General features: G+C 41.5%; 4 protein-coding genes across 15 annotated transcripts; 2 read left to right on the forward strand and 2 right to left on the reverse strand.

Annotated features, from left to right (window-relative positions):
• Positions 1-13,821: 13,821 nt before the first annotated feature.
• TSEN2 (tRNA splicing endonuclease subunit 2) lies at positions 13,822-56,224 on the forward strand. Of its 5 annotated transcripts, none has more exons than XR_001178936.2 (13): positions 13,822-13,932; positions 19,297-19,514; positions 20,775-20,856; positions 27,007-27,043; positions 32,600-33,131; positions 34,351-34,428; positions 40,841-40,891; positions 43,166-43,304; positions 50,915-50,951; positions 51,490-51,601; positions 52,708-52,797; positions 53,776-53,909; positions 55,778-56,224. XR_001178936.2 is itself a non-coding variant. In XM_004738550.3 (12 exons), the coding sequence occupies exons 2-12, from the start codon at positions 19,326-19,328 to the stop codon at positions 53,833-53,835; spliced, it is 1,407 nt and encodes a 468-aa protein (XP_004738607.1). In that variant the 5' UTR covers positions 13,822-13,932; positions 19,297-19,325; the 3' UTR covers positions 53,836-54,653. The 5 variants fall into 5 exon arrangements, 2 of the variants coding, with proteins under 2 accessions (XP_004738607.1, XP_004738608.1); XR_001178938.2 differs by having other exon boundaries at positions 55,783-56,224; XR_006601561.1 differs by lacking the exon at positions 55,778-56,224 and adding an exon at positions 54,944-55,761.
• Positions 56,225-61,606: 5,382 nt separating this feature from the next.
• On the reverse strand, positions 61,607-66,757 carry MKRN2OS (MKRN2 opposite strand). The gene is made up of 4 exons (XM_004738552.3): positions 66,468-66,757; positions 63,600-63,649; positions 62,861-63,023; positions 61,607-62,094 (listed from the first exon to the last, which is right to left on the reverse strand). Exons 1-4 carry the CDS (start codon positions 66,683-66,685, stop codon positions 61,854-61,856), a joined length of 672 nt encoding a protein of 223 aa, XP_004738609.1. The 5' UTR covers positions 66,686-66,757; the 3' UTR covers positions 61,607-61,853.
• A 32,640-nt stretch (positions 66,758-99,397) lies between these two features.
• On the forward strand, positions 99,398-124,081 carry MKRN2 (makorin ring finger protein 2). The gene is made up of 8 exons (XM_004738558.3): positions 99,398-99,549; positions 110,210-110,338; positions 111,592-111,773; positions 112,917-113,221; positions 114,583-114,797; positions 116,631-116,741; positions 122,229-122,373; positions 122,553-124,081. The coding sequence occupies exons 1-8, from the start codon at positions 99,524-99,526 to the stop codon at positions 122,688-122,690; spliced, it is 1,251 nt and encodes a 416-aa protein (XP_004738615.1). The 5' UTR covers positions 99,398-99,523; the 3' UTR covers positions 122,691-124,081.
• RAF1 (Raf-1 proto-oncogene, serine/threonine kinase) lies at positions 123,976-210,233 on the reverse strand. Of its 8 annotated transcripts, none has more exons than XM_004738555.3 (19): positions 209,854-210,233; positions 190,040-190,194; positions 152,663-152,889; positions 148,531-148,643; positions 145,999-146,101; positions 145,520-145,677; positions 143,884-143,982; positions 141,726-141,879; positions 141,066-141,125; positions 138,614-138,641; positions 138,381-138,508; positions 137,914-138,031; positions 129,909-129,993; positions 128,969-129,145; positions 127,363-127,409; positions 126,000-126,118; positions 125,509-125,640; positions 125,233-125,367; positions 123,976-125,038 (listed from the first exon to the last, which is right to left on the reverse strand). In XM_004738555.3, the coding sequence occupies exons 3-19, from the start codon at positions 152,867-152,869 to the stop codon at positions 124,895-124,897; spliced, it is 2,007 nt and encodes a 668-aa protein (XP_004738612.1). In that variant the 5' UTR covers positions 152,870-152,889; positions 190,040-190,194; positions 209,854-210,233; the 3' UTR covers positions 123,976-124,894. The 8 variants fall into 8 exon arrangements, with proteins under 8 accessions (XP_004738612.1, XP_004738611.1, XP_044919264.1 ...); XM_004738554.3 differs by lacking the exon at positions 190,040-190,194 and adding an exon at positions 207,861-207,965; XM_045063329.1 differs by lacking the exons at positions 190,040-190,194; positions 209,854-210,233 and adding exons at positions 185,376-185,468; positions 186,134-186,288.
• Positions 210,234-250,844: the final 40,611 nt, after the last annotated feature.

Here is a 250,844-nt window from a genome sequence, read left to right on the forward strand (position 1 = left end):
AAGCCACTGTACCTCACTCCTTCACTAGTGTTACATCACGGGATGCCAGAATGCTGGCAAATAGGGCTGCTGCATTCATGAAGTGGAAGACCCTGGGACAGGTCCCCACTGTCAGCCTGAGATGGGTCTGGTGTGCCATTGCTCCCTCTTTTGCACAATAAAATAGTAGAAAGCATTCATGAGTGCTTAAATTGTGTATGGGCACAAGTATAAATCTTTACTATGTAACATCTTTCATTGTGACCCTAAAAGGGATGTCTGGCCCCCTGTGGAGCCACTGATGATTGTATACCTGACTCAAGGCCACGCAGTGGTAAGTGGTGGAGTAGGGAAGGGAACCCCAGTGGGTCAGGTCCCAGGACTGAGGCCCCAGGCCCACGGGCCCCAGGCCTCCTTGAGGTTATAATGGCAGAGCCGGAAGGGGCCCGAGGTGTTACTTGCTCCCACTGCATCTGCATTAGGAGAAGGCAGAGGGTGGGGATGACCCAGGGCTTGCCCAAGGATCAGACGCAGCCAGAGCCAGGCTATTCAGCCTTGAGACACTGGGGCCAGTCGCACTGGCTGCAGATCAGGGGCACCAAGGGGCAGTGTATTTACCCTGTGACAGGCAGGAAGAAGGGCAGAGAAACACCACAGGCATTTCTGTCCTGAAGAGTTAGATGAGGGAAATTAGCAGGTAGATGGTGGCTTCACATTGATGGAGAGGATGCAAGGAAGGGAGGGTGAACGGAGGGAGGGAGTCTTCTCAGCTTAGTGAATACTAAGAAGATAAATGGTTTTATTTCTTGGTTGGTTGGTTGGTTGGTTGGTTTTCAGGGTCATCAGTAATGGACAAAGCATAGGTTCAGTTGCCTGGTCAAAGTAATCCCTGAACTTTCTTACTGAAGAAAACCCGGGCAGACAGGCATTTAGCTCTGGGAGATCCTTCCCCGCCCAGTTCTTCTTGGACTTCCCACTGGGTCTTCCGCTCTACACCCATTTAACAGAGACTCAAGATCAAAATCTTGATTTTGAAAGGTTTATCCAGTTAAGAGGTATTGGGCTCACTCTTAGTGATAGATAGAGTTTGTTTTCTTTTCTTCTCTTTTTTTTTAGATTTTATTTTTTTTATTTGACAAAGAGAGTGAGCAAAAAGAGAGAATACAAGCAGGGGTAGAGGGAACAGGAGAAGCAGACTCCCCACTGAGCAGAGAGCCAAAGGTGGGGCTCGATCCCAGGACCCCGGGATCATGGCCTGAGCCACCCAGGTGCCCCAACATGGTTCATTTTCTTATGTACACCTCATTTTAACTGTCAGGTAGGAAGCCCAGAAAAAAAGTTCATGTCATTGCCAGCTAGTGGAGTAAGGGTGGCTGGCATTGTTGAGTGCCCCCCACCTGCCGGGTGCTGAGCGAGGCTCTGGGCACATTATCCTCAAACCTCTCCATGTCCTTGTGAGGTAAGCTCTGCTTCCCCTATCTTACAGGAGAGCAACCTGCCGCTTAGGGGCCCATGAGTGCCAGCTCTGGAATTCTCCAGGCTCTGAGAGTAGATGCTTTTTCTCTTTATCTCTTCTGGCCTTTGTTGATGCCCGGCGATAGGGCTTCCTACAACTGGGCCAACTTTCCCTGTCTGACTGGTTAACAAACATTCCATGTGGACTTACCAACCACTTAAGCCAGTGGGTTTTATGGGAAGTTTTCGTTCATTTCATCTGTAGCAGGGCCTAAACACAAAACAAACAGGAAACTGTGTTCATTAAAAAAAAATATGAATTCAATTGTATCAATCAAAAGAAGTTTGTAGAATTGTTTAAAAAATGCGTTTACAAATTCCTTTCTCCTCTGTACTTCATTAGTGCAAATGACATACTCTGTTCTGGTATCAGGGCTGGGACAGTTGTCTCCCAGCTGCTGTCTCTGCTTGCTGGCCATCTCACTGCTCCGTGGTGTCTCTCTGGACAGGGTGGAGGCTGTGTGCGGGCACGGTGGGCAGGGACGAGAGAGACCTAGACTGGGCTTTGTCAGGCATGCTCGGGAAGTAGTAGTAAATGCAAGGTCTGCTCTGAGAAGTGTCGTGAGAAGGGCTTCAATAGAAAGTTGCGAGCATGTAGAGAAGGCACAGGGCCTTTCTGTCTCAGGGAAACTGCAAGGCCGGAAGATGGGTATGAACTAGACAGGAAGACACTGTGAGGGAAGACTCCGCCGGCCGAGGGCCCAACTTCTTTCTCCCCGTCACTGCGGCTACCATGGATGGCCACATGCCAGGCTCTGGACCAGACATTATCCACATTTGGTGGCTGGATCCTCAGAGCAACCCACTGAGGCAGCTATGGCTCCCGCCCCCTCCTTTCCAATGAACAAACTGAAGCTTCCAGGGGTTAAGCCACTTGCTTACAGGTAAGTTCCAGAAGCAGGCTCTGCATCCAGGTCTATTTGAAGCCAGAGCCCCTACTCTTAGATTGATTTACCATTTTCAAAGAACTTTCAAATTCGTTATCCCATCTGATCTTCCTGTACCCGGAGTTTCTCTATGTCTCACCAGCCTGTTGGCACAAATGAGTCACCCTACCGGTAACAGTGTGAATTTTACTTGCTCGGCCTCTCCCCCTCCCCTTGCTCACCCGGGTTCTCCGGCCACCTGCAGATCCTCATCGACCTCTGGCGAGAGTCCCCAGGGGGTTTCTTCAGTCACCTTTTCCTCCATGGCTCCCCTTGTTCAAGTTTACTGCCCAATAAGGTCGTGGTCGTGGAAGGTCCCAAGCCCTCTGCCCAAATGTGTCCCTTTTGAGAATCCTTCCCCAATGACCTGAGCCTCAGGACCTTGCACCTGGTATGTGACCTCAGCTCCCCCCTGCCTCCCCCCATCCCCACCTGCATCAGCCTCAGTTTTCTTATCTGGGAAAGCAGAGAGGTTAGTCCAGTTCCACACATGTTCTCTGAGCAGGGGCTCAACATAATGGTGAACCATGGAACCAAAGGAAGGGGGTGAATCAGGCCAGGCCCTTGATAAGACACACACATAAGCAATTATACCCCCAAGCCCCATGTGCAAGGGTGGGGGCTGGGGGCAAAGGCCACAAGGGAATCAGACTGCTGTGGAAAGAGCTGTTGCTGGCTGGGGAAAGGCCCATATGGCAGCCATTCATCAAGGCCTTAACATACACCAGATCCCGGGCTCAGAGCTTTACCCTCGTTAACGCATTTCATTCTCCCTCATAGCCGTTTGGGGTAAAGACCAGAACTACCCCCAGGTTAGAGAGGAAACTGAGGCACAGAGAGGTGAAGTCTTTCACCCAAGGTAACAAAGCTAGTAAGTGGTGACAGAATGAGGTCTACCAGCCTTGGGCTTTTCATTGCTATCTTCATGGGAGTGGGGCCAGCGAACTTGGCTTCATAAACTGAGCTCGGTCCAGATACTGCTGGGCTCCATCCTTCCTACGGTATGATTCTTGGGCTAGAATGGCACATTGTTTCCCCATCTGCCCTGGCATCTGGAAGGAGAATTCCTGGAGCTTAAGTAAAACCATGGGGATCGTCTCCTAAATCACTGGATAAAACTCAAGTGGACGGTCAGGGCTGTTCAAGTTGAAAGTTTTCCTCCTGTGCAATTTTCAGATACCTTGGGAGCCCTGTATCCTTGTTCCTGTGAGATCTGAGCCTATGCTAGTATTTGGCTGATCACTAAGAATCATGACCATGAATCTCAGGGAGCACAGGCAAGCACTTCGCATGCGCTGCCTCATTTCACCCTCATGGCAACATGGGGCAGACAACTGCTCTCGGTTTTACAGAGAAGAAAACCCAGGCTCAGACAGGAAGTGTCTTTCTGGACATGACCCAGGTCATCAGTGTCCAGCCCTTGGAGCCAGCCCTAAAACCTGCCTCTTAACCAGGACGCGTGAGCGTTTTCCTACTTCACTTCTTTCAGTGGTTCTCAACCGGGGCTGCACATTCGAAATACCTGGGATACTTTTTAGAAGACTGTGGCTAGGCCCATCCCAGACCAATCAAATCAGTCTCTGGGAATGGACATGGGTTAAAAACTTGGCTCTAGGACACGCCTGGTGTTCTCCCAAGAGCCTCAGCCTGACCTGGAACTTCCAAGAGAATTGGATGGTGGGAAGGGGAGGAGTGAAAGTTAGCGGATTCTTTTTCCTCTCAGCTTCCTGTAGATCTCTTCCTTTTCCAGCCCACCCAGGGACTGGCCTCCAGCCTCTCTCTTGATTTGAGATCATTTGGCATTTGGGATAAAATTTCTATGTGGCCCCTATTACACACAGTGCCTCATAAGCCTGGCATGTAATAGGTGCTCAGTAAACACGGGGTGAACAGATCATGAAGAGAGCCCTCTGACTGTTCCTTGCAGGCAGATGAAGTTGCATGGGTCTGTTCTGTGGGAGTTTAAAGAACAGACACCATGGGAAGAAGACGTGCCTGCCCCAGCAGGGAGCACATGAGGTGCCCCTTGTACCACCTCTTTCCCAGCAATATGTATTCACTTAAAAAAAGAAATCCTTTCTAATTTAATGGGTAGAAAACAATCTCGGTTTTGGTTTGAATTTACATTTCTTTGAATACTGGTGAGGATGAACATTTTTTTCATGTGCTTATTAGTCATTTGTATTACTTCTTCTGTGAATTGTCTGTTCCCAATTTACTAATTTACACGAGAAATGTAACTGCCAAGGGGACTGGATACACGTGTCCTCTAGCCAACACACCAGCTCCCTGTAGGCACACTCCTCGGGATGCCAAATCCTAATCAGAAGATTCTTGGTGAGCACAGAATGAGAAAAGGGAGGGGTTGGTTATGGGATTCCAGGATTTCAGGTGTTGAGGCAAGCTAGACCTACCGCTGGGGTCCCCAGAATCCTTGACCATGGCATCCTCCCTCTTTCTCATCCTGCTACTTCCCTGGCTGCCCAGCTCTTCTGCAGATGGACATTTCTTTCTTTAATGACAATTACTACATTCATTTAGGGCTTCCTCTGGCCCAGGATCCCTCCTTGGACGTATGCTTAAACTTTCAAGGCAATCTTCATCCCTAATCCCTTTCCTCTTTGGCCTTCCCATTTCCTGGGGACTTACAAACTGTAGCAGATGGCTTCTGGGGTGTCTGCCCCCACCTTTGTTGCCTTGGAATTGTCCCCCTTCTATAAGTGAAAGCAGCTTCAGGGGGTCTGCACCTTCCACATGTGGAGCATTTCCGTACTTGCTTTTTTCAGTCCTTCCTTAGACTCTCCTGGGGGTCTCTGACTTCCCCAAGGTTAAGACCCACTGCTGTTGAGGACTCAGGAGTGGAAGGGAAGGTGCCAATAGCATTGCCCGAAGAATAAGAACTTGGGGAACTAGAAAGAGGGGCACCACCTGGGTGTGCGGTCTGGAGAGTGCCTGGAGAAGGAAGAACAGGTGAGATGTCGTTTAAGAGTAGAAGGAGACAGAGGATTTTTAGGTGGGCAAGTCCTGGGTTTCTCTGACCTCAAAGGCGCAACAGTCCCCTTCCTGGTGTTCCTCGGCCCTTTTTACTCTCCTCTACCCCAGGCCTCCCGAGTGATCCTCCTAAAACAAATCCCCTCCTTTACCTCTTTCTGTGTGTCCACCACACGTGGGATAAACTCCAAATTCCTGCAGACGGCGTTCAAAGTCCATCACAGCCTGAACCCAACTTTCCCTTCCAGGCTTGCTGCTTTCCCCCAGCAGACTATGGATTGTTCCTGAATAGGCCACATGTGTTCACACCTCCAGACCTTTGCTTGAGCAAGGCCTTCTGCCTGGGGTGCCCTCCCCGACTTGGCTAGCTCCTCTTTATTTTTTAAGACCCAGCACAAATGTCCCCTCTTCCCTAGAGTCTTTCCCAAGCCCCCGACCGTCTTGAAAACCTTAATATTTACCACCTCTGTGAGAGTGTAACTTTTCCAAGCATCCTCTCTTGCTAGACTATGAGGATCCTGCCTCAAATATCATGTTTGGTTGATCTGTGTGTCCAACCTCGTGCACGGTGCCCCATGTGTAGTGCTGAATGAACGAGAAGGTCTCTGTTGTAGACTCATTTGTGCTCTGTTGTAGACCATGCAGAGAGAAGCAGGAGGTCTCAGGTCAGGTTCCTACCTTGTAGGGTCTTGGGCAAATTCCTTCTTCTCTCCAGTCCTCACTTTCCTTCTCTGCATAAGGAGAGCACTGGAACTTGACTATCTACAAGGTTTTTTTTAATTAAGACTACCTCTGTACAGGTCCTATTCTAGAAATAAAGATAATTATATAATGTGTATATTTTATATATATAGTATTATATACATTGTATATATCATATGCAATAGAATATACATTATATATATAAATATTTGTGGTTGAATGAAAATATAAAAACAAAGTCTTTAAAGTCATGTGCAGTCTAGTTCTGGAACCAAGGAAGGCAGGAGTAAGACCTCTCGGGGGAGGGATTTTTAACTTTGGGGGCACATTTTATTTCATTATAAGAAACATACTGCCTTGGCCCCAAAGACGTGATGTGGTTAAGTGAAATAAACATGGATGTGAGAGTCTGGCCAAGCACAGCTAAATCTCAGCTCTGTACCCCTCCAGCTGTGTGACCTTTCACAAATCACTTCACCTCTCTGAGCTTTGTAAGTTGGAGATTATCCAGTCATCCCAGAGGGTTGCTGTGAGGACTCAGTTGGACATAGGACCCCATGAATACTAGAGGCCCTTTCCTTTTACTCCCAAGGAATGAAAGCTACAAGGAAAGGGAGCTTAGACAAGAGACTCAATCCTTCTTACCCTCAGTTTCCTCATCTGCCAACTAAGTGCTGCCAGGAGGGCTGATGTGGGGTGAAGTGAGACTGTGGGTGCAGACAACTGGGCTGAATATGTTCAATGAATGTTAGCTTCCCTCCAAGCCTGGCAGTGGGGTGGAAACCCCAGCCCCATCTTCTTGGGCAAAAAGCTTGAAAAAAGGGACTCAGAGCTCTGGAGACAGCTGAGAAGGAAGCACAGTCAAGAAAAAGATTCACAGGAAGGCTGTGGAACATGTGACGATTTGCCTTCTCCCATCAGAAAGTGCTCTTAAACAAACAGTAAGTTTCCTCCATTAATAAGGCTTGTGGAATGCAGATGAGATTTTTTTCCTCCTCCGTTTTTGCTGATTAAGTTCCCCCAAAACCCCCTTAAGAATTTTAATAAGAAATGCAAAAATCAACAAAAGTCCTGCAAACCCTTTCCTGTTATTAAATAAAGGGAAAGTAAATATTGCAAATTGGACATATTTCATAAGAGGATGTTTTGTTTGGGCAAAAAAAAAAAAAGAGAGAGAAAGAAAAGAAAAAGCGATCTGCTTTCTGGCAGCAAATACATGTCTTTGCTGAGTTTTGGTTTCAAATTTGATGACTGGGGCATTATTCCTGGTTTGCCTGGAATTTAGGCCTTTTGACATCTGAGGCTGACATACCCAGGAGAGCATGAAAGCCAGGTTTGGGCTGTGGTGGACCTCTTCTCCCCTGTCTCCTGTGAGCAGAGTAGAGAGCTTTTCAGCCACCAGCCACCAAGGAAATTATGAGCCTGAGCTCAGAGGTGGGCACGTATAAGGGGTCACACACAAGACAACAGCAACTTGGAACAAAGAAGAATTTTATGAGAAAGAAGAAAATCACTAAATGTTCTCTGTACTTCCTTTTTAGAATAAGAAACCTTTTATGAGACCATAAAACATATTGTCTCCATACAGCACAGTAGCCCTGCAGTCAGGTAGACCTGGACTTAAATCCTACCTTTGTCACTTCTTAGCTGGGTTACCTTGGATAAATTACTTAACCTCTCTGACTCACTTTCCTCATCTTCAAAAGGAGAGAATAGAGGATGCCTGGGTGGCTCAATCAGTTAAGCGTCTACCTTCGGCTCAGGTCATGATCCCAGAGTCTTGGGATCAAGCCCCACATTGGGCTCCCTTCTCAGCAGGGAGCCTGCTTCTCTCTCTGCTTGCCCCTCCCCCTGCTTGTGTGCTCTTTCTCTCTCTCTCCTTCTCTCTCTCTCTGACAAACAAGTAAAATCTTTTAAAACAAAACAAAAGGGCAGAATAGAAGTTTTCACTAAGAGGCATGTTAAGAGGAATAAATGAGTGGGGAAATGAGCAATGCAAGGAAAGTGCTAGGCTCTCTGTATTTTGTGTCATATGCAAATGTAAAGGAAGGGGAAAAAGAATTCTGTTTGTTTGCTAGCGATAGCTAGCAAAGAAGGTTAGCACTCATAAGTCTACATGCCTGTCACGCCAGCCCCAGCAGATGGGCAAAGTGAACATGACCCTTCATTTGTGGTTGGAGCACCTGATGCAGCAAAGTGGGTGTGATCCTGTCAAGGACACACATTAAGAAATGGTCTGTAACCTTGAGGTCACAGAAAGTAACCAAAGGAAAGGGAAGGAGGGAGAGAAGCCAGAGGGTGTGGACATTTCCAGCCAAGGCCCCTGCACCCCCTCCTGCTCTCCTCTGTCCTCCTTGTGTGGTTCCTACTGCCCCATGTAGCCTAGCTTCTCCCTGACAGGGACAGCAGTCACAGCGCGGCAGGGCCATGTGTAAGAGGCAGGGATGGGCTCTTATGCTGAAAATGCTGGTGCCCTGGACCCCACCAGCCACAAGCTCATCACAGAGCTCAGGCCTGTTATCCTAGCTTCAGAACCTATCTGCCACTTCCTCTGATCCCCTTCTCCCAGGTTCCTCTCAGAACCAGAGTACTGGCAACTGCCATCATCAAACTGTTGATGATAAATGGGAAAATTATTTTGGTTTATGGTTTTTCTATCTTCATGTGTATTTGTTTACCCGAAGCGTCTTCCTGTGCAAAAATTAAAATCGATAAAGAAACATAACAAATAATTTAAAAATCACCTATATCCCCACCCCATATTTGCTTCTAGTTTTGTTTGTTTTTTTAAAGAAACAGAAAATAAAGCTAATGTCCCCTTATCTACTACCCAAGTCCCACTGGTAACTAATGAATTTGGTGCATATCCTTCCTGCTACTTTAAAGGTTTGATTTATTTACTTGAGAGAGAGAGAAAACCCAAGTGGGGGGAGGGGCAGGGGCAGAGGGAGAGCAAGAGGGACAAGCAGACTTCCCTCTGAGCGTGGAACCCAACTCGTGGGACTCAATCCCCGGACCCCAAGATCATGACCTGAGCCAAAGTCCAACTGAGCCACCCAGGCACCCCTCCCTGTTATTTTTAAATAGTTCAGTATACCCACACATACATTCAGTATTTGATATTGCTTGGGGTGTGTTTTAATTTAAGTAAATGGTATCAGAGGATTCATATCATTCTGCATCTTGCCTTTTATCACCAAGCATATTCTTGAAATCTGTCCATGTTGATATGTATATAAGAGCTCATTCATTCCTTTGAACTGCTGCATAGTATTCTACCATATGAACTTTTTTTACCACATTTTATATGTCCTTTGGTCTAGGGATGGTCATTTAAGTTATCCCCCCTGCCTTTTTTTTTTTTTTTTAATTGCAAACTATCATGCCTGGATTAAAAAAAAAAAATCTCTGTATGTGTCTCTTTGAAAATCTGTGCCCCAGATTCTCTAAGGAATTTCCCCAGAAGTCGAATGTACTTCACTGCTAAGAACCGAACAGGAGTGGCCATACCTGGGATCCACTTCCCCCTATGGCACTTCCGCCCTGTGTGACCTTGGACAAGTCACTTCTTTGAATCTGTTTCTTACCTATAAAATGGGTGTATGATAATCCCTAACTCAGTGGGTTCTTGGGAGAGAATTAAGTGAGACTATCTCTAAAAAGCAGCTGAAATAGTGCAAACAGTAGGAGCCCCGTAGCTCTCGTAGTTCTTGCTACAGATTTTTCTAGCAACCAAAGAAGAATCAGAAGGCAGTGCCCAACCCTCCTGCAAAACAATGCCTCAGAGGCCCGCCCAGCCCACCTTACCAAATGTCAACTCCATTCCCGGGCCTGGCCTGGTGTCAGCTCCCTCAGTAACTGAGCAAATGTACCTCTCAGCATCTCACTTTCCCTCCTTGTAAAATGGCATAACACTCTCCTCAAAGGTGTGAAGCTTAAAGACTAGAAAATAAATGGAGGGACTGGTTATACTGTGCTGGCCTCTGTTCATCCAGGACCTTTTCTCCTTCAACACTGTGAGATGACCCAAGGTCTCATCTCATGGACTGGACTGGCTGGACGTCAGAGCTGGACTGTCCCTGGTTTGACTTCTGTTTCGCAGCCGTTGCATTCTACCTGGCAGATGCTGCGGGGTCCACACGCGGAGGTTTTGCGGGGTCCCCGTTTTTTGTTTTTCTCCCTGCACATTGAGTCCAGGAAAGGCTGGGCGGTTGAAATTTGCTAAAATATCTCCATCTAGTGGGCTCGCTGAAATACTGCAGAAATCGGTGTGGTCTGAGAAAAACAATGGGGCGACAGCTGGGGCCGCCCTGCCCTGCTCAGAAACGCCGGTGGCTCCCCATTGTCTGCGGAGTAAAGTCCAAATGCCAAGCCTGGAATTCGAGCGCCGGCACAATCAGGCCCCGCCCTGCCTATCGGACCTTATCGTTGGCGGCGACCTCCTGCCCGGCCAGGCCCAACTCCCCGCCAGAACCTCAAAACCCTCACCTGCCTGGTACACGTGCCTGGCCTGTGCCCCAGCCCACTCTCGCCCTCCTCCTCACCACTCTCGAAGGTCAACCTCCTTCCAGGCTCAGTTCAAAGGCCCCCTCTTCCCGGAAGACCCACGGACCCTTCAACCCACCTTGACCTGACACCAACACTTGCTGTTAGTTATTTTTGTGTTTCCATTTTTAAAGCTGTGTTTTGTCAGTGCATGGCCTCCCCTGTCTAATACGATTGATATCAATGATTGCACGCCCTTCAGTCCCGTGGATCTGGATCCATATCTGGCCTCCACTTCTTCCCTACTCTGAGAAGTTGAAAGAGAGGGAACCTCAAACGGTGAAATAGAGTTGAGAGCATCTACCTCACAGGGCTGTGGTGAGAATGAGACTGGATGCAAAATGGCCAGCACATATAAACACCCAATAACTCATCTTTAGATTGCTCGGATTTACATATAGGACACCTAATTGAACTTGAATTTCAGATAAGCGATTTTATATCCCAAATACCCCAAATATTACATGGGGATTCTGCATAACATTTCACAGATAATGATGTTAAGGAGTATTGTTCATTTTTTTAGATGTGCTAAAGACATTGGGGATATATAGATAGATAGATACACAAATTGGCAGATTCTGCATTTGCAATCGCTCCTACTGGCTAACATTTATTGGTCTTGCCAAAATCAATATTCATAGCACCTAGTCATTCGTAGACATGCATAGAGTGGAGAAAAATACTCCCAGTATGCAAGTTCCCAGCTGAAGTCATCAGTTGACACTTCCTATTCCAGCTCTCATACAAGGTTCCTTTTGGCAATTTCCTTAGTACCACATTTTCCTCATTTCTGTGCTTTCTGTTGATTTTACTGCTTAAAATGGACACCAAGCAGAGTGCTGAAGTGTTGCCTAGTTTTCCTAAGCCAGGAAGGCTGTGATATGACTTACAGAGAAAATACCTGTGTTAGATAAGCTTCGTTCAGGCATGAGTTACAGTGCTGTTGGCCGTGAGTCCAATGTTAATGAATCAACAGTAGATATTAAATACAATGTCTTTTAACAGAAAGTAAGGTTATGTACTGATCAGTTGATAGAAATATTGTGGCCAGACTCTGGCAGGAAACTAACCCTGTATTTCCCCATGAGTAATGGTTCAGTATTCACTGATTCAGTGTTCATGGTGATGCTATAGAACTACTGTGAATCAGGAGAATGCACTACGTATCATATTATATACCATGTATACATAAACATCAACTATGAATATGAAAATATATAATATGCAATAAAATTTAAATATTTATCTATTAGAGAGTCATTGAAATATTATAAGTGAAATTAAACAATGTCTAGGATTGCTTTAAAATATTACAGAAGTGGGATAAAGGTGTGTTTTGTATCTATCTATCTATCTATATATATGGAGAGTATATAAGATAGACAAATTAGCAAAGGTTGAAGATTGTGGAAGTGATGATTTATTAGAATATTCTCTCTACTTCTGTGTTTGAAAATGGCCATAACAAAAAGTTTTAAAAAACAGTAGAGGAGAAAATCTTGGGGGAAGAATATCTAATCCAGTAGCTTTCACTCTGGACCCCTCTGTTGGGACAGAGCTCCTGATGATGCCACCTGAGATGTCTGTGTGTCGGATGAATCCCAAGTCCTTGAATGCAGAGTACCAGGCTGAGAGGTTCAGGAGACCTGGCTGTAGTCTCAGTCCTCCCCCCCCCCCCCCCCCCCGCCCAGACTTACTCTGCTACATCTGGCAACTCACAGTGCCTCTGAGCCTATTTTTCTTATCTGTTAAATAAGGAAATTGAATTGGACAAAGTCTGGGTTCCCCTTCATTGTTAAAATGCTCCCATTCTAAAACCAGTATTTCCTAAATTGGCATGTTCTGGTATAACATTACAGCCTCCGGCCGGCTCTCCCTTCCCTGCCTCCATTCATCCTGATACACTATTCTGTGAACCTTGCTGAAGTTCTGTTTTTTGCAACATTCTAACCAGGAAGCTATTCTAATTTTGATTTATCTAAATCAAAGTCTGGACTCAAAGCCGACCAGTTAAGGCCAGTGCAGGTGGACCATCAACGGAAGCCCTCTGGTTAAGAAGGACCATGAAACAGGGACAACATGGGATGCACCAGACGACTGAAGAAACACAGAGGAAAGTCACCCAAGCTGGCCTAGGGAGGGAAGAGGAAATAAGCTGGAGGAAGAGATACATGACCTGAGGCTCAAGGAGGGGCCAGGAATTACAGCTGCATACAGGGGGAGAAGGATGTTCCAGGCCAAGGCTAATGTGTGTGAAGTCCTGGAGTCAGGAGAAATTTGAAAAAGGCTTGGATTTCAAAAACCATCACACCAGCCCTATGAATGTCTCTGGCATTATTTGCCACCATTCCCTGTCACCCACCTTCCCCACCTGCCCAGCATGAGTGGTATGTGTGCTGGGGAGCCTGGGATTCATATTTTGAAACGTATATTTGGGACTCCCCACTAGACCTCCTTTAAAATGACCAGGATTAACTTTTACACTTCCCCCCACGCCTTTTTGTTTTGCTCATCCTGCGTAATTCTAACGGCCCACTTTTCAGTAGAGGAAACTGAGGCTCAGTCAAGTTAAGTCACTCAAGACCACCCAGCCAGTGAGGCGGGCGACAGGGATTCAGATGCAGCTCTGACTCCTAGCGATTTTGTCCTTCACACTGCACAGGGTTGCCAGTGCACACTGTGGCTTTTAGTCAGGTGTCTGCGAGAGGGCGCTTCCTTACAGGTTCCCGGCATGCTGCAGCTTATACATCTACACTGAGAAAGCTGAGGACAGCGTCAGGGCTATACTTACAGACACTTTTTTTTTGTTTGTTTGTTTGTTTGTTTTGTTTTGTTTTGTTTATTGTAGGTCCTACAATAAAACCTGGTGGCCTCAACTATCCCACCGCCCACCCCAGGACAAACTAAATCTTCAAGCCTGGGTTAGAGCCTCTTTTCCACTACCTCCTAGCTATGTGACATAGGACAAGTAACTTGGGATCTCATGTAAAACGAATCTTGCGAGACTGCTGTGAGGATTCAATAAAAGTGGCATCTATGCTGGAGGTTGGCCATACAACCCCAAGAAGGGCAGGTAGGACAACTCGATTACACCCGGCCAAGGTATGCGCGGCTTCTGCGCACGCGCTCTCCGCAAAGACCCGGCAGGCATGCCCGAGGACTCTGCGGCTGCGCATTCACCCGGCTTTGCGGCCGCACTGCTTGACGGCGGCGGTGACCGCGCACCCGCCGGCGTTACCGGGGTAACGACGAGCGCGTGGGGCTAAGGAAGGTAAGACGCCGGGGCGAGCCGCTGGCGGTGTCCGGTGGCGCTGAGCGCGGTGGCCACGTCTCGCGGTGTGAGAGGCGACGGCGCCTTTTCTGAAAGCTCTCAGGAGCGGGAGCGGAAAGGGCGTAGAGACTCCTCGCGTTGCACAGCCGCCCCAGAGTAGGCCGGGCAGGGGAGCCAGGCTTCCTGGTTCCACCGGAATTAGCCCCTCTCCGGTTCTTCCAGCACCTGTAGCCCTTTACACTTCTCTTCGTTCTTTCCCAAGAACAGGATGCCACGTTCAGTGCTGGGGGCTGGGGACGTAGAGGTGTATTGGACACCCGTCTCTGCCCGAGGGGATCCTCAGCCGCTAGTGCGGTTGTTGGGGAGGGGGGCGCGCTCAAGGAAATCCGCAGAGGGATGAAGTAAGGCAGGGAGTTATGAATTTCGTGGGCCCTTAATACCTTCTGGCTTGTGTGCAGTCACGTATTGCAGTTGCAGCCCCCGTCTGGCTAGCATCTTGCACATGACAGGCCCAGTACGAGGCTCCTTCGCCTTCACAGAGTTAACCCACTTAATCCTCACAACAACCTTCAAAGGGTTATCGTTTGTTTATGTGGCTTAGTCTCAGGTTCTGACTTGAAAGCTCCCCAGGGCCTGGATTGTTTGCCTTGTCCCTTTCATCCTTGCCTCCCTTAGCCCAGGAGGTACACCGTTGGAGCTTCAAACATTTTTTAATTGGGAGAAGGTGAGCTTTACTGGGTGGGAGGTTTTTTAACCAGGTTTATTTGACAGGGTGTTTCCAGGGGATTGGAAAATTAAATGGAGCTTCCTCCCCCGTTTTTGTTTTGCTTGTTTTGTTTGGAATAAACATTTACTGAATACCTAAACAGTGTTAGCTTGTCTGCTCAAGGGAAGAATAAGGAGCAAGCCCCACTTTTGATAGGAAAGTAAATGCACTTAAGGCTTCTTGTGTCTGGAGTCAAGTATGTCCTGGGTTGGGAAAGGAGAAACAACAATCCCTTACAGGTGCATAGCACTCAGCCCCTCTGAGTCCCTTTCCTGCTCTGAACAATGGGAGTAGTAACAGTACTTAGGGAGCTGTTGGGATTAAGTGAGTTTGAATAGGCTATCCTGTCACCAGTAGCTGGCAACTTTGGCTACTGCCGAAATCATCTGGGTCCCACCCCAGAATTTCTGATGTAATTGCAGTTAAGCTCTGAGCATTAGGAGTTTTAAGATTTCTCCAGGTGATTCTACGGGCACCCAAGCTTGAGAGCCACTATTGTATATTACCCAGAGTTAATTAATCTCTTTTCAGTTCTCAATCCCTGCGTAAGCCTCTGCGCCGATTCCAAGTCTAAACCAGCCTTCACCTTCCAAACCCCTTGACAACTGGCCCAGTCGTTCCTATACATACGTGTGTGGTTCAGACATGGGTCTCTTTAAGGCCAGTCTTCTTACAATGTGCACTTCTTATATCTCTGTGCACTGGGGCTTTGGGCAAATGATTGGCCCTCTCTAAGCCTCAGTTTCCTTGTTTGTGAAAGAGGATAGTAGTACCCATGTGTGTAGCATATGGCACAGTCCGTGCCTGGCATGTCATACCTACTGATAATTACCTCTTCTAATTTTATTCACATGCCACATCTTACATTATGCTGTTCTCCTTTCATGGCACTAAAGAAACATATCTTAAATGCCTAATGCAGATAATGGAAACTAGTGAATTCAGTCCTTTCTCCCCCGTTTTGCCTTTCAAATTCAACACAAGACAGTTCCTTCACAAAACCCTGAAACTAGAGATCATTTGGTTTGTCCTATTAGATTTTTAAAGTAGCAGTTTCATTGAGACCATTCACATACCATAAAACTCACCCTTGTATAATATACAATTTGGTGATTTTTAGTATATTCACAGTTGGGCAGCCATCACCACCACCGCAATCCAGTTTTAAACCATTTTCATCACCCTTAAAAATAAATCTGTACCTATTAGCAGTTGCTCTTCATTTCTCCCTTCCCTCAGCACCTGGTGATCACTAATCCACTTGTGTCTGTATGGATTTGCTATCGTAGACATTTCATAATAATGGTCTTATATGTGGTCTTTTGTGACTACTTTCACTTAGGGTAATGCTTTCAAGCTTCATACACACTAGCATCTATCAGCACTTTGTTCCTTCATTGCTGGTAATCCATTACATATGGATACACCACCTTTCATTGATCCATTCATCTGTTGAGGGACATTTGGGTTGTTAACCACTTTTTTTGTTGTTGGGTTTTTTTTTGGCTATTATGAATCACTAAACATTCCGGTATGGATTTTTGCATGAACTTGTTTTTAGTTTTCTTATATCTGTACCAAGGAATGGAATTGCTGGATCATATGGTTATTCTGTGTTTAACCTTTGAGTGACTTCCAAACTGTTTTCCAGTCCTATTCAAGTTGAAGATGAAGAAACAGGGCTCAGAGAGCTTAAGTGGGTTGTGCAAGGTCGCATGATAATAATGGCAGGTTTGCATATCTAGGAGTCCTATGAGCCAGATTCTTGAAGCCTTTCCTGCCACATGGGCAGAGGAAACACCACCAGACTTTGAGATTTTGTGGAAAACAGGGAACATTTTGTGGCAGGAACCTTTCTGTCACACACACTTGGGTTGGAATACAGAGTTCTTGCCATCAAGTGTCCTAGCTCATTCTTGCTTTTTTCTTAAAGAGTATATATTGGGGTGCCTGGGTGGCTCAGTGGGTTGGGCCTCTGCCTTCGGCTCAGGTCATAATCTCAGGGTCCTGGGATCAAGGCCCGCATCGGGCTCTCTGCTCAGCCTCTTTCTCTCTGCCTGCCTCTCTGCCTACCTGTGATCTCTGACTGTCGAATATATATATATATATATATATATATATATATATATATATATATAAAATCTTGAAAAAAATAAGGAGAATATAGCAGCAATCTGAGGGAAAGTTCCAAACCAGGCAAATTATAACTTCATTGTCACTTGTTCAAGAGAATTTAATTAGAAGTTCTTGAAGTTAGCCATTTAACATTTCCTCTTTTTTTTTCAAAAAATTCCAAATGTAGCATATACAAGTTAAATACTAACCAGAAGTTAAGTTTCAAAAGTGAAAAATCTCATAAAAGTTCAACTTGTTCCTGGAAATGCCTAGAAAGTTTCTCACTAGATTTAAACATCCTGCCTCAAAAAAGCTGTTTAAGTTTCAGGATAAATTGCTGTTTCTTCTTCTTTTTTTTTATTGCTGTTTCTTCTGAATACGAAATGTGATCATCAGCTTGGATTGAGGGATAAGTCAGCAAGTGAAAATTTAGTTAAAATGCTCTTGGAAGAAAATCTCTTAATTGCCCATTAACATCCAACATACATGGCTTGTTATAAAGGCTTTATTTTATAGCATGTGTATAATGTATATATGAGTCATGCTCAGTATGTAATTCCATTGAGGGATCTTATTTAAAAAATTACTCTAGTGTTTGCTGCTTAGCATACTTGGTTATTTCTATGAAGGTTTCAACTTAGTGATTCTTATTTTTCACAGTTATCTTTGTAATTGGTTTTTCAATTTCTGTAACTCAAGCTTGTTCTATATTTTCCTTTGTCCTCATCTAATTCCTCAATTTCTTTGAGAAGGCAGATAAAGGTATCATCACACACTGGACAAGGCATTCAATTTCTTTTTAATGGTCACGAACCCATAAAACCACTTACCTTCCATAGATTTGGCCACCATCACCGGCTGTTTCAGGCTTGGTTGCATCCGTTGCCCAATGGATCCTGGTATTAAGCGCAGGAGGCATTTTAATAAGCAGTCTTACTTTTTTCTCTTGGATCCATGTAGATGAAACGTGTGATAGAGCTCCACTATATTTTCAAGCACTGGATCTGCTCTCCACTTAAATCAAACTGGGCCGGGACAAAGGGAGCAGCAGATTCGAGTCTCCCCTCTCATTCCAGGGCATCTGTTGGGAGAGTGGAGTGCCTGGCCCAGACGCTTGCACTGTTTACATTTTCCCCCTTTGCATGTGGTTGAATTTTCTTAAGTTAGATATATCTGCTGTGGCTCTTTTTCTTTATCACACGGTGCACTCAACTTCATTTCCTTCCTTTAGCCATTATGAAATTGTAGCCTGTTGTGTTACCTTCAGTTTGCTTTCGTGTGTGTTATGTGCTTGTTTTGTCTCTTCAGATTGAGTATAAGGCCTGGAAGGGAGAGGTACTGACTTTGGCTTCCTTTACTTCCTCAGAGTGCTGAGTGCACACTGGCTCAGGACTGAGACAAGGACAGACAAGGGCAGTCTTGTCTAAGTAATTCCATAATTCTCTGGAACCCTTTGGCTCCTAATCTTGAGAAATAGTGGGCCTTCAGACAAGGAGGCTGGGTGGGAGATGCTGCCTGTGCTCACAGCAGAGCCCCGTGAAAAGAGTGTAGGCTTTGAAGTTCAACAGACCTGGGATCATCTGAACGGACCTTTTGTAAAATCTCTCTGACCTGAACCTGTTTTCTTCATCTGTAAACCAGAATTGGTAGTGCTCACCCCATAATGATAATTAAATACATGAGTGAAGCTCATTATGTACCAGGTACCCTTCTTGGCCCTTTATGGGGTCTTAACTCTAAGATAGAGTCTGTTTTTCATCCTTATTTTGCAAATGAGGAAACCAAAGCACAGAGAGATTAACCATCTTTTGCCCCAAATTACACAGGTAGGACTAGTAAAGCCAATTCAGTCCTGGCATTCTAGCTTTAGAGTTTGTGCTCTTTGCCACTCACATTTGGTGGTACATAACAAACCCTGAAATAACTTTCTGTCATTGTTGTTATCACTTATTAATTTACCTTATAAATTAGAAGATGATTGACCTGATGTTTAGAATGTATTTTAAGGTCCTTTTATTTTGGAAAATAAAAATACTGACTAGATTTAATTCTTTGAGGACAGTGTCTTTTTTGGCTTTATCTTTATATCGCCAACACCTCTGATTATAATGAGGCCCTGGTAGGTACTCAGTAAATGTCTGTTGTCTGAGCGAAAGAACAGGAATCCTATTGTGCTTGCTATCAGTAGACTTTTGCATGGCGTTATGACTTTGGACATGCCACAAGGCCTCAGTCTTGTTCATGATAATTAGAAATACCATTACTGACTTCTTGAGCACAGTTTTGGGAATTGAGATATTTAGGTGATTGGGATTTTTAGTGCTTGTACAAAATGTTCTCATTACTCCTTCTTTTAGTACACTGCTTCTAAATATTTTATTTTTCACATGGACCACAAAGCTTTCTGAGCCTAGAGATAAATGCATCACCATTTTTGGTCAACATAGTTATGGATTGGCTATCTGTTTCTTTCTCCTTATTAGACTCTTTTAAAAACAGCTACCCTTGAGAAATGGCAGAAGCAGTTTTCCGTGCCCCAAAGCGGAAAAGAAGAGTGTATGAGAGTTGCGAGTCTCCACTGCCCATTCCTTTTGGTCAGGACTGTGGGCCTAAGCAAGACTTCAAAGTGTTCACAGCAGAGCTGATAAACAACAATGTAATTGTGAGGGACGCAGAAGATATGGAGCAGCTCTATGGGAGAGTAAGTGTTGGAGGCTTTGACATGGCTGCTTTTGACAGCCCTGAGCCAGCTATCCTTTTTGCTTCCCCCCCATTCACTCCCAAAAGCAAACTGTAATTGACCTATATTCTTTCCTTGCCATTCAGTCCAGTGTTAGAACTGTGCAATTTGAATCAGGTGCCCTGAAGCCATATGTTAATGAGGAAGACTACTCCCCCACCCTTGAACCCACATTGCAACAATATAGTAAGGTAGTGCATTGGCCTTTCTTGTCTTTCAGTTATAAAAGCCATGCATGTTCATAAAAATGTCAAGCAATTTACAGGAATCTAATGGGTAAAAAGTAAAAATTCCCCTGTCCCACTCCATCTCCAGAGGTAAACACAGGGTGGCATGTTGTTCTGTCTCACGGGGATCTTGTCTCTTTGGGGAACTCTTCTTAGATGAGAACAAGTTCTAGTTTTTGTGTTTTCCACCCATGATAAGTTCAGGTTGAGATTGGTAGCCTGCTTCCTCCCCACCTCACCCCCATCCATAGCCAGTGCATTACTGGAGGCTTCTTTTTTTTTTTTTAAGTAACCTCTACCCACAGCAGGAGGCTTGAACTCACAACCCTGAGCTCAAGAGTCACATGCTGTACCAACTGAGGCAGCCAGATCCCCCAACTTGGGAGCATTTTTTAAATAGCTTTATTGAGGTATAATTTAGTGCCATAAAAATTCACTCATTGTAAATGCGTAATTCAATGATTGTAAATTCATAGAGTTGTGCAATCACCATTACGGTCTAGTTGTGGAGCATTCCCATCACCACAAAAAGTTCCCTTGTACCATTGCAGTTAATCGCTGCTCCCACTTCCAGCCCATGTCACCCATTGATCTACTTCATCTCTAAAATGGCTTTTCTAAACATTTTTATACAAAATACATATGCTGTAGCCACCTTCTCACAGTGGGATACAGCAGGTGGCATTGATCCTTATGAAATGGGGCTCTAGGCCAAGGCCCTGCCTCTGCCTATCTCATTGCCTTAAGCTTACCAAACCCAGACTGAAATCATTAGGTTAAGACACATAAGGTGTACTGAAAACTTACTAGAACTCTTCAAACAATCAGAGATAAATGCTAAGATCTTCATTTGTAATCATTAAAATAATCAGAAGGAAAATATAAAGCTTAGAAAAATAGAATGAATCTCTTGTTAACTCAAATAGTTATTTTCCATCAGCTATAAAAATGGTAACTATACATGAACTAACTTTGTTTTCTCTTTTCCTGGAAGGGTTATTTTGGAAAAGGTATCCTGTCTAGAAGCCGTCCAAACTTCACAATTTCAGATCCTAAGCTCATTGCTAAGTGGAAAGGTAAACGTACCTCATTCAGTTCATTTGGCAAATTATTTTTTTCCTCTTTGATCTTACACTTTGATTACATAGGAAAATTCTCTGGAGAAGACATAACATGCACAGTGGCAATTTTACTGCTAAAACTAGCAACTATAATAATTCTGATCAAGGTGAAAGGATTCTGATGATTGGTGAAAATGAGTTTTAACTAATTTCTGGAGTTATCAAAAGTGTTATTCAGGTTTTTCTGTTGGTAAATATTGACTAGCAGGGTACTGTGCACTCAGAAGGTACTAGTAGTTTAAGTACCTCTTCACCTATATGCAAAATGAGCTTTATATTTTTTATTTCTAGCATTAGAATTTAAACAATAACCATAACATTAATGAATTTGTTAAAACATTAACTAATGTGTGTAGTTCTTACTTGCTTGACTCGCCTTCTTTTAACTTAAAAATCTTTTACCTTAGTGTGTTTGTCCAAGGAAGTCTCAAGGTGATTACATAACCAATGCCAGCATATAAAAACATAATTGGGGTTTTTTTGTAAGAAAAAATACAAATTAAACCTGCACTAAGATACCATTTTAGCAATCAGATTGGCAAAAATCCAAAAGTTTGACCATATTCTTCTTGGGGAGGCCCAGAGAAACATTCTTCACGCATCGCTGGTGGGAATGCAGGTGGTACAACTGTCACAGAGGGGAATTTAGCAATGGCTGCCAAAATGATTTATGCATATGCCTCCCCCCCAATCTTCGTCTCCCCCTAACCCCTAGCCACTCTAATATGTTCACTGTGCCTCGGAGGTTGCCCATTCTAGATACTTCATTGTACCTGGAATCATACATTGTGAAGCCATGTTGTAGCATTATCAGAACTTATCCTGAATAATATCCCATTGTATGGGTATTCCATGTTTTGTTTATCCACTCATCCAAAGATGAGCATTTTGGGGTGTTCCCACGTTGGGTCTGTTATGAATAGGGCTGCTGTGAATGTTCATATACAGGGGTGTGTGTGTGTGTGTGTGTGTGTGTGTGTGTGAACATATATTTTCATTTCTCCTGGGCATATACCTAGGAGTGAACTTGCTGGCTCTTATGATAGTTCTGTTTTCATTTTTTAGCAAATGCCAAACAGTTTTCCACAATATCTTCCCCCTGTTATATTCCCACCAGCAATACACAAAGTTCCTAATTCTATCGCTTGTTATCTTCTGGGTTTTGATTTTTTTTTTTTTTTTGGTCTGTTTTTTGTGATAGCCATCTTGGTGAGTGTGAAGTGATAAAATTTTTTAATGTTAATAAAGTCCAGTGTATATGTTTTTTTCTTTCATTACTTATGGTTTTGGTGTCATATTTAGGAAGCCATTGCCAAATCCAAGCTGATACAGATTCTCCCCTGTGTTTTCTTCTAAGAGTTTTATATTTTCAGCTCTTAAATTTAGGTCTCTGATCCACTTTGAGTTAATTTTTATGTGTGATATAAAGTAGGGGTCCAGTGTTTTGCCTGTGGATATCTAGCATTTACTTTTTTTTTTTTTTTAAGATTTTATTTATTTATTTGACAGAGAGAGAGAGATCACAAGTAGGCAGAGAGGCACACAGAGAGAAAGGGGGAAACAGGCTCCCCACTGAGCAGAGAGCCTGATGTGGTGCTCCATCCCAGGACCCTGAGACCATGACCTAAGCCAAAGGCAGAGGCTTAACCCACTGAGCCACCCAGGCGCCCCTCCAGCATTTACTTTTAACCCAGCAATTCCATTTCTAGGAATTTTTCTGAAAGATAGACTGGCAAAAATATGAAAAGAAATTGCACGAGGCTATTCATTGCAAACTGTTTCTTATATTAAAGACTGGATACGACCCAAATGTCCGGTATGAGGGGACTGGTCAATTAACACTGTACTGCATTCATACAATGAAGTACCATGGAACTGAGCTAAGAATGAAGGATAACTGGGATGTGTTCCTAAGCAAAGAAGGCACAGTAAGGGGGAATCTGCGTAGTGTGCCATGGTTTATCTGAAGTTGGGGGGATATAAATATATTTTTGAAATTTAAGGAAGGATAAATCATGGATTCTTTTTAATGCCTATGGTGGAGGGACAGAACAGGATGGAGAAAGAGGTCCAACTTTATAGATTTGACTTTGGAACCTTGTAAATGTGTTACATGATTACAAAACAAAGTTAAATTTTTAAAAGTAATTTTTAGGGGCGCCTGGGTGGCTCAGTGGGTTAAGCCACTGCCTTCGGCTCGGTCATGATCTCAGGGTCCTGGGATCAAGCCCCACATCGGGCTCTCTGCTCTGTGGGGAGCCTGCCTCCTCCTCTCTGCCTGCCTCTCTGCCTACTTGTGATCTCTGTCTGTCAAATATATAAATAAAATCTTTAAAAAAAAAAAAAGTAATTTTTTAAAAAAGCGGAATCTATATATCAAGTTGGTGGTATAGCCATGGAAGAAAACTATATTGAGTGACTGTAGAACATGGTGACTTGAGGTTCAATCCTAATAGCATAGACTTTGTGTCAGTTATCTCTTGGCACAGTGTTATTTAATCATTGGCTTTCAGCAGCATCCAAATTGCTGACAAGTTTGCTAGGTAGGTGTGCTGATCTTGGCTGCATATACTTCTCCATCTGGTTAGTTATAGAGATCAGCTGGCTACTCTGATGGATTTAGTCCAATAATGGATCGAGCTGGACTTACTAGTGTCTGGCTGTCTGTTGGTCGGCTGTCAGCTGGTCTAGGATGGTCTCAACTGGGATGAGGGGCGGGGGGCACCATAATGTCATCCTTTTAGCAGACTAGCCCAGGCGTGTTCTCATGGTCATGGTGGAGGGTCACAAGCAAGCCCCAGCATGCCGGTGCTTTTTGGACCTCTCCTCATGGCATGTTTGCTGTTACTCCAACTTGTCTAGAGTCAACGTGTTTGGCAGGTGGAAGATCTGAAGAACTGGGACCATCAGTGCAATCAACCTGCCCTATACTCTAAAGAAAGGAAGAGTTGCAAAATAATCTTCACATTATTTTCAGCAATTATTTTACAGGTGATAGCAATCATACAACCGACTGTTGTATGGGTATTGTTTAGAAAAGCACATGATTAATTATGTTGGTATGGTTGAGAGCCAGGATTTTCACAATAAACATCTGTACCAGGAAGCAAAGAAGATTATCAAAAAGTGCTAGGCTTGTTTCAAAGGAGGCTCCCCAGACCAAAGAGGGAAACATTTGAACATCAATGAGAATAATGCTATAGGGGCACCTGGGTGGCTTAGTCGGTTTAGTGTCCAACACTTGATTGCGGTTCAGGCTGTGATTTCAGGGTCGTGAGACTGAGCCCCACATCAGGCTCTGTGCTAAGTATGGAGCCTGCTTCAGATTCTCTCTCTCTCTTTCTCTTGCTAAAAACAAACAAAAAGAATTAATACTATAATTTGTTTTAAAATCCAGTCATTGGTAATAATACCTCAAAAAAAACGCTTGAATCTTTTAATTTTTGCTAGTACATACTGATACATTCCAGGAGAAATTCACAGTTCACTTGTGGAGGATTCACCATTTTGGAAATTCGTAAACATGGACTGGTTCTTGAGGTCACTAAGTAGTGAGGGATTTCTCTCTATAGAAGATTCCTGCTTATAAACAAGAAATAATGGGATTAGAATAGCACCATTTTGCATCCTCTTATAAAACATTGATCACCAGTGGTGTTGATGACATACAAAGAGACAACACATTTTTTTGTCTTGTGAGGGAAACACACAGCACCACCCATGAAGTAGGCTGCCCAAAATACTGAGCCTGAATCTGGTCAAGCCACCAGTTGCATCGATTTGCGGGAAACAGGGTCAAAGAATGCGTTAATTAAGCCAGTGCTGCTCAAAGTACTCAAGTGTCAAGTCCTTTGCAACAGAATGGAAATAGATCCCCTACTATTTAGCTGTTTACCTATGGCTTCCCTCTCTGTGAAAATCAGGCTGTGAAGACAAGGGGAGCTGAACTAAGCGATGTGTTGAGTGAGGCAGTTGCTTAAAGGTTGGTGCAGGCTCTTCTTGGACAGTCCATGAGTAATTCAAGAACAGTACTGGGCCTGCGACCTTTGATGAGCCACCATGTTTACAGCACAGTAGGGACGTGATCCTCTGAGGCCAGACCAGGGGGAAGCTGTATAGGACAGAAGACCCAATTGCTTCAGTAAGTGAATCACAGGGAAGAAAAACATGTGGGGTCACGTATATTAGAATCAACTTCAGATTTACCAGTCAGTTGCAACGTATAGACCTTAGATGGATTTTGAGTCCAATTTTCAAAAATTGTGACAGTTCATAGATTTTGGATGAGGCTAAGGAATTAATAGTAATTTTTAAAAGTAACAATGGTATTGCAATTATTTTTCCAATTTTTATAATTTTTTTAAGTAAGCTCTATGCACATGTGGGACTTGAACTTACAGCCTCAAGTTCGAGTCACATGCTCCACCAACTGAGCCAGCCAACGCCCCCAATTTTTTTATACAAGGTTTTTTGGATTTTTTTAAGTCTTTAGAGAAATATATAAGCACTACTTAGAGATGCTGTGATAGGATGTAAGGGATCTTTTTCAGAATAATCTGGAGACAGGAGAATGAACAGAAGAACAAATAAAGCAAGACTGGCCATGAGTTAATTGTTAAAGCTGAGGGATGGCAACATGGGAATTTATTATACTATTCTCCTTACTTTTGTATGTCTGAAAACTTTTTCACTTTTTCAAAAAGTGGGGGAAAAAATAGCATAATGACCCCCACCATCAAGCTTCAGCATTACGAATATTTGGCCAGAAACCTAGAAGGCTTTCAAATAGTATGATGATCTTAACAGTTGAGAATCTTCTCCTGATCTGTGTAGTAACTGAATTTTAGACAGTAATAGAAATTTGAAGGAAAGGAATTTATGCCAAGGAATCATAAATGAAGCTTGTGGACTGCCTTGAAGAAGTAAATCTCAAATGTCCATTTTAGGAGGGTCTTCACATTCTGGCTTCAGCCTCATCTTCCACCCTCTCTCTGCACTCTTTTCTACTTGTTGGCACTACAGCCACCTTGGGCTGCTTGCCATTCCATGGACCTGCCATGCATTTACTCTTTCAGCCTCTGCATGGCTTCCCCTGCCTCCTTCCCTCTGGTCTGCCTGGTGAACCCTCATTCACTCTTCAGAGCCCAGCTCAGCTACTCCTCCTCCTTGGTGTTTTTTTACTAAGCCTTTCAGGTAAAGTGAGCTACTCCCTTTATACTCCTTTTACTCCTCAGCTTGGGTTAGAATCAGTCATTTCTGGTCTGTCTCCCCAACTGGGCTGTATCTCAAGAAACGAGGATTTATTTTCTTACTTCTGTGTCTCCAGTGCTGGACACATGGATGACTATCAGTAATGCATGCTAAATTGTCATTTTTATTAAATTTACCAGAGGAGGGAGGTCATGACACAGCAAAAACTGACAAATTCCTAAGGAGGTAGGAGTATGTGAACTCCTAGTGTTTTTAAAGCTGATGATCATCTATTCCAAGCCTTTAATGCCCTGGGCAGAAGGCTGAGTTTGGGTAAGGAGAAACGATTTGCCCAAGGCAGAGTGGAGGAGGATGAGGACTAAAACCCACACCATCAGGTGATCAGTAAATAATACCGAAGGTGGAAAGGCTCAACCAGCCAGATGCCCAGAGCTAGAACCCAGAACTCCCAGGTCCACACCCAGCACCAACACTGCCATGAAATTCACTTCATCAACCCTTTTTGTCGGTACATGTGGGGAGCTTTGACTGAAGATGCCTTATGGAGCACGGGAAAATGGCAAAGTGCGTAACTTTAGTGCCTCGATATTTTCATCCAAAAGTTCAGAGGTGGCAGAGGGGTTTCCTCTTGCATGCCATTGCTGCTGCGCTGCAGTGTTGAGAAGGATTTCAGGGTCACATCTGGGCACAGCAAGAGCACTGTGATCAATCAGCACTGCCTTCCAGTGGGTTCAGGGAATGATGGCATATAAAGCATGCCATTGCTGGTTGAGCAAGATTAGCCTTCTAAATGTGTGATTTTGTGATTCTTGAAATTCTCTTTGTTTTTCTGGATTTTCAATGTATTTTTTACCTTTAGGAAAATTGTCTGAAGAGACTTTTTTGTTGTTACAGATATGAAGACAGACATGCCTATAATCACGTCAAAGAAGTAAGTCATGATGGCCTTGGCTTAAGTCAGATCTGTTTGTAGATAGCCTTTCCAGTGTGGTAGGTCACGCCTTGTTTTTTTGTTTTTTGTTTTTTGTTTTTCTTTTTTTTGGTAGTAGGTGTGTCCTTGAAAATTATGTCTGAACTTAATGTGGATCAAATCATATTTGAAATGCACTAAGTTAATTTTTTTAAATAATGCTAATCCAAATCCTTTGCCACTTCCAAAATATGAACAAGTGTCCTCTACTGTGTATGTCTTTAAGTGCTAGGATGTTTACACTTAGGTCTAGAACTAACCTCTCCCTATCCTCTTTCCTCACTCTACACTTGCAGGGTGAGAGAAAGGCTTCCATGGAGGCTCTTCCTCATCTACTCATACAATCCCAATTCCTTCCTCTGGCTTTTCTTTACGCTCTCCCATTTTCCGGAACTTCTCTTCTTGACCCCCCCCCCCCAAGCAAGCACGCTGCCTGTCACTCTCTTGGAGGTTTTCTTGTCACCACCACCCTCCCTTCGTGGGGCTGGTTCTTCCAGCTCCCACACAGTCCGCCTTGGCGCCCCTCGCTGTGCCGGCTGTCATACACCTGGATTTAGACTGTCAGTTCCTGGAGAGCAGGAACCAGGCCTGCTTCCTCTCTGCAGCCCCAACACAGAGTGGTCCCTTGGTGGGATTTTGTGGACTAAACGTTCATGCATTTAAATCCTCATTGTCCCTGAGAGGCAGCTCCAGTGGTGACTCTTCTGTAAGCCTTCTAAAAATATTGAAGCCCCAGTGGTTTTTCTTTTTGCTTCTAGCACATACTGGCAGAATCTGACAGCTCCTATTCAGTTGTGTGCTCGGTAACCCGTAGCCAGGGACAGTGACCCCAGGGAGATCTCAGTGGCTGCTGTGGCTATACCTGCAGGCTGGGTGTGGGGGTAGGGTTCCAGTCTGGGAGGGGCCTGCTAAGAACCTGGCAAAGCCCCCATCCCAGGAGCAGCTGCAGGAAAGCTGCTGTGGTCAACCCTAGGACTCAGAGCAGAAGGCTGCCCCTCAGAACTGCATCCTGGGGGCGCCTGGGTGGCTCAGTGAGTTGAGCCTCTGCCTTCGGCTCAGGTCATGATTGAGGGTCCTGGGATCGAGCCCCGAATCGGGCTCTCTGCTCAGCGGGAGCCTGCTTCCCCCTCTCTCTCTGCCTGCCTCTCTGCCTGCTTGTGCTTATGATTTATTCAAATAAATAAATAAAATCTTTAAAAAAAAAAAAAAACTGCATCCTGATTGGGCTGGCAGTCCAGCCAGTTTGAGTATGTGAAGTTCTGGGTGGGGGAGATTGTCACCCGGCTGAAGTTATCCCTTTGTCAGCTCTGCAGTAATAACATTCCAAGCATTTTATTGATCCTTGTATAGTTCCCTAGGGCTACCATAGCTCAAAAGAACAGAAATTTAGTCACATACCTCTGGAGACCAGGAGTCTAAAATCAGCATATCAGCTGGGCTGTGCTCCTTCAGAAGGCTATAAAGGAGGATCCTCCCATCTTCCATGCCTGGTGTGAACCTCAGGTGGTAGCCAGCAATCTTTGACATTCCTTGGCTTATGGATGCATCTCTTTAGGCTCTTCCACCATTCTCACATGGAGCTCTCCCTTGTGTATGTCTACGTGTCTCTGTCCAAATTTCCCTCTTCTTTCCTACAAGGAAACTAGCCAGTATGACTTCATCTTAACTTGGTTACATCTGCAAAGACAGTGTTTCCAGAGAAGGTCAGATTCACAGGTGCCAGGGGTTAGGACTTAACCATATCTGACATTTCTGCAGAAAATTATGGCCCCCCATCACTTGATTAATTATTTGGCCATAATAATTGCAGTCAAAATCTAAATTATTAAATATTAAAATAACTGGGTTCATTTTTATATTTTTATGTTAATTTTTCAGCTTAAGTGCTTGTTGTAATTGTTTCTTTACTCTTCCCTCTAAACTCTGATTCCCTTTCTCAAGTGAATTCACTCTGATTGGCTCTTTCCCAACATAGTTGTCCATGGGTGATGAGAACCTTCCATGTAATCCTCTCTGGAGGTGAGTATCCAGACCCTTGGATGATGCCCTAGGGGACTGAAATATATAGGTTGTGTCCTCGAAGGGCCAGTCGTGAGGGAGGTGTTGCCCCCCCCCCATTTGTAGTCCTCTGTTCAGCTAGTGTTTACTGCAGGTGCCTGAGTGTTGGGTGTCGGGTAGGTGCTACAGATACAAGAGGAGGAAAAAATTTCATCCCTATTCTCAAGGGATTTACCATCAAGTGGGAGCAGAAGAGAAGTAAATGACTGGACTGTTCTGTAATAAACATTGCAGGGAGGTTATTACTGTGATCACTGTCATAGCTAACAGGTACCGGCTCTCTAACAGTGCTAGCTATCAGTCTGGACGCTTTACTTGACCATCTCAGTTCATCTTCTCGAGAAGTCTTTGAGGTAGGCATAGTCATTTCCATCTCATTGTATCAGCTCAGACAAGGCAGTTCAGCTTCAGAGCCTCCAAGACATTGACACAGGAGAACAATAACGTCGTACATGCTGGCATTTCTTGGTCATATTCCATAAATGAGGTCCTGTGCTGATAACACATTTTAGACTGTCCCCTAAAGTCCTCTCATCTCCCCTAGAGGTAGGTCCTGTTATCTGACAGGTGAGGAAACGCAATCAGAGGTTACATAACTTGTGTAAGGGCAGTACTTGGACCCAAGCAGACTGCCTCAAAACTGTTTTGCTGTGAATTTCCAATGGCAGATAGGCATTCATCTGTAAGTGGGGGAGGGGGGCATTCACCGTGCCAGTGGAAGAGTATGTTCAAGGCCATAGAGACAGAAGAAGCAGAGGCGTATTCAGATGCTACACCCTTGTGCGGTCGGGTAGCCCTGAAATGGCTTTTCACCAGTCTCTTCACTGCTGCTAATCATAGCTGCCACCTTTTCCCCCTGCCACTCTCTCCCTTATGTCGCCTGACTTTTACTTTTCTCTTCCTGCTGCTTCTCCAGCAGTGTCCAGGGTTAATCGCAGCAGGACTTGGCTTTTTCAGGCATTGTCAGCCAATGAGAGGACACCTGCTCTGTGACTCATATGCCATATGTCTTAGTCATTTGTGTATCTGGCTGTTTGCATCACCAGTCTTTCTCAGAGGCTTTCTCCCACATGCTTTTGCAGCCACGCTCTCATTTGAGCTTCCACAAAATGAGCATCTGAGGTCATAATGAGGCAGGAATGCAGGTGTGATTCTGCTTTTTTGCAGAAGAGCAAAAAGTTATAGGGGTGTTAAGTGCTTTAGCTCGGAATCACATGAAAGAGCCAACTCCCGAACCCAGATCTGGTGCAGCACTTGTCCCCACAGAGCTGTCCTGCTCTCAAAAAGCAAGGTGTACACTTCCATTCATTAAAAATGTTATTTGTGTTTTGTAATGTATATGTATAAGTCAAAATGATTTTATTTTTCAAGTCTCCCCCTAAAAAGCCCACAAGCATATTTATAGAGTACTTACTGTGTGCTGAGCATTGCCCATGTCTTGTCTCCTTTAGTCCTTGCAACAAATCCATCATGTCAGTACGGTTTACTCCTGGTTTACAGAGTAGGAGCTGAGCCTTTCAAGGGTCGGGTAGCTAGTACAGGAACATGATGGAATGAGAGTTTGAACTTGTATCTGCCTTGACCACCGTATTGCAGAGATCAGAGCCTCTCTCCTTCTCTCTATGCTTTTTCTCTCTCTCTCAAGTTCAGATCTTTTGCTCAAAGGGGCAATAGTTGAACCTTTCATCAGTGGTTCTTTCACATATTTTAAGTCAAGGAATTTGATGAAAGTTGGGGATCCCTTCCCCAGAAAGATATGTTGACACAAAAATCTGTGTTCAAATAAAAAGATTCATAAATCCACAAAGCCTATCAAGCCAGTACTATAGGTGGCATGAAGAGCAAAGATTCTTTTTGAGATCTCTCAATTGAAAGTTCTTTTAACTGTATGCAACAGCGGCCATACTTTTCATACAGGTGAGAAGACACCCTGCCATTGTATGAGCAACTACATTTTTTATTCTGATTATTAAAAGTAATACATAACCCCTTTTTGCAGTAGTTGTCTCATTACCCCTACTTACAGGTGGGGGAACAACCACAGAGAAGTTAAGTAATAGGCTTTGTCACATATATATAAGTCAAAGAGTCTGACTGATATTCATGCATACAATTGTGGTGTCTACCCTGCTTCTTCTTAGATGTAGGTGTAGCCTTTCTAGGTTTTACTCTTTAAATCTAAGATACAGTTCCCAGTATATAGGAAGGCATACTCATCCCTATGTAGGATAGACAGGGTGTGGACAGCATTCCTCTGAGGAATCAGGGTTAAGCAGCCACAAATCTTAAAATATAGCAGAGGCCAACTTCCTTGTTCAGTTGCGTATGAGATGCCACAGTTTAGAAACTGTGACATATTCAGTCATCTATACGCAAAGCAAAATACTTAAGGTGAAGAGTAAAATTACCTCTGGTCTTCCCACAAACCGTGTGGTCGTAAGTGGCTTCCAGGCCAACGGTTGTAGGTAGAGGCAAAAAGTGCTTGAGTTAGGGCACCTGGGTGGCTCAGATGGTTAAGCATCTACCTTCAGCTTCAGTCCCAGGGTCCTGGGATCAAGGCCCGCATAGGGCTCCCAGCTTACCTGGGAATATGCTTCTCCCTCTTCTTCTGTTCCCCGGCTTGTGCTTTTTCACTGTCAAATAAATAAAATCTAGGAAAAAAAAGAAAAGAAAAAAGTGCTTGAGTTTCGCATTGCCTTTAGCTCCTGCTGATGAGATTTCCAGTATGGCAGCCTGACTCTGCATGGAGGCATTGCAGTGGGATCATCAGGCCAGGGGTCTCACTGGGGCAGAACGCTATTGTCTTACCTGTGATTTTTTATAACATGGAAAGTGTTCGGGGTTGCCTTTACATTTGAGGAACGAAGCAGATATTCCTCATCAAACAGTACTTCAAAAGTTATTATGAGAGAAAGTGCCCTTTCTGCTAGGATGCTTGGCCATATGTATCCTTTCATGCCATATGCAGTGAGGACCTTAGTAGGTACTGTGAAAAATATTTATTGAAGTTCTCATTTTGCATTCCAGTGCCGAGCAAAGACTCTGTATACTGTGAGTGGGATATTTTTCTGAAAATGTTGTGATATCCAAAATTGAGAATAATGTAAAGGAAATCCTGAGAGAACATAGCCATATTCTCTTTGTAGTCACCTTAATCATTTGGCCAACCAGTTTTAAATTACATAAATATTCATACTTGGTCAAACTGGAGTCAAGTTTTTTTTCAAAGTAAGAAAATTAAATGAAGCTCTAATAAAACAAAAGTAACACATGCTTATTGCAGAACAGTTAGAAAACACACACCAAAAAAAAGTATAAAGAAAACATTTACCTATAGCCCTCTACTGAGAAAAACTGCTATAAACGCTTTGACATGCTATGAACCCATCTCTTCTGCATGCCACGTTGTGCTTTGAATATTGAAATTCAGGTGCTACTAACAGTATTTGCATCTTCCAGGTATCAGCATCATGTGGAGTGGGCCGCAGAGCTCATGCGAGGACAAGGGCAGGAGGAGAGTACTGTACAGACAACCCTCCAGGATTACACAAAACCACTCGAGCATCCTGGTATAAAAAGGAAAGAAGTTCAAAGGCACGATGAGAACTCTGAAACGACTTCCAAAATGGAAGTTACCACAGATAGAGAGGAACCCTCTGTGATGAATGGGGACTCGGAAAAGTCGGTTGGCATGGACGATCCCTGCAAGCCATCAGGCAGCCTGCAGCAGGGCCCTGGGCCTGACCCATTCGCTCCCAACGGCATGGGTGAACCTGTGGCGGAGGTGGCCAAGCCACAGCACCACCCCCTGCCCCGAGTTCCTTGTGGCAAAGAAGGTGTCCTCCTCCCCCTGCCTGACACTCAGCCTGGAGATGGGAGCCAGCCCACAGGTCCCCTCTGTGCCAGCGAGAGGGTGCCTGGTGATGAGTACGTGCTGGTGGAGGAAGATGTGTATGATGAGAGCGAGAAGGAATGTGCCCCAAGTGAAGAAGTAAGTATGGCCGGCCTTTGAACAACAGGGGTTCAGACTGCATGAACCCACTTATACACACAAGGATTGGTGTGCAGGCTTTTGTTTTTTTGGGTTTTGGTTTTGCTTTTTTTGATAAATACAGTACAATACTGTAAATGTATTTTCTCTGCCATATGACTTTTTAAAGTATTTTTTTCCTCTAGCTTTATTATAAGAATGCAGCATATAACACATATATAAAATACACAATAATCAGCCATTTATAATTATTGGTAAGGCTTCCAGTCAACAGTAGGCTATTAGTAGTTAATTTTGGGGGGAGTCAGAGATTATATGTAGATTTTCTGTGGCTGAAGTCAGCTCCCCTAGCCCCTGTGTTGTCCAAAGATCAACTGAAGAAGAAAATTACTTCCTAAGTTTCTGGCCCATCGCAGATGAGGGCTAACCAGGATGCCCCTTACTCAGAAATGGTAGAAGGCCCATATTAAGTGCCCAGGACATGTGGGAGGTGGTGAGACCCTCTGGGAGAACTAGCAGGCACTGGATCCCAGCCCTGGTGGCCCAGTAGCTATGAATGTTATTTCTCCTAAAACCTCAAAGTTTGTGAATAACTTAACTTAAAAAAAAAAGAAAGTGCAAATTAAAGCATATATAATAATATTCTTTCCCTTGGGTGGGAAAAAAAGAAGTGCTGTAGTAATTACACATAGTCTTGAGTGCAGCTGTGGTGCAGGGAGTCTCGGGTATGGAGGAGGTCAGCCAGCACAGGAAAAACACTGGAAAGCTCAAGAGCACACACCCCCGCCCCCTACCGAGGGATGCATAGTCAGAGTCGGTTGCCCTAGAATTATCTGTAATAGCTAAAATGAGCAAATCTAATGGCTAAGTTGTATGTGAAACACCTGTTTGAAGAAATACTATCTAGCCTTTAGAATAGCGTTAATGGAACCTGATAAGCTAGGCCCACCCTTCTGAGTTGCAAGTGGGTGAAAAGAAGTACTTAAATTTGACCAAGGAAAGGATCACAACCATGGGAAAATTTCGTGGAGAACATAGAGAGGAAGCAAATCAAAATGTTAATAATAGAAACCTAAAACTTCTTTTTCCACATCATAATTAAAAATATTTTTAACAGTATCAATCAAATAAATGTAAATCTGTGAAAATTGTAAGAAAAATGTTTTAAAATGCAATCCGCTCTATGTAATATGTAGTGCTTCTGTTTATTTCTTTTCAGTTGGCACCAAAAAGGAGATTAGTATGCAGAAGAAATCCATATAGGATCTTGGAGTATTTGCAGCTTAGCTTAGAAGAGGTATGTTTCCTGCATGTTACCTTTTCAGCTCTTGGTCTCAGGGCCTGGACAACCTCTAATGGGGTCCACTTGTAAATTCAATTCTGTATATAACTCAGGAACTATATAATTCAGTAACTGAGTATGCAGTAACTGAACATTACAAATAGGTATTGACATAACCATAGGCACCTTCCAAAGTAGGTCTGCCTAAACTTCACTCCTTAACCTTCATTTCATCAGGTCTAAGAAGGGGTCCTTCCTATATGATGAGATACAGCTTATATACCATACTATTCACCCATTTAAAGTGTACAGTTCATGGTTTTTAGTGTTTCATAGTTTCACCAGCTTTTAATAAGCCAAGGTGCGTGCTTCAAGTCATGTCGTGGCTGCTAATTATATAAATGGATACTAGATATTTCCTTCTGCAGAATTACTAATACATGTCTCTTAATGGAATAGCTACATTCCCAAAAGTTAGTTAAAAGTGACTTTCTAAAAACTGCATCATAAATTTTCCCTCTTATTTGGAGTTCCTCTATCCTGTGTTCATTTGTTCAGTCCCTCCTCCTTGGCTTATGTTTACATTGTGCACAGAAATGTCCTTTTTGCCCTGGAGAACTGTACCCCTTCCTCAATCTCATGTGCTTCCTCTCCCAGAATGCTCCTGCTTGTCTTGGATGGCTCCCGCAGTCACTAGCACTGTTCTTGGTGGAGATGCAGGTCTCAGGAAGTGCTTGTTGAATGTGGCCACATTGGTAACTTTGTGGGTGCATTCTCAGAGAAGTAGTTGTATCTCCATGTTTTCTGGATTTCCTTGTCTGTACTTCCTTCCTTGCAATGAGACCAAACAGACTGTGGGACCCAGAAATGATATTTGGAATTATTTACTACATCTCCTTTTTCTACAAATGCACCAGCTGAATCTGTTGCAGAAGACAGTAACCACTAGCCACGTGTGACTATTTAATTTAAAAGTGAACAAAATGCAGAATTCTGTTTCTCAGTTGTGCCAGCTACATTTCACTCAGCAGCGACAGGTGGATAGTGGTGACTGTATTGGACAGCACAGGTGTAGAACATCATCATCATAGGAAGTTCTGCTGGACAACACTGTAGATTCCCCTTCTCTAGGTGCTTGAGCTCTCTGGGCCTTGATTTCTTCTCAGTATAATGAGCGTTATGTAATGCCTTGTTCATAAGATCTTCTGGGAATTAACTACCCCATGTAATGGGCTCAGCACAGTGCCTGATACATAGTAAGTGCTCAGTAAGCATTAGTGTCTGCTTTTCTTGTTGTTATCATCATTATTAAATTACTTGTAAAAGCTATTAAGTAGCTAGTTAGAACCTTTTCTTTTGCAATCAGTATTTTGCAAAAATGTTCAATGGGTACTTACTCTGTGCCGAGCACTGGGCTAAGTACTAACAATACAGAAATAAACAGAATATGGCTCTGGTCCTAAAGATGGCCCAGAAATAATTACATTCCATGTGGCCTGTGGATTGTGCCAGTGTTGCTCCTCTGGTATCCTTGTACCCAATGTCTGATGTCTATCAAGTGCTTAATCATTTTATTTGTTAAATGGGGGCATTCAGGGTGTGGAATTTGCACAGAAACTGGTGGAGTCCAAAAGGACGTGAACTAGCTGGAAAGCCTTCATGGAGTTGGTGATATCTACAGATGTGAAAAGATAAATAGTGTATTGCCATTTGGACACTAGACAGCGTAGACTCCTTCATGCAGCTCAGCCCTGGATGGCAACACAGAAGGGCTAGATCATGAGGGCATATCTATAAGTATCAACCAGGGTTCTGACCCGGTCTTGGCGGTGCTGGGGCACTGCAGTGGCCATGTCAGGGAAGGGCAGGTACTGGAGCTGGCATTAGTGGGAGACTGCTGGAGGGCTGAGGAGGAGCCGGCCAGGATCTCAGCTCTGGGAGGCGGCAGCAATAGGCAGAGAGGGCATTTGGTGTCAGCCTCACTGTTCCAGGAGGTGACTGGTTGTGTTCCATGTGATGCTTTTTACTGACAATAAAAGGCGTCACTCTCTGCTGCTGTCTCCCAAACACTCCTGAACAAAGACAAGAGTAGTGGGAGGTAGATTAGGTTGCTGTGCATTCTTGGAAGCTGCTTGGTTCCTGAGGACATTCCACAGAGGTCTTGCAGTTTTCGGGGAGTGTGCGATTAAACCTCGCTCTGCCTCAGTTCTGTTTTGGCAGATTGCCTCTGAATGAATCACCTGTGTTTGGTGCACCACTTATACAGTTTAATGTGTTTCCATAAATGTCCATCAGGAGCACAGGCAGCCCTTCTCTGGTGATTCAGAGCAGTTTTTTTCTGGAGCTTGGGTATGATAATTCCACAGCTGACTTAAAGATCTGTTACTGAGAACTGTTTTTCCATTATAACACTTTGGGACCTAGCTAGATTTCGTGATGATATTAAAACTATCATTAAACTCTTCCCTCCACTTTGCTTTGATAGTAAAAGCTTACTAATGAGATCTCAAGGGACATAATCACCTACCTCCCCGGATTTCCCCAGTCTTCTGATGATTTAATTCCAAATAAAGCCAACTCAATTGAATTAAGATCCATTCCATCTGTAATAAGTGCCTATGAGCAGTTTGTGTATATTCATAAAAACCATTTATTTTAGGCCAATAAATATTAATGAGGCATTGGTTTTATCAGTTCTTAGGAACATTTGTTTACTGATAATGGAAAGTTTCTGAAGAACTTAAATTCTAACAAATACTAAAATGAATTGAGCAGTTAGGTACTTTGCATAGACTTTAAAATTTTTATGAGACTTAATCTCATTAAATCTTTTTTTTTTTTTTTAAAGATTTTATTTATTTATTTGTCATAGAGAGAGAAGCGAGAGGAAGCACGGGCAGAGTGGCAGGCAGAGGGAGAAGCAGGCTCCCTGCCAAGCAAGGAGCCCGATGTGGGACTTGATCCCAGGACACTGGGATCATGACCTGAGCTGAAGGCAGCCGCTTAACCAACTGAGCCACCCAGGCGTCCCATCTCATTAAATATTTAATAAGGCATTTTCAGCCCCATTTTGTCAGTGAGGTAGGAGAGCTTAAGTGATACTTGCAGGGGGCTTGCTGTTAATGAAGATTTCAGCCCAGCTCTGCCACATCCCAGAGTTCATCTTCCCTGTTGTCCCGTTCTGAACTAAGAAGTGATGGCTGGGAGACATCGAAAAGAGAAGCCCTTGACTGTTGGAGAACCCAGGTTCATCTCCTCCGTATCAACTTCTGACCACCATTTGTGTGCATCCGAGAAACAGTGGTACTCTGCATTAGTGAGTGGTGTGCCACAGGAAGACCAAAGGTCAAAGTAAGATTATCAGACTCCCGGGAAGGCTGTCAGGTAGCTGCAAGGGGCTGTGGGGCATGCAGCATCCACGTGAGGAGAAAGGAGCTGGAGAGCCAGGCCTGCAGTGACTCCGGCAGTGTCATAAACCCGGGGTCGATTCTCTCTGCACAGGCACAGAGCAAACGCCATGTGTTAGGTGCTCTCCTGAGCCAGGGGAACGGCAAGCAGAGTTTCTGCTCTCACAGAGTTGACTTTCGAGCTGGAGAGGCGCATATAAGAAAGATCTTTTCAGACAAATGTGTTCTGGGACACCTGGGTGGCTCAGTGGGTTAAGCCTCTGCCTTCTGCTCAGGTCATGATCTCAGGGTTCTAGGATCGAGCCCCACACCAGGTTCTCTGCTCAGTGAGGAGCCTGTTTCCCCCCTCTCTCTGCCTGCCTCTCTGCCTACTTGTGATCTCTCTCTGTCAAATAAATAAATAAAATCTTCTTTTAAAAAAAAGGTGTGTTCTGAAGAAGATGATCAGGATGGGGGTTGCTTAACAAGGGCGGAGGGGAAGACCTCTCCAAGAAGTGACCTTTGCGTCTGGGGCAGAACGTGCCAGATACTGGAGTAGCACTTAAAAAGGTGAAGGCAGGAATGACCTTACTGTGTTCAGGGGCAGACATGGAGCCAACATGACCAGAAGGAGTAGTGGTCAGATGTCCAAGGGACTGGAGGCTGTGGGAAGCAACGTGCCTTGCCATAAAGCCATTTGGAGGGTTTTAGTCATGGGAGCCACGTGACCTTCATGTGGGGAAAAGATGGCTCCAGCTACTATGGAGAATGCATGGAGCAGAAAGGCCTCTGAGAAGTCCAGGCAGGGAGTGGCAGCTGGGACCCAGAGAAGCAGGGTCACCTGCATCTTTAGAGAAGCTCTAGGTTTAGACCAGAGTGGACCTAAAGCGGTAGTTCTCAAGCCACTTTACTCTTAAAAATTATTGACAATCCCAGGAACATCTTTATGTGGGTTATATCTGTCACTGTTTGCCAAACTAAATTTTTAAAACACAATTTTGAAATTTGTTCTTTGATTCATTTTAAGATAATAATGATAAATCCTTTATATATTACATAAAATTTTATGGAAAAATAACTACATTCTTATAAAACAGAACAAATTCAGTGAGAAGAATGGCAGTTTTCCCCTTCTGCCAGTTGCTTGAAGGTCTGGCTTTATAGAAGTCAGCTGGATGCCCACATCTGCTTCTTTATTCAGTCTGTGTGACACCACGTGTCTTAGCGCCTCTGGAGAGAATGAGCAGGAACAAGGCAAATAAAGTGTTCTTTTCATGAAGCAGTTTTGGCCTGGAGATCTCCTGAAAGGGTCTCGGGGACTCCAGGATCCCCAGACCACACTTTGAGAACCACTGTTGTAAAGAGAATTGGCATGAGATAGGAGAAAATGACAGGGGGTGGACTCAGGCAATTCCTGGGGATCAGAGGTGTTTCCTTAGCAAACCTTATCACTGCTTGAAACCCCCTACACCTCCATGGCCTGTGCTCTCCTAAATCCTCTTGTGGTTTGTTGCTGTGCGTGCTGGGGCAGTGAAGAAGTATGCTTGGTGAGCACCCATCATCAGTACCATGCTGTTGAACAGAAATGCGTAGGCTTGGGGCGGGGGACTGCATCTCTGTCACCACACTGTGTAAGAAGGCCCTCATCTGTGCCAGGCAGAGGCAGCAGAATGGTTTTCGTTTGGTTCTAGTCTTCTGTCCCCATTTTTATAAAGAAAGTACCCTGGTTTTACTGATAACCACCATTTAGCCACTAGGACACACCATTCTCGTATAAGTCTGTTCGGGTGTAAACATGGATCCTATCCCCATCTACAAGTATAGTGAACAGTGCTTGGTGGCATCAGTGTTTGGCATTGTCTTACTTTCATCAGAAAGCAATTGGGGCACCTGGCTGGCTCGGTTAGTGTAAAGTATATGACTCTTGATCTCAGGATTGGGAGATGGAAACCCACGTTGAGTGTAGAGATTATTAAAAAAAAAATAAACATTTTTTTAAAAAAAGCTATTTTGGGCCTCCTGAGTGGCTCATTCAGTTAAGTGTCTGCCTTCAGCTCAGGTCCTGTCCCCAGGGTTCCGAGATCAAGTCCTGAATCCGGCTCCCTGCTCAGTGGAGAACCTGCTTGTTCATTTGCCTCTCCCCCTGCTTGTTCATCTGCCTCTCCCCCTGCTTGTGCTCATTTTATTTCCATCAAATAAATAAGATCTTTAAAAAAAAAAAAGGCTATTTTAATCTCCATCTAAGTGTGATTTTACTCAACTCCAGCTGACCTTGTTTGCTTTTCCTCCTGCCTCCCCGTGCAAGTAAAACATTACTGTATAATGAAGTTCATGTAAAGTTAGGGATTACTTAATGGGAAATCACTTTACAAGCAAGGGTGACTGAAAAACTATGTTTTGTTATGCAAGCCAAATTTATACTGCCCACTTTTCACAAATTTCTATGTATTTCTTCCTGTAAATTTTTTTTCTTGGTTTAATATGGTTATTTAATTTTGCAGAGGAAAATCTAATGAGGAATGCTTTCTATTATTACAGCTATTTACATCATTTTTCAGTTTAGCTATATGGTTTTTAAGGGGAAAATACATGGAAAATACACAAATGCTTTTTTACTGATTTTTAATCAATTTGTGACTTTCATATCTTCTTAGACTTAAATTTGCATGAACACATTTCTGTTAAAAATATGTGATCATTGGGACGCCTGGGTGGCTCAGTTGGTTAAGCAGCTGCCTTTGGCTCAGGTCATGATCCCAGTGTCCTGGGATCGAGTCCCACATGGGGCTCCTTACTCAGCGGGGAGCCTGCTTCTCCCTCTGCCTCTGCCTGCCATTCTGTCTGCCTGTGCTTGCTCTCTCCCCCTCTCTCCCTCTGATAAATAAATAAAATCTTAAAAAAAAAAAATATGTGATCATTTTTTGAAGGTGATTTAAGGACATTAATTTATACTTGACGTAAAGAAAAATCAACCTGTAAAATAATTTCTCAAGAATGTGGGATAGTTTCTAATGGACATTTTCTGCTTGCTCTGTTTTTAGGCCTTTTTCCTGGTCTATGCTCTGGGATGTCTGAGTATTTACTATGAGAAGGTAAGATGTTATATTTAAATAAAATCTGCTTAAAATTTTCCTGGTGTTAAAAGCGGGCTGTAGTAATTTTCATATTGCTATAATACAAACTTACCTACCTTCACTGAATGAAATTGGAGTTAAATTTTTTCTCTAGGTTTAGGTTTTGGGCCCTGAATTGTGATTTTTTAGGGTGGGGATAAGATTTTATTTATTTATTTTAGAGACTACAAGTTTGAGCAGGGGGAGGGGAGAGAGAATCCCAAGCAGACTTCATGCTGCTTGTGGAGCCTAATGTGGGGCTTGATCTCACCACCCTGAGATCATGACCTGAGCCAAAGTCAAGAGTGAGACGCTTAACCAACTCAGCCACCCAGGCACCCCCTGAATTGTGATTATTAAGACAGAAGCCAGGTTTGACTCTTTCAGATTGAATTTCATTCCCAGATGCTAGGAAAAGAACAATATCTTAGATAATGATCAGGAAATTGGCATCAGAACAGTACTAAAAATTACAACTGCCAGTGTTCAGTGCCTCCTTTGGTAAAAGCTATGTGTTGGGTACCTTACAGGCAGTACTTCTGGTCCTTGCCTCTGCCTGGTAAGAATTCTACAGATAAGGTAACTGAGGCTTGGAGGAAGTAAGTAACTCAGCCAGGGTCACACAACTAGTCTGGTTAGAATTAATACTTGAAGCTATGTGAAGGTATCTCCAAACCTGTTATTGTGTACTGTAGCCTGCTGCCCTCAGAAGAAAGTTCCACGAGAAGCTGATACCATGGCTTACCTTCTCGTAGAGACCTTGGGGGGCTGGGCACACAGGTAGAAAGGGAGACTTCACTGTACATTTTTATGCTTTTTGAATTTGGACCATGTGAATATAATATCTATTCCAAATAATTCAAATGAATTAAAAAGAGAAAGGTAAGCAGAGCAATAAATAGAATGGGAAAAGCATATTTTGTTTTGTTCTTGGGAGTGCATAGTTTTATCATTCATCAAATTCCAATTATATAAATTCTTTTCAAGAGTATTCCAGTAGTTTGAAATGGGTGATGTTTGATGTTTGATGGGAGACTCATTTTCCCAGATTGTGGCCATTCTTAACCCACCTTGCCTCCTCTCCTGGGCCTTAGTTGAAATTCTTGAGAATATTCCACTGCTACCTAGAATCCTCACCCTCTGTAACATGGTGGGCTCTCCATACTGGAAGTTCAGCCTTCCTTATGAGACCGTTGCTTATTACGGGAGTGCTGAGTGTTTCTTTGCTTTGGAATTTAAAAGCCACATATGTATGGAGTTTCTACCTTAGGAACAATTAAAAGAAGAAGAAGGAGCAGAAGAAAGGAAGAAAATAACTGTATTTCATATTTATGGATTTAAAATCTCAAGCTGAGACAAACTGAACAGGTTTCATTGACTGAGCCTTAAACCAATTAAATGAATTAAATGTTCCCAGAACCAAGCCATTCTCCGTCTCTTCATACCCTCCGTTAGGAACAGAATTCTCTTTAAAGCAGTTGCATTATTCATTTGTGCCATGAGATAAATTCTTTAGTTCCAAAGACTAAATGGGGCATCTTTTTTTAAGCTTTTATAAAATTATATTTTGATTTCCTGAATGTGGCCTGACATACAGTAGCTACTCAACTTGGGTCAATGAAATGTTTGGGACATCCTGCCCTCCAGCTTTGGCGGACTTGTTGCCCTCAAGCACCTGACACTCGCTCACTCCTCTCCCTGGAGTGTTCTCATGCAACACCCACCGCCACCCCCAGTCCTCCTGCTGCTCCAGGCTCCCCCCATCCCCACCACCCCCAGTCCCCTCTGTTGCCCCCGGTACCCCCAATCACCCCCTTCTACTTGGCTGCTTCCTCCTCATCTCAGATGTTGCTGTTGCATGGAGGCCCTTCCCAGAGCAGTGCTCTCTGATGGAAGTGAATATAAACCTCAGACAGGAGCTGCATGATTCATTTTAAATTTCCTGGTAGCCGCATTGAAGGGGTTAAAAGAAAAAAAGTCTTATTATTTACAGAATTTCTTGAACTCAATATATCATTCTTGTGTTCCTACCGAGTCTTTGAAATTCGCTGTGTATTTTCCACCTGAGGCCCATCTCCCTTCTGGCCTGTGTCTGGTGCTGCCACACTGGGTAGCACAGGCCTAGATTCTCTGTTAAGCCCGTTGGTCATGGGTGCTGTGTGTGTTTACTGCTGGTACAGATGTCAGTTCACTGGCTTGATGACGAGCAAAAACATACATAATAATGCCCTTTTTTTCTTTCATTAACATTAGGAGCCTTTAACAATCCTGAAGCTCTGGAAAGCTTTCACTGCAGTTCAGCCCACATTCAGGACTACATACATGGCATACCATTACTTCAGAAGCAAGGGCTGGGTGCCCAAAGTGGGACTTAAGTATGGGACAGATTTATGTAAGTACTTCCTGAATCGGTAGAATGCTGGTTCTCAGGGTGAAAACTGAATTGGTAATAAGTACTGTTGCTGGTTTTTTCCTAAAATGATACCTTCATTTTGGCTTAGATAAAAATATTTGGGTTGGGGTGGAGGGTTTGTCCAGAAGGAACGAAAAGGAAGTCTAAGGGGAAAGCCTGGAGATAGAAGCCTGTAGCCCCAAGTATTCAGGTTTTCTTCTCACCTGCTCTGTAATCTGAGAAAAGAGTTTTATATCCCTCATTCCCCTCCTCTCATTAGCCATGTGATTGTGTGATACAGGGCAATCTCTTATCCTCTAGGCCTCAATTGTCTCATCTGACAAGTGAGAATGATCATACAATCCTAATAATCCCACCGATCCTTTGGTTGACCACTTACTATGTGTCAAGCATTTTAAAATTAATTATCTCATTTAATCTCTAAAGCAATCTTATGCGACTGATACTCTTATTATTTAATTTTTTTTCTGATTATGATTGTGAGAGAATGGGTCATTTGCCTCTAATAGTTTCCAGGGTCAGCAACTTAACAGAGCTTGGCTTTGAATTCTGAAGTCCAGACTCTTAGAAACTGCCTCCTCTTATCTTGAAGTAAGGATTCTGGACCAGATGAGCACTTCAGTCAACAGATAATTACTGAGAGTCTTCTATGGGCCAGGTGTTCTTAGGGGCCAGGAATGCAGAGGTGAATGAGACTAACACAAAGCTGCCTTGATGGAGCTGCTTGCATTCTGGCTGGGGAGATGAATAAGCCAATAAGTAAATGTATAATGTAATTTCAGGGGCTATTACATACTAAGAAAAATAAAACAGAGTAAAGGATAGAAAGTGAAGAAAATTAGTTAGGAAAGGACTCTGAAAAGATGTGACCACAAACAAAAATATGACCACAGTGAGGGAACAGGTCACTTGAGAATCTGGGGAAGAACAGGGTAGGCACAAAGTGAACAGCAAGTGCAAAGTCCCTCGGGCAGGAATGAGCTCGGTCAATCTCAGGAACAATGTAAAGACAGGGTGTCTAGAACTTAGAGATCCCAGGAAAGAGTGAAGAACATAGTAGGCACAAGGTAAAGAACAAGCACAAAAGCCCTGAGGCAGGGAAGTCTCAGGAACAGCATAAAGACAGTGTTTAGAATTTGGAGATCCCAAGGGTAGAGTGACTTGAGGTGATGTCTTTAAGTTGGGCTTACACAGAGCATGTAGGGCCTGGTTGTTTTTCTGGTGATTGGAAGTCTTGGGAGATTTTGAGCAAAGAAGTGTCTTGAAATGAACAGGACCCTCTGTCGTCTCTGTTACTAATGGACAATGGGGTGGGTCGGGGACGAAAATGAAGCAGAGAGACTTAATTAGGAAAACTGAGCCCAACTAGCCCTGCAGACAGATTGGATGTCAGAATTTCATTTAAGAGGAATCAGGGATAATGCCTGCATACCTGGAAAATGATTCTAGAGCACAGGAATGCCTTCAGATATAAATTTGGAGTTGTCATTAATGTAAGCAGCCCTCAAAGCCACAGGCCCAGGTGAGTGGACATAGGTCCTGGGGTCCCTTCCAGCACTTGTTTCACTGCTAAGTCCCTCAAACTCATTTTCTACATCTGCTAAGTGAGGGTGCTTCCTAGATGTTTTCAGAATTATGAGGCTCAAATAAAAATGTCAAGCTCTTTGAGAAATCTTCTGAGAAGTCATGGCCCTGAGGTCTTGTGAGCTGTGTCATATGCTTGTTTCATGTGTTCTGAGCCTTTTTCTTTTTTTAACACACAAAACCAATTCAATTTTTTTTAATTTTAAGTGTTATAAAATTGTGCTTAACCTGAAATCATAGGATAGTCTTCAGGAGACCCTAGCATAAAATACTGTGTTTGTAGATTGGTGTGTTTTTCTGATCAAGAGTCCACCTCTTTCATTAAATTCTTTAGTAGGGAAGGAGGGTGTCAGCAGTCCAAAATGAAGGTTAAAGATTTCCTAATCCTCTAAGATAAATGGCTTCTTTTGTTTCTTCCATGCCTGGATTTCAGGTACAGATACACTGACTTAGGGTTAGCACACAAATGACCAGGATAAGCTTGAGATTAGCTTGTTGGGTTTCCACATAATTGTGTTCGCTACAGTTCACGATGCTTAAATAAGTTATGTGCCTGTTTCATTTTCCTTCATTGGCTTCCCACCCTGTTCTCCTTTTCATTCTCTTGTAAGAATAGCTGTTTGGTGCAAACGCTTGGCAGGTCTTCCTCAGCTTTCTCATTGTATGAGTGAAATTTGAGTTAGAATTTTCCAGTTAACAAGGCTGCCCGCTTACTTTCAGAGATGGCATGGGACTAGTCAAAAGAGCTCTTTGGCCTCACAGCCAGCTCTTTCTCTTTACTGTGTGGCTTCAGGCAAGTTACTTCATCTCTCTGAGTGTCCATTTGCTCATCATATAACATGGATACCACCATCTTTACAAAAAATAAATTAAAAATTGCAGGGGAAGGGGGCCTTTGTTGAGTGCCTTCTAAGCATACCTGAGGTATGATCATGTATGATGACTGATGTACTTTCAATTATAAGCCATATTTGTGAAGTCATTTTTTTTATTAATTTTTTTTTAAGATTTTATTTATTTATTTGACAGAGACAGAGAGAGACAGCAAGAGGCTGGGGGTGGGGGGAATGGGAGAGGGAGAAGCTGGCTTCCCGCTGAGCAGGGAACCTGATGGAGGGCTCAATCCCAGGATCCTGGGATCATGACCTGAGCCAAAAGCAGAGGCTTAAAGACTGAGCCACTGAGGCGCCCCTGAAGAGTCATTTTTAAAACAAATCGCCTAATAGGGATGGTTGAAAGGACAGATTTTTTTTTTTTTTAAAGAAATGAAACAACTGTTATTTCCCAACTCCCTGGAGGCCTTTGCCACAGCTGGGTCATATCATGTACTTTGAGCTGCTTGTATAATTAATGTGAGACCAGGTTTCTGGACCAGCAGCAACATGAGGGGTGTCTTCACATTTCCTGCTTTAGCAGGGGTTCACAAGCAGTGCTAGCCTGGGATAAGAGGAACAGCTTCCTGGGGTGCCTGGCTGGCTCAGCTGGTGGAGCATGCAACTCTTGATCTCAGGGTTTTAAGTTGAAACCCCATGTTGGGTGTAGATATTACTTAAAATCTTTTTTTTTAAAAGAAAAGAAAAGAGAAACAGCTTCCTAAGCTTTTCCTCTGCTCTAGGCACAGGCGCTTGGTGCCCGATGGTTTTTAACAATAATATTATTTTAATTTTAAGGGCCAGTGACCAAATCAGGCATATCCTAGAGCTGTCAACACAGGTTAAGCCCAGGACATCCCCTCATAACTATTGTTTCTGCTTAAAGAGGTAATGACCCATGACAAAGGGCCATTATGAAATTCACATCTTATCAGGAAACTCTTCCCTTGAATAAATCTTGTCAATCCCTTTTCATTCCAGGAGCAGTACTCAGAACAAATGATATGGATCTCAAATTGAGTTCAACTGCTGAGCTACTTGACCTTGATCACCCACTGGTGAAAACCAGATTAGAAACCAAGTGGGAGCCTTTCCTTATATTCCCCACCCAAAGGTTCCCACATCTGCTGGCTCTCATGGTGACCCAGCACTTTGCCTTGGTGCTTTTCTTCCTTCATCTTATTTAATCTTAATACTCCTGTGAGGCATATGGCATTCACTTCCTTTTATAAGACACTGGGGAAATTATAGTTTAGAAGGTTCAAGGAAGTTGCCAGGGGTCCCCCAGCAAGTAAGTGTGGAGGTTGGCTCTGTCTGGGTCCAAGCTCCGTGTGCTTCCACCACACCAGACTGCTTCTGCTGGCCAGAAAGCTGAAAACCAGCTCCAGGTGTATATTTTTTTTCTGACACATGCAGCTACTGGTTGACGTGACTGACTTAAGATCTAGTTACTCCTAAGCCTCCCTCCCACCCTGACTGAGTTGGGTCATGTAATTTCATAGCTGCCTATGAATTAGAAGTCTCAAGACAAGTGGAATGATGGGAGACGTTAGAAGCCAGCAGAGTACCTGGTTCCCAGAGACCAGAGGAGCCCTCCCTAGTCATGAGACCCAGCTCAGAGACTGATAGCTGGTTCTGCATCCAGGAAGAGGCATCAGAGCAGCTCCTCTGTACTCACCACAAACAAAGAGCTGTGCCTTCTTCCCATGTCTTGGTTCTTTCCTAAACCACTCTCTTGGCTTATTTTTCAAGTTAAACATTTTAAATATATTTTTATTTATTTATTTATTTGGCAGAGAGATCACAAGTAGGCAGAGAGGCAGGCAGAGAGAGAGGAGGAAGCAGGCTCCCTTCTGAGCAGAGCACCTGATGTGGGGCTCCATCCCAGGACACTGAGATCATGACCTGAGGTGAAGGCAGAGAGGCTTAACCCACTGAGCCACCCAGGTGCCCCACATTTTAAATATTTTTATTAACATTTTCCACATCTGCTCACACAACCCATAGTATTTCTACATGCAACTCATAAGAATAGGGACATTCTCCTACATAACTATAACACCGTGCAACACCTGAGAGAAATCAGAACTTAGAGTATCATCAAAATACCAGAAAACTTGAATTTCTCTCTGTTGTCCCCCAAATGTCTTTTGCAGCTATGGGGATTTTGTTGTTGTTTTAATGCAGGCTCTACTCATAGTTCATGTATCACATCTGGTGTTAGGTTTCTCTTATTTTGCTAGGATTGCCATAAGAGATTACCAAAGTCTGGGGGGCTTAAAACAACAGAAATTCATTTCCTCACAGCTCTGGAGGCTGGCAGTCTGCTGGGAAGTAGGGGACATTGATCCCTTGCATCGTCAGCAGCTAGTGGCACCGGGCATCCCTTGGATTATGGTGGCATCACTCCATCTCTGCAAAGAGCCCTTTCCAAAGAAGGCCACCTCCCAGATTCCAGGGATTAGGACATGAATGTATCTTTTGGGGGCCACCATTCACCCCACCACAACCTCTTTAGCTTTTTTTAAAATCTATAACAGTTTTTCTACCTTGTTTGGTTTTCATGACTTTTTTTTTTTTTTTTTTTTGAAGAGTCCTATAGGATATCCCACATTCTAGATATGTTTGTTTCCTCACGATTAGACTCTGGCTCACATTCTTTGGCTTGCGTCTGTGCTGTGGGTATTGTACCCCGTCAGGAGGTACTTAATGTCAGGCTGTCCCACTGTTGATGATACTAAGTTTGATTAGCTGGCTAAAGTGACCATTATCATATATCCATTGTAAAATTGTGTATTTCCTTTTGTAATTGACAACAAATGGGTGGATGAGACTGTGCATATCTGCATCCCCAATAATTATAATGGTTTCCCAGATTGGTTTTTTCCCTGATCATTTTCTAATTCTGTCATTCCTTCCACATGCCATGTCTGGCTTACATTTATAAGAAGGAGCTTTCTCTTTTTCCCATTCTCTCAGACTTTGTTTTTTAATGCCCAGGATTTCTTAGACTTCGAAAGTTTTCATCTTTCTGCTTGAGAGGCATTTTTGTAAAACGATTTTATTGTTCACTCTGAAGACGCTGTCATCATTATGAATACTATCCCAGGTAGCATTTTGAACCCTCACTTTATGCCAGCCACTGTGCCGACAACTCTATCTTCAATTACTACCCCCAGATTTTATAAGAAGGAGATTGAAACACAAGGTGTTGTCCTTTGGTCTTGACACTGAAAAGACTTGAACCTGGGTCTGATGCCGCTGTTCATGCTTGTAACTTGTAAGCTATACCACCAACCTTATCAGTCATCTGAAATGATCCAACTTAGGGGTGGAGGCTGCTTTCCAGCTATGTAATGTTCTAGTGTCCCAGAAGCATGTTAGAGATGTGTGCCTGATCGTAAGTAATAGTATTTGAGTGCTGGAAAAGATCTCAGTTGCCCCTTGTTCTTCATGTTGCAATTTTGGAAACTGAGGCTCAGAGATGTTAGTAACTTTTTTGAAGTCATACAACCATGAGTGGCAGAAACCAGGCAGGTAGCAAAACTCCTGAATTCAAGTTCATTCCAGTACATGGTTTCCTTCCCTACACCACATCTCAGAAAGCTGAGGATTGTATGTTAGGGTATTTACTTAAATTTGTCCCCTTAACACACAGTGAATTTGAGCTGACTTGCCAAATCCTTTGGCTACAATTTAAATAGGAAATATCATAGTAAGAAGGAAACATGACCCTCGTAAATGTAGTCTAGGTGAAGGATTGCTGTGATGTCCATGGGCCTACGGGTTACTACTCATGCTGTCAAGTTGGCTCTGAGCTTGCTGAGCCTAAGGGAAATGTGATTAGCTATAGTACTGGCATGGCCAAAAAGGAAAATTTTCTCAATTCCTCAAAGGATAAAAAGCTTGCCTGCATTGATTTTGCACTGGGGATAGTCACAAGCTTATAGATATAATTGTGTATTAGTAAAGATAATTTTATACCTGTAGTTACATATAAACCCCAGATCTCCGAGGCTTAACAACAGAAGTTAATTTTTCATGTGCAATCTGAAAACTGGTATCTCTGAGTGGTGATGCAGATCAACTCCCAAAGGTGCTTCAGGAGTCTAGCCTTCTTCCTTATGCCTCCGTGGTCTTCGAAGGTCATCTTCTAAAAGGACTAAGTACAGGCTTGGTACATGGCAGGGTCTTATGGGCCAGCCTGGCTGCTTGGGAGACTGAGAGACATGATCTAGCCACGTGCCTAGAAAGAGAGGGAATGAGTTTGATAAACAGACTTACCACAGACTTTGTGCCTCTGAAGGGTTCCCTATGCAGTTCAAGATTCTCCAGGTCAGAGTCCTTGCCCCAGGCTCTTGTGGGCACTGGCTTTCGACCTCCACAGATTGACAGAAGGGCAGACTCATCTCCAAATGGCCTGTATGATTACATGACTGTTTTCCCCACCTGACTGAATTTCTTAAAAAGTAGTGATGATTCTTACTCATTTCTAGCACCAAAACTCCAGCCAGCTTGTACCTGGCTGGAGTAGCTCAGACCCTTTGAATTACTTTGATTTGAAATTAATAACAAAATATTGGTCAACATTATATGTACTTCGCATTTTTCTTTTAAGATTTTATTTATTTATTTGACAGAGATCACAAGCAGGCAGAGAGGCAGGCAGAAAGAGAGGAGGAAGCAGGCTCCCCGCTGAGCAGAGACCCCCCCGATGCGGGGGTCGATCCCAGGACCCTGGGATCATGACCTGAGCCGAAGACAGAGGCTTTAACCCACTGAGCCACCCAAGCGCCCCTGTACTTCGCATGTTTAACATCATTTCACATTCTCACTCTGGAAGAGTATAAGACAAGAGGCAAGACCAAAATCACTTGTATTTGAATTTGGATTTCATTTGTGAGGTGAGGATGAGATAAAATTGTTAGGATCCTGGCCACAGATTTGCTTTACTAATTGCTTTTTGTTCCAGGGGAAGAAAACAGTTTGGGTTTTAAAAATAGACCACAGGGCATATTGCAGATTACCCATATACAGATAATCGGGTATTTATGTCTCTTTAGAGAAGAGAAAATGCCACTAATAAGATTTTGATTTCAAGTGGTTATACATTTTCTTTCTTTTTCTTTGCAGTGTTGTATCGAAAAGGCCCTCCATTTTACCACGCAAGGTTTGGAGTGATTTTTAAATAAGTTTATCGTTTAAAGGAACAGGAGGAAATTTCTGTCTTCCAGTGTAATTTTCAGTGCCACAGAAACTATTACAGTCGTGTTTCTCTTGACCTATTAGGAATAGATGCTCTAAATCTGTGCCTTATACATTAACATTGTTGTACTATATGTAAAATAATGAATAGGTTATGACAAATGTGTTGTATGTAGTGTTACACTTTTAGTTAATCTATTGCAGTAATTGTTCATCTTAATATCAGTGAGTGTTAATATCTAAACAGTTAAGTGAATTCATGGCTTTCTTATTGGAAGCAACATTTCTGTTCTCTCCTTGTCAGTGTTGAGATGAGCCTGAAAGTTTTTAATGTAAAGCAAACGTTTTCATTAATACTTTTCCCAATAACTTGCAAGGACATTTAGGATTAGATGATGTATGTTTTATTTTCTGTATCTTTGTACTTGGTAGAATAAGCATTATTCATTTAAAGAGGTTGATTTCATGCTGTTTATTTTTATAATGCCTTCTGTGTCTTCCAGTTACTCTGTCATTATTGAGTTGGTCGATGACAATTTTGAGGGCTCTCTTCGCAGACCTTTCAGTTGGAGGTCACTGGCTGCCTTGAGCAGAGTTTCAGTTAATGTCTCCAAGGTAACAACATCAGCTTTCACATTCATGTGTCCCTTAAAATGGTTGGATTTTTTTTTTTATTAAATGTAATAGAATCATAGAAGTCATCTGTAGGAACTTCACACCTGCCAGCGAGAAGGGGCTAGAAGCTGACCTCCTCTCACTTTCCCTGTCATCACCCACTCGTGCTGAGCTCCAAGAATTGAGCTTCAGAATTTCCTGTAGTGATTGATGTAGGTGGGCCTTGCCTTCCTCCCCAGAAGTGCTATCAGCATATGCTCAACAGTCACTCACACACATTCACAAGGGAGTCAAAACATTGGTAAATTTCTTTTCAGAGCTAGCAGATCTCTTGAAGAGAAAGGAAGGATATTAATATTTATGGCTGAACACTGTACGTGTTTTCTCACCACTGTGTTGTTATCCTCATCGCTAAGGGTGAGGAATCAATCAGAATCAGATCCTGAGTGACAAAGCCAAGATCACACAGCTTATATGCAGAATTGGGATTTAAACCCACAGTCATCCAACTGCCTGGTTGTGTTCTGCTGGATTCTGCAGCCATCAAGATAGGCGGGAAATTTCATCTTACACCAGAACTACTAAGGATGAAAGCTTTGTGTGTTCTCTGTCATCCAAAAGTTTGCTAACTGAACACAGATTGTGAACCCCCTCTGGCTGTGTCCCAGTGCTCTTAGAGGTGCGGTGGCAGGGGAGACCAGAAGGTCCAGCAGAGGCCAGGTGGAAACAATCTTGAGTCCAGGTTAAGTTGCTTATGCATGGCCTATAAAAAGCAACATTGTCTGTTAGAAATAGGGAGTCTATACTGCTTTTAGTACTTTTAGACCCACTTTATGGGACTTGTTGCATATATTTAATATTTTAAATACTGGGTTTATAACCCATATATTTGCTTTATTTGCATTCTCTTGCCATGTCCACAATGACTAAATGGCAGGTCCTTAGTCTAGCTCTCAGGCCCAGTCATGTTCCTAGGAGGTAATTAATGTGCTTTGTAAGTTTCCAAGAGCGCACGATGGGAGGGAATGGAGCCTGCCTGCATTTCCTGCACCGAAATTTATGTTGTTATTGTGTGGAATGTGGACATTTTCTTCATCTCTCAATAGGAACTGATGCTGTGCTATTTGATTAAACCCTCTACCATGACTAACAAAGAGATGGAGTCCCCAGAATGTATGAAACAAATTAAAGTTCAGGTAGGTAAACTCAGAGACAGACTCATGGCATCCCAAAGATTCCATCCATCATATTGTGTCCTCTGGAACATGTGGTCCCAAGAAAAAAAATGAAAACCATCTTTCCTTGGTAACAGGAAGCCCCCGCAGAGGCCCTCTCCCTGCTGAGCCCACTCTCACTCCTCCGTAATTCCTGCTGCCACTTTCTCTGCTGTGTCATTTGGCTTCCGTTATTCCCCACCATCCAGCTGATGCTGCTTTTACAGACGGCCTGGGACCTCCTGGCCAGACCTCCCCCAGGTCTCAGTCCCAGAAACTAAAGTGGTGCTGCTAACTCACTCCCCCACTTGAACTTCTTGTCTGGCTTCTGAGTCTTCTGGCAGGTGTTCTCCGCCACGGCGGCCATCCTGTTACCCAGTATTAGTGACTATTTCTGCCCCTCGCCCTGCCTGTGACTGCTCCCCCACATCTAGCATATTGTCAGTTTTCTTTGTCTCTCACCTTGCACCCTTTCTTGTTCGCACTGCTCTGTCCTGCTGCAGCCTTGCCAGCCAGCCCCAGTGCCCGTGCCTCATCTGAGCAGTTTTCCCTGCTCGCACCCCCTAGGTTAGCTGTTCTTCGTGTGCCAGCCCAGCCCACTGCTCCCTTCTTAGTGCTGGCCTGGATATACCAGCACAGTCTCAGAGCTGGTTCTAATGGTAAAGGCTCGCTTTCATACCGGCACTCCTGTTCCTGCAATGTGCTAATGGAATACCACTGCCAACACAAGTTTAGCTTTAAAAATCTTGGTGTGATTACGGCAGATGGTATTTGCATGGAAGGTGTGTATTGCTACCTTCCCCTTAGCCCCAGGTGTTTCAGTGACAAGGAATGGGAGTGGATATCATCATTCTATAGACGGTTCTTTGTGAAATGTTGCTGTGATCCCACAGGCCTAGCATGTTCTTTCATTTCTGTTCTTGAAATTTTTAGTCACCTTTTTATTTTCATTGGTTACAGGAGGTGATTCTAAGTCGTTGGGTTTCTTCACGAGAGAGGAGTGACCAAGATGAACTTTAATGATTCAACCTCAGAATTCTGCTTTATCAACAAATGCTATTGAGTCTCCTACAGTAAGCCAAGTTCAGTGTGAGGTAGAGTCCTCTTATTATAATCGCCTGATAATTGAAAAGTTTTAAAGGGCATAGCAGTCCCAGCACCAAGAAGCAGTTAGTATTTTACAAGATAAGATTACACAGGGGAGAAAAAAGAGCCCCTTGCTGGCCTCAGATTCTGTCCTTGGGTCAGTAACTGACTCCCGCCTGATTTTGAGCAGCTTGTCTGTGGGCCGGGGTCCTCATCCATTCAGTAAGCAGGTGTGACTAGATGAGTCCCAAGAGGACTCTTCCGGCGGCAGGGAAATTCTGTTACTCTCTGATTTTACTTGAAAATGACAGTAGTTTACATTTATGTGGCATAGAACAGTTTCCCAAACACTCGTACACGTGTGTCTCTTAATACTCACCTCCATGCCATTCCTGAGAGAGTGCCAGAAAGGAGATTTGGGGATTGTAAGGCTCTGTATTCTGTTATGTTAAAGGGAACAAATAATGTGTATCTCACCTTATCTAAGAACCTGAACCAATTACTCAAATGCTTAAAAATCTGTTTAATAACTGTCAAGGATTTTCATGTCATAAAGCCTTTAAAACCTAATCTTTAGCTCTCCACAAACTCACTGATGGACATGCTTGTGTATAGTACAGTATTAGAGAAAAATTGCATCATGCTTCAGTGAACTTGTTATAAAATTTTTAAAATGTAGTGAAATAATGTATGGAGTTATATAATGAATGCAGTTAGCATTTGGTAAAACACAATAAACCAAGCCTTTTTCAGATTGCTTGCGTACCATTGAAGGTTTGCAGGGTGGCGGCGGGGGTGGAGGGGCAGACGAGCAGGGGAGAGGACAGTATTGGTGTGAGGGAAACAAATGTCAGATTCGTCCATTGTCCAAATTCAAGACACTGGCAGACAGTCTTCTTCTTGGCACTTAATATCCCAGAAGTGGATGGTACGAGCTGGAAGCTGAGAGATGACTGAGATGGGAATCTGTGTGCATTCCTCGGCCGGCAGCCTGAGATGCTGCTTGTAGCTGTGTGTGTTAACATGGTGCTTCTGTTCACAGCAGGATCCTGCTCCCTCACCCGAGAATCATTGTATCTGTATGGCCTCCGTTTTAAAGATTTGGCATTCAAATGAAGGAGGTTGTCCACTTTTTCCCCTACCTCAGACCAATAATGATCATCACTTTGAAAGAGTCTCTTAGTAGTAAGTCCTTGCTCTTCATTAGTGATGCTAATACTTCAATATTTTTACTACCCGCTTTGCTTTCTCTAAGCTCCTTAGCAAAGTCAAAGACTTGGCTTTGAAGCAGCACCCTCTCAAAACCCTGATGGTCAGCAAAATTTCTGGAGCCATTTTTTTCCCTATTTCATCTGTCATTGGTGGTGATGTTTCTCTCCAAGCCTGATCAGTGTATCATGTGCCTTTTTGGTAAAAACTCTACCATGAATCCTTCATCAAAATCTTGTCCTGTGAGCACTCCACGTCATGTATCTTATCATCAGCTAATGTGTCTTCAAGGTTGTGGGGACCTCCTTCATGTAACGGCCACATTAAAGATGCAGAAAAGCCACAAGACTACACAGGTATTATTTCTAACTGAAGGCTCTAGAAGAATGTTCAAAAGCATCATCTTTAGACCAGCCTCTTAGAAAAGATTTTCCTTCTTCAGGTCCACAGTGTGAATGTCATGTAGCAGCCCATGCGCTCTTCAGCATTACCCAGGAGCCCTGGGGTTCTGGAATGATGTACCACAAAGGTTTTGGTTTACATGAGCCTCACAGTTACCAGCCAAAAGAGTAGGATTAGCTTATCTGTAGATGCATTATGTCCTGGAACTTTTTTCTCACCTTCTGAAATAAATGTAACAGATGGCGTGTATTTTCTTTTTAAAAAGCTCAGGTTGAGCAAGATTGGAAATTTGTTCTGTGATAAAACCACCTTCAGGCATGGCTGTGGTTCACTGGGGGAGATGCTGCTGCCTCACTGAAAACGGAAGTTGCTTCACCTGCTCTCTTCAAAGTGTGTTTATGTGGCTCTTAAATCATGAACCTTCCAGGCTTGCTTCAAAACGAATTCTTCACCAAATCCTCCCTCTGCTCCAGCACTTTCCAGCCCTCCCAAGGCATCTAAGCTGCCCATTGTAGCAACATGTGCTTAGGGGCATCGCGCTGACCAGTTGTGCACCCTCCATACAAGGATTTCACTGGCTTTATAAAAGTAGCATGCCACACTCAAGAGCACCATCATACTTTGTGGAACCAACACTTTTTCCAAGTTCTGTTTTGTCACCCAGTGCAAAAAACCATACGCAAATAAAGGGGGAACACGTGTTTGGCCAGGATTCTTTTATATGATCACCTTTCTCAATATATTATCACTTTTTTTTTCTTCTAAGGGGATTTCCTAGGCCTTTAAAACTCACCTACTTTTTTTTTTTTTTTTTTTTTTTTTTTTTTTTTTAAGATTTCTATTTATTTATTTGACAGCACAACCGAGGGGAGTGGGAGAGGGAGAAGCAGGCTCTCCACTGAACAGAGAGCCCAATATGGGACTCGATCCCAAGACCCTGGGATCATGACCCGAGCCAAAGGCAGACACTTAACACTTAACCAGCTGAGTCACCCAGGTACCCAAAACACTTACTTTCTTCATGAGCTTTTCCATTTCCATAAGAGACATTTTTACTCAATAAAGCGGGGGAAATGATGTGACCATACGCCACCATCCAAATAGCACAGGCATTGGATGGTTAGCTAAGACTAGCACAGGCTATGTGCTTCAGGCACTAGTTGAGTGATTTTTCTGCAGACTCAGACTCATTTTGGGGTCGGTGGGTGGGGGTAGCCAATATGGAATACCTTTTTTTTTTGAAAAATTATTATAGCAAAAAATATATATTATTATAGCAAATAAATAGTGGAGGTTAAGATGGGGCAGACACCTGTGTTCATGCTTCTCCCACAACAGACTTTTGAGTTTCTGCCCTAGGACGAAGGTTTTGCATCTCAGAGATGTGACCACCACACGCCACTGCCACCAAGTGCAAGTGGAGGACTTGACCCGAGAGCTCTCGGTCCTGGGTTTAGTGCCTTTACAAGATCTCCACAGCAGAAGTGACACCGGCTTAGAAAAACATGTGAAATCAGAAATACAGCACAGATGACTTTCAGTTGCTTCCAGGCATGCGGTGGGGGGTTGAGGGTGGACAGGAAGCACTCTTGTAAGAACCACCATACCTACCATCTGTTAAAGTGGTTATTTGAGTAGTTGATTATTTTACGATGATTCTCTTAGCTTCCATTTTAGAGGCTGACATTTTCTGACCTCATTCCCAAACCGAAGTGAAATAGTAAAGTCTGTGGCTCTGCTGGCCCAAGTTCTCCTGTAAGGAGATTGAGTTCTAGAAGGTGGTTAGTTGATAACATTACGCTTGGCAGGGATTAAACCAGCATGAATGGGGCATAGTTTTAGACAGGTTTACCAGGGTAGGGTTAGTTAAGTTTCTCTTCCTTTTTGAACATAGTCTGCAAGTCTGAAAAGTCACTGTTATTTACAGAATAAAATTTTGTCCTTTTCCCCCCTTATTGTTAAGGCATTTTTGTTGTTTTTTAAGTTACTATTTACTTAAATGTGATTTTTAACTTAGTTTTTCTCTTTGTCGGGGAGTACATGGGTTAAAAAGAAATGAGGTGTCTTCTCACATTCACCTTCCATTTATGATTGTACTAACAGAGTTGAGTTTTTAAAAATCTGATTACAGACTCCAATAATTAAACCATGAATGTTAACTTCCTTAAAACTACCTGAGGTCATTTCTAAAATTGAGAGATACCCCTCAATTTGGGTGCCTCAGTCCGTTAAGCTGCCAGCTTTTCAGTTCAGGTTGTGATCTCATGGGTCGTGGGGTCCAGCCCCGTGTCAGACTCTGCACTCAGCAGGGAGTCTGCTTGAGTTTCCCTCTACCCCTCTCCCCACTCTTGCTATCACTGTGTGTCTCTCTCTAAAATAAATAAATCTTCAAGAAATAAAAGTAAACCCCTCGATTTATCTCAAATCTTTGTTTTCTTGTATCTAAGCTGAAAAAACTTAGTCTGCTATTTTGTGAAATCCAGGGATGCCTTAAGAATACATAAGATGAAAACACATCTGAAACTCTTAAACTTAGAGGCATTTTTTTCACTATTTTTTTAAGTGAAAGGTTGCAAGAATTTGATTTTTTTTAGAATCTTTACGTCTTCAGAAATAATATTATGCAGGTAGAAATTCTTCCTCCTAACTTTTATTATTTTTTTAAGAGTTATTTATTTATTTAAGAGAGGGTGGTGGGGGTGGTTGAGAGAGAATCTCAAACTCCATGCTGAGTACAGAGCCCGACATGGGGCTCGATCCCACAATTCTGAGGTCATGACCTGAGCCAAAATCAAGAGTCCGATTGCTTAACTGACTGAGCCAGGTGCCCCTCTTCTTCCCAACTTTTAAATGGCCCATTCTGATAAACTGGAATCAGAAAAACCTGGGTCTAAATTCCATGTCTACATTAGGGAAACAGTGGTGACCTTGAAAGCCTTGCCTCTGAACCTTAGTCTGCTCACCTGTGAAACAGGGATAATTATCTGCTGAGTGTGTTTTGCAAACTAGATGAAATGACCAGTGAAAGGGTCTGGCACGTCTCGGGTATACTTTTTTCTCTTTCAGAGGAACCGAAAATGTAAGCTCGGCCATAATTGTTTTCTCTAGGAGATGTGTAGCCAATTTTTATGCCATGGTAGGTGACGTAAAGTAGTTTGAGGGAAAGTAGTGAAGATAGCTCTGGAGATGGCAAGAGTGGTAGTAAGCATCTCCTGCACCAAGGAAGCCAGACACAGCTATTGTGTGAATGTGGTTTTTGTTTAAATACTGTTTATTGGGTTTTCCTGGTGGTAGGAGTAATTCATCAATGCTCCAAAGGCTTTGGGAAGATGCCTTTGGATCAGTTTAGACTTTCAGATGAGGAACACTGAGGCCAACTTTACGACATTGCTGTGAAAAGGAGCCCAGCAATTGGCCACTGCGGCCATTGCGTGGCGTTGGTGGGGACTAGGTGTGTGCCACAGGGCAGCACATGCTGAGATGCAGAGGCACGTTGTTGGGAGTGCCAGCTAGAACTCCTCTGGGAAGCTGAGTTGGTGCCGATGCTGAATTGCCTTGTACTTCTGTTAGCATTTAACTGTTATGATAAAAGAAACTTAATGGAAGGAGCCTCAGGTAATAATTCTGCAAAACTAAGCAACATTGCCATCTATTGGTGTTATTTCAATGCTGAATTTCCTTTGTTAGGGGTAAAGCTTATAGGGTCGTGCTCTGATTTGTATGAGAGGGAATTTGTGACCTCCTGAAGTGAAAAAAGAAATAGGGTGACTACTGCTATGGTCAGTAGGGGACCCTGAAAGCTTTGTTTGAAAACAGGCGTTGGGGACCCTGAAAGCTTTGTTTGAAAATCAAGTGAAGCATAAGGGAAAGCATGAACTTGGTATTTCTAGCATTAACCATTCTTATTTTATCTGAATTGTTTTGCGACATTTATTTCCTTTCCATATTTGAATGTCAAAGCAAAACCTTTATTTTCTCCTTTATCTTCTCTAATGATGGCAAATCTGTGACCCAGTTGCCACAAATCCCAGATACCATTGGCTGTTTTCAGATTGCCGGGTGACCCAGGGAGTTAAGTGCACAGCCTTTGCAGTCATACCTAGGTCTGATCTCTGGTTTTCCCACCATGTGACTTTGGGCAAGTCATTTCTTCAGTTTCCCACCTCACAAGATGGTCTTAAGGATCAAAAGGGAAGAAAGAGGAAAAAATTTACTCAGGTGTGGAATCCTTAATGATACCCATTAAGTGCAGCTGCTCTGATTATCAATAATTGGGAAACAGCTAGACCGGGGAAGTAGAGCCCTAAAACAGTATGCTAAGAGAATAGGGACAAATTGGAATATTTCCCAAACTCAACACTTTTTTCATCTTTACCCAGTTGAAGTCTTTATGACTTCTTGAATGCCACAGAATAGTAAGCATGATTCTGTTTAAAGTGGCATCATATTCTGAGTGGGAGGTTTTGTTTTTCTTAAAAGTACCTGAACCTATAGATGGAAGTGATGTACTATGCCTTTTTTCCCCCACTGAAGTTACCAAGTGCTGAAACTTTACCCAAATGCCTCTTTGGAAACAGGCCTTAAAGATCTGTAGCAAGTCTTCTAAATATCTTTATTATGAGTAAATTATTGGTTCTGTGAAGATGGATTTGGTTTTTAGAAAGTAGACCTCTTTATTTGGTGCCGTAGCTGGGGAAATTAGCCGTGGTGGTAAATCACATTTGGTCAAAAACAAACAATTCTGGAAGCAGTTTCCAGAGAGGAACAATGAAATGTTTTCTCCTTGGCTATTTAAAGTTCAATAATCATTTGGGTGTAGGAATTCTTTTTTTTTTTTTTTAAGATTATTTATTTATCCATTTGACAGAGATCACAAGGAGGCAGAGAAGCAGGCAGAGAGAAGGGGAAGCAGGCTCCCTGCCGAGCAGAGAGCCTGATGCGGAGCTAGATCCCAGGACCCTGAGATCATGACCCAAGCTGAAGGCAGAGGCCTCAACCCACTGAACCACCCAGGCGCCCTGGGTATATGAATTCTGATGTGGTTGTTAAAAAATCACCTCACTTCTTTATAATTCCTCATCCCAGTTATCCCCTTCTTCCCCCTAAAGGTATTAAAGAAAGAAGTTGACCTTTCATTGTGTTCTTCCTAAATTCTGTACTTATTTATTTATTTTTAAGATTTCATTTATTTATTTGACAGTAAGAGATGGAACACAAGCTGGGGAAGCGGAAGAGGGAGAAGCAGGCTTCCTGCTGAGCCGGGAGCCCGATGCAGGGCTCAATCCCAGAATTCCAGGATCACGACTGAGCCAAAGGCAGATGCTTAACAACTGAGCCACACAGGTGCCCCCTGAATTCCATACGTAAAGTAGACAGAGGAGGGGCACCTGGCTGGCTCAGTCAGAAGCACACGCAACTCTTGATCTCAGGGTTGTGAGTTCAAGCCCCATGTTGGTGTAGAGATGACTTCAAATAAATAAAGTCTAAAATATAAATAAACACAGTAGACAGGGGATGTACTTGCCTTGGTCAGCTTAACACCCCAATCTCCTCATGTCAGGTCAAGTAATATGAGAGAGAAACAGACTGACTGAGTGAGTTGCCATCCACTTTGCATATAGTCTCATAAAGACTCATTGAGAAGTGGAGCCCATTTCCTAACTTAGATTCAGAAACCCTTACTTGATTGTTTTCCTGCTCTCTCTCTTTCACTATTACTGTCAAAGGGTTACCATGCACTTTTTGAATAAAAACTGGAGAATTTATTTAATAAATTATGTCTCACTCACCTTTCTACAAATCCCCACTTTCTGGGTTCACATGGAAAAATGAATTTGTTCAGCTTTAATTAAAAAAATAGCTTTTGTTGTCCTGTGAATAAAAGATGCTGCCACTTTATGCTGTAACATGGAACCTCAGTTTAAATATAGAACAATTATGAGAATAATTTACTTGTAATGAGGGGTGCCTGGGGGGCTCAGTCAGTTAGGTGTCTGCCTTTGGCTCAGGTTGTGACCCCAGAGTCCTGGGATCGAGTCCCATCGAGCTCCCTGCTCAGTAGGAAGTCTGCTTCTCCCTCTCCCACTCCCCCTGCTTGTGTTCCCTCTCTCCCTGTGTCTCTCTCTGTCAAATAAATTTTTTTTTAAAAAATTTACTTGTATTGCATACAATTTTTAAAACTCTAGCAAAACATAGCAATTTTTATTAATTTCATAAACACAATGCAGTAAGTAGAAATGTGCTACAAAGAAAGCCATAAAACCTTGTTATTAACCACAGTTGAACACATGTAGAAATCCCTCAAACCGTCTAACGGTGCTGTCCCTCTGCCCTTAGCACACTCAGCACGAGCCGCTCCCCTCCGGAGGACTTGTCTCCTCATCAGGGTGGTCGGTCACATAGAAGCCATACTCCTCTATCGCCCGGTAGAGTGTGATGTACTTGGAGGCCTTCTTTGTCCTTGGGACCACATACTTCTCTGTGAACTCTTCTTTGTCCAGTTGCTCCTTGCCTTCTGTGGTCAGAATACAGTTAATGAATGTGAGGGTGTAACTGTAGCAGTTGTGACGGTCTTCTTCATACCTTAGAAAACAAGGACGGTGAGAAGAGAAGGCTGAGGTTTCAAAGTGGCTCAGACACAGGCCGTGAAGCCGCCAAGGGACTTGCAGCATTGAAATTGGGCCCTCCGCACACTGGGTCTGCTGGTCCCCTGGGCGACTGAGCTCCCAGAGTGTAGATCTGAAGGATGCTTGGCCGCTTGGGCTATTTCTGCTTGCAACTTCAGCAAGATAGGCATGGACGCGCCTAGATGGTCAAAGTGCTGACTTGAGTTGCACAGGAACTTGGGGAACTGACATTTTAGAAATAGAGTTCCATTTCTAAGTTTTAGGGTATCCCAGCATCTACACTTATTTTAAGGGAAGCCTCAAACCAATTAGGTCCACAAGTATGCTACATGCCTAAAGTATTGAGGGAGCAAGAAATTGAGAAATTTCAAATTGCTAAATCAAAAAAAGGGCTGCTAGGTACGTTTTAAACATTTAAAAAAAAATTTTTAAGGGACTATAATGTGGCTTTTGCTGTACATATTAAATGTTAAGTATGTAAAAATTCTAATCAAATAATGGGAGTACTGTGTTGTAGTCCTTTCGGTTCTTAAGATACAGTGATTCTGTTATGTAAAGGTGGGCTGGCTCACCCCTGCAGAAAATCCAAGGTCATTCGACCCCTGCTTATGCTATGTTACAGGCACTACTATCTCCGTACAGGCTCAACACGAACCAAACACAGCTTAGGAGTCCTCTACGCTGGGGTCACAACTGCATGGGGAATCTCCAGGGAACCATACCTCTGGGGCAGCCAGGCCCCCGTGCTGGAGAAGTCTTCCAGGTACTTGTCCCACTGGTCCATCAGTCCATACATGCCAGGCTGCAGTAGCGGGATGCTGACACTCTCCTCCCACCCTGCTCCATCTCGCCGGACGCCGTGTGTGGTATAGTTATACACTACTCCTGCAACCGGAAATAGGGTCACGTGGGGGCTTAAGGGAACACACGCCTCTGTGAGGGGTGGTTGGAAGACTGTCACAGCCACCGTGGTCACTTTACAAAGAGGTTAACCAGATTGTACTTTCTGATGGCTGTCAGAGAGCAGGAGACCATGAGAGGCTCTAGAATCTGCCTCCCCACCCCCATGGTCAAGCTGGGGAGGCAGCCACCCCCCGAACAGAGCTGGAGCCTTCCCTAGAGCCAGGGAGCATTGGGGCTGTTGGAGCCTCTGCCTCTCCTGCCCTCAGCACCTCATTTCTTTCAGGGAAACCCAGTTCTTTCTCCACCCCCTCTCCTCCTTCCGCAAAGTTGCCACAGCAAATGGAGACAATCATAGGGCCAGGATAATCATCTCCATATTCTTGTTGAAGTTTTCTATGTATCAGAGTTTCTCTCTGGTTTCCTTAAATCAGCGCTGACTTTCCGCTGAGACAATGGGTCATACCTTTGATGGCTCATGTGGGTAAATCTGAGTCCAAACACCCAGTCCTGGGTTTCTGTTCACCTGTCAGTTTCTCCTGCCTTGAGCAGGGCACTCACCATTTGTGTTAGTTATTCCGACGTGAAGATCAGACCTTCCATCGTACTCCCTGAAAGAAACAGAAAGAGTCGGTATTTACAGTAAGAGACTGATCTTGGCTGGTGCCAGAACTGGGCATGAGTGATCAGGGGAGAGGAAGCGCTGTTTCAAAACTGGTTGAGCCAAGAGTACATTTGAGGTAGAAAATATGCCCTGGCCCCCATGGGTTTTTTTTAACCACCCCCCACCCCATTATTATTACTAAAGCTCTGCCACCACCACACACGCACTAAAGTGTGTGGAAAGCGAGCCCTGCTGGGGCGTGAAGTCAGCTTAGCTCTTGGCTCCCCAACAGAGGGGCACACCTGCAGGTCAGTTGTTGAAGGAGCTCCTCATTCTTTCCACATTGGAGGAGAAGTTACAGCCTGTTCCTCAGGCTGAGCAGGGAAAGGGTCCTGAGTGCATCTCCGTGGACCTCTACCTTCAAAACTGAAATAGCTTGTCTTTTGGTCTTTGTAGCCCACAGCCATGCTCGCTTTTCCTGGACAGCCCTTGCTTCCTGAAATTGCTCTTGACCTGAGACTGTCCATTAAATCTCTGACTCCATGATTTAACCTTCATATACAATCCCAGGCCATCACTTACTAGCCTTAGGACATTAGAAAGCTACTTTCTCTGATCTCAGATTCCTCATTTGTAAAATGGGAATACCATAAACCTCCAGCAATCTCGTAAGAATAAAATGCCTGCCAAGTACTGGCCACATACAGATGTTGAATAAATCAGAGGTCATAGTTAAATGATAAAGCTCCTTCATGAGATAGCAGGTTCCCAATGGAAGCAAGCAGTCCCAGGCTTTAAGATGATCAAGAACACAAATAGTGGCCCCACTTTCAGAGTGATCCCCCAGGTCATCTTGTTGCAGCCACTCTGTTTTGAGACCCCATGGGTTCAGAGGCCGAGAATGAACCCAGCGTTTCACCGCACTCTGTTTCCTGCTGAAATCCCAGCTATTCCTTCCTTCCTCCTGTCCCTTAGTGGCCAGGGAGCTTTGTGTAGTCCACAACCTGCACAACCATATGTGACAGCCCTGAGAGTTTGATGAGAACCTCAGTGATTCCTTTGGGTTATTGCAGGTTCTCTTTCACAAAGTAGGTGAAATCGTCTCAAGGTGAACTGTGGGAGTCAGTCCTGAGGTTTTGGAAGTTGGCTGAAAGGGAAAGGAACAATTTGGAAGTGGGCCTTAGAGGGTCTGGTGGTAAAGGTACTAAGGTTTCTGCTAAACCTAAGTATTAGTATTGCTACCACATCATAGGATAAATTAATGCTTCCTAAGGGCCAACCTAAAAGTCTGTCATGTTCTAGAGAGCGGCTATGGCTCCTTCACTGTGACATCCCTAGCTGCTCAGTAAGGATTTGTTGAATGAACCAATGTTATGGTATTTAAATTCTGAATTTTAATCACTTCATTCAAAAGCTTTTGGAATCCAGCCAGTTAATACTCCAGGTTAGCACAAATGAGGGGATCTTATGAAACATTTTGGGCTTCATGATTCAGATAGGGAAAACGAAAGTTCTGCCAGTTGTATTCTGAACTGAGTATAAGAATAGGATGGAAAGGAGTACGTTGGTTCAACAGAGCCTGGGTCAGGTTTATCTGCCTTATCACTGAACCTCACCACCCTGCAGGGTCGGCAGGCCCGTCCATTTGTAGATGAGGAACAGAGACTGGAGCGTCTGGAGCTGGTCTGAACGGGAATAGGAACTGGGGGCTTCGTGGCAACACAGTCTGTGCTATTCTCTCTGCACCCGGCAGCCTTCCAGAGGCATGAGTGCAGCATTCTGCACACTTTGGTTCATTTCATCCACATAAAGACAGGAAGGAAACCAATTAAGGAAGTTAGTAAGCAGGGCAATGACTAGACCACTCCAACTGTCTTGTCCCAAAACCAGCGCTGCCAAAGGCACATGGGGGTTGGGAGGGTGGATTTCAAGGAGGCATTAGGTCATAGTGATGTTCGTGACCATGGTCATTCCATAGTGTCCCTGCTCTCACACCTGGTTTATCTTGGGCCACTTCTAATTCCATTTGTAAACTCCACAGGGACACTAAGGAGGCACAGTCCTTTTGATTTCTGAAATCTTTCTTAGTCAGGTGGTATCCACAACTGAGGCAGACCACCTCTGGTCTTCAGTTTAATTCATCTCTATGCAGAATAGTCTGTACATGGCTTTTCTTCAGGCTTTGTACATTGTTCTTTTGGTCACAGAAATTACAGACTAACTTGCAGTAAAGAAATTATTTTGATTAGAGTAGCCAGTTACCCTCTTAGCACAAAATCTATGACCCAAAAAAGTGCCAAGCTATCAATTTTCCTCTCTTAAGAGTGTATCAGCAGTTTTGATCTTCTCTTATTCTTCATATAGTCTTTGCACTTACCAATCTAGGAAAGTACACACACCATCTATCTTTATGAAGTGAATAGACCTAAATTTTAGGATTTAATGCTGAAACACTGGCAAGATTATCCACCAAACCTCACACCATATAGTACCTGTTAGAAAAAGAAAGTTCTGGGGGCACCTGGGTAGCTTGATTGGTTAAGTGTCCAACTCTTGCTTTAGGCTCAGGTCATGATCTCAGTCTCATGGCATCCCAAAGCCCCCCACCCCCACCCCTGCAGCAGGCTCTGTGCTCACCGCTCAGCAGGGCGTCTGCTGGAAATTCTCTCTTCCTTTTCTTCTCCCTCTGCCCTTCCACCTTTCCCCTCCACCCCCACGGGAACTCTCTCTCTCAAATAAATCTTTAAAGAAAAAGTTTTAGTGACTACAACACAGAAGGAGAAGTTTACAGAATCACTTAATATAACACTCAAAAAGCACTGTACCTAAGAAACGTCCCTTGAGTTGGTCTGAGGAGGAATGAACATTTTTCCTGATGCCCGTTGGTAAACGGATTGGAGATGCTAATAGGTGCTTCCTCCAGCTTCCTCGAGCCTATCACCTGCTGGCAGAGGGGGCAGCGTTGGGGAACACTGAAGCTATAGATGTATTTCTTACAGTGGTTGAATTTAATTAAAGCCTTTCCGGCCTCAGTACGCTGCATGGCTTTCCTGTCCTGGGCAACCGGGTGCCATTTCCCAAGACTTCCTTTTCCTCATTACCTGGCTAGCAAATGTAAGCCTCCTGAGTAACCTGAACAACAGTGATGTCATCCTGATTGACAGCGCAAGTAGGATTAACCAGTAACCAGACCTCCCTGGAAACTGGTGTCTTAAAGAGCTAGTTTTCATTTGTGCTCACTTACAGTTTCTTTCCAGCCTTGTCAACATGCAGCTCCTACTTATCCTTTAAAGCCCTACTTTTCTGTGAAACCTTCCTTCACTTCCTTGAGCATTCCCTTGCACTGGTACAATCGGATTCATGTTTCTCCTGCAGTTCTGATATTTGATTAGCCATTAGTCTGTGAGCTTCTTGCAGTTAAGGGCCCCCATTTATTTCTGTGTTCCTAGAATAGGTTATGTTGTTTTGTTGTTGGATAAATATAGCCTTGGAGGCTATTTTCTTTTGATGTTTTATATCATAGAAGTAATCTTGCTCATAAAAAATTAACAGCAGTTAGAAATAAGGATAGTGGTTGCCCTAGGTGGGGGTGAGAGGGATACTGTCTAGGAGACGGCAGGAGGGAGTTTCTGTGGCCTGCGGCTGCTCTGATTCATTATCAAGGGACTGGTTGTACTGAGTATTCAGTTTGTGAAAATTCATCAAGCTAAACATTTTACTACATGCACTGGATGATTCTTTAATTTTAAAATAATTTTGAGAAACTGCAAAATAAGGTAAGAAAAAAAGGTAATGTCCCCTGTTCCTCCATAACATTCTTCCACTCATCAAATCCTGTTCCCTGAGAAACCTATAGTAAGGTAAATGAGTATTTCCACATAATTTTTTAAATGCCAGTGTTGTGATAACAGCACCCTGTTTTGAAATGTGTGTATTTCTCTCATCTCAGAAATTTATCTACAAAATTAGGACTATAGGTCCAGCTCGTCCTTTTAGATGACTGCATAGGAATCCATAGTTTGGTTGCACCACACTTTCGTTTTTTAAACTAATGTCTGCACCATTACTTTTTTTTAAAGTAATGTCTGTACCCAACATGGGGCTTAAACTCACAACCCTGAGATCAAGAGTTACATGTTCCACTGACTGAGCCAGTCAGGCAGCCCTTCACCATACTTTATTTAGCCCTTCACCATCCTTATCGATGCCTATAGTTCCAGAGAAAAGCAGTGGTAAAGGAAGACCTGTGGGTATCATGGTGGGCATAGTTGCTTGGGAAAAGTGTTTCACAGCATGCATTTAAATAAATTACAGTATGCTGAAATGCAGAAAAGTGCATATTAAGTATTAATCATATGAAAATGATCATCAGACTCACAGAACTAGAAAAAACCTTAGAAATCCTTTCAACCATCTTCTCTTGTTACAGCGAGGGCAGACAGGCTATAGCTAGATGGCCAGCTCAGATGACTGAGGTCTGAGCTTGTTCATTATTAATACAAACCAGGTAACTGTTGTTTGATGGTTTGAGTGGCCCAAGTTATTTTCTTTCTTTCTTTCTTTTTTTTTTTTTTTAGTTTTTAAATTTTTTTAAAAAAGATTTTATTTATTCACCCAAGAGCAAGAAAGAGAAAGAGACAGTGAGAGAGAGCACCAGCAGGGAGTAGAGGGAGAAGCAGGCTCCCCACTGAGAAGGACCCTGGGATTATGACCTGAGCCAAAGGCAAATGCTTAAATGACTGAGCCACCTAGGTGCCCCCCAAGTTATTTTCAACTGAGAATATATTCATCTTCATGACACCAATACCAAGAGGAATTTTTAATCTTATAAAAAGGAATGGAGGCATCATGCCTTGATAAAGGTTTTTAGTGCACTAGCATTCTCCTTTTCAAAAAATACAGGCATCTTGGGGAACCTGGTTGGCTCTGTTGGGAAAGCATGTGACCCTTGATCTCGGGGTTGTGAGTTTGAGCCCCACATAGGGTCATGAGATCACTTAAAAATAAATTTAAAAACTCTTTAAAACACAGACATGTTAAATCCTTTTTATCTTATTTTCTCTATTTCTAAAAATCTTCTTATGGTAAAAATAAAACATAGAGACTCTGAAAAACAATCTGAGGGTTTTGAAGGGGCGGGGGGTGGGAGGTCGGGGTATCAGGTGGTGGGTATTATAGAGGGCACGGATTGCATGGAGCACTGGGTGTGGTGCAAAAATAATGAATACTGTTATGCTGAAAATAAAAAATAAATTAAAAAAAAGAAAAGAAAGAAAGAAATTTTAAAAAATTAAAATAAAACATAGATACAGATGATAACACAAAACAAATGAATAGATTAATGAATTATTTTACTGTGAACCCCTTGCAAGTATCACTCAAAGTCAAGAGCTAGCACTTTTCGATCCATCTCAGGGGCCCCTGCCCTGTCCATCCCCTTGCCCCCATCTTCCTCCAGAAGTGACCCCCACACCCACTTTTCTAGTAATCATTCCTGTGCTTCGTTTTGGTTTCATTATCCAAGTGTACATCCATAGCTACTGTGGTTAAGTCTTATTTAAACATTTTTGTTTTGTATCTTAAGTTTTGGTTCCTTTTCCTTCCTTTGATTTTTTTTTTATCATGTATTTGTGAAGCATCCAATTCACCGAACCTGTAGGGTCTCCCATGGTCTGTTGCTAATGGCTTCCTCGGGGTTCAGTTCAAAACACTGGTGTGCTTTCTGTACACCCTTCAAGTTACCACCTGGTTCCAGAGACCAGATCGGACTGAGTTATGATCCTCTTGTCAAGACTGTGGGTGGTAATGTGTTCTCTCAGCAGAGGCACATCAAATCTAGTCTTCACTCTTTTTTGTGGTAGTCCCCATTGTTTTCAGTGCTTACAGATCCATTCATTCACCGACAGTGGCACAGTGATGATAGTCTAAGTCCATCATGTTGTTTTCATACATTAGTTGGAATAATAGTATGAGGAGACACTTCCCCTCAGCTATTACTCACTTACACAGTGGTACTGGCATACTGGAAGGATTGGACATGTGCCCAATTCTTGATTCACTTTTCAAGATAATGAGGACATCTCTGATGTACTCAGAAAGTACCCAGTTGGTCCCATATCTGTTCTACTCTAATGTCACTTAATGAATCCTGGGTGTGAACATACTAGCTGGATCGCAACCCAATGTGGTTTTTATTGTCAAAGCATAGATTGCCCATTGTTGCCTCTTCCACTGGCCCCTGAGTCCTTTTCACATGAACCTACTAGTCACTGATGATTTCCTTGCTACCTAGCCCATTGAGATGTTCCAGGTTCATCTCAGACCTTTCCCAAACTCAGACCTGGAATCAGCCATTTCTCCAAGAAACCCTGATTTCTTGATATTTCTTGAAAATGATATTTCAAGGGTACACTCTGCCCTCTAAAGATGGTTATTTCTAAATAACCATATTTCTAATCTAAATTAAATTAAATCTAAAGATTAAATCTAAAGATTTCTAATCTAAATATTTCTAATCTAAAGATTGGTTATTCCTCCACGTTTTTAGTGAACAGAGTGGGGTTTTAAAAAGTGCACACTCGCATGCACACCCATGAAGATAAAATACTTCTTGAATTCATACTGCTATTTCTAATTCAAATTCAGGACTGTAGGGTTTTTACTGGTCATCTTCTACACTACATTGGCATCTCTTTTCTTCCACACTGAAAATTTTCATTCTCAAGTATACAGGGGACTATGGAATTAGAATTTTCCATAATTAGTCATTTGCTTAATCCACTTTACACATACAACAGTCTTAGGGTAAGAATAGTAATGCCACACCTCCCATTATGATTACTAAATAGAGTTAAACATTGTTTTTGCATATACTCGCCTCACCTTCTTTATTTAAAGGGTTGTTCTACATCTTCATTGTCAGAGCATCTGGCATTGTAGATAATAATTTTCAGTCCTCACTGAGGCTAAGCTCTACACACAAACTTATATTGAATGTCCCTACTTGTCTTTTCCTCTCTCTCTAGTAATTATGGTTTTCTGAAGTTCATCCTCTAGAAGATTCCTTAGGGATTATAGGAAGAATATTTCCTGAGTTTTTGCATGTTGATTACAATTTCTCTCTGTTCTTTATATTTGGAAGTTCAATTTTGCTGGATGTAAAATCCTTGGCTGCCATTTTCTTCATTGTGTCATTCCATTTTCTTCTGGCATAAACCACTGCTGTTCAGAAACCTGATGACAAACTAATCTTCTTTCTCTCATAAATCATGTGTTCCTTTAAAAAAATTTTATTTTTTTTTACTTTAGAGAGAGAAAAGGGGAGAGAGGAGGAAGACTGCACAAGTAGAGGGGAGGCAACAGAGAGGGAGAAGCAGACTCTCTGCTGAACAGGAAGCTGGATGTGCAGCTCCATCCCAGGACCATGACCTGAGCCAAAGGGAGACACCCAACCAACTGAGCCACCCAAACACCCCCCCCCATGTTCTTTTTTGCCAACATGGCCAGATGACTTTTTTCTTTTAAGATTTTTTTTTTAAGATTTTATTTATTTATTTGAGAGAGAGATAGTGAGAGAGAGCATGAGCGGGGAGAAGGTCAGAGGGAGAAGCAGACTCCCCATGGAGCTGGGAGCCCGATGTGGGACTCGATCCAGGGACTCCGGGATCATGACCTGAGCCGAAGGCAGTCACCCAACCAACTGAGCCACCCAGGCGTCCCTTTTTTTAAAGATTTTACTTATTTATTTGAGAGAGAGAGAGTGCACACAAATGAGGGGGAGGGACAGAGGGAGAGGCAGAAGCAGACTCCCCGCTGAGCAGGGAGCCCAATGCTGGGCTCAATCCCAGGATTCTGAGATCATGATTCTGCCGAAGGCAGATGCTTAACTGACTGAGCCACCCAGGCAACACACCCCCTTTTTTAAAGATTTTATTTATTTATGATAGATAGCAGGAGAGGGAACACAAGCACAAGGAAGGTGGAGAGGAAGAACCATGCTCCTCGTTAAGCAGGGAACCTGATACGGGGCTCGATCCCAGGACACTGGTATCATGACCTGAGCCCAAGGCAGAAGCTTAACAACTGAGCCACTCAGGTGCCTCGAATATGTATTTCACATCTTTTTTATTTCAGAAAATTTTCCATAAATTGTAATTTTGAATATTTTTTCTGCTTTCTTTGTTCCAGCTTTCTTCAAGAAATTCTACTTTTTTAGTTCAATTTTGTTTTTTCAGTGTCCCAAGATTCTGTTATCTATGTGTTGGATCCCTTTCCCTAGCTTTATATTTCTCAATTCTTCTAAAAATGGAGATGAAATATATACATCATAAAACTCACCTATTTAAAGTGTACAGTTCAGTGATTTGTATCTAATCTAAGTTTAGAACATTTGCATCACCCCAAAAAAGAAAGCTCCTGCCTATGTGCAGTCATTCTCTATCCTCCACTCCCCACAGCTCCTGGCAACCATTAGTCTGCTTTCTGTCTATGGCTCTGTCTCTCTGCACATTTCATATAAATGGAATCATACAATATGTGGTCTTTTGTGTCTGACTTCTTTTGCTTAGCATCAACTTTTCAAAGTTCGTCTATGTTGTAGCATGTATCGGTTTTTTTTATAATAGTACATTGTATGTACAAACCACATTTTTTAAAAGACTTTATTTATTTATTTTTAAAGAGAGAACGAGAGCATGAGTGGGAGGTGCGGCAGAGGGAGAGGTAGAGGAGAGAATCTCAAGCAGACTCCTAGCTGAGTGCAGAGCCCAAGTTGGGGCTCAGTCCCACAATCCCAAGATCACGACCTGAGCCAAAATCAAGAGTCAGGCTCTTAACTGACTAAGGCATCTGGGGGCCCCTGTGTAAGACCACATTTTATATATCCATTCATCAGTTGATGGGTTGTTTATGTTGTTTTGATTTGGGGCTATTATGAATAATGCTGCTATAAACAAATTTCATATTCATGAACAAGTTTTTATGTGGATATGGGTTTTCAGTTACCTTGATTATATACCTAGGAGGGAACTTGTTCACATAGTATTTCTATGTTTAACATTTTGAGAAACTACCAAGCTTTTTTTCAAAGTGCCTGCATCATTTTGCATTCGTACCAGCAGTTGATGAGGGTTCCAATTTTTCCACATCACCAATACTTGCTATTGTCTGTATTTCTTATTTTTATCATCCTAGTGGTTTTCAAGTGGTACGTTTTCAACCAATGGCTAATGATGACTAATGATGTTGAACATCATTTCACATGCCTATTGGCCATTTGTATGTCTTCTTTGGAGTAAGGTTTATGCAAACCCTGTGCCCATTTTAAAAATTACATTATTTGTCTTTCTTTTTTGAGTTGTAAGAGTTCTTTATATATTCTGGATATACATTCTATATATTTTAAATACTGTCTTTTGGGGGCACCTGGGTGGCTCAGTGGGTTAAGCATTTGCCTTCAGCTGAGGTCATGATCCCAGGGTCCCATGATCCCAGGGTCCAGGAATTGAGCCCCATTTCAGGCTCCTTTCTTAGTGAGAAGTCAGCTTCTGCCTCTGCCTCTGCCCCTCCCCTCTGCTTGTGCTCTCTCTCTCTCTCTGTAATAAACAAATAAAACCTTTTTAAAAAATAAAATACTGTCTTTTCATTTTCCTGATAGTGTTACTTGATACAAAATTTTGTTTTTGTTAAAGTAAAATTTGTTTTTCTTCTTTTATTGCTTTTGATGTCCCATCTGGACTTTCACTGCCTAATCCAAGGTCATGAAGATTTATACTTTTGTTTTTTTCTAAGTTTTATAGTGTTAGCTCTTACATTTAAGTCCCTGGTGATCCATTTTGAGTTTTTTTTTTTTTTTTTTTTTTTTTTTTTTTTTTTTTTATCAGAGAGAGAGAGAAAGCAAGCATGCGTAGGTGAAGGGGCAGAGGGAGATGCAGAATCCCCCCTGAGCTGAAAGCCCCATACAGGACTCTATCCCAACACCCCGCGATCATGACTGAAGCTGAGGACAGATGCTCAAACAACTGAGCCACTTCGATGCCCCAAATTTGAGTTAATTTTTATATATGGTGTGAAGTAGGAGTCTATCTTAATCTTTTGCATATGGATAGCCAATTGCTCCTGCACTATCTGGTGAAAACACTATTCTTTCACTGTTGAACAGTCTTGGCACCTTTCCAAAAATTAATTACAAAGCAACATGCAGGATGAGAGAAAGTATTTGCAAATCACATATCCAATAAGAGGTTAATATCCAGAGTATATAAAGAACTCCTACAACTCAATAGCAAACAAACAACAACAAAAAAAAAAACGACCAAACAATCCAATTTAAAAACGGGCAGAAGAATTGGATAGACATTTTTCCAAAGAAGACATGCCAACAGGTACATGATAAGGTGCTTACCATCACTAATCAGGGAAATGCAAATCAAAACCACAGTGAGATATCACTTCACACCTGTTAGACACACATCTGTCATTAAAAAGACTAGAGATGAGGACGCTTGGGTGGTTCAGTTGGTTAAGCCGCTGCCTTCAGCTCAGGTGACGATCCCAGGGTCCTGGGATCGAGTCCCACATTGGGCTCGCTGCTCAGAGGGGAGCCTGCTTCTCTCTCTGCTTCTGCCTGCCATTCTGCCTGCTTGTGTGCGCGCGCTCTCTCTCTCTCTCTCTGACAAATAAATAAATAAATAATCTTAAAAAAAAAAAAAAAGACTAGAGATGAGTGTTGACAAAGATGTAGAGAAAAGAGAATCCTTTTGTAAGTTGGTGCCGCCACTATGAAAAACAGTATGGAGGTTCCTCCAGAAAACCAATACTGTAGGATCAAGAAATTTCACTTTCTGGGTATATAGCCAAAGGAGATGAAAATAGGATACCAAAGTGTTGTCTTCACTGCCATGGTAACTGTAGCATTATTTACTATATCCAAGTTATAGTGTAACAACATGGATGGGACTTGAAGGCATTATACTAAGTGACATAAACCAGACAGAAAAAGACAAATACTGTTATGTTATCACTTATATGTGATATCTAAGAAAAATCAAACTCATAGAAACAAAGATTAGAGAAAATGGTTGTGGTTGCAGTGAAGAAAGACAGGAGAGATAGGGAGAGGTTGGTAAAAGGGTACAAACTTTCAACTATGAGATGAACAAGGTCTGGGGATGCAATATAAAACATGGTGGTTATAGTTGATGACAATGCATTATATAGCTAGTATTTCCTAACAGGATAGAACTAAAATGTTCTCACATACAAAAGGTAAACATGTGAGCTGATAGATGTGTTAATTAAGTAGATGATGGAAATCCTCTCACAATGTATACATATATCAAATTACTATCATGTACACTTTAAATACACTTTTGTTAAAAGTGTCAATTAACACTTTTGTCAATTATATATCAATAAAACAGGGGGGAAACAGAAAAATTAATTGACAATAATGTGAGGGTTTATTTCTGGACTATCAAATCTATTTAATTAATCTCTGTGTCTATCTGTATGCCAGTACCACAGTTTTGAATAATGTAGCTTTCTAGTAAGTTATAAAATTGGGATGTGTGAGTCCTCCACATTTTTTCTTCTTTTTCAAGAGCTTGTTTGGGTTCCTTGCATTTCCATATAAATGTTATGGTCAACTTCTCAATTCATGCGAAAACGCTAGTGGGAAATTTGATGGGATTGCATTGAATTTGTACCATCAACTACTACCATCGAGTACTACCATCTTAACAATTGTAGATCTTCCAATTAGTTTGTTTATTCAGGTCTTCTTTAATTTCTTTTTCTTTTTTGTTTTTTTATTTTTTATTTTTCAGTGTCCAAATCTCACACTCCTTTGTTAACTTGATTCCTAAGTATTTTATTATATTTGATGTTACTGTAAATTGGAACTGTTTTCTTAATTTCTTCAGGTTTTTCATTGCTAGTGTATAGAAATACAATTGATTTTTGCATATTGATCTTATTTCATGCAACCTTGCTGAATTCATTTCTTTAATTTTTTTGTGGATTCCTTATGATTTCCTATATACAAGATCATGTCATCTGCAAATAAGTATATTTAGACTTCTTCTTTTCCAATCTGAAAACTTTTATTTCTTTTTCTTGCCTACTCGCTGTAGCTGGAAACTCTAGGATACTGTTGAATAGAAGTGGTAAGAGCGAACATCCTTACTGAATTCCTGATCTTAGAAGGAAAACTTCCAGTCTTTAGCCATTAAGTCCAATGTTAACTGTAAGTTTCTGGTAAATGGTCTTATCACATTGAAGAAGTTCCCTTCTTTTCCTAGTTTTTTAGTGTTTTTGTCATAAAAAGGTATTGGATTTTTCTCACATGCTCTCCCCACATCTATTAAAGTGACCATCTGATTTTTTTTCTTATTCTATTTACTTGATGAATTACACTGATATATTTATGTTTTTTAAAGATTTTATTTATTTATTTGACAGAGCACAAGCAGGGGTAGTGGCAGGTAGAGGGAGAAGAAGGTGGCTCAAATGCAGGGCTTGATCCCAGGACCCTGGGATTTTTTTTGACCTGGGCCAAAGGCAGATGCTTAACTGACTGAACCATCCAGGTGCCCCTACATTGATAGATTTTTGTATGTTGAACCAATCTTGCAGTTAAGTCCCACATGGTCATGGTGTATAATCCTTTTTATATGCTGCTAGATTTTGTTTGCTAGTATTTTGTTGTGGATTTTTATGTTTTTATTATTAAAGTATATTGATCGGTAGTTTTCTTTGTCTGATTTGGTACAAAGGTAGTACTGCCCCCAAAGAATGAGTTGGGAAGTGTTTCTTCTTCCATTTTTGTTGTTGTTGTTGTTGTTGTTTGTTTGCTTTGTTTGGTTTTGTTTGCAAAATTTGTAAAACATTAGCATTAATTCTTATTTAAATGCTCAATAAAGGGGTGCTGGGTGGCTCAGTCAATTAAGCATCTGCCTTCTCTCTCACTCTCACTCTCTCTCAAATAAATAAATAAAATGTTGAGTAATATTTTCCAGTGAAGCTATTGGTTCTGGGCTTTTCTTTATGGGAAGTTTTTAAAATTATTAATTCAATCTCTTTACTTGTTAAAGGCCTATTCATATTTTCTATTTCTCTCTTTTTTTAATGTTAGTCATTCACATTTATCTTATTTATTCAAGAGAGGAAAGTGCTCATGAGCCCCGGGAGAAGAGGGAGGGAGGAGAATCCCAAGCAGGCTCCATGCCCAGCATAGAGGCGGACACAGGGCTCAATCTCATGACCCTCAGATCATAGCCTGAGACAAAATTAAGAGCCATATGCTTAACCAGCTGAGCCACCCAGGAGCCCCTTTCTGTTCTTCTTGAATAATTTCACTAGTTGGTGTCTTTCTAGAAATTTGTCCATTTCATCTAAGTTATCTAATTTGTTAGCATACAAATTCTTGTAATATTAGGTTATAACTTATTTTTGTATGGTTGGTAGTAATATACCCCTTTTCATGTCTCATGCTAATAATTCAGTCTTCTCTATTTTTCTCTTTGTCATTCTAACTAGTTTGTCAATTTTGTTGATCTTTTTCAAAGAACCAACTTTTTGTTTTATTGATTTTCACTATTGTGTCTTTATACTCTATTTCATTTCTTTATGCACAGAGGTTTATTATTTTTTTTTTTTACTCCTGCTTGTTTTATGTTTAGTTTCCTCTTTTAGTGTTTTACAGTAGAAGATTACATTATTGGCTTAAGATATTTATTTTTTTAAATTTTGTTTTTTTTAAATTCCAGGTAGTTAACATAATGTGCAGTGCTTATCACAAGTGCACTCCTTAACCCCCATCACTTATTTAAATCATCTCCTTTCTAATAACCATCAGTTTGTTTTCTGTAGTTAAGAGTCTCTTTCAATAAATAAAATTTTTTTTAAAGTCTCTTCTTTGGTTTTTCTCTCTCTCCCCTATGCTCATCTCATTTGTCTTGTTTCTTAAATTCAAAATAGGAGGGAAATCATATGGTATTTGTCTTTCTCTGACTGACTTATTTCATTTAGCCAAATACTGTCTAGCTCCATCTGCCTCTTTGCAAATGGCAAGATTTCCTTCTTTTTATGGCTGAGTAACATTCCATTTTGTGTGTGTGTGTGTGTGTGTGTGTGTGTATAAATACCTGTAGTGCAATTGCTGGAATGTAGGGTAGATCTATTTTTTTTTTAAAGATTTTATTTATTTATTTGACAGAGAGAGATCACAAGTAGGCAGAGAGGCAGGCAGAGAGAGAGGAAGGGAAACAGGCTCCCTGCTGAGCAGAGCCCGATGCGGGACTCGATCCCAGCACCCTGAGATCATGACCTGAGCCGAAGGCAGCAGCTTAACCCACTGAGCCACCCAGGCGCCCAGGGTAGATCTATTTTTAACCCTTTGAGGAATATCCATACTTTTTTCCAGAGTGGCTGCACCAGTTTGGATTCCCACCAAAAATGCAGGAGGGTTCCCCTTTCTTTGCATCCTCACCATCACCTGTTGTTCCTTGTGCTGTTGATTTTAGCCATTCTGACAATTATAAAGTGATATTTCATTGTAGTTTTGATTTACATTTCCCTGATGATAAATGATGTTGAGCACTTTTTCATGTTTTCTTTTTTTTAAAGACAGCCATTTGCAGCTATAAATTTCCCTCTAAGCACTGCTTTCAATGCATGCTCTATATTTTGGTATATTGTATTGTTATTTTTATTGATTTCAAAATATTTAATAATTTCCCATGTAATTTCTTATTTGAATGATAGGTTACTCTGGTGTGTGTTCTTCAGTTTCCATGTATCTGTGAATTTTCCAAATTTTCTTTTATAATTGATTTGTAATTTTATTTCATGTCCACCTGAGAAAATACTTTGTATGATTTCATATCTATTGAGATTTGTTTTATAACCTAATAAATGGCCTATCCTGGAAATTGATCCTTGTGCACTCCAAAAGAATGTATATTCTGTTTTTGTTGGGTTGGAATTTCTATAGATATTCATTAGGTCTAGTTAGTTTATAGCATTATTCCTATATTCTATTTATCTTTTGTATAGTTTTTCTATCCATTTTGAAGATGGAACACTGACATCTTCAAGTGTTGTTGATCTATTTTTCCCACCATTCTGTGAGTTTTGCTGCTTCTGTTTTGAGTGAATATGTATTTATCATTGTTTTATTAATGGATTGACATTTTTATCATTCTACAAGCTTTATTTCTAGTAAAAATTTTGTCATACATCTATTTTATCTGGTATTAGTCTAGCTACTCCATTTCTCCTTTGGTAGCTGTATTGTATATCTTCACCATCCTTTTACCTTCAGTGTATTTGTATTCCTATAAAGTAGGTTTCTTGTAAACAGCATGTAATCAGATCATAGTTGTTTTCTTTCATTCTGCCAATTCCTTTTAATTGCCTTTTAATTAAAAGGCCAATTGCCTTTTAATTGAAGATTTTAATCCATTTACATTTAATGTAGTTACTGATGAGATAAGATTTATGTTTGTTGTTTATGTTGAAAATGTCTTATGTCCTTTTTTTTGTTGTTGTTCCTCTTTTCTTCCATTACTGCTATCTTCTGTGTGGAATATATATATATATTTTCAGACTACCATTTTATTTCCCTTGTTGTTTCTTTTACTGTGTATTTTGAAATCTATTTTCTCAGTTGTTTCCCTAGAAATTATAATTAACAAATTATAACAATATATGTCAGGTTAATACAATTTAATTTCAGTAGCATACAAAAAGTTTCTTCTATATTATACCAATCACTCCCCCATCCTTTGTTGTCATACAGGTTATATCTTTATATATGTGTGCCCATCAATGAAGATTTATAATTTTTTATCATGTTTATTTTTAATTATTATTAACATATAATGTATTATTTGTTTCAGGGGTACAGGTGTGTGATTCGTCAGTCTTATACAATACACAGTGATCACCACAACACATACCTTCCCCATTGTCTATCACCCAGACACTCCATCCTTTCCAGCCCCTCTCCACTCCAGCAACCCTCAGTTTGTTTCCTGAGATTAAGAGTCTCTTACAATTTGTCTTTCTCTCTGGTTTCATCTTTTTTTATGTTTTACTCCCTTCTTTTATGATCCTCTGCCTTGTTTCTCAAATTCCACATATCAGTAAGACCAAAAGATAATTGCTTTTCTCTGATTTCTTTATTTTACTTAGCACAATACCCTCTAGTTTCATCCACGTCATTGCAAATGGCAAGATTTCATTTTTGATGGCTACATAATATTCGTGTGTGTGTGTGTATGTGTGTGTGTGTGTGTGTGTGTGTGTGACATGTTTGTTATCCATTCATCTGTTGATGGACATCTGGGCTCTTTCCATAGTTTGGCTATTGTGGACATTGCTGCTATAAACATTGCAGTACACATCCCCCTTCTGATCACTACATTTGTATCTCTGGAGTAAATACCAAGTAGTGCAATGGCTGGGTCATAGGACAGCTCTATTTTCAACTTCCTAACAACGTCCATACTGTTTTCCAGAGTGGCTGCATCAGCTTGCATTTCTACCAACAGTGTAGGAGGGTTCCTCTTTCTCCACATCCTCACCAGCATCTGTCATTTCCTGACTTGTTAATTTTAGCCATTCTGACTGGTGTGAGGTGGTATCTCATTGTGGTTTTGATTTGTATTTCCCTGATGCCAAGCGATGGTGAGCACTTTTTCATGTGTCTGTTGGCCATCTGGATGTCTTCTTTGCAGAAGTGTCTGTTTATGTCCTCTGCCTATTTCTTAATTGGATTATTTTCTTTGGGTGTTGAGTTTGTTAAGTTCTTATAGATTTTGGATACTAGCCCTTTATCTGATATATCATTTGCAAATATCTTCTCCCATTCTGTCAGTTGTCTCTGGTTTTTTTGACTGTTTCCTTTCCTGTGCAAAAAGCTTTTGATTTTGATGAAGTCCCAGTAGTTCATTTTTGCCCTTGCTTCCCTTGCCTTTGGCGATGTTTCTAGGAAGAAGTTGCTGCAGCTGAGGTCAAAGAGGTTGCTACCTGTGTTCTCCTCAAGGATTTTGATGGATCCCTGTCTCACATTGAGGTCTTTCATCCATTTGGAGTCTGTTTTTATGTGTGGTGTTTCATTTTTCTGCATGTGTCTGTCCAATTTTCCCAACAACATTTGTTGAAGAGACTGTCTTTTTTCCATTGGACATTCTTTCCTGCTTTGTCGAAAATTAGTTGACCATAGCATTGAGGGTCTATTTCTGGGCTCTCTATTCTGTTCCATTGATCTGTGTGTCTGTTCTTGTGCCAGTACCATACTGTCGTGATGATGACAGCTTTGTAATAGAGCTTGAAGTCTAGAATTGTGATGCCACCAACTTTGGCTTTTTTTTTCCTTTTTTTCTTTTTTTTTAAACATTCCTCTGGCTACTCGAGGTCTTTTCTGGTTCCATATAAATTTTAGGATTATTTGTTCATTTCTGTGAAAAAAAAATTGATGGTATTTTGATAGGGATTGCATTAAATGTGTAGATTGCTTTAGGTAGCATAGGCATTTTCATAATATTAGTTTTTCCATTTCTTTGTGTTTTCCTCAGTTAGTTTCTTGAGTACTTTATAGTTCTCTGAGTACAGATTCTTTGCCTCTTTCATTAGGTTTATTCCTAGGTATCTTATGGTTTTGGGTGCAGTTGTAAATGGGATCAACTCCTTAATTTCACTTTCTTCTCTCTTGTTGGTGTAGAAATGCAACTGATTTGTTGCATTGATTTTATATCTTGACACTTTATTGAATTCCTGTACAAGTTGTAGCAGTTTTGGAGTAGAGGCTTTTGGGTTTTCCACATAAAGTATATCATCTGCAAAGAGTGATAGTTGACTTCTTCTTTGCCAATTTGGATGTCTTTCATTTCTTTTTGTTGTCTGATTTCTGAGGCTAGGACTTCTAGTACTATGTTGAATAGCAGTGGTGATAATGCACATCCCTGCCATGTTCCTGACCTTAGGGGAAAAGCTCTCAGTTTTTTTCCATTGAGAATGATATTCGCTGTGGGTTTTTTATAGATGGCTTTGAGATATTGAGGTATGTACCTTCTGTCCCTACACTTTGAAGAGTTTTGATCAAAAAAGGATGCTGTATTTTGTCAAATGCTTTTTCAGCATCTATTGAGGGTGTCATATGGTTCTTGTTCTTTCTTTTATTAATGTATTTGTCTCACATTGATTTGCAGATGTTGAACCAACCTTGCAGCCCAGGAATAAATCCCACTTGGTCATGGTGAATAATCCTTTTAATGAACTGTTGGATCCCATTGGCTAGTATTTTGGTGAGAATTTTCACATCTGTATTCATCAAGGATATTGGTCTGTAATTCTCTTTTTTGATACGGTCTTTGTCTGGTTTTGGGATCAAGATAATGATGGCCTCATAAAATGAATTTGGAAGTTTTCCTTTCATTTCTATTTTTTGGAACAGTTTTAGGAGAATAGGTATTAATTCTTCTTTAAATATTTGGCAGAGGGGTGCCTGGGTGGCTCAGTGGGTTAAAGCCTCTGCCTTCGGCTCAGGTCATGGTCGCAGAGTCCTGGGATGGAGCCCCACATCGGGCTCTCTGCTCAGCGGGGAGCCTGCTTCCTCCTCTCTCTCTCTCCTGCTTGCCTCTCTGCCTGCTTGTGATCTTTGTCTGTCAAATAAATAAATAAAATCTTTTTAAAAAATAAAAAATAACTATTTGGTAGAATTCCCCTGGGAAGCCATCTGGTCCAAGGCTATCATTTGTTGGGAGATTTTTTATTACTACTTCAATTTTGTTGTTGGTTATGGGTCTGTTCGGTTTTCTATTTCTTCCAGGTTCCGTTTTCTTAGTTTATATGTCTCTAGGAATGCATCCATTTCTTCCAGATTGTCAAATTTGCTAGAGTATAGTTGCTCATAATATGTTCTTAAAATTGTTGGTATTTCTTGGGTGTTGGTTGTGATCTCTCTTCTTTCATTCATGATTTTATTAATTTGGGTCCTTTCTCCTTTCTTTTTGATAAGTCTGGTCAGGGGTTTATCAATCTTATTAATTCTTTCAAAGAACCAGCTGCTAGTTTCGTTGATTTGTTCTACTGTGTTGTTGTTGTTTGTTTCTATTTCATTGATTTCTGCTCTGATCTTTATTATTTCTCTTTTCCTGCTGGGTTTAGGCTTTCTTTGCTGTTCTTTCTCCATCTCCTTTAGGTGTAGAGTTAGGTTGTGTATTTGAGACCTTTCTTGTTTCTTGAGGAAGGCTTGTATCACTATATATTTTCCTCTCAGGACTGCCTTTTCTCTGTCCCACAGATTTTGAACAGTTGTGTTTTTATTATCATTTGTTTCCATGAATTTTTTTCAATTCTTCTTTAATTCCCTGGTTGACCCATTCATTCTCTAGTAGGATGCTCTTTAGCCTGCAGGTGTTTGGGTTTTTTCCAACTTTCCTCTTGTGATTGAGTTCTTGCTTCAGAGCATTATGGTCTGAAAATACGCAGGGGATGATCCCAATCTTTTGGTACTGGTTGAGATCTGATTTGTGACCCAGGATGGAGAATGTTCCATGTGTACTAGAGAAGAAAGTGTACTCTGTTGCTTTGGGATGGAATGTTCTGAATATATCTGTGATGTCCATCTGGTCCAGTGTGTCATTTAAGGCCTTTATTTCCTTATTGATCCTTTGCTTGGATGATCTGTTCATTTCAGTGAGGAGGGTGTTAAAGTCCCCTACTATTATTATATTATTGTCGATGTGTTTCTTTTATTTTGTTATTAATTTGTTTATATGATTGGCTGCTCCCATGTTAGGAACATAGAATTTTTAGATCTTCCTATTAGACCGACACTTTGAGTATGATACAGTGTCCTTCCTCATCTCTTTGGCTTAAAATCTCATCTCTTTGGCTTAAAATCTAATTGATTTGATATAAGGATTTCCACCCCAGCTTTCTTTTGATGTCCATTAGCATGATAAATTGTTTTCCACCCCCTCACTTTAAATCTGGAGGTGTCTTTGGGTCTAAAATGAGTTTCTTATAGACAGTATATTGATGGGTTTGGTTTTTTAATCCATTCTGATACTGTGTCTTTTGATTGGGGTATGTAGCCCATTACATTGAGGGTAACTATTGAAAGATATGAATTTAGTGCCATTGTATTGCCTGTAAGGTGACTGTTACTGTATATTGTTTCTGTTCCTTTCTGGTCTACTACTTTTAGGCTCTCTCTTTGCTTAAAGGACCCCTTTCAATATTTTCTGTAGGGCTGGTTTGGTGTTTGCAAATTCTTTTAGTTTTTGTTTGTTCTGGAAGCTTTTTATCTCTCCTTCTATTTTCAGTGATAGCCTAGCTGGATATAGTATTCTTGGCTGCGTGTTTTTCCCATTTAGTGCTCTGAATATATTGTGCCAGTTCTTTCTGGCCTGCCAAGTCTCTGTGGATAAGTCTGCTGCCAATCTAATATTTTCACCCTTATATGTTACAGACATCTTGTCCTGGGTTGCTTTCAGGATTTTCTCTTTGTCACTAAGACTTGTAAGTTTTACTATTAGATGACAGGGTGTGGACCTATTTTTACTGATTTTGAGGGAGGGTTCTCTGTGCCTCCTGGGTTTTGATGCTTGTTTGCTCCAATGTACCTTCTTCCCCCGTCTCTCTTTCTTCTTCTGGAATCCCAATTTTTCTAATATTGCTTCATCTTATGGTATCACTTATCTCTCAAATTCTCCCCCTTGTGGTCCAGTAGTTGTTTGTCTCTCTTTTGCTCAGTTTCTTTATTCTCTGTCAGTTGGTCTTCTATATCACTAATTCTCTCTTCTGCCTTATTTATCCTAGCAGTAAGAGCCTCCATTTTCTATTGCACCTCATTAATATCTTTTAAAATTTCAGCTTGGTTAGATTTTTGTTCTTCTATTTCTCCAGAAAGGGCTTTTATTTCTCCAGACAGGATTTCTCTAATATCTTCCATGCCTTTTTTTGGGGTCCAGCTAACACCTTGAGAATTGTCATTCTGAACTCTAAATCTGACATATTACCAATGTCTGTATTGATTAGTTCCCTAGCCTTCAGTACTGCCTCTTGTTCTTTTTTGTGTGTGTGGGGGGAGTTTTTCTGCCTTGTCATTTTATCCAGATAAGAATATATGAACAAGAGAATAAAATACTAAAAGCGAGGCAAAGACCCCAGAAGAATGTATGCTAACCAAATCAGAAGAGACCCCAAAACAGGGGGAGAAGAAAGAGGGTAAAAAGAAGTTGAAAAAAAATTTTTTTTAGTTGTTTTAAATGTATGTATATTAGACTGGTGAATAGAACAGAGCCACCCATTTGATTCCAGGTGTGTTTTGGTCTCTTAGAAGAAACTACTTCCCAAAATTTTAAAGAAAGAAAAACTTATATGTATATAAAAATAAGGGCAAACATGATGACTAGATGGAATATGACTGTAAAGATAAAAATTTTTTTTAAATTTTTAAAAATCTGAGAACGGAATTGAGAAGTTGGTTGGAAAAAGAAAGGGGAGAGAATTTGCTCAGGCTGGAGACTAGAATAAAGCCCTGTGCTAGATTTAGGCTATATTTTGATCTATTAGAAGAAATTGTATCCCAAAAAATTTTTAGAAGAAAAAACCCAAATGTATGCAAAAAATAAAATTAGATACAATGGATAAAATATGACTATAGTTTTAAAAGATTTTTTAAGAAAGATATTGTTAAGATAAACTAGTTTAAAAAAGAGGAAAGAGGAAAATTTTTTAAAAAGTTAGAATAAGAAAAATAACATTAAAAAAATTAATTAACTTTGCAAGACTAAAGAATCATGGGGAGAAGGCCATGAATTCTATGCTTTGCTTTCCCCTCCTCTAGAGTTCTGCTGTTCTCCTTGATCAGTGAGCTTGGTCTTTGCTGGATGATTTTGCTGATCTTTTGGGGAGGGGCCTGTTGTAGTGATTCTCAAATGCCTTTGCCCGAGGCAGAATTACACAGCCATTGCCAGGGGCCAGGCTAAGTAATCTGTTTGGGTTCACTCTTGGGAGCTTTTGTTTCCTGAGCACTTTCCATAGAGCTCTAGAGGACGGGAGTGAAAATGGCAGCCTCCCAATCTCCAGCCCAGAGGAACCAAGAGCTTGGTGCCCCACTCCTCAGTGTACCTTTGGGAAAAAGATCTCAAGCACCTCTGTCTCTGGCACACACCCCCATTTGGAGTCTCCGAATCCAGCAGATTCCCGCATCCAGAGAAGGAAGGTGGGTCTCCCCCAAGCTGCCACTTGTGGGGACCCTTCTCAAAGAACAGTGGTCTGATTGTGCCATGCGTCACAGTTTAAGGTACTCCTGAGCTGAGAGCACAGTCCTTGGCTCCATCTCTGTAGCTGGCTTCCCTGCTCTGATACCTGTGATCTCTGCTACACTCAGATGACCCCAATCCTTCTGTGACCCCATGGGACCTGAGACCACACTGTCCCTGCAAGGGCTGCACTCCCGCTTGGTCTCTGGAGTTATGTCCCTCAGTGGAGCAGACTTTTAAATTTTCAAATTTTGTGCTCCATTGCTCCACTGCTTGCTGGGAGCTGCTGCCACAGTCTATCTTCCCATCACTTCAGATTCACTTCTCTACAGGTCCTACCTTTCACAAAATGGTCGATTTTCTGTTTCTAGAATTGCTGCTCTTCTTCTCTTCGATCTCCTGTTGGGTTTGTAGGTGTTTGGAATGATTTGATGACTATCTAACTGAACTCCTGCAGCCTGACGTCATCTTAGTCTGCTACTCCTCCACCATCTTGACTGGTGACTCTGATAAGTTCTTTATAGATTTTAGATACTAGCCCTTTATCTGATATGTCATTTTCAAATATCTTTTCCCATTCTTTCTGTTTTCTTTTGGTTTTGTTGACTGTTTTCTTTGCTGTGCTTTCTTGATGAAGTCCCAAGAGTTCATTTTTGCCTTTGCTTCCCTTGCCTTTGGCGATGTGTCTAGGAAGAAGTTGCTGTGGCTGAGGTCGAAGAGGTTGCTGCCTGTGTTCTCCTCAAGGATTTTTATGGATTCCTGTCACACATTTAAGTTTTCCATCCATTTTGAGTCTGTTTTTGTGTATGATTTAAGGAAATGGTCCATTTTCATTCTTCTGCATGTGGTTGTCCAATTTTCCCAACACCATTTGTTTAGGAGACTGTTGTTGTTGTTGTTGTTGTTGTTGTTGTTTTTCCATTGGATATTCCTTTCTGCTTTGACAGAGACTAGTTGACCATAGAGTTGAGGGTCCATTTCTGAGTTTTCAATTCTGATCCATTGATCTGTGTGTCTGTTTTTGTGCCAGTACCATACTGTCTTGATGATGACAGCTTTGTAATAGAACGTGAAGCCTGGAGTTATGATACCACCAGTTTTGTTTTTCTTTTTCAACATGCTGTGGCAATTCAGGGTCTTTTCTGGTTCCATACAAATTTTAAGATTATTTCTTCATTTCTGTGAAAAATGTTGATGATATTTGGATAGGGATTACACTAAATGTATAGCTTGCTCTAGGTAGCATAGATTTTTTTTTAAGATTTTATTTATTTGACAGAGAACACAAGTAGGCAGAGAGGCAGGCAGAGAGAGAGAGAGAGAGGCCCTGCACTGAGCAGAGAGCCTAATGCGGGGCTCGATCCCAGGACCCTGGGATCATGACCTGGGCCGAAGGCAGAGGCTTTAACCCACTGAGCCACCCAGGCGCCCCAGTAGCATAGATATTTTAACAGTGTTTATTCTTCCAGTCCATGAGCATGGGACATTTTTCCACTTTGTGTCTTCTTCAGTTTCTTTCATGAGTATTCTACAGTTTTCTGAGGACAGGTTTTTTTGCTTCTTTGATTAGGTTTATTCCTAGGTATCTTATGGTTTTGGGTGCTATTATAAATGGATTCCTTGAATTCTCTTCCTTCTGTCTTGTTGTTGTATAGAAATGCAGCTGATTTCTTGCATTGACTTTATATCCTGACACTTTACTGAATGCCTATATGAGTCCTAGCAGTTGTGGGATGGAGTCTTTTGGGTTTTCCACATAAAGTATCATATCATCTGCAAAGAGTGATAGTTGACTTCTTCTTTGCTGATTTGGATGCCTTTAATTTCTTTTTGTTGTCTGATGGCTAAAGCTAGGACTCATAGTACTATGTTGAACAGCACAGGTGATATTGGACAGCTCTGCTGTGTTCCTGCCCTTCAGGGAAAAGCTCTCAGTTTTTTTCCCATTGAGAATTATATTCTCTATAGGTTTTTCATAGATGTTTTTTTATAATATTGAGGTATATCCCTACACTGTGAAGAGTTTTAATCAAGAAAGGATGCTGTACTTTGTCAAATGCTTTTCTGCTTCTATTGAGAGTGTCATATGGTTCTTGTCCTTTACTTTTATTAAATGTAGTGCATCACATTGATTGATTTGCAGATGTTGAACCAACCTTGCAGCCCAAGAATAAATCCCACCTGGTCACGGTGAATAATCCTTTTAATGTACTGTTGGATCCTATTGGCTAGTATTTTGGTGAGAATTTTTGCATCAGTGTTCATCAGGAATATTGATCTGTAATTCTCTTTTTTGATGGGGTCTTTGTCTCATTTGTGAATCAAGGTAATTCTGGCTTCATAAAATGAGTTTGGAAGTTTTCCTTCCATTTCTATTTTTTGGAACAGTTTTGGAGAAATAAGCATTAATTCTTCTTTAAATGTTTAGTAGAATGGAAGTCATCTGGCCCTGGGCTCTTGTTTGTTGAGAGATTTTGGATTACTGCTTCAAATTTGTTGTTGGTTATGGGTCTGTTCAGGTTTTCTATTTCTTCCTGGTTCAGTTTTGGTCATTTATATGTCTCTAGGAATGCATCCATTTCTCCCAAATTGTCTAATTTGCTGGCATATAGTTGCTCATAGTATGTTTTTAAAATTGTATTTCTTTGTGTTGGTGATTGCTCCTCTTTCATTCATGATTTTATTTATGTGGGTCCTTTCTCTTTTCTTTTTACAAAGTCTGGCCAGGGGTTTATCAATTTTATTAATTCTTTCAAAGAACCAGCTCTTAGTTTCATTGATCTGTTCTACTGTTCTTTTGGTTTCTGTTTCATTGATTTCTGCTCTGATCTTCATTAATTGTCTTCTCCTGCTGGGTTTAGGCTTTTTTTGCTGTTCTTCTCTAGCTCCTTTAGGTGTGGGTTTAGGTTGTGTATTTGAGACCTTCCTTGTTTCTTGAGAAATGCTTGAATTGCTATATACTTCCCTCTTAGGACCACCTTTGCTGTGTCCCAAATATTTTGAACAGTTGTGTTTTCATTTTCATTTGTTTCCATGAATTTTTCCGATTCTTTTTTTTTTTTAGATTTTACTTATTTGACAGAGAGATCACAAGTAGGTGGAGAGGCAGGCAGAGAGAAGGGGGGAAGCAGACTCTCCACTGAGCAGAGAGCTGGATGCGGGGTTTGATCCCAGGATCCTGAGATCATGACCTGAGCCAAAGGCAGAGGCTTAACCCACTGAGCCACCCAGGCGCCCCTCAATTCTTCTTTAATTTCCTGGTTGACTCATTCATTCTTTAGTAGGATACTCTTTACCTTCCATATATTTGAGTTCTTTCCAATTTTCCTTTTGTGATTGAGCTCAAGATTCAAAGAATTGTGGCCTGAAAGTATTCGGGGAATGATCCAAGTCTTTTGGTACTAGTTGAAACCTAATTTGTGACCCAGGATATGATCTATTCTGGAGAATGTTTTATGTGCACTAGAGAAGAATGTGTATTGTGTTGCTTTGGGATGGAATTTTCTAAATATATCCGTGAAGTCCATCTGGTCCAGTGTGTCATTTAAAGCTCTTATTGATCTTTTGCTTAGATCATCTGTCCATTTCCTTGATGGGGGTGTTAAAGTCCCCTGTTATTATTCTATTATTGTTGATGTGTTTGTTTGATTTTGTTATTAATTGGCTGCTCACATGTTAGGGGCACAAATATTTACAATTGTTAGATATTTTTGTTGCATAGAAACTTTAAGTATAATATTGTGTCCTTCTTCATCTTTTATTACAGTCTTTGGTTTAAAATCTAATTTTTCTGATGTAAAGATTAACACCACAGCTTTTTTTTTTCTTTAGGTACATTAGCATGATAAATGGCTTTCCACTCCCTCACTTTAAATCTGGACGTGTCTTTGGGGTCTAAAATGAGACTCTTGGAGACAGCGTATTGGTGGTTCTTCTTATTATTTTTTTAAATCCAATCTGATACCCTGTATCTTTTGATTGGAGCATTTAGCCCATTTACATTTAGGGTAACTATTGAAAGATATGAATTTAGTGCCTCGTATTGCCTGTAAGGTGCCTTTTACTGGATATTGTCTCTGTTCCATTCTGGTCTGTGTTACTTTTGGGCTCTCTCTTTGCTTAGAAGACCCCTTTCAGTATGTCTTGTAGGGCTGGTCTGGTGATCACAAATTCCTTTAGTTTTTATCTGCCATGGAAGGTTTTTATCTCTCCTTCTATCAGCCTTATTGGATAAAGTATTCTTGGATGCATATTTTTTTCTTGTTTAGTACCAGATCATGCCAGTCCTGTCTGGCCTCCCAGATCTCTGTGGATAGGTGTGCTGCAAATCTAATGTTTCTACCATTGTAGGTTACAGATCTCTTGTCCTGAGCTGCTTTCAAAATTTTCTCTTCATCTCTGAGATTTGTTAAGTTTTACTATTAAATGTTGGGGGTTGACCTTTTTTTTATTTTGAGGGGTTTCTCTGTACCTCCTAGATGTTTATGCCTGTTTTCATTCCCAAATTAGGGAAATTCTGTTATAATTTGCTCTAGAATACCTTCTGCCCCTCTCAATCTTTCTTCTTTTTCTGGGATCCCAATTATTCTAATATTGTTTCATTTTATGGTATCACTTATCTCTCAAATTTTTCCCTCATGATCCAGTAGTGGTTTATCTCTCTTTTTCTCAGCTTCTTTATTCTCCATCATTTGGTCATCTATATCACTAATTCTCTTCCCTGCCTCATTTATCCTAGCAGTCTCCATTAAGAGCTTCCATTTTTTATTGCACCTCATTAATAGCCTTTTAAAACTTTGACTTGGTTAGATTTCATTTCTCCACAAAGGGATTCTCTAGTGTCTTCTATGCTTTTTCAAGGCAAGCTAGTATCTTTACAACCATTATTCTGAATTCTAGTTCCAACATCTTATTAATGTCCATATTGATAAGGTCCCTGGCAGATGGTACTGCCCTTTGTTCTTTTTTTTTTTTTAAGGTCATTTTTTCCATTTTGTCATTTTGTCCAGAGAAGAATAGATGCATGAAAGAACAAAATTCTAAAAGGGTTACAACAAGCCCAGAGAACTATACATTAAACAAATGAGAAGAGAACTGAAACTGAGGGTAAAAGAAAAAAAAGAAAAAGAAAAGAATATGTTCAGGCTGATGAATGGAACACCATACATTAGATTTTGGGTGTATTTTGGTCTGTTAGAAGAAACTGCATCCCAAAATTTTAAAGAAAGAAAAACTTATATATACACAGAAATAAAGTTAAAGACAATGAAGGGATAGAATATGACTGTAAAAATGAAAATTAAAAAAAAAGATTTTTAAAAAAGCAATTGATAAGAGAAGTTTATTGAAAAAAGAAAAATTAGAGAGAGAGAGAATGTGATCAGGAGGTGAATAGAACAGAACCATACACTAGTTTTTGGGTATATGTTGTCTTTTAGAAGAAACAGCATCCCAAAACTTTAAAGAAAGAATAACTTGTGTGTATATGTGTGTGTGTGTATGTGTGTGTATATATATATACATATATATATGTATATATATATACATATACATATAAATATGCAAAAGATAATGTTAAATACAATGGAGGAATAGAATATGACTATAAAAATGAAAATTAAAAAAGATTTTAAAAAAGGAATTGATAAGAGAAGAAGTTGGTTTAAAAAGGAAAGAGAAATTTTCACAAAAAGAAAAAGAAAATTTAAAAATTTAAAGTTGAAGAACTAAAGGATTATGGGGGAAAAGCCATGAATTCTATGAGCTGTATTCCCTTAGCACTGGAGTTTTGCATTTCCCATTGATCAGTAAAATTGGCCTTGGCTGGATGTTTTTGCTGATCTTCTATTGGAGAGGCCTATTGCATTGATTTTCAAATGTCTTTCCCAAGTGGAATTTTAGTGCCCTTGCCAGTGAGCCAGGCTAAGTAACCTGCTCCAGTTTACTCTCTGTAGCTTTTGTTCCCTGAAGGCTTTCTACACAGCTTTAGAGGATGAGATGAAAATGGCGACCTCCGAATCTCTCACCACAGATTAACCAAGAACTCTGGGCCCCACTCCTTAGTTAGAGAAAAGCAGTTAATCACTCCTCTCTCCCTGGTCTCTGGCAGCACTCTGTGATAACTCAGCCTGTGACTGAGCATTTCTGTTTCAGCAGATGGCCCTGTTTGGAGTCTTTAAACGCAGCAGATTCCTGTGGGGAAGGTAGGGGAATCTCTCTAGCTCTCCTGCTTTTTGGGCCCACTCAAAGAGCAGGGCCCCACAGTGCCGTGAATAATGGTATTTGGCAACCCTAGGCTGAAAGCCCACTCCTCTGTTCACTTTGAAGCTGGGTTCCCTGCTCGGATACCTGGGAGCTCTGCTACACTCAGGCACCCCCAGTCTTTCTTTTACCCCCAGGGTCCTGAGACCACACTGTCCCAGCAAATGTTCCACAGCACCCCCCCCACCCCTGCACACACACACACATAGCCACCAGAGCAAAGTCCCTCAACAGAGAAGACTTCTAAAAGTTCTGATTTTGTGCTCCTCTGCTCTGTCACTTACTGGTAGCCAGCTAATGGAGACTGCCTCCCTCTGTGGTCTATCTTCCCAAATATTGCCTCAGATTCAATTCTCTGTACCTCCTACCTTGCTCAAAGTCATCATTTTTCTGTTCATAGAGTTCTTGCTAGTCTTTTCGTTGATCTCCAGATAAGTTTGTAAGTTTCAAAATGGTTTGATAACTATCTAGCTGAGTTTCTGGGACCAGATGAAATTTAGGTCTTTTACTCCTCTTTCATCTTGGAATATACCCCCAGATTTATAATTCTTAATGCATATGTCTTTCAAGCCAGACGGAATTTTTTTTTAAGTTACAAAAAATGCATTTATGTTGCCTTTTATATTTATTGATGTAGTTACTTTACTTGTTCTCTTTATTTCTTCATGTGAATTCAAGTTACTATGTAGTCCCTTTTTGCTTCAGCCTGAAGGACTGCCTTTAGTATTTCTTGTAGGACATGTTTTCAAGTGAGGAAATCTTGCAATTTTGTTTATCTGGGAAGTTCTTGTTTCTCTTTCATTTTTGAATGATAGTTTTGCTGGATATAGAGTTCTTTGTTGATAATCCTTCTCCTTCAGATCTTTGAATATATCTTTCTATAACATATGGCCTCTATGCTTTCTGATGAGAAATCACCTGTTAATTTTTTGAGAATCCCTGTACATGATAAGTTACTTCTCTTTTGTTACTTTCAAAGTTCTTTGTCTTTCATCAGTTTTATTATGATGTATCTACATATGAATCTCTTTAACTTTGTTTTATTTGGAGTTTGTTGAGCTTCTTGGATGTCTAGATTAATATTTTTCATCAAATGGGGAAAATATTCTTGCTGTTATTTCTTTAAATATTCTCCATGCTTTTTTCTCTCTCCTCTCTTTGCAACTCCCATATGTTGGTATGCTTGAATGTCCAGAGCTCTCTGAGGCTCTGTTTTGGTTTTTTGTTTTGTTTTTTTGTCTTCTGTTGTTTTTCTTTTTCTTTTTTTTTAAGATTTTATTTATTTATTTGACAGAGATCACAAATAGGCAGAGAGGCAGGCAGAGAGAGAGGCGGAAGCAGGCTCCCTGCTTAGCAGAGAGCCTGATATGGGGCTCAAGCCCACGACCCTGGGATCATGACCTGAGCCGAAGGCAGAGGCTTAACCCATTGAGCCACCCAGGCACCCCAATTGTCTTATATTGTTTTTCTTAACAGTTTTATTGGGGTATGTTTGAAATACAAAATAATGCACACATTTAATATATGCAGTTTGATGAGTTTGGACATACGTATACACACATGAAACAATCACCACAATCAAAGTAATAGTTATAGCCATCACTGCCAAAAGTGTCCTTGTGCCATTTTGCTTTTTTATTGTTGTGTTGTTTTGTGGTGAGACACTTACCATGAGATTTACTATCATAAAAAAATTTTAAGTGTATAATACAGTATTGTTAACTATCAGCATTATGTTGTACTGCAGATATCTCAGACTTAACTCTTTTATAACTGAAACTTTATATCCATTGAATCTGTTCATTTTTATTTACTGTTTTTTTTTATTTTGTTCCTCAGACTTGAAAATCTCAATTGACTCGTATTTAAGGTTCAGAGATGATTCTTTTTCTGTCTGCTCAAATTCACTGTTAATCTTCTCTAGTAAAATTTCCATTTCATTTATTGTACTTTTCAACTTCAGAATTTATACTTGGTTTCTTTTTATCTTTTTATTGATGTTTTCTATTTGATGAGAAATAATTCTCATACTTTTCCTATACTCCTTTAGACATGGTTCCTTTTTAGTTCCTTGAATATATTTAAAATAGCTGGCTTTTAAATCTTTGTTAAATAAATCTAAGATCTGGGTTTCTTCAGGGATAGTTTCTGTTGATTTCCATATTTTCTTGTTTCTTTGAATTTTTTGTAATTTTTGTTGACAACTGAACATTTTAGATAATATGTGACAATTCTGGAAGTCAGATTCTCTCCATTCCTTGTTTGTTGCTATGTGCTGTTTTAAAACTTCTTAAAACCTGGGGCGCCTGGGTGGCTCAGTGGGTTAAGCTGCTGCCTTCGGCTCAGGTCATGATCTCAGAGTCCTGGGATCGAGTCCCACATCGGGCTCTCTGCTCAGCAGGGAGCCTGCTTCCTCCTCTCTCTCTGCCTGCCTCTCTGCCTAACTTGTGATCTCTCTGTCAAATAAATAAATAAATAAATCTTTAAAAAAAATTAAATAAATAAATAAATAAAACTTCTTAAAACCTCTGAAAAGCATCCAGAGAAAAGGAACACTTTACCTTCAGGGATATAAATATAAGATTGATGAATGCCTTATAACAAAAAATTGAAGAGAGAAGACAAGAAAATGACATGTTACTTTATTATATTTTAAAGATTTTATTTATTTATTTATTTATTTATTTATTCATTCATTCATTCATGAGAGATAGACAGAGGCAGAGGGAGAAGCAGGCTCCCCACGGAGCAGGGGCCCGATATGGGACTCAATCCCAGGACCCTGGATCATGACCTGCGCTGAAAGCAGATACGTAACCAACTGAGCCACCCAGTGTCCCAGGAAATGACATTTTAAAGTGTGTGGAGGGGGGGTAGTATCATCATAGAGCTATATATCTAGGAAAAATATCTCTCAAAAACAAAATGGATACATGAATTAGTATACACACACACACATATATTTGCTTGCTTTGTCAGCTGAGTTGGCTGAGAAACAGTGACACCCCAGTAACAATGAATATACTCAGCACCTGGATCTTGGTTTTGAATAACATTCTCCATAAAAAGTAACTTGGGTTGAAAGCAATGTCTGATTCTAGGATTGAAGTAGGTGATATACAGGATGAGCCTAGAATATCTTATAGTCCCAGATAGTGCTGAAGTCCTCAAAAAAGAATAAAACTCAATTAAGGGAGTATTTTCAGGAACCAACTGAAAAAACTCCCAGTGGCCAGAGATAGAACAATTTGGACAATAAAGCAAATAAATTAGTATTAGGTTATAAGCCAATTTATAAGAGTCTATATTGAGATCCATGGGTCCATATTGAGATCCATAAATTACTAAATAAATAGACATGCAATAGACGAATCTTCCTTGCAGAAAATCTCCACATAACATATGGAGATGTTCCACTATCAAGGAGGAGGAGCCTAACTTCCCATCCTTAAATGTGGGCTGTGATAGTGACTTCCTTTGAGAAGACAGTATGGAAATGGGGAAACTTTACACTGCAAAAACTTGACAAGCACTACCTCACCTAAGTGACCAAGATTAACATAAATAGTGATAAATATCCTGATCATATGTGCCTTTTATTTTTTTAAGACTTTATTTATTTGAGAGTGAGAGAGAGAACATGAGCACAAATACAAGTCAGGGAAGGGGCAGAGGGAGAGGGAGAAGCAGACTCCCTGCTGAGCAGGGAGCCCAATGTGGGGCTTGATCCCAGGACCCCAGGATCATGACCTGAGCCTAAGGCAGATGTTTAACAGGACTGAGCCACCCAGGCACCCTGGTTCATTTATTTATTTAAGTAATCTCCATACCCATGATGGGGCTAAAACTCACTACCCCAACATGCTCTACCAACTGAGCCAGCCAGGCACCCCTAAAGGAATAATTTTTAAAATGCATACTTAAAAGTGTAGAACTTCTAGACATTTTTAAAAACTCTTTTATATATGTGTTTTTACACAATGTTTTACATGCATTACAGTGTGATCAACACATTCTTTCACTAAGAACACCACCCTGATGCAACAAACTACTAGCATTCTTAGAAACACCTTTTATACACATGTCTTCCATGTACAATAGTGTAGTGAATACTGATTTGTAGCACTGTCTTGATTCACATGTGCAACTAGCACAAAGAGGGACATTCCTTAGTCATATGTTTTGGCAAAACAGAAAATGTAGCAGTCTTACATTTGTTTGAGCCTAAAAACATGGCTTCAAAATATATAAAAGAAATAGATCAAACTAAAAGAATAGACAAATCCACTGTGGGATTATACTAGAAATGAAAATGAATCAATAAGAAAAAGATAACTAGAAAATCCTCAGTAGTTTAGAAATTAAGCAACATATGTCTGAATAACTTATGGGTCAAAGAATAAATAACAGTAAGACTTAGAACTAATATTTTGAACCAAATGATAAGGAAAACATGACATAAAAACTTGTGGAATACAACTAGAAGTTGCTTAGAGAGAATATTATAGCTTTAAATACATAAAAAAGGACTTTTGAAAATCTGTAATCTAAAATTCCATCTCGAGAAGATAGAAAATGAGCAATTTGAATGCAAAGAACACAGAAAAAGGAAATAGTAAATATAAAGCAGAAATCAGTGAAATAGAAGATGCCTGTACAATAGTGAAAATAAACAAGGCCAAAAGGTTGTTTATTGAAAAGATTAATAAAATTGATAAATGCCTAGTGCTATTTTTAAAAAAGATTTAAAATATTAATATCAGCAGGGAAAGGAGACATTATTACAGATCTAATGGACATTTTTTAAAAAGAAGATATGAATGAGGTGCCTGGGTGGCTCAGTGGTTAAAGCCTCTGCCTTCAGCTCAGGTCATGATCCCAGGGTCTTGGGATCGAGCCCCACATTGGGCTCTCTGCTCAGTGAGAAGCCTGCTTCCCTTCCTCTCTTTCTTCCTGCCTCTCTGCCTACTTGTGATCTCTGTTTTTCAAATAAATAAATAAAATCTTTTAAAAAAAAGATATGAACAACTCTAGGACAATGAATTCAACAATTTAGATTAAATGGACGAATTTGTCTGGGGGCAGGGGGAGAAGTTTTCCAAACCTGCCACACTAAGAGAAAATCTGGAGTCCTATATGTAATACAACAGTTAAATCTTTAAATATCTTCCTATAAACTGCAGGCTGAGATGGCTTCAGTGGTAAATTCTTCCAAATATTTAAGGAAAAAATTAATATATATATTACACAGTTTTCCAGATATGAGAAAAGAGGGAGGCTACTGAATTCATTTTATGCATATCTCAAATACCAAAACTTGACATGGACATTACTAGAAAGGAACATTACAGACCAATTTTATCTCTTAAAAAAGGATGCAGACCTCCTAAACATAGTATTAGCAAACAAAATCTGACGATTTATAGAAAGAATAATATGCCAAGTGGGGTATGTCTAAGGAATTCAAGGTTGGTTTAACATTTAAAAATTAATATAATTTACATAGAAAACAGGATAAAACAATATGGTTTTCTCAACAGATGGGGAAAAAAGAATTTGATTTAAAACAGACACATTCATGATTTTAAAAAGAAAAAAAACCTCTAAGAAAACCTGAAAGAGAAGGAACTTCCTTAATTTGAAAATGGCTTCAAAAACCCTTGGGCTAACATTTTAAATAATGGTGAAATATTAAAAATGTTCCCAGAATTCAGGAACAATGCAAGGATGTCCACTATTATCACTTTTATTTAAAGTTACACTGAAGGTTCTCAACAGTGCCTTAAGGCAAGAAAAAGAAAAAAAAGATCTAAAGATTGAAAACTGTCATTTTTTGCCAATGGCATGATTGTGTGTACAAAAAATCCAAAACAGTGAACACACTAGAATTAATATAAGAATTTAGCATTTTAAAAATGTCCTAATCATTTGTTACAACAAATGATTAGGACATTTTTTGGAAAATCATAGCATCAAAAAACTCATCTAGATACCTAGGAAAAAAATCTAATAAAAGTTATTGAAGACCTATATACTGAAAATACTAATTTTCCAATATATTTCCTAAATTTCTGAGAGAATTTCAAGTTTGAAGTAACTGGAAGTTTTTACGATGCTCGTTCATTGGAAGATTTAATATTTTTACAGCAAAGTGAAAGAAAGAATAACATACAGCTATATATACATCAACATGGATAGATCTGATAGATATAATGTTGGCCAAAAGAAGACAGACAAAAGTACTTATTGAATGATCTCATTTATATCAAGGTCAAGAACAATCGAAGCTCATTTGTGGTGACAGGTGAGAACAAGCAGTTAACCTTTGGGAGGTACTGACCCAGAAAGGGGCATAAGTGAGCCCTCTGGGGTATGGAAAATGCTCTTCATCTTGACCTGGTGATGATTTTATGAGTGTATACACATGTAAAAAAGTCACAGAGGCATGTATGTGTCTTGTATATTTTAGACTGTTATATCAAAACTCTTAAAGAAATGTAAAAAGAGTTTTTAAAAAGTAATAGGAAACTACTGAAAGGGTTAAAGGAGGTGAGTGACATGATCCTATTTAAGTTTTAAAAATATGTTTCGGGTGACAACCTACTGGAAGACGGCGGAAGCTGGAAAACCAGGTAAGAGGCTGTATTGCACGGGTCTAGAAAGAAGTCATGGTTGCTTAGACTAGGACGGAGAGCACGCACTGGAGAGAGGTGTGGGAGCAGATCTGTAAGATAAAGAAGAGCAGAGGGAAGTGTCCCCAATATCTTTTTGGGTATCCACCCTAGGAAATGGAAGACGAACAGCAGAGGAATGCTGGGGGGGGCGGTGGAGAATGGAACTAAAACTTGGGGTGGGAGTAGAGCTCTCGAAAAAGATCAGTTGGGAGGGAGCTAAGTGGGAGGCGAGGTCTGCTGGGAACAGTTGAGGCGGGGCTTGAGGAAGGGGCCTAGAGTTTGCACGTTCGGATAAGAAAATTCTTTTGGGATTAAGGCGCGCATGGAGAGGCGGGAACGTGGCCTTGTGAGGAATGAGGCGACTGTAAGGACGGACGGTGGAAGACTGCGAGGGCTAGGATGCCAGCCGGGCATCGCCCAGGAGGCTCGGAAATGCCTGACCTGGAGCGCGGGGATGGGAAAGGGTCGGCCCGGCCTCAGCCTCTAGGCGGAACCAATTGTGACGGCGACGAGGTTTCCCACCGGCGCTACAAAGGTGCCACACGGGAGGGGCGGCGTGCGCCGGCGTGACGCGGCCGCGCGGAATGGGCAGGGCCGAGGCCGAGGCGGCGACCGTGGCGGCCAGTGCTAGAGGCGGCGGCACGACGAGGCCCCTCAAGCCCGACCACCATGAGCACCAAGCAGGTCACTTGCAGGTCGGTGCGCGGCGCCGCGGCGACCGGGAGCGCAAGGCCACTTCACTTCCCTTCTCATCCCCCCAATCCCCCGCGCCGGGCCCCGAGCGGCGGGTGCACCGCAGCCCCACCACCAGGGAAACTGAGGCAGGAGCGGGTTCTTGAGAAGTTGCTCAGCTGTTCGCGGTCCGGCTTCTCTACGCGGAGCTCGCGCTGCGGCCGGAGACCGGCACCCGGCGTGTGGGTGGCGGTGTGTTGGGGCGGAGACCCCCGGCGACGCCGGCGCGGGGGCCTTTGGGCTGGAAGAGCGTGCTGGCCTGGGCGGTGCAGGGCTCTGGGGCCTGGCGGTGGGGGTGGGGCTCTTGGAACTTCGAGTTTAGCTGGAAAAGGAGATTCGGGTAAAGGGAAGCTAAGTGGTCGTTTACAGATGGGGATACCACGCAGGAATAGGCTGCTGATCGATGATATGGGCCTCGAAGAAGCTTCGGTCCCGAAAGCGGGCTTCGTTTTCTAAGAGTTTTTAGAACTCCCATGCAATCTAAACTTGCAGAGAGTCGGCAAGTAACAATTGTGCGGAAAATAATAATGGCGGGTAACGTTTACTGGAAGTTGGTGAAGTGCTCCGCATCTTTCCAAGTGCTCTATATTCACGGTCATTACCCTTCACAGTAACGCTACTAGGCAGATAATGATGTCCATTTTACAGTGCAGGGCATTCGGACTGAAAGAGATTAAGTGATACTCTTACTGAGACACCCATTTACGTGGAGAAATACAACAGTGATGGATGGATGGTGTAGAAAATTCAAAACCGGATGCTGCACTGTGGCTGCTCCTGCGAAGCAGAAAGAGCTTGGTTGTATAACACCCTCGTTCCTTGGTGAACCTGTGGCTTACCGATACTGGGTTCCTAGTCTTACAGAACTGATGCTTGGAGAGTGCAGATTTTTATTTTAATGATTGGTTTCAGTAAAACCTGTGTGGGAAACATTGCCCCCCAAAATCAGTCGTATGGTTTGGTTATGTAATAAGCACTTTAAGTATCATATGTGTTGTTACGGTTCTTCATTAGCATGAATAATTATGAAGGGACTATGTAAAAAGTTTTCTGTTAGTATTAGTACATATTAACTGTTCAAGTAGTTGGCTCAAAGCCCAGGTGGCTTATATGAAGCAGTTGTCAGAAATTTGCACATAGTATCTATAGAAAATAATTTTGCTTGGTTATTTGTGCTAGAAGATCTTTTGTGAAGACCTGTGTGTGTTCATTTTTATTTGTATAAAGCAAGTATGCTGAGTAATTGTATAGCATATTCTGATTACTCCTCTTAAGATGTGTCCACAAAAGAGTACACATTTATATTTTATAATTGAATCTCAACTCTGTGTAGTATCTAGTTTTACAGACATCTTATGTTCAGAAGGACTTGAGATTTGCCCCTAACTTCACATCTAAATGCAGGAGCAAAATTTAAATCAGGATCATCTTGGCTTTTTCCTTCTGTGCTGGGAGATGGCCTAACCTGAAAACTTTTAATTCTGTTTCCCAAACAGAGGCATCCTGCAGGATAATATTGCATGTAAAGTCAAGAGTGGGTTGGAATGTTGGAGAGGGGTCACTTCCTAAGTACTAACTGGTGGGGGGGCGGTGGCTGTACTATGTGCTGGGTGCTCTTTGAGGTGCTCTACCAGCCATATCATATGTAACCTAGTAACCCTCACTGTTCTATAGTTTGTGAAACGGAATCTCATTGCCCTGGGTTATTCAGCTTCCAAATGGCCAAGGTGTGGCATTAGAGTCTATACTTTAATTGACTGCATGGCTCCAAATAAATGTGGGAGATGCTAAAGTTTCTTCACTGCAGGAATTTTTAAAGCTTTTCATATGCACATTTGAAAGGAAAATGCATGCAGAAACATAGAAACTAAAAGAAGTTTACTTGCAAAAGGGTCTGAAGGAGTCAGATCTCACAAGGATTGCCTTACCAAATAAAAAACAGAACACTTTCTGGACGCCTGGGTGGCTCAGTGGGTTAAGCAGCTGCCTTCGGCTCAGGTCATGATCCCAGCATCCTGGGATCAAGTCCCACATTGGACTCCTTGCTCAGCAGGGAGCCTGCTTCTCCCTCTGCCTCTGCCTGCCATTCTGTGTGCCTGTGCTCGCTCTTTCCCCCCACTCTCTCTGATAAATAAATAAAAATCTTAAAAAAAAAAAAAGAACACTTTCTTAAAAATTTATTTATTAGAGAACACAAGCGTGTGAGAGCAGGGACAGGGGCTGAAGGAGAGAGAGAATCTGAAGCAAACTCTCTGCGGATCTAAGAGCCTGCCATGGGCCTTGAACCCAGCACCCTAAGGTCATGACTGGAGCTGAAACCAAGACTCCCAAGAGGCAGACACTTAGCTGACTGAGCCACCTGGGTACCCCCAAAACAGAACACATTTAAATGAAAAAAACTGCAGTATTACCTAGAGAACGAAATTTACTTTAATGTTTCATAATGGAAAAGCTTTTCTCACTTTCTTATTCACTAAAGTCTTAACCTCCAGACATTGGTGATTCACAGGAAATGTTCAAGATACGATTTATTTGGGGGACCAGACCTTAACAGGGTGATCAGCTGATTTTGATTTATCTGAGGGTGCAAATTGGTTTTTTGGTTTGTTTTCCTGGCTGTGGGATGTGATGTACATGCTTATTCTGAATAGCAGCAACACAAAGTGTTAGTTTTGCTTCTATTCTGATACACAGATGTTTCTCCAAGAGATGGGTATGAGATGCTAGGATTCCCAGTTTAAGGACAAAGACATTCCATATGTTTATTGCTTGAAATGGCAAGAATGGCTGCTCACACAGTTGTGCTGTCAGTCAGCCCTCCTGATTTTTGAGCATGCCACTCTAATCAGAATCTCAAGTTTGGAGTTATTTTTTGCTGATTCTTCTTGCTAACCATTTCCCTGTGTCTTCCATTCTTTTTTCAAAGCACTGGTGCAGGCCTTTATGCCTGCTTTCTTTTCTACTGCCTCTTGTGATAGAGGTCCCTTTGTCTTATCATCACTAGGTGAAGACCTGGAATTTGTTTCCTTAGAGCACCAAGCTTAGAACTTTTAATTCTTTGGAAGTCACAAAACATAAAAGACCTTGTCAGCAATAAGTAGTAGAAGAGCTTGAGTTCTGGAGTTGGGCAGTTCTGGATTCTGATACTGGTACCACCTGTGCCACAACTTCCTCACCTGTAAAATGGACTTGGTAATGCCCAACTAGCCAGGTTGGCTAACAGATTAGATAATAACAACAAATGATCGTGTTTGTGTGGTAGGCTAAGCACTTACATGCATTGTCTCAGCCAAACCTTAGAGTAGTCTATCATTGCAGTCTAGGAAGTACAATTATTATATTATGAATGGGGAAATTTATATAACTTGCTCAAGTTCATATAGTAAGCTCTCTGATTTCAGAGTGTTGACCACTATACTATACTTCATCTCTACTTCTATTCAGGTCTGCCACTGGGCCCAGCATTAACCCCTTTCCCCCTCAACAGATCTGTTATTACATGCCGTACAGCCATAAAATTTAAGTCTGAAAATATGTAGAGAAATAGAAAAAAAAAAGACACTGAGAATGCAGATTACCCATATACTCAGATATGGTATACAGAAGCATTTTGCTAGAGATATGCTCTGTTGAAAGGCGGGTAAGAAACTGGATTGATTTTGTTTGACTCAGCCCTCAGCTGCAGTTAGATCTGCTAGTGGTTCTGTGGCTAGAAGTGAACCGAGTGTCCTTTGCAACATATAAAAGCTACACTGTCTGAAACAGTCCTTTGAAGTCAACCAACATAAAAGACCTTTTGGAGTGTCCCCCAGAAATCTCCCTCCTCTGGGTCTCCAACTATGTACTTCCCTCTCCCAAATACCTGCCCCCACTCCCTACCCCCACCTCAATTCATGTCTCAGTCTTCTCTCTAGGAAGATACAAGGGATGGTTTCACCATTAGGAAGATTGAGCTGTTGGAAGTTCATTACAGCGTGTTAAGTGAAAGAGGCCTGGGGGCACCTGAGTGGTTCAGTGAGTTAAGCATCTGCCTTCAGCTCAGGTCATAGAACCCCGCATGCGGCTCCCTGTTCAGCAGGGTGTCTGCTTATCCCTCTGCCTCTGTCACTCCCCTCATTTGTGTGCTCTTTCTCTCTGTCAAATAAATAAATAAATTCTTGAGGAAAGAAAAAGAAAGAGGCCTGGGTTACGCTTAGTATAACATAGATAGGGATAGATAGCTCTAAGCCATTGACAAAATGCCCCAAAGGACAAGCAAGATATGTTTAAGCTAGTTTTGTGTTCGTCACTGGGGAGTGACAATGATGACATATACTACAAAAATAGTACTGAGCTGGTTTCATCTCTTATATAACTCTAGTTTCATGATCCTCTTTCTTGAAGACACTGATGGTGGTCTAGAAGTTATTTTTGAAGCTGTTTAAATCTCCACTTAATCACTTACAGAAGTGAAATGCCTTACATGAAGTCACCAGCTTATAGGTGGCAAAACTAACTAGAAGCTTTAGTTGGTGGTTAAATATTTGTTTTCTTAATGAGAAAGATAGTGAGTGGGGTTTGAAAGGCAGGTTGTCTGAACAGGACTTAGGGGAGGCAGTAGAATTATAAAAAGCCACCCTTTTAAGAACATCACTAAGAATCTGTCCTTTTGCATGCTTGGTTAACAAATAGTGTTTGGTAAAAAGACCTCTGGTAGTCTCCTACCCCCACATTCCCTTCCCCGCCCCTCCTTTTTAAGGAACTCTTCTTGTTTAGTTTCCCCAAAATAAACTATTGAAGTATTTACTAGATCTTACTTTTGTGGAACTGTTCATTTAGCCACTTTGAGCCTGTTCTCTTCCAGTATTTGAGTTTACTAATTCTCTTTGTCATTCAGAGTTGGCTCTTGGTGCTGATTTTTTTCTCCTTTTATACCTTCAAAGATTGCCATATTTAAGGACGATTAAAATAATGTAGTCTTACAGCATTTCTCAGAATTATTCAACTCTTTAGGAATATAATATTATATAATATACTTTTGTGCCCAGGACTCTTAACGTCCAGAGATTGGCTAGAACAACCCACAGGACTCCATGTGTATAATTCTACTGCAGACTAAGATTTACTACTGTGATAAAGTAAGAAGTCATGGCTAGGTCATATGGGAAAAAGGCACAGGTAGCCTCTGGAGGAACCTGTGTGCAGGCTTCCTGCCTTCACTCCTTCCCATAAAAGGTTACAGAGCATACTTTCCCCCCAGCAACAAAAATGCAGCAACATGTGCCTAAAGAAGTCCATTAAAGATTCACTGCCCAGGCTGGTCACCTTCTGCTTAGCATCTACCGAAATTCCAGACTCCCAGAAGGAAAGCAGATGTCAGCATAAACCACATTGTAGAGTATGAAGACAGTGAGCCAGTCATATCACTTCGGGAAATTTTCTAACCATGTAGTGAAACTATTTATCAGTCATGCTCCAGAGGCTAGGCAGGGACCAGCTTGTAAATAGGCTTTTCTAAGGATAGCAGGCTCAGACTTACTGTGTTAACTCTTTTCTGCACACTTTTAAAGTCAGTACTGTGGATGAAAAGATCCTTTTTGTACAGGCCTTTTTTTTTAAGTTCCTTTTAAGTTTTCTTTTCTTTTTTTTTTTTTTTAAAGATTTTATTTATTTATTTGACAGAGAGAGATCACAGTAGGAGAGAGGAAGGGAAGAGATCACAGAGAGAGAGGAAGGGAAGCAGGCCCCCCGCTGAGCAGAGAGCCCGATGTGGGACTCGATCCCAGGACCCCGAGATCATGACCTGAGCCGAAGGCAGCGGCTTAACCCACTGAGCCACCCAGGCGCCCCCTTTTAAGTTTTCTAACAACAACAACAACAATAATAAAACCTTTTTGTATAGTTTGTCAGGTTCTGTGCCCTTTTTTTTTTTTTTTTTTAAGTTAACCTACAGCCGCCTTAAAGCAAGTTACTTATAGCCTGTGATCTAGTGGAAGACTCCCAAGGGGGCTTTGCCTGGGAAAAGCCTAGCTGATGACCTAGGAAAACCCATAGGATGACACCTCTGTCTAGTCACGTAAGTCATAGGATCCTGTTCTCATCGTTGTAGGCTCAGAAGTTTTATTCTGTTGGTGTACTTAGAGATGGCTCTGCTAGCTAAATTCAAGAGAGACCTAAAAATTAGATACCCTTTTCTCATTTTCCTGAGAGAAAAGGAAGTTTTAGGGGGCCTGGCCAATAGTTCCTCTGCTTTTTGGAAGATGAACAGGTGAGGAAAGTTGAAAGTACGTTAGTGAGTCAGGAAGGGTTGATGGTCTTCAAATCTTGTGGCCTCCAGCTAAGGCAGGCTCCCAGGCCAATCACATAGGCTGATGTGCAGCATGAATTGTCACTTGTGTTATCTGGCATTCTTTGTCTAGAAAGGGCAGTCTGGGTCTTTCAGGCCTTCCTGACTTACCTGAGAGACCTTCCTTCTGTTGCTAAGCCTATCTCCAGTTCCAGGCACACCCATATAATTGGTTAGGTTTAGACTTTCTGTGTTCAGTCACATTTAGTGATGTTCTAGCTGTGCCTTTCTGACACTGTTCCCAGGCTTTCTTCATTAGAGACTAGATATTCCTGACGTGTGTGTCTAAGAACTAGCTCTCTCCAGTCAGAGGCCTCAGACTAGGAAGCACCTTAGTTTGTGGCTGCCGCTAGTGAGTCTTCTGGGTCGAGGGAGGCAAAGTGCACAGTAGGCTGGAGGGTGAGGTCTTCCTGGGCTGGTCCACAAAGGAAGGCAGTTCAGTGCACTGAAATATGGGATGCAGTGTTTTTGACAGAGGCCACAGCATGGGCAAAGGCAGAGTGACAGGGAGAAGGTCAGGGCTATCTGGGAAGACTAGAGTTGGGGACCCATCCTAGCAGTTTGACCCTCTGTATGTAAGTTATCGCCTCTCTTTGAGTCTCTTTGAGTCTCAGCATTTGAGAGTTCATTCTGCCCTTTGGTTAACATTTGTATATGTTTGAAATTTTCCATAAAATTTTTTTTTAACTAAGTTAAAACATGGGTTCACAGATGAAGCTCCTTTACAAAGCAACCTCCTGACAGGCTCTTCCCCTGCACTTTCAGCCCTCTCCAAGTCTGTCTTCCACCCTGCAGCTCAAGTGGCTTTTTCTGAAAGAAGCCTGGGAAAGGGTGTGTTTAATAACCATACAAGCATGCTTCCAAAATAGTGCATGTTTGGTTCCAGGCCACTGTGATATAGCAAATTTTGCAATAAAGTGAGTCAAGTTGAACCTATTTGGTCTCCCAGCATTTATAAAAGTTATGTTTATAATGTAGTCTATTAATTGTGCAGTAGCATTATGTCTAAAACCATGCACATACCTTAATTTAAAAATTGTTTCTTGATAAATTCTAACCATCCTCTGAACCTTCAGCAAGTTGTAATCTTTTTGCTGGTGGAGGGTGTGGTCTCAGTGTTGTTGGCAGCTGACCCATCACGGTGGGGATTGCTGAAGGCTAGGGTGGCTGTGGCCGTTTGCTCAGAATAAGACAATAAAAGTTGCCACATTGATTGACTCTTCCTTTCACAAACAGTTTCTCTGTGGCATATGATGCCGTTTGATAGCTTCCTACCCACAGTAGAACTTCTTTCAAAATTGGAGTCCCTCCTCTCAAACCCTTCCACTGCTTTATCAGCTGAGTTTATGTCATATTCTAAATCTTTGTTGTCATCTCAGCAGTCTTCACAGCATCTGCAATAAGAGCAGATCTCACAAAAACACTTTCTTTGCTCATCCATAAGAAGCAACTCTTCATCCGTTCAAGTTTGATCACAAGTTCACAGCAATTCAGTCATGTCTTTGGGCTCCACTTCTGATTATAGTTCTTTTGCTGTTTTCACCATATCTGCAGTTGCTCCCTCCAGGGCAGTCCTGAACCCCTTAAAGTCCTCCATGAGAATCAGCTTCTTCCAGACTCCTATTAATGTTGATAATCTAACTTTTTCCCACACATCACAAATGTTTTTTTAAGATTTTATTTATTTACTTGACAGATAGAGATCACAAGTAGGCAGAGAAGCAGGCAGAGAGAGAGGAGGAAGCAGGCCCCCCCGCCGAGCAGAGAGCCCGATGCTCGATCCCAGGACCCCGGTATCATGACCCGAGCCGAAGGCAGAGGCTTTAACCCACTGAGCCACCCAGGTGCCCCACAAATGTTCTTAATAGAATCTAGAATGGGGAATCCTTACTGGAAGGTTCTCAATGGACTTTGCCAAGCTCCACCAGAGGAATCATTATCTATGGCAGCAGTACCTTTATGTAGTTTATTTCCTAAATAAGAAAACTTGAAAACTGAAATCACTCCCTGGTCGCTAGGCTACAGAATGAATGTTGTGGTAGCAGGCATGAAAACAACATGATTCTTGTACATCTCCACCAAAACTCTTGGGTGACCAGATGCATTGTCAGTGGGCAACAGTATTTTGTCAGGAATCTTTTTTTCTGAGCAGCAGGTCTCAACAGTGGACTTTAAAAATTCAGGAAAACACATTGTAAACAGATGTGTTGTCATTCAGGCTTTGTTCTATTTATAGAGAACAGGCAAAGTAGATTTGGCATAATTCTTAAGGGCCCTAGGATTTTCTGCATGATAAATGAGCACTGGCTTCAATTTCATGTCACCAGCTGCATTAGATCCTAACAAGAGAGTCAGTCTACCCTTAGAAGCTCTGAAGCCAGGCACTGACTTCTCTCTAGCTCTGAGGGTCCTCGATGGCTTCTTCTTGCACTACAAGGCTGTTTCATCTGCACTGGAAATCTGTCGTTTAGGGCGGCCACCTTCATTTGTGATCTCAGCGAGATCTGGGCGACGCGTTGCAGCTTCTGCACCAACACTGGCTGCTTCACTTGCTCTTTTCTGTCACGGAGACGGCTTCTCTCCTTCACCCTCGTGAACCACCTCTGCCAGCTTCACACTTCTCTTCTGCAGCTTCCACACCTCGCTCAGCCTTCACAGAATGACAGGGAGAGGGTCTTGCACTCCGTGAGGCTCTGACTTAAGGGGATGCTGTGGCTGGTGTTACCTTCTCTCCAGACCACTACAATCTTCTCTGTATCAGCATTCAGGTTGTTACACTTTCTTAACCATTTGTGTGTTCACTGGAATAGCACTTTCAGTTTCCTTCAAGAACTTTTCCTTTGCCTTCACAACTTGGCTAACTCTTGGGTCCAAGAGGCCTAGCTTTTGGTCTGTCTCAGTTGTCAGCATGCCTTCCTCACTAAGTTGAATGATATCTGGCTTTTAAATAAAGTAAGAGGCTTGTGACTCTTCATTTCACTTGAACAGTTAGAAGTCACTATAGGGTTATTAATTGGCCAAGTTTGAGTATTGTGTGTCAGGGAATAGGGAGCCACCCAAGGAGAGGGGGGAGAGATGGGGAACGGCCTGTTGTTGGAGGAGTCAGAACACATTTATTTATTGGTTAAATTCCCCCCATTGCATATGGGCAGTGTTCATGGTACTCTAAAACAATTACAATAGCAGCATCAAAGATCACTGAGTATAGATCACCATAATAAGTATAATAATAATGAAAAAGTGTAAAGTATTATAAGAATTACCAAAATGTGACACACAGACATGATGTGAGTAAATGCTGTTGGAAAACGGCACCATGCTCGAAACAGTCTTGCCACAAATCTCCAATTTATAAAATGTAGTTATCTGCAGAGACAATAATAGGAAGAAGTATGCTTGTAAACAGTTTTCTTTGTGACAGGACTCTCAGAACCTTTCCTATGCTACTGTGTGTTGTAAATCTCTGAGAAAGAACAGACTGTGCCATTTCCTAAGTTGACTCGGCTGTGGGTCCTTTGTTATCCTTCATTTTAAGATTCAGTCATCAGTATTTCAGCTGACACCAGGGTAACTTGGAGCACAATTAAATGATACTCCGGCCTCGTCTTCTGGCAGGCTTGTTTGTGCTCCCTCACAGTGCCTCCCTTCTGTGCATTTTTCTTGCTCTCTTCTCTCTCCCCTGTCCTATGGGCACCTCCACCACTTTGCAGACTGTGCTTGGGCCTGACCTCTGGCCTGACCTCTCTCAGTTCAGTTCCTGGTATGTGTCTCCTCAACACTCTGCATGCTTTATGATAAGGCACAGGTCACTGTTGTAACTGTCAGCTTAATTATTGTGCTTTACGACCCAGTAGATAGTGTAATTTTCATTTTATAGATCAAGACAGTGAGGCATGGGGAAATTTATTTTGTGACTTGCTCTTATACGGCAGGGCTGGGTATTGGGTCCAGGTCTCTGATTCCTTTATAACCATACCCTTTAAGTTCCATGAGAACAGAGAGAACAGTTTTTCAGAGTATTTGAGTCTCACATTTACATATGTAACATCTCAAATCAAGAGGGTATATCTTAAATGTATGGGGTTTTTCTTCCAGAAAACGGTCATTAAATAAGTTGTGATGATTCAAAAATCATTGTGTCTTAGAATCAAGTAAATATATCTCTCTCCAGTGCCTAATAGAGCCTTGATACATACTACATGTATAATAAGCATTTGTATGCTAGATTCAAGAAATATGGTGGTTTTATAAAGCAAAGTGTGCCTCTGAAAGTTCTATGCCCTTGCTTATCTCTTCAGATATTTTATGCATGGTGTGTGTCGGGAAGGAAACCAGTGCTTGTTCTCACATGACTTGGCGAACAGCAAGCCATCCACCATCTGCAAATACTATCAGAAGGGCTACTGCGCCTATGGGACACGTTGCAGGTAAGAGCCGCACAGCTGCTCCCAGCTGTTCTATCAGCTTAAATACTGTCAGGAACTTGGATCCTTCATTTAGAGCATGGGTGTTGATGAGGGAAAATTTTTTCTTTTTAAGATTTATTTATTTTAGAGAGCTTAGGGGGTAAGGGGCAGAGAGGGAGGGAGAAAGAGATTTCCAAACTGGCTCCATGCCCCCTGCAGGCCCTGTGGCAGGGCTCAGTCTCCTGACCCTCAGATCATGACATCAGCTAAAATCAAGAGTCAGATGCCTAATTGAGCCACCCAGGAGCCCTGATGAGAGGAAAATTCTAATTTGAAAGTAATTTAACAATAAAAAGTACAGAAGGTCATTTTGAAATCTGTTTCATTTTAATGAAAGTAATTTTAATTTTTCAAAATACTTTTCAGGCCTTATTCTTATGAGTCTCTTACAAAATTTTACTCACTGTGTGTGTGTGTATCTTTTCTCCTCACTTAACATGTCGCAAGCTTTTCTCTAAGCTGCTACTTTATTTCCTAACTGTAATTTTATGTTTCATAATGTTAGCATACCATTATTTTATTAGCTGTTCTTCTCTTAGATAGTTAATTGGTTTCCAGTTTTTGTTTTGTTTTGTTTTTTTGCTATGAATAACCTTGCAGTGAACATTTCTATGCATATAGAGTCTGCCTTTTCCCTCACTCACATCTATAGGCAAGTTTTATAGATTCTAAACAGGAAAACATTCCAAAAACCTGTTCAAGTGCTTTTATAGTGAAGGACTGGTATGTTCTTTCTTGTACCAAGTGGAGGCTATAGAAGTCGCCCACCCACCCCAAAGCTCCCACCCACCTACCCCCAGCCAGTACATGTCCCAGAGAGACCTCAGTCCAGGAAAGGCCGTCTCAAGCTCTTAACACTGGCCGTCATTAACTTTTGGGGCACTCCTGCCAGAAGAACATGACTTGGGTGTCAGGAGACTTCACTTCAACATCTGACTGGAATTTTCAGGATTTCTGTGTGTGACCTGGGGTATTTTGTCCTCCCAAGGACACTTAAGTGTGGTGATAGACAGCAGTGTACCTACTACTCACTCTAAATTACCAGGCATTTCTTACTAATTGATAAGCCTTTTATCATTTAAAATATGGGAAAAGATCATCTCATTCTCCACCTCCACAAGTGGAGCAGAGGAAAAGATGGTTCACGTCTCGGGAGTGTGGGAGACTCGTGCAGGTAGTGTGTCCCTAATGCATTTGCTATGTGTTTTGTTTAGATACGATCACACGAGGCCTTCTGCTGCAGCTGGTGGTGCCGTGGGCACCACGCCCCATGGCGTGCCCTCCCCGGGTTTCCACGGTGCTCACCCTGCTTCTGACTTTGCTGCATCTATTGTGAAAACGAACTTACATGAGCCTGGGAAACGGGAAAAGAGAACACTGGTACTTAGAGACCGAAGTGAGTGAGCAGAGTCATTTTGTTGTTTCTTTAGGAAAAGCAGTCCTGTTTGTTCGTGATGTACCTTTCTGGCCCTCTCTTGTCAGGGCTCCTGACCTAGTCCCCTTGCCCGCTGTTCAAGTATAGACACCAGACCTGTCCTGAGAAGAGCTTCCTTTGGCTACAGAGCATTCAGGTGATGTGTTCTGCCTGCATTCTGGGCACACTGCCAAGTCTGGCCTGACAAGACATAAAAAGGGTCCTTTTGTCAGTGTGTAATTGCTGTCTCCATGGGGTGGTTCCCCAGTTCTGAGAAGCACCAGGCCACTCATCTCAAAGCTACATAATTTGATAAGGAGCGTGTTTCACTGTTTTACTTCTAGGTCAGCTCCTAGTCTTAGTTACTGTGCTCAGCCAGTGTGGTGTCTTCATTTGCAGTTTTGGTAATAGAGCAGCATTTTGGGGTTTGGGGAGGAAGTAGACTACAGATCATAAAGCTTATTTTTATTGGCTGGTCCTCAGCAAGTAAAGGGATTTCTGGTTCTTGGAATTGTGTGGCATAAGCTAGGTAGATTCCATCCTAAGCAAACAATCGTGCTAGTCAAATGTCCTCTCTTAAGAGGCCAGAAGTGAATACGGTGGGAAGGAGGCCTAGAGGGGTTTGACACTGGTCTCAGGATCCAAAGACTCACTAGATTTTCATTCTAGTTTACTCTATGATAGGTGTCTTTACTAATATAAAGGAAAGCACTGTATTTTATTGACTTCATTCTAAATTCCCATAGACTTAATTTTGGTGTTTAAAAAAATTAACATTATTATCATTTTTTAAGTGTTAACTGGTCAGTGGGTTGACATTTCCATATTTGTCATTTTTAACAGCAGCTTTCCTGTTCTTTTGAATATCATGTCTGTTTTGTGAATTTCCTGTGTTGCCAATTATGTTCTTTCCATTTAAAAAAAAATCATGATTATAGTAATGTCACTGTGAACATTTTATACTATTCTTTCTGGTTTTCCTTCTTGCCCTGTTTTTTTCTGTGTGATCCAAACAGTGAAATTCCCAAGGTCAGAATTACTTAATCTGTTAGGTTTTTACTAACTGCTTACCACAAGGTTTGGGCCAGATTTCATTTATGTGCATGCTGTGTGTTTTGTATTAAGATCTCTCTGGCATGGCTGAAGAAAAGACTTGCTCAAGTATGGTGAGTACTCCAGGAGGCTGCAGTGATCCCCAGAATAGCCCAGAGATGAAGCCGCATTCCTACCTTGATGCGATCAGGAGTGGCCTTGATGACCTAGAAGCCAGCAGCTCCTACAGCAGTGAGCAGCAGCTGTGTCCCTACGCAGCGGCGGGGGAGTGCCGATTTGGGGATGCTTGTGTCTACTTGCATGGAGAATTGTGTGAAATCTGTAGGTTACGAGTCCTGCATCCCTTTGACCCAGAGCAAAGGAAAGCTCATGAGAAGGTAAAACTGCAAGCATTTGCTTGAACTTATTTTAAGAAACTTAAAATGTGCTAAATGACAAAATTATTGGTATTCCTGTAATCATCTGTCAATAATGCCCTCAATATGTACGTGGCATGTTTATAATCCTGTTTCCAAGTCCTTTTTCCTGTTGTCATTTTGACAGTTTTTGATTATTTAGAATAAAGAAAAAGGGAAGAGGTATTGCAAAGTTCAGGGGACAAATCTAACTCAGGAGTGTGGTGTGTGTGTGTTCGTGTTTGTGTATGAGAGAAAAACACACACATCCTCCGTATCCTTACATATCTATAGGTTTACATATCCTTGTGGCTGGGGTCCAGACACGCCAAGTTCTAGAGAATTTGAGGAGCCAAGTGTTAGAAGGGACCTTTCAGGTCATTAGGTCCCCAGTGTTCATGGAGGTGTCGCCTCACTCTAGGCTCTGTGTGCTTGGCACACAGGTGGGTAAGAGAGACAGGAGTCCACAGCCTCAGTGTTAGAGCTCATGATGACGAACTGGCCATGGTGCATAGAGGCCCCATTGTCTTCCATGGGCATATTCAGGGGAGTGCAGAAGAAGAACTTTCCTCTGCACCCAGGTGTGTTGAGGGCTTTGTGCTGTACATGTGCTTGGTCTCCCATCTGTGTCCACCAAGAGCTCCCAAGGCAGAGTCTGGGTCTTCGTGCTCTTGGCATTGACTCTCATGCCTGATACATGGTGCTTCACCTGGGAGTATTCAGCACCTGCTTCCTGAATGAATACCTTTATTAAATAACCTGTTCTCTTGAGAAGTGGTGCTGCTTACCTCTGAGTCTGGACGACCAGCCTGATGTTTCAAGTTAAGGATTGTTCAGCATTTCTTTTTTTTCTTTCTTTCTTTCTTTCTTTCTTTTTTTTTTTTTTTTTAAGATTTATTTATTTATTTATTTATTGGACAGACAGAGATCACAAGTAGAGAGAGAGGAGGAAAGCAGGCTCCCCACAGAGCAGAGAGCCAGATGTGGGGCTCGATCCCAGGACCCCGGGATCATGACCTGAGCTGAAGGCAGAGGCTTTAACGCACTGAGCCACCCAGGCGCCCCTGTTCAGCATTTCGGATATTGGTATAGTTCAGAGTGGGTTAACGGTGCCCAGAAGAGCCAGGAGACCGGATTCCCAGACTCTGGGAACTCTGTGATTCCACGCAGGGCCTCGACTCTTTTGGGACCTCCAAAGTCTCGGTTCTAAACTGGAGGTGACCATACCATGCTAGGAAAGCTGGGCAGGTGATGGTGTGAAGTCTTTTTTGTGGTCTGAGAGAACTTTGTGTCCAACAGCCCAGAACCTAACAGTGTGGCCCTCCTTTCTCTCCATACTTGAGATCTGCATGTCGACTTTCGAACATGAGATGGAAAAGGCCTTTGCCTTCCAAGCAAGTCAGGACAAAGTGTGCAGTATCTGCATGGAAGTGGTCCTCGAGAAGGCATCTGCTTCTGAGAGGAGATTTGGGATTCTCTCCAACTGCAATCACACATACTGCTTGTCCTGCATCCGGCAGTGGAGATGTGCCAAGCAGTTTGAGAACCCAATTATTAAGTAAGTGCAGCTAAGGGTCTCTGCTGTGGAAGCTGGGGAGGGTGTTTGACTGGGGGCCTTCTTCTGTCTATTCTTAATCCCCCACACTGTCCTTTAGTGTGAAGATTCAACTGGCAAGTCCAAGCCTGTGATTGCAGGAGCCTGGGCACATCTAGTAGCCTTCTTGAGCCCAGGTGCTTTTCCTTTTAAAAATAGGTAACAACTCCTGCTGACCATCAGCGTGTTTGGGGACACTCAGCGGGGGTCATCTGTAGGAGAAGGTGTTCATAGCACTGGCCTTTTGGACTCCAGCACTAACAGTTACTGGTGGTTTGCCTTTAGGCTGATTTCCACCTTTGATTTTACTTTTTTTTTTATCTGTAAGATAGGGTTGTTTGAGGATTAAATGGAATAGTACATGTAACACATCTCACGTAAGGTATGATACACAGTATGTGCTCCATGGAGCCAACACAGGATTCTGAAATTCTGCAGAGGGCCAGGGGAAGAGCTTACTCATACTGAAAAGTGAATGTGTGCCGTGTACTGTTAGAAACTCTTCACACATAGTAGCTCATAGTTCTCAGACCCAGTGATCATTCTCATTTATAGAGAACAAAACTGGGGTAGAGTGAAGTCAAGTAATGTGCCTGAAATCCCATGTGTTTGGACAAATAGCTGCTTTACTGAGATAAAAGTGGTTACTAGTCATTCCGCAGTTGTGGCCACCATCACTTCAGTCTAATTATAGAACATTTTCATCATGCCAAAAAGGAACCTCTGTGTGCATTCACTGCCCATTTCCTCCCTGCTCCTCCCTGCTCCTCCCAACCACCAGCAGCCACTCCTCTGCTTTCTGGCCTCCGGCTTTGCCTGTCCTGGGCATTGGTTGTAGATGGAGTCCCACGACATGCAGCCTTTCTGGGTCTGCCTGCTTTCCCCCCGCAGACCGCCCTCAGCGCTCACCCGTCCACACGTGCCTGGACTCCATGCCTGCGCGCCGGGCTGAGAGCCTGCCCTATGCAGATGTCCACAGTTCGTGCAGCACCTCAGCTGACAGGCATTTGGATTGTTTCCTTCTTTAGGTTATTGGGAATAATGCTGCTGTGAATACTCAAGGACAAGCTGTCATGTGGCCAGTGTTTCTTTCTTTTGGGTAGAGGGCTAGGACTGGGTTGCTGAGCCTTACGGTAACTGTTCAGCATTTTGAGGAACTGCCAGGCTGTTTTCCACAGTGGCCACTCCAGCAGCATAGGAGGGGTCCAGTTGCTCCCCAACCTCATCAACTCTGGTTATTGTCTGTATTTCTCATTGTAGCCATCCTGATAGGTGTGAGGTGGTATCTTATGGTTTTGATTTGTATTTCTCTGATAACGAATGATCTTGAGCATCTTTTTCTATGCTTTTTGGCCATTTTGCAGAAATGCCCACTCGAATCTTTTGCCCATTTTAAAATTGGATTTTTTGTTTGCTTCAAAGATTTTATTTTTGAGTAATCTCTATACCCAGTGGGGGCTTGAACTCACAACCCTGAGATCGGGAGTTCTGTGTTCCCCTGACTGAGCCTACCAAGCACCCCAAATTGAGTTGTCTTATTGTTGAGAAGAACATGTTTTTAACAGTAAGTAAGGTTCTACACCTGAAACTAATATTACACTATATTTTAACTGGAATTTAAATCAAAACTTAAGAAAGCAGTAAAGAAGGTTCTGAGAGGATTGTGATTTCACCTTGTGGAATTTTTGGTTGGAAAACATTTGGAGTGCTCATGCATTTGAGCAAGGGGTTTGGTGGTGCGTGTGCACTAGATTTATAGCTTCCTCTCTCCCATACTAACCCTGATTCTCATTTCAGGTCTTGTCCAGAATGCCGTGTGATATCAGAGTTTGTAATTCCAAGTGTGTACTGGGTAGAAGATCAGAATAAAAAGAATGAGTTGATTGAAGCTTTCAAACAGGGAATGGGGTAAGTACTTTGAGCTCAGATAGGATTCTGGTGCCTGCCTGACAAATGCTTGTATTTACATACCTTCCAACCCCACAAGATAATGTAATTTTTAAAATTTCAGCTTTGAGGTATAATTAACAAATAAAATTGTAAGATATTTGAAGGGTCATTATGGTGATTGGATCTACATTGTGAAAGGATACTCCCATCTTGTTGATTTTTTTGTGTGTGTGTGTGAGAACCTCCAGGTTCTACTCTTAGCAAATTTCAGTTTTATAAACAGTGTTATCAACTGTAATCATCATGTTTCATCATGTGTTCATCTATGTATTCGTCATAGAGCTGAATTGAAGGTTGGGACCCTTTTATCAACTTTTCCTTATTTATCCTACCCCTTAGCCTCTGGCAACCCCTTTTTTACTATGTAAGTTTGCCTGTTTGTGTTTGGTTCAGACACCAGCAAGTGATCTCCGGCAGCATTTGTTTTTCCTCTGTCTGGCTTATGTCACTTAGCATAATGTCCTCGAGGTCTGCCCATGTTGTCACAAATGGCAGAATTTCCTTTTCTGTCCTAGCTGAATAATATTCCATTTCATGTATGTGCCACATCTTCATCCATTCATCTCTTGACAGACACATGGGTCATTTTGTGTCTTGGTCTTGGCTATTATGACTAATGTTATAGCAAACATGGAAGTGTAGATAATTCTTTTAACACATGTGAGTTACTATCTCATTGTGGTGGTGATTTGCATTTCCCTGATGATTAGTGATGCCGAGTGCCTTTTCCTGTGTCTGTTGGACATTTAGATGTCTTCTTTGGGAAAATGTCTGTTCAGTTCCTCTGCCCATTTTTAAATGGAATGTGGTGGTTGTTTTTGCTCTTGTGTAAATTCTTTATGTATTTTGGATATTACCCCCTTATCCGGATAGATGATTTGCAAATATTTACTCCCATTTAGTAGGTTGCCTTTTCATTTTGTTTGACTTCCTTTGCTCTACAAAAACTTTTTAGTTTGGTGTGGTCCCACTTTTTAATTTTTGCTTTTGTTGCCTTTGTTTTTGGTGGCAAATCCATAAAGAACATTGCCAAGACCAATGTCCAGGAGCTTATTACCCTCTGTGTTTTTATGTTTTCAGGGCTTACGTTCAGGCCTTCCAATTTTGAGCTGATTTTTGTGTATGGTGTAAGATAGTGGTCCAGGTTCCCCAAAATCCTTTATTGGAGAGATTGTCTTTTTCCCGTTGAATATCCCTGGCTCCTTTGTTGTAAATTGACCACATCTGCATGGGCCCATTTCTGGGCCCTCTGTTCTGTCCCATTGATCTATTTGTCTGTTTTTCTGCTAGTACTGTGCTGTTTTTCTGTTTGGGTTACTGTAGCTTTGTAGTACAGCTTGAAATCAGGAAATGTGCTGTCTCCAGCTTTGTTACTCTTTCTGAGGATTACTTCGGCAATACACTGAGATCTTTTATATAAAAGTTTTTATACAATTTTGGAGTTGTTTGTCCTTTGTCTTTGAAACATGCCATTGGGATTTTGATAGGATTGCTTTCAGTCTGCAGATTGTTACGCCTTTCATTTTTTTCAGCATACAAGTCTGTTTCATCTTCTCTGCTAAATTTATTCCTAGGTATTTTATTCTTTTTTGATGCAATTGTGAGTGGGGTTGGTTTTTTTCTTAATTTCTCTTTCTGGTAGTTCATTGTTAGTCAATTTTGTATCCTGCAACTTCACTGTTACAAGATATGGATATAGTATGTACATACACTAGAACCTAGCAAGGTAAATACTATGATTTTTTTTTTTTTAAGAGAAAAAAAAAAGGTGGTTTCTATTTACTCAGATACCATTTCCAGTGTTCTTTGACTTGGTGTATAATTCCTTCCAGTTGGTATAATTTACCTTCAGCCTCAAGAACTGCCTTTATTTAACATTTATTGAATCTGCTGATGATGAATTCTTTTCTTTTTAGCAGAAACAGCTTCTCATTCTTAAAGGATATTTTCACTGGATATCCTGGTCTGACCAGTCCTCTTTACATCTTTGTCTCCTTTTTCAGTGAATACAATTTGGGGTTAATAGTTCGTTTCTTCATTTTCTTTTAGTATTTTGCAAATGTTGTTCCACTGTTTTCTGGCCTCTAGTTTCTGAGAAGTCAGTGATAATTTAGATTGTAGTATGTAGTTTTTCTGGGGTTTCTTTCAAGATTGTCTGTCTTCATTTCCAGCAGCTTGCTATTTTGCCTGGGAGTGGTTTTCTCAGAATCTGTAAGGTTTTGTCATTCACCAAATTTAGGGAAATTTTGGCCATCAGATTTTTTTCCTGCCCTTTTTCTTCTTCTGGGACTCTTAATAACATGTAATAGACTGATACTGCTGCACAGAATTTGGGGTCTGTTCATGTCTTTCCAGTTTCTTTCCCCTCGCTGTTAATCTTTTCCAGTGGTTGCTGCTTTGAACGCCTTGTCATCTTGAAATTGGTTTCTAGGTCTCATTTTCCTGATTCTTTGTATATTGAATCATTTTGGATTATAGCCTGCCAGTGTTATCTTGTCAAGATTCTTGATTCTCTTAAGTGAGGCAATATAGTGTTGATGTTCTTACATGCAGGTAAAGTGTTTAAATTCCAGCTTTGGGGCAGCAGTTCTCATCTGTTTGGTTTTCTTGTCCTCAGCTAAGTGGCTGTGAGCTTCTGCTGCACTGATGTCTGGGCCAAATCTTTGGACAGAATTAATACATTGTATTTGGAATCCTCCTTCTGGTGCCCTTCTGTGTGCGGGACTGCTTCCCCACCTTCCAGTGGGTGCTCTGTTCAGGCCAAGGAGACTGTGGATTTGCCCCTGGAGTTTTAGACACCTAACTTTGGCTTGCTCTAGGCCGAAAGCTGTTTTTTCTGAGAAAGATAACTTTCTTCTTGTCATTCTGTTCTTTTCAGTGTCTGATTTCTTGGAATCCTCCTGCTGTTCATGTTCCAGTGCCTTTGGGTCTTTTAAAAATTGGTATTGCTAGTTAACTGCCCGAGGGTTGGCTCTGGGAGAAGTGTGCTTCCCTGTACTAAAGGGCACTGCATGTTCCCCCCCCTTTTTTTTTAAATTTTTTTTTATTTTTTCAGCATAACAGTATTATTTTTGCACCACACCCAGTGCTCCATGCAATCCGTGCCCTCTCCAATATCCACCACCTGGATCCCCCAACCTCCTACCCCCAACCCCTTCAAAAACCTCAGATTGTTTTTCAGAGTCCATAGTCTCTCATGATTCACCTCCCCTTCCAATTTCCCTCAACTCCCTTTTTTAAAGTTTCCTTCAGACTGCCTATCCGTTATTTAAGTTCCCCCTCACACGTGGTGGCACATGTCCATCCACCAGAGGGCAGGAGTGGCAAGGCAGAGGGGCCAGCCTGCAGGAAGCAGCTATGCTGGAGTGACCTGGAAATTCTCGTGTTCTTTCTGTTTGGGTCTTTTCTGGCCTTAGTTTTCATTGATGATGGTGTTTTTATGCATTTCACACATATTTACTGTGCACCTACTATGGGCTAGGCTTCTTCAAGCTAAGCACCAGTGGGGGACATAGAGTACAGATTAGTAAGATAATTTCAAGGGAAATCACAAAAGGGCAATTATGATACGTGTTTTCTGGTGACAAATTCTTCACAAGAGGCCCAAGCCGCATGTCCCAACAGAGAAAGCACTTGGAGCCACCTGAGAGCATCAGGAAAAGCGGCATGGGGACTCAGAGCCATGAAACGTAAACAGCTATCACGTGTGTTGAGGGCGAGGGGGAACCGAATGGCATGGGTGCAGAATGGTAACACATGTTGTGTGGGGGGAGCAGGAGGAGTGGAAGGATGTGGTAGGACCTGTGGGATAGATTGCATTGAAATCTAAGGGGGCAGAACAAGTGACTGTTCGGCATGCTCCTCAGTTGTAGTGTGAAGAGGCTGGAAGCTGGTGGAAAGGAGGCCAGTTAAGAAATGACTATGGCAGGCGGGTAGCAGAGGACAGTACCCACATGGCTTCAGCAGTGTAGGGACAGAAGGGATGGGGTGACTGGGGAGGTGCTCTGTAAGCAGGACTAACAGTCGGATGGGGGAGCTGAGAACAAGGCGGCAGTCTGCGTGCACTGGAAGCTTTTGTCCTTGGTGACCAGGTAAGGCTGGGGAAGGAAAAGCATGGTTATTTGGGGGCAGGAATAGAGAATGATTTCTGGAACCTGTTGAGTTTATTAAAACCAGGGTCCAGCAGCAGTCTGGTGAGAACTCACTGCTTGAGCAGTTATCGGAAGGTTTACTCAGAGCCTTGGGGGTGGATGCACACAGCTCTGCTCGGATCCACTCCCCAGCTGGCACCAGGGTCAGACCTGGGAGGAGCAGGCGCCATCCGGACGAGCGCAGTACTCCTTGGACAGTTGTCAAGGGAACTTTCTTGGTGCTGCTCTGAGGTCTCAGCCACCCTCATCACCGATCTCTGCCATCCTCCTTTTTTTTTTTTTTTTTAAAGATTTTATCTGTTTAACAGAGATCACAAGTAGGCAGAGAGAGCAAGGGAAGCAGGCTCCCTGCTGAGCAGAGAGCCCGATTCGGGGCTCAATCCCAGGACCTTGGAATCATGACCTGAGCCGAAGGCAGAGGCTTTAACCCACTGAGCCACCCAAGTGCCACTCTGCCATCCTCTTGTCTGAGAAGACAGAAAAACACTGGCATCAAGGAGTCCCCCTTCCTTCTCATGTCACTGTCACATACCCCAGCTGCTATGGCTTTCTCTGTGCAACTTCCCTTCCTCAGCAGTCCCAGATGCCCCCTTGCCTTCTTGGGCATCTCTACCTCTTCTTCACCTTGGGACCATTTACAATTGTCTAAGTCAAATTTCATTTAAGTAAAAAGGAATAGGAAATTTCTGGTTGGTGGTTTTTTCCTCTGGAGCCTGAAGATATGCCTAAAGAACACAGCAAAAAGTTAAATTTTTACTGTGTGTATTATATTTTATCCATTTAAAAACAATGCTCTGAGAAGGGGTCCATGGTTAAGAAGCCTGCTCTAGATCTAGAGGGTGGAGACCAAGGAAAATTGGAATGAGACGTGGGACTTTGGACAGGGGCTAATGTTCACTGCTTTTTCGTGCCTCCTCCGTCAAGGCTTCCTCTTCCTTGACATCATTGCTGGCCAGGAGGAAGGGAAATTTCCCTGGGTGGGGTTCCTAGTGGGACTTTTAGCTGAGGCAAATAGCCCAGCTTCAGAACTTTGGAGCCCAGACAGCTGGCCCAGAGTTGCTGTCAGGCCTGTGCTCCCCTGGAGTCCCCTGTGCAGGTTCAGTTTTGTGTGAGGCTGCCATGTCACCATGACAGTATGATCCTCTTGGAAGTCAGCATCCTAACCTCACTGAGCCTCATCTTCCCTACATAGAAAGTAAGGCTCATCTAGTTCTGGCAGGGATGGAGGAAGGCCTTGGTTCTTCCGGGCCCCAGGTTCTCCAACATCCTCTGACTTTTTCTTTCTACTTTTCAGGAAAAAAGCTTGTAAATACTTTGAGCAAGGCAAGGGGACCTGCCCATTTGGAAGCAAATGCCTTTACCGCCACGCTTATCCTGACGGGCGGCTGGCAGAGCCTGAGAAACCTCGGAAACAGCTCAGTTCTGAGGGCACCGTGAGGGTAAGGACTTTGCCATCTCTGTCAAGGACACTTACTGGTGGCATTTCCAGGTACTGCTCCTGGCCCTTTCTCTGATAGCTTTGGCAGCAGGGAATGGGGTAGGTAAGCAAAAGAAAAATAAAATGGCCTTCATGTTGCCATTAATAATAACCGGGTATATTTGCTGGCTGTTTTTGCAGTTCTTTAATTCAGTGCGGCTCTGGGATTTCATTGAGAATCGAGAAAGCCGGCATGTCCCCAGCAATGAAGATGTCGACATGACAGAGCTTGGGGACCTCTTCATGCACCTGTCTGGAGTGGAATCATCAGAACCCTAAGTAGTAGACGGTTCCCCCTGCATCTTGGGTTCTGCCGGCCAAGCCTTCCCCAAGCTAGGGTGTGCGGAGCTCGTTTACTGCAACCCAAGGTGGCACGTGGCTTGGATTTGACTGGGGTTGTACTTAACCTTGGTCTCATCCCCTCTCCATTATTACAGCCATGGGAGGAGTGAAAGATATAAAATGACCCAACAAGTATACGGAATCGCTCCTTTTCTAGTTGATCTCTTGAGTTGCACCTCAGGCTCCTCAGGGGAACCAGCTAAGCAGCCAGAGTTTTGACTGATTGCTTTTAAAAGCAGCCTGGCTCCTGTCCTTGAGCTTTAGCTCCCTAGAAACAGTCACCTTGCAACTGCCCTTAAAGCAGATTTGTTTTCCTTGACAAAGGATTCTTCACCCCTGTGAGATGATTCCTCTGTAGTGGATTTCCCTAGTGTACTTAGTGTGTAGCCAAAAACCGTTTTTCAAAAAGCTCTGTATAAATCAACTTACAGTGGGCACCGCACACCTTAGCATAAAACTTGTAGTGCTCTTTGGTGTCCCCCATCAGAGCAGGAGTTGCCCATGTGTTCAGTCAACAGAGTGTAAACCTTCTTCCCTCTAAGGGCAGGGGCTCTCGGAGCAGTGGGAAGTGTAGCGCAGCAAAGCAGAGGTATAGCCCCTCATTTCTGATTGGTGTTGGGGCCACCTGCTCCAGGGAAACACCTGCCTGTCACCTGTGGGCTTCCTTGGGGCTCTTGGGCTCATGCCCCAAGAGTCACTTTACTAGGGGTTCAGCACACACATGCTCTTGTGTGTGGCCCCTGCTCACCCATTTGATCTGTAAAGCATGGCTTTGATTGCCAATTTTGTAAAAAGTTAACAGCACCCAACAAAGTTTCTACTTCTGACCCAGAATTGGTCCTAAAAGAACAAGTCCTCTATGCTAATTTGTGACTTTAATTGAAGGAATATAACATTGTGAATCAGAACAAACTCCCCCCAAGCCTGAATTAATCTATTTTTATAAACAGCTTATAGAGATACCAAATATTTTATAAAATGCACTAAAGAGTGGGTAGAAAAAGGTCTACTCTTACCTGAGGTTAGAGTGGACTGTTTGGAGAATTTTTATAGTAAACTCTTTAGTGAAATGTGACAGCACAAAGGCTGATGTAAATTCCTTCCCAGTAGAGGCTCTGGGCCCATTTCCTGCTGCTTGTGTTCTTGCTCCAGGAGGGATGAAAGGATGGGGGGAAGAGTTCAAGCTTCGAGCTCAGTAGAAGGAAAGAACAGCCATTAAACCTACATTTAATTTATTTTATTAAAATAACATAATTGAGGAACCATCAGATAACTGTATTTTGTCAGGCGCAATAAAAACAAAATTAAAACCCCAATCATCAAGAAAACCTGTACTCCTGGCTTCCTTGCATCCACATGATGTGACTGAAGAGAAAGGCTGGCCCGGTGGCCCCGCCCCACAGGGGCAACTTCTGGAAGACAGATTCAGCATGATGGAAGACTGCTCCCTGAAAGGGCGAAGACTGGGAGGGGTGGGCCAAGCACCTCTTCTGGAAAACCGTCCCAAGAGATCTCCAAGGAAAGAAGTGTCCGCAAAGTCAAGGTCCATAGTACCAGTGCTCCTTCAGGCAGCCATGGTCTCTCAACAGTCCTGGGCTGTTTGGTGTGTTACGTGCAAAACTACTGTTTGACGCCACACCACCCTCTGAAGAATAGTCCTTCCCATGATAAGCATTCCTCCTAGGAGCTGATATCCACAATCCACATGTCCACATCAGGGCTGGTTTGTCTGCTACCTTCATTTCCCCTCTGAGTGCTTTTTTTTTTTTTTTTTTTTTTTTTGGCCCTAAAAAAAAAAAAAATATTCAGCCAACAGCTGGGGCCCCAGATCACATACTGCCAAATCTGGCAGCTGTGGGTGCATCTGGAGAGGGCTCTGGAGAAGGCTCTCGGCTCAAGAGCATAGGGGATGCAGGGAGGGAGCAGGACAAACCAGCATTTCGAATGGCTTCCTTCTCCCAGGGCCAGAAAGGGTAGAAAAGAAGGCAACATGAAGTTAAGGCCCTGTGAGTAGTCTAGAAGGTCCTTAGCAGCAGCTTCTCTGAAAATGAGCCCTCTGCCTCCATCAAAAGGGAGCAGAAAGGTGGTGCCTGCTGACTTCCCTTACTCCCCCGATGGCCTGAGTGCAGGTGCAAAGTCAGCTAGAAGACAGGCAGTCTAGGGGACGTAGTCAGTGTGCAGGCGTTGATATCCTCAGTGTGGGCCGCCCGGTGCAGGGATGGCTCAGAAGCGCTCCGGTTGATTTTCGGCAGAGAATGTTGGAGCAGCTCAATGGAAGACAGGATCTGAAACGGGGCGGTGTCATTAGGTGGCCTTGGTGTCGCTGCGGGAGCAGCAGCTTTTCCGGGAAAAGCCCAAATGCAGGCCCTTCCGACCCCAGTTGTGGCACCGGGTGGAGAACATGAGCCCACCTCCCTCCTCATTTCTATTTAGGAACTCCTACTTGAATCCATTCCTATACCCTTGAGCCAAGTCTTACCTGGGGAAAAAGAGGCCTCTCTTCCTTAACCTTCTTCACACAGTCGGCTACAAGCCTCTTCATTGCTTTGGGGCAGTTCTTATATAGCTTACTGAGGTCTGGGGAGGCATACCCTCGGCCCACCATGAAGATGATCTAAGAGGAAGCAAACAGTTGAGGGACTAGGTGGAGGAACAACAGTGACAGCAGCAACTTCTATCCTTCCTGCTGCTCAAACTGCAGGAGGCCCAGGGGCTTCCACAGCCCTGTCCAGCCTGTCTGCACCAGGGCACATACCTGATCACGGTTATTGATGTGGGAGTAAGGAAGCTCCCCTGTCATGAGCTCATAGAGCACAATGCCGTAGGAGTAGACATCAGACTGGAAGCTGAACGGGTTGTTATCCTGCATTCGGATCACCTCAGGGGCCTACAAGGACAGAATGCATTCATTCACCACCATCTGGGCCCCACAGGCATCCAGGCACCAGGCCTGTCCCCTCCTGCTGGGCATGAGAGCCCTTTCCTCAGTTTATACTTCTGGCCCGCTCAGGCTCAGCTAACACAGATTCAGGAAGCCTAGCCTCAGCCCCAGCACCTATGCCTTAGCATGGCTTTGGTCACCAGCTTTCAGAAAGCTCACATTTGCCTCCGGCTGCCTGATGTCACTGAAGGCCTCAATGAGGCATCTGGGTACTGGGGAAATGTCAAATGCTCTGAGTCTGCACACAGATCTTCAGGGCACCCCTTCTCCCCTGCACCCTGCCAGTGGGACCCTCGCCTGCTCACCATCCACAGGACAGAGCCAGTGGGTTGTTCAACTTGCTGAGAACCACTCCAGCGCGACTTTACTGTTGCCAAACCAAAATCTCCAATTTTCACCGTCAGGCCTTCGTGGAGAAATATATCTCAATGCTTGTTAAGGACTGTGGTTTCAGAAGAATAGTGAACTTAATTTTGAAACACTTCCCAAAGGTCTTCAGAGCATAGCGTGTCTCTGCCTCCTGTCTGTCCCCAGCCTTCTCTGGTTTGCTTAGATTTCTAAAGTTTTAAAAAGTCCTTCTGAAAGGCCCCTTCCTCCAGGAGGCAAGCAGCAGTTGCTCAGAGTGTCCGATTATATGGCTCGGCCAAAAGTAAGGCAGTTTCCCCGTGCTGCCCTTCCCTGTTTCCACATCTAGGTGCCAGGTCCCTGGCCTTGTGACCTTCCCATGAAACAAGAGTCTTAAACCCCAAGACTTCTAAGGCTGCCATCTGCTGCTGCTTGGAGGCAGGCCTGGCCTGTGATGGCTTACATTTGTTCTGCCTGCTTTGTGCCCTCAAATGACTAAAATGTGAAGAACAAAATGGCATATCCCTCACTGAGCACTGAACACTGTCCTAAGGGATTTCTCAGTAGAATAGGTACTGCTTGGTGACTTCAGATCAAGACCAAACTCACCTCATTTCTGGATAAAGAAGTCAAACACTTTAAGGCTGACTTGGGATCCGCCAAGGCAGTAACGCATACCTCCTTCAAATCTACAGGGTCTACTCATGCTGGGATGTGTCACTCCCAAAAACCCATCACTAAAACATATCCCATACTTCAGACATGTGGCTCAAATAGGCCACATCCCACAATCTGACTCAACCCAACTGTGGCTCCTCTCACTGGCCAAGAAGCAGAAAAGGGCTGTAATGCCATCCACGCTCTTCTTGGCTGCAGGCAGGAGGCACATGCACAAGGGTTACATTTCCTGCCCTAGAGTACAAGCACTCGTCGTCTTCAGTGCCCTTCTATAGGAACACAGTCTCAGAAAGAGGAAGGGTTGGTTCCAACAGTGACCTCTAAAGAAACGACTTCTGTTCACTGAAGAAACAATTTTCAGTAATCACTTCAACGATCTTGAAACATCTGGCCTGCAGCCACTTTCTGACCAGATACACACTGTCCACACGCTAGAAATAAACATGCAAGACAAAAGCTCCATCCCTCCAACTTACATTTAGTAATGAAGAGCATAATAAAACTTTCAACCATAAGCCAAACATGTATCTCAACTCTTGTGGAAATCTTTCCAAAGTCACATTTGCTGGGATAAACTTTAAAAAGTCTCCCTTCTGTTTTTCTAAATTTAGAACTGAGCAAACGAAAGCAACCATCAAAGGATACTGTTGGATTTCATGTCTCTGTGGATGATGTTCTTTGCATGCAAATAGCTGTGAAGGGAAAATAAATCTATTAAAAACAGTCTGAGGGACATGGGTAGAAATAGCTTCAAATTTCGGCTAGGAAGGAAGCCACCGAGCACCTGTTGCCTGGTAAGGGGCTACAGGTGGGGACTGGCTGGGCACTGATACAGGCTAGGCCACATCGTGCCTTGCCTGGAGGTTAGGCGACAGTGACTGAAGCATCTCTCCTACTCAAACAGTAATGCTGACAACCCAAATGTCCACCCACTAATGAACGCGTAAGTAGAATGTGGCCTGCCCATACTGCGGAGTGTTATTCAGCTACAGCAAAGAATGAGGTACTGACACATGCCAAGCCCGTTATGCAAAGTTGAGCTAGACACAAGAGACCTCATTATCTTTCTGTTTGAGAAAGCTCAAGTGAACAAGCATGGGGAGGAGCAGAGGGAAGACAAGCAGACTCCGTGCTGAGTGTAGAACCGGACATGGGGCTCAATGCCAGGACCCCAAGATCATGACCTGAGCTGAAATGAAGAGTCAGACCCTCGACCGACTGAGCCACTCAGGCACCCCTATCTCGTCTTCCATCATGACAAATGTTCTAAAATTAGATCGTGGAGATAGATGTGTGCCCAACTCTGTGAATATATTAAAAATCACTAAGGTGCATGCATTTAAGGGGTTAATTGTATAGTATGTGGAGTATATCCATAATTTTTTTCTATAAAGTAATTCTATTCCTTTTTTTAAGACTATTTATTTATTTGAAATGGAGCAGGAGCAGGGGGCGGGGACAGAGAGAGAACCAGACTCCCCGTTGAGCAGAGAGCCTGAGGTGGGACTCGATCCCAGGACCCCTGGGATCATGAACCAAAGGCACTTAACCAACCGAGCTACCCAGGCACCCCTGGCTAGTTATTTCTTGAAGTGTATAGAAAGTAAATTCCATAAGAATTTTAAAAGGAGAAAGTGAGAGTTTACATAGCATTTGCAAGCACAGATTTAGCTTATACCTTCAGACATGCGGGGCTATGAGGAACTCCCAATCTTCCATGTAAGAGGTACCTCAGAGGAAAAGTGTGACTCATACACCACACCACACACACCCCTTTTGGGTGGTTTCACGTGCAGGTGCTCGGGAGGACTTTTAAGCATGCTCCAAAAGAAAAACAGATTATGGAAAACCATCTGCTCAGTCCCTCCTGCAAAGCAAGTGCGCTTGCCGGTGGGCCATGCCTCAGAGCATGCATTCCCACAGTGGGCAGGGCCATGGCTGTCCAGGCAGGAGGTCTAAATCCCACAATACACTCTTCAGCGTCTGGGTAAATTCTGAGAGCACTGGCTCGAACCCCAATCTAAAGCCCCAAGGCGGGCGGCCTGAGCCTGGACAAGCTACCTTGAGTTCTCACTCCTTCAGCTCACTCCGGAGGCTTCCTTTCCAGCTATGCAACAGTATCACAGAAACCACATAGCAGACTTGGATTTTTCCTAAACTAGGTCCTGACGTCAGATTATGTGTCTTGGCCAAAAGTAAGGCAGTTGATGTCTGCACCCCAGACTTTCTAGCCAGCAAGCCATCTACTCACTCCATTCCCTGAGCAGTCTGGCGGGCGATGTCAATCAACTGGAACATCTGGAATTTAGTCTCCTGGACATGCAGGTGTTTGTAGAGGCTGCTGCCTTCACACCACTGGGTCACAATCGCCAGGTTGTCCTTTGTCATGTACCCCATGAAGAGCAGGATGTTCACGTGCCGTGTTTTGCTAGGGGGACAGGAGGAAAAAGGCTCTGAATCTTCAGCTGCTGCAAAATAGAGATCTACTCTGCTTTCCCACTGATGCTGGGTCCTGTGTGTCCTTGACGCCACCATGCTTACAATCTGGGTGGCTGGCCAAGCAAACATGCAAAATTGCTGATCATTAAGTTGGGTGTTGTGACAAAAGAACCCCGCTGTTATTCACCACAGTGCTGCCCTTGAGAGAGAGGACATTCTCTCCAATTAGCATACACACATGATTCCTCCCACAGGGGTCACGGACCCCTAATCTGTGCAGTCTGTCATCATTCTAACAAGTCTAAATAATGACATTCCTACAAGTCTAAATAATGACTGAAGGACTTCGAAGCTGAAGGTCTTCCAGAATAAGGCAAACTGGCCATACAAAGAGCTCTTGGAAAGAAAGGTGAAAATAGAACCTATTTCTCTATATCTCAAACCACAACCCAGAGCAGAACCTGGGCCCAGAGGCCTGGAGGAGCAGAAGGGGATCTGTGCTCACCACAAGCGGCCCTTCTAGAGGTTTGACAACCAGGTGAGCTGGAGGAAACTTTCCACACCCTTTCACTTACAAGGAAGGACTTCTAGCCACAGGACTCCGCACTGAACACTAAGCACCCATGCCAGCCGTAGGCCCTCAGAGACAGGTGCACATGCGCTGCAGCCCACCTCCTCAGCAGCTTCTGCCCCACCAGCCATGCCCACCCCCTGCCGCTCCGGGGAGGCTGGACAGCCTGCACCCTACTCACCGGAGCACAGCCACCTCGTTCCTGAAGGCCTGGAACTGCTCTGGTGTGGGGTCGACAACCTTTAGGATTTTTACTGCAACATCTCCTGCAAATTAGTTTGTAGTCAGTGCAATCAGTTGAATGACCTTATTTTGTTGCTTTTCACATACCCTAGTTTTGAGAAAGATAGTGAATCACTTATTCAGGTATCACATTACCTACACAAATGGGACAAAAACACAAATTTCTAAATTGTCCGAGTGGCTGAAAAAAGTGATATATTATACTATTATCCTTCAAATACCACCACACGGGCCCTGAACAGGTTTGCTTTCAACTCTTCCTATGAAGCCTGGCCTCCCCAGCAGTGAGGTCACTTGTGATGTGAATGGTCGAAGCTGGGCCTGTGAGGGTGGCAGTGGCAGACACAGGGAGGCCAGCAGACACCCGGTCTTTGGGGCCAGGAGACAGGCCATTTAGCAAGCAACTGATACCAAACTCAGCCGTCACATTTTTTTGTTAGTTTGTTTCGAATTTTTTTTTTAAGATTTTATTCATTTGGCAGAGAGAGCACAAGCGGGGGGGGGAAAGATGGAGTAGCAGGGAGAGGGAGAAGCAGGCTCTCTGCTGAGCAAGGAGCCTGCAGCGGGCCCTGATCCCAGGATTATGATCTGACCCGGAGGCAGACGCTTAACCATCTGAGCCACCCAGGCGCCCCTCAGCAGCCACATTTTAGGGAGACCTAAGATGGTGCCTTTTACAAATTCAAAGAGAATACTAAAATTAAGCTTCTCTGTCTTTAATACCTCAAAGAAGTAATCCTAGTGATTCATTGGTTACTAAGCCCTGGCACAGCGTTATCACCTTCAGTCCTCCTAGCTGTCCTGTGACTTAAGTACTGTTACCCTCATTTCAAAGGCAGCACAAAAGCTCAGTCACTGCCCAAGATCATACAGCCTAAAGCCAGAAGTGCGGGAGCCGGGATCAGAATCCCAGTCTGACTCCAATGGCCGCCCTTCTAACTTCCATACCGACAAAACTGTCACACTGTGAGCTCATTACGTAACCTTAGAAACATCCAGAGACTGATTCTACTTTATGTGTGCTACTGATTTAGAAGCCACTTGCAAGTGTCTCTACACTGTATTTTGAATAGTAATTATAATAAATTACACAAAGCCCTAGAAGGACCTCAGATTTTCTTGGCAAGTGAATTTTACTGGAACACAGACTTTGAGAATCAATCAAAGTTGGCTGACGGCACCTTGGAGGTAATGGAATTCTTCCCCTTATCAAACACACCCCCTTGCAGCCTCTGGGGGAGCATTCCTCACCTCACTTGAGAACCAACTGGCAAAGAGATGGTTCTTATGACAGATACCAAACTGTTGCCCCATGGTCTCTGGTTATATCATCTAAAGGTAAAGTCCCCACTTAATGGCAGGAGCTCATCCAATTCACCAGCACGTGCATTTACAGAGGGCCCAGAGCTGCCTTCTATCTCGGAAGATGGAGCTGGTAAACCCATGCAGCCCCACCTAAGTAAGGTTCCTTCTGACTGAGCAGGAGGGTAAGAGTCTCCTGCAGAGTTGCTCATTCTGGAGCAGTCTGAGCCAAGATAAGAATGCTGGGGGTGGGGGACAGAGAGGAGAGCCAATCTGTTTGCAGAGAGGATATAGAAAGGCTTTCTGAAACAAATGGGATATAAGCCAAGGGAAGAATTTAACCAAATGGGACATCTGCACCAGGAACAAAGGTAAGGTAAGGGGGAATGAAGGAAACATGAGCTATCTTTAGGGAACTCTAGTGTGTGATCTGGGCCCCTACAGACTAGGACAGAAGCCAGGAGGGTCCTGCCCCAAGAGCCTTGCATCCCTTCTGTAGATATAGCCAATAGTGGCGACACTGGTGACAGAAAGGAGGGGTGGAGGCAAGAAACCTCAGGAGGGTGGGCTGATCTGACATGGTAGTCAACGGAGGGTGGAGAAAAGTACAATGCTGGTGGCCTAGGCACTAGGCAGGGCTTTAAAGGGATAGGCCAGGGCGGGCAGAGGAATGCTTGGGGAGACGATGGATGGGCCCTCAGAAGGGCTGCTCTTTGGGACCCTTTTCTACAGCTCTCCCAGGAGTCCACTCCAGCTGTCACTGAACTCACCTTCTGTGTCACCCATTTTGGACCTGATCATAATGTAACCTCAAAGTTCAGAAGACTCACCAGCAGCCAAAGCCCACTTATGGTGACTCACTCTGACCTTGCAGTCCGATGAATATCCTCCACCTCCAGCCTCTACTTTCTGGCAGAGTGAGCAGGACTTACTGTCCCTCTTTAGAGTTCATATTGTTCCATCACCAGAGCCACTTCATATCCTCTCATCTTTCTAAATCCTATTACTCAAATCTGCACTACGGCTCCATGTAAGGCATCCGCTGTCCACACCTATGCCTTCACGCAAGTCACTGGTGGGAAGACTGAACATGGTCAAACCAAGGACAGAGCCTCCGTGGCACCTACAAGGACCCATCCTGCCTGCCAGCTCACGGTCTGCAGTTAAGATAAGAGATTATATGCAATTTTTTACTGAAACTTGAGACTGCATACTATAGCTTTCCTTCAATTTCATGCAAATACTCCAAGCATTGCCATAACAGGAATTCAGTCTGCTAGGAGCAACGGGCAAACATTATAGAAAATGGATTTCAACTCCAATAAAGAACGAACGGTTTTATATTGGCAGGACTCCTCTGAACTAGAAAGAGTTCTCCAGTAATAAGCTCCCCGGTATTCTGAATTTTAGGCCAAGGCTCGCCAAGCCTCCCGAAGGTCTTGCATAATCTGGGACCTACAGATTTCCATCGTCTTTACAAGACCCTACAACTCCCCATGCCTGGACCTTAATCCTATTAGCTTCCAGAAGTTCCTTAAACAGGCAAGTGGACCACCTCAAACCCCTGGTTGCTGCTATCTGCGCATCCCGAGCCTCATGGAAGTGCTACTCCCCCAGCAGAGTCCTCCCTATTAACCCACCCAAACTGGCCACGGGGCCTGCCGCTCCATACTTTTTTTTCCTCCATTTTCTTCTCGTTAGCCCTATTACACACTTTACACTTTGCTCGGTTACTGTCCCCACCAGAATAGAAGCACTGTAAGAGAATGTTTATCTGTTTGGTTTGCTGCTTCATTCATAGCCCCTAGAGGAATGCTTGGAACTAAAGGCATGTTCAGAAAACACCAGATAAAGAAATAAATGAATTCTATGGTACAACCATCAGCAAGGACTGTTATGAACAGACAAGCTGTCTGAAGCCCCGGAGTAGTCTATGTGGACAGTCGCTGGCACAGAGTACTAGGGACCTTACTGCTTGCAGCACAGGTCAGGAGTTGGTTTCTGGTGGGGAAGCTGAGACTCGGTGCCCAGCTGGAGGCCCCCAGGAGTGCATGGTCGTCTGGGCCTCCAACAAGGGCTGATCTCCAACCTGCCCTGGAAGTCCTCAGGGCCAAATACACCATTCAAGTCCACCTCTCCAGCACTCCACTCAACACAACAGACATTTAGTAATACTGCTTCCTACTAATCTCTTCTTTTGAACAGGTTTCAAAGATGACTAGAAAACTGTATTAACATTTCTTACCCTTCTGGAATTATCCACACACCCTTATAGTTGGCAGTCTTAACAACATATAAAGGCTGGTACTTCCTTCCTTTAGCAAGTAATATAAATGACCGAGGTAAATGGCCAGGGAACATGTTACAGAGGGTAGCTCAGAACAACTGCAGAAAGTGGTTATTTTCCTAACACCAGAGCTTCTTACTCTCCCTTAACAGTGAAGTCAGAGCCAAATACTACAAACAAGTTAAGACATTCCTATTGATTTTATCATGTTTTTAGTAGGATACTAGTATCTCATTCAGCTACTACTGAAGAAGGAAGAGCTATTATCAGTTGGTAAATTGGGAATGTTTTTACCTTTTTTAAACACCCATTTCTTGTTTTAAACATTTAGAGTTATCTAAGACATATTAGGTACACCCCTGCTTTCTAGAACAGAATAGAATGAACACCACTCCTGCTCTTCTTACTGACTCAAAAGTTATAAACCTCAGCGCTAGGCTGGGATGGGGACCCAGACATGGATCCACCAGGCTGGTGGCCTCAACACTAAATAGCTCGAGACCGAAGGCTTTGCTGCCTTCCCCTCATGCCGTCAGTGATGGTTCCGGCTACCATCAGTACTGCCATCTGCATCCCTTTTAATGTGTTGTTTATCATTTGCAGAGGCTGGCAAATCAGATCCCAAACTTATGCTCTCTCGGTGTGTGAGCCCAAGGACAGTTTCTCACACAAAGTAAGCAAGCTTTAGTTCATGGATCCGAGGCCTCCATCTTGGCTGCTCAGATACTCGGGTCTACTTTCACAGCTTCTAGGCAGAATCAAAAATTTTAAAAATCACTAAAACAACTGTAATTTTTAACAAACTGAATGAACATTATATTGTATAAGGAACCAGAAAAACAGCAACAACAACAACAACACACATACAAACACACACAAAGAAGTATAACACAAACAATCCAGAAATATGGTTTCCCTGGGCCTCCTGTTTTATTTTTTCATTCGCAGACCATGGCTTGCTTTCTGAGGGACTTACATAGGAGTGCATTGCTCCTTGTTCCTCTTGACTTTCAAAACTTAAAAAAGACTATAATCTTAAAAGTATTAGACATGTCATCTACAGTCTAAATGAAGTCTTTCTGGAAGTAACACTGTAACAAATATATCCCCTTACCATAGTCCAAAAGCTTACAGAATTGAGAGAAAACACAAGCTCACAGGTAGTACTGTGACAAATATAACTAATGCTTTGAAAAATTACGAATCCTCCCCAAATAAGAATGCTCAAGAGGAAACTTAAATTTGAGCACAACTTAACTAGGTCTTATTGGCTTTCAGCTGATGCTTTAACAATGTGGTATAAAAATTAAGTGCAGGGGCACCTGGGTGTCTCAGCTGGTTAAGCATCCAACTCAGGTCATAATCTCAGGGTTGTGGGACTGAGCCCCACATCAGGCTCCCTGCTGATCAAGGAGTTTGTTGGAGATTCTCTCACCCTCTGCCCATCCCCCAACTCTTTAAAATAAATAAATAAATCTTTTCTTTAAAATGATTACATTCTCCTAATGGAAGCATTAAAAGCAATATGCACTGCTCCACCTCCTGTAATTACTAACAGCCTTGTCTCAGATACAAGCACTCAATCCCACAAGATTGCATTCTCCTTCCATGGGACAATACTAAATAAAAGCTTTTGCACAGCAAGTAAACTGTCAACAAAAACAGAAAGAATGGGAGAAGGTATTTGCAAATAATTTATAAGGAGTTAAAATCCAAAATATATCTCAAGAAATACCAAAAAGACAATCTGATTTAAAAATGGACAGAAAAAAAAAAAATGGAGAGAGAGGGTCACCTGGGTGACTCAGTGGGTTAAGCCTCTGCCTTCGGCTCAGGTCATGATCTCAGGGTCCTAGGATCAAGCCCCACATGGGGCTCTCTGCTCAGCAGGGAGCCGACTTCCCCAGCCTCTCTCTCTCTCTCTGTCTGCCTCTCTACTTGTGATCTCTGTCAAATAAATAAAATCTTAATAAAAAAAGAAATGGACAGGGGGGGCGCCATAGGGGGTGGCTCAGTCGCTAAGCATCTGCCTTAGGCTCAGGTCATGATCCTGGCATCGAGCCCCACATCAGGTTCCCCGCTGCGGGTGGGCCTGCTCCTCCCTCTCCAGCTCCCTCATGCTTGTGCTCCCTCTCTCGCGATCTCTCATAAATAAATGAAATCTTAAAAAAAAAAAAAATGTACAGAGAGGTTCTAAATAGACATTTCCCAAAGAAGATATACAAAAGGTAAACAGGTATATGAAAAGGTGCTCAATATCCCTATTATCAGGGAAATGTAGATCAAAACTCACAACTACAATTGAGTATCCCCTCACATCTGTCAGAATGGTTAGTATCAAAAAGACAAGAAATAACAAGAGTTGGAGAAGATGTAGAATAAAAGGAAACCCTGTGCACTGTTTATAGGTATGTAAACTGGTGCAGCCACTGTGGAAAACTATGGAAGTTTCTCAAAAGATTAAAAATAGAACTACCATAAGATCCAGTAATTATACTGCTAGGTATTTACCAAAGAAGACGAAAACACTAACTTGAAAAGATATCTGCACCCCACATTCACGGCAGCATTATTTACAATAACCAAGACATGGAAGCAACTTAAGTGTGCAGCCATTAATGAATAAAGATGTGATATATATATACACAATGAAACATTCCTCAGCCATTAAAAAAAAGAGAGATCTTGCCATTTACAACATAATGGATGGACGTAGAGGGCATTTTTTTTTTTTAAAGATTTTATTTATTTATTTGACAAAGAGAGAGATCACAAGCAGTCAGAGAGGCAGGCAGAGAGACAAGGGGAAGCAGGCTCCCTGTGGGGCTCAGTCCCAAAACCCTGAGATCATGACCTGAGCCGAAGGCAGAGGCTTAACCCACTGAGTCACCCAGGAACCCCCCTAGAGGGTATTATGCTAAATGAAATAATTCTGTGAAATAAAAATACCATATGATTCCACCTACACATGGAATCTAAAAAATAAAACAAGTGAACAAACAACAAGAAAGGCACAAACAGACTCACAAATACAGAGAACTGGTGGTGTGGGTGGGGGGAGGGTGTGGCCACAGGAAATGGGGGAATGGGCCAAACAGGTGAGGGGGATCAAGAGGTACAAACCTCCAGTTATAAAATAAGTAAGTCACAGAGATAAAAATTACAGCATTAGGAATACAGTCAATAATATTAATACTGCATCGTCACAGAGATGGCAGCTATAATTAGTGTGGTGAACATGATGTACAAGATTGTCAAATCACTATGTTGTACACTTGAAACTAATAGAGAACACTGTAGGTCAACCATACTTCAATAGTTTAAAAAAATTTTTTTTGTTTTCCTAAGGGAATCGCCCATTTATGACATCTATCCATATGTTAATAATGTAAGGTACTCAGAAGACTGGAGGTCTTTCTCAGTTTTCAATATCTTGATTTTAATGCTCTGTTCATTTGATGCTCTTATCCTCTCTCAATCTCTGCCCCTGTTGTATAAAGACAAACATGAAACCATCCAAAATGGAAATATACCTAGGCATTTTCAGGTTTTGTTTTGTTTTTGTTTGCTTCATTAAAATGTGAATTTAGAAGGATGCCTTTTGGGGAACATGTAGTATTTTCCAAAAAATACTCCCAATATTTGCTAATATCCTAAAGCCAGAGTCATTAAAAATCTGTTATGTTGCCAAAAATCATGTTATGTTGCCAAAATACATAAACTGTGGCCACAGGTATTAAAATAGTACATTTCTTCCAAGTGACAAAGTGTTTCCATTACAATAAGAACACTAACATTCCACATAGATTCAAGAATGAAGTCTGCGTGCTCCCTGCTTGATGGGGGTTCCCCACAACTGACCCAAGGCAGTACAAGAGAACTTGCTTCATGAAGCTCCTGGCTGTCCTGAGCCCAGCTATTTGACTATGGGCATGTTAGTTCATTCCCCTCTTGGGACCTCGGTTTTCTACATGCAAATCTCTCAGGTTCTTTCCAGCTTTCGGTTTCTAGAATCCATGCCCTCCTCACAGTAGCAGACTCTTACTCCTCTAAGGAACCTGAAAACACCTCCCCCGTGCAGCCTGTATTTAATCAGTTCCTGAGACTTGACTGGAGGGCTCACTCTTCCTCATCAATTTCTAGGTTCACCTGGAAACCATATCATATCAACTGCAGCATCACCAAATCTAAAAAGAAAGCTATGAAAGGTCACTGAGATATTAAGTTCAAGCTTTAGAGGTAATCAGGTATCCCTGAAGAGCACCACTGTGAACCACACAGCACAATGAACTGATGGTATCCCCTTCTTGGCCCTTTCTGGGCCTTGCAGTAAAGGGAGTGCCCCCCAACATACCGTGCCACTTGCCCTTATACACCGTTCCAAAGGAGCCTGACCCAATCCGAGTGGAGAGCATCACTTCGCTGGCTTCTATTTCCCAGTAATAGCTTGAATCTCTCTGTCCACGAGGCCTCTGAAACCAGCAGAGATCATTAACACACTCCATGGAATGGTAAATCTGTTTAAGGAGGGTGTCAGAGAAAAGAACAACCCAAATCCACACATCCCCCTATCTTTTAGAGAAAGACACTGTCATTCCAATTTTGGTATTTTGAAAAAATTGTATTTTAGCTGTGCCCTGCCTTACAATAAGCCAACAAATTCTTTAACACAAGCATGCCAAAAATGGCAGACATTTATAATAACTTTCATTAACTTTTTTTTAATAGAGCCCCCCAACCCCCACTAAAAGTATTCCCATTTCTGATTAGTTTTTTCTTAGTAAATCCTAAAATATAGGAGGTACTGTAAGCCATACTCACAATTTTGTTTTTCTCCTGGGTCCCAGATCCTGGTGCCCGCTCTCTCTGTGCTGGCACAGGGGTTTTGGGCTGTGACCAGCCTGTTGGGCTCAGATTGTTAGGGCTGCTGGACAAGGCTGAAGGTGAGGCTTAATAGACAAGACAAACAGAATCCACACATGGATAAGCCAACGGAAGATACACAGCATAAAGAGAAAAAGCCCATTATTATTTGCTAAACTTTGGACAAGTACCTGATTCACTGTGGCTTCGAATTGCATCCTGAAACAGAAAAGGAAAGCTGGTCAATTTCTGCACCAGAAAAGATGTTCTCTGGGGGAAGGAAAAGGGAAAAGGAGAATTTGCAGGAACAAAGTAGATTATAAATCTCTAAAATACAAAAGGCCTAATTATATACTTTAACTTTCCTTTGATTAATTTTACCAAATGTCAGTGGTCAATTATCTCCAAGATTATCATCAAATATTAGAACTGATGTTAGCTTTTTCATATATCACATTCTTTTGGAATGGAAACTACATTGTTTTCCTCAGGAGAAAGCAATGCATATAGCAAAGTGATACTCATGCAAGAACACTAGCAAAGTTACTATCAGCTGAGATCTTTTCAATGACTGAGGATCTTGCTCCACTGAGGCTCAAGCAAAACAAAACAAAACAGAACTTGGCGATCAGGTGGCAAGCTCACTCCTACTCTTCTAGTTCAGGGCATACTGACCAGAAGCACCGTAACTACGTAACTCTACCCAAGCCTAAAATCATGAAATGCTGGAAGGACAATAAATCCCCTAGTCCAAAACCTACATTTTACATATGAGAAAACAAATATAAACAAATAAAGAGACTTGGCCAGGACCACACAGCCAGTAGGTGGCAGAAATAGAACCAGAAACCATCACCATGGATCTCAGCCCTGAGCTCATTTGCCACAAAATGCTCCTGAGACCTTATGAGTAAGCTTTGAAATTAGTTACATTCTACTTAGGTAAGAAGTCAAAGGCTACCTTTAGAACTTACTAGAAACTGTTTGGGTAGAACAGTTTAAATCACAAGGCCTTCCATAAGACCTATATTTCTATTTTATAAATCTTTATTTGGAATATACAAATAGTTATTATATAAAGCCATTTGGCTTCCATATCCTCAAAAAGGGTATTTTTCTGGGGACCCCAATTCTGTTTTCTTTGTGTAACCACAATAAAGATACTTTTTTCACACGACTATTAATGGAATGTTCCCATTCCATAACATTTTTACAAGATAAAAAGAATAAAAAACCAAGCCACCCCTCCCCCTAACTCTGGCAGCCCCAAGCAATAAAGCCTGGATCTGGGGTTCCCAAATGTGGCCAGTCTTCAGAATCACCTGGAGGTGTGTTTAAGAGCAGATTCCTCCTCCACTCAACTAGGATTGATTAAGCATTTCTGGGAAGAAAGGTGGGAAGCCCAGGAATCTGTTTTTAAGTGGACAGGATGACTGCCAGGTAGGCAAAACACTGGCCAAAATTAACCTGAATTTCAACAGAATATTCAGCAGCTATAGCTTTATTATCCAACCAATGCACTCTATTTTTTAATCCATGCATGGCACAATGTATTTTTACTGAACAGAATTATATATCATGTTCTAGGATTTTTTTCTTGTCACAGTAATTTTCTGCCCCACATACATTATATACCTCATATTTTTATTCTGAGCTAATTTCTATAGTTGGACTTATCCTAGAAAGAACTTTTCAATCATCTTGGAATCTAAATATTAAGGAGAACAACAAATAGTTTAAACAAAGAATGTATACTTTAGAAAAGCCGAATCATATGTGATTTTTAAAAAAGAATCAAAATTTGCTCTGCCTCTAAAGCTTAGAGAGAATTAACACAATAGTGCTAGATATTTTTTAATAAAAATGCAAGAATTTTCACTTTTAATGTCCCCTCTAAGCATTAGGGTGTTTACACAGAAATAAATCATAACAGAAGTCACTAGTTTATCATTTTATTATCAGGACTAATCATGATAGAAGTAACAAAATTCAGAGCTTGCATACACATGACCGACCTCCTCACAATAATCTTGTGCTATTCAAAGTGCCCCCAAAATGGCCAGTTCAGGCCCACATTCAGAAGCCAACATTTTTTTGAATCCCTGCCACCACCGACTTGGTAGAAAAGCACACGGAAAATGATTCAAGGTCTGAGAGAGGTACAGATGTACCTGAAGTGGCAGGTGTCCCTGAGGTTTTTCCAGGAGTACTTCATAATGCAGAGAGAATATAGCTGTCATTGACAAGCTTTTAGCAAAAGATTTTCAGGGCATACCAATCAAATGGATATATCTGGTTTCTGAATGAGGTATAAATACAACAGTGATGCGCTGGGCACCAACTAAATAAATCTAGTATTAGTCTTTGGCTGGAATTAATTTTTTAAAAATACATTTTAATGCCCCTGGCCTCAAAATCTCACTTGAGAAAACTTATTTCACCTGTCCGCAATCCCACATACAATATATACATATATTTTTTACTTCTATATACTCTATTGTCAAAAAAGAAAACAGGAAAAAAAGTCTGGCAAGAAGTATTAAATTTAACTTAGTGACTGTTTCATTTGATAGGCTATTGTCTGAAGGTCTTAGCAAGCCTATTAATTTACAAGAAAGCAAAGGCATGAAGAAGAATACCTACTCTTCCCCTCAAACAAAATCGTCTGGACCACGCCCTGGGAGAAGCATTCAGGCTGTTATTCTAGTCCAAAGCAATGAGAAATAAAGAAGAATAAAGAACAAAGGAAGTATTTTAAGTGATTCAGTTGTTATTAAAGATGAATTAGAAAGCAAAACCAAACAAATGAAACACACCAAAAAGCCAAGAACAGAAAAAGCAGTTTGAAAATGTTAGCTTTGGGTACTTTAACATCTCCCTAAATAACCTGCTTAGTAATTCAATGAAGACTCCCCCTTTTATTTCTAAATAAAATCACTTAGTCTCTCTCAGAGTTTGTAGCTCTCCATCACTATTATTTTCTTTCCCACACCAAAATGAAACTACTCTTTATATAGCTCATTCACTAGTTCACTCAGTCCTATTCAAATCTAAAATGGAAAGAACGAGTTCAAATGTTAACATTTCTTCAAGAAATTTTAGTTCTTGACAGACACACCAATCAGATTATTCATCCAGTCTACAGATGTAGCGGTTAAAAAATAAATTCACAAGATCCAGGGTCCTGAGAAAGCACAGCAACATTCTTTATCAGGTTTGAAACCCAAAACTCTCTGACACAACAGTCAACCCCACCCCAGTAACCAACTGATACTCCTCACCACCCACAAGGGGCCCCATTACCTCAATCATCCTGCTGTCCACAGGCAGGGTGGTGCTGACCATGTGGACATTAGGTGTGGACGTGGACCTCTGCCTCTGGGAAAGGGAACCTTCAGAGGAAGGGCTGGAGGAGTTGAATGTGAAGGCATGGGGTGTGGAATATCTGTGCTGGGAACTAGACCAGGAGAAAAAAGAAAACTCCATGAATGACACTCAGACCTCCCCACTGGTAAAGTCTTTCAACTACTTATTTCATTAAGATACTCAGCGACAAATCCTACTTGTACTAAAACCTTGGACAAATGTCCCTTTCTTTCAACAGGCACAACTTAAAAAACACCTTCTGTCTAGGTGCTTCTGCACGCCAATTTTTGAAAAGGGAAGAATACATGTACTTGAAATTCACATGAAAACAACAGTACATTTTAAGTTGTCTTCTTTTTAATAAATTACCTCTATAGAATATACAAAATTTTCAGGCCATCTCTAGGGAAGAACAGATTACCATTTGCCAACCATGCCACCACCAACCAAGTGAGTTGGCACCTGCCCAGGTTAGAGACTGATTTAGAGAGCTTGAAGGTAGAGCCTTAGATTTAAGACAGACTACTGAGCATCTCTGCAAAAAGGCCAGCATTTTAGCTACCATGCACCCTCTCCCCACTTAACAAGCTTTCAAAGTCAGTTAATGTGAATTCAGTTTTCAAGATGCCAATGCCAAATGCAAAATAATCCCTGGCATCTTCCAGCCAACCCCACCCCCCATCAACCACACTGGGAATGTGCAGTCGGTATATGTTTTCATTATTTGCTTTATAAATTATCTAGAGTTTTGTTCAGATTCAAGTAATATCATGCATGAATTCAAGGAATAAAAGGCTAGTTTTTATAAGAGAAATTGTTCTACTGCTTTGAAAAATTACCTTCTCAAATAACTGAATCTTTAGGCCCTCAGAACCTTGTCTTCTAGTATGAAATTTTCAGAAGCCTGCACAATTTTGGTCAGATTTTGCATTTCAAATTATCAAGAAAAATAAAAGTCATACACAAATGTATACCCAGATACCATTTCAATACAAATTCCTTGTTCCAAGGTATGCTGCCTTTAAAATTTTCCATGGTAGTTTTTAAAAGGTCATTAAATGTTATTCAATTATATATATACACACACATTAATGTCAAATACTCTGACAAAGATACAGACTTTATTTTAGGTTCCAAATTCATGTCTAACACTGAACAAGACCTGTAAACTCAACAAAGCTCTGACTTTAAAGCTGAAGAACAGAATAAAAACAAGTTATATCTAAATCCACAGGCACATTAGAAAGGATATTTATATTAAAAAGCTTAATTCGAGGGCCCATTCAGCTCAGGTCATGATCCCAGAGTGCTGGGATCAAGTCCCACATCAGGGTCCCTGCTCAGCAGGGAATCCGCTTCTCCTTCTGACCCTCATCCCACTTGTGCTTCCTCTCTCTCTCTCTCAAATAAATAAATAAAATTTATATAAAAATTTTTAAAAATCTAATTTGACTCTTTTTAAAGATCGCAGTCTGGGGCACCTGGGTGGCTCAGTGGCTTAGGCCTCTGCCTTCGGCTCAGGTCATGATCCCAGGGTCCTGGGATTGAGCCACATCGGGCTCTCTGCTCAGCAGGGAGCCTGCTTCCCTTCCTCTCTCTCTGCCTGCCTCTCTGCCTACTTGTGATCTATGTCTGTCAAATAAATAAAATCTCTAAAAAAAATAAATAAAAATAAAAAAATAAAGATCGCAGTCTATTAAATACTATTGTTTTATAAACGCAAGGCCATAATTAGCATTCCAAAAAGTTATGAGTTTTATTTTTATTGGGTAACTGTATATAGTATATAGACCCTTCCCTTGAGGTGCAACTTGCTACCATACTGAGGGAGGAAAATTGTGAAACTCTTTTTAAAATGTGATGAGCTATTAAGGGACATGCTATATAAGAGAAGAAAACTGCAGTCACACTTTCCAGAATATAAAAGCTACAGGACCACATTTTGCTCTAACATCAATATTAAGTCCCGCAGAAGTAGTAAAGAGCTTACGCAGGAGGAAAGGGAATATAAAGCAACTCTGGAGGGTCTTCTGTATTCAGGCCCACCCACCCCAATGTAATTTTCCAAATAAAAGCTGTAAGTAAAAAAGATTACCTAACAGGCATCCGGGAAACAGACTCTCGCATCCGACGCATCGTCAAAGAAGGCAGTGCTGGGACCCCACTATCACCAATAGTAGAATTTGGAAACAATCTACATGAAATCACAGGAAGACTGGTTTATTAGAATTGCAGTAATTTTACAGAGTCAGACTGCCTTGCCTTGCTACTCTTGCTAACAGCTACTCAAACTAAACATCTAGTCACATTTTGCTTGACCATTTTAGGCTATCCGAGCAAAAGGACTACCAACCCAAATGACTGGGTTTGAATGAGTACAGAATGTGAAGAATACTGACCTGCCAATGAACATATAGACTCTAGGGTGCATTTCTTTTAAAAAAAAAAATACTGGCCCAGTATCCAGTTATATCAAAATAATGCTTTTTAACACTTCCGTAAGGTACATTATAATCTAAATCACACAGAACTTTTCTGGAAATATTCTGTCTTGGAAACACAAAGATGAAAAGACTGAATATGAAAAATAAACACCATTCAGCACCAAAAATCATAAATAAAAGTGATATTAGCATTAACTGGGCATCTTCTTTTTCATGAGATGAACACTTGTGCCTAACAATTTCACAGGTTAGCTACATCAGTTAATCCTCAAAGGAACCCTGCAAGGAGAGGGTAATACCCTTTGTCTTCAGATGAATGGACCTGAGCCTCAGCGGTGGTTACATTTAGTTAATGGTAATGCTGACATTCTCACCCGTGCCTGCTAAACTCCTAGGCTGTGCCACTTGGGCTACACAAGCAAAAGCAATGTAACTACCACGAAAGCAAAAAAAGGCATTCCCATCATGGTTTAATGGTAACACTCCCTTTTTCTCCTACTCCCAAAAAGGGATAAAACTTTTGACTTTTCATACCCCTCCTCCTGCCCCATTAACAGTTCTTAAAAGGCAAATTGGAACATGTACTTTCAGCTTAAACATCATTAAACACGGGGCACCTGGGTGGCTCAGTGGGTTAAGCCTCTGCCTTTGGATCAGGTCATGATCTCAGGGTCCTCGGATTGAGTCCCACATCAGGCTCTCTGCTCGACAGGAAGCCTGCTTCATCCTCTCTCTCTCTCTCTCTCTCTCTCTGCCTGCCTCTCTGCCTACTTGTGATCTCTGTCAAATAAAGTCTTAAAAAAAAAAAAATCACTAAACACAAGTATCTTTTGACGTTTTACATTTACATCACTTTAATGTTTTCTCCAGTCTGAGGGGAAGAAAATAACACCAGCTATGCTTTCTGCCCCTTCTCAATAACAAAGGCTTAGCATATTTAACAGAGTAGTCTCTACCAGTAACCTAACAGATGATACTGTTGAGAGAGAAAAGCCAAAATTTTTGGTTTTCACATCTTTTTGCTCTTTGCTTTACTGAATCACAGCACGTCAATCTCTATTTGACAGGTAACAGTCTTATAACTGCTTGTTTTAGAGACCTATGCCACACTACAACTCACTGGCTTCAAAACTGTCATGCTTTTAAAGTAGATGGCTTCCAGATCATGATAATTCATGTAATACGTCTAAAACCCAGACTTGTCATTCAAATACACAATAAGCACCTTCAAAAGAGTTTATGCCTTCCTAACCACTTATATTCTTTGAAATAAGAACGATGCCTTACAAGAGCTGTCTGATATTACTCCAATCCACACACATAGTAGGAACTTTGGTGCTACAGTGCTCATGAAATTTGTAGCCACAAGTCTGACAACGAAATCCATTTAGCAGGAACTTCTGACAGATGTCACAGAACGCAAGCTTCAGAAAGGTCTTCCGTGCCTGGAATAAGAACACAGATGTAAATTATGTTGAACTAATGAAAGACAACAAAAAACAAAGTAGGTTCCTTCTTGGTCCCCAAGAGGTCTTACAGAATGAAGAATCATACTTTCGACACTTGTAAAATTCATGCCTAGAAATTAAAGTATATCTGTGGCTAACTAAACCTAAATTGCTAATTAAACAATGTGGCTAATTAAACAATGGCATAATGGCAGCTTTGAACAATCCAAAAATATTTATGTCTAGTACCTCTGAGAAAGTCCTATTATGTCAGCCAAAGTGCCCAACATGCCACAAAAAGAGAACACTGTAACTTACAAAGTTGTGTGTTGTGAGGGGAACGTGATCCAGGAAATCTACTTGAAGTTCTTCTCCAATCAACGAGGCAGCATCAGTATTCCAATCTAAACGTGCCTTTTTACTGAAGGAGATTTTAAAAAACATAATATAAAAGGGAAATGTTTAAACAAGGTAAGAGCTCAAGGCCAATAACAATGGCTAAATTTATCTCTTACTACATAAACATAAAGCTTAATCCCATATAACATTAGCTTATTTAATTCATACAACAAACCTATCAAGTATGATTATCCCCATTTTAAAAATGAGAGAATGGGGGCCCTAAGAAAGTTACCTGCTCAAAGCCATACAGTGAGTGTAAAGACCTATGTTGGAATCCAGCTCAATTGGACTCTAAAGCTTATGCTTAGAATAAAGGTTATTATAAAATAACAAACTATACAACGGGGGTCTGGTGACTCAGTTGGTTTCATGTCTTGACTCTTGATTTCAGCTCAGGTCACGGTCTCAGGGTTCTGGGATCCAGCTGCGTCAAGCTCTGTGCTCAGCCCGGAGTCTGCTTGGGATTCTCTCCTTTCCCACTCCCTTTCCCCCATCCCCACTCTCTTTTTCTCTTAAAAAAAAAAAAAAAAAAAGATTAAAAATGAACTATAAGGTCTCATGATAAAGTAAATATGTAGTAAATTGGACTTTGTAATATTAAAATTCTATAGGAATTCTAAAATCCTAAAATTGGGCATAAATATTGCTGTAACAGCAAAATTTAATCTTTGGTAGCCTACTTCAGTCAGGCAGATACATAATACAAAGGAATGGTGAATGAATTACACTTTGCTATTAATAATAGGCTCACATCTGTAGAATTGTTTGCAGGGTCTACTAATTGACAAGGGACTTAACTGTCTTTAAAATTTACTCTGCCACCATTCTTTCTGTGCCTAGATAACACAGAAAAATAGAAACAACAAAGTAAAAAGCTTCAAAAAAAAAAAAAAAAAGCTCCTTTCTCATGTCTTGTGTAGTTAGTTCATCAGGCCCACTTCCTGAATGAAGAATATTCTAAAGTAGGGAGAAAACAACACATATATAACGTAATTCCAACTTCTCCCTTTGCCTACCAGAAGCCTATTCCAGACATTTTTCTGGTTATCCAATAGCAAATAATTCATTCTTAATATAATTCCATACATAGGACTCCAAAATCCTATTTCGCCCTAATGAAGAGGGGGCAGCCCTATGTTCTCATCAGTCTTCAGATGCTATCTGTCCATGAGAAGTGACAGTAGCTCTAAACCAATGTGGCCTTAGATGAGAGTGGACAAGCCCCTTACTATCCCAAAATTCCTCTAGTCCTTAAAGAGCACTGGTTGCTTGAGACCAACCTAGGGCCTACATCCAGATAAAGCTGACATAGGCTTCAAAGATCTGTACTTCAAAAAACTGCCTAAGCTGAGAGTAATAGCAAAGTGGAATTCAGGATGGCCCCTTTGAGTTGACTCATTCCCTAGGCTATTCTCTCAAACTGGGAAACTCCTTGAAACAGAAAAGATGTAAGCTGAAGATCAGTAACAGAACTAGCATTTTCCAAGAAGAAAGATTACTTCCTTCAAATTGGGGGGGGAAAAGGATGGTTAACAGATAATTATGGAAGCTATGGGTTATTACTCCTAGACTTTGATGGGATACCTCTATCTTGTCACCACCATTAGAAATAAGATTAACTATGGATTTCCTTGAAGCAGAAATTCTTCTGCATCTTTTAGTCCTATATCTGCCAAACTGCAGGAATTCAGTCAACATTAACTGTATAAAACTGAATGAATGAGGGGTGCCTGGCTATCTCAAGCAGAAAAGCCTGTAACTCTAGATCTCAGGGTCCTGAGTCTGAGGCCCCACATTGACCATAGAGCTTACTTAAAAAAAAAAAAAAAAAACAATGAATGAAATGAATTACAAAAGAGTTAATCTCTTGAGGATAAGATTTTTTATAAATAATAATGCAAACACTTTCGGAGTACCCATTCTGTCCACTGCATTCCAGGAAACACAAATTTTTGCTCTCAAGAAAACACATCCCTGACACTACTGTCTCCATCTATGGAATACTATCACAACACCTACTATGTATTCTTTTTTCAGTGCAATGTTCAAGCAATAATTTTCAAGTTCTTAGTATTCTACTTTTCTTTTTTTTTTTTTTTAAGATTTTTATTTATGTATTTGACAGACAGAGATCACAAATAGGCAGAGAGGCAGGCAGAGAGAGGAGGAGGGGAAACAGGCTCCCTGCTGAGCAGAGAGCCCGATGTGGTGCTTGATCTCAGGACCCTGGGATCATGACCTGAGCCGAAGGCAGAGGCTTTAACCCACTGAGCCACCCAGGTGCCCCAGTATTTTACTTTTCTGGGTTATCTATGAACAAGGGCATATAAATAACACATAATATTCTATAGGAAGCTAGTATACTTTTTTAAAAAATGGGAACTGTTATTATTTGAAACCATCAACTCCTTACCAGTATGAAAAAGGAACTGACTTTTAATTTCTTACCCTTTATGTTCATGGAGAAGTCTGAACACAGCACAGCACTCCGGCTGTAGGCCCCTCACCTTGAGTGCTTTCATAAGGCAATCGTGCAAGCTCATTCCATTTCGCACATTGACCTATAAACAAAAGACAATTGTTAGAACCAACAAAGGCTGCATATCCCTTAGTGAGCACAGAAATAAATGCACTAGTCTGTAAGGATATATGTAGATCTATGACAGCATTGTTTGTAATGGTAAAAACACACACACACGGGAAATAGCTGCAATGTCCAGCAACAGGTGAGTGTTTGAATAAAGCCTAAATATCTGTACATGTCACATTCTGCCACTACATTATTTATAATGACCGAAAGGGAGGGGTATCCATGATATGTTAATTGTGGGGAAATATTTTTCAGAATAATAAAGTCAGATTATTCAAAGGGAGGGAAACCCATATAGGTTTACATATGTTGCATGAGTATGAAAAGACATATCTGTAGCTATTAACATCAGATGAGTGGCTGAGAGAGAGAAAATGATCTAACTTCCCATTACACAGTTCTAGTTTGTTTAACTCACTGAAACATACATGCCAGCATGAACATCCACCAGAAAGGAAAATAAACCAATCTGATCTATAAGCAAACAAGAGTTTTTCTGGTCAAAATTTGTATTTTAACCTGTTTTCAACAAACTGTTTTATCCTCATAAGAAAAATTCCATTTCATATACACTTCACACCTTTAAGGGCCAACAAGGAGAAGAAACAGAGCTTCTGTCCTTCTACAAGGACAAACACCACGATTTAAATAAATGTGCACACCATTCCAGGTAGCCTTAGTGTATTCCTTCCACATTCCCCTATATCCAATCCTCGAAAGAAAAGCAGATATTCAGAGACCTAATAGAAGTGTGAGTATTCTGAGTGCTAATAATGGCAGCTATATAAAAAGAACTTAGAGTTTTGATAAAAGCCCCATATATTTTATTTTTATTTTAATTTTTAGAGAGAGAACTTGTGCACAAGGGGAGGGGGAGGGAGACAGGGAGAGAATCCCAAGAAGGCTCCACACCCAGCATGGAGCCCAACACAGGCCTCAAGCCCACAACCCCAAAATCATGACCTGAGCCAAAATCAAGAATCACATGCTCAACCAAATCACCCAGGTGTCCTGCATACATTTTGTTTTCAAAACAATAAAGTCAATTAAAAGTGAAGCAACTAGAGTTAGTATGGCCAATAAAGAGAACAGAATGTAGATTTGCAGGTCTTGTCCATTGCCCACAGTAGAGTTCCTGTGTTCTGTGGAAGTGTGGGAGCTGACAGTGGGCAACCCAGTCCCTTCCCAGAGGGAGTTGAGTGTATGCGTTGATCTATTTGAAGTCTGAAATATTTATTTAAAATGTTCCACAGCAAGTTTATTTTAGACTTCTTGAAGCAGTTATACCCTTAAAAAGATCCACTAACTTCTAGCTTTTCAGAAACAAAACTAAGTGAAAGTAAGATATACTGATCTGATAAGATGCCAAGAATGACAATGAAGAGTAATACACTAACAGAAATCATTACTTGCATCAAATACTGTGTAAAGGGCTCTGAATAATATAAAGTGTTATCTATGCTCTATCATTAATCTTCATTGAAAGTTACAGAGTTGGGTGCCTGGGTGGCTCAGGTCACAATCCCAGGGTCCTGGGATTAAGTCCTGCATCGGCTGGCTGGGAGTCTGGTTCTCCCTCTACCCACCCTTCCCCCATTCACAATCTCTAATAAATAAAATATTAAATAAATAAATAAATACACAGACTCTAAGAGCTAGACTGTTCTTTAAATATTCTCTAATGCAGTGGGGTTCCCAAATGTGACTGGCATTAGGATCATCCGAAGAGCTTTTAAAAATATAGATTCCAAGCCTCCTCTCTCCAACACATCTAAGAACTGATTCACTTGATCTTGAGTGAAGCCCAGGAATCTGTATTTTAACCCATGTCAGGTGATTCTAATGGTAAATTAATGGTCCTCAGCTATGATCTAACCACCCATCCAATAAACAGGAAGTGGCAAAGAGACACACATGTACAAAATAAATGACAAGAAAAAGGTTCTTTTTCCAATCAACTACCAATTATACCTCTACAATTATTTAAATCATATATGTATCTTTTCAGTCATTCTCCTCTCTACAACTCCCCATGGATACATGCTGAAATTAGTTAAGTCTGACTAATTTCTGGAACTCAGTGATTATGAAAGTCATTCTGAGTTCCAAGGAGTGAAGCAACCTGAGGATTATTAGAAACTGCTGACTCGTCATGTTGGCCAGCAAGTGACTCCTTCTTCCAATGATCCCTAAAGATGGGTGCCTGCTGAAAGAAGATGGTTCTTCCAAAGAGTGATGGTCCATCCTGGTCAAAGAAATAGAAGAAACTAAGTTTCTCTGCTAGAGTCTTTTCATAGGCTGTATAAGAAATCAAGCTTCCAAATCACTGGTTACCAAATACCAGTTGTGCTCAACTGAAAGCTGTCAAGGGCTACACATATGTAGAAAAAACTCAAATAATCAGAGCAACTATTTTCTTATAAACATTACTGTATTCAGCATGAGCCTCACTTTATTAAGGTCCGGTAACAGAGGTCAAAGTATTGTGTAATTTGTCTAAATGATACAGCTAACAAAAGGCAATACAGGAATTTAAACTGGGGCCTGGTTATCTTAAAGGTCTCCATACTTAATCATTATGCCAAACTAAGTTTCCCAGTCTTCAGGCAATCGGGTTTCAGAGAATAGGGAACAGGCACATTAACACCCTGAAGCAGTAGGATATGGTCTTAAGCTTGCCTTCAGCTTCCCATTACATTCACACTCCCTGTCTGGACTCTCCATTTAAGGACAGAAAGAAAATTAATGAGCAATAGTAGGTAAACATCATCTTGCAAATGAAAGCCACTGTTGAAATATAAGGAGGTTATTACTATTTATTTTGCCAGTCATTAAACTTATATTTTTAGGAAGAGTAACAAAAATAAATTTACTCAAACTTTAAATACCTTTTGAGTTTTGCCTTCAGTTCAATATGTACATAAATGTACAATACTATAACTGGGAGGCTCCTGAAGTTCACAAAAGAAGTAAAATGGAATTTATTAGAAAACTGGGGAGAGGAGAGCAGAACTGTCCGAAACAAACAGAAAATTCTGAACTGGACTTTCTAAAGTCAGAACTTTGTCTCACCTAGGTACACAGAAAAAAACACAATACACTGATTTTACTCAAAGAATGGGGGGTGGGGGGAGCACTAGGTGGCTCAGTCAGTTAAGCAGCTGCCTTCGACTCAGGTCATGATACCAGGGTCCTGGAATCAAGTCCCATGTCAGGCTCCCTGCTCAGCAGAGAGCCTGCTTCTCCTTCTCCCTCCGCCTGCTGCTCTGCCTACTTGTGCTCTCCCTCTGTCAAATAAATAAAATTCAAAAAAAAAGAAAGAAAAGAAAAAGAATGGGATGGGAAAGGAGGAGGCATGGAAGTTTTGAACTAAAGGTTTCCTCAGATGTCCCACCAAGCAAAATTAGCACAGCTTCATTTTCCTGTTTTAACCAGGTGGCGTGTTTTTCACCCAGGATAGTAAAAAACTGTTTCGAGCAATAATTTCTTGGAAAATTTGGAATTCTGTGTAAGAAACTGAGTGGCTCTGACTTTCTAAGCTACCTTCAGCTTTGCCTGGGGCCTACAGAATTTACCAAAATAATTTTTCTAAGTAATTTTATTTTCTTCTATATACTTGACTATAATGTCCAAAAAATTTAGTGGACATTTTAATATCCGTAATACATACATACATAAAATTAGCTGGAAAGGTCTAAAGGAGCTTTTTGAAAGAAAAGCCTTTTCAAGAAACCCCCATAAAAACATACTATTTGTTTGAACGAAGTAGCAGAAGATATTCCAGGCAAGAGTAGTAATAAAAGGAGGAAAGTAGTGGTTGTGGAAGGAACACAGCAATATAAAGCAATAAAATTTGCAACTGGAAAGCCAATTAATAAAGACACTAAGTCACAGTGAAGATTTTGCCCAACTACAGGTGAGTAAAATTATTTGAAATGCTTTTTTATAAGCAGATGGGCCACAAAATTTTCTGAAAGAACATTTACGTACCACCGTTCTTTGCTTGTTTGGCAAGAAAACACGAATAGTGTTGCTTGTCTTAGACGAGTCCGTAAGTTTGCCATCATCTGACGCCCGACGCTGAAAGCCAAATGGCTGAACTATTGTAGGCGAGATGCAGCTGGGGCCGTCAAACACTGTGTCTTTGAATCCAAAACCATTGCTGATCGTCTTCCAGGCCCCCTGTATGTGCTCCATTGATGCAGCTTACACAATACCTGATCAAGATTTAAAAAACAAACAAACTTAATTCTAGAAAAGCAACTAACTCAACAACATAATATATAGAGTAATTAGAAAATAGCAGTATGTGGACTTCCTCTTAAGTGAAACCCTCTGCTTAAATAAATCAGAAAACTTCTATATTAGTGTATTTCCGTAAAATATTTCATAGACAACAACAACAACCAAAAAAAAAAAAAAAAAAAAAAAAACCGAGCAAAATCGGGACTAGAGATCAAAAGATTCATTATACCACCAGTTAAAAGTCTACCTGGACCATGGGCCCAGGTCTCCTGACTTCTCTAATATTTTTTAAAATTACATTTCTCTTCCTTAGTTATTGTATACTAAGTGTAAGTGACTACCCTTGGGTATCAGTAACATTAAGTACTATGAGAAGTGAAATTTAAAAAAAAAAGAACTGTAAACTATAATTTTCTGCCTTAAAGGAAGGAAATTAGTATTTCTAAAATGTGTATTAGACACTTGATATATAAATGATACATAAATGATCTCACTTAATGTGTATAAGGATCTCAAAGACCTTAAATTCCATTTTCCATCTACCCTTTAAACCAATGAGGCACAGAAAAAGCACACTACTTGCCCAAAGATACCCAAATGACAGGTAAAATAACCAGATTCCATAAAATGTTTAAATTTAAAGTTCATGAACTTTCCACCTTCCACTGAACATTCATAGTTCAGTTTTGGTACAAAAACAAACTTACAAACAGGAGCAAGCAGAGACAGTCACCTAACCAAAAATAACTAAATGTTTTAAGTGGGCAACAAGAAAAGTGCAAAAACGATAAAGTCAGATACTCTGCAGTTAGGACACACCATGCCCTGGCATCGATAGGGAGTCAGCAATCATGCAGAAGTGAGGTTTATCTCCTCCTTTAGAAAACAGTGATGTCAACAAGTAATCCCATCCTTCTCACACCTTCTTCCCTTAGAAACTTACTTCGTCTTATTAGTAGTAATACTTACCATCTACTAGGTGCCTACTATTATGAGGAAGTATATACTACACACATCCCACTCATATTATCCAACTTAATCCTCAGAAAAATATTTTAGGTAGGACTTACATCCCCATTTTACAGAAAATGTAAAGACTGACCTATTCAACTGCACTCTAGGAAATTATCCTATAGAAATATAAGGCAAGCGGGGCACCTGGGTGGCTCAGTGGGTTAAGCCGCTGCCTTCGGCTCAGGTCATGATCTCAGGGTCCTGGGATCGAGTCCCACATCGGGCTCTCTTCTCAGCAGGGAGCCTGCTTCCCTCTCTCTCTCTCTCTCTCTGCCTGCCTCTCCATCTACTTGTGATCTCTCTCTGTCAAATACATAAAATATTTTTTTAAAAAAATCTTCTTTTAAAAAAAGAAATATAAGGCAAGCGTATAAAAAGATTTATATAGGGGCACCCATGTGGCTCAATGGGTTAAAGCCTCTGCCTTCAGCTCAGGTCATGATCCCAGGGTTTTGGGATTGAGCCCCGCATTGGGCTCTCCACTCAGCAGGAGCCTGCTTCCCTCCCTCTCTCTGCCAGCCTCTCTGCCTGCTTGTGCTCTCTTATCTATCAAATAAATAAGTAAAATCTTAAAAAAAAAAAAAAAGATATATATCAATGAGCATAGAGAAAAAAGGAGAGAGGGGGGCAAATCAAGAAACTACAGAAAACAAACTGATGCTACCAGAGGGGAGGTGGGTAGTGCAATGAGTTAAATAAGTGATGGGGATTAAGGAGGGTACTTGTGATGAGCACCGGCTGATGAATGTCGTGCTCAATCATTAAATTGTACACCTGAAACTAATATGACACTGTATGCTGACTGAAATTTAAATAAAAACTTAAAAAAGAGAAAAGATATATGTACACGCATCTTTGTTATAGCATTGTTCATATCCTTAAAAACCGGGAGAGACCAAATACCTAACAGGGAACTAAACAAATGTTAATATCTATGTGGTAAATGAAGTACTATGTATGTGCTGATGGAAAAAAGCCATCCAAGACAAAACAAAAAATGAAAAATATAGTTTGAACCTCTTTTATATTAGTCCAGAAAGATAAAAATCTATACTCATAAAGAAGTGAGAAAATCTAGAATAAAAAAGTAGTAACACTTATTATTTCAGCAGGATTGTGAAGAATTTTTACTTTCTATATATTACCTATCTACTTTTTGGGTTTCTGTGTTTTACTATTACAACTGTAAATTTCTACAAAGCCTATTGTATTTGTGTAAAAGGGCGAGGCAGGACAAGACCTCACAGCCTTCAAGTGGCAAGCCCATGGCACACTGCCTTCCCCTCTGGTACCTGAGCCGCTTCACATTCCTAATTCTACCCCTTCATTATCATAAGATCACTTTTTAGGGGCACCCACATCTCCTCTTTTCCCTAGATCTTTTTTCCCAACTAAAAAAGGAAGAGATGAGTAAGTTTAGAACCAGATGAGAGAAAAAGAGGAGGAAAGAGGGTTCATCTGAGCATCACACTAGCCTGAAATTTCTCCCTTGATGGAGAAATTTAGAGCAACCAGAGCAATCTTAAAGATGCAACTCAACCTATCTTTCCCCTATTTTAGACTCAAAATATAAGCCAAGCTCCCTCTTTTTTTTTTTTTTTTTTTTTAAAGATTTTATTTATTTATTTGACAGAGAGAGAGAGAGAGGGAGAGCAAGCACAGGCAGACAGAGTGGCAGGCAGAGTCAGAGGGAGAAGCAGGCTCCCTGCCGAGCAAGGAGCCCGATGTGGGACTCGATCCCAGGACGCTGGGATCATGACCTGAGCTGAAGGCAGCTGCTTAACCAACTGAGCCACCCAGGCGTCCCAAGCTCCCTCTTTCTGAACAAACATGTCAAGCTTAAAAGTCTCAGGACTTTTGAACTTCTTATTCCCTCCACCTGGATGGCTGACACCTTCAGAAACAAACAAGCTGGCCTTTTCACATCATTAAGGCCTTCATTTAAAGATCACTTTAGAGATGCTTTCCCTAAAGACATTCTTTACCAAAGAGATGCTTTACCAAAAGACATTCCTCCCTAACTCCATTAAATAACTCTGCCTTGGGGAACCTGGGTGGCTCAGTCCTTAAGCATTTGCCTTCAGCTCAGGTCATGATCCCAGGGTCCTGGGATTGAGCATTGCATCAGGCTCCCTGCCCAGCGGGAGCCTGCTCTCCCTCTCCCACTCCCCCTGCTTGTGTTCCTGCTCTCGCTGTCTGTCAAATAAATGTTTTTTAAAATAAATAAATAAATAACTCTGCCTTGTTTTCCTTCATGGCACTTACTACTATGTTAAATTGTTCAAATTTTGGGGTACCTGGGTGGCTCAGTGGGTTAAAGCCTCTGCCTTCGGCTCGGGTCATGATCCCAAGGTCCTGGGATCGAGCCCCACATCTGGCTCTCTGCTCCACAGGGAGCCTGCTTCCTTCTCTCTCTCTCTGCCTGCCTCTCTGACTACTCGTGATCTCTGTCAAATAAATAAATAAAATCTGTAAAAAAAATTGTTCATATTTTGTTGGTAAAGATTTAGTTTAGTACCATCCAACCTCCTACTCTACAAAAGCAGGACCCTGCCAAATCCTGTTCACTACTGTATTCTTAGTCCATAGCACAGTACTTAGAACTTGAAGGCCCTCAAGTATTAAACGAATTAAGTTAGAAACCATAATAATGTTGCAAAACATACATAATTTTTTAAAAAAATACTTACAGTGTGAGTGAGCAGAGGGAAAGGGAGAGAATCCTCAGGCAGACTCTCCGGAGGGAGTGAGCCAGACACAGGGCTTGATTCCCAGGACCCTAAGATCATGACTTGAGGTGAAATCAAGATCCAGACACTCCACCAACTAACCCACTCAGGTGCCCCCCACCCTGCCTTTTTAAAAGACTGGATTGATTTATAGAGTATAACTTTTTTAATAGAACAGACCTGTCAGAACTAGTAAATGTTAGTTCAATCTCCATTTAGGAGTACACCTTTAAAAAATATTTACCATTCAGCAAATGACAAACTGCAGTAAATAGCAAACTGTATTTAATTGGGGGGAGGGGTGTAGAGATTGTACTATAAATTATTAACTAAAGAATCCACTTACAAAACTTAAATATGGACTAACTTCAAGAACATACTTATTTTATGATGAATTCTAAGTCTTGAAGGCACTTAGAAAATAACAGTGCTGGTACTTGGTACAGAACATACTATAAGAAATTAAAAGGGATAAAATAAAAAAAAAAGAAATTAAAAGGGATAAAACAAAAGCAAGCCCATTTACATTCTCAAGTTTTAGATTATCATTCATTAATTTTATTTTTCTATGTGAGTTTGTTAAGACCATTTATCAGGCTAAGAAGTATGTTAAGTCAGTGTTTCCCAACCTTTTTCACATCACTCATACAAAATGATGAACCAGGGGCACCTGGATGGCTCCGTCGGTTAAGTGGCTGCCTTTGGCTCAGGTCATGATCCCAGAGTCCTGGGCCTGAGCCCAACATCAGGCTCCCTGCTCAGCGGAGAGCCTACTTCTCCTTCTCCCTGCCACTCTGCCTACTTGTGCGTGCTCACTCACGCACGCTCTCTCCTTCTCTCTGTCAAATAAATAAATAAATAAATCTTTAAAAAAAAAAAAAAAAAGATGAACCATATTTGTAAGGCATGGTGATGTCAGCAGAAAGGCTAGAAGGCCAAGGGCCCTACCAGCTGCCCCAGGGATGATGGCTACACCACTAGGCTGCTCATCACAGGAAGTTCTATTTTAAGGTATTCCTTAATCAGTTTACTAAAGGGCACACATCTAAAAACAAGACAAAGTCAGCTTCTAAAAGTCATTCAGCATCAACGTACTTGTCTTAACTAGAGACATTCAAAAATCCCACTGATACTACTCTCAAATATAAATACAACATAAATGTAAACCTAGCTTCTAATATTTTCATCTTTCTGATCTGTTGACCAAATCTAAAAGTCTTATAAACACTCACAATACATACCTAGAGACATACTAAAACTAGAGAGCCCAATGTAGAAATGAAACTCTAAATGTGAAGTCTTTCACAATTCCAAAGAAGAGTTTCAAAACAAGTGCATTCTCTTATGAATGAAGAAATTCACTATTTTGGAATAAGTCAATCATTTTAAAAAAGATATATCTGTCTTTCTTTCTCTATAAAGGATTACTATTTCTAATATACAAAGAACTCCTAAAAATTAACAAAAACATGAACAATGCAACAGAAAGAAACGGAATTAAATTCACAGAATAGAAACACATCTGTGTATGTGTTTGTATGTATGTATATATACACACACATATATAGTAGAGAAATGCAAATTTTGAAAAGCAAAATACTATTTTTTAAAAAGATTTCATTTATTCATTTCCAGAGAGAGATCACAAGTAGGCAGAGGCGGGGGGTGGGGGCAGGCTCCCCGCTGAGCAGGGAGGCCAATTCGGGACTCAATCCCAGGACTCTGAGATCATGACCTGAGCTGAAGGCAGAGGCTTAACCCACTGAGCCACCCAGATGCCCCATAAAATACTATTTTTAACATCAGATTTATAAAATTTAAGACTGAAAAGGAAAATATCAATCACAGGCATTTGAAAAAAACCACCTCTCCTACTTGCTGGTAAGAATATAAACTGCAACAATCTACTAGTGTCTCTTAGCTATTTAAATATTTGAATTTTGATATAATTTGACAATCTATCTTATAGGGAAAATACAACAGCCAGCACTACAGAAATACCCAGCACTACTAAGGAATACTTACTGCAGAATTATTTGTAACATCAATAAACTAAACTACTTCAAAGCCAAAGGCATAAAACCAAACTGGAAACAAATTTAAAGCAAGACTAGTTTATAAAAACAAAACCTCCAAGAAAAGGATGCTACACCAACATCCTAATTTAAAGAATATCTATCCAGGGAAGCTTGGGACCATGCAGTAGGAGGATCCTGAGCTCACCTGCTCCTATAAATACATGAAGGCTGCAACTACATAAAGTGCAACTCACTCCAAAAATAACCCCAAAACTAGCAAGATAGTATTTTCACAGTTAAAAATATTTTTTAAGGGGAGCCTGGGTGGCTCAGTGGGTTAAAGCCTCTGCCTTCGGCTCAGGTCATGATCCCAGGGTCCTGGGATCGAGCCCCACATCGGGCTCTCTGCTCATCAGGGAGCCTGCTTCCTCCTCTCTCTCTGCCTGCCTCTCTGCCTATTTGTGATCTCTGTCTGTCAAATAAATAAATAAAATCTTTAAAAAAAATATATTTTTTAAAGTATCATAATGAGAAGGTAAGAGGGGGCAGAGACCGCTGGGAATCTTTGAAACCCCCAGTGTGGTAATTCACAAGCAGGAGGAATATCACAGACACACAGGTCTTCCCTGGGAAGCAAACCAATCTAGCCCTACATAAGGCAACACCTGCCTTATGTTTTCCTCACTAAGAAAACAAGATCCCACAACATTTGGCTTTGAAAATCAACAGTGCTTACCTCCAGGAGAGCCAGAGGGCTACAGAAAACTTAGACTATTCTTAAATGGTCTGCACAGTTATCAGTCACTCCAAGACCTAGCAGAACTGCAGCAGTTTGAAAAGCATCTGGATTATACACAAAAGAGATTTATTGACTAATTTTATTATGCTGCATGCCAATGGGGCAGAATCTGTAGAAACTTTCTCCAGGAATGGAAGAGCTGATGAGCATCATTTTTTTGGCCTCCTTCAGCCTACCTGGTGGGAACCAATTCTGACACTCTCCTTCTACCTTACTACCACCATTCACCTGCCCCCGCACTCCCCAGTGGACCTGCCCTACCACTGCAGCAGGTGCCTCTCCAAAGCTGCTCCTACCCCACAGTGAACCAATGGGACACCCTTGGTAGAGACCAGCAACTCCCAAAAGCAATTACTGCCCCCACACACACATCCAGTGGGCAGCCCCAGACAGGACTGCAATAGCCAGCTATGTTCCAAGAAGGGCCAGTAGTCTGCCAAGCCAAGCTGGGGCACCCAACAGAGCAGGGGCGCCTGGGTGGCTCAGAGGGTTAAGGCCTCTGCCTTCGGCTCAGGTCATGATCTCAGGGTCCCAGCCCCCATCGGGCTCTCCGCTCAGCGGGGACTAGCTGCCTACTTGTGACTGTCATTAAGATAAAATCTTTAAAAAAAAAAAAAAAAAAAAAAAGATGCCTAGAGCAGTCACAGCCCAGTCATAACAAGAGGACCACACAGGAGAAACCCATGAAACACTTGGTTCTGCTGATCAGAGGGTAGTGAACTACTAGGACTCTATTTAAAGCCACTACTTTCAATCTTACTAATTCTTTCAAAGAACCAGCTCCTAGTTTCATTGATTTGTTCTACTGTTTTACTTGTTTCTACTTCATTGATTTCTGCTCTGATCTTTATGATTTCTCTTCTCCTGCTGGGTTTAGGCCTTCTTTGCTGTTCTGTCTCCAGCTCCTTTAGGTGTAGAGTTAGGTGTATATTTGAGACCTTTCTTGCTTCTTGAGAAAGGCTTGTATCACTATACATTTCCCTCTCAGGACTGCCTTTGTTGTGTCCCACAGAGTTTGAACCGTTGTGTTTTCATTATCATTTGTTTCCATGAATTTTTTCAATTCTTCTTTAATTTCCTGGTTGGCCCAATCATTCTTTAGAAGAATGCTCCTTAGTCTCCATGTATTTGGGTTCTTTCCAAATTTCCTCTTCTGATTGAGTTCTAGCTTCAGAGTATCATGGTCTGAAAATATGCAGGGAATGATCCCAATCTTTTGATACTGGTTGAGACCTGATTTATGACCCAGGATGTGATCTATTCTGGAGAATGTTCCATGTGCACTAGAGAAGAATGTATATTTCTTTGCTTTGGGATGGAATGTTCTGAATATATTTGTGATGTCCATCTGGTCCAGTATGTCATTTAAGGCCTTTATTTCCTTGTTGATCTTTTGCTTGGATGATCTGTCTGTCCATTTTAGTGAGGGGGGTGTTAAAGTCCCCTACTATTACTGTATTATTGTTGATATGTTTCTTTGATTTTGTTATTAATTGGTTTATATAGTTGGCTGCTCCCGTGTTAGGGGCATAGATATTTAAAACTGTTAGATCTTCTTGTTGGACAGACCCTTTGAGTATGATACAGTGTCCTTCCTCATCCCTTATTCTAGTCTTTGGCTTAAAATCTAATTGATCTGATAAAAGGACTGCCTCCCCAGCTTTCTTTTGATGTCCATTAGCATGGTAAATTGTCTTCCACCCCCTCATTTTAAATCTGGAGGTGTCTTTGGATCTAAAATGAGTTTCTTGTAGACAGCATATTGATGGTTTGTTTGTTTTTTTATCCAAAAGCCACTACTTTCAAGACCAGGAGATTTAGGTGACCTACTCAATACACAGAAATGCAGAGAGTCAGACAAAATGAGGAGATGGAAGACTATGTTCCAAATGAAAAAATAAAATAAAACCTCAGAAAAAAGAACAAAGTGAAAGAGAAATAAGCAAAGTAATAGTTACAAAAATATTCACCAGACCTAAAAGATTGGATGAACTCAGAACTTCAACAAAGAGAAAATATAAGAACCAATCAGAGCTGAAGAATACAATAACTGAAATGAAAAATACACTAGAGGAAATCAGCAGATTAGAGGATGTAGCAGTACAGATCACTAATCTGGGAGGCAGTGTAGTGGGATCACCACACTGAATAGCAAAAAGGGGGAAATTTTTTTTTTAATGAAGGTAGGTTAAGAGAACTCTGAAACAATGTCAACCATAATAACAGTAGCATTACAAGGGTCCCAGAGGAGAAGAAAGCAGAAAAATTTATCTGAAGAAATAACAGCTAAAAACTTCCCTACCCTGGGACTGCCTGGATGGCTCAGTTGATCAAGCATCTGACTCTCGATCTTGGTTCAGGTCTCGACCTCAGGGCTGTGAATTCAAGCCCTATACTGGGCTCCATGCTGAGTGTGGAGCCTATGTTAAAAACAACAATGACAACAAAAACATTCCTATTCTGGGAAAGGAAATAGACATCCAAGTACAGGAAGCAAAAAGAGCCCTAAACAAGATAAACCAAAAGAATCCAAACAAAGATACATAATTATTAAAATGTCAAAACTTAATGATAAACATAAAATCTTAACAGCAACAAGAGAAAAGCAACTAGTTACATAAGAGGAGACCTCATACCCCATAATGTTATGAGCTAACTGTTTCAGCCGACACTTTGCAATCCAGAAAGAGTGGCATGATATGTTCAGAGTGCTGAAAGAAAAAAACCTACAACCAAGAATACTCAGCCCAGCAAGGTTATCACTCACAACTGAAGAAGATACAGAGCTTCTTAGACAAATAAAATTTAAGAGTTCATCACCACTAAACCTGCCTTACAAGAAATGTTAAAAGGACTTCTGTAGTGGAAAACAGCTGGCTGGTAAGAAAATTATGAAAGAAAAAAAGTTTCACTGCTAAAAGCAAACATATAGGGGCATCCAGGTGGCTCAGTCGGTTAAATGTCTGTCTTCAACTCAGATCATGATCCCGGGGTCCTGAGACTGAGCCCCACATCAGACTCCCTGCTCAGTGGGAAATCTGCTTCTCCCTCTCCCACTCACCCTGCTGGTGCTCACTCTGTTTTTTAAAAAAAAAAAAAAAAAAAAAAAAAGGAGTGCAAACATATAGTGAAGATATATCAATCACTTATAAAGCTAATATGAAGGTTAAAAGACAAAAATAATAAAATCAATTATGCCTACAATGGTTAAGGAATACACAAAATAAAAAGATGTAAAATGTGACATCATATACATAAAACATGGAGAGAGGGGTCGCCGGGGTGGTACAGTTGGTTAAGCATTCAACTCTTGGTTTCAGCTCAATCCTGATCTCAGGATTATTAGACTGAGCCCCATGTTGGGCTCTGTGCTTAGTACAGAGTTTGCTTGAGATTCTTTTCCCCTCTCCCTCTGCCCTTCCCACTCATTCTCATTCCCTTTCTCTCTCACACACACAGTAATAAATTAATTTTTTAAAAAATGGACGGAGTAAAAATGTAGTGCTTTTAGAAATGTATGAACTTAAGTGATCATCAACTTAAAACAGACTGCTATATACATGGGACATTATATATGAACCTTATGGTAACCATAACCCAAAACCCTGTAATAGATACAAAAAAAGATTGGGAAAAAGAAAGAAATTGGAGAAAGGAATTCAAGCATAACACTAAAAATGTCACCAAATCACAAAGAAAGAAAGTTTTAGAAGGAAAAAGGAACAGAGAACTACAAAACAAGAAAACAATTAACAAAATGGCAATAATATATACCTATACCACAATAATTATTTTATTTTATTTTATTTATTTATTTTTTTTTTTTTTAGATTTTATTTATTTATTTGACAGAGAGAGATCACAAGTAGGCAGAGACTCAGGCAGAGAGAGAGAGGAGGAAGCAGGCTCCCCGCTGAGCAGAGAGCCCGATGCGGGACTCGATCCCAGGACCCTGAGATCATGACCTGAGCCGAAGGCAGCGGCTTAACCCACTGAGCCACCCAGGCGCCCCCACAATAATTATTTTAAATGTGAATGACCTAAACGCTCTCATCAAAAGACACAGGGTGAATTAATGAATGGATTAAAAAAACAAAACCCAACTACACGATGCCTATTAAATACTCACTTCAGACCTAAAAACACATACAGACTGAACATGAATGGATAAAAAAGGGTATTTTGTGCAAATGGAAATTTAAAAAAAGAGAGAGACAACAACAATTTGTATCTTACAAAACAGACTTTAAAACAAAGACTGTAGGGCGCCTGGGTGGCTCAGTGGGTTAAGCCACTGCCTTCGCTCAGGTCATGATCTCAGGGTCCTGGGATTGAGTCCCGCATCGGGCTCTCTGCTCAGCGGGGAGCCTGCTTCCTCCTCTCTCTCTCTGCCTGCCTCTCTGCCTACTTGTAATCTCTGTCAAATAAATAAATAAATATCTTAAAAAAAAAAAAAACAAAGATGGTAGGTGCCTCGTTAGCACAGTAGGTAGCACGTCAGTCTCATAAAACAAAGACTGTAACAGGACAAAGAAGGGCATTACATAATGATAAAGGGATGATAAAGGGATCAGTCCAACCAGAAGATATAACAATTGTAAATATCTATGCATCCAACAAAGCAGCACCTAAATATGTAAAGCAAATATTAACAAGCATAAAGAAGTTGATAGGGGTACGTGGCTAGCTCAGTCAGTAGAGTATGTGACTCTAGATCTCAAGGTCATGAGTTCAAGACCCATGACCCATGTTGGGCATAGAGCTGATGGACAGATGGAAGGAAGGAAGGAAGGAAAGGAAGAAAAAAGGAAAGGAAGGAAATTAACTGACAGTAATACAACAATAATAGGAGATTTTAACACCCCACTTACATCAATGATAGATCATACACACTGATCAGTAAGGAAAGAGTAGCTTTATTTTTTTTTATTTATTTATTTATTTATTTATTTATTTATTTATTTGTTAGAGAGAGTGAGCACAGGCAGACAGAGTGGCAGGCAGAGGCAGAGGGAGAAGCAGGCTCCCTGCTGAGCAGGGAGCCCGATGTGGGACTCGATCCCAGGATGCTGGGATCATGACCTGAGCCGAAGGCAGCCGCTTAACCAACTGAGCCACCCAGGCGTCCCATGGAAAAAGTAGCTTTAAATGACATATTGCCAGATGGACTTTATACACACACACACACACACACACACACACAGAAAATTCCATCCAAAAACAGCAGAGTGTACACTCTTTTCAAGTGCACATGGAACATTCCCCAGGATAGAACACATGTTAGACCACACAGCAAGTATCAATACATTTAAGACTGAAATCCTAGCAAGCATCTTTTCAGACCACAAAGGTATTAAAAAAATCAATTACAGAAAAAACACAAACATGTGGAGGCTACACAAACTACTAAACAACCAATGAATCACCAAAGAAATCAAAGAGGAAATAAAAAAATAACTTAAGACAAATGAAAGCAGAAAACCAATGTTTCAAAATTTCTGGGATACAGCACAAGCAGTTCTAAGAAGGGTGTTTATAGCAGTACAGGCTTACCTCAAGAAATAAGAAAAATCACAAAAAGTACAACCATACACCTAAAGAAAAACTAGAAAAAGAAAAACAAAGTCCAAAGTTAGTAGAAAGAAGTTAATAATAAGGAGCAGAAATAAACGGAGACAAAGAAAATAGAAAAGATGTATAAAAGACTATGAAAAATTATATTCCAACAAATTTGACAACCTAGAAGAAATGAATACATTCCCAGAAATATATAATCTTAGAAAACCAAATTAGGAAGAAACAGAAAATCTGAAAAAAAAAAAAAAAAAAAAAAACCCAGAAAATCTGAACAGAACATATTTCTAGTAATGAAATCAGTAAGAAAAAAGCATAAAATTTTTTTAAAAAGTTCAGGACCCAATGCCTTCACAGGTGAATTCTACCAAACATTTTGGAGGGGTTTTCCCCCCAAGATTTATTTATTTATTTAAGAGCACAGGCACACAAGTGGGAGAGGGAGAGAGAATCTAAAGCAGACTCTGTGCTCAGCATGATGCCTAGTGCAGGGCTCAGTCTCACGACCCCAAGATCACAACCAGAACTGAAACCAAGAATCAGACACCCAACAGACTGCACCACCCACATAACCCCAGATTCTACTAAACATTTAAAGAAGACTAACCTATCCTTCTCAAACTATTTCAGAAAACTGGAGAAAAAGGAATGCTTCCAAATTCATTTCATGAGGGCAACATACTGATACCAAAACCAAAATCACTACCCACCCACCCCCCAAAAAAAGAGAAAAAGAAAGAAAGATAATTACAGGCTAATATCCCCAATAAACATGGCTACAAAATACTCAATAAAATATCAGCAAACCAAATTCAACAATATATTGAAAGGATCATTCACCATGATCAAGTGGAATTTATTTCAAAGAGGCAAGGATGATTCAATATCTCCAACTATCTGATACAACACATTAATCAATGATAAAAATCATGATCATTTCAATAGATGCATAAAAGGCATTTAACAATTCATTATGATTAAAAATTTTTAAAAACTCTCAATAATGTGGGTACAGAGGAAATATACCTTAACATAATAAAGACCATATATGACACCCACGGCTAACATGATACTCAGCAGTAAAAAACTGAAAGTTTTTAAGACCAGGAACAAGACAAGGATGTCTACTCTAATCACTTTTTATTCAACACAGTACTGCAAGTTCTAGCCACAGCAATGAGACAAGAAATAAAAGGCATCCAAATTCCTAAGGAAGAAGTAAAACTGTCACTCTTTGCAAATGACATGATACTATATTTAGAAAACCCTAAAGACCACCAAAAAAACCTTAGAATTCAGTAAAGCTTCAGGATACAAAAATCAATCTATAAAAATCTGTTGCAGTTCTATACACTAATAATAAGCTAGCAGAAAGAGAAATTAGGAAAATAATCCCATTTACAATTGCATTAAAAAGAATAAAATACCCAGTGGTGTACCTGGGTGGTTCAGTTCATTGAGTACCAGACTCTTGGTTTTGGCTCAGGTTATGGTCTATGGGTCATGGGATTGAGCCCTGCATCAAGCTCCATGCTTTGAGATTCTCTCCCTTTCCTACTGCTCAGCCATGTGCTCTCTCTCTAATTCTCTAAATCTTTTTTTAAGAGATTTTAAGAATAAAATACCAGGAATAAATTTAATCAAGGGGGGTGAAAGACCTGAACTCTGAAAACTATTAGGACACTGAAGAAAGAAGATGAAGACAATCAATAAATGAAAAAAATGCACCACACTCATAGATTGAAGAATATTGTTAAATATTGTTAAAATGCCCATTACCTAATCTAATCTGTAGGTTACAGATTAGTAATCTACAGTTTCAGGGCAACTCCTAACAAAATACCAATAGTATTTTTCACAGAACTAGAACAAATAATTCTACAATTTATATGAAACCACAAAAGATTCCAAATAGCCAAAGCTATCTTGAGAAAGAAAAGGCTGGAACCATCACAATCCTAGATTTTAAACTATACTACAAAGCTATAATAATCAAAGCGGTGTGGCACTGGCACAGAAAACACACACACACACACACACACAGTTTGATGGAACAGAACAGAACTCCCAGAAATAAACCCACACTTATACTGGCAATCTACAACAAAGGAAACAGAATATATAATAGTGAAAAGACAGTCTCTTCAGTAAGTTTTGCTGGGAAAACTGGACATCTATATGTAGAAGAGTGAAATAACTTTCTTTTACCACATGCACAGATACACACAAAAATTCAAATTGGATTGAAGACCTAAATATAAGCCCGGAAACTACAGAACTTAAAAAAAAAAAAAAAAAAAATAGGCAGTAAATTCTTGGAATTTGGCCTTAGCAATGTTTTTTGGAACTGTCTCTCAGGCAAGGGCAACAAAAGCAAGAATAAACAACTGGGTCATATTGAACTAAAAAGCTTTTGCACAGCAGAAGAAACTGTCAACAAAATGAAAAGGCAACCTAATAAAAGGGAGAAGATATCTGCAAACAATATATCCAATAAGGGGTCAATATCCAAAATACATAAAGAATTCCTAGAATTCAACAGCAATAAATAAATAAATAAAATCTTTAAAGAAAAAAAAAAGATTGTTGGGTGTTTTGTTTTGTTTTTTTTAATTTGACAGAGATCACAAGTAGGCAGAGAGAGAGAGAGAGAGAGAGAAAGCAAACTCTCCGATAAGCAGAGAGCCCAATGCGGGGCTCGATCCCAGGACCCCAGGATTACTACCTGAGCTGAAGGCAGAGGTTTTAACCCACTGAGCCACCCAGGCGCCCGGTAAAAAACACCCAATAACCTGAAGACATCTTTTAAAAAGGGGGCGGGGGGAGCAAAAACAGAAAAGCACCATACAGACATCCAATGGACGCATGAAAAGATGCTCAACATCACTAATCACCAGAGAAATGCAAATCACAATCACAATGAGATTATCAGCTCAAAACTGTCAGAATGTCTAGTGTATCTATAAGAAACCATATTTTAGGGGCACCTGGGTGCCTCAGTGGGTTAAAGCCTCTGCCTTCGGCTCAGGTCATGGTCCCAGGGTCCTGGGATCGAGCCCCGCATTGGGCTCTCTGCTCAGCAGGGAGCCTGCTTCCTCCCCTCTCTCTCTCTGCCTGCCTCTCTGCCTACTTGTGATGTCTATCTGTAAAATAAATTTTTAAAAAGAAAAAAAACATATTTTATATATATACATGTATATGTATACGTGTGTGCGTGTGTATTTAATAACAAGGGTTGGTGAGACTGTGAAGAGAAACTCTGTGCACTGCTGGTGGAAATATAAACTGGTACAGCCACTATATAAACAGTATGGAAGTTCCTCAAAAAAGTAAAAATTAGATGATGATCCACATGATCCAGTAATTCCACTTCTGGGTATTTATCCAAAGAAAACAAAAATGCTAATTTGAAAAGATATATGCACACCTATGTTCACCACAGCGTTATTTACAATAGCCAAGATATGCAAGCAACCCCAGTGTCCACCAAAAGATGAAAGGATAAAGATGTGGTATGTGTGTATACACACACACACACACACACACCCAGGACTACTACTCAGCCATAAAAAAGAGATATTGTGCCAATTTGTGACAACATGGATGCATAGATGGACTAGAGGGCAGTAATTAAATGAAGTAAGTTAGAGAAAGACACATACTGTAAAATTTCACTTAAACATGGACTCTAAAAAACAAAACAAAAACAGAAACAGATTCTATATACAGAAAACAAACTGGTCATTTCCAGAGGGGAAGGGGAGTGGTAGAATGGGCCAAACAGGTGAAAGGCATTAAGAGGTAAAAACTTGGGGCGCCTGGGTGGCTCAGTGGGTTAAGCCGCTGCCTTCGGCTCAGGTCATGATCTCAGGGTCCTGGGATCGAGTCCCGCGTCGGGCTCTCTGCTCAGCGGGGAGCCTGCTTCCGTCTCTCTCTCTCTGCCTGCCTCTCCATCTACTTGTGATTTCTCTCTGTCAAATAAATAAATAAAATCTTTAAAAAAAAAAAAAAAGGTAAAAACTTTTGTTATAAAATAAGTAAGTCAGGGACGCCTGGGTGGCTCAGTTGGTTAAGCCGCTGCCTTCGGCTCAGGTCATGATCTCGGGGTCCTGGGATCGAGCCCGCGTCGGGCTCTCTCCTCAGCAGGGAGTCGGCTTCTCTCTCTCGCTCTCTCTCTCTCTGCCTGCCTCTCTACTTGTGATCTCTCTGTCCAATAAATAAATAAATAAATAAATAAATCTTTAAAAAAAAAAAAACAAAACTTTGTTATAAAATAAGTAAATCAGGGACGCCTGGGTGGCTCAGTTGGTTAAGCAGCTGCCTTTGGCTCAGGTCATGATCCCTGCGTCCTGGGATCGAGTCCCACATCGGGCTCCTTGCTTGGCAGGGAGCCTGCTTCTCCCTCTGCCTCTGCCTGCCATTCTGTATGCCTGTGCTCGCTCTCTCTCCCTCTCTCTCTCTCTGACAAATAAATAAAATCTTCAAAAAAAAAAATAAAAATAAAAAATAAATAAATAAAATAAGTAAGTCACAGGAAAGAAAAGTACAACATTAGGGAATACAGTCAATAATACTGTAATAACTTTGGTGACAGGTGGTAACTACACTTACCATGGTAAACACTTTGTAATGAATATAAATGTCCGTTTACTATGCTGTAACACCTGAAACTAATATACTGTATGTCAATTACACTTCAATTAAATATTTTTAAAAATAAAAAGAATTTAACCAGACTTTTTCTAGGAAAAACACTATGAAAAGTTATTTAAAATCCTACTTTGTTTTGCCCAAGAAAGCTTTTTTTTTTTTTTTTTTTTTTTATTTGACAGACAGAGATCACAAGCAGGCAAAGAGGCAGGCAGAGAGAGAGGAAGGAAAGCAGGCTCCCTGCTGAGCAGAGAGCCCGATGTGGGACTCGATCCCAGGACCCTGAGATCATGACCTGAGCCGAAAGCAGAGGCTTTAACCCACTGAGCCACCCAGGTGCCCCAAGAAAGCTTTTTAAAAAGAAAACTTTTAAGTTTTAAATAGGGAGTATTTTAGGGGTCCCTTAGGTGGCTCAGTAGTTAAGCGTCTGCCTTTGTCTCAGGTCATGATCCCAGAGTCCTAGGATCAAGTCCCACAACAGGCTCCCTGCTCAATGGAGAGCCTGCTTCTCCCTCTCCGTGGGCTACTCCCCCTGCTTGGCTCGCTCTCCCTTTAGCAGTCTCTGTCAAATAAATAAAAAAAAACCTTAAAAAAAGAAAAAAAAAACTAGTAGTTTATACATTTTTACATTTAAGGAGGGGGGAAAGTATCCAGTTTCACTGTTAAAATGTTAAGTTATTCTCCATAATGTGAGAATGAGGCTAATGTCATGTTATCTTGTCAGCAATAAATTTTTAAAAATACTTTAAAGGACTATAAGGGCACCTTGGTGGATCAGTTGGTTGAGTGTCCCAACTCTTCATTCTGACTTGGGTCACGATCTCAGGGTCATGGGACTGAGCCCCACATCAGGATCCTCACTCAGCAGGGTGTCTGCTGGAAATTCTCTCTCCCTGTCTCTCTCCAAAACAAATAAATTTTTAAAAATAATAAATAAAGAAAGAACTATACATGTTTAGTGTCAAAAGTAAAACACAAAAAAAGATAAAATTGTTCATAATGCATTTCTTGGTATTTATGCAAATTTTTCAACTCTTACTAAAAGTATGTTGTTTAAAAGAGGATTTAAGTACACCATTTGAAGATAACTTTGGTAACAAAGAGTTTATATGGAACCTAATTTCAAAAGCTTATTTCTGTCCAATGATTAAAATGTTTTTTCAGATAACTTTCTTCATATATACTGAATAGCAGCTTTCTTAATCACAGAAGTTCTCTGACCTTCAACACTTGTTTGGTGAAACAGCCTGAACCCTCTTTGTGGTATAACTAAAATAGCACCAATATGGTTTCAAAAAGGGACAGAATCAGTACCTCTATTTTTTTTTTTAAGGACTTTAAGTAATCTATACACCCAGCATGGGGCTTGAACCCACAACCCCAAAATCAACTGAGCCTGCGAGGCACCCCAAGATCAGTACCTTTACAGCCAGATTCTTCAGAGAAGAGACTTCAAAAACTCAAGGCTTTTTTTTTTTTTCCTAGACTGTAACTCAGTACTTTTTCAAACTATGGGGTATGTTCCATTAGTGGTTAGGAAATCATTTTGGTGAGTTATGACCAGCTTTCTTCAAAAATAAGAACAGAATGTATCACACATAGTACAGATAAGTTCTATTTTGAGAAATCTTTGATTCAGGTACACGCACATTATAAAAACATACATTTTGGGGTGCTTGCCTGGCTCAGAGAAGCAGGCAACTGCTGACCTCGGGGTTGTAAATTCGAGCCCCACATAGGGTGTGGTGATTACTTCAATAAAAAAAATTTTTTTAAGTACTATTTAGTGTGGACCACTAAGTTTGAAAGCCCAGAATCCCTAGACCATCTTAAATCAATTTCTCTAAATGCATTAACCCACAAAATACATCTTCTTACCCTTGAATGATCACTTTTTAAAGGATCCATCTAATCTTAAAGTGTCTTTCTTAGCCCTCCCAATAAACTATGTGTGTGCTATATACTATCTTACATTTAGAAATAGCTTTCCTACTTCATGTAATTCTTCCATTTTCATGTACTTCATTGCTATGTGTACTCAAAAAACTTAGTATATTAAATTTTCATTCTTTTCTCACTTTCATTTTGTGACTTTATCACTCAAATTTACTGTGAAGATATCCATTTTAATGGATACACTGACAGTAATCTGAGACCATTCTCCAATGTTGATTGGGTACATGGTTCACTAACTTTTAAGCAATATGCCATTTTTTTAGATGGGGGGAGGGACAGGGAGAAAGAGAATCCCAAGCAGGCTACATGTCCAGTGTGGAGCCCAATACGGGGCTCAACTTCACAACCTTGAGATCACGATGAGTGGAAACCAAGAATCAGACACTTAATAAACTGAGTCACTTGGGCACCCCAATAATAAGCCTTTTTTTTTTTTAAGATTTTATTTATTTGACACAGAGAGAGAGATCACAAATAGGCAGAGCAGAAGACAGAGAGAGGGGGAAGCAGGCCCTCTGCTGAGATCATGACCCGAGCTGAAGGCAGAGGCTTAACCCACTGAGCCATTCAGGTGCCCCTAATATGCCATTTTTAAGGCATGGAAGGAATATACCCATGGTTCTTACACTATATAGTCTTTTACTAAATTACTGAATTTTTTTTTTTAAGATTTTGTTCATTTGACAGAGAGAAATCACAAGTAGGCAAGAGAGGTGGGGGAGGGGGGAGCAGGCTCCCCGCTGAGCAGAGAGCCTGATGCAGGGCTCTATCCCAGGACCCTGAGATCATGACCTGAACAGAAGGCAGAGGCTTAACCCACTGAGCCACCCAGGTGCCCCCAACCCCAAATTATTGAATTTCTAATATTCATCTCTCTCTAAAATTAGCCCTTCCCCTACATTCTCATTTATCACTTCTTATAATGATCTTTGTTGTCATGAGGCCTTCCGTTTCCTGCCTGCTGAGATGATGTTTTTTTCACCTTTCAAAGAAAACACCAAATGAGAGTATGGTGTTAACTATTTCACTGAATTTACTGCAGACTGCTTCCCCAATTTAAATCCCTCTCTAGAGCACATACAACAAAGATTATACTTATTTACAATCTTGCAACTTTAAAAAAAAGTCTCTTCTGGATTGTTTCAGAGATTGAAGTCCTGGTACAGTATGAAAATCTTAAAATGTATAAAGATGGTTTCCAGAAGTCTTTGAGGGCAGCCCTTCACAAGAATTTTATTCTCAAAGCCTCTATTGAGGCTTTGGTCCTTAATATTCTTTAGGCAAGCACCTGAAATTCTCCCTCATAAAGCCTCCCTTCTTTACTCCCTAATCATAAAGAATTTACTACTCCCTACTTTTTTTCATAGTCATATTATTTAAATAAATATTAATAGCACCTCCCCTCTTGTATTATACTTATTTACATGTCTGCCTCCCTACCCACCTGTAAACTCCTTAAAGAGAGAGTACATGCCTTCTCTGTTCTCCCAGAACTTAGCAGGACACCTGACCCACAGGAATTACTCAACCAAGACTTTAAAACCAATGGATGGTAGTTAGAGAATCTAAAATTTATGTAAATTAAGGAAACAATGGCTATTTATGAGATGTAACATAAAATTAGAACCAAAAACAAGCATTCATGAAAACACACATATTTAACAAGGCCTGTTATAGTTATCTGAACAGTAACAGTATTAGTTTGCTCTCTACTTTGCCACGTGCCAAAACTCACTAGGTAACAAGATACACACATCAAATATTTCTAAAATTTCTAAAAATTCTATAGCAAATAAGCAGCAGCAATAAAGATAATGATGATAGTGGTTAATAGCTATTGAGTTATTTACATTTCCATGTGTACAACACTATTAAGAACATACAGCATTATGAATAATATGTAGCTCTTTACATTTCAATAAGTACATAGTATCAGTTCTTTATAAACCATATCATTTAATCCTCCCAACAACTCTGAGAGAAACTGTTACCCTGATTTTGAAGGACCAAAGGTTAAATGAAATTGTCTAAGGTTACAGAGAGAGCCAAGAGTATTCACAAAATATCTAAGGTCAAACAACGTTTACCAGGACTTTATCACACCATCATTCTTTGTTCTTAAGGCAGATAAGATCAGTTCATTTGTGAGACAAGCTCTTCCTCAGATGAGGTGCCAGATTTCAACCTTGTGGCTGCCTGCTCTAGCTTCCTGATAGCTGGCTTTTTCCTTCTACTCTGGTAACTTATCTTTATTTTTACAATAAAAATTAAATTTGGACAGGGAAGATAAAAGAAAAAAGTTTTCCATAATCTTACTCATCCTAACACATTCTTTGGATATTATCTTCTAAGAGTAGAAACACAATACATACCACCTTTTATTGGCTACCACCTTTTATTGGCTGTATGGACTTTGTCAAAATGCTTAATTTCTCCCACACCGTTTTCACTCAACCATTCATGCAATAAACATTATTGAACACCCACTATGTACCAGGTGCTTCTCTAGTAGCTTAGGTTAACTCACTGAATGAGCCACAAAGATCCCTGGTATTAGAAGTATATCATCCATCAGAGAGACACATAGTAAAATAAATTAGATAATATAATAGTGGGTTATAATCACTACGGGGGGAACAGAGGCAAGCTGCAATTTATAATAGTCAGAGTAGGCCTCAATGAGGAGGTAACAGCTAAGCCAAGACTTGGAAGTCAGGGAGTTTGGTTTGCAGACAGCTGGAAGAACATTCAGGGTACAGGGAACAGCCAGAGAAAACCATAAAGCAGGGGTGTCCTGTGTACAAAGAACAGCAAAGATATCCTAAAATTCAGTGAAGTCAAAGTACAGTTGAAGGGATGGGGGACAATGCAGATAACATACTACCTTATAGGTCTCAGTAAGGACTTCACTTTTACTGGGTGAAATGCGAAGCCACTGAAAGGTTCTGAGCAGAGAAGGCACAGCATCTGTCTTAGGTGTTAAACTACTACTCCAGCTGCTACACTGCGAATTAACTACACAAGCAGTAGGCTCATAATTATGGAGTTCAGAAGATGCCTGAGCTGAAGAATTAACTGTAAAAGAAGGTAATAATACTTACTTCAATGAGTTGTTATATGAAAATTGTCCAATCTTTGTAAAGCACTTAACACTGTGCCTTTCACATAGTAAATGATAAAGCTTCTGCCTTACCTAAGGATACACACCATAGGAAATGAGAGAGGGTATAAATTCAGCCCATGCTTCACTTGCTAAGCAATGTGCCTGGTACTCAGATAGCATCAGTCAGAGGAAAGGGATTCTCCTTATTCATACAAAGGAGGCAGTCCTGCTATATGAGCTATGGACCTTTTATTATTTAGCAATGGTGCCTTGGAGCTAGTAATGGCCTTAATCCTTGTCCATATATATGCACAACTGCATTTTTTATCCAAATCCTGTGCTATGTTATTCTCTTTCCAATCTAATTTTAAATATTTGATAATGATACTCCATTGTGTTGGGTTGGATGTAATTCTTACTATTAAGTCACATATTTTTTCAAATTTTAAAATCTCTGAAAACAGAACCCATCTTACAAACAATAGTGTACCTTATTTGTCCTAGCTGTGAATTTGAAATAAACACTTTCACATATATAGTATTTTGTCTAACACCCTAGGAATGGAATTACTAAGTAAAAAAAAAAACATGACATATGAGCGCTGCTACTGTCATATTTTTAGTATTTTAAAACTGGCCTTGGGGCGCCTGAGTGGCTCAGTGGGTTAAAGCCTCTCCTTCGGCTCAGGTCGTGATCCCAGGGTCCTGGGATCAAGCCCCACATCGGGCTCTGTGCTCTGCAGGGAGCCTGCTTCCACCTCTCTCTCTCTGCCTGCCTCTCTGCTTACCTGTGATCTCTGTCAAATAAATAAATAAATAAATCTTAAAGAGAAAAAAAAAAAAAAACTGGCCTTGAGTGACTTTGTTTTTAAGCTAAGTTTATTTTCTGAAGGAATTGGCCACTATTTTGTCGTATCAATTTTTTTTCCGTCAGGGTAGGTTTAACCCAGAAAAGGAGAGTTGTGATGCTACATCAACTTCTTAGAAGTGACAAAAGCTTCTAAAAGTTTAGAAAGGGTAAAGATAAAGACTGATAAAACCAGTATCAGTAGGTGAAATATTTATAAGAATTTCATACTAGGTCAGCTTTCCATCAACAAGTTAAATGTTGAGTGAGATTATTTCGTACTTTTTTATACTCCTTCGAAGAAAAGTAGAACTCAACAGCCTAGTCCCCAAAGAGCTCTCTGAAACCCTTCTAGCAAGACGGGTTTATTCCTGGAAAAGGTAAAAAGGAAGTTCTCTAGAGTGGGAGATGCCGGGTACAGGTGAAAGCATGCATGCCATTCTGAAAACAATGCTAACTCAATACAGAGACCAACAGCTTCCTCCATAGCTGAGCAACAAGGTCCAATGAAACTGAAACGAGTTCCCCTACCTTACAATGAAACTCAAAGACAACATGCATAACCCGCTGCCCTCAAAGATTTCAATCGGCTGTTTAATCCTATCCTTTTAAAAATAAAAATACAGACTACTAAGGATTGCCAGACATTTCAGGAACGCCTCTATCATGTGTGAAAAAGACCAAAACACAACAGAGAAAAAACCCACAACTAAATGACTTGAGCTATCAGATTAACTGGAGTTATCAAAATTAGCTGATCAAATGCCTTGCATATTAAATTTTACAATGGGAGACCAGAAGATCCTATGAACTTCTAGAGAAAAAAAAAATTAAGGATCAGGAATAAGAATGGCTTCAGGGGAGCCTAGCTGACTCAGTCAGTGGAACACATGTCTCTTGATCTTAGGGTCATGGTTTCAAGCCGCATGCTGGGTGTAGAGATTACTTAAAAAATAAAATCTTTTACTTGGTTTTTTTTTTTAATTGTGTTTATTTTTGCAAGAAAGAAAGACAGAGAGAGAGAAGAATGTGTGCATGTGCACATGAAGAGTTGAGAGGGGCAGATGGAGCAAAAGACCCCCCACCAAGCCTGGGAGCCTGATGTGGAACTCGATTCCAGGACCCTGGGATCCTGACCTGAGCGGAAGGCAGACACTTAACTGACTGAGCCACCCAGGTGCCCTAAAAGCTTTTTAAAAAGGAAGAAAAGAATGGCTTCAAATTTCCCAATGGAAAGACATAATGTAACAAAGCCTTCTAAATTCTAAACGAAAATTATCTCTAAGTTAAAATAACCAGCCAAACTCTCAAAAAAAGAAAGCTATTTTCAGATATTCAAATTACAAAGTGTTTATACTCTTCATGATCCTTTTCTCAAGGAATTTGTTAGATAAGTAATAGTAAATCAACAAAGAGGAAAAAGTTGAGATCTAGGAAATGGCATCCACAAAGGAAAGACCCAGAGGTCAGTGGAGGAGGAAATCCCTAGATAACAATTGTGTATCAGGGACAAGAAGCCATAATTACAGGGCACCTGAATAGCTCAGTCAGTTAAGCATCTGCCTTCAGCTCAGGTCGTGATCTAAGGGTCTTGAGACGGAGCATTCCCCCCCCACCCCCACTCCTTGTCAGGTTCCCTGCTCCCCTGCTCAGCAGATTATCTGTCTTACCTTCTCCCTCTGCCCCTACCACCATCCCAAGCTCACTCACTCTCTCTCAAATAAATAAAATCTTAAAAAAAAAAAAAAAAAGAAGCCATAATTACATGATTAGCAAGCTCAAACTACCACCAACAGCTCTCATCCACATGATGGCTTTTTTTTTCTTTTCTTCAGAGAATTGACAGAGAAAAAGTAGGAGAAAAGTTCACATTTTTAAAGTTTTACATGATCCTATATCCCTTTAAGCACACTTTTTTTTTTTTAAGATTTTATTTATTTATTTATTAGAGAGATAGAGAGCACAAGTAGGCAGAGCAGCAGGCAGAGGGAGAGGGAGAAGCACGCTCTTTGCTGAGCAGGGAGCCTGATGCAGAACTCCATCCCAGGACCCTGGGATCATGAACTGAACCAAAGGCAGCCGCTCAACGACTGAGCCACCCAGGCACCCCTAAGTACACTCTTATGGAGGAGGTAGTGAGACCTGTGCTGGGTCTTAAGATACTCTAGGTAGCTGAACAACATGAATAAAAGGGTCTTAACAGCATAGGGTTTCTCAAAGTATGGCCTATATTATTATTCACAGTTTATAAAATTATTTTAGGAAACTTGTAGATATGACAGAACAGATAAAGATCATGAGAAGGAAAAAGTCTCAGTTTGGTATCTTTAATACTTCTTTAGCACTTCCTAATTTTTTTAATAAGAAATAATTTAAAAAGGATTTCCAACTCAAAGCCACTGACAGACCATCTATCTATATAAAAATTAACACTGCTGTTTCTTTAATCTAGTACTACGTGTGATTCTTATTCTCCTAGCAGCTTCTTCTGGGCTCATTTTGACTATGTATTTGGAAAAGTGCTTTTAACCCATTTTTGCGAAAATAAATCAATATGCGACACTGAGTCACATCCATTCACCCTCAATACATCACATCTCCAGCAAAGAAACTTCCACCTTCTTTGCTTCTTTGCTCAGGATGATAACATTCAACCCTTAACTCTGTTAACTCAACAGCGCCAAACTACTTTAATCTTTTTAAGTTAAAATTCTTAAAAAAAAAAAAATACTATATTTATTATGGTATATGTTTATAAAGAATTTAAACTGTTTTTTGAACTATGCTAATATTTGTTAGAATTTACATTTATACTAGGAGTCTTAAATTGAATAGATATTAGGTCGTGTGCCCTCGTTTCACCTACAAGCCCTGTTATTTTTGGTATATGATTTGACAAAATTTATGGATTTTCAGGAACATTTAACACAATTGTGGCAGGAATGCCTGTATGGGTTTTCTATATATGGTAGTGTTTTAAAGTTTCCTTTAAGAAATAAATGTACTGGGGCGCCTGGGTGGCTCAGTGGGTTAAAGCCTCTGCTTTTGCTCAGGTCATGATCCCAGGGTCCTGGGATCAAGCCCCACATCGGGTGCTCTGCTCAGTGGAGAGCCTGCTTCCTCCTCTCTCTCTCTCTGCCTGCCTCTCTCCCTACTTGTGATCTATGTCTGTCAAATAAATAAACCTTAAAAAACAAAAAGAGATGTACTATAAATATACTTAATTTTTAAACATGAGCTATTTAAAATAGAATATTAAGTAAGTAATATTATGATTCTCCGTTCTAGGAAAAGGAAGGTAGTACAGGAATAATTAAAGTTGGTAAAACACTAGTCTAGCAAAGGCAATATATTTTTTGTTTATTGAAGTATATTTGAAATACCATATTAATTTCAAGTATACAACATAGTAATTCATAATTTATATACATTATGAAATGATCACTGTGTAAGATTATTTACAGTCTGTCACCATCTATAGTTTTTATAATATTACTAACTATATTCCCTATACCATATACATTACATCCCATGACTTATTTATAACTGGAAGTCTGTACCTCTTAATCCCTTTCATCTATTTGGTCCATTCCCCCACTCTTCTCCCCTCCAGAAACCATCACTTTGTTCTTCATATTTATGAATCTATTTCTGTTTGTTCATTTGTTTTGCTTTTTAGATTCCACATGTAAGTGAAATCATATAGTATATGTCTTTCTCTGCCCGACCTATTTTACTTATCATAACACCCTTTAGGTCCATCCATGTTATCACAAATGGCAACATTTCATACCTTTTTATGGCTGAGTAATATAATACCTGTGTGTGGGCACACATGTGCATGCCACATCTTCCTTATCTATTCATCTACTGATGGACACTTAGGTTGCTTCCATTATCTTGGCTATTGTGTAAATAATGCTGCAATGAACATAGGGGTGCATATCTTTTCAAATTAGTGTTTTCATTTTCTTCCTATAAATACCCAGAAGTGGTACTGCTGAATCATTTAGTAGTTCTACCTTTAATTTTCTAAAGAACCTCCATACTATTTTCCATAGTGGCTGTTCCAAATTTCATTCCCACCAACAAAGTATGAGGGCTCCCTTTTCTCCACATACTCACCTGCACTTGTTAAATCACGTCTTTTTTTAAGATTTTATTTATTTGACAGAGAGGCACAGCGAGAGAGGGAACACAAGCAGAGGAAGTGAGAGAGGGAGAAGCAGGCTTCCCACTGAGCAGGGAGCCCAAAGTGGGGCTTGATCTCAGAACCCTGGGATCATGACCTGAGCTGAAGGCAGACACTTAACGAATGAGCCACCGAGGCACCCCAAATCATGTCTTGTTGATAACAGCCATTCTGAGGCTATGAGGTGATAATCTCACAGTGAGGTGTGTTTTTTTTAAGATTTTATTTATTCATTTGAGAGAAAGTTAAGAAAAGAACGCAAGTGTGCACATGCACACACATGAGCCCAGGTGGTAGGGGCAGAGGGAGAGGGAGAACCAAGAGTCCCGCTGAGCAGAGAGACCAATATGGGACTCAATTCCAAGGTCCTGGGATCATAACCTAAGCTGAAGGCAGACACTTAACAAACTAAGCCACCCAGGTGCCCCTCTCACTGTGGTTTAGGTTTGCATTTCTCTGATGGGTAGTTATATTGAACATTTTTGTCTAAAACAGGCAATATGTTCTTTAAATAAATGAGCTTGTACTTTGCCATTACTTATCGGTCAGGGTTTTAAGCAAGTCTGGTCATCAATAAAATCCTAGCAATGAAATCTAGAGCTTTTCTCAGACTAATGCTCCTTCTGTTTTCCTCCTAAAGAGCCTTTCATTCCAGTTATGGAATGAATAAGTCACGAGGATAAAAGGTATAGCATAGGGAATATAGTCAATGGTATTATAATAGCATTGTATGGAGATAGATGGTAGTTCACTTGTGAACATAGCATGACATATTATCACTATGTTATACACCAGAAAATAATGTAACATTGTGTGCCAATTATACTTCAAGAAAGAAAGAAAGAAAGAAAGAAAGAAAGAAAGAAAGAAAACAAACTTAAAGACATAGACAGACTTCCATTATACTACATTTCCAGGCGTTTCTTCTGTCTCCAATTCTCTCTCTTAAGAGCTATCTGTTTTGCTGGCTTCTATTGTTCCTCCTGCCTCAACCATAGATGTACTGCAAGACTCTATTCTACTATACTTTCCAAGTGTTCCAGAGCCTTTCTACCCTGAATTACTGCCTCCATTAGTGAAAACTGTGCTGGACAACTCTATGCTATTTCTCAAACCCACACTCCTCTTTTGAGAACTTCCCTCCTTCACCCACAGGAATAAGCCCAGAGCAGCTATATTTTCATATTCATGGTTCTGTCCCTCTAGGTCCCACTACAACTGAATGCAGCAAGGATCCAAGCTGGGACTTGATATGAAATTGAGAGACTAAACAGAATGGTCCTTTGAAATGAAAACACATAAACTCAATTGGTCCATGTAGGTCCATAACAGTAAAGCCATTTTACCAGTGAGATGGCAATATTCTCCAAACTTATCTACAGATTCAACACAATTCCTACCAGAATACACTTCTTCATAAAAATTGACAAGCTGGGGCACCTGGGTCGCTCAGTAGTTAAGTACTTAGCCTTCGGCTGCGGTCATGATCCCATGGTCCTGGGACAGAGTCCCACATCCAGCTCCCTGCTCAGGGGAAGGCCTGCTTCTCCCTCTCCCACTGCCCCTCCCCCCGCTTGTGTTCCCTCTCTCTCTCTGTCTCTGTTAAGATAAAAAAATCTTTAAAAAAAAAAAAATTGACAAGCTGACCCTAAAATTCAAATGGAAACTCAAGGGACCCAGGATAGCCAAAACAATCCTGAAAAAGAAAAACAAAGTTAAAGGAGTCACAATTTAATTTCGAAACTTATTACCAAGCTACCATAATCAAGTATGGTGTTGTCAGAATAGACATACAGGTAAGTGGAACAGAACTGAGAAAGGTACCAAATAATTCAATGTCGTAGCAACTGGGTATCCACCTGCGAAAGAATAAAGGTGGGGCCCTACTTCACAGCATATACAAAAATTAACCCAATGGTTCAAGACCTAAATGTAAGAGCTAAAACTCTGAAACTATAAAACTCTTAGGAAGAAACACGGGAGTAAATCTTCATGATCCTGGATTTGGCAGTTGCTTCTTAAGATATACCACCAAAACTACAAGCAACAAAAGAAAAAATAAACTGGACTTCATCAAAATTAAAAACGTCTGTGCTTCAAAAGACACCATAAAGAAAGTGAAAGAAAACCCTAAGAATGGGAGAAGATATTTACAAATAATATATCTGAAAGGGATTTGCATATATAATATGAATATTTTAGAGAATATAGAATTCCTACAATCAATAATTTAAAAGACAACCAAATTTTAAAATCTGGCAAAGAATTTGAATAGACATTTTGTCAAAGAAGATAAGAGCCAAAAAGAATACAAAAAGAGGGGCGCCTGGGTGGCTCAGTGGGTTGAGCCGCTGCCTTCGGCTCAGGTCATGATCTCAGAGTCCTGGGATCGAGTCCCGCATCGAGCTCTCTGCTCAGCAGAGAGCCTGCTTCCCTCTCTCTCTCTCTGCCTGCCTCTCCATCTACTTGTGATTTCTCTCTGTCAAATAAATAAATAAAAATTAAAAAATTAAAAAATTAAAAAAAAAGAATACAAAAAGATGCTCAACATCACTAATTATTAGAGAAATGCAAATCAAAACCACAAAATACCACTTCACACCTATTAGAATAGCTACTACTCAGAAAGACAGAAAAAAGAAGTCTTGGCAAGGGTGTGAAGGGCTTGGAACCCTCTATGCAGCACTGCTGGTAGGAATGTAAAATTCGCAGCCACTAAGGCAAACAGTATGGCAGTTCCTCAAAAAATTAAAAATAGAATTACTCTATGATTCAACAAGTCTACTTCTGAATAGTATCACAAGAATTAAAAGCAGGGTCTCAAAAATTATATACACACACCCATGTTCATAACAACATTATTCCTAAAAGCCAAAGCTGGAAACAATTCAAGCGTTCAAAACAAAACAAAAAACAATTCAAGTGTTCACAGACTCATAAATGGAAAAATAAAATGTAGTACATCCAAACAATGGACTATTACTTAGTCATTAAAAAAGAAATGAAGTACTAATACATGCAACTCTTGATCTCAGGGTCATGGGTTCAAAACCCACATTAATAATATAATAAAAAATTAATGGTAATAAATAAAAATAAATATTGTATGATTCCACTTATATTACATACCTAGTCAAATTCATAGAAATAAAAAGAATTGTAGTTGCCAGGGGCAGCAAGGGTAGGTAGTACCGGGGAGTTCAATGAATTCAGAGTTTCAGTCTGCAATGATGAAAAAGTTCTGGAGATAGACAGTGGTGGATGGTTGCAGAGTATGTATATACTTAATGCCACTGAACTATACACATAAAAATAATTAAGGCAGTAAATTTATGTTACGTATTATTTTACCATAAAAAAAAGTTAAGGGGCGCCTGGGTGGCTCAGTGGGTTAAGCCGCTGCCTTCGGCTCAGGTCATGATCTCAGAGTCCTGGGATCGAGTCCCGCATCGGGCTCTCTGCTCAGCAGGGAGCCCGCTTCCCTCTCTCTCTCTCTGCCAGCCTCTCTACCTACCTGTGATCTCTCTCTGTCAAATAAAATAAAATAAAATAAATCTTTAAAAAAAAAAAAAAGTTAAAAAAAAAGAGCATTTACAGTTGCCTAAACCTACTGTTATTAATAGCATGTTGATTATTACATATAAAAAAAAATTAAAATCACAGATACTAAATTTAGAGGCACTGGGGAAACCCATATACCTCCCTGGTTTCATCTAATAATTGAGGTGGATAGGATAATTGAGGTGGGTAGGACTATATACGTTCCACTCCTAGCTTAGAATCTTGCAATCCCTGGGGACTCCAAATGTTTAAAAAAATTTTTTTTAAGTATCCACCTGCTACTTCCAGTATTTCTAAATAAACCTAATAAAAATTATTCTTTTCTCTTCCAAAAGACTGCCCAGAGCAATAAAAAACATCAGGCTTCTCTCTTTTCTACAGACTGAATTATAGGCTTTTAGGTTGCACTACTAGGTTATTAGAACCTTAGACAGCAGCACTGTTCCTAATAGCAAAAAACATCCAATCAACAGAGGAAGGGATATCCAAGTGATGCAATATTACTTAATCATTAAAAGGAATGAAATACTGATACATGCCTCAACATGGATGATGATGTAAGTCGATCATAAAAATCCATAATACATGATTCCATTCATATAAAAGTTCAGAACAGATAAGCACATAAAGACAAGAAGTAGATTAGGGCTCGGGAGATAGAGGTTTGGAGGGTTATAGCTAAGGGGTTTCTTTATGGGGGTGATGGAAATGTTCTAAATCTGACTGTGGTGATGGTTACACAACTGTTAAAATACAATCAATTATATACTTTAAATGGGTGAATTGCATGGTATGTGATATCTCAATAAAGCTGTCACCTAACAAAGAGGCAGGTTTGCAATATCTCAGGAGGCCATCTGGGTTTCTGAGCTATTTCCTGACTCTACTCATACATCCTGCAACATTTTTTGCCCCAAACCACAGTATCCACCTACAAAATTCACTATTATATTTAATCTAGTTTGAAAAGGATACTGTTCCTTGCATCTAACAGTCCTAAGAAAAAAAAATTTCTATCCTTAAGAAGTTAAAAAAAAAAAAAATATGCTAAATAAATGACTAACAAGCAGCAACAATTTGACTGCTTACTACATTCTGGGACCAAACTAAGCACTTTCTATCAATTACTTAAGAAGCAGAACAGTTAGTGGAAAGAGGAAAGGTACTGGGTTTGAAATCCAACTTCACTACAGGCTTATCTAAACTTGGGCAACTTATTTTAAACTACTTGGGTCTAAGGTTCCTCAGCTATAAAATTAAAACAGTAATAACACAAACAGTACAAAATCACAGTGAAGAATAAGATAAAGTATGTAAAGTACCCAGATTATCATCTAGTACACAGCACTCTGAAAGTAAGCAAAAATTGTGCACCTCTTATATTACAAATTTTTCAGGGAAGCTGAAGTTAGTTTGGGGTGGTATATTATGCTCACTAGCAAGCTTAAAAACTAGAGCATCATTTAGTGGCAGGTATGGAGGTTAACTTGAGACCTCTGAGAGTTTTAACTTCTGAAAGTTCAATCTCTGGGAGTTTTAGCGAATTCAAGAACTCCCAGAAACTGAATATAGAATCTAGAGCATGTGCACATTTACATCTTTCTGGGGCACATCCTTAGCTGCTATAGACACTTGAAAGCAATGCATGATCCATAAGGAATCCAGTACCACTAGGAAAAGTAGCAACAGCAATTAGAAACACAGCTCTTCCTTTGCTCATTTCTGACTTACTATTTTATATACCAGTAACAGAGTTTTTAACAGCTCAAGTATATTTACCCATTATACTTCTATAGAGACTAACAAATGAGGTAGGAGATATATACATATTATTTAACTATAGTAAAACTATATACTCTACTGTAAGGTAGAAATATTATAATAAAGAGATACAAATGAGACAGAGCGGTACATTCTGAAACAAAGGCAACTGAAACAATGGTGGGGAAAAGCTTATTTCAAGAAGAAAGACACTTAACTATTACTTGACAATTACTTAATTAACTATTACTTGCCTCCTCTAAACTGTAAGTTCCCTGAGGGCAGGAACCAATCTTCAGCTCCTTCACCTTGCATGGGGTCTGGGAGAGCAGGTGCTCCAACATACACTGAATAAAAGAATGGATGAGCAACTCAACCAGTACTTGCTGACAAATTTAATTCACCTAGCAGCTTACTCTTTGAATTGATTTTCCTAAGTACAGGGTCCCAGATATTTAAAGTGAATTATAGGTGGTTTAGTGGTAAGCTGAGTACTATTATTTAAAAGTTTAAAAAAAATAAAATAAAATAAAAGTTTTGAGGTTGCAAGTAACAGAAAACCCAACTCAAACAGCATAAATAAAAAGAACTTAGTGGGTCATTTAACTAACAAGACCCAAGATAGAACGGCTTCAGGAAAGCTTGATCCAATAATACCACTAATGATCTGGTTTCTCCTGCTTTCTTCTCTCTGCCTTCCTTGGTGTTTGTTTTGTTCTAAAGCTAGCAATCCCCAATCCTAAGCCTTAAGTACTAGTGACTACAAGTAGATTCTGAGAGCTACATGCATTCTCACCTCACTCTAGGAGGTAAACAGCATTTATCAAGGAAGATCTCTGGAATAAAGAACCCCCAAACATGACTTCACATCTCACTGACCTTCAGTGAGTCACTGTGAGCAAATCATTATGTCCAAATGGTTGGGCTTTACTTACTGCTTTAAGCTAATCAAACTCTCCCCTAAAGCTAAGGATGAGGTCAATGTCATTAAAACCGAATGGCTGTGGGGTACCTGAATGTCTCAGTAAGTTAAAGCATCCGTCTGACTCCTGGTTTCAGCTCAGGTGATGATCCCATGGGTCATGAGATGAGTCCCTCACCAGGCACAGCAGGGAGTCTGCCTTGAGATTCTCTCCCTCTGCTCCTCTTCTCACTCACAGGCACACACTCTCAAATGAATAAATCGTAAAACAAACAAACAAAAACTGAATGGCTATATAATAGGGAATAAGGGTTGACAGTTCCTCAGAGAAAAATATGGGATAGTTACCATGGGCTGGGGGGATGACAGAAATAAGTGTCTACTTCAGTAGTTTGCAGGTAACAATTATCGAAATCAAGGGATTAAAGGAGGGAATTTAGAGAAATATCCTCAAATTGGCCTACTGGACATATTCTTAAATGGTACAACCAAGGGGCACCTGGGTAGCTCAGTTGGTTAAGCACGTGTGCTCAGGTTGTGATCTCAGATCCCTGCCCAGTGGGGAGACTACTTCTCCCTCTCCTTCAGCCCCCCCCCCTCATGCTTGCACATGTATGCTCTCTCTCTCTCAAATAAATGAATAAAATCTTTAAAAATGGTACAACCAAAATTCAAGTAATACTTCAAGCTTCTCAAACATTAACACTGTTCATACAACACCCACCCATGACAAATCAAGCAAGTAACATAGGTCTTCTTAAGCCCTTGTGGCTCTGTTTTCTAGCAAATCTCAGAGGATGATCCTAGGAAGACAAAAAGCCCTATTGAGCAGGCAGGGGTCATGATACCAGAAGTTTTCTTGTTCAGTTGCTTCTCTGGAACAATCTGTTATGAGGACCAGGGAAATAAAATTTCCAAAAAGTAAAATATGAGACATAATAAAAAAGACTTGACAGATAAAGAGAAACAAACTCAGCATCTTCCAAGCAACTACTGTGAGTTGGGCCCTGAGCATACATATAGGTCATAGGTCTTTGTCCACTATTTCATTTAATCCACATAACTCTGAGGAAGATGTTCTTTGTTTCAATTAAAGATAAAACCTTTAAAAAGTTACATAATTTTGCCTTAAATGAGTTTAAATCTAAACTAGGCAACCTAGACCATAAATAAGTCACTACCCTTTTGGACCTCAAGTTACGTACTCTGTAAATATGGAGTTCAATGATAGGAACTTTATTGACCTTTCTAACTTTAACATCTTACCATGATTCCAATCATGATAACCTAACAAATACTAAACTTTCTAATATGGAACATGCTTCTTTATTAGTTTTCCAAATAAACTATCCTTGACCATCTCCTTTTCAAGTATATTCTGCCCCTCCCTATCATTCCTCACTTTGCTCAGCTTTATAGTTTTCACAATATTTTACACCACTTAATAGAATACTTTGAAATTGTATTAATTATCTGCCTACCCAATAACTAACATTTGCCTCTCCAATAGATTATATGCTGCAAGAAGCTAAATTCAGTTCACCCTTATAATCCCATCACCTTTAACAGTGTCTGGCATCTAGGTGCCTGGGTGGCTCAGCTGGCTCAGCGTCTGCCTTTGGTTCAGGTCATGATCCCAGGGTCCCAGGATTGAACCCCACATCAGGATCCCTGCCTCGCAGGGTGTCTGCTTCTCCCTCTGCCTCTCCCCCGACTCATGCTCACTCTCCCTTGTTCTCTCTCTCTCTCTGAAATAAATAAAATCTTAAAAACAAAAACAGTGTCTGGCATACAGCAGCAGGTCCTTAAGACATTTCCTAAATAACAAATGCTGGCAACTGAGTCCAATGAGTGCTGAGTTCTAACAAATCATCAGTGCACAATGCATCACAGTATGCTAAGGGGCTACACTCAAAGACTAGAACACTGACAACTGTGGAATTCTGCAACTGTAGAACATGCACAATGCAACCGTTTACTGGCAGTCAGCTGAAGTCATGTGAGAGCTCATCATACAGATTCCAAACAGACAAAAACCAGCTATTAACACCCAACTGAAGTCATTACGAAATTTTACAATGCTAGAGTTATATCTAAAGTTTTATTTACTAGAGTTGTTTGGCATTTCTCTTCACAGTTGTTTTATTTTAAAAATAAAACCAAGCACCATCCCTGTTCACCTGCACTGGCACACGTAATAAACATTTTCACCTACACACACATATCTAATTTACCTAAAAACATACCGATGAAGAGTGCCTGAGGGGCTCAGTGAGTTAAGCCTCTGCTTTGGGCTCAGAGCATGATCTCCAAAGAGTCCTGAGATGGAGCCCCAAATCAGACTCTGCTCAGCAAGTAGGCTGCTCCCCTCTCTGTCTCTGCCTGCTTCTCTGCCTACTTGTGATCTCTGTGTGTCAAATAAATAAAATCTTTAAAAGAAATATCGCCGAGGGGAGCCTGGGTGGCTCAGTGGGTTAAAGGCTCTGCCTTCAGCTCAGGTCATGATCTCAGGGTCCTGGGATAGAGCCCCACATTGGGCTCTCTCCTCTGCAGGGAGCCTGCTTCCTTCTCTCTCTCTCTCTGCCTGCCTCTCTGCCTACATCTCTGTCAAATAAATAAATAAAATATTAAAAAAAAAAACTGAAAATAAAAAGTGGTTTTAAACCACAGTGCCCCTACTAAAGAAATACAGAACTGTGTTTTTAAATATGCGTAAGATCACATAGAATGCAAAAGAATGTCTAGAAAGAGAAGGATTTCAGGTGTGGAAGTGGAAAGAGTTCAGCTTAAAGAAAATACAGTAATACCCAAATATACTGGGTAAATGTCCCAAAAGAAGAATGCTTTCTTAAGCATAACCATACAATGCTAGTTATAGTTTAGGTTCTTGGATGCTAATTTAACAAGTTCTTCATATACAGATGTTGTCAACCACAAAACTAACCAGACATTCAGTACAATTAAGGAGAAAAACGAACAACAATTTCCAGAACGTGTAAAAGCTACATTTTGGGGAGGCTGATATATTTTCACATCATGCTTGCAAATGATTCTATAATCAGAGAGTAGTCATTACTTTCTCTGTATTGCTATGGTTCAAATACCACAGGCCATAACAAAAGTCCCAAGAATAATATTTCATTTTAGTAAAAGGATAAATGAATTTCTCTGTGAATAAAAACAAGGGACTACTGAATGTCAAAAGTTTTTTTTTTGTTTAATTTGTCAGAGAGAGAGAGACAGCAAGCACTGGCAGACAGAATGGCAGGCAGAGTCAGAGGGAGAAGCAGGCTCCCCACAGAGCAAGGAGCCCGATGTGGGACTCGATTCCAGGACACTGGGATCATGACCTGAGCCGAAGGCAGCTGCTTAACCAATTGAGCCACCCAGGAGTCCCTTCATGTCAGAAGTTTTATCGGCAGGAGCTAATCAGCTGATTTCTATAGCTCAACATAAATTCTCAAACTCCTTCAATAATTAAAAAATACAGGAATGTTAAGAAAAACTTAACTTTTACAGTAAAACCCCATTTTTAAAAAATCAAGAACACAGGGGCAACTGTGTGGCTCAGTCGATTAAGGAGCTGCCTTCGGCTCAGGTCTCCCAGAGGCCTGGGATCAAGTCACACACATCAGACTCCCTGCTCAGCGGAAAGCCTGCCTTGCCCCCTGCCCCTCACACCACTAGTGCTCTCTTGTGCACTCTCTCTCTCAAATAAATAAAATCTCAAAAAATAAAATAAAATCAGGAATACATTCTTGAGGGTTTCCATAGACACACACCAGTAAAGCCAATGTGCTTTCTACTAGATGGTAAGCAGAAAGCCCTGAAGACAAAAGGAAGTAATTTTCATCTCCTTATACTTTCCAGAAATAAGATTAATTAACTTTTTAAACATATAAACGTTTGGTAAAGCAAGGTATAAGTTCTCTCCATAATATTGCACTTCTGACCTCAGGCAAGAAATCAAATGGCTATTAAGAGCATAGCACTTACCATTCAACGGCTCTTCTTCAGCTCTATTGACGAAGGCAAAAAGCTGTACTGTATTTCCAGAGAGTCTGCAGAGTTCTGAGAACTGTTCCCACAATCCCCATGCAATCTACACAAAGCACCATGCAGCTGAGAAACCGGTTACAGCAGGTTACACTCTGGGTATGTAAACATGTTAAGGATCAAAGTAAGAGGGTAGTAAATATAGGGGCCATATCATGTTTGTGAAAAATTTTAAAGAAATCAAATTATTTCCTAGTACAATTCCTAATAAACTGCTGAGAAGTGATCTTAGAAAAAAACACTTGTGGGGCACCTGGGTGGTTCAGTTGTTAAGCGTCTGCCTTTGGCTCAGGTCATGATCCCAGGACCTAGCCCAGCATCCGGCTCTCTGCTTAGTGGGGAGCCTTAACCCCACTTAAGAACCTTAAGTGGGGTTCTTCCTCTCCCACTCCCCCTGCTTGTATTACTTCTCTGTCTCTCTCTCTCTCTCGGTCAATAAATAAATAAAATCTATTAATAAAAAAAAAAGAAAGAAAGAAAGAAAAAGGAAAAAAACTTGTATAATTTATTCTGATGCTCATAATCCAGGAGAATACCAGGTTGTAATAAAAGTATTTTAATTTTAAACTCAACACATTCATTTCAGCCTTCTCACCCTGTGGCCCAGCTCCAGCAATAGTTTCAGTGAACTGATGCAGTCAGAGGTATTTCCAAAAATGAATAAAATAAAGTGCCAGATTGATAAAACATTAAGTTAGAAAACAAACTTCAAAAGCCCTGGGAGGGTCTCATTGTTTTTGCATTTTGGGTTTAGCAGATGGTATAAAAAATGTTTTGAAAACAAGACTATGTTTAAGCCACAAGATTATTAGGGAGCAAAACATACAAAGTACTTTTAAGTAGCCTCAGGACAAGTCAAATCTGAAAAGACTACAATTACGAAAATTTAACTACCAGTACTCAGGGTATAATTTCAAGTGATTTGAGTTCTCTGCTGCAAGGTCCATCTCCCACCTTAAAGCCTAATCTGAGGCATAAACATCTGTCTGGAAATGCTACTCTACCAACTTCTGGAGATTGAACTGGAACACTCACTGAACACTTCTCATTATCTTATCACAGCTCCTTTCCTGAAAGATGGGGTTAGATTAATTTGAACCATGGTAAGAAAAACCAATTTAAACAATCCTGATTAAAACAGGAAGCTTTTCAGGAATTCAGCACACAAGAATCTAAAAGTCTGAGCATTTAATAAAGTTAATTAATTGGGGCACCTGGGTGGCTCAGTCGTTAGGTGTCTGCCTTTGGCTCAGGTCGTGATCCTGGGGTCCTAGGATCGGGCCACACATTGGGCTCTCTGCTTGGCATGAAGCCTGCTTCTCCCCCTGCTTGTATTTCCTCTCTTGCTGTGTCAAATAAATAAATCTTTATTAAAAAAAAAAAAAGTTAATTAATGGTATTCATGGTGTGGGTCTTTATGTTACCCCAGCCATTCAGTCACTGTCAGATTCCATTGACAACTATATTTTTGAGCTTCTTTTAGCTGTTTTCTTTTTTTTCTCCAGATTAAAGCAGGCTTTTCTTACTATTAGCCTTGAGTGTTGTTAGAACATCCAATGTGAACTCCTTTTTCTTATTTCTTCCCATGGCAGTGCTTTCTCCACATTGCTATCAGATTCACTCTTACTGTGCAGATTCTTTTTTTTTTTTTATTTTTTATTTTTTATAAACATATTTTTATCCCCAGGGATACAGGTCTGTGAATCGCCAGGTTTACACACTTCACAGCACTCACCAAAGCATGTACCCTCCCCAATGTCCATAACTCCACCCCCCTTCACCCAACCCCCCTCCCCCCAGCAACCCTCAGTTTGTTTTGTGAGATTAAGAGTCACTTATGGTTTGTCTCCCTCCCAATCCCATCTTGTTTCATTGATTCTTCTCCTACCCACTTAAGCCCCCATGTTGCATCACCACTTCCTCATATCAGGGAGATCATATGATAGTTGTCTTTCTCTGCTTGACTTATTTCGCTAAGCATGATACGCTCTAGTTCAATCCACGTTGTCGCAAATGGCAAGATTTCATTTCTTTTGATGGCTGCATAGTATTCCATTGTGTATATATACCACATCTTCTTATCCATTCATCTGTTGATGGACATCTAGGTTCTTTCCACAGTTTGGCTATTGTGGACATTGCTGCTATAAACATCCGGGTGCACGTGCCCCTTCGGATCACTTCAAATACTGTCTTACATTTCACTTAAAAATATTAAAGTGGTAGAGTAAACATACCTAAAGCAACCAGCATGCTGATGTCTTAAGATAAGGGTTTTTTTTTTTTGTTTTGTGTTGTTTTTTAAAGATTTTATTTATTTATTTGACAGAGAGAGATTACATGTAGGCAGAGAAGCAGGCAGAGAGAGAGAAGAGGAAGCAGGCCCCCTGCTGAGCAGAGAGCCCGATGTGGGACTCGATCCCAGAACTCTGGAATCATGACCTGAGCTGAAGGCAGCGGCTTAACCCACTAAGCCACCAAGGCGCCCCTTAAGATAAGGTTTTAAGAACTTCTTTAGCAATCTACCTAAAAGCTAATTTCTGAGAATGTAGCAATGCATTCTCTACGGTTGAGACTGATTTCAGAAAGTATACTTCAGTCAAGAGAATTTACAATTTGACACTCTTCAGTTTATTCAGCTCTCCTCTCCATTACCTCACAGGATTGTGAGAATTAGATAGGCTAAAGCAGATACCATTCCTATTTCTTTTTTAGAAGAAACGGTAAAATTCAAAAGGCTTTGTCACAATTTAAAAGAAAACATTAATTTTTCAAACCCTCAGATGGTAAATTCCAGTTCTATTACAATACACACTAATTTAAAAAATAAAATATTCTCAGGGGCACCTGGGTGGCTCAGTAGGTTAAGCATCTGCCTTTGGCTCAGGTCATGATATCCAGGTCCTGCGATTGAGTCTCATGGGCTCCCTGCCAGGGAACCTGCTTCTCCCTCCTCTCTGCTCTTCACCCCAATTCATGCTCTTTGTCTCTCAAATAAGACCTTTTAAAAAATAAAAAAATAAAATAACTTTTAATGTTATTACTATAATACTACTTTGAAATAAATATTATTTACAAGGAATGGATAACACCAGTATGTGAAGACAGGAAAATACATACCATGCCTTACATTAACACATGCAATTTAAATTAGTCTTCATATTTAAAAGATTTTTACTTCATTTATAAATCATTTAGTGATTTCCTTTAAATTATCTCAGAGCAGCTATATTTCTAGTGCTTTTTCTAAGTTGGCCTTTCTTCTTATCCTTTAAACAATACAGAATATATAAAAAATCTGTTATTCAGAAAGCTCCCATAATCTTCAATAAATGGATCTGAATTTAATACAAATACAGTGAAGATTATATAAATTTCTTTTAAGTCATTCTTCTTTATCTTCATTCCAAAAATGTTCTCCCCAGAGTTGGCAATAAATGCACCTTAGATAAAATCTCCATGTAAGGGGTGCCTGGATGGCTCAGTGGGTTAAGCCTCTGCCTTCACTCAGGTCATGCTCTCAGGGTCCTGGGATCAAGTCCCGCATCGGGCTCTCTACTTAGCAGGGAGCCTGCTTCCCTCTCTCCCTCTCTCTCTGCTTACCTCTCTGTCTACTTGTGAACTCTCTGTGTCGAAAAAATAAAATCTTTAAAAAAAAAAAAGAAAACATCACATTTTAAAAAAAATCTCCATGTAAGTAGAACACTGCTGAATTATGAACCATGACTAATTCTGAATATTGGTCAATATAAAAGAATTCCTATACATCAATATAACCTGGATACTACTCTAGAGTTAAAATGCTGTTAAAATTTTATCTAGCTGCCCTGGATTTCTCCCTGTTTTGAAAAGAGAGGAGGAGGAACTGGCAGCAAGAGCTTTAAAAGTCTAGACATCTGGCATAAATGACCTGATTATACTAAGGTGCCTGTTTTTTTTTTTTTTTTTAGGTGCCTGTATTTTTAAATAGCCTTTTATTTACTGACATCTAAATTTAAAGATTTACTTGTATTTCTTTTTCTCTTCTTGGTATGTTTTATAACATGTAAAGGTTAAATAATATATGGAAAGCACACAGTGTTAGCCTGAGACAGAAAATGTTACCCATTAACACTGTTATACAAACAATGGTGGTTCTATTGATTATAATAATCAGGAACTCTTCTAAATATCCCTTAAACCTCCAGCCTGAGTTCAAAGCCTAGAGCTCTTAACCACTGTTATACTGTGTTCAAAACTTAAGCCCCAAGTTCCAAAGTACAGATCAACTGTGAAAGAGCTTGTTGAGCTCTCACATTACTTAAAACAACACTGACTATACACTATCTTACTCATTTGTTCTTTGCAAAGTGACTCCATATTCCTAGAGATCCTCTGCAGAGCCTGCATGGGGCAATTCTGGATATTTTACCCATTAGCTTATCCTGGACTTGTACAGGACAACAACACACTGCTAAATTACTTACAATTAACGAATACAACTTTTCTGGAGAATACCTTTCTGCTGGGATTCATCATTTCCTCAAAAAGGTTATTTCTACTTTTCTAGGATAGGAGAAGTAAGATTTAATATCAAAGATAAAGAGAAAATAAACCAAATGCCATGTACAACTTACAGTGACTTAATGCGTAAGAGAAATATAAAATCTCCCAATTCACTGCTCTTTAAGTAAAATACAGGTAAAAGTAGCTCTATTTACACTATATGGTATACAATTATATTTGAAGTATATGTCAGTTTACATTTTAACTAGTAAACTAATTCAAGTATTCTAAAATTTAAATATCTTTCTGATAAATCAGAAAATAGACTGGGAATATAAAGCAGGAGAAATGGTAACAATGAAATAAACGAAGTAATTCATAATTTTTAAAGCCACTAATAGCCATTCCAGTCATAATACAATTCCAAAGATGTATCTCTACTCTGCTTTAACTACTTAATTGTATAATGAAGCTTTATTTTTTTAAACAGTTTGGCAGGTTTGGGGTTTTTTTTTTTTAAGATTTTATTTACTTATTTGACAGAGAAAGACAAAGCAAGAGAGGGAACACAAGCAGGGGGAGCGGGAGAAGCAGGCTTCCCGCAGAGCAGGGAGTCCAAAGAGGGTCTCAATCCTAGGACCCTTCGATCATGACTTGAGCTGAGGCCGAAGGCAGATACTTAACTGAGCCACCCAGGTGCCCACATAATGAAGTTTTAAAATGGAAACCAATAAATCATTTTAGATATCTTTGCACTATGCTCATTTTCCACAGAATTATCTATCACATAAAATTCCAAGCAGCTTTTTAATTTTTTTATATTTTATTTATTTATTTGAGAGAGAGAGACAGGACGTGTGCATGCAAGCACAAGGAGAGGGAGAAGCCAGTCTCTCCTCAGAGCCAGGAGCCGGATGGGGACTTGATCCCAGAACCCTGGGATCATGGCCTGAGCTGAAGGCAGACGCTTGACTGACTGAGCCACCCACGGACCCCAGGCACCTTCTTTTTTTAAAAGATTTTATGTATTTACTTATTTATTGAGAGAGAGAGCGAGCAGGGGGATGGGCAAAGGAAGGAGAGAGGGAGAATCTCAAGCGGACTCCACACTCAGCCCAGAGGCCAACCCCAGGCTCAATCTCACCACCCTAAGATGACCACCTGAGCTGAAATCCAGAGTTGGATGCTCAACTGACTGAGCCACCGAGGCGCCCCTAAAATTCCAGCATTTTAAACACTGTCATAAGAATTGGCAAAATTAGGGGCACCTGGGTGGCTCAGTGGGTTAAAGCCTCTGCCTTCAGCTCAAGTCGTGATCTCAGGGTCCTGGAATTGAGCCCCGCATCAGGCTCTCTGCTCAGCAGGGAGCCTGCTTCCTCCCTTTCTCTCTACCTGCCTCTCTGCCTACTTGTGATCTCTCTCTCTCTGTCAAATAAATAAATAAAATCTTAAAAAAAAAAAAAAAAGAATTGGCAAAATTAGCACAGAAAACATTCCAAAAAGAGAAGTCCCTCCATTAAGTGATAAATGTTTAAGATAAACTATCAGGTGAGTACCCCCAATCACTCCAAGCTTTAGATTAAAGGCTTCAGTGTAGGGTCACAATCCTTACCCTGTACTTGCATAAACCGCGTATGCTTTACACATAAGCAAGTGATAGCATGTTTCCTAGAAGTTTATGAAACACTGATTAGTGGAAAAAGAAAGCATTTTAGAAAGAATTTTTCTAAACGTGTTATTTTACACTAAATTCCTAAATCAAATATTGAAGAAAAGTTTTCACATATAAAGTATTACCAAAATGATTCATTATCATCTTACAGAAAAAAGAATAATGGAAATAAGTATTTCCATTTAGGTCAACAAAAGTTAAGAAAACTCTTCAAAGGGGCTATCTCTGAGGGTTCTATGAAAAATGAGTACTTGAAGAGGCAAATCAGTTTAAGACCCGGATCCCTGCCTTTGAGAACTTCAGTATTTAGTTTAAAACATAATACAGGAGCACTGGGTGTGGTGCAAAAACAATGAATACTGTTACGCTGAAAAGAAATTATAAAAGAAAAAAACACAATACAGGGATTAGGAGGGGTCAATAATGTAAGGTCTGGAAGAAGGAAAGAAAACTACCACGGATCATAAAGGAAAGTATGAAGTGGAAGGCATTCCCAGAATTCTAACAAAAACACTAAGTTTGCATCATACATAGGGGCTAATTTCTACAGTGAAGCTAGGGTATAGGATGGAGTCCAAATTACCCTAGAAAATCCCTTTAATCTCTCCCTAAATAGATGGGCTATATTTAGGGTATTTAATCTATGTCTCTCTCTCTTCCTCTTTAAAATAAAGATCATAATTTACCTATATCATCAGGCTATTGGGAAGATTAAATGAACTGAAGTCAGCTCTTTAAAGAACATGGCAGGTAGCAATAAAGGTAAGCTATTATCTATAGGTTTTCTTGTTTTTACGTTATCTTTAGACAAAAAAGAATCCCAAATGCAATAGAAATCGCACAAGAACATATACTCAGTATGAGTAACAGTGGCTGAAACTGCCTGCACTATTAAAAACCTTCATTTTTTGACAGAGTGAAAACATAATTGAATATTCATATTTTAAAGTGCTTATAATGCAACTTCACTATTCATTTCTCCTTTAAGCTCATTCCTTCCTTCAGTCAAGCCTTGGTCTACCTGAGAGATTGGGTGATCAATTTTTCATGATTTCCGCAAGCTTCCTTCAGTAAGTGTTTGTTCCTTTATTATTATTATTATTATTCTTCAATTGGTCACACAAGACTGGAAAAAATTACCCTCACAAAGAAAAAGTTTCTGCTGACAGACATGCTCAAATACTTAAAAAATCAAAAGCCATCTCATCCAAGCTAGAAATAATAATATGTCTAGTTTGGAAAAGGCTTAGGTTACAGTTTTCCAACCAGTCCAAAAGGGCACTCTGATGCACTGCACAGTGGTATGTGTGTCAATATTTTGAGTTTCCTCACTCCTCTTTCTCAATTTCTGACCACGAACTGGCAACTTCATCAGATGACTGGGCAGCATAAAGACACATGAGGAGGAAATGTGACACTCTACCCTTGCAAAAGTTCAGAACTGCCCAAGTTTAGAAAATATTTTAACTTTTTAAAAAGTAATTGGGTTGGGGCACCTGGGTGGCTCAGTGGGTTGAGCTGCTGCCTTCGGCTCAGGTCATGATCTCAGGGTCCTGGGACAGAGCCCCACATCGGGCTCTCTGCTCAGCAGGAAGCCTGCTTCCCTCTCTCTTCTCTCTGCCTACTTGTGATCTCTGTCAAGTAAATAAACTAAAATCTTTAAAAAAAAAAAAAAGGCACAAATCTTAGTCACACATCTTGCATAGTCAACAAGAACTTAAAAAATAGCCTTCTGCCTTCCTCAAGAATAAAGACATGAAATATAAAATAAATAAATTCACTATTTTGCACACTGGCACAGGCAGACACTAGCATCTATCCTTAAGATAGGAGACAGTCCTTCAAACTTGGCAGAACAATTTTAAGAAGTAACCATCTGATTCAGTCAAATCTCCTATAATTCATTCCAGAGTCAATGGCTCTCATACAGAAAAATTTCCTTAGTCTTTAGTGGTATCACCAAAGGTACCTACCTTGCTTGCCTTAAGAACTTTGTAGAATTAAAAAATCTACAGTATCTTTTTTTTCCAGAAAATATTTTAAATTAACTTTTCAAGAATAATGTTCTTAAAACAAGAACATGTACACAAGTTTCCCCTGTAATTAGGCCACTAATTCATTAAAGCTCTAAATTATACCTAGGTACTTTGCCACAGGATTAAAAAAACATGAAAATGTAACCTATGTAATTATACATCAAAGAATGAATGCCTTAAGGAAATTCTTATATTTATTTATATATCTTATATTATATTTCTTACATCTTGTTATACTCCATCATCCAGTAGAGTACACTTTACATAAAATTACGTGCTCAAATATCTGAATAAAATATTAATGGAGAAAAGACAGAATTACAATATTTATCCTAACCTTTTTCATGGATACTAAATCACTATCTACAACATAAAAATACTAATATATAATCTAAGGAACCAGATGCTTTTGTATATACTGCAACCATTCACAGAACTGAGAGGAAAAAAAGAATAAGGAGCACTATTCATTCAACAATTTCTAAGAATCTACTTTCAACCACTAGCTGCTTTGAAGAATATAAAATTCACAAAGACATTGCCCCTTACCTTCCAGAAGCTTTTAAAGTAGAAGGACCATCATTTACCAAAGACTGACTCTGTGCTAGGCATTGTGCTAAGAACCTTCAGGATAACAAGCAGGCCTACAACAAAATATGGCAGGCTTTTGCGGGGAGGGGTAGTGACTTTTTTTTTTTTTAAAGATTTATTTGAAAAAGAGGGAATTTGAAGCAGACTCCTCACTGAACTAGATCTTACAACCTTGAGATCATGACCTAAGTTGAAACCAAGAGTGGGATGCTCAACCAATTGTGCCACCCAGGTGCCCCTTAAAGAAAACTCTGAAATTAGGAGTGTGGAAAGGCTACCTCTAGCTTGAGTGGAGAAAGAGGTGGACAGTTAAGGATGACTTCACTACAGAACTAGAAGGGGTAGCATTTCAATAGATAGATGCAAAGGTAAAATAAAAGCCAAGGTGTATCCAGGAGTAGAGAAGAGGAAAAGTTTGGAAACAAGTCTGATTAAGACTAGGACAGTCTTTTACTTTTTAAATCTTTGTATTTAATGACTTTACAAACACACCCATTATAAATAGCAACCCCTCCCCATCCTCAGTACCTTCTAAAACTTCTACTCTGCTTTTTTTCTATAGCACCTAATTTTTTTTTTCTTAATCCCTTCTTTGCTTTACCCTTCCCTTTCTTCCCCCTGCTAATCCCACCAAGTAACCTATGTTAACAACCTTCCATTACTTTTTGGTATTTTCTCCCATACAGATGTCATATGCACATGTATACATAGGCTTTTTGTAATAACTTATATTTTCTAATCAATTAGTTTTTTTAAAGATATACTAAGTACAGGGGTACTTCAGTGGCTCAGTCAGTTAAGCAGCCAACTCTTTTTTTTTTTTAAGATTTTTTCTTTATTTATCTGACAGAGATCACAAGTAGGCAGAGAGGCAGGCAGAGAGAGAGGAGGCAGAGAGAGAGGAGGAAGCAGGCTCCCTGCAGAGCAGAGAGCCCGTTGTGGGGCTTGATCCCAGGACCCTGGGATCACAAACTGAGCCGAAGGCAGAGGCTTAACCCACTGAGCCACCCAGGTGCCCCAGCAGCCAACTCTTGATTTGGGTTCTGGTCATGATTTCAGGGTCCTGGGATTGAGCCCCATATGGGGCTCTGCACTCAGCAAGGGGTCTGCTTCAGGATTCTCTCCACCTCTGCCCCATCCCTCCCATCCCCCCCAACCATGTGCTCACATACAGGTGCTCTAAAAAATAAATAATCTTTAAAAAAAAAACAACAACCACTAATTACAGAATACATGTTCATGGGGGGGGCACCTGAAAAACATGGAAAAATACAAAAAGTAATAACCTAGAGATGGCCCTTGCCAACATTCATGGACATATGTACCTAATATTTTCTATGCACTTGTAAATATTTTTCTTTATAAAGATTAGATCTTCGTGTATTAATTTTAGTACTCTACTTTTTTCATTTAAAAGATCCTATCTTGCAGGATTAACTGTAATCATCTTTCACTAGATGACAGAATACACTTTAAATTAAAAGGATATAGGGTATAAAGAAGGTAACTACACCAACTACATGTACTAGCTTAGCAAAAAAGTTTACTCTTTTCAAAAAAGATGAATCATTAGTTGTATGATACCTCTTTGAAAAGCATTATGTACAAATAAATTCATAAGGGTAAAAAGAATCTATCAGATGCAAATATAGCCAAATATGCAACTTCTAAGTTTCCTGTTTGCTTCACACCCATTATCATAGTTATTATCAAAAAAACGGAAAATAACAAGCATGGACAAAGACGTCAAGAAACTGGAACCCTCATGTATTGCTGGTAGAAATGTATATTGGTGCAGTTGCTGTGAAAAACAGTTTGGCAGTTCCTCAAAAAGTTAAAAGCAAATTACCATATGATCCAGCAATTCCACTCCTAGGCGCATACATCCAAAAGAATTGAAAGCAGAGACTGAAACAGACACTTATGAACGAATATTCACAGTAACATTATCCACAACAGCCAAGAGGTAGAAACAACCCAAGAATCCACCAACAGACGAATGGATAAACAAAATACTTTACACACACCCACAGGAATATTATTCAGCCATAAAAAAGAATGAAATTTTGATACATGGTACAATATGAATGAGCCTTGGAAAAACATTAAGTAAACCAGATGCAGTATCACAAATTCTGTATGATTTTCCCTTATATGAGGTACTTGCAATGAGCAAATTCATGGTAGAATTTCCAGAAATAGGAAGGAATGGAGAGTTTTGTTTAATGGGTACAGAGTTGTTCAGGATGATGAAAATGTTCTGGGAATAGTGGTGATGGTTGCACAATGCTCTGAATGTACTTAATGCCACTGAAGAGTACACTCAAATATGGCTAAAATGGTAAATTTTATGTATAGTTTACCTGTCTCCCTCCAAAAAAGCCTAAGGGGCCCATTTCACCCTGTTAGCTAAACAGGAGTCATGAAGGTCATGATCTCTAGTCTCACAATTCACAACTGCACTCTAATTCCAGTCCAGACTAACGTGAAGGAAGGTAGAATATCATATACCCCCTCACATTTCCTCTGGTTAAAACACTCTTCCATGTATAAAGCCAATGAATACAGAGGGAAATAGCCAGCATGACAAAGGCGCTTAGGCCAGAGAATCAGGGGAACTGCTAAAGCAGGCAAAGCCCTCATGGAGCTGGCAGTGAGAGCCCCAGGCCATCTTCAAATAAAGCCCCAGGGAGTGGGAGGCCAATAAGCAAGATGACTCCTTCAACAGATATCCTACTTACATCCTATGTTACAAAGTTCTGAGTTTAAGTTTATTAAGTATATCCTCTTAATAGTAAGCATTTGTGTTTGTGATGGACAGTAGGAAGGAACTAAGTCCATAGGTGATTAACCTCTGAATCTCCACTCATTCAGTTAATGTTTGTTACATAATCAAGACAAAGTTTCAAGAACTAGAGATGTATAAACAAAAATAAGATATGCCACACCTTTAAGGAACTTAGCCAGAGTTGTAGAATATCTATACAAAAAAATTCAATTAACACTATTTAGCACCTTACAATCAACAATTTGGCTGCAATCAGGTGTTAGCCATTATGCTAAACTCTGGGTAGTCAAAGGTGATTAAGATACAATCTTCTAGGGGCGCCTGGGTGGCTCAGTGGGTTAAGGCGCTGCCTTCGGCTCAGGTCATGATCTCGGGGTCCTGGGATCGAGTCCCATATGTCAGGCTCTCTGCTCAGCAGGGAGCCTGCTTCTCTCTTTCTCTGCCTGACTCTCTGTCTACTTGTGATCTCTCTGTCAAATAAATAAATAATTAATTCTTTAAAAAAAAAAAAAGATACAATCTTCTAGGGAAAGGAGTAAAATACTTCCATATGTGTCACAATACATGTAACATCTATAATGCATAGTACCCCCCCCCAAAAAAAGGAAAAGAAAAAAGAAATCATTTAGGTTTAAATAGGTCTTATAAAACCTAGTATTGGGGCGCCTGGGTGGCTCAGTGGGTTGAGAATCTACCTTCGGCTTGGGTCGTGATCTTGGGGTCCTGGGATTGAGCCCCGCATCGGGCTCTCTGCTCAGCAGAGAGTCTGCTTCCCCCTCTCTCTCTGCCTGCCTCTCTGCCTACTTGTAATCTCTGCCTGTCAAATAAATAAAATAAAAATCTTTAAAAATAAATAAATAAAACCTAGTATTATGTCTTGGAATGTAAACTCAACACTGTCACTGAAGCACAGAACCATGGACCCTCAGCCTCTCAAAGGGAAAGTTTTTTTTTTTTTTTTTTTTTTTTTTTACAAACATCAATAAATAAGGAACTGCCATATGGAGTAGAGTATGCATTTTTCTGTATAATCTAACAAGACAGTAAACTCAAAAATGATAGCATGAAAAGTAAATGCAATAAAGTTTCAAGGCGGGGCTCAAGGAAGGAAACAAAATAATGAGTGAGAAGAGAAAAAAAAGATCAGGAAATGATATTTAGAAGATGGTGTTCAAAATGGCTTTTAAAAGAGGAACAGATAAAAGTAAGGAAATTGTGTCAATCTCTCCTCATTAGATAAGGTCGTTGAAGGCAGGAACTTGCCTCATTTACCCTGCACGAAGCACACTAGACTGCACCTACGTAAGTGCTTTAAAAAAAAAAAAAAGACTTTTGAATTCCACCAAAGATAGTATGAGGAATCTTCATTAAGCAAGAACTATGTTTAGTCCAATAGGCAATGGACACTCTTGGAAGATTTGCCAACGGAAGTAAGGACGATATCTCTACATTTGAATATTGTTATCATCACAAAATAGGATACATAAGGGGCACCTAGGTGGCTCAGTCCATTAAGCATCTTGCCTTCAGCTCAGGTCATGATCCAGGGTCCTGGGATAGAGTCCCCTACTGCTCAACAGAGCCTGCTTCTCCCTCTCCCGCTACCCTCCTTTTGCTTGTGCACTCAGTGCCCTCTCTCTCAAGCTCGAATAAATAAATAAAATCTTAAAAAAAAAAAAAGGATACTTAAAAACCCCATTCTTACCCTACATGAAAGAAAGCTGGGTAGCTGGGGAACAAATGGGGTGGTAGAATTACTCTACACAACTTTACTTACTCTGCCAAAATTTTTGTATCCTTTGAATTTTGTGGCATGTGACAGTATTATCTATTCAAAAAATTTAATAAAATTTTATTTTTAAAAATCTGCACAGTACCAACCTTGCAGGCCTGGATAAAGAAGATGTGGTATATATACACAATGGAATACTATGCAGCCATCAAAAGAAATGAAATCTTGCCATTTGCGACAACGTGGATTGAACTAGAGCGTATCATGCTTAGCGAAATAAGTCAAGCAGAGAAAGACAACTATCATATGATCTCCCTGATATGAGGAAGTGGTGATGCAACATGGGGGCTTAAGTGGGTAGGAGAAGAATCAATGAAACAAGATGGGATTGGGAGGGAGACAAACCATAAGTGACTCTTAATCTCACAAAACAAACTGAGGGTTGCTGGGGGGAGGGGGGTTGGGTGAAGGGGGGTAGAGTTATGGACATTGGGGAGGGTACATGCTTTGGTGAGTGCTGTGAAGTGTGTAAACCTGGCGATTCACAGACCTGTATCCCTGGGGATAAAAATATGTTTATAAAAAATAAAAAATTAAAAAAAAAAAAAAGAATCTGCACAGTAAGAGTGAATCTGATAGCAATGTGGAGAAAGCACTGCCATGGGAAGAAATAAGAAAAAGGAGTTCACATTGGATGTTCTAACAACACTCAAGGCTAATAGTAAGAAAAGCCTGCTTTAATCTGGAGAAAAAAAAGAAAACAGCTAAAAGAAGCTCAAAAATATAGTTGTCAATGGAATCTGACAGTGACTGAATGGCTGGGGTAACATAAAGACCCACACCATGAATACCATTAATTAACGTTTTTTTTTATAAAGATTTATTTATTTGACACAGCAAGAGGAAATACAAGCAGGGGGAGAAGCAGGCTTCATGCCAAGCAGAGAGCCCAATGTGTGGCCCGATCCTAGGACCCCAGGATCACGACCTGAGCCAAAGGCAGACACCTAACGACTGAGCCACCCAGGTGCCCCAATTAATCAACTTTATTAAATGCATTTTTCTATTATAAAAGCAACACATTCAGAGAATATAAGAAGTATAAAGAACACTATCCTATTTTTTTTTAACTTATTTATTTGAGAGAGATCACAAGTAGGCAGAGAGGCAGGCAAAGAGAGAGACAAGAGGAAGCAGGCTCCCCGCAGAGCAGACAGCCCAATGAGGGGCTCCATCCCAGCATCCTGGGATCATGACCTGAGCAGAAGGCAGAGGCTTTAACCCACTGAGCCACCCAGGCGCCCCAAAGAACATTATTCTTATTTCTACTGTTTAACGATAACTGTTAACATCTACATGTTATATTTATATTTTTTATATTTTATCTTTTGTATTTTCTTCCCATGTGTAGGCTTTGAGATTTTTTCAAAACAGCTTGAGATGTAATTCACATACAACTCACCCACTTTAAGTGTACAATTTGACGGTTTTTATTATATTCAAGAGTTGTGCATCCATCTCCACAATCTGAGAACATTTTCATCCCTCCAAAAAAAAAAAAAAAAAAAAAAAAAAGACCCTATCACAGTCGCTATCCATTCCCAGTAGCCTGTCCATTCCCGTACTCCTTCCAGCCCCTGGCAACCACTAACCTACATTCTGTCTCTGTGGACTAGCCTATTCTGGACATTTCATACAAATGGAATCATAAAATATATGGTCTTTAATGACTGGCTTCTTCCATTTAACATGTTTGCAAGGTTTATACATGTCGGAGAATGTATCAGTACACCATCTCTTTTTATACTGAATGATATTCCACTGTATTTTTTTTATAGAACTGTAATCGTTCCAGATACATACTTTTGTGTTCAACATTTTCCATGTTATCAATGCGTCATATAATCCATATTTAATGACAAGCACAGTGCCCCATCAAGTGGCTGTACCACCATTTACTTAATCATTTCACTAATGTTGGACATTTGAACTCTTTCCAGTCTTTTCTACTGTAAACAAATTCTCGTAAATGCAAATGATAGTTCCTTTCTGAATGATCTTCTCAATCCAGAGAAATGCCTCTCCTAGAAACTCTTGAGTTTCCCAATGAGATCTGCCACAGAAAACAAGTCATATTCTTCCAGAAAAAATTTAGAATTTCATCCATCCCAAACCCAAGTAATGGAGAGATGTTAAAAGCTATCCATGCTTGTAAAGGATGCCTCAGAAATACCTAGATTAAGACCTAGCTGGCTCAGTCAGTACAGCATGCAACTCTTGATCTTGGGGTTGTAAATTTGAGCCCCATGACGGGTGTAAAGATTACTTTAAAAAAAAAAAAAAGAAAGAAAGAAAAAGAAGAAGAAAGAAAAGAAAAAGAAAAAAGGAACAAAAATTCCTAATTCTAAAGATATATTAACACAGTTAAACAATAACTGGCCTGACTCTTCCATCAGAAATGTACATGGATGGAAAAAAAGTAAACACTGTCCCAACTGTGATGCCTAGTATTAAGTATCTTCAAAGAAGTCAAACCACTTTTGTTTTCCATAGCAGGATGGAAGAAAATAAATAGAAGATCCTGATTCCAACAGTAAAAATGTACTTATGCTTGTTACTATATGACAATAAATGGAATCCAACAGGTTGAAAGAGGAAGAAGAAGACACCAGCAAAATCCACAAGGTCCTCACCAGCACTTAAAGATACTGGGACCCCTAAAACACTGTCATTGCCCGCTGCTTTCCATTCATTAACCAAAAATACCAACAATCTCAAAATCACAAAGATTTAAAAATTTGAAACTAGCTTTGGGATTGTTAATCCCTACCTCTGTAAAATCCTTTAGAATCTGGTCTAAAAATAAAACTATGTGTCAAGTATTCCTCAAGAAAACTATGTACACTGATTGGAATGTGAAGCAATTAACACACTTTATGAGTGATTTGCCAAAGAGACTTGAGATAGCCTGGGCCAAAACCAATAACAAAGAAACAACACCCACTTGACATTTTCCTTGGTTAAACTGAGATTTTAGGAGCAATTTTAGAAGAAAAGCTAAAAAGCTCTGAAGTTAACCAGGAAAATCAATGAGAGCTACTCAAGTATTCTGGGAGAAACGGAGGAACAAATTTTGATTTGATCACTGCAAAATAAAAGATGAAAACTTTAATACAAAATTAAGCAATTTTTACTCTACTTTTAAGCAAGAATAAAATACCCCACCATTACTATCATGACAATAATAGACAAGGCAGTATAGCCCTATACCAGAAATACTAACTAAACTGTAATGCAAACATGCAGTGTTACATTTAGCACCTAGTCAGTTTAGCAAATAGGAATTTTGAACCAGTCATACACATAAACACACACACACAATACAACAACCTATAACTCTACACAACCTCATCGTAAATAAGCCCACTGTTCCTTGGTCTTCCAATTAATTTAGTCAAGGTGAGCAATTTTTCAACTAGTTTTAAAGAAATGATTTCCGGGACGCCTGGGTGGCTCAGTTGGTTAAGCAGCTGCCTTCAGCTCAGGTCATGATCCCAGCGTCCTGGGATCGAGTCCCACATCGGGCTCCTTGCTCAGCAGGGAGCTTGCTTCTCCCTCTGACTCTGCCTTCCACTCTGTCTGCCTATGCTTGCTCTCGCTCGCTCTCTCTCTGACAAATAAATAAATAAAATCTTTAAAAAAAAAAAAAGAAAGAAAGAAATGATTTCCATGACCTGTACAATTTGAAGAACAAAAAACCTTTACAAGTTCGATTTTGTGGTTTCATAAACCCCCTACTGTCACACAGTCCACTGCCTTTCAAAAGCAATATTTAAAATTCTCTTCTGCAAGTCAACATTAAGGCATGCTGTTTGGCTAACAAGCTCCTCCCAAGACCAGGATTATTATGTATGGCCTATTATGTTCCTAACATGCAAACAAAAGCATTCCCTCATGTAACATTTTACTATTTTTAGGCAGGTCACTAACAAAGTTTTATCTGAAATTAGAATGTAGCAGAATCATACATCTACTACTAACAAACTACTTGAAATAATAATTTAAAGTTATTAATTGTATTTTCCATTTAATAAGTAACCTAGTACTTCTGGAAGTTTAACTTCCAAGAAGTTGTTGTTTAATCCTCAGAGCAAACCACCTTCTTTGGTTTTCACAAATGGCATGTTTTAACTAAACACAACTAGTTTCAGAGCAGCTGTAATACAATATTTGATGTTTAACCATTCTCCCTTTCACCTTTTAGATCCTTTTCATTACGAATGACCAGCTTAATCTGTTTCTCTGTTTTCTTCTGCAAACCCAAATCCCGTAAAATATGTTCTAATGTATTTCACTCATGCCTCCTACTTTGAAGGCTTACACTTTTCAACTACTGACAAAAGTTTTAACAAGGCTAAGCAACCCCATTACAAGTTTTAATCACAAACACCACATACCTAAAAGATAAGCTTTTCCAGCAGAAACACTAACAGGTTTATTTTTCCAAGTATCCAGTGTTCAACCGGGTCAAATGTTTCTCTTGCATTTTAAACAGCTTAGCCCTTGAAGTGATAAGGGTGAAAACAAGCCAAAAGTCTCTTAATAATGTTCTTCAGTGGCATGTAATGATCACAACCCAAGAAAAACTCAGGAACTGCTAGCTAAAGTCAGTTAAGACCATAATAATCACGTTACCTTAAGCATTAATCACAACAATAGAGAGATTTGGGGTAAATTATGTTTATATAGCTAAAGACTTTATAACAAAATCGAAAACCACAGAATCAATGCAAAGAAAGTTTACTAAATATACAACACTTAATAAATTAAAAATACTTTCAGCTGTTTCAAATAATCTTCCAATTTCTATATGACAGGGGAGTGTGGTTTTTATTGCGAACAGCCATTTAAAAGGCAGTATTAGCAGCATGCGCTACATGCATAAAGTCAACATTTTAGTGAGCAAGCAAAAGGTTAGAAAAATCTTTTACAAAAACACCTACGAATATGAAGTTCAGTTCATTCACCACCGCGTAAGTGCAAAACATCTGACATAAGGCACTTATCAAAAATGTCCTTAAATGGCTTTAACACAGTACATCTTTTCAGTTACTATCAGCTTCAACATCATAAAGGGAGAAAATAGTTATCAGCAAGAAAAAAATAGAATATTCATTTAAAATAATCCAAATTAAATCAACTAGTTCACTGTCTCCAACAAAGATCCTTCACAACTTTTCTTTTACACCCTCATCTCTCACCACTTCCTTCCTGCACCCCAAACTCATCCCAACTCCTGCATATCTCTATGCCTTTTTACCAGCGGTTCTTCAGCTTATAATGCTCTCCTCTCCTCACCTGGTAAGCACTTACTCATCAGTCCAAAACTGGCCGCAAAAGTTCCCTCCAGTGTTCAAGCTTCCCCAACTCCCCCAGGCAAAATTGGCTTTTCCAATTCCCAAAACACTCAGTAAGTCCATCCTGCGCATTGTTTTCACGCCTTGGTGAGAAGAAAGAAGAGCAGGTTCCCTCCACTCAGCCCATAGAGGACGAAGCAGGCAGAAATACTCCACGAACGTGAGCTGAATTCGTCCCTACTTGGATTAAACGACTCTCTAGAACCCGGTCACATCTCAAGGAGACATAGGGGATCCTAACATTCTTCCCACCAGAGAAATGAATACCAGAGGGCACACCCAGAGCCCTGAAATGAGAACAATGAATGAACACAGCCGCCTCTCCTCTCATGATGTTCCAACTCCTCTTTCTGGGCATCGACTAGCTCTGCTGAACCTCTGCAGCTGCAGAACCCAAGCGTCCTGGCGGCTCTCACTTTACACAAAAGACAGCCCTGGATCTTCATTCCAAAGCATCCCAGGGCCAAACCTCAGTATACGCATCCCAAACCTTTCATTAGTAACCCAGAGTCCCGAAACCCAAGGCGAGGCCCCCTATATCTTTGTGGTGGGGCACTGACCCACTTCCTCCTCTCGTCCCCGATTCTTCTCGTCCTCCCTATAAGGGTGTCACCTGAGTGACGGACTCTGAGATAAGATGCAAGACTGGGACCCCCCACCCCGCGCCCAGAAAGAAAAGGAATTAGTCCACCTGAATGACAACACAGATACGGGGCTATTCTGGGCAGATTCTCCCATTTACCAAAATATAAGGAATGTGCACCGAGTACAGGGGTGGCGCTAGCACGTTTCCCCGAAACACAAGGAAATTTGAGTGGGGATGTGGAAACTCGGCTGGCCGGCCATGACACCGGGCTCCAGGGCTCCCGCCCGTCCAGCGCCACCCGGGGTGACAGCGGCCTGGCCCGGGCCCCCACTCGGCAGCTGCCGGGTCGCTCCATCAACGCCGCCCAGGCCCGGACGCATTAGAACTCTGCCCTTTCAGCCCCGCCGCCCAGATCCCCCGGCAGCCAGGGCCGACCCTGCCGCCTACCTGAAGGAGCCGAACCGCCTCCGTGTCCCGTCGTCCGGCGGCGGCGTCTGATCCGCTCCTCCTCCCCGCGGCGGGTGAGGGAGCGGGAGGCGGTCACATTCGGCGCGTCCCTAGCCCAGGGGACGGGGCCCCGGGCAGTCCCCGCATCATCGCACCCGCGCTCCGCGCCTCGGGGCACACGCCCCAAAGCCGGGCCAATTGGCCCTCTTCCGGGCCCAAGGAGAGCCGCAGGAAAGCCTTCCTGTCTCACGCTCGCCCTCTTCTTACTCCCGCCATCTAAGATGGCGGCCCCAACGCCCGCGACGAAGAGGCTCTCGGGCGGCCCCGGCAAATGAGCCTTCCACTCGGTGCTCCTCCTCCCGACCTGCGGCGCCACTGGCTCTCTGCTTCTGCGCGAGCCTGCCGGGCAGCGGCTGCAAACTTGGTTCGGGCATCTATCACTCTAGTCTGAACTCGGGCCCCGCCCCCAGGGGCGTGGCCTCGTGATGTCGCCAGTCGCCATTTCGGATCCGTGACGGCTGTGGGCCCGGTCCTGCTTGGCGCCGGGTGGGTGCTGTTGGCAATCGAGAAGGGCCACCTCGGACTCCCAGAGGGTCCGGGGCTTAACTGCGAGAGGAACGCCAGCCTGGCAGCATCGCAAGGCCCGGAGATAACCAGACTTACCGGAGGACGCACCGTATACTGTGTAAAGCGTTGGCGCTATCCTTAGGCATGTTGGAATTCGAATCGCCACTTAGCTACTTATGTGTTGTATGGGAAAGTCCCTAAATTTTCCTTTTTTTTTTTTTTTTTTAATTTTCTTTAAGTAAGTAATCTCTACACCATACGTGGGACTTTTTAAGATCGAACGTCTCATGCTTTTCTGAGCCAGCCAGACACCCGACCATAAAAGTTTTCTGAGCCTCACTTTTCTCTCCGTAAATTAGGGGACCTTTTTCCCCATCAGTTTGTTAAAAAGTTAACAAGACTGATAGTATTCAGTCTAGTCCAAAGTATATGAAAACCGTTATGTACCCTAATTCCGGCAGGATTGCTTATGGGGAGGGCAGTTTGGCGTTATCTACTGACACTTTTTATGTGTATACCCCTCGTGCCAGCAGTTCCCCTTTTAGGCACTAATTTTAGAGAAATGTGTACCCATAGCACAAACAAACATGTGCTAAGACGTTTATTGCCATATTGTTTGCATTAGAGATACCCTGGCAAAGATGTGAGTTAATTAAATAGAAAACTACAAATAAACGGTGCTACATCCACAGTATGGCATTTTATCTGTCTTAAAAGATCCCAGTTATGGGCTGGGGTCATGATTCCAGGGTCCTGAGATGGAGCTCCTTGTGGACTCCTGCTCAGCGGGGAGTCTTCTTCTACCCCAGCATTTGCACAGGCTCTCTCTCTCTCAAATAAATAAATGAAACCTTAAAAAAAAAAAAAAAAACGAGCAGGATCTATGTACTAATCCAAGACATTATATTTTTATAAGAACATTTTGTATGGTACGATGCTATTTATTCAAACACAGGCATGCAAAACTACCCAATACCATGTGCAACATTCATTTATGTAAATTTTTATGGGAGCCTATTGTGTACCACACTTTGTTCTGGTTGTTGGGAAATCTACATTCAAAAGCCCTGCCTTCTAGAGATGAAAGACCAAAAGAAAGTATAAAATAAATTCAGATAGTAATATGTGCAGTATAGGAAAATGAAGATGAAGCAAGATGAGAAAGATAAGACAGCTATGTGAGGACCAACATGCAAATAAATGCTGAGGAAAGACTGGAGGGCATTGAATACAGAAGGTCCATGAGAGTTGTTTTTGATGGGTTTTTTCTTTTTATAGGAGTAATAACAATAACGTCTACCTCACAGAATTAAATGAGATAAAACATGGGAAGCATTTAGCACAGAGCCTAGGGGTTGAGACTTCAGTACCTGGAATCTGATTGCCTGGTTTCGAATTTAGATTGCCACTTCCTCATTTGTGACTGAGATAAGTCATTTAAAGCTCAGTTCCTCAGTTTCTTCATCTAAAGAAAACATGATCATATCCACCTCTTAGAGTTAAAGGATTTAGTGAGTTTAAGATGTAAGGCACTTGGAACAGTTCCTGGCTTGTATTAAACATAGAAATGTTAGCTGTAATTATGCCTCTCTCTTCTTGTAATATCATTACTACTTAGGATAGAGCAGCAAAACCACACTTGCTAACCCCAGGCCATTTCTTCCTTCGGTGGCCCCCAGCTGCTACACTTTACTTAGGGAGACTGCACTTCATTCAAACCTCTCAGCTGACAAGAGTGGCTATTTCATAAAAGAAAAAAAAAAAGCTTATAAAGGTGAAATTCACATAACATAAACTTAACCCTTTTAAAGTGAAAAATTAAGTAGCATTTGATATGTTCACAGTTTTGTGCAATCACTTCTAGTTCCAAAATACTTGCCTCAATCTGAAGCAAAACCCCTTACCCATTAACCAGTTTCTCTCCATCCCATTTCTGCCCAGCCCCTGACAACCACCAAGATGCATTCTATAACTGGGGATTTATCTTTTCTGGATATTTCATATAAATGCAATTATACAACATGTGACTATGTGTGTCTGGTTCTTTTTACTTAGCATAATGTTTTCAAGGTTCATCCACATGACATTTATCAGTAACTTCTTTTTATAGCTGAATAATACTCCACCATACACAATTGACTGATGGACATTTGGACTGTTTCCATCTTTAGGCCATCGTGAATAGTGTTGCTGTGAGCATGCGTATACATGTGGTATTAGAGTACCTATCTTCCTCTTGAAGATACACCGGTACACATTACATCAGGCAGGTTCCCTGCTCCACAGGAAGCCTGCTTCTCCCTCTCCTGCTTCCCCTGCTGTGTTCCTTCTCTCTCTCTCTCTCTCTCTCTCTCTGTCAAATACATAAATAAAATCTTTTATTTTAAAAAAAGTACCTATCTTCAGTTCTTCCAGGCGTATACTTAAGAGTAGAATTGCAGGCATCACCTTGCACCCCACGGGGTTGCATGTCCTCTACTTTAAAAACCTCTGGCTTGGGGGCACCTGGGTGGCTCAGTGGGTTAAAGCCTCTGCCTTCAGCTCAGGTCATGACCCCAGGGTCCTGGGATCGAGCCCCGCATCAGGCTCTCTGCTCAACAGGGAGCCCGATTCCCCCACCCCCACTCTTTGGGACACCTGGGTGGCTCAGTGGGTTAAGCCACTGTCTTCAGCTCAGGCCATGATCTCAGGGTCCTGGGATCGAGCCCCAAATCAGGCTCTCTGCTCAGCAGGGAGCCTGCTTCCTCCTCTCTCTCTGCCTGCCTCTCTGCCTGCTTGTCATCTCTCTCTGTCAAATAAATAAATAAATTTTTTTTATTAAAGATTTTATTTATTTATTTGACAGACAGAGATCACAAGCAGGCAGACAGGCAGGCAGAGAGAGGGAGAGGAGGAAACAGGCTCCCTGCTGAGCAGAGAGCCCGACGCGGGACTCGATCCCAGGACCCTGAGATCATGACCTGAGCTGAAGGCAGCGGCTTAACCCACTGAGCCACCCAGGTGCCCCATAAATAAAATCTTTAAAAAAAAAAAAAAAAACCTCTGGCTTGGTGGTAGGAAAAGTCAAAGAACTAGAGCTTTTAGAAAAGAAAGAGGAATGAGAACAGAAATGAGTCAAATAGTTTGAAGGAAGAATGGACATGCCATGATCTCAGATCAAAGAGAGAAGGGAAAGAATAGATGTCATTGGTTGGGGGAGGCTAAAATGGAAACTTACCTGGGTGTTGGAATGTTCCATTTAATTTGGGAGATGGATACATGAGTGTGTGTGTGTGTGTGTGTGTGTGTGAGAGAGAGAGAGAGAGAGAGATTGAGAGATTGATATGTGTTCTTTCTATATATTTGCTACACCTCAATAAGAAATTCTTTGAAGGGGCGTCTGGGTGGCTCAGTGGGTTAAAACCTCTGCCTTCCACTCAGGTCATGATCCCAGAGTATTGGGATCGAGCCCCACATCAGACTCTCTGCTCTGCCGGGAGCCTGCTTCCTCCTCCCTCGCTCTCTGCCTGCCTCTCTGCCTACTTGTGATCTCTGTCTGTCAAATAAATTAATTTAATTAAAAAAAAAATTCTTTGTAAAGATGTATAAGGTCTTTAAGCCTGGCAGAAAGGATGAATTTTTTAGGTAAAAGAAAGGAAAACAAGTGATAGCTACCATTTATGGAAACTTTTCATGTATCTGGCATTTGCTACAATCACCAGTACACATTACTACCTGAAACTTCTGATCTTCAAATGAGAAACCCTTCTGAGAGGGTAATTAATCCAAGGACAAAGCTGGGAAGTGATGGAGAAGGGGTTTGAACCTGTTCATTTGTTAATTCATTCAACATTCAGTCGATAAAGATTTCCATTGTGCTTACCATGTGCCAGCTCCTGTGTTAGACCTGGGTCCGTGGCAGTGAATAAGCCAAGGTCTTTGCCCTCAAGGACTTGAAGGTCTGATGGGGAGGACATGCAGCAAACTGATAAACAAATCAGCATAAGAACTAGGATTATGGTCCTATGACGAAGGGAATGACTAGAGAATGTTAGAATCGGAAGTGGGTGTGCTTTTAGGCTCAGCAGCCATGGAGGGCCTCTCTTAAGGAGTAAGACTTAAGCTGGGCAATGAAGGAGGAAACCAGGGGGAGAGCAGCTGAAATGGCACGTGAAGGGTCATGAAGTGGGAAAGGAGTGTGGGCCAGTGTGGTTTAGAGCACAGAGGACGAGGGAGGGTGAGGTGGGCAGAGGACAAAGGATGGAGTCATATCCAGTTCAACTCCCACAACTTCCATGCCTTTCTATGCCATCCTGCCTCTCCAGTGAGTTTAATTTTAGTTACAGAGCAGTTTAAAGTGTGGGCCTGACTTGGGCTGGGTGCTGAGAGAGACAGAGCCTTGTAAACAAACAGTTACCTCATCTGGTGATCCAAATGTGCTCTAAGGGCGAGCTGACTGGAGTTCTGTGGTACCACACCAGAGGAAGGAGGGAGAGGCTGGTTCTGTCAGAGAAGCCTCCACAGAGGCAACACTTAAGCTGAGTCCTGAAGGAGGAGTCAGAATTTTCCAGACTGAGAAGGGTGGGACGACAGGGCAGGAGGTGGGAACCATATGACCAAAGGCACCGAGATGTGACTTTACAGATAAGTCTGAGAAACAGCATGCAGTTCTCAGTTGGAGACTGCCTCCCTGAGGCAGAAGAGAATGATGAAGGGGAGGTTGGAGGGGCAAAAGATGTCTCCCCTAGAGTCAATCTCCCTTAAGCCATGAGGCAGTCCTTAACGGGGACAGAGGAGTGGTTAAGGGGCTAGCTACTGGGGTGTCAACCACAATACATCTTGTGGTATCTTAAACAGGAAAGCCTAGAGCAGTCATCTCAGAAACCAAGTCAAAATTAATACCTGGGCTCTCTCAGAAATTACTTGGGGGGACATACCCTAGAACAATCTCTATGGAAGTTGATTTGGCAATATCAAAATTATAAATGTGTATACTTTTTGTCAAAGATAGTCTCCTGGAAATTTATCCTACAGATACACTTGTGTGTGTGATGCTGTATGTACAAGGTATTCCTTGCTACATTGCTTATAATCTAGACAAAGAAACATCATGTGAAATGTCAGGTGAAAGATGAACTCTCTTATGTACTGATATAGAAAGATAGCCAAGAAATCCCATTAAAGGAAAAAAACAAAAACAAAACTGTGAACTGTGTTGTGTGAACTATGTGCTACTTTTTGGGAAAAGGAAGAAAAACATCTGCTTAAATTAAGTCTGAAGGACACACAAAATGCTAACAGTGATCACAGGTGAAGGGGAGGGTAGGAGCTGGGAGTACAGGAGGGGAAAATTAATTTGCACTGCTTTACGTTTAATAATTTTTATTTACATTTTTCCCTTTTTATTTCTTTTGTTTTCTTTCCTTTTTAATTTAAAAATTTTATATCTTATTTGTATTTATTTTTTCTTAAACTTCTAATAATTTTTAATTGTTGAACCCTGTGAATGTGTTACTCCCTCAAAAATTTAATTAAAAAAAAAAAAAAACAAGCAAACAAAAACAGGATTGAAGGTGCAATGAAATGGTCCATACCAGAAACGGAGATTGAGAATGTGGGAATAAAAGACAGGGAAGAGGGTGGTCAACAGTCTGTCCCACAGCCCTCCCACCATCTCCAGTGTTTACATTCCACACAAACTACCCACCCCAGACTCCCGACTCAATGTGACCTTCACCAAGACACTAACCATCCAGGATTCTAAGGGGTAGGCCTCAGGCAATGCCCTCTGGTGCCTGGCCCACCTCTCCAGCCTTCCCAGAACCACACCCTGTTTTCCATGCTGAGATAGACAGCCCCCAGATAAAAGGTGCCCTGCCTAGGCAGCCCCACACACAGCAACTAATGGGGTCTACCTGCCTCTTGGTCATGGCATCAGATCATCACCTCACCATCACCTCACCGTCATGCCATCACCATCACCTCCTTGGTTAACCTCTACCTGACTCCTCCCAGCCTCAGACCACACCCAGCCCCAACAGGAGCCCTGAGCCCCTGTTTACTGCCGCCTTTCCAGCAGATTCCTACTGCAGCTATTGGTGGGGAGAACACACATTTCTTTCCTTGATAAACCCTACAATCACCTCTCCTCTGTAGGCCCTGGGTTCTTAATGTCAGAGATCAAATCCCAGCCCTGCCCTCACTGCTGTGATTCTTGGCCTCTCCCTCAGGTGGTGCAGGAGCAGGAAGACTTGCCATCAGGGGTTATTAGAAGGAAATGAAACAGGAAAGTACAGGCCCTGGTACACAGTAGGTGCTCAGGGAGCACTCCTCCTCCTCCCTTCCCTCTCCAATGCCTCTCCCTGATGTACCGCATTCTGCTTTAACTGGACTAGTCTGCCAATCTTGATGAAGAAAAGTACCAGCAACGTCAAATGTCCCTTTCCCCCTTCCAGTTACCACCCCGACTCTTTCTTCCCTTTCCCCCTAAATTTTTAGAGCCAAATTTGCCCCAAAATGGTCTAAACTCAGGCTCAATTCTGTCACCCATCCCTCCCTCCGTTAAGCCCCAACAGTCTGCCTTCCATAGCCACCTTCGAAATGCCTCTCCTTCACACCGACATCCCTCCAGAAGAGTTTCTCAAGCCTAGGCCTCAGTGCCCTTCATGACATTTGGTAAAGGGCATCCTCTTCCTGCTGAAATTCTCTCCTAGTTCACAGGTCTGACTCCTCCAGTACCAGAAATGGCACCTGTTCTCTTCTCTTCTCACCTGTACAATGGGTGAAGCAGCTCATGCTACTCCCTCTGCTGGAAATGCTCTTCCCTACTTTTTTTTTTTTTTTTAAGATTTCATTTATTTATTTGTCAGAGAGCAAGAGCGAACATAAGCAGGGGGAGCAGTGTGCAGAGAAAGAGAAACAAGCAGGCTCCCACTGAGGAATGAGCCCAATGCAGGACTCGATCCCAAGACCCCAGGACCATGATCCAAGCCAAAGGCAGATGCTTAACAAACTGAGCCACCCAGGTGTCCTGCTTTTTCCTATTTTTAATCCCAGCTCAATGGCCACGTCTCCACGGAGTCTCCTCTGGTAGCTGCAACCTACAATGTTCTGTCCTTTCTCTGAATTTTCATATATTTCCTGCTTTAGCTCACACCTTATTATACAGCCTTTTCTTTTTCCCTCTTTTTTTAAAATTTTAGTTATTTATTTGAGAGAGAGAGTGAGTAAAAGAAACCATGAGAGGGCAGAAGGTCAGAGGGAGAAGCAGACTTCCTGCGGAGCTGGGAGCCCCAAGTGGGACTTGATCCCAGGACTCCGGGATCATGACTTGAGCTGAAGGCAGTCACTTAATCTACAGAGCCACCCAGGGGCCCTATACAGCCTTTTCTTGACCTCTCATCACCTCAGCTGGAAGAAAAGGGACGGTCTTTGGAAGCAGACATTGAATTTCCATCTCCTTATTCTATTAGCTTTGTGATCCCAGACCAGGCAAACAAGCTACTATACACAGCTGTCTGAGAGATTTTCTTATCTATGAAATGGGGATAATACGCCCACCTCACAAGACTTTGGTGAAGCTGAGATCCTTTTTAAAGCGTTTTGTGGGGGCGCATGGGTGGCTCAGATGTTAAGCATCTGCCTTCGGCTCAGGTTATAATCCCAGAGTCCTGGGGTCGAACCCCGCATTGGGCTCCCTCCTCCGCAGGAAGCCTGCTTCTCCCTCTCCCTCTCCCACTCCCACTCCCCCTGCTTTTGTTCCCTCTCTCATTGTATCTCTCTATCTCAAATAAATAAATAAAATCTTTTTAAAATAAATAAATAAATAAAGCATTTTGTGTTGGGGAGGGTGCACCTGGCTGGCTTGGGCACCAGTTGGTGGAATGTGTGATGCTTATTCTCAGGGTTGTGAGTTCGAGCCCCATGCCAGGTGTGGAGATTTCTTAAAAATAAAAAACTTAGGTGGGACGCCTGGGTGGCTCAGTTGGTTAAGTAGCTGCCTTCAGCTCAGGTCATGATCCCAGCATCCTGGGATCGAGTCCCACATCAGGCTCCTTGCTCCGCAGGGAGCCTGCTTCTCCCTGTGACTCTGCCTTCCACTCTGTCTGCCTGTGCTCGCTCTCGCTCGCTCTCTCTCTGACAAAATAAATAAATAAAATCTTTAAAAAAAATAAATAAATAAATAAATAAATAAATAAATAAACTTAGGGGGAAAAAAGCATCTTGTGCTGGGGAAAGCCAGGGTGGGCTTCCTGAGCATGAGATCAATGCTGTAACACAGGGTCCCTGAACTCAGAAGGCCCAGCTCTTGGGGTGTAAGGCTCTGTGGTCGCTACTTTGAAATGCATAACTTTTATTTTTGAATCTGTGTTATGTTAAGTGAAGTGGGACAATGGACCATAGACCCCAGAGGCTTGGAAGCTCTGCTCACAAGTTGTCCTGCCTCCCACCTCCCTGGGGGTTCTCAGCTGCCTGTTTCCCTTCTGACACTTCCCTTACTCCCCAACCTGAGCCAGGTCCTGCCCAGCCTCACTCTCTCCACTCCCACCCAGAAACCTTTGTGGTCCTGGAGCCCAGGGAAGGCCTAAGCACAGGCAAGGGAAAGGGCATGTTTGATCTTGATGTACTCTCCTCAGGGTGGAAGGACCACTGTACATTTTGCTGGTATTTGGTGGGTGGGGGTGCTCATTCCCACCTCTGATCCAGGTACTGAGCTCCACTGGCACAGAGGTTCCCATCCTTGGAAGGTCACACAATCCACCAGGAGTTGAGATGGTGGGTCCATGGGAAGGAGAGATTGACTTTCCTCCTCTGGCCCAGGTCTAGCCTTCCAGGCTGGCAGCCAGCCCAGTGGGAAACTCCAGCAGCCAGCAGACACACACAGCCGTCACAGTCCACACTCGTGCTGAGTATCCCTGAGCCCAGGGAATCTGACATTAAAGAGCACATACAAAACATCATGACAAGGTGAGAGAGAGGAAGGAAAAAGTTCTCTGTTTTAATACCTTTAAAGTCATTTCTTCCCTGCTTTATGAACAAGGGACCCCGCATTTTCATTTTTGTGCTGGGCCCCACAAATTATGTAGATGAGCCTGGAGAGAGGCTAGGAGGGCCTTATAGCCCTGGAAGCTTCTCTGCTGACAGCCATAGAGGTTACATGGACAAGAATGAAAGAAAGCCCTGGTCATACAATTTAACCTGAAGCCTTATCAGTGGACCACATTGTCTCTCTGTAGACTATTATTCCAGTTGCCCATTGGGTAACAGGCCACTCCTAACTTAGGGGTGTAAAACAGCAAGCATTTTGTCATGCTCACGGATTCTGTGGGTCAGGAATGCAGACAGGGCCTGGCAGGGATGACTTGCTCTGGGATGTCTGGGGCTATAGGTGTCAGGACTCCGGTGGCTGGAGGTGACCTGAATAGCTGGTGCTGGAGGGTCCGCTTCCAAGATGGTTTTTCACTCCTGTGTCTGGCAGCTCTGTGGAGATGGCTGGAAGGTATGTGTGGGGGAATGGGGAGCGGTTAGCCGGGACTGCCTGCCAATGCACCTCCAGCTGGCCTTTCCAGCACGGTGGCCTCGGGGTAGTCAGAATTCCTACATGGCGTTGCAGAGCACCAGTAAACAAGGCAGAAGCTGCTCAGTCTTTTATGACTCAGTCACCTAGCATCATTGCCAGGATGCTCTGCTGGCTGGAAGCAGTCACAGTCCTGCCCATTCTCAAGGGTGGAGAACACAAAATCCATTTCTTGACTGGGGGGACTGGCAAGGTTACAGAAACTGATGTGGGATACAGCCATCTGTGAAAAGTACAATCAGCCACAACTATGAATTTAGTTTCCAAAATAAATGTCATCATCATCTTGTAAAGAGCATTATTAATTTGTGTTGTTGGAAATGGGGGTTATGGTTTAAACACATTAATTTGTTGAAAATAAGCATTTTTTTTATCTTTTTTTTTTTTTTAAAGATTTTATTTATTTGTTTGACAGAGAGAGATCACAAGCAGGCAGAGAGAGAGGAGGAAGCAGGCTCGCGGCTGAGCAGAGAGCCCGATGCGGGGCTCGATCCCAGGACCCTGGGATCATGACCTGAGCTGAAGGCAGCAGCTTAACCCACTGAGCCACCCAGGCGCCCCGAAAATAAGCATTTAAAATACATCATGCCCACTTTTTAATATCGACTTTGGCACTTGTACTTGTAAAAAAGATATACCAGGAGCAGCTATTTCACCGTCACCGATGTCGAGTCTAAAATGGGTACGGTTGGGGCGCCTGGGTGGCTCAATGGGTTAAGCCACTGCCTTCGGCTCAGGTCATGATCCCAGGGTCCGGGGATCGAGTCCCGCGTTGGGCTCTCTGCTCAGCAAGGAGCCTGCTTCCTCCTCTCTCTCTCTGCATACTTGTGATCTCTCTCTGTCAAATAAATAAATAAATTCTTTAAAAAAAATAAAAAAATAAAAAATAAAAATAAAATGGGTACGGTTTCCTTCATTACCTTGGGCTGGCTGCTTCCAAATGGAGAAGGAAATAATCAGGGCTAGAGGTGTGATTGTGTTACCTCGTTTTGCCTAAGCCTCACGGACAGACATCCTAGTTCCCCAGTTCATTCTCCATTGTCTGCAATTCAGTTAATTTCAATGAACATTTACTGAGGACATAATGCATGTTGGGAGCCACATATTGAGCCTGCATGGTCCCTGCCTTCCAGGGACTCCCTGGGCAGGGAGGAACAAACTAAGCACAACCAGGTGCGAGGAGCTCAGACACAGCCGACTGCCCATACAGCGCTCAGTGTTACACAAACATGTGATTCAGGGCTGGCCAATCAAAGTGGCACATGGCAATGATCACAGTGATTGGCTCAGGGATGGGCACATGACCCAACCAGATCCAATCAAAGTGAATCTCCAGCTTTTTTGAAGCTGCTCCCAAATGAGTCCTCAGAATTTTCCTAATGAATTTTTCATTCAAGTCAACGGACTTGAACTGAGCCGCGGGAAGGGGAGCGCTGGGGCTGCCTCAGCTACCTTTGTACAATGAGAGCCGAGCCTGGAGGTTCACAGGGTCCTTAACATCTGTTAAGCACTGAAACCAACCTGACCTGCAACTAGCCAGACCTGGGCTTTCCAGTTCCATGCAGCTTTACATTCCCCTTTCCTAAACTTAAAACCACTGAATTCATTTTTCTGTCACTTGTAATAGAGTTCTAATAGATGTTCCAGTGATTACCTATTGATTTCCTCTGATAATATTGCTGTTTAGTTATGGTCATTCCTTTTTCCTCTGAGGAGTGAGCTCCTTGAACAAGGGAACTGCTGGGGGGCTATGCACACACTTCCAGAGAGAGCATCTTTGAATTGAAGAGTATTCCAGCCCCCAAAGACCACTGAAGGAGAAGTCTGCCCAGCACGTTGCAGCCTTCCTTCTGCTGCTCTGTGCCCTCAAATGGCTTGCCTCACCTTGCAAGACTTGGAGGCTCTTGTGGAGGTGCAGAGTTTTTGGTATTAGCCTCTCCACATTTACCACACTAGGTTAAGCACATTGTGAGAATTTGGGTATTATATTATTAGGAATATTTGCATCCTTTACAAGTAGACATTGGCCCCATAACTTTGAGTAGGTGAGAACTGAGCAGTTTTGTTTGTTCAGTGGGTGGGGATGGGATCTTCTGGTAACCAGCTTAAATTGTGTACCCCTTCACCTACTTCTCTAGAAGGGAAAGACTTAAAGGAATGTTACAAGAGGTCAGTCTTATAAACACCAGATTAATAGAAATCAGGCCCATCTGTACAGCTTTATTCTCAACTCTGGATATGATTTACACATTTAAAATTCTAGATTCTGTTCTCTCAGTTCATTTCCTGTGGGCAACTTTGGTTTTATCCTCTTCCTCAGATTACCTTCAGTAATGTTGGTGTCCAGTTCCCATTTGGAAAGTCAATGTTTTCTGTTTTCTTTCTTTCTTCTTTTTTTTTTTATTGTATTCACTTATTTATTTGAGAGAGAGAATCCCAAGCAGACTCCATGCTGAGCATGGAGCTCAACACATGGCCCCATGCAGGGCCTGATCCCAAGACTCCGAGATCATGACCTGAGCGGAAATCAAGAGATGAATGTATAACTGACTGAGCCACCCAGACACACCCTTCATTTTTTAAAATTTTATTTATATATTTATTTATCAGAGAGGGGTATCAATGTTTTCTTTTAGAAATAATTTCAGAAGCCAAAAGTCTCCAAAACAAGTTGGTTAACAAGGAAAGGAGATTTATACTAAAAATAGCTAACAGTATATATCTGGCATAATGTGTGACATATGGTAGTAAATCATATTACTGAATCTCATAACAATACTGCAAAACAGGTACCATTACCGTTCCATTTTACAGATGAAGGAACTGAGGCAAGGACATTAACAGAGGTGAGCAATTCAAACAGTTCAACTCTATCCCCTCTTATTTTTTTTTTTAAATAAAAGGTGTCTCGGGGGCTCCTGGGTAGCTCAGTGGGTCAAGCCACTGCCTTCAGCTCAGGTCATGATCTCAGTGTCCTGGGATCGAGTCCCGCGTTGGGCTCTCTGCTCAGCAGGGGTCCTGCTTCCCTCTCTCTCTCTCTGCCTGCCTCTCTGTCTACTTGTGATCTCTCTCTGTCAAATAAATAAATAAAATCTTTAAAAAAAAAAAAAAGGTGTCCCTCCCCTTACTTTTTAAAAAAATAACTACTTATGTTTATATAATTTCAAAGAGACATTTTGCAATAATACTATAATGAGCTCACATATATAGAACCTGTACTTTTAATCATTAGATTATATTTGTTCAATAAATAGGCACTTAAACATAGTAGTTGCTCTTAATTAAGAAAACATTAATATATCCAAAATAAAAATCCAAAACAAAGATCAATCTTGGCTGAAACTCCCAAAGCTGAAGGCAGAAATGAAGTATGTCCAATTATTTTCTGCATAATTCTTACTCAGTTCTGTATTTATCCTTCCTGAGGTTTACTTACAGCAACAAATAGATTCACAACACCTCAGGGTCCAGAGAAATCTTCGAGACTCTTGGTACAAACCTCGCTGCCTCTTATATTTGGCAGATGAGTGACTTGGCCTGAAGGAGGGACCAGGTACTCTGCCTCCCAACCAGGCAGGGTGTTGCTGAGAGCCCAGTGGCTTTAGAACTCAGATCAGAGCCCAGTGTCACTGGATGGCTCAGTTAGTTAACTATCAGACTCTTGATTGCAGCTCTGATGGTGATCTCAGGGTTGTGACACTGAGTCTTCGGGCTCTGCCCTCAGCAGGGAGTCTGCTCGAGATTCTCTCCCTCCCTCTAACCTTCCCTCCAGCGTGGGCTGACTCTTTCTCTCTCTCTCTTTCTCTCAAATAAATAAATAAATCTTAAAAAATAAATAAATAAAGCCATGTGACCTTGGACAAGGGCCTAACCTCACAAAACCCTGGTTTCCTTATCTGTAAATAGAGCAAAGAATACTGACCTCACAAGGTTATTGAGAGAATTAAGATAAGATATGTGAAGAGCTTGGCATCAAGCTGGGATCCAGTAAATGTCCCTTTGCTCTGCCTTTTCAAATAGCTTCCACACTTCAGATTATTTCTCTAGAATAGAGTCCCAGGAGTGGAATTACTGGATCAACTGGAATAAACATTTTTATGGCCCTTGATCTATATTGCCAGCTCATTTTCTCAAAGGGCGCTGCCACCTACCGCATGTGAGGTTGCCAATTTCACCACCACGGCACCAGCTCAAAAATATTATAATCTTTTTGTTGTTGGTTATTAGCAAAAGGAAAGTACTTTATCACTGCTTTAAGTTGGAGCTCTTTGATTAACCATGCACCTGAATATTTTCCCACACAGATGTCTTCTGACTTATCTGTTCATGACCTTTGACTGTGGGGGTACTGGCATTTTTTTCTTATCAACATGTGTGAATTCTTGTGAATTATTCACTTCTTAAATATTGATGGCAAATGTTTGTTCCTAGTCTCTCTTCCCCCACCTATTCTTTTTTGTTTTTTTATTTTGAAGCTGTTTCATTGATTTGTAGCAATTTTATAGTTATAGTTACTGTTTTTGTGCTAGTTTGGGAGGATTTTAAAGAACAGGTGTCTTTCACCTGTATTTTGATGTTTTTCTTTCTGATTTATTTTATAACTTTTAAGTTGTCTCTCTGAAGGCTGGAGTATTTTTGAGGAACCAAATGTTATAGGCTGAATTGTGTCTGCGCAAAAGCTATGTTGTGGTCCTAACCCCCAGCACCTGCTAATGTGTCCTTATTTGGAAATAGAGACTTCGCACATGTGACCAGGCGGAAATGAAATCATACTAAAGTAGGGTTGGCACTAGCCAAATAGGACAGGTGTCCTTATTAGAAGAGGAAAAGACGGACACTCAGGGAGAAGACCACGTACGTGGTAACAGAGGCAGAGGTTGGAATGAGGCGGCTGCAAAGCCAGGGAACACTGCCAGACACCAGCAGGAACTAAGAGAAAGGCAAAGAAAGATTGCCTCCAGAGTCCCGGAGGGAACACAGGCCAGTTGACACCTTGACTTCTGGTCTCCAGATCCATGAAAGAATAACTGTCTGATTGCTTAAGTCACCCAGTTTGTGAAAATTTGGCAACCCTAGAAACTAATATAGACACCAAGGTAAGGCCAAATTTTCCCATCAAAATTGGAACCAAGGAGAACTGGACAGAAATGATCTCACGCGGAACGTGGAAGAGCCCGGCATGGAGAAGGCTGGGACCAAGAGCACTATTTCCCCAGCCCCTAGGAAAATACCAACATACCAAAATGAAACTCAAATGACTGGAAGATTTAAATATAAAAATGAAACCATAGACATTCCAGAGGAAAATGTGTGAACATTAAAAAAAATTTATTTTTGTAGTATAGGGGAGGCATTTCTAAGCATGATACAGATGCCAGAAGCTGTAAAAGGAGACGGTTAATAAATTCAACCACAATAAAGTCAACTTTCTGCATGGTAATAAATACCTTAAACAAGATTAAAGGTCACGTGGCACACTGGGGAAAAAAATACTTGCAATTCAATTCACAATGAATTGGTTTCTCTAGAGAACTATAAAGAGAGCTCCAAATTCAGTAAGACCAAGTACCCAACAGAAAAATAGATAAACAGAAAATTCACAAAAAAGGAACATCCCAATAAATCAAATATAGAAAGATAGCCACTATCATAACAAGAGAAACTACAATGAGAGACCACTTCTCACCTATCAGATTCAGCAAAGTAAAAAATCATTTGTTAACTACTTCCCAAATATTTTCAGTCTATTTTTGATTAGAAAGGCAGAAGGTTAAGACCAAATCACTGGGTGACCTCTTTTTTTTTTTTAAGATTTTATTTATTTACTTGTTTTTTAAAGTTTTTTTTTTTTTTTAAGTTTTATTAATGTATTTGACAGAGAGAGAGAGCGCACAAGCAGGGGGAGCAGGAAAGGGAGAAGCAGGCTTTCCGCTGAGCAAGGAGCCTGATGTGGGACTTGATCTCAGGACCTGGGGACCAGGACATGAGCCAAAAGTAGACACTTAACCTACTGAGCCGCCCAGGCATCCTGAGATTTTATTTATTTACTTGAGAGTGAGGGAGTGTGCACACAGCCTGAGTAGGGGAGAGGGGCGGATGGAGAGCATGGAATCCCCAAGTGGATTCCCCACGGAGTCTGCCACAGGAAGGTTCCATCCCAGGACTCCAAGACCACTACCGGAATTGAAACCAAGAGCTGGGCATTCAACTCACATAGCCACCCAGCTGCCCCTACGGGTGACCTCTTAAGATTCTTTGCAATGCTGAGACTCTGTAACCCATAATTGCTGCTGTCATTATTTTTACCTATTAGCATCACCAGAGTGTCGAGACATCAACTGTTTTGACAATTCTAGCATAATGGTTAGAAAAAACAATTCTAGCATAATGGTTAGATGTAGTGCAATGGTTGACTGTCCAGGTTTGATTCTTGGTTATGCCATTTACGAGCTCTGTGGCCTTGGGTAAATCATTCGACTGTTGAGCTTGTTTCCTCACCTGTAAAATGGAGATGATATAGTGCCTATTTCCTAGGATTATTAAGAATTAATGAGTTGGGGCACCTGGGCAGTGCAGTCATTAAGCACCTGACTCTTGACTTCGGCTCAAGTCATGATATCAGAGTCATAAGATCGAGCCCTGGAAGGGGCTCTGCATGGAGTCTGCTTAAGACTCTCTCTCCCTCGGGGCGCCTGGGTGGCTCAGTGGGTTAAAGCCTCTGCCTTCGACTCGGGTCATGGTCCCAGGGTTCTGGGATCGAGCCCCACATCGGGCTTTCTGTTCGGCGGGGAGCCTGCTTCCTCCCCTCTCTCTCTCGGCCTGCCTCTCTGCCTACTTGTGATCTCTGTCTGTCAAATAAATAAATAAAATATTTAAAAAAAAGAAGACTCTCTTTTCCTCTCCACACAAATAAACAAATCTTAGAAAAAAAAAAATGAGTAGATGCTAACTAACTTCAATTTAAATTTAGAAAATTTAAAAAAATAAAGCATTAATTTGTTGATATATGCAAAGCATTTAGAACAGTGCCTGGTACATTATAAGTACCACATCAGTGCTAGCAATTAGTATTACCAAAAAGAAACCCTGAAGTCTGGAAATACAGAGAATTTTGTTATGTATTACCCATAAACCATTTACTCTGAAAATTTCTCTGTGTTTCCAGGTCTGATGGTCACTCTATACATACTAGGTGCTTTAAAATACATTATCTTCTTTAATCCACCCCACAGTCTTGTAAGGTTTGCTTTATTACCTCCATTTCACTAGGTAAAACAAGGGATCAGAGAGGTGAAGTTACCTTCCCAAAGTGACACAGCTAGCAAGTGCCAGGACCAAGATTCAAACTGAAACCTGCTCAGGTTCTTTCCACTCCACCTCAGGCCATCCCCTCCAGAGAGTCTTTCTCAGCTCCCAAAGGCACCCTTTGGTCCACAAAGGATGGAAAACTTTCAGTCCAATCCCAGCTGGCCAGCCCCAACCGGAGCGCCTGCCTGACCGTGCAGATTTATAGGGAAGGTGGAGAGCTTTCCCACATCCCAGCCCCACCCTGACCCAGGATTCTTGAAGAGGAGACGGAGGCTGACTGGCGGCTCCGCCTCCCGACGTGGGGAGGGCTCTGGGGCCCCCAGGGGAGACGCTGGGGCTAGCTGTTACATTCCGGCATAAACAATGGCTCGCAATGCAATTCGCTCCAACTCTGCCCCTCGGGGACAGGCCCCGGAGTCTCTTAGGTGCCTCCATCCAGGCTTGTTCTACCGGACGATCAACGCGTGCGGAGTGTGCAGTGACCTGTTTCTAAATAGATCTCACTTGGGCCGTGACTTTGAAAACGAGCCAAAGGCCCCAACCTAAAATAGACAGCCTACTGCCCTGTTATTTTCATGGCTTAAAAAAAAAAAAAAATCTCTCCAAAGCAAAGCAAGTATTTTTATCACAGGCCTTGCTTGGAATAGCAACACCTATTTACTTGGAGGGAGGAGGCTGCAAGTTTCTGCGCGAGGTAATTATTCCAGGCCAGGCAGCTTTGGCCTTTACTCCAGAAGCATCTCCAGCCCTTATTCCCACCCCCAGTACCTAATCCCCCTTTTAGCGGCCCCTCCTACCCTCACCGGTGCACCTGGCTTTCTAAACTGCTCCTGTACCTCCAGATCCTGACCACAGGCTTTCATGCTGGGTGCCTCACCTCAGCCCTTAGACCATGTGCAGTTAGCCTTCACTTTTTGCTTCTCTCTGTGGCCAGAATCTGGATCTTCCCTGGACTGCAGGCTCCCTGATCTAAGGAGCACACATCGGCCTTGAACAATCATAATGGAAGCTAAATTTTATTTAGCACTAACTGAACTCCAGGAACTGTGCTAAGTACTTCTCCTGTATTATTATTAAGTTTTAAGGTCTGCTCTATGGGGTTGGACTGTCATCAGCCCCATTTTACAGAAGGAAAACTGAAACTCAGATGAACTGTCCATGGGTCACACATACAGAGGATAAGCTGGGCCAGCAGAACCAAGGCTGAATGGGTGCCAAGCGTGAATTCTGGATCATTCTCTCATCACTGTAGGTTTTTGTTTTGTAGGATTATCATCCAATTTTGTATAACATATATTTGTGTACATCTTGTTACTTCTGGGGAGGGATGTGGAGTGAAAGTTTGAGACTTTTTTTCCTCTTGTTTCTTTCAAGCTTCCTGTATATTTCTTATGAACATGTATCTTTTTTAATAGCGGAAAAGCAAATCCTAGTTTGGGAAAAAAGAAATAGGAGCAAGCACTCAGTGACTCTGGCAGACACACACACACACACACACACACACACACACACACGGGAAGCAGGCCACCTGAATTTAACTCCTAGCAGTGCCACTTCCTAGCTGTGTGATCTTGGGTGGCTTATTTAGCATCTCTGCTCTTCTGTTCCTCACTCATGGAATGGAGGCTAATAATAGCATCTACCTCAGCACGTGGGCATGAGGCTTGCCATGTAAAAAGTGCTCTCGGCAATGTTTGGCTCACAGTAAGGACAGCATGAGAGCCTGGCACCAACTGATACCCCAGACTGCAGAACAAGAACAAGGAGATGCGAAGACAAAGGCCCACAGGGGCCTGGCAGGCCTGGGCAGCCCCAGCTGTCAGTACACGAAAGGAGAAGGCCTGTAGCAAACTGGAGAGCGTAAACTTGTGGTTAGAAGGGGTGACAGTGTTTTTAGATCCAAAGCATTTTCTGGAGGAGATGTGACTCTAGGATGCTATTAGAAAGTCCCTGAAGGTTTAATGTTTGCTCAAATTGAATAGAAGACACAGAGCCCTTTGGCCCCAGGCTGCCAGCCTGCAGCCTGACTTGATTGTGCCTCTTGCTTCAATGGTCCTGTTTCCTGAGAGGAACCCTGATGCGCAACAGCTGACTGGGGCAAGGCGAGCAGGAGTGACAGATGCACAATTTTGGAGGGAGGTGGCACTAGCAACCAGGTAGGGATGATCCTCTCCATTTTAAGGATGAGGTAAACTGAGGCTCAGGGCAGGCTGGTGATTTGTCCAAGGTCATATGGCTGATGGATTCAAACTCAGGAATTTCTAATTTCAAAGCCATTGATTCTAGGGTTGTCTCTGAGTCTAGTACTTTACCTCAGTTCCTGCAACCTCAGCATCTCCACCAGCCTAGAGGAGCAAAACTGGACGCGTCCTGCAGGAGCCCCAGGTCCAGATGAGATCTAGGTCTCCTCTGCTTCACTCTCCCTGGAGCCTCAGGCCACCAGGACTTAAGCAGACAGTCAAATCCCAGCCCATTTCATAGATGAAGGTACTGAGGACTGGAGAGGGATAATCACCTGGCCAGTCCATCTAGTCCTCCCACTCCTCGAGCTGTCACCTATCAGGCTGGAGCCAAGACTGAGCCTAGACCTGTGTGCTCAGGCCTGGAGAAGCGTTTAGAGACTGATCATTAAGGAAAAAAATGTCCTCCATGGTCTTTTCTCTCTCTCTCTCTATTTTTTTTTTTTTTGCCTTGGAGGGGGGTGGAAACTGTTGACTTCCAAAATCTTGTCTAAAAGAGGTTTCTCTCAGCATGGCACACAAATGGTTAAATTATAGGCGCTGTTGGCCACACAATCCTGGCACCAGTTTGCAGTCACATGCCTCTACTCAGTGCCTCTGAACAATTCAACAGTAGTTTTTTGTTTTATTTTATTTATTTTAATTTTTTTATTTCTTTGAGAGAGAAAGGTAGAGTATGAGCAGGGGGAGGGGTAGATTCTCTCTCCAGCTCCCTCTGCCCCTCCCCCACTCCCTGTCCTAAAAAAATAGAAAAAGAAGAAATTCTTTCAAGAAACAGAAGCTAAAATTGGGTGGGGATGGGGATGGAAAGAGAACCAGTTTTCAGTCAGCCCTTAATATATGTCAAGCACATGGGAGCCTTAAAACAACCTGCTTTCTAAACCACCATGGAACTTCTGGATTTTCCTGGTAATGTAGATATTCTTATCCCCTTTTTATTTGATTTGATTATTATTTTCTTAAAGGTTTTATTTATTTGTTTGTCAGAGAGAGAGAGCGAGCACAACCAGGGGAGTGGCTGGCAGAAGGAGAAGCAGGCTCTAAGCTGAGTAGGGAGCCTGATGGGGGACTTGATCCCAGGACCCTGGGATCTTGACATGAGCAGAAGGCAGATGCGTAACTGACTGAGCCATCCAGGCATCCCTTATTTTATATTTTGATAAAAATTTTATTTATTTATTTGACACAGAGAGAGTGAGAGAGAGAGAGAGTACAAGCAGGGAGAGCAGCAGGCAGAGGGAGAGGGAGAGGCAGGTTCCCCACTGAGCAGGGAGTTGGATCAGGACTTGACCCGAAGGCAACTGCTAAACTGACTGAGCCAAGCAGGCGCCCCTTGATCTCCATTTCATAGCTGATAAATTGCAAGAAGAAGTAAGAAAATGAAAGAAGAAGGGATTTCTCCAGAGTCATGTGGATTGTAAGGGAGAAGTTACATCCTGCACCCAAAGCTTGTGCTCCAAAAATTGTCCCTGAACCCTAGCTTCTTCAAGTGTGGTCTCTGGACCAGCAGCATTGGAGTCACCTGGGAGCCTGTAAGAAAAGCACAATCCCAAGCCTACCGCCGGCCTGCTAGATCAGAGCTACACTCTCTGGTGTTTCTCATACACACTAAAGTCTGGGAAGTACCTTTCTGACTAGTCCCCTTCCCTCCTGACCTTTGTCTCCTTGCCCCTGCTTGTGGGGGAGCTGCAGAGCTGGTAGCTTCCTTGTGCGTTTCCAACTCTGTGCTGAGACGCCCGCAGATGAGCTGGGGTGTAGTAAGCCGTTTTATGGTCTTTATTCTGTAAATTCAAAAGGGCTTTGGCTTCAAATCTGAAACTTGAAAGGAAATCCTAAATATCTACCGCATATCAACAACATCTGTATATCGTCTTCCTGATGGGTGGCCAAATATCCCGGTTTGCCCAGAACTGAGAGCTTTCTTAGGATGTAGAAACTGTAGTGTTACAACTTGGTTGGTTCTGGACAAACTAGACGGTTGGTCCTTAGAACTTTCTTTCAGCCTCTCAGTCACAGTTAATTCATTACTTAGCACAGTAGTTCTCAGCCCTGGCTATACCTTAGAATTACCTAGAAACTTCAGTGAAAAACAGATGCCCGATAACTAATCCAGGTGAATTAAATCAGTATTCCTGGGGCTAGGTGCCGGGCACTGGCATGTTTAAAAACAACAACAACAAAAATCCCCATGTGATTTTAATGCAGAGCCAGAACTGAGAGCCAGTGCTCCTGCCTGAAGTTATTTTTTGCTCAGAATAGCACATTTTTCAGACATAGGAAGAATCAATTGAAGGAAGGCAAAAGGGGATGTAACCAGAGCTTACTGGATCCATGCTTCTCTGGCTGGTCAGCACCGAAATCCTAGAGGCCGTGCTATGTATAAAGTAGGAGTTATTTATGCCCATTATACAGATAAGAACACTGAGGCTCAGAGAAGTTAAATAATTTGCCCAGGTTCACATAACTAGGAAATAGTTCACATAACTAGGAAATAGTGAACTGTGGGATTTCAGGTCTATTGTCCTTTATAAGCCCAGGAGGTTGCTCTACACTCCATCTCCGAGATAAATCTAGATTTTTAACTTTGCCACTGATATGAAAAGTCTCGGGATTGCTCCCAGCTGTGAATCATCTTTTGCAGAGTGGATGATGAAGCCCAGATGTATGGGTGGACTGTCTGCATGCTGGAAATTTCTGCAGCAGGAATTCTTTCCCTGGATCTATAAGACCCAAGTAGATCCAATAATTCCTCTCCTAGGTGCATATAACCGAGAATTGAAAATGGATGTCCCCACAGAAACTTGCACACAAATATTCATAGCTGCATTGTTTATAATAGCCGTAACGTGGAAACAACTCAAATGTCCATCAACCGATAAATGGATAAACAAAATGTGATATTGGCACATAATAGAATATTATTTGGCAATCAAAAGGAATGAAGTACTGACACATGCCTCAACATGGACAGACCTTGAAAACATTGTGAGAAGTGAGAGAAGTCAGACACGAAAGGCCTGATTGTATGATTGCCTTTTTTTTTTTTTAGTTTTTTTTTTTTTTAAGATTTTATTTATTTATTTGTCAGAGAGAAAGAGAGAGAGATTGGGCACAAGCAGGGGGAGGGAGAAGCAGACTCCCCACTGAGCAGGAAACCCAACGTGGGGCTGGATCCCAGACCCCGGGATCATGACCAAGCTGAAGGCAGATGCTGAACCGACTGAGCTACCCAGGCGCCCCAGGGTATGTAAACAATATCTCAGTCTGCTAACTGGAGTGCTCCTACATTTCTGGTGGGAGCGTAAAATAGAGCACCCAGATTAGAAAACTGGTACTTTCTATAAGGTTAAACTTATACCTACCCAGTGAAACAGCTGTTCTATTCCTGCCTCACAAACACATGAGTGTTTAAGTCCACGCAAAAACACGTGCATGGATGTTCCTAGCAGCTTCATTCATAGTAGCCCCAAACTGGAGACAACCGGAATATCCATCCATTGAAGACTAGATAATGCAATTGTAGTGTGTCCAAATTATGGAATAGCACACAGCAGTGAAGGGGAGCTACTGTTACCTGCCTACCAAGAACCAATCTGATACACCGATACTATGTTGAGTAAAAGGCTCCAGACAAAAGAGCCCAGACTCTGTGATTCCACTTCTATGGGGTTCAAGAGCCTGCAAAACTAAGTGATGATAGGCATGAGGGAGCTTGTTAAGGCTCCGGAGGTGTTAGGTATATATCTTGACCTTGATAGTTGCCATATGGGTGTGTACATATCTAAAGATCACTGAGCTGTACATGGAAGGTTAGTGAACTTTACGGACTTCACCATGTGTACGTTATACCTAAAAAAATCCAGAAGCTCCTCAGCCAATGGCGACCTGGCTGACCCTGGAAATGTAGGCAGTGAACAGAAGAGGGCGAAGACTGTAGAGTTAAATGGACCTGGATTCCAGTCCAGCTTTGTCCCTAATCTAGTCTTACGATCTTGGATAAGTCACAGAACATTTCTGATTTATAAAATGAGATAGTCATGCCCGCCTAACAGGGATTGCCTTGAGCTATAACGGAAAAAAATACAAGTCAAATCCCTAGCACAGAACTCAGCACCAGACGGAACAATCCTAAAGTGGTCAGGAAATGGTGGCTCAAACAAAACATCTCTGTCAGAAGGGTACAGAGTCAGAGCCTTCCTGTGGGAACAGGAACAGATGAGGAATAAGCATAGCTAGGAGCAGAGAATTTATGAAACTTGTCCTAGGTCTTCCTGCCCTGTTGAAGACTCCACCAAGACAGGCCACACAGAGAAGCCAAGTCAAGAGGAGAGAGACATGAAAAGAGAGAGACACAGTGTCCCCATGCCCCAGTTGAGCCCACCCTTCAGGCTGTCCTCACAAGGCACAGCCATGCAGGGGAGCCATCTTGAATGGCCCAGCCTAGCAGAGCTCCCAGATGACTCCTGTCCGAGCCAACATCGTGTGGAGCTGAGCCCAGTCAATCCACAAAATCGGGAAATATCATAAACGTTTGTTGGTTTAAACTTTAGCCAAAACAGGAATTGCTGTCGAGAAGTGTAGAGTTCCAATAAACACCACCAAAAGCATGGGACATTGGCTGAAGGACGGGGCAGTGGGCAGAGGCTCAAAGGGCCTTGACGAGGTTGTTGTTGGAACCTGGAAGGACTGTGAGGAAATTGTTATAAAAGTCTGAGGAAAGGGAACCCAACTTACGTACTGACAGAACAATTTAGTTAAGCTGTTCCTTGTAATAATGTGGAAAATAAAAGATTTAGTTCATGAACTTGTTGATTTGGCTAAGAAGATTTCAAGGCAGAATGGTGAAAGAGCCAATGGTTCATTTTAGCTGAGGTATGGATAGAGAGAGATGGACCAAAGAAAGAATTCTTTGGTATTCAAGCCAATCTAAAGGAAAAGCTTCTGACCTCAAGTTTGCTGGGTTGGAAAATCATCTCATTCCCACCCTGTGTAGCCCAATAAAGATTCTCAAAGAAAATCAAAACGTAGGGGAGAAGGAGGGAACCTGATGGCAAAAATCAAATCTAAGGGAGTACCTGGGTGGCTCAGTGGGTTAAGTGTCCAACTCTGGGTTTCAGCTCTGGTCATGGTCTCAGGGTTAGAGACTATTAGATTGAGCCCTACATTGGGCTCTGCTCCGTGCTGAATTTGCTGGAGATTATCTTGCTCTGCCTCCCCCTCCCCCTTTGCTCCTCCCCCTCTGCTCCCTCCCCCTTGTGTGCTGGCACTCACTGGCATGCTCCCTCTTTCTCTCTCAAATAAATAAATAAACTCTTAAAAAAAAATAAAATCTAGGGTGCTGCCAGTAAACTGTGGCCTCAGGGTCAAGGTTAGATCAAGTATGCTGGATTTAAGGGTGTATCAGGTAGACCCTCTGAGCTTGACAAAAGGCTTCTGAGAATCTCAGAAGCCATTGTCCCTTAGCAGCTTGCCTATGGCCCAAAGTAGAAAAGGGCCCGTTTCAGGAAGAAATGGAAGTCAGGCTTTTGTCTAATGGAGTAGATGATTCGATACATAGGAAATCACTCATTTTTTATTATACTAACTTGGACTGAGAAGAATAGAGACATAAAACAAAAAGCAGCTTCTGTGACCCCAAAGTCCTAAGAGCAGGAAACAGGTCAACAGGGGGCATTTCTTTTGGAAAAGAAAGATGACTCAGAGGGTGGAGCCAAGAGCCCTGAACAAGCATATATGGGAGATGGTGTGGCTTGTTCCAGACCACCACAATAAAATGAATATCTCAATAACACGAGAAAGCACATTTTTTGGTTTCCCAGTGCATATAAAAGTTATGTTTATACTATTCTGTAGTATTAAGTGTGCAATAGCATATATCTAAAAAATGTACATTAACTAAATGTACATCGGTCCGCCTAGCAGGGATTGCCTTGAGCCATAATGGAAAAAAATACAAGTCAAATCCCTAGCACAGAACTCTGAAGGCTTTACTGCTAAAATATTCTAATCATCATCTGAGTTTTCAGCAAGTTGTAATCTTTTTGCTGGTGGAGGGTGTGGTCACAACGTTGTGGCTGACCACACTGGTGATTGCCGGAGGCTGGGGTGGCTGTGGTCGTTTCTCAAAATAAGACAATAAAAGTTGCCATATTGATTGACTCTTCATTTCACAAACAATTTCTCTGTGGCGTGTGATGCTGTTTGATAGCTTTTTACCCACAGAACTTCTTTCAAAATTGGAGTCCCTCCTCTCAAACCCCTCCACCGCTTTATCAGCTGAGTTTATGTCATATTCTAGATCCTTTGTGTCATTTCAACAGTCTTCACAGCGTCTCCACCAGGACTAGATTCCATATCAAGAAACTACATTCTTAGCGCATTCTGTAAGAAACTCCTCATCTGTTCACGTTTGATCAGGAGATCAAAGCAATTCAGTCCCATCTTCGGCTCTTCTGACTCTGGTTCTCTTGGTATTTTTACCACATCTGCAATGATTTCCTCCATGGAAGTCTTGAAGCTTCACTTTGTAAAAAATTCAAGATTTGCTAAGCGCAATAAAATAAGATATGCCTACAGAACCAATCCCAGGGAGCAGGCCTGAGCCTTGGTACACATTTCCTACCCATGGAGCAAGGGGAATTATACTCGGAGGAATTTCATAATTGCAATGGACCTGTGACTCCTCTGTGGCACCCCCCCTTTTTCTTAAAGATTTTATTCATCTATTTGAGAGAGAGTGCACCAGCAGGGGGGAAAGCAGAGGGAGAGGGAGAAGCAGAAACAGGCTCCCTGCTCCCTGCTCAGCAGGGAGCCTGATACAGGACTCTATCCCAAGACCCTGGGATCACAAACAGAGCTAAAGGCAGATGCTCAACTGACTGAGCCACACAGGCACCCCTGCGTTTCCCCTTTTTGAATGGGAGTGTATGTTGTGATCCTCAGTTCCTGTCTTATCGTAAGTTGAATATGTGGGGGCAGATAACCTCTTCCTTTAGTCCACAGGTCTTCAGATCAATAGAAACCATGCCCAAGTACCTCCTTGAAAATGATGAAATTTAGTTGATGAAAAACTGGACGTCAGGCCTGAGCGGGAGGCTGTAATGGATAAGCCTTTGGGGGATTACGGGAAGAGGGGCAGATTTTATTTTGCATGCTAGAGGGACTTCAGGAACCAGATAGTAGATTAGGGTAGCTAGTCTCTAAGGATGACCGCAGATGAATCATAGTTCCCGATATCCATGACTTTGTGTATTCCCTTCCCATGTTGATCTAGGCTGGTCCTGTGACCTACTTTAACCAACAGAGGCAGCAGAAGTGATACCATGTTGCCTCTGGGCCTATGGATTAAGAAGGTCTGGCAGTTTCAGCCTCTGCAGGCTGGGGAACCCTGAGCTGCCTCATTAGAAGTCTATCTACCCTGTGCTGGAAAGACTACAGGAGGGGCCTTAGGAAGAGGGAGGGGCCTGAAATGACTTGGAAAAAGAGAATTTCAGCCTTTCTATTCCTGCTCAGTCCAGACTTCTAGCTATCCCCACCACCTGGCCAGAGAGAGAGCAACATCTTGGATGTTCCAGCAGAATTGAGTCCCCAAGGGACTGCCACCACTGAGGACATCAGGTGGAGAAGAACCAACCCCAAAGGACCCGGGTCAACCCACTGAATCATGAGAGACTATAAAGTAGTGGTATTTTTTAAGCCATCAAGTTGTGAGGTAGCTTATTATCCCCCAATAACTAAAACACCATTGGCCCAACCTAATCAGAAACTAAAGAACAAGGAAGTCCATTCATGGTGGCCATATAATCAACTTCCTGAGGCAGAGAGTAGAATGGAGAAGGATGGAGAGTGGATCTGGAGGGGTAAACTAAAGATAACCAATTTTGAACATGGTGGCTTGAGTAGGGTGAAAGAGGGAGGGATTCCTGGGTGTTAGATGTTTAGAATTACAAGGATTGGGACACCTTTACTGAAGGAGGAAATGCTGGCCAACAACCAGGCTTGGGAGAGAAAGTCACAATTTCTATTTTGTGTAGATGGAAGGGGAAAGGCTTTGAGATACTCATGCAGAGGTGTCCATGGAGAGGAATGTGGGAATCCTCCGTGTATGATGAGGGTAACTACAGCCGAGGGGGTGTGTGAGTAAGCCTGCAGAGGGGGTCAGAACGAGGTGGGACGAGAGCACGGACTATGCCCTGAGGACCCCCAACAGGCAACAGTCATGCCTCCACCTGCCAAGGAGACAGATGAGGGGCAGCCAGTGAGGGAGGGGAAAATAAGGACAGCGCAATGCCAAAGAAGCCAAGAGGATGATGGACAGACAAAGTGGTCCACCCAATGTCACATTCCTCAGATGTCAAGTCAGCGGAGGGCAGAAGTCTCCACTGAGATTGGTGGCCTCACTCTCTTAATAGACAGCATTACATAAGTGGGTCTGTGGAACTGGAACTGGCAAGGGAGCTGGGGCTATTCCCAAAGAGTGAACCCAAGTGGCCAGTAAACCCACGAGGTGCCCAACCTCATTAGTCATCAGGGAAATGTAAATTCAAACCACAATGAGATTCCATTTCACACCCACCAGATTGGCTAAAAATAAAAAGCCTAACAATACCAGGATTTGGCGAGGATGTTGAACAAATAGAACTCTCATGCACTGTTGGGAGGAATGTAAGTTGGTACAGCCATCTTGGGAATGGTTTGACATTAACTCGTGTGGTTGAGGATGTGCACAGTGTGTCGGGCCAGGTTCCCTGGGAAACAGACTTGGAGGAGGAGGTTTCCCTGCAAGAGATTGAATGGAGCGCTCTCGGGATCAACACTTCTGAGGGGGTGAGGACAGCAGAATTTCACACAGGGAGATGAACTGCAAGGGAGTTGTAACAGAGACCTTAGGCACTGGGAGCTCTGCAAATGGAAGGGCTCTTTATAGATGTCCTGAATTGATGGGAGGAGGCCAGTCCTTTATACCCCTGCTTGGCCAGTTACTGTCTGGGTTTATTTCCAAAGAGGAACCATCACCTTGGACAATGCAGCCCAGTCCATAAAGGGCAAGACTCCTGGCAGCTGCAGAGGGTGTGTGTGGCTTCCGAAGGAGGAGATGTGGGCACACACCAACACATTCACCACACCTCCGTATCATTTGGATCTCTTGCTTTGTAAAATAAGGTAAAGCCATCTGAGAACGCCTCCTCCAGCGTTCCGATCCTTCTGGTTTCCTGGGGAAGCTTTAGCTGGTTAGTGGAATAAGCTACAGCTCTCATGTTACGGCGTGTATACTTGCTATCTCCCTCCCATTCTAGACTCCCTACCCCTCAGCTCAGACCTCTGCTGGTCCAAGGGGCTTCCCTAGCAAGATGACCCAGATCGTCATCTCTAAGGGGTCTGAGACCTTTGTCACTGTGCTTGTCTTAGTCGTGGTTGCTGTATCTGTATATTTACCATCTGTCCATTTACCATCGGGAAACACACAAGTGGGTCCCCTGGAGCGTCAAATGTATTTTTCTCTGTCTTTGTGTAACAACAACTCTGCTTTTTCTTGATGTTGCAGTTAATTCACTTGCCAGGAGGGTGACTCCTCTTCTTGCCTGCTGGTCTCTTGGCATCAGGAGCCTGAAATGATCAGGTAGCAGCTATAGCTTGAAGTTCTATGGGACTCTCATGTCTCCTGGTGGAAGCACCCCCTGTCCCCTCAACCCCCAAGAACCAGGACCTCTAGCCCTACAGAGCCCAGAGTTGTGAGGATGGGAAGCCCAAATCCTCCCAGTGGCTCATTGGGAGTATGGTGAGAGGAGTCCCTCCTATTCCCACCCCCTGATTCCCAAATCCATTTATTCTGCCATAGACTGCACCCATCCATGGTGTTGGTTTAGGGTGAATGCTGCCTCTTTGAAGATTATCCTTCCTTGCAGAGTATCATTTCCAAATTGGTGCCTCAGTTGCCTCTCTCTTTTTTTTTTTTTCTAACTAGAGTATTTTTTATTTTTAGGGCTACCAAACATTTTATTTTATTTTTAAAGTTTTTATTTATTTATTTGTCCGAGAAGGAGAGAGAGAGAGAAAGAATGAGCAGGGAGAGCAGCAGGCAGAGGAGGGAGCAGGCTCCTTGTTTGGGCAAGGAGCCCAAAGCAGGACTAGATCCCAGGACTCCAGGATCATGACTTGAGCCAAAGACAGGTGCTTAATTGACTGAGCCACCCAGGTGTCCCACCTACCAAACATTTTAATATAAAATTCTGGGGTACCTGGGTGGCTCAATGGGCTAAGCTTCTGCCTTCAGCTCAGGTCATGATCCCAGAGTCCTGAGATGGTGCCCCACATTGGGCTCTCTGCTCAGCAGGGAGCCTGTTTCACATACCGCCCCCCCTCCCTCTCTGCCTACTTCTGATCTCTGTCAAATAAATAAATAAAATCTTTAAAAAAAATAAATATAAAATTCTTTCACAGCAGCATCTACAGGACAGCAGACCCAGGTGAAGAGGGGGAAGGTTTTCAGGTTCCTGACTGCTTCCATCAACCACCCCCCATCCGCCATGTTGCCTGTGAGAACATGGTCTTAGTGGAGGACAAGTCAGGGCAGCCAGAGGTGTTAGGGGCCTTAGAGCCTGCCCTAAGGTGGCTTCGGTTCAGTGGGCCCCTCTCACACGATATCATCACCACCTGTAGATTCCTTGCCAGATCCAGTTGGAAGACAACAGGAAAGTGGTTGTTACTGAGAGGAACCTTATCATTCCGGAGGATCCTGCTCATCACAACTTTTGGGCATAAAATAGAGTTTTCTAGAGATTGTTAGATTGGCAAGAGCTAACCGCATCTGGGAAAAGAACAGAAATTGAATCTCCGCCTACCTCCTACCAAGATTCTTTGCCTATGATTCTAAAAAGCTGGAGTCATGAATCTGCTCAGATGTTTGTGAAAGGGAAGGAATGACAGATTCTTTGGCCCAACAGGACTGGAGCCCTACCAGCTATTGACCAAGAAAGCCTCCAGGAGGGCCAGGGAGGTCTGTGGGAAGCAGCTCATGGCAGTGGTACTCAAGAGAGCATGATGATACAATGGCTTCTAGGCAGAATTTATTGCATGTGTGCAAGAGAGGAAGAACAGAAGTCAGAAAGATTGAGAACTAAAGAACCTGCTTCTTAGAAGTCTATGGGATAGAAGTGAGATACTCCTGGACTGGGACTAGGAGAAACCCAAAACCTATCCTTTCCTTGAGCTTCAGTTTGACTGGCTTGTATGTAGGTTTCAGCACCCAAATCCTCCAAAGTCCTCCAAAGGCCAGCAGTTTCTGGGCAATATTCACATGCCTGCCACTGCACCTCCTTTTCTATAAACGGAGTCCTTTGGCCTAATGTGATGTTATCTGAGACCAAACATTAATAGATCAAACACTCTGCAAGTCTTTAGCGTGGCTGAGACCCGGGAGCCAGGAAAGGTAAACTCATACTAGGAAGATGTGTCCCCGTCAAGATGAATTGCTTCTTCTTCCAGGTAGAAGAGGTCCAATTTAATTAACATGCCACTGAGTGGCCGGTGGGGTTCTCCAAAGAATGGTACCACATTGATGGCTCCATGTTGATCTTGGCTGCTGGAAAAGTGGACACTCAGCAGTGGTAGCAGCTAGGTCATTCTTCATGAATGCAGAATATTCCTACCACATGGTTTCTTCACTATGAGTCCATTATGCCAAAACTGGGGTGGCAAAGATGGACTGATGACCTGGCTGAGTCACTCTGGCCTGCTTGGTTGTTTAATACCTCTTCCATGATGGATGCTCTCTGGGGAGGTCAACTAATGATGCAAGATCTTCACACTTGGTGCCCATGGGAATGGGCACCTTCTTTCCCAGACCACCCTGTTCCCAGTCTTTCCATATTTATCCTGCCTGTTTTTGCCACTGCCCTTAGTCTGTGTTTATTCTTCCCTCATGCTACTTCTGTTGTCCACAGAGCATAAGCCTAAGTGCATTGCCCAAAGCTCAGCTCACTGGTAAGAGTCCACCTCATTATTGTCTTTAAAGGTCACCTCTGGGTGACACTGTAATGTAGCTGTCCTCCATTTTCAGTTTACACCCACCTCCCAAATAGACCCATCTGTGAATCAAGCTTAGCCTTTTCCCTCCTTGTCAGCCGGCCATAAGGGAGCCCCCTGCCACCGTAGGTGTGGGATGAAGGAGAGGTGTTGATGCCATGTTGGTGGATGACATGGGGGTCTGGGCCACCTGCCTGTTCAGCTTACTTGTGACCTCTGGATCCTACTTTGGATTATTGTCAAGTCCGCCTGACCTTATGACTTGATAGGTCTCACAGATCCCAGCTGGTAACAGGCCATTCCAGCTACAGGCTCTTTAATGTTCCATTGTCATGTTTTCTGTCTCTACCAGTGCCCACCCCAGGGGGAGTTTCTCACATGGTGATAATTCTAGTTTGCAGATTGAATGGCTTTGCTTCAGAGCGCTAGGGGTCTAGATTGTGTTTATTTCACTGGGCTTGCCATAGACTTGTGGTACCTTTTCCCATCAGAGACATCGAAGACCAGAAGGTCTTCTGGGCTTTGTGGTCCTAGAGGCAGAGAAGCCTATAGTCCAGCCTGGACCTACTACAAGGCTCATTTCTGGCCAGGACCTATTCAAAAACTGACAGTCTTCCACACCATTCAGAAAGTAGGTTGTATTCCTATCCTCAAGTATAAAATATGCTGACTCTGGTCCGCAAAAGCCTACCGGGTACTTGTGCTTCCTTCTTCTGAATGGAGGGAGAGACATGATGCAATCACATGTTCTTTACTTTGCAGGGGCTGTCCCAGCATGTCCCAGACCACTTCCCCAAAACTACACTGATGGGGTGAGCACCTGACACTTAATTGGGGGACTTGGCTAAACTCTAGAGTCCTTGAATTCTTAGAGGCTTCATCTCCTACTCTCCAGAGACAGGTCACATTCATCCAATCCTATAAACACTATTTCACTAATAGAGTGGACCACTGTGATGTTTTGCAGAATGTCCAATGGTCCAGTCCTTCAGCCATTATTAGGCCAAAGAGCTGGAGCAAGAACACAACCTTGAGATAGATCATAAATGTTTATCGTTACCTGCCCTACGTTAAAGTAGGCTGTTTCTGGACCTTTTTCCAACAAGGATGAAAAAGAATGTATAATCCAGGTCAACGCTTGGATACCATGAACTTCAAGCTCTGTTACTCTGTCTAGCAAAGCTGCCGTATCTGACACAGCAACTACAGTGTGGGTTACTGTTTGGTTTTTGCATGGGACAGATTAATGGATTAAGGGGGAGATAGATGGTGACCACTACTCCCTGAATCATTTAGATCTTATATTGAGACCTATCAAGAAAGTATTCTTAGCCCCATTTGCAAATGAGGAAACTGAAGCTTCCAGGGTCAGAATAATTTATTGTGAAACATTCTACTTTGTCAAACCTGTTTAATTCACAAGCTCTCGCATTTAATCCTATGAGATGTGGAGGCCGAAGTTGTGATTAGTTAATTTAGGAAAGTGAAAAATAATGTCTGACTGAACTGCTCCATGTCCATACACATCTATCCTGCTTTTTGTGAGAGGTTTTTCTAAGAAGTCTAACTTTGGGATCAAATGGGGCCAGTTCTGCCTGATTTCTTGAGTGGGAAGTCAAGCTCAGTTGAGAAAGTTTTGTTAGCTTTTATTCCTGGCAACTTTGTGGATGAGCTTTATTTCCAAGTGCTGTATGCCAGGATGTTTCCTCATTTGACTTTTCCAGGATCGTGATGGGGTGGGGGAGGGAAGAGAGTTGCCACCCAAAATTAAAATCTTCCCTTCACTGTGGAACAATGCAGCGTGAGGCTGCCTGGAGCCGGCAGTGACTTTCTTTGTGCAAATGATTGAGGCAACCAGCCCCAGGATACGGCGACCCGCTGAGTCTTCCCAGGCAAGTCATTTCATGGATCTCAGTTTCCTCAGTTATACAATGAGAGTAATAGTAGTATCTATCTCATAGGATTGCTGCATCTTGCTTAATCCTGAGTTCCCAAAGTGCCTGGCACAAAATACCATTCAATGAGGGGCCCATGAAGGGCTCAGTCAGTTAGATGTCTGACTCTTGATCTCAGCTCAGGTCTTGGTCAGATCTTGAGATCAAGCCTCACTTTGGGCTCCATGCTGAACATGGAGCCTACTTAAAAAAAGAGGAGGATTTGATGGATATATGCTGAATGAATGAATAAATTGTGAAGATTAAATTAGACGACACGTTTACATAGCACATGGCAAACAGATTCTGTGGTGGCAATTCGACCATCTATATTAAAACCTTAAAAAAACACACAGGTCTTTTTTTTTTTTTTTTTTAAAGATTTTATTTATTTATTTGAGAGAGAGAGACAGTGAGAGAGAGCATGAGCGAGGAGAAGGTCAGAGGGAGAAGCAGACTCCCTATGGAGCTGGGAGCCCGATGCGGGACTCGATCCTGGGACTCTGGGATCATGACCTGAGCTGAAGGCAGTCGTCTAACCAACTGGGCCACCCAGGCGTCCCACACACAGGTCTTTTGACTCAATGATTCTGTTTCTAGAACTGGAAACTTCATCTGAATAATTTTAAAAATTAAGATAATTATTTAATAATTATGACAATCTTAATTATTTAGATAATAATTAAGGGTACACCAAAAATGTAGCATATGAGAATGCTCCTGGGAAAACCACCTAAGAGTCCATTGTATTTTAGTGAGGAATCTGTATGTGTGAAATGTAGAAAAACTTTATAAGGTTAAACTCTAAGGCAGTGGTCCTCTAAGTGTGGCTTGGGGACTAGCAGCACCAGCATCACCTGGGAACTTGTTTAAAATGTAAATTCTTGAGTCCTGCCCCATACCTCAGAAATTCTGGAGTGGGGCCCAGCAGTCTGGGTTTTAACAAGTCTTCTAGATGATGCTGTTTACATGTTCAAGTTTAAGAACTACTGCTCTGAGATGTTACTAGAAGTTGTTTCTTTGTGAGTGGGAATATTTTAATGTTCTTATACTCTCTGACTTCCTTGGAGGAAGCATTGCACTGCCAACCGATATAAGAAAGATATCCAAGAAAATAAAGAAAAATGAAAAGAAGAAAAAGTAAAATGAGTGTGGGTGAAAGGGGAGGGAAAAAAGTTTAGAAAAAAACAAACAAACAGGACAGGGGTGCCTGGGTGGCTCAGACAGTTAAGCATCTGCCTTTGGCTTGATCCCTGTGGGATCAAGACTGGCATTGGGCTCCCTGATCGGTGGGAAGCCTGCTTCTCCTTCTCCCACACCCCCTGCTTATGTTCCCTCTCTTACTGTGTCTCTGTCATGTGAATAAATAAAATCTTAAAAAAAAAAAAAAAAACCCAGGACAGAAAAGAAGCACTATTACTTCTCCAGTTTTTTTTTCCTTTCCCCACTTTATTTCTACCCCTACATACACCAATGGGATGTTGTATATTTACAAACTTGCTGAGTGTTGAGGATATTTTGCAGCTGTGGTTTTTTGTTTTTTGTTTTTTTCTCATTTAATATTTCACAGGAACCTTTCCGACGATGCCACAAGCTTCGGTGTCTTCATTTTTTAAAAAATGGAGGCATTGATTTTACTTTCTTCCTTTGGCTACCTGTTTCCCTGTGTTGTTTTCAATTTTTGCCATCATAAATAATGCTGCCACCAATATTTGTACATACACCTCTCCCAGCTTTCAAATTATGTCCTTAGGATAGGTTCTTAGAAGTGAGGTCCATGGATCAAAGGACAGAAATATTTTAAAGACTCAAGTTGTGCAAGAGTGCCAATTTCCCAACACTGAGAAGTGTCATGATTTGAAATAGTTTCACTAGTTAATGGAGAAAATAAGTTGTTTAAAATTTCATTTCTTTCTTTGAGACAATTGACAGCTTCTCCTCTTTCTGAATAAACTCATATTTATCCTTTTGTAAATTTGATTGGAGAGGAAAGCTCTGGACTTCATCCCATTCGTGTCTCTAAGTCTCAGTTTCTTCATCTGCCAAATGGAGTGATACCAGAATGGTTGTGAAATTAAGTGAGATGAAGTATGGGAAAGCTCTCTCACACAGTGTTTTCTGCATATGCACATCATCATTAGGATGTGCATTTACCTATTTAGGATGTAAATAGGTAAATTTAGGATGACATTTACCTATTCATTATAAAACCTTCTGTTTTATCAACAATCCAGAAAACCTTCACCACAACCCAATTCTTTTTTTTTTTTTAAGATTTTATTTATTTGACAGACAGAGATCACAAGTAGGCAGAGAGGCAGTCAGAAAGAGGAGGAAGCAGGCTCCCCGCTGAGCAGAGAGCCCGATGAGGGGCTCGATGAGGGGCTCGATGCGGGGCTCGATCCCAGGACTCTGGGATCATGACCTGGGCCAAAGGCAGAGGCTTTAACCCACTGAGCCACCCAGGCGCCCCACCACAACCCAATTCTGGAAAGCCTTCTTCCTTTGTGACCTGGTGCCTTAGAAGGCTGTGGGCAAAGCCCCCTTTTAATTTCTTTCGTTTTTCGGGAAACACTGCGACTTTGCAGCCTTAGAGAAGGGCCCTCCGTCAAGGCCTGAGGGTGTCATTATCTGACACTAGCGAGAAAACCAAGTTCACTGATGCAAGGGCGCAGCCTCCCCGCCCTCCCCAGACCTCGCATTTGGGAGAAGAGGCCATCCGGAAAGGTCAGAAGCACTCTTAGACCCAACAGAGACGCTCCAGGTACCAGAGGCCAACCTGGGCCGACCTGGCAGGTGCAGGAGCCAGAATATAGTTAATGACTCGCAGCAAGTTTCCTCCTCAAATGTTTTTCTCTGTTGCTAGGAGACCTCTTTTCGCCGCTGCTCGCTGGTTAGAGCTCCCTCTTGTGTTCACATGCTGTAATAGCACTCCAATTGAGCAAAGAGCAAAGATTACTTTTTGTCTTTAACACAGTACATGATTTAAACCATTGTTACTGTGGAATATAATACAGAGAAAAGTATCCGAGATAGACACACGGTTTTAAATAGTTATAAAGTAAACTCTCCTGTAACAACCACGACCCAGGTAAAGAAATGGAACACTGAGACGCCTGTGTGTCTAGCCTGTGCCTTCAGCTCAGGTCAATGTCCTGGGATGGAACCCTGCTCCAGGCTCCTGGCTCAGCAAGGGAGTCTGCCTCTCCCTCTCCCTCAGCCCCTTCCCTCTGCTTGTGCGCGCGCTCTCTCTCTCTCTCAAATAAATAAATAAAATCTGAAGAAGAAGAAGAACGAGAATAAGAAGAAGAAGAAGAAGAAGGAGGAGGAGGAGAAGAAGAAGAAGGAGAAGAAGAAGAAGAAAGAAGAAGAAGAAGAAAAAGAAGAAGAAGAAGAAGAAGAAGAAAGAAGGAGAAGGAGAAGAAAGAAGAAATAGAATACTGCCATCACCTCAGATCGCAGGCACTGGCCCCCTTTGTCTGCTCAATCACACTCCTCCTACAGGTTAAACACTCTCCCCAGGCTTAGGGATCTGTTTATCGATTTCCTTCATAGTTTTATTACCTGTTTATGTGTCTGTAATCAATATAGCTTTGGTTTTATCTACTTGGAAAATTTATGTAAACAAAACCATATGGTTTTACTCCATATTATGTTGGTAAGGATATAAACATATTATTTTTGTATCTATAAGTCCCATCCATGTTGTTATCTGCAGATGTAGTGTGTTCATTTCTACTGGTGTGTAACATTCCAGTATATGACTGTACCACAACTGATCCATTCTCCTGTTCATAGATATTTGGGCTGTTTCCAACTTGGGGCTATTTTGGACAGTACTGCTAATACATTAAGAGTGAATTGTGGGACGCCTGGGTGGCTCAGTTGGTTAAGCAGCTGCCTTCGGCTCAGGTCATGATCCCAGCGTCCTGGGATCGAGTCCCACATCGGGCTTCTTGCTCAGCAGGGAGCCTGCTTCTCCCTCTGCCTCTGCCTGCCATTCTGTCTGCCTGTGCTCTCTTTCTCCCCCCCCCTCTGATAAATAAATAAAATCTTAAAAAAAAAAAGAGTGAATTGTTGGACCACAGAATGTGTATCTCTGGTTTTACTAGATAATGCCCAATAGCTTCCCAAAATGAGTGAAGTAATAAATGCACATTCCCTCCCAGCAGGGATGTTCATCCCTGCTGCTGAATGGGACTATAGTTGGTATCATCAGACAGTTGTTTTCACCAATCTGGTGGTTGTGGAGTAATATCTCTATTGTAATTTTGTTTAATTTATTTTTATTTTTATTCAATTATATTTAATTGTGATTATTTCCTGATAGTTAATGAGATAAAGCATATTTTCATATGTGTATTGGCCAGGTGACATTCCTCTTATTTGAAGTGTCTATTAAAGTTTTTTGTCCAGGGCGCCTGGGTGGCTCAGTTGGTTAAAGCCTCTGCTTTTGGCTCAGGTCGTGATCCCAGGGTCCTGGGATCGGGCCCCACATCGGGGTCCCTGCTCCACAGAGGAGCCTGCTTTCCTTCCTCTCTCTCTGCCTGCCTCTCTGCCTACTTGTAATCTTTGTCTGTCAAATAAATTAAAAAAAAATTTTTTTTTTTTGTCCATTGCCTTTTGGTTGTTTGTATTTGTAGCAGAAATGTCTAGTTACTGATCTTGGCTAATCTCTGATTTTAGCACCTATTGTGGCAAACAGATTTGTTTTTTACTTTTCATTTTGACATAATTTCAGACATAAAGAGAAGTTGCAAGAATAGAACAAATACCCCTTTCACCAGATTCCCAAATATTAACATATTACCACATTTATTTTAATCTTCTCTGTGTAAGTATGTTTTCTCCCCCTGAATTTGAGAGCAACTTGCAGACATGATGCCTCTTTATCCTAAATCCTTCAGCATGTGCTTTCTGAAAACAAAGTTGTTTCCTTACATAACCACAGTACAATGATCAAAGCCAAGAAACTGACAATGAAACATTAATAATGTCTTGTTTTGTCTGCAGATCCTATTCAGATTTTGCCAATTGTCCCAATTATGTCCTCTATAAATGAAGAATATTCAAGATCATGTTTATATTCATTTATGATATCTCTTCAGCCTTGATTAATCTGTAACAGCTCTTTGCTCTGGCTTGCATAGCATTGACACTTATGAAGAGTATGGATCAGTATTTTATAAAATGTCCTTCCATTCAGGGACACCTGGGTGACTCAATTGGTTGGGCGTCTGCCTTCAGCTGAGGAGGTGACTCCAGGGTCCTGGGATTGAGCCTCACTTCGGCTACCTGCTCTGTCGCTCAGCGGGGAATCTGCTTCTCATTCTCCCTCTGTGCCTCGCCCTCAACCCCACTGTGTTCTCTCTCACTCTGCTGTTTTTCTCTCTCCCAAATAAATGAATAAATAAATCTTTTTTAAAAAAGTCCCTCTAGCTGGCTTGTCAGATATTTCCTCATGATGAGATTCAGTTTATGTAGTTAGGCAGGAATATCACAGAATTGATGCTGTTTCCCAAAGCATCATTCAAATCCCAAGATCAATCTAATACATTGTTCATTCATTCCTTTATAGGCAAGAGACTGTTGAATATAAGGTTAGGGCTTTTAACATCATAAAAAGTGAAAAGATGAGCCATGAAGTGAGAAAAGATCATTGAAACATACATAGTTAGACATCAAATATTAAACAGACGATAGTATCAAAGATACATCAAGAATTCTTACAATCGGGGTGCCTGGGTGGCTCAGTGGGTTAAGCCGCTGCCTTCCGCTCAGGTCATGATCTCAGGGTCCTGGGATCGAGCCCCACATCGGGCTCTCTGCTCAGCGGGGAGCCTGCTTCCCTCTCTCTCTCTCTGCCTGCCTCTCCATCTACTTGTGATTTCTCTCTGTCAAATAAATAAATAAAATCTTTAAAAAAAAATTCTTACAATCAACAGAAAAAAGACAGACAACAGAGAAAAAAAAAATAGGCTAAAAACGTGATCCAGCTCTTCCTAAAAGGGGAAATGCAAAGGGATGCTAAGTATGTAAAAAAAATGTTGAACCTCATTAACAAACAGGAAGTGCAAAGTAAAACACAGCTAGATAACATTATATGCCTAACATATTGACCCAAATTAAAAGGCCATGAGGCTTTTGAACTCAGGGTTGTGAGCTTAAGCCCCACATTGGGTGTAGAAGCAGCTTAAAAAAAATAAACTTTTAAAAATCTTTAAAAAATGAAATAAGATAAAATAAAAGGCCATCAATACCAACTGTTGGTAAGCTGATAGTACCACTGGATAAACGAGAGGGTAAAGAGTCAACCCACTTTGGAAAAGAGTGTGGTTTAAATTAGGAAATCTCAAGGGACACCTGGTTAAGTTGGTTAAACCTGGGATGGAGGCCCACATCCGACACCCTGCTCAGCCAGGAGCCTGCTGCTCCCCCTGCTTGTGTTCACTCTCTCTCTCTGACAAATAAATAAATAAAATCCTAAATACATAAACTAGGACAGTTCAAGATATGCACATCCTCTGACCCAGAAATTCCACAACCATTTAGAAACTCTTGCACTAGGAAGAATGTGTATAATGTTCATATCATCATTGTCATAACACCAAACACTGGGAACAATCAACGTGCTTATTAGTAACAGAGGAATAAATTGCGATACGTTAGCCCAATAGAACAGTCCACAGCAGAGACTTCTCCAAGTTGAGCATGTTTCAAAATCACCTGGGGGGTTTTGTGTCCACATGAAAACCTATACCAGAATGTTCCTAGCAGCGTTACTCATTACTGCCAAAAAGCAGAAAGCACCTATCAACAGAAGAATGGATAAATAAATGTGGTATATCCGCGCAACGGACTATTACTCTGCCATAAAAAGGAAGGCAATCCTGACACACAGCTACAACATGGATGAACCTTGAAAACATTTTGCTATGTGAAAAAAAAAAAACAACTAGACATGAAGGACCACACATTGTATAATTCTGTCCATTTGAAACGTCCAGAATAGGCAAATTCATAAAGATAGAACGTAGAATATGGTTGCCTCCGGTTGAGGAAAAGGGAAATGGGGAGTGGCTGCTAACAGGGGTTTTTTGGTGGGGAGTGATGAGAGAGGTCTATACCGCATTGTGATAATTGTGCACCACTCTGTGACAACACCCAACTGTTCCATTATACCTTTAAATGGATGAACTGTATGACAGGTGAATTATATCTCAGTAACACAATTTATTTTATTTGTTTGTTTTTACAGATTTCGGTTTTATTTTTTATTCAATTAATTAACATAATGTATTATTGGTTTCAGAGGTAGAGGTCAGTGAGTCATCGGTCTTATATGATATGCGGCGCTCATTA

This window comes from Mustela putorius, unplaced genomic scaffold (assembly GCF_011764305.1).
Source record: "Mustela putorius furo isolate JIRA1106 unplaced genomic scaffold, ASM1176430v1.1 tig00003850_pilon_pilon_pilon, whole genome shotgun sequence".
In the NCBI taxonomy this organism is placed as follows: Eukaryota; Metazoa; Chordata; class Mammalia; order Carnivora; family Mustelidae; genus Mustela; species Mustela putorius.

Coding starts and splice junctions, on each gene's coding strand:
- TSEN2 (XM_004738550.3), top strand. CDS start 19,326: ATGGCAGAAGCAGTTTTCCGTGCCCCAAAGCGGAAAAGAAGAGTGTAT. Junction 43,305..50,914: donor TAAGTATGGGACAGATTTAT/GTAAGTACTTCC, acceptor TTTTCTTTGCAG/TGTTGTATCGAAAAGGCCCT. Junction 51,602..52,707: donor TTTCAGTTAATGTCTCCAAG/GTAACAACATCA, acceptor ATCTCTCAATAG/GAACTGATGCTGTGCTATTT.
- MKRN2OS (XM_004738552.3), bottom strand. CDS start 66,685: ATGCAGCGTACTGAGGCCGGAAAGGCTTTAATTAAATTCAACCACTGT. Junction 63,650..66,467: donor ACTCAAGGGACGTTTCTTAG/GTACAGTGCTTT, acceptor TGTTTCTTTCAG/GGAGTACGATGGAAGGTCTG. Junction 62,095..62,860: donor GGGGCCTGGCTGCCCCAGAG/GTATGGTTCCCT, acceptor TTGTTTTCTAAG/GTATGAAGAAGACCGTCACA.
- MKRN2 (XM_004738558.3), top strand. CDS start 99,524: ATGAGCACCAAGCAGGTCACTTGCAG. Junction 114,798..116,630: donor TTTGAGAACCCAATTATTAA/GTAAGTGCAGCT, acceptor TTCTCATTTCAG/GTCTTGTCCAGAATGCCGTG. Junction 122,374..122,552: donor GTTCTGAGGGCACCGTGAGG/GTAAGGACTTTG, acceptor CTGTTTTTGCAG/TTCTTTAATTCAGTGCGGCT.
- RAF1 (XM_004738553.3), bottom strand. CDS start 152,869: ATGGAGCACATACAGGGGGCCTGGAAGACGATCAGCAATGGTTTTGGA. Junction 141,880..143,883: donor GTTTCCCGGATGCCTGTTAG/GTAATCTTTTTT, acceptor CTCCTGGTCTAG/TTCCCAGCACAGATATTCCA. Junction 125,641..125,999: donor CTGGCTCTGTCCTGTGGATG/GTGAGCAGGCGA, acceptor CTGTCCTTGTAG/GCCCCTGAGGTGATCCGAAT.